At 40.8% G+C, this 256,330-nt stretch overlaps 9 protein-coding genes, 3 long non-coding RNA genes and 2 pseudogenes across 67 annotated transcripts; 6 read left to right on the top strand and 8 right to left on the bottom strand.

The window, feature by feature from the left end:
* Nucleotides 1-3,130: 3,130 nt before the first annotated feature.
* ZSCAN23 (zinc finger and SCAN domain containing 23) lies at nt 3,131-34,261 on the top strand. 11 transcript variants are annotated; one of them, XM_063725154.1, is made up of 8 exons: nt 3,133-3,231; nt 6,128-6,259; nt 10,247-10,731; nt 10,982-11,129; nt 11,511-12,136; nt 20,199-22,252; nt 22,821-22,989; nt 30,290-34,261. In XM_063725154.1, exons 2-5 carry the CDS (start codon nt 6,145-6,147, stop codon nt 12,122-12,124), a joined length of 1,362 nt encoding a protein of 453 aa, XP_063581224.1. In that variant the 5' UTR covers nt 3,133-3,231; nt 6,128-6,144; the 3' UTR covers nt 12,125-12,136; nt 20,199-22,252; nt 22,821-22,989; nt 30,290-34,261. The 11 variants fall into 11 exon arrangements, with proteins under 11 accessions (XP_063581223.1, XP_063581221.1, XP_063581224.1 ...); XM_063725152.1 differs by having other exon boundaries at nt 22,755-22,989; XM_063725150.1 differs by lacking the exon at nt 30,290-34,261 and adding an exon at nt 19,889-20,000 and having other exon boundaries at nt 22,821-25,182.
* Nucleotides 12,202-63,239, bottom strand: LOC129060186 (uncharacterized). Of its 3 annotated transcripts, XR_008526692.2 has the most exons (6): nt 62,949-63,239; nt 61,660-61,732; nt 27,108-27,227; nt 23,604-23,678; nt 22,730-22,897; nt 12,202-17,212 (listed from the first exon to the last, which is right to left on the bottom strand). It is a non-coding gene; the product is annotated as an uncharacterized LOC129060186 (long non-coding RNA). The 3 variants fall into 3 exon arrangements; XR_008526693.2 differs by lacking the exon at nt 27,108-27,227; XR_008526691.2 differs by lacking the exons at nt 12,202-17,212; nt 22,730-22,897; nt 23,604-23,678; nt 27,108-27,227 and adding an exon at nt 41,497-43,588.
* On the top strand, nt 46,952-71,118 carry ZSCAN12 (zinc finger and SCAN domain containing 12). 10 transcript variants are annotated; one of them, XR_655141.4, is made up of 7 exons: nt 46,952-47,063; nt 48,237-48,706; nt 53,653-53,797; nt 54,951-56,097; nt 63,983-64,401; nt 65,721-65,833; nt 65,977-71,118. XR_655141.4 is itself a non-coding variant. In XM_063725146.1 (5 exons), the coding sequence occupies exons 2-5, from the start codon at nt 48,305-48,307 to the stop codon at nt 64,101-64,103; spliced, it is 1,815 nt and encodes a 604-aa protein (XP_063581216.1). In that variant the 5' UTR covers nt 46,952-47,063; nt 48,237-48,304; the 3' UTR covers nt 64,104-71,118. The 10 variants fall into 10 exon arrangements, 2 of the variants coding, with proteins under 2 accessions (XP_063581216.1, XP_054414575.2); XR_010140417.1 differs by having other exon boundaries at nt 63,983-64,491; XR_008526676.2 differs by having other exon boundaries at nt 54,951-56,275.
* Nucleotides 71,119-77,414: 6,296 nt separating this feature from the next.
* On the bottom strand, nt 77,415-96,555 carry ZKSCAN3 (zinc finger with KRAB and SCAN domains 3). 6 transcript variants are annotated; one of them, XM_063725147.1, is made up of 7 exons: nt 96,076-96,523; nt 94,416-94,451; nt 86,557-87,021; nt 85,058-85,205; nt 83,197-83,279; nt 82,766-82,889; nt 77,415-81,167 (listed from the first exon to the last, which is right to left on the bottom strand). In XM_063725147.1, the coding sequence occupies exons 3-7, from the start codon at nt 86,956-86,958 to the stop codon at nt 80,308-80,310; spliced, it is 1,617 nt and encodes a 538-aa protein (XP_063581217.1). In that variant the 5' UTR covers nt 86,959-87,021; nt 94,416-94,451; nt 96,076-96,523; the 3' UTR covers nt 77,415-80,307. The 6 variants fall into 6 exon arrangements, with proteins under 6 accessions (XP_063581217.1, XP_024104570.3, XP_054414581.1 ...); XM_024248802.3 differs by lacking the exon at nt 94,416-94,451 and having other exon boundaries at nt 86,557-87,020; nt 96,076-96,192; nt 96,389-96,523; XM_054558606.2 differs by lacking the exon at nt 94,416-94,451 and having other exon boundaries at nt 86,644-87,020; nt 96,389-96,555.
* Nucleotides 96,556-111,342: 14,787 nt separating this feature from the next.
* ZSCAN31 (zinc finger and SCAN domain containing 31) lies at nt 111,343-123,864 on the top strand. 7 transcript variants are annotated; one of them, XM_054558596.2, is made up of 5 exons: nt 111,343-113,203; nt 118,878-119,289; nt 121,059-121,209; nt 121,738-122,328; nt 123,795-123,864. In XM_054558596.2, the coding sequence occupies exons 2-5, from the start codon at nt 118,909-118,911 to the stop codon at nt 123,803-123,805; spliced, it is 1,134 nt and encodes a 377-aa protein (XP_054414571.1). In that variant the 5' UTR covers nt 111,343-113,203; nt 118,878-118,908; the 3' UTR covers nt 123,806-123,864. The 7 variants fall into 7 exon arrangements, with proteins under 7 accessions (XP_054414571.1, XP_054414572.1, XP_054414569.1 ...); XM_054558597.2 differs by having other exon boundaries at nt 111,343-113,214; XM_054558598.2 differs by having other exon boundaries at nt 112,405-112,487.
* On the bottom strand, nt 118,696-186,249 carry PGBD1 (piggyBac transposable element derived 1). 9 transcript variants are annotated; one of them, XR_008525808.2, is made up of 9 exons: nt 164,299-167,040; nt 162,816-162,972; nt 161,358-161,446; nt 151,613-151,742; nt 150,581-150,677; nt 135,186-147,845; nt 124,720-124,792; nt 119,522-119,610; nt 118,696-119,256 (listed from the first exon to the last, which is right to left on the bottom strand). XR_008525808.2 is itself a non-coding variant. In NM_001133884.1 (9 exon segments), coding segments are annotated over 6 exon segments (1,607 nt in total). In that variant the 5' UTR covers nt 164,695-164,752; nt 178,275-178,392; nt 179,128-179,208; nt 186,188-186,249.
* Nucleotides 173,058-186,365, bottom strand: ZSCAN26 (zinc finger and SCAN domain containing 26). Of its 7 annotated transcripts, none has more exons than XM_024248849.3 (5): nt 186,188-186,365; nt 179,128-179,208; nt 178,723-179,040; nt 178,275-178,392; nt 173,058-174,882 (listed from the first exon to the last, which is right to left on the bottom strand). In XM_024248849.3, exons 2-5 carry the CDS (start codon nt 179,140-179,142, stop codon nt 173,981-173,983), a joined length of 1,353 nt encoding a protein of 450 aa, XP_024104617.1. In that variant the 5' UTR covers nt 179,143-179,208; nt 186,188-186,365; the 3' UTR covers nt 173,058-173,980. The 7 variants fall into 7 exon arrangements, with proteins under 7 accessions (XP_024104617.1, XP_063581479.1, XP_009239826.1 ...); XM_063725409.1 differs by having other exon boundaries at nt 178,726-179,040; nt 186,188-186,359; XM_009241551.4 differs by having other exon boundaries at nt 178,723-179,208; nt 186,188-186,359.
* Nucleotides 186,366-189,738: 3,373 nt separating this feature from the next.
* Nucleotides 189,739-193,510, bottom strand: NKAPL (NFKB activating protein like). Its single transcript, XM_002816565.4, has one exon. It carries the CDS (start codon nt 193,339-193,341, stop codon nt 192,172-192,174), a length of 1,170 nt encoding a protein of 389 aa, XP_002816611.1. The 5' UTR covers nt 193,342-193,510; the 3' UTR covers nt 189,739-192,171.
* Nucleotides 193,511-193,530: 20 nt separating this feature from the next.
* LOC129060183 (uncharacterized) lies at nt 193,531-208,995 on the top strand. Its single transcript, XR_008526672.2, has 3 exons — nt 193,531-193,569; nt 199,476-199,572; nt 202,170-208,995. It is a non-coding gene; the product is annotated as an uncharacterized LOC129060183 (long non-coding RNA).
* Nucleotides 199,029-201,661, bottom strand: LOC129060184 (uncharacterized). The gene is made up of 2 exons (XR_008526673.2): nt 201,495-201,661; nt 199,029-200,547 (listed from the first exon to the last, which is right to left on the bottom strand). It is a non-coding gene; the product is annotated as an uncharacterized LOC129060184 (long non-coding RNA).
* Nucleotides 208,996-215,159: 6,164 nt separating the features above from the next.
* ZKSCAN4 (zinc finger with KRAB and SCAN domains 4) lies at nt 215,160-222,864 on the top strand. 4 transcript variants are annotated; one of them, XM_009241550.4, is made up of 5 exons: nt 215,160-215,880; nt 217,697-217,844; nt 219,379-219,461; nt 220,435-220,558; nt 221,539-222,864. In XM_009241550.4, the coding sequence occupies exons 1-5, from the start codon at nt 215,545-215,547 to the stop codon at nt 222,399-222,401; spliced, it is 1,554 nt and encodes a 517-aa protein (XP_009239825.1). In that variant the 5' UTR covers nt 215,160-215,544; the 3' UTR covers nt 222,402-222,864. The 4 variants fall into 4 exon arrangements, with proteins under 4 accessions (XP_009239825.1, XP_009239824.1, XP_054414565.1 ...); XM_009241549.4 differs by having other exon boundaries at nt 215,162-215,967; XM_054558590.2 differs by having other exon boundaries at nt 215,176-215,658.
* Nucleotides 222,865-234,033: 11,169 nt separating this feature from the next.
* Nucleotides 234,034-242,620, bottom strand: ZSCAN9 (zinc finger and SCAN domain containing 9). Of its 7 annotated transcripts, none has more exons than XM_063725408.1 (4): nt 242,260-242,620; nt 240,018-240,510; nt 239,683-239,830; nt 234,034-234,958 (listed from the first exon to the last, which is right to left on the bottom strand). In XM_063725408.1, the coding sequence occupies exons 1-4, from the start codon at nt 242,409-242,411 to the stop codon at nt 234,342-234,344; spliced, it is 1,410 nt and encodes a 469-aa protein (XP_063581478.1). In that variant the 5' UTR covers nt 242,412-242,620; the 3' UTR covers nt 234,034-234,341. The 7 variants fall into 7 exon arrangements, with proteins under 7 accessions (XP_063581478.1, XP_054414564.1, XP_054414562.2 ...); XM_054558589.2 differs by having other exon boundaries at nt 240,018-240,394; nt 242,162-242,613; XM_054558587.2 differs by having other exon boundaries at nt 240,018-240,506; nt 242,198-242,607.
* A 5,892-nt stretch (nt 242,621-248,512) lies between these two features.
* LOC100432503 (protein Tob2-like) lies at nt 248,513-249,598 on the top strand (annotated as a pseudogene).
* A 3,061-nt stretch (nt 249,599-252,659) lies between these two features.
* Nucleotides 252,660-253,007, bottom strand: LOC112133896 (large ribosomal subunit protein eL30-like; annotated as a pseudogene).
* Between the last annotated feature and the right edge of the window lie 3,323 nt (nt 253,008-256,330).

Raw genomic sequence — 256,330 nt, 5'->3', positions numbered from 1 at the left:
TACTCCCTTAATGGGATATAATTCAAAAATAAAACAAGCAAAGAAATTTTGAACTCTACATAGTAGATATGTTATTGCTAGTGATGTATTGGTATTATAATCTTGAAACTATTTTGTTTATAAGAAACTATTTTGTTTGAGTGAATTTATTTATGCTGTTGGGAGCCAGAGTTTTCACTGTGGGTGAAAAGAAAAAAAGCAAATGGGCAACGGTGAAAAATGAAAAGGAATTCTGTGGAGCTGTTTTTCAACAGAAAGTATCTTATAAAATCCTCCATAAATATATAATATATATTATATATGTTATATAATATATTATATAATATATTATATATGTTATATATATTATATAATATATTATATATTATAATATATATTATATTAATATATAATATATATAATATACATATATATTAATATAATACATATTATATATTATATATGTTATATATAATATACATATTATATATTATATATGTTATATATAATATACATATTATATATTATATATGTTATATATAATATACATATTATATATTATATATGTTATATATAATATACATATTATATAATATATAATATAAAATCCTCCATATACATATATAATATATAATATAATGTGTATAATATATATTATATAATGTGTATAATATATAATATATTATATAATGTGTATATTATATATTATATAATGTGTATAATATATTATATAATGTGTACAATATATTATATATTATATAATGTGTATAATATATTATATATTATATAATGTGTACAATATATTATATATTATATAATGTGTACAATATATTATATATTATATAATGTGTACAATATATTATATATTATATAATGTGTACAATATATTATATATTATATAATGTGTACAATATATTATATATTATATAATGTGTATATATATTATATATTATATAATGTGTATAATATATATTATATAATGTGTATAATATATTATATATTATATTATGTGTATAATATATTATATATTATATTATGTGTATAATATATTATATATTATATTATGTGTATAATATATTATATTATGTGTATAATATATTATATTATGTGTATAATATATTATATATTATATTATGTGTATAATATATTATATATTATATTATGTGTATAATATATTATATATAACATATTCATATATTTTATATACAATGTATATTATATATAACATATTCATATATTTTATAATGTATATAATGTATTATGTATAACATATTCATATATTTTATATATAATATATAATATATTATATATATAAAACATATTCATATATTCTAGCTCTTGTCCACTGAAGGAGACTAGAGGCAATAATATATCCTAGTAGTGAGAGGTGAAGCCGGCTGGGTTTCTGGGTCAGGTGGGGACTTGGAGAACTTTTCTGTCTAGCTAAAGGACTGTAAACACACCTATCAGCACTCTGTGTCTAGCTGAAGATTTGTAAATGCACCAATCAGCACTCTGTAAAAATGCACCAATCAGCACTCTGTGTCTAGCTAAAGGTTTGTAAACACACCAATCAGTACTCTGTAAAGACGGACCAATCGGCACTCTGTAAAATGGACCAATCAGCGGTCTGTAAAATGGACCAATTAGCAGGATGTGGGCGGGGCCAAATAAGGGAATAAAAGCTGGCTTACCCCCTGCCAGCAGTGACAACCCGCTCGTGTTCATTTTTGTGCTGTGGGAGGTTTGTTCTTTTGCCCTTCACAATAAATCTTGCTGTTGTTCAGTTTTTGGGTTCACTACCTTTAAGCGCTGTAACAGTATGATGGTCTGCAGCTTCACTTCTAAAGTCAGCGAGACCACGAACCCACTGGGAGAAACAACTCCAGACGCGCCACCTTTCAGAGCTGTAACACTCACTGCAAAGGTCTGCAGCTTACACTCCTAAAGTCACGGAGGCCATCAACCCACCGGAAGGAAGAAGCAACTCTGGGTGCGCCACCCTTAGGAGCTGTAACACTCACTGTGAAGGTTTATGGCCTCACTCCTGAAGTCAAGTGAGACCACGGACCCACCGGAAGGAAGAAACTCCAGACACATCTGAACAGCGGAAGGAACAAACTCCAGACACACCATCTTCAAAAACTGTAACACCGCGAGGGTCCGCGGCTTCATTCTTGAAGTCAGCAAGACCAAGAACCCACTGGAAGGAACCAATTCCGGACAGAGTAGATTGGCAGGAACTAATTCCGGACACAGTAGTAATGAGGTTATTCATTGCCCAAAATCCAGATCTTGGTTTCTGTATACTATTTTTCACTAATAAGTACTGTAGCTTCGTAAAGCAATGGTGATTCTAGGTTTAGGGTAGGAATAGTATAAAATGGGACTGAAATATCTTGTGTGAGAAAGTGAAGTGCACAAAAACTGTTGGGAACTTATCAAAGGACATAGAAACCTGTTTGCGGCCGGGTGCAGTGGCTTACTAATGTAATCCCAGCCCTTTGGGAGGCCGAGGCAGCGGATCACTTCAGCTCGGGTGTTCAAGACCAGCCTCAGTAAGGCACGGTGGTGTGTGCCTGTAATCCCAGATACTCAGGAGGCCGAGACAGGAGGATCACTTGAACCCGGAATGCGGAGGTTGCAGTGAGCTGAGATCGCGTCCACTGCACTCCAGCCTGGAGACTTTTGCCAAAAAAAAAAGGGGGGGGGGGAGCTGTTTCAAAGGGCTCCAACTGACCAAATTTTAAATAATTTGACCGTCAATATAATAATGACAGTAATTATTTGTAAAGAAATCCATGAGTTCATCGTGATAAAATGAGACAGCAGGGAAAAGAAAAGGTATTCTTTGCAGGAAATGGCAACTAATAAATGTAGAAATGTGCTTCAATTTCCTCACCTGTTAAATGGAGATAATTGTACCTAACTCACAGGGTTGTTATGCGGAGTAAATGAATTAATACGTGTGAAAACACTATGTTGGCCGTTATTATATTGCCCCCCTGGAAGACAGTGTGCCACCTAGCATCTCACTAACACTATAGACGGGATTCAGCGTGACGACCACAGAGGTGTGGAAACCTCCGGCATTCCTAGAAGGAACACAGCCAGAACCGCTGTTCCGCGTAGAGCGGGCCGCGGTGACGCATTTCCGGCCTTTGTAGTTTATCATTCTTTGGGCTGCGGTTGTCAAGGATTCAGAGCCGATGTGATCTGCGCTAGGTGGCATCTCCTCTCACGGATGCCTCGGTGAGCTTCTGAGTCGGGCTACCGCTGAGGGGCTTCGGAAGGGCCGGTCTGTGCGCTGCGACCTGGACTGGGTGTGGGGATTTGGCGGCAGGGTCTTCTTGGCCAGAGATGGGCCGGGCAGGTGAAGGGCAGAGGAGGTTGCTCCGCAGCCTGGAAGGGCCTTGTTAACCAAAAGTCAGCGTCGTTGCCCCTACCCCTTTCCACCACCCTATGTCTATTCCTGAGCTCTTCAACCTCTCTGCCCTGTACTGATGGCACTCTGAACTCTCCGTATCTGCATCTTAGGATCCGAATAGATTCGGATATGAAGAAATGTTTGTATTTTTCGATGCCTTATTCTCTACTGTGGACGTATTTTCAAGAATGAGCAGGGATAGTTTTAAAATATGCCACAGCTTTTGTCTAACTCACATAGTATAAAGGCTCTTGCTGCTATCGAATTTTTTGAAAGAATAAATAGCATCTACTATGTGCCAGCCCAGCACTGTTCTAAGCACTTTCCAAATATTATCAGCTTCTCATAACTCTATGAGATAGGCACTGTTATTATGTAGACTACACACCACCTCCCTGTCCCGCTCCTTTTTAAAATTAACATACAAGAAGAAAATGAAGTTAAGTAACTTGCCCAAGGTCATAGAGCGAGTAAGAGGTGTAGGCAGGATTCAAATACAGGCAATTTGGCTCCAGAGTCCATTTTCTTAAAACCTTTGCTATGCTAACTCCACTCTGTTCCTATATTAGCTTTACAGCTATAACCCGGGAAGTTACTTCGCTCATTTGAATCCCGTCCTTCTTTTGTACCTCAGTAGTCCTGGGCTTCTAGTTAGGATTTGATTGGAGAGAATATATCTGAAGATATATCTTTCAGAGTGTTTCTGCAAACCTGATGAAACAGCCGTTTTATTGGTTTGTGTGCACGTTTTCACCCACCCATCTTGTTCTTTGAGCAATAGAAAAAGATTACAGTCTTGGCCCTAAGGGAAAGTAGCAACTATTAATTAAACCACCATTGTACCAAAATTGTACATTCTTATTAAAAGATTAATTTGCATGTTTATATGCCAGGCTTTGTGCAAAAACACTTTCTATGCATTATCTCACTTAATATTCTCAACAACTTGGCAAGGTACTTGTTGACCTCATTTCATATATGAGCTTGAGGCTTAGAAAAATGAAGTAACTTGCCCAAGATCACTGTGTTAAAATTCACAGATGGCCTGGCACTGTGGCTCATGCCTGTAATCCCAGCACTTTGGGAGGCCGAGGTGGGCGGATCACCTGAGGTCGGGAGTTCAAGACCAGCCTGACCAATATGGTGAAACTCCATCCTAATAAAAATGCAAAAATGAGCCAGGAGTGGTCGTGGGCCCCTGTAATCCCGGCTACTCTGGAGGCTGAGGCAGTAGGATTGCTTGAACCTGGGAGGCAGAGGTTGCAAGTGAGCCGAGATCGCACCACTGCACTCCTGCCTGGGCAACAAGAGCAAGACTCTGTCTCAAAAAAAAAAAAAAAAAGGAATTAACAACCAGATCTGCCTGTGTTCGCTGCTACCTCGTACTACTTTCTGCTTATCTAAAGTAAATAAAATATATGGACCTATATCAACTCTATGTGTGCACATGTGTATACATGTGTATATACGATTGCAAATGCATAGAAAAGGACACATTCCAGTATTTAAGACTGTTTATTTCAGGGTAGTAGAACTTGGTGAAAGAATTCTATATTCCTCTCTACTTTTTGGATTTAAAAACATGGTTCTGAAGAGAATTAATGGTACAAGATAAATTGTGACTGAGGGTGAAAGGTGGGACTCATACAATACATGACATATGATGGGCAGGAGGAAGAGGGTGAGCTGAAATGGATAAAGACTTCAGAGAGGATGTGAGATTTGAATCAAGCTGCAGAGATTGGGTAGGGTTTGAATAAGGGAAGAAGGCAAGACCAAGCTCATGGCACAGAATGAGAAACGCCTGATTAGAATAGTGAGAAGAAAAACCTGACTGGAGCTGAGAGTTTTTGCTTGTGGAAAAGAGGAAACCAAGAGTGGAGCCAGGCAACAGAAGCTAAAGATCTGACTGGTTTTAAACTGTGCTTGAGAGTTTGGGAATTCATCCAATTAGTGAGGAGCCATAGATGGTGTCAGTGGAGGTGAGGGTCGTGGGATGTATGATGATAAAGGCACATTTGTATTATGTGCTGCTTAGTCTTCACCTACGTGCATATCGTTGGTAAAGAGCATCCTTCCATGAGGATGATGGTAGATTTGGGGGTGTTGAGCTTGCTGAGGCTTTAGGAGGAACCAACTTTAAAATGCAGATGTATTTTTTAAGGTAAGACTTACTATGCTAATTATATACCTGGCATATACATTGAGGTTGTGATCCTGAATGGAAGATTAGGAACTCTATGTTTGTGATGAGGAGGGCGGGATTACAAAAAACTGGGGAAGCCTTTTGGAAACACGGGGTTCAAAGAAGAACTCAGGTATGCTGGTGCAAGGATCTGGGTATTAAGGCCACCAGATAAAAGCAAAATCAGGTGAAGGAAAGCAAAAATGAACCCAGAGTATACAGAGAAAATAGGGAAATTTATATTTGGGAAACTGTATAAAGATTTGAAACACCACATCCTAGAAATGAATTTTTCTGGGCAGAGCTCTAAGCTTCAGCTGCATTGTCTTTGAATAGAAAAACTTTGACTTGAAACCAAGCAGCACAGATGGTAAATAAGGAAAAGACATTTTAGGACCCTAGAAGATTGAAAAAACAAGAAAGCATAAGTGGCTGTTTCATCCTTTGAATCCATGGTACGTTTATTGAGTAATGTGAGAGTACCTATTCTGAATTTAGCTATTTGATATTTGTACCAAAAAACTTTCTTACCCTAGAACAAATTCAGCAGACCATGTTTCAAGCCATGATGATCTCTTCCCTGGATGATTATCATAGCATCCCTCTCTGCCTCCAGTTAACCCCAAGGTCGTTGACACAGCAGCTAGAGTTATGCTTTTGTATTAAATGTAAGTAAAATTTTGTTACCCCTTGGCTCAAAAATCCCCAGTGGTTTCCATATCTCATAGAATACAAGCTAGAGCCCTTACCACTGCCTTTCATGATCAGTTCCCAAGCTCCCTGCTTTATCTCCTGTCACTTTCCCTTTTGTTTTCTTTGTTCCAGCCATTGTTCAACTAGCTATTACCTGAAGAATCCAGGCGTGTTCCCACCTGCAAAAATTTGCACTTGCAGTTACCTTTGCATGGAACAGTCTTTCTCCAGATAGCCATGTGACTTGCTCCTCACTTTCTTCAGGTCTGTTCAACCATTACCTTATCAGGGCCTTCCCTGACTCTATAAAATAGCAACCTTTCTTTCCCCTTACTCTCTATCTCCTTACCTTTATTTTCTCTATAGCATTTATCACTACTTCACAAATACTTAATTATTATCTGTTTCCTCTGACCCCTTTTCCTCATCCTGGCCCCTCTTTTCCCCAACAGAAGTTAGTGTTTTAGCAGTGGAGACTAAATTCTGACATCAGATTTGTTGGGTTTGAATTGCAGCTTCACTGCTTACTATCTGTAACTGACTCGAACTTTGGACTAGTAACTTAAACTTTTCATATCTCAGTTTTCTCATCTGTGATATGGGGGTAATAATAGCACCTTATTCATGGTTGTTTTGAGGATTAAATGGGTTAATATATATAAAGCATCTGTAATAATACCTGGCACGTTAAAAGCACTATAAATGTCCACTATTATTAATATTGTTATTAGGATGTAAATTCCATGAGACTAGGGACTTTGTTATAATTGCAGCTGTACATGTAGAACAGTACATGGAATATGGTAGGCTCTGAATATATATTTGCTGGTAGGTTCTGAATAAATATCTTCTAAGTGAATGAGTAGTGTATGAAAAGTTATGACAGAAAAATATAGTATGGTAGTCACAGTGGTGGTGAGTCACACCAAGAAAAGTGGAGGAAGGCTGGGCATGGTGGCTCACACCTGTAATTCCAGCAGTTTGGGAGGCTGAGGCAGGCAGATCACGAGGTCAGGAGTTCGAGACCAGCCTGGCCAACATGGTGAAACCACGTCTATACTAAAAAAAATAGAAAAATTAGCTAGGCATGGTAGCGGGTGACTGTAATCCCAGCTACTCAGGAGGCTGAGGCAGGAGAATCATTTGAACCTGGGAGGCAGTGAGCTGAGATCGTGCTGTTGCACTGCAGCCTGGGCGACAGGCTGAGATTCCATCTCAAAAAAAAAAAAAAAAAAAAAGTGGGGGAAAACATGAATTTGCAGATTCTGTCTTTAGAGGAAAAAAAATCCTCTGTACACTTCCTGGGGTAGTGATTACAGAAGGTAACCAAACCAAAGATGTCAGAACTTTATGGGGAGGATTATGTGTGCAGGTTATCCAGAAGGATGCTGTCCCATGCCAGTAGTTTTTTTCCCGTTTGATAAATATAACCAATAATCACAATATGAATCTAATTTTTCTTCTGGTTGTAATGTGATCAGTGTTCACTTGTAATTTAAATACCTGATATGGTTTGGCTGTGTCCCCACCCAAATCTCATCTTGAATTATAGTTCCCAATTTCTCATAATCCCCATGTGTCGTGGGAGTGACCCAGTGGGAGATAATTTAATTATGGGGACAGGTACCTTCATGCTGTTCTGGTGACAGTGAGTTCTCATGAGATCTGATGGTTTTATAAGGGGCTTTTTCACCTTTTGCTCAGCACTTCTTCTGCTGCTGCATGTGAAGAAGGACATGTTTGCTTCCCCTTCCACCATGATTTTAAGTTTCCTGAGGCCTCCCCAGCCATGCTGAACTATGGGTCAATTAAACCTCTTTCCTTTATAAATTACCCAGTCTTGGGTATGTCTTTAGTAGCAGCTTGAGAACAGACTAACAAAATACCCTATTCTTAGTTATTTAATTTCACAATGCATGTCAACACCTAAGAATAGTGTAGGGTTGCCGGGCGCGGTGGCTAATGCCTGTAATCCCAGCACTTTGGGAGGCCAAGGCGGTTGGATCGTCTGAGGTCAGGAGTTCGAGATCAGCCTGGCCAACATGGTACAACCCTGTCTCTAATAAAAATACAAAAATTAGCCTGGCATGGTAGCGAGTGCCTGTAATACCAGCTACTCAGGAAGCTGAGGCAGGAGAATTGCTTGAACCCAGGAGGTGAAAGTTGCAGTGAGCCGAGATCGTGCCACTGTACTCCAGCCTGGGCAACAGAGAGAGACTCTTTCTCAAAAAAAAACAAAAACAAAAAACAAAAAACAGAATAGTGTAGGGTTATTTTTGCAATGGATTACAATAATTTTACTTAAAAATATTTTATTCTACAGGTTATTATTCATTTGTGGGTCATAAAATCTATGTGGTGTGTCACCACCCACCACATAGATTTTATAACTCACAAAATCTGTTCCGAGGCTTTTTTGTTTTGTCTTTTAATGAAATAGGTTTAAAAATAATTGTATGTCACTATATAGAGCAAGGATACATAGTGTTTTGTGAAATTATTATTTTAGGTATTTGTGTATCTCATAAATGCACAAACATACACTTATATACAAATGTATGTGTGTTCTGGGTTATAATATAAAATATTTCTTTATAAGAGTCCTGGTCAAAAAAGTTTGAAAGTCTCTGCTCGAAGATGGTGCTTGGAAATCACTGGGTCATATAATTGTTTTTCTTCCAGAAAATTGTCTTCATTAATTACTATCCTGGTTAAGATTGCTCATAAGTTTGTTTGTTTTTGTTTTTGTTTTTTTGAGATGGAGTCTCACTCTGTCGCCCAGGCTAGAGTGCAGTGGTGTGATCTCAGCCCACTGCAACCTCTGCCTCCCGGGTTCAAGCGATTCTCCAGCCTCAGCCTCCTGAGTAGCTGGGATTACAGGCAGTGGCCCAGCTACTTTTTGTATTTTTTAGTAGAGACGGGGTTTCGTCATGTTGGCCAGGTTGTTCTCGAACTCCTGACCTCAGGAGTCATAGACATTTGTCTTTTTATTAGCAGTAATTTTATTTTACATAAAATTGCCCACTCTCCACCTTCAAATAGCTTCAAAGAGAAAAAGTTTCCAAGAAATTAAAGGGCAAGAAAAAGGTCAAATTCTACTCCTGTTTTAAAGTACTGGAACCAATATTTCCATCATTTTAGTATCTCTGAGCGTAGACCACTGCAGTCAACTACTTTCTGATTCTTTTGCCTTAGCCTTAAACCACTAGGATATTCATTTAATCATACAATAACATAAGAAAAATAACAGTATTACCACTTTGGAGTTTACTAAGTAGCCAACTTCTTTGTGCTCATTATCCTCATTTTATCTTTGTATCAACCTAGAAAGACAGGCAGTATTGGTTTTAGGATTCCTGTTTTATAGATTGAAGAGACCAAGGCTCAAAACATGAAGCCCAAGACTCTGGAGGGAATACCTGCAGGATGATGTCTCAGTCCAAGACCTTCCACACTTCAAACCTAGATCTCCCTCCTCCATACCTCCTATGGCTGGAGGGACTCTGCCTTCTCTCTCTAAGTGCATTTCTTACGGTTCTTATTCTTTTTATCTTCTTTACTTTCCCTCCATCCTCCATTTGTTTCCCTTTTCTTCTTGATTCTTGGTGTCATCTGTGACCACTTGGCCCAAAGTGCTTTTTTACCTTCATACGGCTAAAATTTGCCCTGAATTTAGTATCTTGCTATTCAAATGGAAACCCAATATACTCAAGCTGATTTGAGCTGTTGCAGTCAGGATGATTGAAACAGTACCTTCCTTCAGAAAACTGTAGGAGTTTTGTTCCATTTCTTTTTTCTTCCTAAATTATCTGGATTCGTATTTCTAAAGTATCTATCATTAATCATGTTTTGGTGTTCCTTCATGAGACAGAGTGACTGATTTTAGTGTTAATACTCTAGTCCCTCCTTGTCCTGAGGTTTTCTGCATTTTTATATTTTTTTCTTCGTAAATTATTGTCTAGATCTCGGGGTTTCCAGAAGAAAAGATCAAGGGAGAATTATCAAGAATAGATTCTTTTTCGGAATAGTTAAACCTTTGATGGCCATAACCTTGATCCTTCAGACTGTAGAGATGCAGGAAGGACTTCTGGCAGTGAAGGTAAAGGAGGAAGAGGAGGAACATTCCTGTGGGCCAGAATCAGGCCTGTCAAGAAATAACCCTCATACCAGAGAGATCTTTCGTAGACGCTTCAGGCAGTTCTGCTATCAGGAGTCCCCTGGGCCCCGGGAGGCTCTTCGAAGACTCCAGGAGCTCTGCCATCAGTGGCTGAGACCAGAGATGCACACCAAGGAGCAGATCCTAGAGCTGCTGGTGCTGGAGCAGTTCCTGACTATCCTGCCCGAGGAGCTCCAGGCCTGGGTCAGACAGCACCATCCTGTGAGTGGAGAGGAGGCAGTGACTGTGCTGGAGGATTTGGAGAGAGAGCTGGATGAACCAGGAGAGCAGGTGAGAAGATGGGAGAACAGGGATTTGTACCTGTAAGAACAAGTATGGGGTTTCAGTGCAACAAGAAAAGGTAGAGGAGGAAGATTTTTTTTTATGCCAGACTTGATCTTCTGTAGGCTTTTAATCTCTCTGCCTCTGTTTTTTCTTTGCCAGCTTCTTGGTCCTTCTTTTCTATCCAGCAGCCCTGAGAAGGCCTCCTTGCCATGTTCTCTCTGATATTTGGTTCCCAACTGTCCTTGATTTCCACTAGGTCCTGAGCCATGCTCATGAACAGGAAGAGTTTGTAAAGGAGAAGGCAACTCCAGGAGCAGCTCAGGAGTCATCAAATGACCAATTCCAAACCTTGGAAGAGCAACTTCGGTATAATTTGCGAGAGGTGTGCCCAGTTCAGGAGATTGGTGAGGATTAGAATTTCCTCAGAGAGCCTACCTCATTCCCTGAATATTTATCAATTCAACCCATTTATTTAGTGTCTGCTGTATGCCAGGCATTGTGCCAGGTACCAGGGATACAGTGATAAACAAGGCAGATGTGTTCCCCACTCTCATGAAGTTTACAGTCTAGTGGGAGAGGCAGACAATTAAGTAAGCAGTTATAATACCGTGCATCTTTTCCCTGAGGTCTGCGTATAATAGCTTTAGAGTGGAAAAATAAACAGAAAAAGTGGCTACTTGTCCCCTTCCACCCATTCTCCTGGCCACTTTTTTTCTTTTGTCTTTGGAAAGATAATCTGTTATTTTTCATACTTCATGTTATCTTTCATGTTATCATTATTTTAGATGGCAAGGCTGGGACTTGGAATGTGGAGTTAGCCCCAAAGAGGGAGATTTCTCAGGAAGTGAAATCTCTTATACAAGTTCTTGGAAAACAGAATGGTAATATTACTCAGATTCCTGAGTATGGAGATACCTGTGACCGTGAGGGCAGATTGGAAAAGCAAAGGGTGAGCTCTTCAGTGGAGAGACCCTATATCTGTAGTGAATGTGGAAAAAGCTTCACCCAGAATTCCATCCTTATCGAGCACCAGAGAACACACACAGGTGAGAAGCCTTATGAATGTGATGAGTGTGGGCGGGCCTTCAGCCAGAGGTCAGGCCTATTCCAGCACCAGAGACTCCACACTGGGGAGAAGCGCTACCAGTGCAGTGTTTGTGGCAAAGCCTTCAGCCAGAACGCCGGGCTTTTCCATCACCTCAGAATTCACACTGGGGAGAAGCCTTACCAGTGCAATCAGTGCAATAAGAGTTTTAGTCGACGTTCAGTCCTCATTAAGCATCAGAGAATTCACACTGGAGAGAGACCTTATGAATGTGAAGAATGTGGCAAGAACTTCATTTACCATTGCAACCTAATCCAGCATCGGAAAGTCCACCCTGTGGCTGAATCAAGCTAGCTCCTTGAAAAGGTAGGGGATAATATTTCTTACTTTGTCCCTGCTGTGCCTTCTAGCATAGAAAAGTTCAAGGGAAAGCCAGTAAAAATTCCCTTATTTTTATGCAGAGAGAAGCATAATATCTTAAATACATCTGCCGAGTTCTCTGATCAGTGACATCCACAGCTTTGCGATACTGAATGTTGCCTCTTGTGTTGATTTCTCATGCATGCTGTAGACCTAGTTTCACACCCATCTGTGCAAGAAGTTTTCTATTTCAGGAAAACTTCTTCATCCTAGTTTTTAAAAACTTTAAAAAAAAGTTTACAATAATTATATGTAGGCTGAGTACAAAATAATCTCAAATGCAGTTCACCGAGTATTTAAAAATTAACTTAAAAATAATTGTAATAAAATTCATAATATAGGTTTCCTGACTTCTTTCCATTCATATAAAATATGATAATTTTCTTTGTAACCTACAAAAAGGGGCAGATGAATCCTCCTATATAAATGTAGATTTATAGTAAGTTAGATCTCTGTAGATTTTTTAGTAAGTTAGCCTTTAGGAACCAAGGAATTGAAGCAGCCATATGTTATTAGCAGCTCAGTGGCTCTTCATAACAAATATTGCTCATGATTTTAAATTTACGCAGAGGCTAAGAAACTTAGCTAAAAATCTGATATCTTGCCTCAGATTTCTTATTGGAAAATATAGGCCTCTTTGTATTTTTCCCGTAACATATAATGAGCATTTTTTTGTTTTTGCCTTTTTCTCCTTTATTCAATATTTTGTATGGAAAATTTGAAACCTATTCAAGATTGAAGAGAAGAGTATGATCACTCTTTCATGCTGATTGTTTTTATAACCTCCACATTTCTCAGCATTTACTATTGATTACCACCAAGATCATAAATAAAAAAATTTATTTCCCTTAACATTGACTTAGTAACTCTATACAAAGCTTTACACAAGGTCCAGGAGACAAAGAAATGGAAAACCTATGGTGAAAACAATCTGGTTTGGAATACACCCAAATACCCAATACATAGCAAATAACTTAAGAATAACAGAATCACTCTAAGGGACCCCTTAGAGATCACTTCTGCTTGCTCTTATTTGACAGGTAAGAGAAAAGGAAGTTCTGGGAAGTAACTAAGATCATAGAGCCAGTTAAAAGCAGAGCTGGAACTAGAACCCTGTCTCCTAGTTCCTAGTGTAACACTCTATTAAGCCACTGGGGGCATTATATCACCAATTAAAAATAACAAGTATATGGAATTTATAGGATTTATAAGTCACTGAAGTTGCTCAACGAACCCGCCTATTTATATGTTTCAATAAATGCACAACTCCTCTATTTAATTTACAGTGGAGTCCAGGAAAGACTCTTCTCATTTATTCCTCATTGAAAGCATTTTATTTATTTTTGTAATTATTATTTTTAGCTTTTAAAATTTAATTTACTTAGTAGGACTTTTTTTAAAAGATAATTCATTTTTCACCTGGTTCAAAAATCAAAATAATACAAAAAGGTCTACTTTCCCTTTATAAGTAGCCATTGTACTAGTTTCTTATTATCTTTCAGTGTCTCTTTATGTAAATATAGGCGAATATGAATGTATAATCTTATTTCTTCCATTACTCAGGAAGATGGCATATTATTTATACCCTTCTAATACCTTGCTGTTTTCATGAAAGAATATAATCTTTAGAGATGTCCACATCATAACATAGAAATTCTTCATTCTTTTTATAAGTGAATAGAATTTTATTTGTTCATACTCCATATATTTAACAAACTCCTATAGATGAAAAAACTCACTATTTTAAAATGTTACATATTCTGTTTCATTCTTCTCCCCAGTTTAGTCCAAGTTAAGTTCCTTCTGTTCAAAAGCTAACAGCTTTCATATGAGCTAGGAAACAAGGCGTGGGCAACCAGAATTACACGTAATTCTTCTACAGAGAAATGGAGAAGTGATGGGTGGTATTTTTCAGTTTAGTGTATTTAGTTCTATCACTTATTCTTACACCTTACATTTCAAACTGTTTATGTCACTACTTAAGGCTTATTGTGGGTATTATAAAAAATCTTATATTTCCTCAAGAGTATTTTTTATTGTGTCTTGAGGTTAAATTATTTCCAAGATAAATAGCTACAGATTTTTGAGTGAATTTAAGAAAAATATAGTAGACTCGAGTTTGAAGTAAAATCAACTTCTTAAGTAAATTTGTATTCCATAAAGTGATGTAATACATATTCTATAGTATTCTGAGTTTATAAATATCTTAAATGCCTCTCCATTTAAGATAATGAGAAAAGTGAAGTCCAAAGTGCTTAAGCACTTGTAGTAATCTTTCTGTCTTTTATTGCCTTAAAAATTTTGTAAAGGAAACCAACTATGAACAGAGATAATTGTGAATTATATATGGTTTCATAGACACTTACACTTGGAGCCCTGAGACCCATTGTAGGCATCTGCAAACAACAGCAACAACAAAGTGGGATGGAAAGAAAAAAGAGCAAAATATGAGAACATAAAAAAGAATCAGACAGAAGGTAAAATTAGATGCTAAAACTCTAGATTGGGCAAAAAATGGTGACCAAAGGAAAAATAAAAAGATAGATGCAGAGACAGAGTGTTGCCAAGAAACATGCTTCATCTTCATGATAATTATTAGAAATCTCTCTTATTTATCAACTGGTCCAAGTTTTTAGATACTATTGTCTTAAGCAGTGAAAATAATCTCACTGCCTTTTACTCCTCACACTTTTTATTACTTTCCATAAAATGGAGGACAGGGAGAAAAGCATAGTCTATAAACCACTGTTATTTTTAGATCTCCTTGAACCTATCCCCAGTTTTCTATGCCAACTGCCAATGGGCAGTGTTGAAAGCACTATTTCTTGATGATACCTGCACTAGAATCACCTGGGTTGTTTGTTTGAACTGCAGTTTTCTGAGCCCCACCCCAGACCTACTGAATCAGTTTCTGAGGCAGAGCCTGAAAATCTGTATCTAATTAGCATATTAGTGGTCCACACACATAAGGTAACTATATAATTTATTGTCCAATCTGGGACACTTGAAAAGGAGTGCTGTTAATAATTACACCAAGACAACAGGTGTAAACCAGGAGGTATGGTCCCCATACTAATAATTTTTGCAATAGGCAGTATTTTTTCAACCAAGCATATAGAAGAGACAGAGAATCAGAAAGATTACAATGTACTGTCATGAAAGCTAAGGCAGAATATATATGAAAAAGGCTGTTGGAGACTTAGGTGTAGCCACCTAGCCTAAGGTAACCCCCAGTAATAGATCTATTGGATTAGGAAAGAAAGGATGGGATAATATGTCTGCACGAACAAAAGAGAGGGCCCCCCTTTCCGCCCCTAATTAAGACAAACCCATTGTTAACATAACTAGTTACCTAAGATTAACCTATTGAGTGAATGGTTTGCCAGACAAGATGGACAACATCCTGGAAGCACAGGAGTGTTTCAGTGGTATAGGAGCCGATGGAGTACAGTGTTCAACCTTATACTGTAGAAGAAAGTGAGAAGATAGAGTACTGGATCAGAGCTTGCAGTGTTAAGGCAAACAGTGAGCCATTTTAAGCAGGTAGTCAGGTGAAGGGGAAGAGAGCAGATATTGGACCAAGTAGTTTCATAATTTATCACATTCACTCCACATCATTTGTTGGCTGTGGAGAGGAGTCCTCTTGCCACTTGATGGTACCAAAGACAGCTGACCCTGCCTTAAGTGTGTCAATAGATCTTCATAGCTATTCAGCAATTGCCTCAAGATCATTGACTGCAGGGGTGGGGGTGGTGGTGGCCTCCCCTCATCACCCCTGACTTCTGCTAATTCATTGTAGAGGGGTATGTAGTCAGGGATCTATAAGCCCCAAACTTGCTAGTGGTTAAGTTACTCGGGGGGACCTGATTTATTTAAGCAGGTTTAAAACAATGGAGAGCAAGCCAACATCTTCCCCGTTTTCCTCAGGTGGGTGTTGATTATTGCATTTGACCCTTGGGGGCAGAGTGAAGGTAACTGGACAATTTGTGTGGTACAGATAATACTAGACCCGGGGTTGGTTGGTTGGTTGGTTTTTTTGTTTGGAAAGCCCTTTATCTTCTGAGAGACATGACCAGGGCTGTGGGAGGAGCTCTGAGTGTGTCTGTGCCTAGACTCCTACACCCCCATCAGCCATCCCAGGAGCTTGGTTGGGCTCTGAGGTGCTCGTTGGGGCCGAATTGAGGAATCTCCCTGAGGATAGAGGGAAAGACCCTGATGCCTGAGCCCCGGAGGACCGGGGACCTAGGGAACGGAGGACGCGGCAGGATCCAGTGCGAGCAGTCAAGTGTCTTCAGCAGGGGAGAGAGAGAAGTCAGCCCAGACTGAGTGGCTGCTGGACACAAGAGGTTACGACCCCTGTCGGCCTCAGCCTTTTTGAGGCGGTTTCTGCGCTTACAAAGGCGAGCCAGGTGGTGTGCACAAATGAACCACTGAGATTGATGGGTCCTCCAAGAATCCTAGAGAGGCGGCAGAGGAGCCAGCCGAAGTGCGTCCTTTCTCCTAGAGAAGTGTTCAGGTTTTAGTGTCCGGGGACTGTGTGTGTAGGCAGTGTCCTGGTCTCTTCTACCCATGCAAGATGCTTTATACTTTCTCAGCGATCCAGAGATCACGGTACTCGGAGGGGGTGCTGTTGCCCCCTTTTCCAGGGCTCGCTCGAGTTCCCCTCTTTTACGTAGATCTCTCAGGATCAGGATTTTGTGTTTTGTGTCGGCTCCATCAGACATTTCAGAGATGCAGAGAACTGAACAAAGCGCTGTACAGAGCTGGGTCTGTATGGATCAGCCCCTTCTGAGATGAGGGCACAGACTTACCAGCAAGGAGGCCTCACCGGAATCCATCAGCTGACAAGTCCTTATGGCCAAAAGCTGGCTTCCGTATACGTTTTCTGAATCCTACGGCCATTTTAACCTGAACAGTTTTTTCAGAGTTTTCATAAAAATCCCCTATACTAATGGCCACGATATTGTATATCCGTAAAGGCTTAGTACGTAAAGAAAAATACTTTACATGATCCCCACAATTCTGCAAAACAGAAGGAAGTGGTACGTGAATTTCTCTGGGTAAGAAAACATTCAGAAGTTAGAACATTCAAGCAAGCATTTATTGAGTGCCACATAATAGGCCAGGCTTTATGTTGCAAAAATGAGAATAAGCCAGATAAAAGGTATTTCTTACTGTATAGTGTAATGGGAAAGACATGTTGCCTTGAGGAAAATAAACTTCGTACATAGGGACTTTGGAGGTGGAACGTTAAAGATAACTTCCCTGAGTAGGCAATAGCAGAACTGTCTCTGTGGACTCTCACAAGATGGATAGCAAAGAGGAAATGGACCTTAAGGGATAGTTATATGTGAAGGAGGGATCAGAAAACCATTTCAGAAAACCGCAAGTAAATGAAGGTGGGTGCATTCCAGCCTGGGCAACAAGAGTGGCAGAGGTGGGGCAAAGAGAGTACAGAGTAACTGAAATATGCTGAGGAATTTAAAGTTTATAGGGCGGTGTGCTTTTCCATTTTCTTAATGTCACAGCACATAAAGAAAATTTGTATGCACACTTCCTGGCCACCCCGGTAGCTGAAGAGATCAGTATGCTGGTACTCCTGTAAGCCATTTGAAGCACCCAGTAAACTGTGGCAATTCACAGTAGTTGGGCAGTTATATGCTCTGTCTGGATTTAAGCAGAGGAGTAATGTAATCTTACTAGCTTTCTGGAAATATTCTAGAAGTGGTGTGGTGAATGAATTGGAAGGGGGCAAAACTGAAAGCAAGAGAGACAAGAGACTTGTAGTTGTTGAAGAAAGAACCAAAACCATAAGTTCGTGAAAGTAAGTCACTGGCTATAGAAATAAAGAGGGCACCAAGTGGAACTGTGTTAAAGATTACAGATTTAACTAGAACTGATAACTAATTAGATTGATGAAAGTGAGAAAGAAAAGGTACTGAGAGCACTGCCTGTCACACACTAAGTGTACTCTTTAAATAAAATAAATGTAGCCAGGGATAAATAGGCAGGTTTTTGGATTAAATTATTAGGAAAGTGTGGCAGAATTTTATAAGAGATGGCTAATATTGGAGAATAAATTGGTCACAAGGGGAAAATGATGAATTTTTGGTGGTGAGTTGAAGATGCTTGTAAGACATACAAGTGAAAGGGTCTAATGCACCACTGGACTGTAAGGGCCTGGAGCTCCAAAGAAAGATTGGTATGAGAGAATCAGGCTTAGGAGTTTTCAGGTGAAAGCTGATGTCATCGAATGGTTGAGATTGCCCAGAATTAATATGGGATGAGAATAAGGCTGGATTTCAATTTAGGATACTAAACATTTTTTTTTTTTTTGACGGAGTTTTGATCTTGTTGCCCATGCTGGAGTGCAATGGCTCGACCTCAGCTCACCACAACCTCCGCCTCCCGGGTTCAAGCAATTCTCCTGCCTCAGCCTCCCAAATAGCTAGGATTACAGGCATGTGCCACCACGCCCAGCTAATTTTGTATTTTTAGTAGAGATGGGGTTTCTCCATGTTGGTCAAGCTGGTGTCAAACTCCTGACCTCAGGTGATCCGCCCACCTTAGCCTCCCAAAGTGTTGGGATTACAGGCGTGAGCCACCGTGCCCAGCTTGATACTAGACATTTTTGACAGACAGAATAAGAGCCACGAAGTAGACTAAATAATAGTCATTAGAAACATATTTAACAGGTACTTATATAATACAGTCATGTGCCACATAGCGATGTTTCAGTCAACAGCAGACCACGTGTACAATAATAGTTCCATAAGATTATAATAACATATTTTTACTGTACCTTTTCTGTGTTTAGATATGTTTAGATATAAAAATACTTGGCTTTGTATTATAGCTGCCTACAATATTCAATACAGAAACGTGCTGTACAGGTTTGTAGTCTAGGAGCATTAGGTTATACACTATAGCCTAGGTGTGTAGTAGGCTCTACCATCTAGGTTTGTGGAAGTACAGTCTGTGATATTCTCACAGTGATGAAATCGCCTAAAGACACATTTCTCAGAACATAACCATGTGATTAAGCAATGCATAACTGTTCTTCCTGAGTGCCAAGCATTAGGCTAAACGCCACAAAAACCAACTTATGGAAAAACAACCAGAAGAGTATAGTATTTCTTAGAAGATTGGGAGTAGTTAGCAGTGTTAGGTGCTGCAGGGGCATCTGGTAGGAAAAGGACTGAAAAATACCCACTGGATTTGTGTACCAAGGAGGCCCTGTTTGTTTAACTTGGGACTGATAAGTCAGATGTGAGGTCCCCTGACTGACATGCACACTATTCTAAAATTAAAAATACTTTTGGGCCAGGCGCGGTGGCTCATGCCTGTAATCCCAGCACTTTGGGAGGCCAAGGCGGGTGGATCACCTGAGATCAGGAGTTTGAGACCAGCCTGACCAACAAGGTGAAACCCCGTCTCTACTAAAAATACAAAATTAGCTGAGTGTGGTGGCACATGCCTGTAATCTCAGCTACTTGGGAGGCCTGAACCTGGGAGGCAGAGGCTGCAGTGAGCCGAGATCGTGCCATTGCATTCCAGCCTGGACAATGAGAGAAAAACTCTGTCTCCAAACAAACAAACAAACTTTTGAAATCATCTAGCACAATTCTTGGCACAGAGAAGTTGACTTATACAGGCATATGTCATTTTACTTGCACTTTGCTTTATTGCACTTCACAGATACTGTGTTTTCTGCAAATTGAAAGTTTGTGGCAACCCTGCATCAAGCAAGTCTGTCAACACCATTTTTCCAACATCATGTGCACACTTCATGTTTCTGTGTCACATTTTGGTAAATAAGTATTTCAAAATTTGAAATTATTATTATATCTATTATGTTCATCTGTGATCAGTGATCTTTGATGTAATTTGCAATTGTTTTGGGGCACCGCTAACCACACCCATATAAGATGCCTAACTTAACTGATAAATGTAGTGTGTGTTCTGACTCTTCCACCAACCAACCATTCCCCCATTTCTCTCTCCTCAGGCCTCCCTATTCCCTGAGACACAACAGTGTTGAAATGAAACCAGTTAATACTATAGTGGCCTCTCAGTGTTCACGTGAAAGGAAGAGTCTCACATCTCTCTCTTTAAATCAAAAGCTAGAAATGATTAAGCTTAGTGAGGAAGACATGTTGAAAGCTGAGACAGGTTGAAAGCTAGGCCTCTTGTACCAAACAGCCAGTTGTGAATGCAAAGGAAAAGTTCTTGAAGGAAGTTAAAGCCACTCCACTGAACACATGAGTGATAAGAAAGCAAAACAGCTTTATTGCTGATACGGAGAAAGTTTGAGTGATCTGGAAAGAAGATCAAACCAGCCACAACATGCCTTTAAGCCACAGCCTAATCCACAGCAGGGTCCTAACTTTCTTCAATTCTGTGACAGCTGAGAGAGATGAGGAAGCTGCAGAAGAAAAGTTAGAAGCTAGCAGAGGTTGGTGCATGAGGTTTAAGGAAAGAAGCTGTCTCCACAACACAACAGTGCAAAGTGAAGCAGCAAATGTTGATGTAGACACTGCAGCAAGTTATTCAGAAAACCTAGCTAAGATAGTAGATGAAGGTGGCTATACTAAACAACATATTTTTAATGTAGATGAAACACTTTATATTGGAAGAAGATACCATCTTGGACTTCCATAACTAGAGAGAAGTCAGTGCCTGGCTTCAAAGGACAGTCTGACTTTCTTGATAGGAGCTAATGGAGCTGGTGATTTGAAGTTGAAGCCAATGCTCATTTACTAAGCTGAAAATCCTAGAGTCCTTAAGGATCATGCTGGCTGGGCATGCTGTAATCCTAGCACATTGAGAGGCCAAGTCAGGAGGATTGCTGAGCCCAGGAGTTTGAGACCAGCCTAGGCAACATGGAAAAACCCTGTCTCTACAAAAAAATACAAAAATTAGCTGGGTGTAGTGGCACACACCCGTGGTCCCAGCTACTAGGGAGGCTAAGGTGGGTAGATTGCTTGAGCCTGGTAAGTAGAGGTTGCAGTGAGCCAATATTGTGCCACTGCACTCCAGCCTGGGTAACAGAGAAAGACCCTGTCTCAAACACACAAACAAAAAGAATCATGCTAAATCTACTCTGCCTGTGCTCTAGAAATGGAACAACAAAGCCTGGATGATAGCACATTTATTTACAGCATGGTTTACTGAATATTTTAAGCCCACTGTTGAGACCTACTGCTCAGAAGAAAAAAAGATTCCTTTCGAAATATTACTGCTCATTGACAATGCACCGAGTCACTGAAGAGCTCTGAGGGAGATATGCAAAAAGGTTAATATTGTTTTCATGCCTGCTAACACAGCTAACCATTCCACAGCCCACAGATCAAGGAGTAATTTCAACTTTCAAGTCTTATTATTTAAGAAATACATTTTGTAAGGGTATAGCTGCCATAGATAGTGATTCCTCTGATGGATCTGAGCAAAGTAAATTGAAAACCTTCTGGAGAGGATTCACATTCTAGATGCAATTAAGAACATTTGTGATTCATGGGAGGAGATCAAAATATCAACATGAACAGGAGTTTGGAAGAAGTTGATTCCCATCCTCATGGATGACTTTAACAGGTTCAAGACTTCAGTGGAGGAAATAACTGTAGATATAGTGGAAATAGCAAGAGAACTAGAATTAGAAGTGTAGCCTGAAGACGAGACAGAATTGCTGCATTCTTATGATAAAATTTGAATGGATGAGAAGTTGCTTCTTATGGATGAGTAAAGACAGTGGTTTCTTGGGATGAAATCTACTCCTGGGGAAGATGCTGTGAAATTGTTGAAATAACAGCAAAGAATTTAGAATGTCACATAAACTTAACTGATAAGGCAGTGGCAGAGTTTGAGAGGATTGACTCCAATTTTGAGAGTTCTGTGGGTAAAATGCTATTAAACAGCATCACATGCCACAGAGAAATAGTTCATGAAAGGAAGAATCAACTGATGCAGCAAACTTCAGTGTTGTCATGCTTTAAGAAATTGCCACAGCCACCTGAGCCTTCAGCAGTTATCACCCTAATCAGCCATGAGTCAGCAGACATCAAGGTAAGAATCTGCAGCCTCAAAGATTATGACTCACTGAAGAGTCCTGCATTTTTTTAGCAATAAAGTATCTTTTAATTAAGGTATATGCATTTTTTAGACATGCTACTGCACACTTAATAGACTGTCATGTAGTGTAAACATAACTTTTATATGCACTGGAAAGGCAGAAAAATTGTGTAACTCACTTTATTGCAATATTTGCTTTTTTGCAGTGGTCTAGAACCAAATCTGCAATATTTCCAATGTATGCCTGTAAATGGTAATTGACCCATCTGACATGCAATATAAGCATGCCAAGTTGTGTGCATTACTTTTTGTACCTATTGTTTTTGATAATCGTCTGAATATTTCACTGAATTTTCTAGATCTAAAAGCTAATAGTGTCTTATTCTTCACTCTTGAAGTAACTGAAATGTCTTTTAGTTAATTTTATGTCATTTTTTGCTTATTTATCTTTCACAGAAATTTTTTTTTTACCTTCATATTTTTTGCCTTGATACAGCCATTCACTCTGAGTAAACATGTTCCAGTTTGGAGTTGATCTTAACAATGATGTGTTATGCCTTAGCATCAGCCTGAAGCATACGCACTGCTGCAGTGAGCCAGTCTTCTGGGCTGTTTCACCCAGGAATGCATTCAGACCAACTGCAGAAGAACAAAAGAAGTGTCAAATAGTTAAAGAATCTAGCCTGCACAGAAAGGGAGCTTCTGGTCAGGAGTTCTTCAGAGAGGATACGGTGGGTATTTACTTGGGCCTCAAGGGTCCAGCTTCAGGTTCTTTGCCATCAGTGGTGGAGACCAGCGATACACAGCAAGGAACACATCTTGGAACTACTGATCCTGACCATTCTACCCAAGAACTCCAGGCCTGGGTATAGGAGCATCCCAGAGTATAGGGAAGAGGCTGTCTGTACTGAAGAACTTGGAGAGGAAGCTGAATGATCTGGGAGGAAAGGTAAAATGAAGAAATGTCTTATCAGATAGCAGGTATTATCTCCAGAGAGAGATAAGAGAGTTGACATAACTTCTCTAGGGTAGTTAGAGAAAATGGCTAACATGTTATTGGCCAGAGTTATTTATTTTTGTTCTAGTTTGGTGAGTTTTTTTAACTTGTAGGCCCTGTATATTTTCCCCTCTTTGTCCGTTTATCCCTGCCCTTGCAGATAACGGAAAACTGCTTTCTGCCCTCCCATGGTGTGTTCCACAGTAATAATGGGATTTTAAGCTCTAACTTTCAGCAAATGTCACCCTCATTAAAATCCATCTAATTGTCCCCAGTTCCCCACCCTCCTACAGGGGACAAGAAGTGTCCCAACGCAAATAGTGTATCTGGCAGCCTCATAGGACTCACCTGGAGTCCGGCTCTAGCCAGTAAAGGGTCAGCTCAGCTCTGAATGTTGGGAGTTTCACACTGTTAAGGAGAACGCTGAGGAGGAGATAGCAAAGAAGAAGTTAGGAAATGTTGGTGTCTTTTTGCATTTTTCCAAATGAACCTCGTCACTAAAATCTCTGCATACCTTTCATCTATTGCCTATTCCACTTTTAACGTGTTCCTCTAAGCATACCACTTTAACCTGGATTATGATTCTTTTCTTTCTTCACTTCTTTGCCTTAAAATTGTTTTTTTAAAAAAATCCTGCTACTCACGTTACCTTGCATGGTTCAGTTTCTCCCTTCTAATACTGCCAACTTCCTTAACCCAGACCTCTTATCGCAAAGACAGGAGAATGTTTTTCTATAATGAAGCCAATAGAAAACTACTAAAAGGCTACATGCAATAAGTAAATTTTTAAATGTACATTTTTTAAATGAGTGTAGGAAACATAAAACTTTAGTAGGTGCATGCTTACTGGGAAAGCATGCATACATGCTAAAATGTCATTATCCTGTACATATTGTTTACCACTTGTTTTTTAGTTTAATATTACATTACGGATATCTTTTCAAGTTACATATAATACCTATATGTAGCTGACATACATTTCACTGCAAGGGTATTGAATTATTTTGTAACTGGCCTTAGAGGGTTTTTACATTGCTGCTTTTTTCTTTTTTTAAATGCTACCAACTAAAAGCCATAAACTCTTTTCTTTTTCTTTTTTTCTTCACTCTGTACTATGAAAAAAGTTTAAGCATATATAAAAGTACAATTGTACTACTTTTAATAAATCCCCAAGAACCTCTCACCCAGCTTCAACATTATCAGATTATGGCCAATCTTGTTTCACTTACAACTCTACTCATATCCCATGTTTTTTATAATTTTAAAGCATATCTGAGCTAGCATAGTATTTCAAATGTAAATATTTCAATATTTGCTGTAAAAGATACGAATTTTAAAAATGTAAACATAATACTATTTTCATACCTAAACAATTAACAGTAATTCCTTAATATCAATTTTCCAGTTTTCTCAAAGATGTCATAAACTTTTTGTTCATTTTGTTTTTTAACTTATTTGAATCAAGATCCAAGGAAGAAAACACATTGTGATGGGTTGATATGTCTCCTAAGTTTCTTTTAATATATGGGTACCCTCTCCTGTTTTCTCTTCCAACTCACTTGTTAAAGAAAATGAAGTTGTTTGTCCTGCAGAGTTGCACACAGCATGGGTTTTGCTGTCTGCATTATGTGCTATAGTCTAAGATGTTCTGTTGTCCTCTGTATTTTCTGTAAATTGTAGTAACATACAGGCTTGATTAAAATCAAGTTTTAAGTTTTTTTGACCAGATAAATTTAATGATTTTGGCAAGATGGTGTGTTCTATTTGAAGCCTATTATTTTCTGTTTGTCTCTTTTTCTGTGGTGTTAGCAGCTAATTGATCCTCAATACCTGTAGCCAATAATCCATTAGGGGTCCCAAAATGGTGACATTCTAATTGTAGCCTTCTTTCTTCATTTAATAAAGCTGGAATAGTTATATAAAGAGACATTTCCCCTGATTTTCTGTTTGGTTATTCAATGGTTTGTTTAGGAAAGGCAAGATAATTGCTTAAGTCACTCCCCACTACTTTGCTTTTTAAATCAGTTTTCAAAACAATGAATTAGTTTGTAGTCATCCTTTAAAACAGTGACCAGTTGTTAGTAATAGTATCATTAGGAACTTTTGGATTGAAGCATTATTTGTTGTTTTTCAGTCCATAATACTATCCCTACTAAAGCTCATTTGTCTCCTCTTTGAGCAGTAGAAACCTTTTCAGTTTGTCTTTTTTTTGTTGTTGTTGTTGTTGTTGTTGTTTCCTTTTTCTGGAGAACGGGGTCTCGCTATATTGCCCAGGCAGGTCTTGCACTCCTGGGCTCAAGCTATCCTCCTGCCTCTTGCCTCCCTGAGAGCTGGGATTACAGGCGTGAGCCACCGTGCCCGGCCAGACCTTTTCAGTTTGGCATGTGAATCCTTATGACATGAACCTAGTCATCTTTGATAGTTTTCTTGCTGACCTGTATGATAAGATGTACCAGGCCCATCTTATAGTTTTCCTTACATAGTCCTAGAATTAATACTTTTTCCAAGGACCCCCGATTCTGCCTAATGGGAAATGGTATTTCAAAACCAAAAATAGGGCATTAGGAGTGCTTATGGCTTAGTTATTGGTCCTAGGCCTTTCCAGTACTCAGAGTTAGGAAAAAATTTAAAAGAAAGTGTGTATCATGAGTTCACATTGATAGTTCTAATTCACATTTACTACTTCAGGGTCTTAATCTCTTATCTTCATCTGTATCTCCTTTTAGAGGATTCTCAAAGACACCAGGAATGATAGAACATCAAATAATTACTCATTTGCTGTCCCACAATATATACACAATAGCCTCATAATAAAAAACATCAGCATTACCCACAAATATGATTACTGTAAATAGCTTAATGGTGGTGTGTGTGTGTACACACATGTTTTCTATTCTTTTTGTTCTTAAGATATATCTCACTTGGGCTATACAAAAAAAAAATTTACTGCTTTAAGGACATATGAAATAATTACTCTTTTATATGGTTATGCCACTAGTGGATATACACATAAGTTCCTTCTGTTATCTCGTTCTTCTGGCATGTAGTTCTAAAAAGTGCTTATTTCGTGAGCAAGTGATTAAGTAAAGTATATGTGAATGAGTGAATTATGCTGACATTTTCAGTCTCTTCTTTCAGATGATTTGATCAAAATGAAGAATGAGAATGTTCTTCCCAAACAAAAGAAATGAAATAACATGCCAACAGGAAAACACTGTCAGATTTGATGGCAGTATTCCTGAGAACTTTGTGTAGATGTCCAAATGTATGAGGAAAGACTAGGAAAATATCCAGAAAATACCACAGTGATGAATGTGGAATAATTTTTGCTCAGAACTCTGTCCTACTTCAGCATCAGAAATTCACACTGGTGAGGATTCCTATGAATGTAACAAGTATGGGAAAGCCTTTACTCAGGAGTGTAGGCTTCATGCAAATAAGAGAATTCACACTGGAGTTAGATATATAAATGAGAAGAATATGGGAAAGCTTTCAGTGCAAACACTGGACTCATTCATCATAAGAGAATCCATACTGGAGAGAGACCCTATAATAAATGTGACAAGTGCAACAAAGCCTTTGGCCAGTGGTCAGTCCTCAACCAGCACCAGAGGCTTCACACCAGAGAGATATGTTACTACCAGTGTAACAAGTGTGGTAAAGTTCACGTCAGAATTCAGCTTTTTCATCATATCAGAATCCATATTGGAGAGAAACCCTTTCATTGTAATCAGTATAGTAAAATTTCTCTTTAACGTTCATTCCTTATTCAACACCAGAGAATCCACTCAAAAGAGAACTTAGGAAGTTGATAAATATGGATGGAAAAGGCTTTGCATAATAGCTTCTCACCTGACATTGAAATTTTGTGAGTGTCCAGCATCTGAAATTGGAAAGGCAGAATTTCTTCCCACCAGACCTTGAACTTGGTTTGGATGAGAACTGGCCCTTCAAATGGTCCCCACCAAAATCCTGTCATTTAACAGAACAAGCCATTTACTTTTCCCCTAACCGCTAATCAAATAAAACACTTCTGTGATTCAAAGAGTGGCCTGTGGACCACCAGTTCAGTTTCCAGATGTTTTACTAGTTGTTCCAAAATACAGTTCTCACAAAAGCTTAGACTGTTATTTAATAATACTTTTTAGTGAAAACTTAAGTTGTACATAAAATACAAATAAGAATATTAGATGATTAATGTATTTTAAATGTAGCTGCCGTGGTGATAATTTGTCAAGTCAAACATGTTCAGCATCCTTTTAGGGACAGCACAGTGAATTCTTGGGCCTTCCATTCCTACCTAAGTTCTGATGTATAATATGTACCTCCCAGCCAAGACTCCAAACAAGAAAGATGCTTTTTTTTTCCTCTCTCTCTCTGTCTTAGAGACAGGATCTTGTTATGTCACCCAGGCTACAGTGCAGTGGTACAATCATATAGCTCACTGTAACCTCGAACTCCTGAGCTCAAGCAGTTCTCCTACCTCAGCCTCTTGAATAGGTAGGACTACAAGTGTATGCTAACATGCCCAGCTAATTTTTAAAAATTTTTTGTAGATGGAAACTCACTGTGTTGCCCAGGCTGGTCTTGAACTCCTGGCCTCAAGCAATCCTCTCACCTCAGCCTCCCAAAGCGCTGGTATTATAGGCATGAGTCACTGCACCTAGCTGCATCTTTTTTTTTTTTTTAATAGAGGTGTGTTAATTTTAATTTGCATTAGGAAAACATTGGAGATAACCCAAGCTGGTCTTCAAAGGAAGGGAATAAGCAGACTCAGATTTTGTTTATGGGCCAGGCAGGTAAATGAGTAAAGTAGTCCTAGAGTCAAAAAAAAGTGAAAACAAAACAAGTTGTATTGATTTATTATTATTATTAATACATTTTATTAGGGGTTCAGGAAAATTGCCAAAATCCTCTTTATTGATTTTGAGTTCTACTGCAGGAGAAAGATGATCAAGTTAATTGTTCATTTTGACCACCATAAATATAATGATCTTTTTATACTTTTGAGTATAGTGTAGAAAATCATACTAAGTTTTACTGCTGAATCATTTAAATAATCAACTAATAGTCTTTGAACCATCATTAATTTTAATACCAGTCTGTAAGTTATGTCGTATGTATCCAGATGTGGTGGCTCATGCCTGTAATCCCAGCTACTTAGAAGGCTGATGTGGGAGGGTCGCTTAAGGTCAGGAGTTAGAGGCTGCGGTGAGCTACATTTGTGCTGCTGCACTCCAGCCTGGGTGACAGAGTGAGATCCTGTATCTAAAAATAAATAAATAAATTGGCCGGGCGTGGTGGCTTATGCCTGTAATCCCAGCACTTTGGGAGGCCAAGGCAGGCAGATCACAAAGTCAGGAGATCGAGACGATCCTGGCTAACACGGTGAAACCCCGTCTCTACTAAAAATACAAAAAATTAGCGGGGTGTGGTGGCGGGCACCTGTAGTCCCAGCTACTCGGCAGGCTGAGGCAGGAGAATGGCGTGAACCTGGGAGGCAGAGCTTGCAGTGAGCCGAGATGGCTCCACTGCACTCTAGCCTGGGAGACAGAGTGAAACTGCATCTCAAATAAATAAATAAATAAATAAATAAATTATGGATACCCCATTCTCCATTATGTGCTTATTTCACATTGCATGCCTGTATCAAAACATCTCATGTACCTTATAAATATATATACCTACAGTGTACCCACAAAAATTAAAAAATTAAAAATAAATAACTTACGTAATCATACAGTGTTTCACAACTTGAAGTCAACTTCACAGGGGTCTTACTGTGTTGCCTAGGCTGATCTCAAACTCCTGCCTCAAACTATCCACCCATTTTGGCTTCCCAAAGTGCTGGGATTACAGGCATGAGCCACTGCACCTGGCCTTAATATTCTTTATCATGAATATAATCTGTATTCTTATGTGAATGCAAAATAATAAATGGGAAGCTCTGGAGAAATAATTTGTCTTTTATCTTTGATACTCAAAATCACTTAGTAAGAAATTTTCCTGAATGGTCATCAGTATAAATTCCTCCAGAGGCATTTGTTTATTCCTCAGTCTAGTTTTGAAATGAAACCAGAAGGTAAATAATACACAGCTATAAAGAAGTGAAGCTGGTCTGACTCCAGAGTCTGCATTCTTTACCATTATACCACCTCACACTTCTAACAGCCTTGAAGAAATATTTTTACATATATTACCTTTTGATTCGCGTAGTCACCCTATGAAGTTGTCAGGACCAGTTATTCCCGTTTTGCTGACAGGAAGTTGAGACAGTTAAAAACAAAATATGTACATACATACCCAATGCTAGGAAGCAAATTAATAAATACTAGGGCTCTGTATCCCAGTCCACTGTTCTTTCCACTAGATGTCCATGGACTTCAATATCAGAAGCCCCCAGATTAAGATGATCTGGCTCCTATGTAAACTTTATCTTAGCCGGGAGCGGTGGCTCAAGCCTGTAATCCCAGCACTTTGGGAGGCCGAGTCGGGCGGATCACGAGGTCAGGAGATCGAGACCATCCTGGCTAACACGGTAAAACCCCGTCTCTACTAAAAATACAAAAAAAATTAGCCGGGCGCGGTGGCAGGTGCCTGTAGTCCCAGCTATTCGGGAGGCTGAGGCAGGAGAATGGCGTGAACCCGGGAGGCGGAGCTTGCAGTGAGCCGAGATCGCGCCACTGCACTCTAGCCTGGGCGACAGAGTGAGACTCCGTCTCAAAAAAAAAAAAAAAAAAAAAACTTTATCTTAAAGCAATTGTTTTCCCTTTCAGGAGTTGCACAGGGAAGAAAATTATCTCTTACAAGCCCTCAGAAGTGCTTCCTTCTTAAGCTTTTAGCCTCCAACTCTGAGAAAAATGGTTACATTTTCAGCAATTGTTCCAAGTGTCATGAATTCACAACTGAACGCAGAGTTTTTAAAAATTACCTAGCTTACCTACTAGTTATCTGCGTAGGAAAACAACTTACTTAGATGCTATCTTTAATCATAAGCATGAACAAGATCATTGTTTACTATCTTTCTTCAATAGGTTTAGACTCTTTTTACTCAAAGTGGTCAGAAGATCGGCAGCCCTGGCATCACCCCAGACCAACTGAATCAGAATCTGCATTTTAACAAGATCCGCAGTTGATTGTTATATACCTTAAACCTTGGAAAACACTGCTCTGCCCTATTTTCCAGATTTCCCCATGAAAAACCTCACAAATATACTGTTTTTAATTGCTAAAAGTATGTGAACTATTGAACAAAATCTCTTAGGTTGGTTAAAGAACAAACAAATTGTTCTATTTCATGAAACTTTTTTGAGGCACAGGGAGAAAAAGTTTATCAAGTTAGTTCCCAATTACAAACGTGCCTAGCACTAAAACCTATTGTGAACAATTTGGAATTTACATCTTTATCGTTTTTTCTAAAGCTTATAAAATGTCTTCAGATGTTCTCCATTAATCATTACAACTCTGTGAATTAGTTATTGTCTGTTTTCTACAGATAAAGAGGCTAAGAAAGGTAAAGATTTATTCAATTAGAAAGTAATAAGCCACAGTGAGAACTGGTTTAAGTTCAGTGGATTCCAGGTCAGTGTTCTGCAGTCCAGATCAAACAATTCAGCAGCATCTATAAATTCCTAGAACATAGGCTGTGAGCAACTGAAGACACGTAAAAAAAGTTGAGTGCCTATTGTATGCACAATACTGTGCAAAATGCAGTAATATCTTGCTAAATTTTGAAAGCAATGTGAATTGGGCATTTCAAAGCCATGAAGGAGGGGTACCAAATAACTTGGTTTCTCTTGCCATTTAAAGTGGATTTTTCCTCCCAGAATCATGAGAGTGTATACATTTCACCTACTGAGTGAACACTGATAAGTAGCACAGGAAGTTGAACTTATGTTTTATTTAATCAGTTACTAACTAGAATAAAGTGATTGGTTTATGATTAAATTAACTAATTTCTCTTCATATTTGATTATTTCTGTATCTCACAAGTTGTTTTATTAGTTGTGCATTTCAAAGTTCTTGTTAATTGATGAAAACGTTTTGCCTTCTAGAGTAATTCTCCAAACTACCACTTTTCCTGTTACTTCCACACCTAATTAGGTACTACTCATTTGAGTTAAATGAAAATGATTTGAACACCTATGTGTAGTACAATGTAAGCTGCTACAGGATTGCAAAGATAAACATGGTGTCATGCCTGCATTTCAGGAAATCTAAGTTATACTATATGAGAGTCAATATTAATAATTACATTTGCTTTGAAAGTCCTTTCAATTATATTAACTCATCTGATCTGTCAGGACAGTGCATTGGTAGTTATATCTCCTAGCCTAGGAGTAGGTCTCAGTCTATGCCACGTGGGATGACTGAAAAAGGACTGGAAAATCCACAGTCTTACTGGTTTGAAGAACCAAAGGATCTTCAAAGAGTTTAGGGGATCCCAGCAACTGGAAAGGGAGTGGGGTGGGAATCCTAGGAAGGCAAAAAACAGATAAGTGCAGCCCCAAGTTCTATATATAAAATCCACCCAAATTTCCCCATGGTTCCTGAACCATGCATCACAGAGTAGATTTCAAGTAGTTCAGCTATGGCTAAAATGTCAACTCAGGTTTCAGCTGCCATCCACTACGAGAGTGACAATTTAAAGTTATCTACCTGCGGCCACGCGCAGTGGCTCACGCCTATAATCCCAGCACTTTGGGAGGCCGAGGCGGGCGGATCACCTGGGTCAGGAGTTTGAGACCAGCCTGGCCAACATGGTGAAACCCCGTTTCTACTAAAACTACAAAAATTAGCCAGGCGCCTGTAATCCCAGCTACTCAGGAGGCTAAGGCAGGAGAACAGCTTGAACCCGGGAGGCAGAGGTTGTGGTGAGCTGAGATTACACCACTACACTCCAGCCTGGGAGACAAGAGCAAGACTCCGTCTCAAAAAATAAATAAATAAATAAATAAATAAATAATAAAGTTATCTACTGCTTAAAAATACAAAACTCAATACTCTTTGGAAGAACATAACAGAATCCAGAGAGCCTACAACATATTCCCTTTTCCAGGGCTGCATCCAAAATTAGTTTATTAAAATTAGTAAATTGTGGTTAATTTTCAAGAGAAAGTAGAAACCACCCATAAGATGACCGCTTTAACATGTGAAGTGTAAAAATCCACATGGAAACTTATGTTTCTGAAATCCTTAGGTGACAAATATATTGAGCACATATTGGACGCCATCATCTCATTATTAATCCCTTTTAGATTAGGGAATCCTTTTCCTCAAGGAATACATATTCTAGGGAGAGAGAACTGACAAACACAGAAGTATTGATAATTTTAGGTACTGATAAATGCTATAAAGAAAATAAAACAGGATGTTGTCATGGTGACTGGAGTGTGGTTAAAGGCTACTTTACAGTAATCAGGAAAGGCCTCTATTAAGAGCTTAATAATTGACTGTATACTGTTTTTAAACCACACAAATTTATCTTTTTAATGTTCCCAGACAATGATAACCAAGTTTATTTTTTAACGTACAGACACTTTAAGCATATTAAAGGCCTATAAAAGGCCTTTAAAAATCAGCACAATCATTGGCTTTCAAACTGTTCTCCAGAACCTGAGGTGACTCCTCAGATGTTACTTGGCAGTCAGCCATGGGCAGGATCAGGTCAGTAAAGCAGGGTTCTGGCATCCAGCCCCCTTTGCTTCACCTGAGAAAAGGCTCTGCTTTATTTTTAGGAATTTATTCAAATTCCTAAAAATGGTTTTTGCCAACTGCAGTAGCTCACCTGCGATCCTGGCATTTTGGGAGGCCAAGACAGAAGGATCACTTGAGTCTAGAAGTTCTAGACCAGTGTTGCAACATAGTAAGACACCGTCTCTAAAGAAAATTTAAAAATTAGCTGATCATGGTGGCACATGTCTATAGTCCCAGCTACTCTGCAGGTTTAGGTGGGATCGCTTGAGCCCAGAAGGTGAGGCTGCAGTGAGCTGTGATCGCACCACTGCACTCCAGCCTGGGTGACAGAGCAAGTTCCTATTTAAAAAAAAAGAAAAAAGAAAAAAGAAAAAAAAATCTTTTACTGGTCTATAAAAAGGAAGGGGGAATGGGATTAAAATCTAATGGCCTAATTTATTGTTTCATAGGTTACAAAATAGACTCAGAGTTTATGTGACTTGCTCGAGGTCAATTTTTTAGTTGGAGACAAAATGAGGCCAAAATAATTGAGACCTCAGTCTGGTGCATATTCCTTGGCAACCCTGTCTCTATATTCATCAACCATGGCTAGTGAGTCTTCTCATTTTTGAGCCTGATTGGGTTTCTATTGTCTTTTTTTTTTTTTTTTTTTAAAGACGGAGTCTTACTCTGTCACCCAGTCTGGAGTGCAGTTGAGCAATCTCCACTCACTACAACCTCCATCTCCCAGGTTCAAGTGATCCTCCTGCCTCAGCCTCCCAAGTAGCTGGGATTACAGGCAAGTACCACCATGCCCAGCTAATTTTTGTATTTTTAGTAGAGACACGGTTTCACCCATGTTGGCTAGGCTGGTCTCAAACTCCGAGGCCACCCAAAGTGCTGGGATACAGGCATGAGCCACTGCACCCAGCCAGGTTTCCATTGCCTTTCATATATTATTTCACTTCCTTTTCCTTAAAAATTCCTTATTTTGGTAAAATTACTACTTTTTTAAAAAAAATTGCTTTATCACAATGTATACTGCTGCTATGGTCTGAATGTTTGTGTGTCCCCAAAATTCATATATTGAAACCTAATCAGTCATCACTGTGATGGTATTAGGAGGTGGGGCCCTTTGGAGATACCCTCTTAAATAAGATTAGTGCCCTTATAAAAAAACGGCCACAGAGAGCTGCCATACCCTTCCACTGTGTGAGGATATAGCAAGAAGGCACGATCATTGACCCTCGCCAGATACCAAATCTGCTGGCGCCTTCATCTTGGACTTCTCCACTTCCAGAACTGTGAGAAATAAATGTTTGTTGTTTATACATCACTGAGTTTATGGTGTTTTTGTTATAATAGACTTAACAGATTAAGACACATGTACACTTTTTTCTTTCTTCCTTTTTTTAAGAGACAGAGTCTCACTCTGTTGCCCAGGCTGGAGTGCAGTGGTGCAACCATAGCTCATTGCAGCTTCAGACTCCTGAGTTCAAGGCTCAAGGGATCCTCCCACCTCATCCTCCTGAGTAGCTAAAACTACAGACATGTGTCAACATGCCCAGCTAACTTTTAAATTTTTTGTAGAGACAGGATCTGACTATATTGCCCAGGCTGGTTTTGAACTCCTGGCCTCAAATGATCCTCCCTCCTTGGCCTCCCAAAGTACTCAGATTATAGGCATGAGCCACCACACCCAGCCACATGTATACTTTGCTTTCATTCCTCCTTTCCTTCCTCCTTTCTTTCTTCCTTTTTCTTTTTCAGCTGAACCATCTAAAAGCAAGTTGTATGCAATCCCATTTACAATGGACACAAAAAAAATAAAATACCTAGGAATATATCTAACCAAGCTTCAAAGACCTCTACAAAAAGAACTATAAAACACTGCTGAAAGAAAAAAGAAATCATAGATGACACAAACAAAGGGAAAAGCATTTCCTGCTCATGGATTGGAAGAATCAATATCACTAAAATGACCATACTGGCCAAAGCAATCTATAGATTCAACACTATTCCTATCAAATTACCAATGTCATTTTCACACAATTAGAAAAAACTATTCTAAAATTCATGTGGAACCAAAAATAACCCAAATAGCCAAAGCAACCCTAAGCAAAAAGAGCAAACCTGAAGGCATCACATTAGTTGACTTCAAACTATGCTGTAAGACTACAGTAACCAAAATGACATGGTACTGATACAAAAACAGATGCAGAGACCAATGGATCAAAATAGCCCAGAAATAAGGCTGCATATCTATAGTCATCTGATCTTTGACAAAGAACAAAAATAAGCAACAGGGAAAGGGGCTCCCTATTCAATAAATGGTGCTGAGATAGCTGGCTAGCCATATGCAGAAGAATGAAACTGGATTCCTACCTTTCACCATAGAGAAAAATTAACTCAAGATGGATTAAAGATTTAAAAGTAAGACCACAAACTATAAGAATCCTAGAAAAGCATGAACCTGGGAGGTAGAGCTTGCAGTGAGCCAAGATTGCACCACTGCACTCCAGCCTGGGTGACACAACGAGACTCCATCTCAAAAAAAAAAAAAAAAAAAAATTCCTAGAAGAAAACCTAGGAAATGGCATTCTGGACATCAGCCTTGGGAAAGAATTTATGATAAAGTCCTTAAAAGCAATCTCAACAAAAATGAAAATTGACAAGTGGGATCTAATTAACTAAAGAGCTTCTTCACAGTAAAAGAAATTATTAACAGGTAAATAGACTACGAAAAAAAAAAATACTTGCGATCTGCATCCAGCAAAGATCTGATATCCAGAATTTATAAGGAAAACAAACAATTCAACAAGCAAAAAACAACCCCATTAAAAAATGAGGAAATCACATGAACAGACACATCTCAAAAGAAGACATACAACATCCAACAAACATATGAAAAAATGTGCAACATCACTAATCATCAGAGAAATGCAAATAAAAACCACAATGAGAACCATCTTACACCAGTCAGAATGGTTGTTATTAAAAAGTCAAACAATAAGAGATGCTGGTGAGGCTGAGGAGAAAAAGGAATGCTTATACACAGTTCAGCCACTGTGGAAAGCAGTTTGGTGACTTCTCAAAGAACTACCATTCAACCCAGCAATCCCACTACTGGGTATGTACCCAGAGGAAAATAAAGCATTCTACCAAAAATATATATGCACTTACATGTTCATCACAGCACTATACACAATAGCAAAAATGGAAGTAAAGGCTCCCCCATGTACCCCATGCTCCATGGAATCAACCTAGATGGCCATCAATGGTGGAATAAAGAAAATGTGGCAAATACACACTGTGGAATACAGGTAGGCACCACCATGCCTGGCTAATTTTTTTGTATTTTTTGTAGAGACGAGGTCTCGCTATGTTGCCCAGGTTGGTCTCGAACTCCTGGGTTCCAGCGATCTGCCCACCATGGCCTCCCAAAGGGCTGGGATTACAGGAATGAGCCACTGCCCCTGGCCAAATTACATATTCTTTATGTTTTTTATACATTTAAATAAATGTGTAAATGTTTTTATACATTTAAATAAATGTGTAAATGTTTTTATACATTTAAATAAATGTGTAAATGTTTTTATACATTTAAATAAATGCCAAAACCACAGTATAGTTTTATTAGACATATTTAACTTCCTTTCTTATACTAAGTAGCAGAGAAGGATCTATTTAAGAAGTCTTAGATAAAAAGAGACTCCAGGGCACCATCAGTTGTTGACTTAGGATAATAAGTATCCCAAATGGAGCAAGACTTCCACTAAACCTTGACTTGCTTATTTCTAGAGTGTCTCTGTCACATACTCTCATATTTACTGTGATCCCCTTTTTATGGTTGTCCATTATTAGTGAGTATAAATCAACCTCAGAATCATCATCTTTAACGGTCCTTTCCTGCTCCTTACCACTGGCTACTTTTCCAAAGATTTTATACTTAGTCCATATTTCTACACTTACCCATATGCATCACTTTACCACTGCAAAAGTTTCAGACAATGTCTCCTTGCTCTCAAATATTGTCCCTTCTACACATCTTGATTGGCTTCCTATTGTGCTTTGCATTTTTTCAGTGACCTTCATCAGTCTTCTTGCTAACTACTTCCCTCTCCTACATGCAGCAGCCCTGTTACCCACATCCTAAAATACTTGCCTCATAAATCTGAATTGTACTCATTGAATTTATGTTCTTCCTTGGATAGTTCGTCTACTTATAGCTTCAGATGGTGATTCTAGAAGCAAATACAGAAATATGTGTCCAAAGCAAGAAACATGAAGAAAGGGAACCACATAGGGGACTATCTGGCAGACCCAAAGGAAAATTTTGCAGAGTCTGAAGGAGCAGTTAGGTACATTCCACGATTAAGAAACAAGTCAAACTCAATGACTCCAAAACGAACGTTATCCAGAATTTAGTACATAATCAGCATCAGAAGCTCCTCTGAACACAGAAAGTCTTGCAGCATGGGGTACACGGAGGAGCCTTTACTCCAAATACAGACTTCGCTGAGCAGCAAAGAAAGCAAACTCTGAGCCCACCCACTGTATGTGAAGAGTGTGGGAAGACCCTTAGATCAAAAAATGGCCTTATTCGTCAAATGGGAATCCAGGTGGAAAGAAAAACCCTGTAATGTGATGGGTGTGGAAAAACTGTTAAAGATCAGTTTTTAGTCGACATTGGAGACTTAATACAGGTGAAAAACACTTGTTGAAAAGGCTTTACTCAGAATGCAAGAGTTTTTGATGATCTTGAAAAACATTCAGAAGAGAAATGCTTTGGTTGGAATGAGTGTAGTAAAACCCTGATTCATCGGTCTGCCTTGATTCAGCATCAGGTAGTTTATATAGCAGAGAAAGCTTGTAAGTGCCATGACGGCAGGAAAGCTTCTGTACACAACTTATCCCTCTTCAGGAGATCCACTAGATGAAAACATTCTTTAAATGTATTCAGTGTTAGCCTTCAGTTAGAGAGCAGGCCACACTGAGCAGCAGAGATCCACTACGAAGATCCATTATGAGGTCCTATTTGCAGGATTTCTCCTGCGAATAGGACCGGCATGGGCAACCCAGCATCTGTACTAAGAATGCTCACTTGGAGGAGAAAGAAGATACCCAGTAGGAAAGTGAGAGTCACAATGGAGGCCTTCCTAGAAATGATTTTCTGAAAAACAAGCTCTGTGAGCATAATGAGATTGAGACTAGTGACTCAGTAAAAGTCTTGTGAAACATCAGAACATACACTCTTCAAGGGAGAAATACCTCGAAGATACTGACTGTGGGAAGTACTTAAGCCCAGGGCTTACTGAACTTTAGAAAACTTATGCAGGAGACCAATCCTACAATCTTCATTTTACATGAAGAATGTAAAAAGACTTTAAGTGCAAATGGTAGCTGTATTAGACATTTTTAAAAAAAACACACTGGATAGAGGCCCTACAAATGTAATGAATGTCAGAAAGCATCCTGCCGGTTGTTAGCCCTTAACCAGCACCAGTTTTTCCATGCTGGAGAGGAGCACTGTTATTGCAATGAGTGTGGCCAACATTTCAGAACACAGGCCTGTTTTACCATCTCTGAGTACAAACTGGAGGAAAACCCTTTTCAGTGTAAACTATGTAGTAAGTTTAGTAAACTATTTTTAAATTTGAGACCACCATAAAACAGCATAGTAAACAATATTGATTAAACATCAGGACAGATTTTATGATTGCTTTTAAAGTGGGAAATCTGCCTTTACTGTAAATACCTTATTTATCTCCCAGATTATTGACAAAGAAATTGAATAAACTGGTGTCAGACATCAAAGCAAGTTGTCTATATTATTGTAAATTCCATTTATTGTGAATGTATTATAACTAGGTACTAGTAGAAGATACTTCACACATGGAAATTTTTTAGAGGTGAGGCAACTGAAGCTCAATGGAGTGGTCGTGTGCTCAAGGTCACTGTGACATATTTCACAAATGCTATCTTGACCCAGTTTGTAAGTTATGGCTAACAAATCTTCAATTCCCCTTTGCAGATAGTTTGCTAACCCCTATCCCAGTCTCTTTACTTATTGGTCCTCCACTCTCTGAAGCCACTGTGCACACACCACAACTGCCTCCCTTATTAGGGCCTCATTCTCTGAGGACAGGTACTAGACAACTAGGGACAGCCCCTATGACCCAGAGGCTATGAAATTAACCAGTCCACATGGAGCCCCTGAAACCGAGCTAACTCCACCTCCTTGCCATATATATACACTGCCTTCTGCAGCTCCAGCTTGCCATTACTCTGTCCGTGGATCCAACTGTGTGCAGCCCTGCATGGCAGCGTCTCTCTTTTGGAGTTGTAAGTAACAAAATTCTGCTTTTCATCATCAGTATGTTGTGTCCCTTCATCAAAGAATCTTTAAATTTTATAAAACAGTCACTCGGTTATTACGTGCCAGAAGTGAGGTTCAGACCTATATCAAAATCTCTTAGATTCAGACTCTTTCTCTTAAATTGGTGCTCTGCTCTGCGTCACACTGACTCTCTCCTCGTGCTATCAAAATTACCTACTGTTGCAGCTCCCAACAGTGTTTCTTTTAGTGTTTGTGGAAGATATAGATTGCAGCCTTCCCCTTTTCCTTTATTCATACTCATATTCTTAATGCTTTGATTCAATCCTAGATGGAACTCAACAGTCTTCAATGTGGGAGTAATTTCCTATAGGGCCTCTAAGAGGTCATGCAAAAATACGAGTCTTATCAAAAGATCAAAGTCTATGTTACACATACACACACACACAGCAGATATTGTAGATGGGCCATTATATCTTAGTGATCTGTGAATTTCAAAACCTAAGGACCTGCAACTCAGAGGACAATCCAGCCCTCCCAAAGAAACCATTTGTGTTAAACAACAGAACTGCCTAGTTGATGCTTCTAGGATAGGTACATTTTACTATTTTGTTAATATGTTCATATTGTTCATCTTGGGTATTGTTCACCTTGGGCAGTAGCATCCGCATTTTGACAAATACTCAAAATGTTAATTTTCCTTTTTCGGGGACGGAGTCTCATTCTGTCACCCAGGCTGCAGTGCAGTGGTGCAATGATGGCTCACTGCAAGCCTCAACTTCCTGGCCTCAAGTGATCCTATCACCTTGGCCTCCCAAAGTGCTGGGATTACAGGCATGCACCACTGCCCTTTAATTTTTCTTTTGCTGTTGTCTTTTTCTTCTCTCTTTTTTTTTTAAACATGAACATTGCCAACATGCTGTTGTCTTTTTCTTTAATCAAAGTAAGATAGGCTTATAATTTTTATTGACCACTTTGCACTGAAAGGTTTATAATATTTTAAAAATCAAACAGCAAACCAGGTTTTACGTTGAAAAGCAACAGACCTACTTTATCATTTGACACACTCCCTGGTACCCCTGAGGGGTACCTTTTCTATCTCTGGTTCTCCTAATGGTCACCTCCATATCACTAAGCAATTTAGTTCTATTACTTGTTGTTGTTGTTTTGTTTATTTACTCTTAACACTGCCTATTGAATATTTGCTATGTTCAGTTGGAACTTAAGTCACAACCTTCAATATATGATTATGTTACTATTCTCAGTTTCTACTTTTGTCTCCTTGGGATGAAGGGCAGCTTAAATTTTTACTCACTTTTTACTTTTTTACTCGCTCACTTTTTAAAACAAGGTTTTATTCAGTTTATGCCCAGTTATATGGCTCAGTATCTGCTTACCAGCATGGACCTATTGAAATAGTTTTCAGACTTTTTCTCAATCTGTCGCACATTTCTTAAAGGTAGATGAGAGATGACCAGCAAAAAACAAATGGTATCAATGGTTCATCAGTTAGATACAATTTGATTTTTTTTTTAAACAGCTAGTTATGGACTCTCCCATTAGAGCTGTAGATAGGAAACAAAACATTCTACTATATCCATGTGAACCCTGAAGGTTCTTCCTTTATTGACATATTTACCTGTGTTCTCAACTATATGCTTTCTCTGAAGTACCTGTGTTCTCAACTATATACTTTCTGAAGCTCACAGAATTCACATCACAAAACTTTGTTTTGCTTTTGGCTTCTGATTTCAAATCTGTAAATGAAATACTTCCTTTATTATCACTAATGATGATTTAGAGTTAAGAAATTAGTTTTTTGTTTTGTTTTGTTTTGTTTTTGAGATGGAGTCTCACTCTGTCGCCCAGGCTGGAGTGCAGTGGAGTGATCTTGGCTCACTGCAACCTCCGCCTCCCAGGTTCAAGCAGTTCTCCTGCCTCAGCCTCCCAAGTAGCTGGAATTACAGGTGCCCACCACCATGCCTAGCTAATTTTTGTATTTTTAGTAGAGACAGGGTTTTATCATATTGGCCAGGCTGGTCTTGAACTCCTGACCTCAGGTGATCCTCCCCCGTCGGCCTCCCAAAGTGCTGGGATTACACGCGTGAGCCACCACGCCTGGCCAGAAATTAGTATTTTTTAATAAATATGAGAATTTAAAATTTGGTAATATGTTAAATGTTTATATATTGAGTTTAAATACTAACATTTTTCTAGGTGAGAAATATGGATTTAAAATACAAAAATGTGATTTGACAACAACTGTTTAATATAGTTACTACAGGATCCCACACTTTGATTTTTTAAAAAGGTTTCAGGTCTAACCCTGATTTGGTTTAGTGTTTAATGTGATTAAGAAATTGGTTAGTAACAAGAAATGGGGAAAGGATTCCCTATTTAATAAATGGTGCTGGGAAAACTGGCTAGCCATATGTAGAAAGCTGAAGATGGATCCCATCCTTACACCTTATACAAAAATTAATTCAAGATGGATTAAACACTTAAATGTTAGACCTAAAACCATAAAAACCCTAGAAGAAAACCTAGGCAATACCATTCAGGACATAGGTATGGGCAAGGACTTCATGACTAAAACACCAAAAGCAATGGCAACAAAATCCAAAACAGACAAAGGGGATTTAATTAAACTAAAGAGCTTCTGCACAGCAAAAGAAACTACCCTCAGAGTGAACAGGCAACCTACAGAATGGGAGAAAATTTTTGCAATCTACCCATCAGACAAAGGGCTAATATCCAGAATCTACAAAGAACTTAAACAAATTTACAAGAAAAAATCAAACGACCCCATCAAAAAGTGGGCAAAGGATAGGAACAGACATTTTTCAAAAGAAGACATTTATGCAGACAACAGACACATGAAAAAATGCTCATCATCACTGGTCATCAGAGAAATGCAAGTCAAAACCACAATGAGATGCCATCTCACACCAATTAGAATGGCAATCATTAAAATGTCAGGAAACAACAGGTGCTGGAGAGGATGTGGAGAAATAGGAACACTTTTACACTGTTGTTGGGACTGTAAACTAGTTCAACCATTGTAGAAGACAGTGTGGCGATTCCTCAAAGATCTAGAACTACAAATACCATTTGACCCAGTGATCCCATTACTGGGTATATACCCAAAGGATTATAAATCATGCTACTATAAAGACACATGCACACGTATGTTTATTGCAGCACTATTCACAATAGCAAAGACTTGGAACCAACCCAAATGTCCATCAATGATAGACTGGATAAAGAAAATGTGGCACATATACACCATGGAATACTATGCAGCCATAAAAAAGGATGAGTTCATGTCCTTTGTAGCGACATGGATGAAGCGGGAAACCATCATTCTGAGCAAACTATCACAAGGACAGAAAATCAAACACCGCATGTTCTCACTCGTAGGTGGGAATTGAACAACGAGAACATTTGGACACAGGACAGGGAACATCACACACCGGGGCCTGTCGTGGGGTGGGGGGATAGGGGAGGGATAGCATTAGGAGAAATACCTAGTGTAAGTGATGAATTAGTGGATGCAGCAAACCAACATGGCACATGTATACATATGTAACAAACCTGCACGTTGTGCACATGTACCCTAGAACTTAAAGTACAATAAAAAATAAATAGTAAAAAAGATAAAAAAGAAATTGCTAACTATAGCCCATAAAAAATTACCTTATACTGTATATAATAATTTCCATAAAAATTGGAGCTATACCTGGCCTAAAATTTAGTGCAAGTCCTCAACATCAAGCTTTTTCCTAACTGGAAATTTAAATATCAACTACAAATTGAAAATTGCATATTGACTATGTCATTGAAACGGAGGAAAGTTAATATTCTTAGGAAACAGTCTAATCAAACCATTACAATCTAGTAAACATCTGATCTTGTTATCTATTGCTGCATAAAAAGTTACTCCAAAACAGTGGAAAAAACCACACCATCATGTTTTGGGCCAGGAATTTGGGGAGGACTCAGCTGAGAAATTCTTCTGTTTCATGTGGTGTCAACTAAGATCACTTGCTGGTATTCATCTGGCAGTATAATTTGTCTGGAAAATCCAAGACAGCTTCACTGCCATGCCAAGTGCCTTGGCAGGGACAGCCAGAAAAGTGGGCTTAGCCGGGCTAATCTTCTCCATGTGGTCTCAGAGCTTCTTTATGTGGTCTCGGAGCCACATAAAGCTCACTTTGGGGTCATTTTTTCGGCATCTTGAAGGATTCTTGCAGCTCAGTCACTGGAAAGCAGGGTTGGCAGACTTCTTCCATGGTGGCTCAGGACTTCAAGAGCAATTGTTCTCAAAGACAAAAAGTGAAAGCTGCTGCTCTCCAAAGGCTCAGGCCAGAAACCACGGCATCACTTTTGCAGTATTTTATTGGTCAAATTAATGATTAACCCCACTCAGATTCAAGGGAAAGTGACATAGACCCCACATCCTGATGAGAAATGTCAAATAATTTGTAGCCATCTTTAATTTTCCACAATACCTTTATCCACCTCAGATTTAAAGTCTGAAGGAAAAATAAGCCTTTTTCAAAATCTTTTCCCAAATAACTTTTTTCTCAATTGTCTCCATCCCCTTTCAACCTCACTAAATAAACCTGGCACAATTATGAGCTAATCAAGTTAATACATGCTTTCACTTTCACAAAGTAACAAAGTGAGCTTCCAATATTACAGTTTTACCTTTTCTGTTAGTCTTTGAGTCCTAGATCTCAACATCTGGGTTTTTTCCCTTTTAAGTGCAGTTAGAAGGCTTATCAATATATCACAGGAAACTTTCTCCTTCTTAAAAGTTAGAGTTATTTGGTTAGTAAAATGGCCGAAAAGTGTTAGTAATAACGTTAGACAAAACTTGTTTAAAATAAAGGTATTCTGGAGATCCATTTTGTCTGCTCTTTGTCTCTATATCCTTGTGTTTCTCTAGTGTCAAAAACGGAGATCGGTTTTACTCAGAGTTCTGTCTTAAGCTCTCTTTGTGCTTAGATGCTCTTTTCTTGTGACTACATTGCATCTGTGACAAAAAGTTGACTGTTTCACCTAGGTCCCTGGGAACTATGCCAAGTCAATCATCCTTGGTGCAAGCTGACTTTTTAAGTGAGACTTTCATATCAGCTTCTTACAGTAAGTCATGCCAAGTGGAACTTGGAAAACAACTGCGTTGCAAAAATCCTTCAAGATGCCTAGAAAGGGACCCCAAAGTGAGCTTGAGTTTCACTTCCAGGTTGAATTCAAGTTGTTGCCCAATAATTTCTCTGTCTGTTGTTTTCTGAGATGTTCTACGGCTTCAGGTGAGATTTGAGCCCCGGCATGGTGTGAGGAGGGATCTCTCTCTCTCTTCTCTGCAGATGCCCTGAAAGAAGAATCTATAGGGCTGGCAGTAGGGGGCAAAGGGCACTCCAGAAATCTGTCCTAGGCTGTTTGTTAGCACCACACATTTCATGAAATATCTTAATCGTTTTAACCATTACTGAAAGGTGGAAGGCTCCAAAATATGGATCTCAAGCTAACTCTCTTCTCATGACTCCTAGACCCACAAATTCCTAAACCAATCCATTAACAAATAGCAACATCTACAGTGTAATGCTTCCTAGGATTTCGAACTTAACATGGCCAAGCTGTGCTCATAAATTTCTTCTCAAAATGCTACGTGTCATTTAGTGTCCCCTGTCTTGGTGGAGGGACCACCATCCTCTGATGATACCAGGCTTTTTTTTTTTTTTTTTTTTTTTGGTTCTCTTATCCCCCACATAATCAATGATGAAGCCCTGATCCATTTTTCCTCCTGAGTATTTCTCAATTTCATCCCCTCATACTTGGCATTTTAAAAATCAGGTCTCCCCCAATCCCATTTAATCTTGTGTGTGTGTCACTTCATATTTTTGTCAAAGTATCTTTGAGATGGATTTCTAGAAGTGGTATTGCAGGAACAAAGGGTAAACTTACATATATAATTTTGCTGTATAGTATTATCTTTCCTACCTATGGGTTGTACCATTTTGCATTCCCACTAGAATGTTAAGAGTTTCTCCTTCCTCATGAGTAGAGCATGCTGTCAAACTTTTGTACCATTGCCAATCTGATGACTAACGGTACCTCAGTCAGCATAGTTTTTAATTTGTATGTTCATATTTTGAGTGAAGTTGAACATCTTTACAGATGTTTGAGGGCTGCTAGCATTTCTTATTCTGTCAACTATTTATTTCTTTTGGCCATTTTCTCTATTGGGTTATTGGTTATTCTCAATTTTTAGGAGCTCTTCAGATATTTGGAAAACTAGCCCTTGCCTGTGATATGTTGCAGGCCTTTTTCTTTCCTTATTTTTTTTTGACAAGCAATACATTTTATTTTCATGTAGCCAGATTTATTATTTTTATGGGTTTTAGATTTTGAGTCATATGGTTAGATAATGTTTCCCCATTCCCACGTGTTAGAATTATTATTCATGTTTTCTTCTAATACATGTGTAGGTGGATTTTTTACATTTAGATCTCAGATCCATTTAGAATTTATCTCTATTGTGATGTGTGGTGGGAAATACAAATCCAGTTTTACCTTTGCCAAATGGTTATCATCCCAGCACAACTTCTAAGTTCTTCATTTCCCTGTTGATATGTGGTGTCACGTTCATCATTTACTCAATATCCTTACATACCTGGATCTATTTCTGGTCTATTCTTTCTCTCTGTTAATACACTAAAATCATATGGGTATGTTCCAGTATCTGATAAGGCTGACCCTCACCATTTTTCTTTTTCATGGGTTTCCTGGCTATTCTTATTTCCCCACTTGAACTTTATAATCAGTTTATCTAATTCCAGAACAATATTTATTGATATTTTTGTTGGAATACTACAGTTGCATACGTATTTAGGGAGGACTGACCTCTTTGAGTCTTTCCAAGAACCTCATATCGTTTTCTGTTTGTTTAAATGTATACTTGGCCTTTTAGGAACGTTTTAAATCTTTCCCCATAGAAGTTCTGTTCATTTCTTGTTAAGTTTATTCCTAGTTTCACTTTTTTGCTGCTACTGTAAATATGGTCTTCTCTTCCATTTTATCTCGTAACTCGTTATCATTGATTATTCACATATATAAAGGCCGTTGATTTTAGTGTGTTAACTTTATATCTTGCTATTTTACTAAATTATCCTTTTTTTACAGTTTTTCCATTGAACCGGATTTTCTGACATATAATCATACATCAGCACATAAAAGAGAACATCAAGAGAATCGTGGATGGCGAAAGAGCCGGCAGAAACCAGCCGGCTGGCCCTTGAGAAGTGTGTGTGGAAGAAGCCCCTTTGCCACCGCTAAGCGCGGATTTGGGAAGGTCCCCCGGAGAACATCCCTTTGAGGCATCTCTAACGTCAGAGACACAGAATCCCAAAGTGAATGGAGACGCAAGGGATTTCCCTGTCTTAAAATCAGTTCTACAAGCCTCGACCACCCATCGGGTCGGGGGAAGTGTGGACAATGGCTGGGTAAAGAAGAGGAGAAAGATAAACCCGTTCCATTTACCCGCGGGCCTGAATGCCTTCAGCTTTCCTCCCACGTAGACGCGCGGAAACACTACCGAGTTGAAAGCCCCTTTCGCCCCCTTCCTAGAGCGGCCGCGGAAGTGCGCCCCGCGCGGGCTGGTTCTTAGCACCCCCGTGGCCGCTTCCGGGCTTTGTGGGTCACTTTTGATGGGTTCCGGGTCCCAAAAGGGTTCGAGGCCTCTTGCCTTCGCTCCGTAGGAGGGAGTTCTCTTCTGGCCCTGGGGGCCGCAGGTGAGCGATGTTGTCCTGTGTACGCTACGAGCAGGTGGGCGGGAGATTGCTGTATTCCAGGCTCTGGCCGGTGCAGAGTGGACCCGGTCCTCCCAAACCCAGGCGGATCCGCAGGAAGCTCTCCCTCCCCAAAGTGCGTTGGGACATTAGGATGAGGGGTTGGCTCCCAGTCTCTGCAGCAATTCCAGGCTGTAAGACCCATACCTTCCGCGTTTGCTTCGGGCTGTGTATCCTTGGGTTCAGCGCTTACCGACATTTCTGGACAGTGGTGGGTCACAGACTCTCGCCAGCGTCCTAGGGACCCTTTCCTGGGCCTTCCTCACTTCAGATTATAATCACAGACCACGAGGTTTGAGGGAAGCCTTAAAGAGTAACCTCTTCAGCCTTCTCACTTTATAAATGAAGAATGAGGAGCAGAAAGATTAAGTCCCTGAGGAAATACATTTACATGACTTTGTTGCTTTTGTGATTTCATGGTTTCCACCAGACATCTGGACATTCAAAAGATAAAAATAACTAATCAAGGATGTCCTAACCTTTTGTTATTATTATTTACTTGATCTAAATGTTAGTTTTATTCCATTTGTCTTTCATTTAGGACCAAATGAGAATAAGTTTACTAACAAGTCTTACTCTTAAGTCCTGAAACAACTTGGCACCTTTCCTCAGTCTTTCTCTTTAAATTGGTCTAATCTTTTTTTTTTTTTTTTTTTTTTGAGACGGAGTCTCGCTCTGTCGCCAGGCTGGAGTGCAGTGGCGCGATCTTGGCTCACTGCAAGCTCCGCCTCCCAGGTTCACGCCATTCCCCTGCCTCAGCCTCCCGAGTAGCTGGGACTACAGGCGCCCGCCATCACGCCTGGCTAATTTTTTTTTTTTTTTTTTTTTGTATTTTTAGTAGAGACAGGGTTTCACCATGTTAGCCAGGATGGTCTCGATCTCCTGACACCGTGATCCGCCCGACTCGGCCTCCCAAAGCGCTGAAATTACAGGCGTGAGCCACTGCGCCAGGCCTAAATTGGTCTAATCTTAAGTATTTTCTATCAGAGTATTTTTCTGAGTAAGTATCCTATATTCATCTGGAGGCCAGATTTCAAAGGTCATAGTTAAGTTCTCAGAATTTGCAGTTTGACTTTATGGTAGAGTTTGTATTAATAATGATGGCTTATTCTTCAGGACTGTCCAGGAATACATTTTCCAGGTGAGATCTTACTTGAAACACCGGTAGTTCTAGCACAGCTAAAATGGCATCTACTTGGGCTATCCAGGCCCACATGGACCAGGATGAACCTTTGGAAGTAAAGATTGAGGAGGAGAAATATACCACAAGACAGGATTGGGACCTGCGTAAAAACAACACCCATAGCAGAGAGGTCTTCCGTCAGTACTTCAGACAGTTCTGCTACCAGGAGACATCTGGTCCCCGTGAGGCTTTGAGCCGACTCCGAGAACTTTGCCATCAGTGGCTGAGGCCAGAGACCCACACCAAAGAACAGATTCTGGAGCTGCTGGTGCTGGAGCAGTTCCTGACCATCCTACCTGAGGAGCTCCAGGCCTGGGTGCAGGAGCAGCATCCAGAGAGTGGGGAGGAGGTGGTGACTGTGCTGGAGGATTTAGAGAGAGAACTGGATGAACCAGCAGAGCAGGTGAGAAAAAAGATGTGACTTCTGTTTGAGAAAACATAAATTGTGGATTTCTAGGCCAGAGTGAAGAACAGCCATTTTTTCACGAAGCATGTTTTTGACAGTTTGGTGCATCAGAAAGGGGCATGAGTTTCACGGAAAGTTGGCTAATGTGGTCCCAATTTATTTAAACTTTTCTGTGGAAGGATTTTATATTTCTCTATTAAGCTACAAAATTCTGTTTGATAAACATGCTGCTCATCTTAGAAAACTTCTAAGACAAGAGAAGGTATCAGAGAGATGAAAGTAGCAGGACGGGAAGCAGTCTCTTGGAGGGGCATCACTCTGTTGCACAATACAAATAATTAAGAATTAAGGTTTTGCAGATATATCCATTGCTCTGACTCCATTACAGGGTTTTAAAATGGAGAAATTAACTATTTCAGGGGAATGAGATGTGGGAGTACAATGGAAAGTTAGTGAGGAGAGCAGGGTGGGGATCTGTGTTTCTTTGATTAGCAGAAAGCCCAGTTAGGTTGGAAGGGTGAATTCTGAATAGCAGAGTTGAGATAGTGTCCAGGACCTTGAATGTCAACCTCTGGAATTCAGATTTTATTCTGTAGGACAGATGCCCCCAACCTTTTCTCCTTGAGTCTAAATGAGCTTTACTAATTGTAAGATGTAAAAGAGAACCAAATTATGTAGAACGTTTTTGTTTGGTTTTTAATACTAAAATGAGACAGTGGTTCTCAACCAGTGCGAATTTTGTGCCCCAGAGGGCATTTGGCAATGTCTTGGGACATTTTTGGGTGTTATAACTCTGGGAGGTGCTGCTAGTATCTAGTGGATCACTCAGAGAGGTGCTGCTAGCATCTAGTGGGTAGAGAGGGCAAGGCTAATGCTAAACCTCTTACAAAACACAGGACAGCCCCAGACAACAAAGAATTATGTGAACCAACATGTCAGTAGAGCCAATGCTAGCAAACCCTGGTATAAAGAGTTTGAAATTTAGGGAAATAATGAAATGGAAGTATAATCTAGCAATGTGATACAAAATACAATAGAGAGGGTAGGAACATGTGGCAAAAATATCTAAGTTTGAAATAGGATCATGAGGCCAGGCGCGGTGACTCATGCCTGTAATCCTAGCACTTGGGAGGCCGAGGGAGGTGGATCACCTGAGGTCAGGAGTTCAATGCCAGCCTGGGCAACATGGTGAAACCCCGTCTCTACTAAAAATACAAAAGTCAGCCGGGTGTGGTGGCACGTGCCTGTAATCCCAGGTACTTGGGAGGCTGAGGCAGGAGAATCACTTGAACCTAGGAGGCAGAGGTTGCAGTGAGCCGAGATTGTGCCACTGTACGCCAGCCTGGGCAACAGAGTGAGACTCCATTTAAAAAACAAACAAACAAACAAACAAAAAGAAATAGGATCATGAAAGTGTGATTACCAAAGATGAGGCATGTCTTAGGTAAGAACTGGAAATGATGACAGGTTAGCTCTATTAAATAAAGAAGGAAGAACCAATGGAGAACTCTTTACAGAGCAATGTATTCTAAGCTAAACACTTGGGATTTTAAGGTTGAAAGACTAGTATAATGGAGACACTCCTAACAAAGTTAAAGACTGTAGGAAACAATTAAGCACATATTTACCGAATGTCTGTTTGGACTAGGTACTGTTTTAGGCACTGTGAATGCAACAGCGAACAAAACACAGGGGGTTGCTGCTCTCATGTAGATTCTGGTCCACTGAGACAGATAGTAAATTAAAAATCAACAAACCAGCCTGGGCAACATAGTGAGACACCCATCTCTATAAAAAATACAAAAATTAGCCAGGCAGGTGCGTGTAGGCCTAGCTACTTGGGAGGCTAAAGTGGGAGGATTGCTTGAGCCCAGGAGATCGAGGCTGCAGTGAACCATGATCATACCACTGCACTCCAGCCTGGGCGACACAGCGAGACCCTATCTCCAAAAAAAAAAAAAATCAACAAACATACAAGATGTAGGTGGTAATAAATTCTGTTCAAACAACAACAACAATAAAAGCAGAGAAAAGGAATAGTGAAATAAGTGGGGATTGTGCTGTTTTCTGTAGACTTGTCAGAGAAGGTTTTTCAGATAGGTGACATTTACAGGAGAAATCTGAATGAAAAGAGCAAGCCATAAGCTATCAGGGATAACAGCATTCAGGCAGAGGGTCTTGAAGTGAGAATGTACTTATCATGGTGGAGATGTGTTTGTCAAGGAGGAGATGAAATAAGATGCTTATAAGATTATATTATGTCAGAACTTGTAGGCCATTATAAGAATTTCGAATTGTGTTCTGAGATGGAAAGTCATTGGAGAATTTTGAACAGAAGAGAGATATAATCTGACTTGAATTTTTAAATAGTCACTCTGGCTACTGTGAGAAAGTTCCACAATGGGGCTGGGGTAGGCATAGGAGTAAAAGGTAGAGGCAACAAAACCATTTTAGGAGCAATAATAATAAGCAATAATCCAGGCAAGAGATATTGGTGACTTGGAGTAGAATAGTAGCAGTGGGAGTGGTAAAATGTGATTGGATTCTGGATATATTTTGGAGATAGAGCTTGACAGGGTTTGTTTTTATATAGAATGTGGAATATGAGAGAAAGTAAGTTACGGATTATGCCGAAGTATTTGGTCTGAACATCAGATAGAGTGGATTTGTCATTCATAGAGATGGTAAAGACTGGGAGAGAAGTGGGTTTGGGGTGGAAAGACAGGAATCAAAACTTAGGGTTTGGGCCAGGCAGGGTGGCTCATGCCTGCAATCCTAGCACTTTGGGAGGCCAACGTGGGCAGATCACCTGAGGTCAGGAGTTCAAGACCAGCCTGGCCAACATGGTGAAAGCCTGTCTCTACTAAAAATACAAAAATTAGCTAGGTGTGGTGGCAGGCACCTATAATCCCAGCTACTCAGGAGGCTGAGGCAGGAGAATCGCTTGAACCCAGGAGGCGGAAGTTGCAGTGAACCAAGATCTTGCCACTGCACTCCAGCCTGGACGACAGAGTGAGACTCTGCCTCAAAAAAACAAAAAACAAAAAAAAACAGGGTTTAGACATGTTAATTTTGAGATTCCTATTAGAATCCAAGCAGAAAAGTTGAGCAAACAACTAGATATAATAAACTGGAATTCAGTGGAAGGGTCTGTGCTAGAACTACAGAATGGGGGCTTTTCAGAATATGCATAGTATTTAAAGCCACGAGATAGGATGAGATCATGAAGGGAGTAATGAGCAGTAGAAACAGTAGCTAGGGAGGTACAAAGAATGGGATTCTTAGATGCAGGCAAAAGTAATTTGGTTTTAAATGTGCTGAATTTGTATTGCCAACCAGTTCTTTCTCTGAAAGCACTGCACGGGGCATCTAATGGAGTTTACAGCTTGATTTCTGAGGCCTGACCAGAGATCCCAGAATAGAAGGTACAGCTCACAGTACTGGCCCTTTCCCTCTGCTTTCTTTTTTCAAAATGTGAGATATCAAAACACCGTTTTCTATACATCTGAGATAGCATTTTGCTGACTCTGGCTTTTATTCTGAAGACTGAGGCTACAAAATGAAACTGTATCAGGGAAATAGAGGCAGTATATGGTGATTTCTTAGTTATAAAATTTAACCTTTGAAGAGAATGGGGGAGTAATTTGAGAGCCTGTTGTATGCCAATCCCTGTACAAGGTGCTTTATACAAATGTTATTTATAATCTCAGAGAGAGTAAGTAACTAGCCCAAGGTCACAGAGCTACTAGACTAAGAGAGAGAGTAAGTAATCCGTGTGATTCCAAATCCCTGCTTTTTACAATACCTTGTTGAAGAAACCTGTTATTTTTAAATGCAAGAGGAAATAGGTCCATGGAAGAATGGGAGCCACCCAGTGGCTGAAATTGCTGAATAAATGAGTTAGTTAACTGAGGGAGCAAGGGTCAGAGGGAAGCCAAAAGTGATGGGATTGAAGGCAAAAGTAGAGATGTAAGCCTTGAAAAAGAGAAGACATCATCCTAAGATAGAAGAAATGGAGAGGAGTATGAGGGTGGAGATAGATAAAATGAAGAGTAGATGATTTTTGAGATGATTGTGATCTTGGATAAGTATAAAATAAGATAATCTTCCGAGAGAGAAGTGGGACAGGCACCTCAGAAGAGCAGAGACTATTGGGAACAGCTTAGGGAATTAATATGGAAGAGATTTCTCTCCTTCTCTTCTTTTCCCTTTCTTTCTCCTCATTTGTTCCCTTCGACTTTCTTTTTTTTTTTTTTGGGAGCTACGGTGTCTCTGTCACCCAGGCTGGAGTTCAGTAGTATAATCATAGTTCACTATAACCTTGAACTGGGCTCAAGCAAACCTCCTGCCTTAGTCTTCTGAGTAGTTAGGACTACAGATGTGCGCCACCATGCCCAGATCATTTTTAATTTTTTTGGAGAGATGGGGTCTTGCTATATTGCCTAGGCTGGTCTCAAACTCCTGGCCTCAAGCAATCCTCCCACCATGGCATCCCAAGGGTGCCTTTTTTTCTTTTTATCATTTCTCTACATTATTTAGCTTTACATATCCCCTTTCCTTTTCCTCTTTCTCTCTTAATGTTTTATTTTACCCTAAGTTCTATCTTATTTCCTCCTTTCTGCCTCTTTTCACCTTTTTCTTCTCTCCTTTGTTTTGTCTTTCTCCCTTTCCTTTCTCCACTTCTTTGAGCATAAGATAAAGAAGTAAAAGTGGCACAACCAACATAATTTAGCGGTAACAACAGGAGAAATTACATCTGGGTGGAGAAGGGAAGATTCCCCAGAGGAGGCAACGTTTATATTGGCCTTGAAGAATGGGTAGGGTTATGGCAGGCTTATATCTGGGAAAAAGGTCATTTCAGGGTTCAGCCACTGCCACAAATAGTATACTTTTTGTTTTCTGTTATCAGAGTGAGTCTGTCAGCCTCATCTCATTTTCCTCAGGTCTCAGCCCACACTGGGGAACAGGAAATGTTCTTGCAGGAGATGGTACCTCTAGGAAAAGAAGGAGAACCCAGTATGTCCCTCCAGTCCATGAAAGCCCAGCCAAAGTATGAATCTCCAGAACTTGAATCCCAACAGGAGCAAGGTAAAGAAGAAAGACCCATCTTGGGAGGAAGGGGAAGATGGGTAACATAGGACATTGGGGCTTTTTTGTACTTGCTACTGTTTCTGATCATTAAAGTCAAAAAGGCCCTCTCAGAATCTGATGGCTCATATATAGACTCTCAGACAGCCTGGTTTGTCACTCTTCAACCCTTACTTTTTTGTATATTCATATTCTTCTAAATTCTGGCTTTACCACTTAATGTAGTCCTTCTGATATTTCTCTCTCTTTATACTGACCTCCTTGCTATTTTTAGCCTTTATCCTATCAGACAATACCTCTATCTTCCACTTGCACTATATTCTTTCTGCTTCATTAAATAAGACTTTGCTCCATTATGTCTGCAACTAACTTTCAGATGGTTCAAGAAAAAAAAAACTTGTATACTTACAAAGAAAAGGAGTAATAGGCTGGGTGCAGTGGCTCACGCCTATAATCCCAACACTTTGGGAGGCCAAGGTGGGCGGATCACGAGGTCAGGAGTTCGAGACCAGCCTGACCAACATGGTGAAACCCTGTGTCTACTAAAAATACAAAAATTAGCTGGGCGTGGTGGCGCATGCCTGTAATCCCAGCTACTCAGGAGGCTGAGGCAGGAGAATCACTTGAACCCAGGAGGCGGAGGTTGCAGTGAGCTGACATCGCGCCACTGCACTCCAGCCTGAGCAACAGAGCAAGACTCTGTCTCAAAAAAAAAAAAGAGAAAATAATAAAACAAATGTTGCAAAATATTAAAAGTTGGTGAATGTGTGAAAGATCCACTACCTTATTTCTACTTTCTCTGTATCCTTTTCATTTTCATTTAATTTTTTAAGTAGGTAAAAATGTACATGGCTCAAAAACAAAAATTTTTTAAGTTATTTAATGAAAAGTTTCTATTCTACTCGATTTTCCCAGCCACCTAGTCTCTTCCTCCTACTCTGAAATAGGTTGTAACTGTTACTAATTTTTTGTGTGTCTTTCCAGATATTTTTTGATGCATATATGTTTTCCATATTGAAACAAATATATTTTGCTCTCTTTATGACTAAGATGGTAGAGTCTTGCATTTTTTATTTCTTAACAGCTGCTTAATATTAAAATGTATGGATACATTTGAAAGGTAGAAGAGGTAACATTTATGATCCCTTCTTAGTTTTAGATGTTGAGACTGGAAATGAGTATGGGAATTTAAAGCAAGAAGTTTCTGAAGAAATGGAACCACATGGGAATACATCCAGTAAATTTGAAAATGATATGTCCAAGTCTGCTAGGTGTGGAGAAACTCATAAACCTGAAGAAATAACAGAAGAGCCCTCTGCATGCTCCAGAGAAGATAAACAACCTACCTGTGATGAAAATGGAATAAGCCTGACTGAGAACTCTGACCATACTGAACATCAGAGAATCTGTCCAGGAGAAAAATCTTATGGATGTGATGACTGTGGAAAAGCTTTTAGTCAGCACTCACACCTTATAGAACATCAGAGGATCCATACTGGAGACAGACCCTACAAATGCGAAGAATGTGGAAAAGCTTTCCGTGGGAGAACTGTGCTTATTCGACACAAAATAATACATACTGGAGAGAAACCCTATAAGTGTAATGAGTGTGGCAAAGCCTTTGGCCGGTGGTCAGCTCTTAACCAACATCAGAGACTTCACACAGGAGAAAAACACTATCACTGTAATGACTGTGGCAAAGCCTTTAGTCAGAAAGCAGGCCTCTTTCACCATATCAAGATCCACACAAGAGACAAACCTTATCAGTGTACTCAGTGTAATAAAAGTTTTAGTCGGCGTTCCATACTTACTCAGCATCAAGGAGTTCATACCGGCGCCAAGCCCTATGAGTGCAACGAGTGTGGAAAAGCCTTTGTTTATAACTCATCCCTTGTTTCCCATCAGGAAATCCACCACAAAGAAAAATGCTATCAGTGTAAGGAATGTGGGAAGTCCTTCAGTCAGAGTGGCCTTATTCAGCATCAGAGAATTCACACTGGGGAAAAACCCTACAAATGTGAGGTATGTGAAAAAGCTTTTATTCAAAGGACAAGTCTTACAGAACATCAGCGAATTCACACTGGAGAAAGACCCTATAAATGTGATAAGTGTGGGAAGGCGTTTACTCAAAGATCAGTCCTCATGGAACATCAGAGAATCCACACTGGAGAGAGGCCCTACAAATGTGATGAGTGTGGGAATGCCTTCCGAGGAATCACCAGCCTCATTCAGCATCAGAGAATCCACACTGGGGAGAAGCCCTACCAATGTGATGAGTGTGGAAAAGCCTTCAGACAGAGGTCAGATCTTAGTAAACACCAGAGAATCCATAATAGAGGTGGTCCCTATGTACGTAAAGAGTGTGGGAAGTCATTCAGGCAGAACTCAGCTCTTACTCAACACCAGACTATCCACAAAGGAGAAAAATCTGTTTCTGTGTGATGACTACAGGGAAGTTATCTCACAGAGTTCAGGCCGGTGAGAAATACTATTTAGCTTTACAATTATTGGGGCAAAACTTCAGTCACCATTGTTATAAGGAAACCTCAGATATTTAATAAGAATTCACTATGTGCTGCCCATTGTATTAGGTGCTGTGGAGAACAAGAAGATAACCCCAAACTCTTTTCTCAGAGAGTTTGTAGCCTAGTTTGGGATAGATAAGATCCACATATTTAGTCAAATAAGACTACAGGAGAGTAGAATAGATGCACAAGATGGTGTCGAATGAAAGTGGTACTTTGTAGACTGTAAGTGCTGTAAATTCTAAAGGACAGGTTACTTTTGCCTGGAGTGGTGAAGAAAGATTTTATTTAAAATAAGGATTTGATGGGCAGACTTAGCAGTCAAAAGGGAGAAAATGGGTAAAACAAATGTAAGCCAACGTAAGAGTGCATGTGGTTTGGAAGCATCAGGGAAAAGACTAGCCAACCTGAAGTAAAAGGTTCATGCAAATTGGGCAATCAATAGCATTAAGCTAGAAACAGCTTGGGGACAGACTATAAGAGGGCCAGAATGTGAATAATTTCATCTAATACTTTATAGCACTTGAACATTTACAGAGCACTTTTCTCAATTCCTAAAATACGTTGGTAAATCAAAAGCATCCTCCATTTTAAAAATGAGAATACGCTTGCCTATGGAGATGGCGACATAGCTATAATCCACACAAAGAAAAAGACCAGTAACCTAAGTGCAGGTCTCTTGACTTCTAGTTCTGGCCATTACACTAGTGATCCTCCAACTTTGATGAACATCAAAATCACGTTAGGAGCTTGTTTAACATCCCTGAATCCCACTCACATTCTGCTTCATTAGGCCTAGGATGGGAGTTGAGAATCTTCATTTTTATAGCTCCACAGTTACTTAATATACTTTAAAATTTGAGAAACGTTGAGTTGAATGACAGCTGACTTCATGGCTGTCTGCGAAGTGGGGAAGCCTGAACACAGTCCTATAAACTAAAGGCCACTGCAGACTTTTAGCACAAGGAGATCCTTACAGGGAACATGTGCCATCAGCTCTTTGGGGTGAACAGGGAATTAGACCCCCCCATCATGCCAAAAAACTAGGGTTTTAAGGTGGTCTTTCCATCCCTTCAGATTTAAGTATTCAAAGAAAAAGAGACAGACCTACATTCCAAGGGTCTTCTGAGTGCAAGGCCTTGTGTTGTTTGTTTATTTAGGGGAGGGCCTGGTGCTCTTCTCTGTTTTATGCTTTACCTTCTTTTATTTCCCAGATCTCATGTTAGCACTATGTTCTGAATTCCCTAATAATTGCTCTTGAGAACTGATTTACATTTTGTTGGTTTGTTTACTTCTTGAGCACATAAAAGGACCCCAAATTAGAGATACTATCCCTTGGGCTTCTGAAAAATGAATCAACCAAAACTGGTTGACTCTAACCTGGCCTTGCTGAGTAAAAATTCTGCTTTGGATGAGAACCTGTCTTGATTATTTTAGTGGACAACAGACAAGCCACATGGAAGTACACATGGCTCCTGATCTGTCTTTTTATTTACAGAAATCATTTTTAATCTCTACTGAGATGGCCTGTTATTTCCTTCCTTTTCTACCCTGCCACAGCAAACTCCACAATTTCTGGGACTGACTTCCTACCACACTCCAACACAACTCCAGTCCTCTCTTCTCTTCACACTTCTAGCTGGTTAGTGGGTTTGAAGTGGTGAGACAGTGACAAAAGGGGAAGGGGAAAAATAAAAGAAGGGTAATCTGCATTCTTCCTTAGTAAGTCCCACTCCTAATTACCTTTCTACACAGCCCTGTGTCTTTGTCCCATCTTCTCTTCACTCCTACAATATACTCCCCACCCCTATTTTCTTAATGCCCCTGTGTCTTGCCTCTCTAGCCATAAACCCTGTATAGAATTTCATCCCTGGGTTGGAACTAGAAGCGTCTCTGGTCCTATAGGAATATTATGTTTCTAGCTAAGTTGTAAATATGAACACATATTCCCATAGAAGTCATAATGGTATAAGTATTATAATTCAGGTATATTAGGTGTCAAATTGGCTTCTGGGATTGGAACTTACATGACTTTCTGTGTGGAAAAACCTTCTTGAGTTCACAAGAGAGAAAGGCAAATGAACAGTTGAAAAACAACTTACTCATAAGTTGAGGACTGCTTAGTTAGGCTTTTTTCATAACCCCAGCATTGGAGTTGCACACGTGAGGCACTGAGGTAACTGGGATTGGAAACCTAGTCTTTTTCCTCCAGGAAACAAGGAACCCAGAGTGAGCCTGGGAGCTCTGTAGCTATAAGTATGTGAGGCTCATGCTCTACCTAAGTTTACCCTGCCTCCCATTTCTCACATAATGAGAATGCAAACTTGTAACCAAACCAAGGTTCAGCTGCTTGCAGCTCCAAAGCCAAAACTTGGGAGAGAAGAAAGTTGGTGCGAGGAAAAGCAGATTTATTCAGAGAGCCAGCAAACTGAGACGATGGTAGACTACTGTCCTAAAGTACCATTTTAAGACAGTACAAATTTTGGGCTCGGCTCTTTTATGTTAAGGGCAAAGGGAAGAGGACAGAGTTGGGATGAAGAGGTAACCTATGACCACAGACATCTGGGCGCCGGCAAGAGTCCAAGGAGGTTGGGAACTTCTTTGTCATTGGTTGGGTCACAATGCTTCTATAAATCTTTAACAAAACGTAATTGTTATACATACTTCTTTAATCCCAGAGTTAGTTTTTAAAACTACATGATTGCTGTTTTTGCATATTATCTCTGCTCTAAAATTAACCTACATGGAGGAATGGGTAAAGACTCCTTAAAATGGAGTTAGTTATGTTAGTTCTTTTGCTGTTTCACTGTTAGAAACTCTTCTCAGTGGAGGGGACTTTATTTAGTGATGAGAACCTGTGTGAGAATGTTCTCCTTACCAAACATGCTATGCATACTCCTTATCTAATCTGATTTTATAGACTTGTTATCCAAACTGAAATTACTGTTCATAGTAACTTCAGAGCCTCTCTTTTAATCTGACTGCTCACTGGAATGCAATCATTGTTTTAAACTTGCCTTCTACTCCTCTGAGTGCCTTTACGTGGGGTCTTTCCAGTTCATTTTCTGCTTAATATGTTCTGTCATTGCGCACATTCCTCCATTTGCCTTTCTGCACACTACTTAATCTTTCTTATATGCCTAATATTGTAAAGGGACCATAAACAAAGACTCAGAACAATGGAATATGCCTATTATAGGAGGGTACAGTTCATACTTGTTTAAAAATAAATGTGGAGGCTGGGTGCGGTGGCTCACGCTTATAATCCCAGCACTTTGGGAGGCCGAGGTGGGCGGATCACGAGGTCAGGAGGTCAAGACCATCTTGACAACGTGGTGAAACCCCGTCTCCACTAAAAATACAAAAATTAATCGGGCATGGTGGCACATGCCTGTAATCCCAGCTACTCGGGAGGCTGAGGCAGGAGAATCGCTTGAACCCGGGAGGTGGAGGTTGCAGTTAGCTGAGATCGCGCCACTGCTCTCCCGCCTGGTGACAGAGCGAGACTTCATCTCAAAATAAAATAAAATTAAAATTAAAATACATGTGGGGGTTTTGTTCTGGTTATTTCTCATGCTTAAATACAGTTGTAGTACCAAAAAAAGGTGGAGTGACATGGAATTTCCAGGTAGGCATCAAAGGGGATTAAACTAGCTTTCCAGGATGAAGAGGAAATATAGTAGAATAAGGCTACTAATTGGAGCTAAATTGGCAATATAGGCAAATTGAAGGCCCTGAGGGGCAAATGGAGGATGTGACATGTTAGATACGGAATAGGAGTGCTACATTGGGGAGTGCAGTGAAGAGAGAATGCTTTGTGATGAAGTCAAGAGTACATTTTGTGGATCAAATATAGATGTGGTGTGACAGTGACAAGATCCTAGGAAACCAGAAACCTCTGAAGCATTTTATGTATGTGGATTTTGAAATAACAATAATTTCCATCCCGGATGGAATGGAAGAATATAAAAGCGAAGCAGGTCCAAGGTAGAAATAATGGTCATTAATTGTAGTAACAATGGCCAGATAGAAGTATCTGATGTAAAACTTGAATGAATCATGAAGCTTGCAAATAATATTAAGGATAAGAATAAGATTGACTGGCTTGTCTTTTCTAATTGGTTCAAAGTAAACAAGACATTAAGTGTTTAAGGCAAAAAGCATGGAGAGGTTGGGGAAGAGCCGAGTTTCTAAAGTAATGAAAAGTGAGGTGAGTTTCAACACGGGCTGTGAATGAAAACGTAGCCTGACAATCAAACTGATTCCAGAGAGTGCAGTGGGAAGTGACTGCAGAGGAAAAAAGAATGGGGCCCTCCTTCCAAAAATAAATTGTATTAAGAGGTTGCCAGAGTTTGAGGTATGAGATGAAGCTAATGAGGAAAGACAGTGGGATTGAGCAGGGCTCCGAATTGAGACATCTCAACTGTGTAATTAGGTTGGTTGTAGAGAGCACTAAGATACAAGAACTCAGGCAAGTCTGCATTCCTGTACTCAGTACAGAAGTAGCCTCTTTTGTTAATATGCAGATTATTTGTAGAGTTGTTATAGTCAAAACAAAGCTGTTCTTATTGGCCATCTTTTGGAATTGAGAAAAGGATTTATTAATGACAATACTGCACACTTATTAGCTGCTTACTAAGGGCCAGACATTACTAAATGCTTTACTTACAACATTTCACTTTCAGCTGGGGAAACTGAAATAGATAAGCTAAAGCTGCTCAAGGTCCCAAAGTTAGTATGTGGTCAGGCCAAGATTTGAACCCAAGCAGCCCAGTTCCAGAGTTCACACTTTTAACCTCTGTGATACACTTCCTCTCTTTATTTCAGTTGAACAAACCATGTGTTGCAGTGGTAATTCAGTGTCTTGAGTAATTATCTGTAAAAACTTTTTATCTCCAGTCATTATTCTGAAAAATGATTCAGAAAGTCCTAGAGTCCAAACACCTCAGGTAATAATATTATCACCCCCTCTGCATACCAAATCTTGGATGAGGTTTGGCCAGCATAAACAGCTCTACTTCTTGTTGCCTGCACAGTGAGGGTGTCACAGGAGACATTCCACTTTAAAAATGGGCTCTTTATATGAAAAGATTACCCTTCTTAGCTTAGAATGATAAATCGCTCTGCATTATTCTCACAGAATAAGGAATATTTGGCTGTCTAATTTAATACAGAAAGATTTAAAGATTTGTCCGCAAGTATTGATAACCCATTATGGATCTATCTTTAATGCGAGTTTTTAAAAGTGATTTTATATTAGAAGATACTTCTTGGATTTAAAAATGCACACACACACATATATGTGATATATGATATTTTTCTTTGCTTAAGACTTACCAATTTTGCAGTTCAAATGGTGACCCTCCTAACTCCACAAGGCCAGAATTTGAGCGAATGTTTGTTGTTCAACCTAGACATAATCATTCGATAGCCTTTAATTGAATCTCTTCCCAACTTTTATCCTTTAAACCGAAAAGTTACATACCACAGTCACTACAGCAGCTCTTTTTATTGGAATTTCTTTGGATCCTCTCCCTCTCAAAACGTTCTGTGTGTGTTTGGTAAGGAGTCCTCACACATTATTTTTTACTTGTATTTCTACATATATATATATTAACGTGTAAAAAGTATGAATATTTTTGTGTTGTAATTTGTATTTTATATATATCTATGACCTCATGTATATAATGTTGGCAAAGCCAACTATGATAAGTGTTTTAAACTTTTCAGTTGGTTAGCCCCCTAGCTTACATTGTAAGACCATCATTTAGAGCCAGCAGTTTTCCCTTGATTTCATCTCTTGAAGAGACAGTTGATTCTCTTCATACACGTTAAAAACACCATTTAGGTGTCTGAAACCCATCAGTCAAGGGTTTCAGACACCTATCATAGTTCAAGTTGATCTCTAGGGTATATGTCTGTTTGCTCCTGACAGTCATTTTCCTAAGCCCAGTTGGCCTGCTCCTGGAAGTCCCAAGAAGGGCTCCATAGTGGAAGCCATTTGTTACTTCTGATTTATGATTACATCATCATTACTCCTCTTCAAGCTTGCTGGGCATATCTTAGTGTTTTGATCTAGTGCCTTAGTTCTGCCTACTTCAGTAATGAATTTAGGAGTAGATGTCTCCTCACTTCATCCCTGATAAATAAAGATTGAGGCAGTTTAGGGACTCTACAGCTTCCTCTGGCCAAATTCCCTACTTATTCCTGAGATAGGGTTTAAGAACCTGGATTCTAGAGACGGATTGCCATGGTTCGAATCTCAGCTTACTAGCTAAGTAACTTTGGGCAAGGGATTTAACCTCTCGTCCCTCAGTTTCCTCCTATGTAAAATGACAAGGATAAAAGTACCAACCCAATGTAGATTAAATGAGTTTACGAAGTGTTAGAATAGTACTTGGCACATTAGTGCTTTACAACTGCTATTTTGATTGTTGCTGTGGGCTCTCTCAAATGCATTGTCTCTAGATGCCAGTGCCCCAGGTCGAAATTTACCTTTAACCAAGCTGCATGTTTCCCAGACTGCTGCACAGTCCTCCTAGCCCTGAGATAAAAGCTCCCACCCAGGTATACTTTTACTTTCCTGCTGGAGAACTGACGAGCAGTGGCCAGCAGGGGACACTTACCGCCCAAGCTGGAAAGGAGAGATTTCTTCCCTTTTGTCTCCGCACCTGTTAGTTATCAGAGGTGCCTAGCAGCCCGTGCTATCCGAAGTTTGCCTTCGGAGCCGCTCTTCCGACATTCTGCAGCTGGAAGGCCGGCCTCGCACGGGTCTGACGCGCCCCAGCCTGGGAGCATGGGCCCCTGGGGTTACCTGACTGCTCAGCTGGAACTCGCGCTGCTCAGCTGGGGCGGGGTTCGGCCGGGCAACCACAGAGAAAGCCTCCAGAATCCTAGAGAAGCTGAATGCTGAGACAGCCGTTGACGGCAGCGGCACGTGAAAATACCGACCTTTCTGGCCTTTGTGACGGACCTTTGGAGGCGGGTGGTGTCAGGTTCGTGCACTCCGGCCGTTCAGTGTCTCTGGTGAGGTTGGGCCTGATAGGTTGAGAGCTGCCAGGGGAAGTTAAGGAGGACTTCCAAGTTTTGAGGTATCAGGAAAACTGGCTGTTGAGAAAAAGGAGTCTGGGTTCCCCGTTTGGTGAAAGGAAAGTTGGGTTCATTTGGGGAAATGATGTGATTCATGATTTTCCCAAGATCGACGCTGAGTACAAGAAAAGACAGAATCCACCTAGCTGTTGTGTGACTTTGAGCAAATTACTTAATCTCTCTGTGCCTCAGTTTTATTCTTCTGTCAGTGAGATTATAAGTGTCTACTTAAATGGCTGCATGCATGGTGCATTTTAAATAAATATTAGCTGTTGTTATTTTTCATTTCTGATGTTCTTATCTCTGCCGTTTATATGGGATATTTTGAAGTAGGGGGGAGCCAAGGGAAGAGGGTCATGATCTTTAAAGTTTTATTAATAAAAACTTTTAGAGAGTAAAAGGCTAGCAGATGGGGCTAGCTAATAATTTGCAGTCACTCTTGCTTTCCTAATTTATTTATCTTCCTGACAGAGTTCCATTTTCTTTCAGTGCCTTGTTCAGATAAGTGAGTTCTTGGCTAAAGAAGTAAACAAAATTTAGCTTCTGTTAACATTGTTATTTTATGCCTCAGGAGGAAGACCAGCTACAAGGAAATACTTCTGAAAAATCACTCTGAACCCCAAGCTGGAGTGAATCTTCTCCTGAGCTCTCTCATTCCAGAATGGCAATCTTGTTGCAGGAAAGATCTCTAATAGTGACTGATGGTAAGGGAAGAAGGCTGTGCCTAGAACAAAGAATCAGGCTGGCAAAGAAATCACAGGTCTTTCCTCAAACTTTAAATTGTTACTCTCTGGAGATAGCTACCTGGACTTTACAGAGCTGTCAGAAGACTCGGGAAGGTTTGCCAGCATTGGAAAAAGCCACTTGGACTTCACAGAGCTGTCAGAAGACTTAGGAAGCTTTGCCAGTAGTTCCTGAGACCAGAAATACATATTATGAAGCAGGTGCTGGAACAGGCCCTGGCCCCTACTTGTGAAGCTGCAGATATAGGTAAGATAATATCATCCAGAATGTGGAGACGAGGCAATCGATGATGCTGGAAAAGTCGAAGAAACAGTTTGAATGAAGGACAAACCACAGGTGGGAAAGGTTGGGAGGATCACTTATAGCTTGACTAGCAAAAGGCTTTGGGAATAGGATAGAAAGCAGCAAACCTGAACTTTAGGATCCACCAGATGTCTCTGGAGCCATAACCCAACATTTCCCATCAATAGTAGGTTTTAATTCTCCTGCTATTTAGGTGCATCTCTGGGACCTCCTCTTTCTATATTAGGTTTTTTGTTTGTTGGGTGTTTTAACTTAGGATTTAGCTTCAAATTCCATTTCCTAAGACCAATTTTATCACATTGCCTTTAGGTCTCAGGCTAAAGGATAGACAAGATATGCGTTTGGCAAAGATAGTACCTTGGAATCAAAGGTTTGAGATCAAACCTAAGATCCTACCTTAGTTTACCTCTCAGTGTTACTGCCTTTTGATATGGAAAGCTGATGAGAGAGCGTCTCTGGAGAGAAAGAAGAGGAGAGCCTCACGGGGGAAGCTTTTAGAACTTTTAGTAGCATCCTCTCCCCAGAAACCTTGTCTCTACTCATCTCCTTCTCATTATCTACCTGATTCTTTAAGTAGGAAATCTCAGCCATATTTGTAGGGGCTTGGGGTTTTGTTTTTTTGACCCACTTAACTCCTTTAGCTTCAAAGTGTTGCTTTCTTACATTTTAGACATGAATATTACCTAGAAAAGTTATTTCCCCACTGTTAATTTTCCAGTTTATTGATTTCCCCACATCAGATTAGTATGTATTTTGAAACTGGTTTAGCTATTGTTTCAAGTTAACTTTGATCATATCCCGTTGTTTACTGATCCACTCAACAAATATTTATTGAACATTCTGTAGGTCTATAGTAGTAGCCAAGATACTTATCAGTGAGTAGAAATAGTCCTTTTAACTGTCCTTTACAAATTAAACTTTCTCTTGGTTTCATGATATTCCTTGTTTCTCAGCTTTGGATTCAAACTGATCTTCTCTTTTTTGATTATACTTTCCTGATTTCTTTTATTGTCACATTTTGTGGAAAGTCTTCCATGCACTTCCAGTCTCTTTCTGCCTAGCTGTCTCTTCTCACCCAAATTGGACCCCCCTACTCCTACCCTGCCACGTGCCTTCACAAAAATGAGATGCTTGTTTAGAGACTTAGAAAAGGCATGCACTTTAGGTAAAAGTGGGTTTTATTTTTAATCACTGTACCCTATTATAAATCTCATTTCAGAAGAGACAACTGACATTGGAATTGTCTGTGCATTTTGTTTTAGATGGTGTTACTGAGAAGGAAGCTAAGGACTTGACTCCAAAACAAAACAAAACAAAATCTGGAGATGCTGTATTTTGTTGGGGGGAATGTCTGTAGAACTGCAACATCAATGCAGTAAGTGTAGTAAAAGTTTTAGTTTCTGGTGAGTCATTACTCAGCATCATGGAGTCCACGATGAAGAGAATCTCTTTGCAATCTGTGCAATCAACAAGTTTTGAAAGGCTTTTGTTTATAGTGGAACCTTCTTTTCCCCCTAGAATAACCACCGCAAGGAAAAATGCTGTCAGCATAAGGAATGTGGGAAAGTTTTCAGCCACATGGCCTTATTTGACTTCAAAGAATCCACATGAGAGAGAGACTGCATAAATGTGATAACTGAGGAGGCCTTTGTTCAGCAAGGAAACCTTATACAAACTTGTATGTAGAATGTAGGAAGACCTTCATCCAGAAGCCAGGACTGACTGTGCACCAGAGAATCTGCACAATAAACATGATGAAGGTGGAGATGCTTTCTTCAGCATTGGAGAATTCACAGTAAAGGGAAACCCTGCCAGTGTGATGAGTATGGAAGAGTCTTCAGAGGTTGGAACTTGGGAAAAATCAGTGAGTGAATTCATATTAGAGAGGCTCTTATAAATGAGAGGATTGTGGGAACTTGTATAGACAGAGATCAGACCTCAACAAGGGAGCCTCCACAGTATTGAAAAGTTAATATAATTAATGTAAGTGGGCAAGTTGTATGGGGAATGGGTAGTCTAAATTGCTCATTTTAGCCAATAAAAACATTAAATTAGTTTCTTAGATCAAGAAAAGGAAATGTTAGAAGTTATTTTTCCCTTCCAGAGGGGTCTATATGTGTAAGCAACCAGGACTTTTCAAATAAGTTGCATCTCTGGATTTGTGATCTGTCTCCTGGATGATTATCTCTGTTTTGGGGGACAGGTATTTTTTCTTCATGCCTGCTCTAGTCTCATCTCATATCTTTAATTCATTCAGCGAGTATACACAATAGTATTATCGTCTACTGTTTGTTGTAAATATATATATATTATTTTCTTTTTGGTCTGAGTAGGCTTGTATTGGTACCCTAGGACACAAAAATCACATATATCATGTTTCAGTAAATGCAGTGAAAGGAACTACATTATTAAATTGCTGGGCATTTCTATAAATTTGGGACTACCTTTATATTCTCCAACACAAGATCATGTAGGTGTCCCTTCAGAGAGTATATTTTTCTAGCTTTGGCTTCCTTATTTTCTTTCTTTATTTTTTTGAGATGGAGTCTTGCTCTTGTTGCCCAGGCTGGAGTGCAATGGCACGATCTCGGCTCACTGCAACCTCTGCCTCCCAGGTTCAAGCGATTCTTCTGCCTCAGTCTCCCGAGTAGCCGGGATTACAGGCACTTGCCACCACTCCCAGCTAATTTTTGTATTTTTAGTAGAGATGGGGTTTCGCCATGTTGGCCAGGCTGGTCTCAAACTCCTGACCTCATGATCCTCCCACCTCGGCCTCCCAAAGTGCAGGGATTACAGGCATGAGCCACCATGCCTGGCTGTTTTTTTTAAGATAGAAAAATATACTTCACGTATAGCCTATTGACAGATAATGACTGATATTTTTTCTTATAGATAACACATAATAAACATTGTGAAGACTAATATGTTAAGTAACTTGCTTATTCTTTTCAGTTCTAAAACGTATAGGAAAGAATCTTTAGAAGCTGTCAACAAGTTGATAATGTAGCCCAATCTCTACCCATGATAGGAGAGTAAGGCTTATATATTTTATAGTAGGGCACTAAATACAGGAACCATGTATTTAAAAACTTTTTAGTGATTATCTCAGAATTCTAGGTGTCTCTCTGCTGTACATCCCTAAATTTTTTGCATAGGTATTATTAATACATTATTTTTAAAGATGGACTGCGTTCTGTAAAAAGCTTTTCCAGTATCTGCAAATCACACAGTTTTTTTAACTCTATTATTATTATATAAAATGATTTCTTAATATTGAACCAAACTTGCATTCCTAGAATAAACCTCACTTAGCCATGATGTGTTATTTTCTTAATGTATTAATGGGTTTACTTGTTAATATTTTACTTAGTACATTTCCTTCAATATTCATGTGAAATTGGCCCATAATTTTTATACTATATTTTTCAGGTTTAGATTTCACTCTTTTACTTGCATCATAAAAATAATTTAAGTCTGTGTTCATTTTTAATGCTCTAGAACAATTTATGAAGCATCAGAACTAGCTAATCTTTGAAGGATAGATTCTGATATGAAACCTTCTGGGTAATATGCTTTTTTGTGGGATAATTTCTTGGTAACTTCCTCTATTCTATGAAAATTATCTATTCAGGCTTTCTATTTATAATGGGTTCCATTTTGGTAATCTTTATTTGCCTTGGAAATTATCCATTTCATCAAGGCTTTCAAATTTATTTGCCTAGAATATGCAATGTAACCTAATGATTTTTAAAACAAATTTTATTTATTTTATTTTTTTAGAGGCAGGGTCTTGTTCTTTTACCCAGGCTGGAGTGCAATGGTGCAATCATAGCACACTGCAGCCTTGAACTCCTGGGCTCAAGGAATCCTTCACCTCAGTCTCCCAAGTAGTTGGGACTACAGGCACACACCACCACACCCAGCTAATTTTTTTGTTTGTTTTTGTAGAAACAGAGTCTCTCTTTGTTGTTCACGCTGGTCCTAAACTCCTGGCCTCAAGCTATTCTCCTGCCTCAGCCTTCCAAAGTGCTGCAATTACAGGCATGAGCTACCATATCTGGCTTCCTTATGACTTTTTAAACAGTTTTATGCAAGGAAATTGATATGTAGTGAACTGTATAAGTGTACAGCTTGATAAGTTCTAACATGTTTACACCTGTGAAACAGTCACTACCATCAATATGTCACCCAAAAAAGCTTCCTCATGTCCCATGATAATTCCTCCCACCCTTACCTGCACTCTTCCCCCCTCTCCAGGCAACCTTTGTTCTGCCTTCTATTGCTAATTTAGTTTGCATTTTCTGGAATTTTATATAAATGGACTCATACAGAATGTTCTGTTTTGGGGGGTCTTGCTTCTTTTATTCAGCATAAGGATTTCAACATTCATCCATATTGTTGGATGTATAAATAATTTTTTTTTTTTTTTTTTTGAGACAGAGTCTCGCTCTGTTGCCAGGCTGGAGTGCAGTGGCATAACCTTGGCTCACTGCAACCTCTGCCTCCCAGGTTTGAGTGATTCTCCTGCCTCAGCCTCCCAAGTAACTGGGACTGCAGGCGTGCGCCACCACGCCCAGTTAATTTTTGTATTTTTAGTAGAAACGAGGTTTCACTATGTTGGCCAGGATGGTCTTGATCTCTTGACCTTGTGATCTGCCCGCCTCGGCCTCCGAAAGTGCTGGGACTACAGGCGTGAGCCACCACACCCAGCCTGCTTTTGCAATAATTTTATCAGCTAAGCACCAGGTCTCCTGCCAGGTATTTGCACTACAGAAGTGTGAAATATTTACAGTTTATTGGCTTGTATTTCCTGCATTGGTCCTTTTATTTTCTTTTATCATGGGCTCTGAATTTATCTATTCTTAGAAGGTTTTGCATTCACCCTTAATCTAAGTATATATCTTATTCAATCGAGTTATTTGGTCAACTTATTTTGTAATTGGAATCGTTATTGAACTCCTACTTTAATAAAGGTAACACTGAAGATTCATAGTAGCTACTTAGTCTAATTTTATTTAGATATTCTAATCTGTTTCCAGTTCGATAGTATACTAGTAAGATAATCTACATAATATCTCTGTCCTCAAATATACTGATTTTAATTTTTCCTCATGAGAATTCTGTACAAGTTAGTCATTTAAGATATAAACAGTTTTCAGAAATGGTAGAAGAGTTCCCAACCATTTTACCACAGGACTGATGCGGTCTTCCACCACCCTGTTTTTGAAATATTGTGCCTGTTAAAATATAATTACTTAAGGCTGGGCGCAGTGGCTCATGCCTGTAATCCCAGCACTTTGGGAGGCCAAGGCAGGCAGATCACCTGAGGTCAGGAGTTCAAGACCAGCCTGGCCAACATGGTGAAACCCCGTCTCTACTAAAAATACAAAAATTAGTCTGGCATGGTGGTGGGTGCTTGTAATCCCAGCTACTTTGGAGGCTGAGGCAGGAGAATCACTTGAACCCAGGAGGCGTAGGTTGCAGTGAGCCAAGATCAAGCCACTGCACTCCAGCCTGGGTGACAAGAGTGAGACTCTGTCTCAAAAAATAATAATAAAATAAAAATATATATAATTATTTAATATCTTTAACTTACTTTCCTGTTTCTTATTAACTCTAGAAAAGCATAACTGGCCAAGTTCACTCTCATTGTCTGATTTATGTCTATATTAACAATCCATCAGCCACATAACAAGAATTCCTATCATTTCAGCAGCCACCCAATCTGAATTACCTGATTTACTCATTCAACAAATACTTATGTGCCAGGAAATGTAGGTATTGTTGTTAAAATGGTAAACAAAACATGCAAAATTTCTAGTTTTCACAAAGAATCTACATTCTAAGAGATGTAGGCCAGTTGACCAATGAACAAGTGAAAAATAATGTATGGGCATCCAGTTCCTGACGAGATGGAGCAGATACACTTCTCCCTATTTCTCCCACTAAGTACAGCTAAGACCCCTAGGCATTATATGTAAAGCAAACAAGAAGACACTGCAAGTTGAAGGGGAAAAGGCATTTAGGACCTTCAGGATACAGAGAAAGACACAGAGGTGAATTCCCTTGGTATTTTTATTTTTATATTTTTGTTTCTGCTTCATATATCTTCCAGTGACAGCGGAGACCGCATGAATTGGGTGCTAGAGAAGCCTGCAACTCAAAAGTGCTGCGGTTGATTCTACCCAGGGAGTTATTTCAGTAATTGGATTTTTCAGTTATAAAATTTCTATTTGCTCTTCTTTGAAAATATCTTCTAGTTTTTTCTGAGACTATTTCTTTGCTGAGACTTTTTTTTTCAAACATTTAACTAAATGCTTCCTGAAGCATTTTTATGGTGACTGCTTTAAAATCCTTGTCAAATAATTCCATCCAACAACAGCAGAATACATTTTTTTCTTTAAATATCCACAGAACATTCACAAAGAATGACTACAGACTGGGCCATAAAACAAACCTAACCAAATTTGCAAGATTGAAATCATACAGAGTATATTTCTGGCCACAATGGAACCAAATTAAAATAACAGACAACAGGAGAATCTCCAAACATTTGGGACTAAACAAAACAGTTCTAAATAATGCCTAAGTCAAGGAATAAGTCTCAAAGGGAAAAAAAAAAATTAAACATAGGCCTGAATAAAAATACAACTTATAATATGTGAGACATAGCTAATGAATGCTGAGAGGGAAAGTTAGAGCTCTGACTGCTTATGTTAGAAAAGAGGAATAGTCTCAAATCAATAATTAAGTTCCTACCTCAAGAAACTAAAAGATCAAGAGCAAAGCAAACCTAAGGCAGCAGAAAGAAGGAAATAACAAAGATAACAGAAATCAATGAAATTAACATGATAACAATAGAGAAAATAGTTGAAGCAAGAAAACCTGTTAAAGTTTATATCATAGAAGCAGAGAGCAGAACAGCAGGTTGCCAGAAACTGGAGAGGGGAGGATGGAGAGAGGTTGGTCAACAGGTACAAAGTTACGGTTAGATAGGAGGAATAAACTCTGGGGTTCTATTGCGCAGTAGGGTGACTGTGGTTAACAGTAAAATACTGTATATTACAAAATAGCAAGAAGAGAGGCTTTTGAGTATTCTTACCACAGAGAAGTGATAAATGCACGAAATGATGGATACACTACACTGAATCATAATACACATAGATATTTATCAAGATGTCTAGTTGTACTCCATAAATATGTAAAATTACATTGTGTCAAATACATAAAAAAATTTTAAATTGATAAAACAGGTAAACCTCTAGCAAGACTGGCAAAGATAAAAAGAAAGGCCAAATCACTAATAACAGGAATGAGAAAAGGGATATTATTACAGATCCTGCATCCGTTTGAAGGATCATAAAGGTAGATTCGAAAATTTGCACTCATAACTTTGACAACTTAGAAGAAATGAACCAATTCTTCAAAAAGTCCAAGTGGCCAAGATGAAACAGATAGTTTGAGTAGTTTTATAAACATTAAAGAATTGAATTCATAATCTAAAAGTTTCCAAATCATCAGGCCCAGATGCCTTCATTGGAGAATTCTACCAAACATGTGAAGAAGAATTAGCACCAATTTTACAAAACCTGTTCCAGAAAATAGAAAAGGAAAGTATACATTCCGACTCATTTTATAAGGTTAGAATTACTCTGATACCATAAGGAGACAACGGCAGCACAAAAAAGAAAACTACAATCTAGTATCCTTCATGAACTTAGATGCAAAAGTTCTCAACAAAATATTAGCAAATTGAATCTAGGTATTTATAAAAAGAAGTATACACCATGACTAAGGGGGATTTTTTTTTCCAGTACAAAAGTTTGTTTCAATATTTAAAAATTAATCAATGTATTTCATCACATCAACGTATATATATAGCAGAAATATTGTATAACCATACAATTAGCACAGAAAAAGCATTTGACAAATCCAACACCCATTCATGACAGAAACTTAACAGCCCACTAGAAAGAGAAACTTCCCACTTCATAAAGAACATCTACAAAACGTTTACAGCTAACTTCATACTTAACAGCAAAAGACTATGCTTTAACCACAACATTGGGATCAAGGCAAGAATGTCCACTCTCACCACTCTTATTCAACATAGCACTGAAAATACAAGCCAATGCAACAGGCAAAAAATCATTAAAAGCATACAGATTGCTTGTAGATTTCATGTACACGCACAAAAGAAAACAAAATACAAATTGGAAACAAAAAAACCTGCTCCTATTTGCAGATTATATAATTGTGTACATAGAATATTCCAAATAATCTATTACAATTTTTGAATCTAATACAAAATGTAGCTAGAACTAGTAAATGAATTCAGTAAGGTTGCAAGATACAAATCAACATGCAAATAACAATCCTATTTTTATGTACTAATAATGAACATTTGGACATTGACATTTAAAATGCAAAGCCATTTGTAATCACTCCAAAGATAATGTAGAAGTCTAACGAACATGTACAGGATCTGTATGCTGATAAAATGCTGAAGAAATAAATCTGAATAAATGGAGAGACACATCATGTTTGTGGATTAGAAGATACAACATGGTAAAAATATTAATTCTTCCTATGTTTAGGTTTGACACAAATCCTATCAAAATCTCAGCAAAAATTTTTGTAGATATAAATTCTAAAATTTGCATGGAAAGGCAAAGGACTAATAACTAAATTTTGAAAAAGAATAAAGTGAGAGGAATCACTGGACCCGATGTCAAGGTATACTATAAACCTACAGTGATCAAGAGAGTTGGATATTATAGAAGGACAGACATATAGTTGAATGGAACAGACTGGAGGACCTAGAAATAGATCCAAACAAAAACGCCTGATTCTTGACAAAGGTGCAGAAGCCACTGAGTGGAGGAAGGATAGCTTTTTCAGACAATGGCAATAGAGCACCGAGCATGCGTAAACCAAACAACAACAACAACAAACTCAAAATGGGTCATGGGCTAAAATAATACCTAAAACTTGAGACCTCTTAGAAGCATCAGAGCCTAGGGCTAGGCAAAGATTCTTAAAATTGACATCAAAAGCATAATTCATTAAATGAAATGTTTATGACTTTGTATTTATCAAAATGTATAATTTATGCTCTGAAAGACCCTGTTAAAAAGATGAAAAGACAGCCGGGCGCAGTGGCTCATGCCTGTAATCCCAACACTTTGGAAGGCTGAGGCCGGTGGATCACGAGGTCAGGAGATCAAGACCAGCCTGGCCAACATGGTGAAACCCCGTCTCTACTAAAAATACAAAAATTAGCTGGGCGTGGTGGCATGGGCCTGTAGTCCCAGCTACTTGGGAGGCTGAGGCAGGAGAATCACTTGAACCCGGGAGGCAGAGGTTGCAGTGAGCCGAGATCGTGCCGCTGCACTCCAGCCTGGTGACAAAGTGAGACTCTGTCTCAAAAAAAAAAAAAAAAAAAAGATGAAAAGACAAGCTACAGATAGGGAAAAATATTTGCAAGCCAAGTCTTTGACAGAGGACTTGTAACTAGAATATAAAAAGAATTCATCAAATCTCAACAGTTAAACAGCAAACAATTTAACTAGGTATGGGCAAAAATCACGAACACACATTTTGCTGAAGAGTGTCCAACAATGGGCAGCTACTTGTGTCATTCACTGGACCATTTATGCCCCAGTGAATAGTGTCTTCCAGGCACCCTCACTCACAAGGTTGCTTAACTTTTTTCTCTTCATTGCAAGTTTTCCCCAAACTCTTATCAGCTGAATGTAGATGCTTAAAAGAAAAAAAAAAAGCAGATAAAGAAGTTTTGTGCAGACATTTAAAAGGTTACAATAGCAACTGTCAGGAGAGCACGTAGTCTGTTGGCCAGGAGCTTGCGGAGTGCCAAGTAATGTTGAGGAGTCCATCATGCAGTTAGCTGGAGCACCAGAGAATCTTCTTTCCTTAAAAAACTGAGGTTGCGATATAGGCCAGAGAGAAATCAAGGGAGCACAGAAAGACCTGTTCCACACTGGTAAGCACAGACTTGCACTTTCATTTTTAAGTGCAAATCATCGACTCAGTCATAACAAACTTTTTTTTTTTTTGCGACAGGGTCTCGCTCTATCGCCTAGGCTGGAGTGCAGTGTCACCATCACAACTCGGCTCACTGCAGCCTAGACGTCCTGGGCTCAAGGGATCCTCCCACCTCAGCCTCCTGAGTAGCTGAGACCATAGGCATGTGCCACTATGGCCAACTAATTTTTTTAATTTTTGAAATTTTCTGTAGAGACAAGGTCTTGTTATGTTGCCCAGGCTGGTCTCAAACTCCTTGGCTCAAGCCATACTGCTGTCTGGGCCTTCCAAAGTGTTGGGATTACAGGCATGAGCTACCATGCCTGGCCTGCAACAAACTTTTAATAACAACTAAGGCATTGGGCAACTGGGTTCAATCCTACCTAAAGTAACTTAACCTCTAAACATTCCTCAGGAGGTGGCATATGATATTGGGTCCTGGAGAGTCTATTCACATCCTGTAATCTAGCCAATGCAGTATAGCTATTAATACCATGGGAAGACTCTTACTCCTTCCTTCTTGCCCACCACTTAGGCAAGAACATGTGCTACTAGATCCTGGGAAGTCTCATCATGTGTCCTATCCAGTCCTGTGGGAGCACATCTGTCTTTCTTCTGAAAGGGCATTGTAATGTCACCAGCCCCATGTTTGGCACCAATTTATCAAGGAAAGGCTAGCATATAGTCATGTGTTGCTTAATGAAAGAGGTTATGTTTTGAGAAATGCATTATTAGACAATTTTGTCATTGTGTGAACATCATAGAGTGTACTTACACAAACTTAGGCTGTTACTCCTAGGTTACAAACCCGTAGAGCATGTTGCCATACTGAATTGTAACCCAATGATATTTGTGTATCTAAACATAGAAAACGTACAGTAAAAATATTATTATAATCTTTTTTGTGTGACAGTGTTTTGCTTTGCCACCCAGGCTGGAGTGCACTGGCACAATCATAGCTCACTGTAACCTCGAATTCCTGGGCTCAAGTAATTCTCCCACCTCAGCCTCCTAAGTAGGTAGGACTACAGGTGCATGCCACCACACCCAGCTAACTTTTATTTTTGTTAGAGATGGAGTCTCGCTGTTTCCCAGGCTGGTCTCAAACTCATGGCCTCCAGAAATCCTTCCACCTTGGCCTCCCAAAGTGCTGGGATTACAAACGTGAGCCACCACACCTAGCCTGTCATTATAAACTTATGGGGCCACTTTTGTAGATGTGGTCTGTTATTGACCAAATTATCATTGAGCGAAGTGTCATTATGCAGTGCATAACTGTATTTGATCAGAAAAGAAATAAGCCCTTTCTGGATTAAAACAGTTCAGCTCTCTATGTCTTTTTCCCACAAGATGGCATCACAAGAAGCCATGTGACTGTAACACTTATGGTGAAACATTTTGTTGTTGAGGAGCTGATGTTGTTCTGCAAATAAGCAGTTTATAGCTTGCAGTTTTACCTTAAATGGGGAGAGGTAGAAAGCCTCATTCCTCATCAGAGGAAACTGTCTCAGGACAGCCTCCATGGTAGGTAGGGAGGTGTGTGAGAAATGGCATTGTATCAGCTCCTCACACAACCTACCATGCACTCATGTTCTGGGTGAGTTATAGGGCTTACATCAGCTGGTGTTAAATCCTGGTCTATGTGGCTCATATGAAGAGATGCAAGTTGCCAGGCAGCCATGGTGCAGTCATTCCTCTGAAGGAAGAACTATTAAGTCGGCACCAAAGTGAGAACAGAAATGGATAAAATACCTTATAAGACAGAAGATGGTTTAGGTCTTAGGTTCTTCGGGGGCAGAGATAATGTCTTGCTCATCTTTGATTCCTTAGCACCTGACCTAACACAATCAGGTTTGCTGAATGAATGGTTATAAACACATAATTTCTTTAGAAATAAGGGAAGACTTTTATGTCTGGAAATATGAATATGAATACTTTGGTCTCTGGAACTCAGTGTCAGGAGATTTTATGTTATGTTAATAATACAAAAGAACAAATAGAACCAGTCAATTTTCAGAATCATTCATTTATCAGGAACTCTACTAGATGCTGAGGATACAATGGTAATCTAGTTGTTTATCTCTTGTCCCTCAGCCTGCCTCATACCAGCCGTTCCCTATCCTGATCTGTAAGCAGGGTAAGGAGGCTACAAACATTATTTCCCAGGCTCCTACTGCCAATTGGAAGAACTGACAAAAGGGGGAAGCACGGGTTAAAGGTTTTAATGCTTTACTGAAACTGTAACACTATACTGTAGTTTTAATGTTGAAACTATAGTATTGTGATGGCCAGTTTTATATGTCAACTTGACCAGGCCACAAGGTGCCCAGATATTTAGTCAAACATTATTCTGAGTGTTTGATTTTGGATGTGATGAATCATTGCATCAGTAGACTAGGTAAGGCAGATTGCCCTCCCTAATGTGGGTGGGCCCCATCTGATTAGTTGAAGGCAGGAAGAAAACAAAAAAGATAACGCTCCCTCAAGGGGTACTCCTCCTGCCCATCTTGAGGTGGGACATCAGTCTTTTCTGGCCTTCAGACTCCAACTAGAACACTGGCTCTTCCTGGGTCTTGAACCTGCTGGCCTTTGGACTGGAGCTTATACCACTGGCTCTGCTAGGTCTCTAGTTTGCAGATAGGAGAACCTAGGACTTCTCAGCTTCCATAATCATATGAACCAATTCTTTCCAATAAATAAAAATATATATACAAACACATATATGTTATGTATAATATACATAAACCAGTATTATAAATACAAATATATATGTATACACATACAGACATATACATACATATATAGACACAGATCCTATTGGTTCTATTTCTCTGGAGAATCCTAATATATGTTCAGAAAGTTTGCAGATCATGCAATGCATTTTTCTCAATTTAAGAATCCACTCAAACAAAGTAACCATATGGTTTATTACTATAATACAAATAATATACATTAGGATTTGTTAGATTTGTGTCCCCTAGATCCCTGAAAACCTTGAAGGACCAAGCCTTGGAAACTAGCATAAAAACAGGGACTTGGATAGTTCTATAAAGGATTTTGGATAATGATTCAATTTCTACTAAACAAAATACATACAGCAGGAGATAATATATCACAATGCCCAAGTCATTAACTATCAAAGGTGACCAGAAAAGTCTTGTTATATTTGAATTCCAGAGTTTTTGACTGATATTATAAATATGGAAGAGATTGCTGGTGCCAGAAACCGAGTGAGAAATGTGAGTAGATGCAATAATGAAAGCATATTTCTACAATAAGGAGAAGTGATACTAACAAAAAAGGAACTGTCTTTCCACAGTTGTCACACTCATAAGACTTCTCCCATTGAGGGTTCTCTGGTGTTTGATAAGACCTGAGCTGCGACCGAAGCCCTTGCTGCATTGTTCATTTTGTTAGTGCACTTCTCCTTATTGCAGGAATAAGGTGAAGCACTTACACAAAAGTTTGCAACAGAATAGTCATTCCGAAATACTTTTGTAGAAACAACTCCACTGAATGTATACATAATAAATACTACTTGTACAATGCTGACTAAAAATGTTCTCACTTGAATACACAAGACTAAAATTTTGACTATCATGATGGGAAAAAAAAAAGATGGTCTATACAGTATGTTTAACAAAAAAGTAGGTAGCCTGAGGAATTAAATTAATGGTTCAAACAGTCATCATGAAAAATTGAGATGCTGTTACCATACAGGTGATTTGGGAATCAATGTATAAGAAGACCAAGACAGTCAGACACTAATAGTGGGGTTCTGAAACCATAAATGATACTTGGGCCGGGCGCGGTGGCTCACGCCTGTAATCCCAGCACTTTGGGAGGCCGAGACAGGCGGATCATGAGGTCAGGAGATCGAGACCATCCTGGCTAACACAGTGAAACCTCGTCTCATCATTCTCAGCAAACTATCGCAAGAACAAAAAACCAAACACAGCATGTTCTCACTCATAGGTGGGAACTGAACAATGAGAACACATGGACACAGGAAGGGGAACATCACACTCTGGGGACTGTTGTGGGGTCAGGGGAGGGGGGAGGGATAGCACTAGGAGATACACCCAATGTAAATGACGGGTTAATGGGTGCAGCACACCAACATGGCACATGTATACATATGTAACAAATCTGCACGTTGTGCACATGTACCATAGAACTTAAATTAAAAAAAAAAAATAGCTGGGTGTGGAGGCGGGCGCCTATAGTCCCAGCTACTCGGGAGGCTGAGGCAGGAGAATGGCATGAACCTGGGAGGCGGAGCTTGCAGTGAGCCGAGATCGCGCCACTGCACTCCAGCCTGGGCGACAGAGGAGACTCCGTCTAAAAAAAAAAAAAAATTGGTGTGAATCCATTGAGCTGGAGAAAGTATGAACTTACCAGGAATAAGTTTTGATGCAGTTTACTATACAGTGTGTGTTGGGTGGTGGGGTGGGGCAAGATAGAGTCTATTGTTTTAGGAGGCATTGGTTAGGCCCGAGAGAACTAAATGGAGAGAACTAAGATACTGAGCATTAGAATATTTATCATTTTATTCTGACTTGATGACTGATTTTCACACTGTCTGAATAGGAAAGCTTTTTCCTTAAAGAGTAACAACAGGAAAACATTAAAGAGTGAAATTTGGGCTGAGTGTGGTGGCTCACGCCTGTAATTCCAGTACTTGAGAGGGTGAGGCAGGAGGATTGCCCAGGATTTCGAGACCAGCCTGGGCAACATAGTGAGACCTCATATTTACAAAAAAAAAAAAAAAGCAATTCCATGGATGGCACACATTCATAATGATTTAGTGATAAGCTGTTTAAGGCATTTGCACTAGAATAGAATTCCTAGTCTGGTAAAGAAATATGGATTCTTGGCCGGGCACGGTGGATCACGCCTGTAATCCCAGCACTTTGGTAGGCTGAGGCAGGAGGATCACGAGGTCAGATCGAGACCATCCTGGCTAACACGGTGAAACCCCGTCTCTACTAAAAACATAAAAAATTAGCCGGGCATGGTGGCACACACCTGTAGTCCCAGCTACTCAGGAGGCTGAGGCAGGAGAATCGCTTGAACCCAGGAGGCAGAGGTTGCAGTGAGCCAAGATTGTGCCATTGCACTTCAGCCTGGGCGACAGAGCAAGACTCTGTCTCAAAAAAAAAAAAAATGGATTCTTTCAATCACAGTAACCCTTCTCTGCCTATGTATTTGGTAAGAAATACACTAGATTGAGTCACAATCTAGGTCACAGAATTGGACACAAGCACAAATGGCCTTGGCGAGAAGTTCTTCAGAAACCTGGATAACATCAGATTTTCAGATCTATGAAGGTAATCTCACTGGTACATTCAATAAACATTTATTAGCACCTGCGGAAAAGGCACAGAGTGGGATATAAGACTTTATGAATCTGACCAACTGTGGAGGATTCATTACAGTCAAAAAGAACGGTCAGAGAAGCAGCCCCCAAATCACAACCATCCACCCAGTAGACATTACCAAGTGCTGGTTTAGGGCAAGTAGCCAGTCTAAACATCCATTTAATTCCAGTGGGAGAGAACAAACAGTTTCAGGTCTTACCTCTTCTAGACAACTCTCCTGTAGCCTCCTATCAAATATGTTTTGATTACAAACCCCTTCTAGAACTTAGAAGATAATTTGTCTAACCCAGTCTATATTTTCTAACACCTGATAATATGTAGTGGTAAATAAAGCCCAGCCCACAATTTCTATAGTCGAGACTCCAGGGGGAGTGGCTTCAGATCAGTGACAAATGAGCACCAACTCTGGCATGTATGGCATGGGTCACTGTGATAGGATGTTTTTCCCTACATGGCTTCTCTGATGTTGAACAAGGTATGAAATTCGGGTGAAGCCTTTTCCACATGCATTACACTGATAGGGTTTCTCACCAGTGTGGATTTTTTGATGTTCAATGAGGCCTGTATTCTGAGTGAAACTTCTTTCACACTCATTACATTTATAAGACATGGGAGTTTCAACATTTTCCAACTGGCTTTCCATCCTACTTTTCCAGGCCTCTCCCTGCTCAGTTTCCTGAACATTTTTATCCCCAGTATGGATCCTCTGATGTCTCAGGAGATGTGAACTTCGCCTAAAGGCTTTGCCACACATACTGCACTGATACGGCTTCTCCCCAGTGTGGATTCTGTGATGTTCAAGGAGGCTGCAGCTCTGGCTGAAGGTCTTCCCACAGTCATCACACTCATAGGGCTTCTCCCCAGTGTGGGTTCTCTGGTGCTTGATAAGGTCTGAGCTGTGACTGAAGGCCTTACCACATTCTTCACACTCGTATGGCTTCTCACCAGTGTGGACTCTCTGATGAATGACGAGGGCAGAGCTCCCAATGAAGGCTTTGCCACACTCTTCACATTCGTAGGGTTTCTCACCAGTATGGATTCTCCTGTGTTTACTCAAGCCTGAGCTTTGAGCAAAACTCTTTCCACATTCATGGCAGATGTGCCGCCTCCCTCCTGTGCCATTTTTCTGCTTTCTTTGTAGCCTGCCCTCCTGTTCACCAGCTTCTGCACATGTAGGAATCTGGGCAATGTCTTCCGTCAGGTGGCATGATATCTTCCCATGCTCCTTTTCTGGAAGCTTCTCAGCTGGAGGCAAGTCCCTGCTCTTAATCTGTTTTTCATCACCTGAAACAACAAATAACCGGCAACTGTGGGTTATGCCATGGAAGGAAAGCTCTGTGATGAGTACCAGGGAGGCAAGAATTACAGAGGTCTATAAATGCCTGGGATGAGGATTTAAGTGCTAGAATAAGGATGGGAATAAAAGGGGAGAACAGGAGTGCCGGGGAGGAGAGAGACCTAAGAATGGGAATGGGGCCATTGGAAAGGTACACACTGGGAGTGGAGGGAGTGGGTGGAAGACGGTGAGGATCCAGGACTATGCTGGGGATGTATGTGGTCGATCTAAGTTCTAAGAACAGTAAGGCAGGGCCATGCACCTAGGATTAGATACTAAAAGGGTTGAACAGAAAGTGACAGTAAATGGAGCAAGTGGAAGGATTTCTGAAATACCTTTGAGAAACAGCGACTGGGAGGCTCAGGCTGGCGGATCACTTGAGGTCAGGAGTTCAAAACCAGCCTGGCCAACATGGTGAAACCCCGTCTCTATTAAAAATACAAAAATTAGCCGGGCATGGTGGTGGGTGCCTATAATCCCAGCTACTCAGGAGGCTGAGGCAGGAGAATCGCTTGAACATGAGAGGTAGAGGATGCAGTGAGCCAAGACTGCACCACTGCACTCCAGCCTGGGCGACAGAGTGAGACTCCATCTCAAAAAAAAAAAAAAAAGAAAAGAAAAGAAAGAAAGAAAGAAACAAAACAGCGAAAGTGGAGACTCAGAAATTGGGCACTGATCAATGATACGATAAAGACAGTTGTCTCGGTTCATATCCCAGGCAGAGGCAGGGTCCCCAAACAGAACTGGATTCAGTGCTATGAATTTTATGCCACCAGTGAGCTACATGGCCTCAGACAAGTCAGGCAATCTTCTCAGCCTCTGCACCTTCATCTCTGAGGTCAGGGTCTATAGTCAATGTCTAAGGACACTGCTCTCACACTCTATGGTCCCAAGGCCCATTTCCTGAAGAGGCCTCCCAGCTTTCCTCTTCAGTCAGGGGTAGGAACAGGAGGACATCAACATTTAGTGGGCATCTCCTGTGAGCCAGACCTGTACTCGGGGTTGTATCGACTTTGACCCATTTAACTTAACTAGAATACTGGCAGGGAGAGGAGAAAGCAAGGTCAGAAGGCACAAGCAGGCCAGGTGCAGTAGCTCATGCTCACACCTGTAATTCCAGCATTTTGAGGGGCCAAGGCAGGAAGATTGCTTGAGCCCTGGAGTTCGAGACCAGCCCAGGCAACATAGCAAAACTCCATCTCGACAAAAAATTAAAATTAAAAAATTAGCCAAGTGTGGTGGTACATGCCTTTAGTCCCAGCAGTTTGGGAGGCTGTGGTGAGAGGATCACTTTAGCCCAAAATGTCGAGGCTGCAGTGAGCCATGATTGTGCCACTGCACTCTATCCTGAGTGACTGAGCAAGACCCTATCTCTCAAAAACAATAAAAAAAGAAAGGGTAAGGAGCTAGTCAGTTACAGGCTTTCAGAAATGGTGATTGTGAATCCAAACATAATAGGGCTCAACAGCTTCCAATAGCTCAACAGGTTCTAATATACAAAGAATGCCAAGAAACCTTAACAGAAATTAGTGTCCTTTAGTCTTACCCAGGGAGACCAGGCTGCCATGGTTCTCTTGCTTTTCATTTCTACAGAGATTCCCCTGAGATGAATCCTGCTGTGTCCATTCAGGGGTGAGGGTCAGGGCCACATCTTCCACTTTCAACAACCCCTAAAACAATAGGTAATCCCATTGAAGAAGGGGCTGACCAAAATGGTGGAGTAGGGAAGATCTGGGAAGCACCCCCAGCCCCCATCCCTGCCAACAGCTAGTAATAAACAGGAAAAGCGTCTTTAAGTGGGCACCTAAATAAAGTTAATGATAAACAACCTCAAGATAGATGAGAAAATGCAGATCCCATTTGAGATCTGCATGGAGGATCTAGGATGGGGGTAGAGGGGAATGGGGAGTGAGGAGTCTTCACAGGAAGCTCAATAGTAGTGAGGGGCATTGGGGGAGGGATAGGACTCCAGCTCACCTGGGACTCTGGAGTAAGCCTAGAAGCTACCACTGCATCTTCTCTGCAGCACCCTCCATGGGCAAGCACGGGGACCTGGAGAACTAAGAAGGAAAGAAGCTCTGGATGAGATGTACCCTGGCATTCAGCCTCCCTGCCTTGTGGAATCTAAGTTAAATAACTGGATTAATAGATTCCTGTCTCACTTGATTGAGCCCAGGAGTCTGAAGCTGCAATGAGCTGTGATTGAGCCACTGCACTCCAGCCTGGGCAACAAAGTAAGACCCTGTCTCTCTAAATAAATAAATTCCTGCCAAACAAGTTTATACAGAGTGTGCTCCTTTCCAAAATTCCTGGTCCCTACCAGCTCCAATCCTAAAGATAACTGTTGTGCTCTACAGATACACGAAAACAATGCAAAAAGGCAGGCTCCTTGTGAGCAGTTGTGAAATAAAAAGAACATAAAAAACAAAAAAGCTTTCCATTTGAAGATCCTTTGAATTTTGCTAGAGATAGGAGGAAAAATCGGATTTTGGGTGAGTTTGTCCTTAGTAGCCGTTAGGGTGCTTTTCACTTTGGATTTGAAAAGCTAAGAGTCAGACAAAGCTGGGCTATGAAAGGCAAAGTAGGGGTCTGGCTTTATACAACGTACGGAAATTCAAGAGAGAGAAAAGTAAAGAACTTCAGGTTTCCTTATTATTCCTTATATAACTTCAGGAAGCATATATATATTCCTCATATATTCCTTATATATTCTTTATATAACTTCAGGAAGCATATATATTCCTCATGTATTCCTTATATAACTTCAGGAAGCAAATTTTTGAAGGGGCACAAAACAGATGGTTTAGGCTAGAACCTCTGTTTAAAAATAAAGATCACATATTGGCTAGAACATCCCAGCGATGTGTATCTTGGGAACTTGTACATGTGTTTAAGACACATGAAAGGACATCTCAGAACACATACAGCCATTTCCTATGCAGTGAATTTCATATTACTTTAATAACAGACCCAGGATTTAGAAGATTTATACCCTTTAATTTGCAATAGTCCTATAATTTATGAGATTGGCTGGCTGGCTTTACAGATTGTTTACTTTCTGCATAGGACTTCCCACTGTCACACGAATTGTATTATTAATGTGTTTATTTACCATCTTCCTCACTTAAATGTAAGCTCCACTGGGGCAAGAACAGTCTCACTCACAGTTCCATTCCCAGAGCTAACCGGCCACCACACTGGAGGCCTCCATAATTACAAGTTAAACAAAGAAGAACAAAGACAAGTAGCTGGTATACACAAGTGTGGTAGCTTACACCTTTAATCCCAGCACCTTGGGAGGCCCAGGCAGGAGGATCACTTGAGCCCAAGAGTTTGAGACCAGCCTGGGCAACATGGTGAGACCTCATATCCACAAAAAAGTTTTTAAAAAACTAGCCAGGCATGGTGGTGCACACCTGTAGTCCCAGCTACTCAGGAGGCTGAGGTGAGAGGATCGCTTGAGCCCAGGAAGTGGAGGCTGCAGTGAGCTGAGATTGTGCCACTGCACTCCAGCCTGGGTGAAACAACAAGACCCTGTCTCAAGAAAACAAAAACCAATACAACAAAACAAAACCCAAACAAGAACCAATTCTTTCCAAACCTAAGTTTTACTAATATCTTATTTACTATGTCCAGTCTTGGTTGAAAAAGCTTTCCATCATTATGTTGGAAATACTCCTTTTAGTCTCAGTCTTAAATGAGAGTTTTAAGACTCTCATTTTTAAGACATAATCTGTGATGGGCATATAAACCCCCTATCAATGAATTTTGTTGGCTATCCTTAAATGAAATTGGATGAAGTCTGCATAATTCATACTGTCTAGAAAATAATCCTTACCTCTGTCTTGTAAGGGCTGGGATCCCAAAGATTCATGCTTGAGCAGAGCCTTCATTAGCTGAAATTGGCTACTTTGTGACCCTGGGGCTGGTGTCAATAGTGCCATCTTGCAACAGAGCAGTTCTTGCCCTTGGTCAACACCTGAAACCTAGAAATCATTTGTTCTTATTTTCATGTTTTCAGCAAACACTTCCATAGAACTACCTAGGTGGCTGGCACTATTTCCAAAAGCATTATAAATGTTAACTCATTTAACGCAGAAAACAACAATCTTATAAGGGAGGTATTATTATTATACCCATTTTACTGATAGGGAAATTAAGGCACAGCCAGTTTAAGTAGCTAATCAGTGGCAATGCTAGGATGGGAGCTCAGGTAGAATGATGCCAGAGCACATGTTCTTATCATTACTCTATGCTCCTTCATATATACATTTGTGCTTTTATGAAAACCCATTGGAAACTGGTGCAAAATTCTCAGAGAATATTAATACCTTTTATTATCTGAAAAGGGGATTACAATCTCTAGTTTATGGAGTTTGGGGGACCCAAACAACATCACAGTATGTTAAATCACCTAACATGGCTTGGCATATGATTTGTCCTCATTAAATGCAGGTTTCCTTCCAGACATTTATAGTTATTATAAAATTACAGTTTTCAAGTTACTTTCTCATGTGCAGCTCAGAATTTCCCACATCCTTTATAAAGAATGAAGCTAAGAGACTCGCACTGACTTTCCACTGTTACAGGCCTTGGGTGCCATAGACACAAGTCAAGAACCTTGGTATCCAGCTCACCATTTAGAAGGCTCTGGCCACACAGGTCCTCTGAGGGTGTGTGCACAGGGACACAGGATGATGCAAAGAGGACACAGTCTCATAAAACAGGGAAGAACATGGAGGTAAAAGTCGGCCCATTTTCTACCAGAGGTTCATAACCAGTGGTCCATGAACTCCTTCCCACGTAGTCCATGAACTTGAACAGGACAAAAGCTAATCTTATTTTTAACTAGTCTTTAAGAGAAAGTTAGCATTTCCTTCAATTATGAATGGAAGCAACAAATCAATGTAGCATAAGCAGTACCCAGGACTTTGTCACCAATAGAACCTGCAGATGTTTTTACATCACATTACAACCAAGCAAAGAGATACTTATCACTGCTTTGTAATTGCCAGTTATAAGCCCTGTCCATAGGTTTTATTATTTAGTGTACTAATAAAAAAAACACATATATGACTTTAATACAAATTTAATTATTTGCTAACTGTATGTTGATATGACTGCGTTCTTTTGTAATCCTTTATGGTTTCTTTATGTATTTAAAAAAAAAATTATTCTGAGAAGGAGTCCAGGGACTTCACCTTACTGCCAAGGAGGTTCACGGTACAAAAAAGAGATGGAGAACTCCTGGATGTTAAAGGAATGCCCCTCACTCCGATATGGGATTTCAGGAGGAAACAGACCACAGCGCTCAGATACTAAACCTGTTCTTTCTACCTGCGGCGCCGGCTCATCCAGCTGCCTCTCCAAATACTCCAATAGCACCACCACCTCCTCCCCGCTCTCTGGATGCTGCTTCCGCACCCAGCTCTGCAGATTCCCCGGCAGGATGGTCAGGAACTGCTCCAGCACCAGCAGCTCCAGGATCTGCTCCTTGCTGTGCATCTCAGGCTGCAGCCACTGTCGGCAGAGCTCTCGGAGCCGGCTCAGCGCCTCGCGGGGGCCTGCAGCCTCCGGGTAGCGGAAGCCTCGGAAGCGCTCGCGGGAGCCCTCAGAGCCCAGATCTGGGCTACTGGGAAAACCGGCTTCTTCTTCCTCCACCTTTATGACCAGAAGCTCCATCTGGTCTTCTGTAGACTGGGCATCCAGGGCTGTGCTTTCACTTAATTCTCTAGCCATCCTAGGCCAAGGCAGTACTCAGGCCTCACTCTAGCTTCCAGCGCTATTTCTGCAGAAGATCCCTGAAAGGTGGGAAATCATTATTAACCAGTAAACTTGCAAGTAGTCCCTTCTCTCCTGCCCAGGAGCCCAGAGACATCTCTGGGGAACTGCTGCAGAAATTTCTCCATGTTCAGTGGTTCTGCGGCTTAATCCTCTACACCACCCCAAGCCTGAATCCCATAGTAAGGTTCCCAAAGGATGTCCTGGAGTGATCCTGGACACCCCCAGGCCCCTGACTAATCCGGAAAAAAACTGAAATTGGTGAGGATCCAGGGCACTTCCTGGACTCTCTAGGAAGCTCCTCTCAGTGACTTGCTCGGAGTTATCCCATTAACAACCAGGTCTGTGGTTGTCTAAATTCTAAGATGACCCTAACGATTTCCTGCCCTAATCCTCAGGACTTTCAATATGAGATAGCAAGTCCAGACTGGCTGGACTGGTCCCAAGGAGCTGAATTCTACCGATAACCTCAATGACCTCATAAGTAGATTCCTCTCAGAGCTTCCAGATAATAGCCCAGCCCTACCAACACCTTGGCTTTGGCCTGGGAAGACCATAATATTGAACTCAGCTGAGCCTGCCTGGCCTTCTGACCTATATAACTGGAACAAATAAGCTGATTTTTTTTTTCTTATTTGTTTGTTTTGAGACAGAGTCTCGCCCTGTCACCCAGGCTGGAGTGCAGTGGCATGATCTCAGCTTGCTGCAACCTCCACCTCCCATGTTCAAAAGATTCTTCTGCCTCAACCTCCCAAGTAGCTGGGATTATAGGTGTGCACCACCATGCCCAGCTAATTTTTGTATTTTTAGTAGAGCCGGGGTTTCACCATATTGGACAGGCTGATCTCGAACTCCTGACCTCAAAAGATCTGCCTCAGCCTCCCAAAGTGCTGGGATTAAACATATGAGCCACTGCGCACAGCCCAGATTTTGTTTTAAGCTGATAAATTTGAGGTAAATGTTATACAGCAATAGAAAACTAATACAGTTGATTCTGTATCTGCGGGTTCTGCATTGAGAGATTCAACCAACCACAGCTGGAAAATATCTGGGAAAAAAAAATAACAAAAACAACAATTAAAAAATACAAATAAAAATACAATATAAAAAGTGTTTACAAAACATTTACATTGTATTTTGTTTGTAAGTAATCTAGAGATGATTTAAAGTGTACAAGAGAAGTTGAGCCTGGTGCCACACTACTGCAGTCCCAGCTACTCAGGAGGAAGAGGCAGGAGGATCACCTGAGCCCAGGAGTTCAAGGATGCAGTAAGCTATGATTGTGCCTCTGTACTCCAGCCTGGGCAACAGTGCAGAGACTCCATCTCTTAAAAAAAACATACAGGAGGATGTGTGTAAGTTATAGGAAAATACTATATGCCATTTTATGTAAGACTTGAGCATCCACAAATTTTGGTATCACTGAGGATCCCAGAATGAATCCCCCACAGATAGTGAAGGATGGCTTTACCAGGTCTTATCTGTGGTCAAGGTACTGCAGTAAGGGGAAGAAGAAAGAAAAGATAGAAGGCCCTGGACCAAAAGAAATAGAACTGAATTAAACCTTGGCTGCCTGCTAGTGAGACCCTCAATTATATCTGAAGTGAGGCTTGCCCAAAAAACTGGCATAACATTCACATTAAAATTCAGCTGAAAGTAGGTTTCTGCAGGCCCTTCTGATCTTTGGGCTGAAGGCCCTTCAGTTTCTCTTAGAAACATCAAGGCAGCCGAAAACATCACCAAACCCTTGCCCTGGAGAGAGCATAGGCTGCCCCTGGTCTTTGCCACCTCCTCGATCTGCCACTCTCTTTCTTCCCCTTCAAGACTGAACTTCTTGAAAGAAAGCCCTCAGTCCCTGATTCTAGTCGTCACCTCCCACTAAGCCTTCCACACACTGTAGGCCGCAATTGCCAACACCACTAAGATTTTGCATGCAGAAGTAACCAAAGGTGCTTCCCTCAATTCCCATTTTCCATGGCCTCTTCTCAGGCAACCAGGCTGAGGATGCTGTCCACTTCCAAAAACTCACTTGTCCTTATTTCAAGGACCTTGCTTTCTCCTGCTTTCCTCCTTCCTGGTTCTTCTCAGCTCCCATCATAATCTGGTTAAGTGTTCTGAAGCCAGGTTTCCTGAGGTCATCATAATCCTGGCTTTACTACCTACTAGCTCTGTGCCTCCCTTTCCTTATCTGTAATAGAGATAGTGATAGCAGATAGGGCCATTGTAAGCATTAAGTAAGTGAGTGTATAAAGCTCTTAGAACAGTGCCTGGTGTGTGGTTGTAAGGAACATGGCTGTGCTGCAGCAAGGCAGGCATAGGCTGAGGTAAACATCCTGCATGACTCAGCAGGATTGGAGCGCACGCACACAATTCCATGCATTATATAACCACAGTTATGTAGCCATAATCTGGGAAGGCTCATCACCTGGCTCTAAGATGCTACTGTTTGTGAGGTGTATAAATGTGGCACTGACACTGTGAAAGAGCTGCTGAGTAAAGCCATGTCCCATCTACCTGCTGTCTCTCGAGTGTTCTTCCAGCTCCCTGCCCCCCATTCACCCACTCCCCTTGGACCTCAGCTGGAGCTCTAACCTGACATTTGGCATAGTGAGCAAGATGAGGTGAATGGGTCTTCGGCCCCCAGGCTCCCGGACCGGCTATGCAGCCGCAGCATGAGCTGTGGCACCCAGTGGCAGCCGTGCTGCAAGGATGGGCTCTGATGGAAACATGGGCGGCAGTGGACAGGCCCTCCACGAGTGTGGAGAAGGTGCTGAAGCACCTGGAAATGCACAGGACCGAGAAGGAGTGTGCCTTTGCCAACAGTCAGATGGGCATTTGCGACTGTGCTGCTGGAAGGGCATGCCCAGTTCCTGCTGGACGCAGTGCAGGGAGGAGGAAGAACCTCCGTTACAGGCTCACCCAGTGGTCTGCCAGAAAATAGAGCATGAACAGCCACTGGGCCCCAAGGGTGGGCCTAGAGACCCCCTACCATAGTGAAGCACACTTCTTATAGTGCTTGTACCCCCCACTGAGTTGTGGGAGTTAGGCAAGCAGTGCCAGCAGCATTTGGGGGAGACCCTCCCTGCCTGAATTCTCTCTCTCTGGGACAAAGGAGCTGATCCATTTCCTGCTCCGCCTCTGAGATGGAAAAGCTGGCTTCTTTAATTAGTGTGGTCTGATGCTGGTGAAATACCAGAAACTGTCAGTAGATGGCAGTTGTATATAGACTTAGTGCAAGTTATTCGGGAAAAGGACATTGCTGGGCAACTAGGTCCCTCCGGAGCGTTCCAGCTCAAAGATTACCTGCTGCAGTCAGGCAGAAATGTAAAGTCTTTCCTGTTTGATTGGGAACTGACCAAGGTGCCAGGCTTGCGGGGGACACCGGACAACCAAAGGCAATATGTGGACTCAGCAATCCACTGGTCCCTAAACCTGAATAAGTTTCCGGGCACAGCTGCATTTATTGACGGTTATGAAAGCTGGTCAGTGAAAGTGAAACCTGTATCTTTGGACCTCGGCATCGGCCACTTAGCTCCCCACTTATGCACTGTGGATGTCTCTCCCATGCCTGAGGACAGCCTGTGGGTGGATGTTTTGCACAGCTTGGCAGCTGTGCCGTCTATCATGGATTTCATAGGCCACTTGACAACAGAACTGGGATGGTGCCACTGTGTGGTGGACTTGGCCAATGCATTCCTCTTAATCGACATTGCTCCAGAGAGCCAGGAACACTTTGCCTTCATGGGAGGGACTTTCATAGTGTTGCTGCAGGGATATATGCATAGCCCCAACATATGTCATGATCTTATTAATGATGTTATATTAACCTCTGATTCTCTTGCAGATTTAGAAGCAGCAACGCAGCCTCTTGCCTGGAATTGGGATGATGTGGCTGAAACCACCTTCCTGGCAGCCAAACAGGCAGGCTATTAAGCGGGCACAAGCCCTATGGGTAGCTGATCAGGGGCACTCATTTAAACTTGATGTGCATGTGACCAGATAGTTTTGACTGGGGCTTATGGCATCGCAGAGCTCTTTAGAATGCCAGTAGACTTTTGGTCCCAACTTTGGAAGGGAGCTGAGCTCCAGTATTCCTCGACAGAGAAGCAGTTAGTAACTGCATATGCTGCCCTTTAGACTCATGCCCAATAGACTATTGCGCATGACTTACCCAATAGCAGGGTGGGTATGCTCATGGGTAACAACCTGCACACTGGGATGGCACAGACATCCGCTTTTGCAAAGTGGGGTGCTTAAGCCTACTTGGAACAGCAAAGTATGCTAAGTCAAGTCCCTTAAAAGCACAATTACAAGAAGTCTTAGGACCTACAGTCCTAATGCAAGATAAGGCTATGGGACCTGAGGCACCCCTAGACCCTGAGCCTTCACCTTTTAAGGAAGGGCATCCCCACATTCCCAATGGGGCATGGTACAGATAGGTCTAGCCAGGGTGCTACTGCTGCCTGGACTGCTGTTGCAGCCCAGCCTAGTACTGACACCCTATGGTTTGATACCAGGTGTGGACAAAGTAGCTAATAAACTGAACTCAGGGCAATGTAAATGGTGATCACCAAGAAGGTGACACCTATGGTAATCTGCACCGATAGCTGGGAAGTTTATCAAGGCTCAACCTTGTGGCTAACTACCTAGAAGTTACAGAAGTGGCTAGTCACCGATCCATGTAGGGCCAGGCCATGTGGCCAGATCTATGGGAGAAAGGATGACTTCCTCCAACCAGGTATGGGGACAAACAGTAACCTGTTGTTGCCTGCCCCAACGCCCTAAAGGTAGGGAAGCAAAAACCCTGGCTTAATATATAAAGCAACATTGGGGTAACATCACCATGTGGTGATTGCTCACTAACCTGAAATTATTGCTCCCTGTATCACTACTGTGGCCCAAGTGCCCAGGGCTTATGTGTCAAGCCTCTATGTATACATTGGGCCTGTGTGCCCAGAGCCTATGTGTCAGACTTATGTGTCAAGCCTGTGTGTATGTATCAGCCCTGGGTGCCCAAAGTTTATATGTCAGGCCTGTGTGCCAAACCTATATATTGGGCCTGTGTACCCAAAAACCTATGTCTCCCTTGGCCAAAGGGGTGGAGTGTAAGGTAAATGGATGTGCTTTGGTCAAGAATAGGCCGAGGCAGATATGCAGGCCAGCGTGACTCAGCGAGTTTGGAACGCAGGCGCACCACTCCACTTGTTATATAACCTGTTTGTGTAAGCTCATACTTGGCTCACAGCCACTATTGTCTGTAAATGGTATAACTGCCCTGCTGACGCTGTACATAGGACTCGTGCCCAGAGAGAAAGAGAAAAACTGCTGACCCTGTAAGAGAGAACAGGCCGTCTTGCAGACAGACAGAGGTGAGCCAGGAATTAACAAGCATGCCAAGGAGTACAGCTGTAAGTGTGGGAGCGGCAGGAGCCACAGAGCCGGTTGCTGAGAAGGGCTGCAGTTGGAGGAGGCAGATAGTGTGAGAGCTGCAGCAGCTGCTGCTGAATAAAATCATATTTTACCTGCCTACAGCCCCGAGTGTTCTTTCAACTACCTGCCACCCATCCAACAACTCCCCTCGGACCTCAGTATGGGCTGGAACCTGACACTTGGCATGACAGTGGTAAGTACCATATACATGTTGGCTAATAGTATAATTCACTGGTCTTTCTTTTTTTAAATAAGAGTAGGCCTGGTGGTTCTGTTCTTGACCTTTTCTTTTCTCTATCCACAGTCTTCCCCAGAACTATCTTTAATCACTTGCAAGGTTTTAACTTCTATTTCTAGGCTGTAGATTCTTGATCCCTATCCTGAGCTGCCTCCCAGACAGTCCTATATGGAAATCTTGCAAACAAATACAATTCAGTATGCCCCAAATCAAAGTGATTTTCTTGCTTCCTAATCTACTCCTTCCTCAGTATGGTATTCTTTAGAAACAACAGCACCAGCCATCAGGTTTCCTCAGAGTCATCACTTTGTAATGGATGATTTCTGTATTTTAGAAGGGAAAAGTAAGATATTCTGAAAGACAGCCTATCCCAGAAGCCATGAGACCTGGGCCTGATCTAAGAGGGAAGGGAAACCTGAGATTCCTGTGAACCAGCTGGGACTAGATTTTAAACTAGAAGTGAGTGACTGCAAAATTATTTGACTGGACTCAGATGTCAGTAAGTCCCTCTTTACTCAGTGGAATGGAGAGGCTAGAAAATGTAAGGCTGGGCCGGGCGTGATGGCTCACACCTGTAATCTCAACACTTTGGGAGGCCAAGGTGGGCGCATCATGAGGTCAAGAGATCGAGACCATCCTGGCCAACATGGTGAAACCCCGTCTCTACTAAAAATACAAAAATTAGCTGGGCGTGGTGGCATGCGCCTGTAGTCCCAGCTACTTGGGAGGCTGAGGCAGGAGAATCGCTTGAACCCGGAAGGCAGAGGTCACAACGAGCCAAGATCACGCCACTGCACTCCAGCCTGGCAACAGAGCAAGACTCTGCCTCAAAAAAAAAAAAAAGAAAGAAAGAAAGAAAAGAAATGTAAGGCTGGTAGAGGTTACAAAGGGAAAACAATTCCAAGTCTGTATCTTCCTGAACCTCTATTCCTCAGTCCAACTCTCTACAGTTCAAAGGATGGTAGGGAATAGAAGGAAATTAGGAAACTGAGAGAAGCCATTGATTGTCACAAATGAAAAGTACCAGAAAATACTTCCTCCTAATAAGCTGCCACAAGAGATCTGGGGTACTGCTACATAAGCTAATAATACCAAAATAAGTGAGCCTAAATCTAATCTAGTCTTTAGATCCAAATACCAGTGTACAGGTGAAATATAGGAGCAAATTACATTAAAGGCTTTCAAACTTTGTTACATATTAGAATCACTGGGGAGCTTTTAAAACATCCTAATGCCTTGGGTACAATCAAGATCAATCAGGCTGGGTGCAGTGGCTCACACCTGTAATCCCAGCACTTTGGGAGGCCGAGGCAGATTGCCTGGGGTCAGGAGTTCAAGAACAGCCTGGCCCATATGATGAAACCCTGTCTGTACTGAAAATACAAAAATTAGCTGGGCGTGGTGGTACACACCTGTAATCCCAGCTACTTGGGAGGCTGTGGCATGAGAATCACTTGAGCCTGGGAGGTGGCGATTGCAATGAAAAAAAAAATCAATTAAATCACTCTCTGGGGGTGGGACTCAGCATCAATAACTTTTAAAACTTTCTAGGTCATTCTCATGTGCAGCTGAGTTTGAAATCTAGTAAGTTAAAGACACTAAAAAGAAGCAATCGACCAAATCCAGAATGTGAGGCATTTTATAAAACAGAAGGTTCAAGTTCCTCAACAAATAAATGGCATTTTTACCAAAAGGAGTGGGGAGGGAATGGGAACTGTCATAGATTAGAAGACTGAACAGACTTATCAAATAAATGCAAATGGTGAACCATATTCGGACCCCACTGAAAACAACAACAGTAAAAAGACTGTAAAAAAAAAAAAACTGTAAAAATACTTAAGACAATTATTTGAAAATCAAGATAATGATATCAAGGAATTACTGTCAATTTTGTTGCGTGTGATAATGATACTATGATTATATTAAGATAAAAGTCCCTGTATATAAGAAATTGACACTGAAGTACTTGTACTTGTGAGTGAACTAAAATGTTTCCATCTGCAATTTGCTATAAAATGAAAGAGAGGGATGAAATGAGGAAAAAAAAGAAATAAAGAAAGAGGGGGAGAGGGAGGGAAAGGAAGACAAAGAAAGGAGGGAAAGGGAAAGAAAGGAGAGAGGGAAAGAGGGAGGAAGTAAAAGGGAAGGAGGGAGACAGAAGGGAAGGAGGAGGAGAAGGGAAGGAAAGAGAGTGGAAAGGAGGGAAAAGAAGGATGAAAGAAAATGACCAAAAGATGATGGCTGAAGCTGAGTCATGGTTATATTGGTGTTCATTGTAATAGTCTCTCTACAATTAAATGTGTTTAAATTTCTCTCCAAAATTTTAGAAAATTAAACAACATCCTAACTTCTTTCCTTCCTGAATAATACAGTCAAAAAGCATTAAGGTAGGGTCAACGAAGGTGAGAGAGAGCCACAGCCCAATCCAGAGTGAATCTGGAGTCCAAGTGGAATGAGGAGGGTGTCCACGGTGGGGAAAGGAGGAAGTCTATGGCAGGAAAACAACACTGATACATTTATATCATTTATTCCACAAACTCCATTTAGGTTTCAATACCTGGCCCCTACTTGGATCTGAGCCAAACTGATCACAATGGGAAGGCACAAGATTGGGAAATTGGTTGCAAACACAAAGTATTTATCAAATCAGTAAATATACTGAAGATAAGGAAAGGAAAGTTTCTCATTAACAGAAAAGAGTTACAAGTCTATGAAAGAGTCAACCCTGTAAAAGTTGGGTTGAAATGAAGGGTGTTAGTATGAAGCCAGTTTCAGGCTAGGGCACTCCTGGAAGCTCGAAAACTGGTGGATCTCCAGCACTAAGCAGGACATCAGATTTTTGCTAAAACCAGGGGTCCTAGTCCTTTTTCACTATTAAAAACTTCTATTGTTCCTCCTAATCTCCAGCCAAGGAAAAGGTACCCCCGAGTCTTAAAGCCTTTGAGAGTGTGAGTATCACAAAGTACAACACAAACCAGTTTTGGTCTTTGCTTTGGGATAGGCTCTTTTTCAGAGTATCTTATTTTTCCCTCCTAAAATATAGAAATCATCCATTACAAAGTGAATTGATGAATGACAGTAAAACTGAAAGCAACTGTACAAAAGCCAGTCACTAATGTGTCATCATAGTTATAAATAATAATAGTACCACTAATAAAAGCAAATCTTTAAATCATGCTTACTCTGCACCTTACACATACGAATGCATTCAATCCTCACAACAACCCAGTGAGTTAGGGAATATTATCTCTATTTTACAAAATAGTAAAATGAGGCAGAGAGAGCTTAGGAACTAGTGAAAAGTCAGCCAGTAAGTGGCAGAGGCAGGATTCGAACCAGGAAATCTGACTCCAACGTTCTGGCTCTTGGCCAGTACCACAGAATAATTTAAAGATCTTGAAACTGACCTTGTTACCAGGCAGTGCAAAAATTTAACGGCTCCCATTCTCGAGGCTTGTCTATGTGACCCATGCATCCCGTCTCCAAATACCCTCAAGAACCGACCCAGACACTCGGTAACGGCCCTAAACAAGGGACACCCATATTGGGCTACGCGGGAACGCCGAGGACCACTTCGTTCCGCCGCAGAGCGCCCTTCCGTCCCCCACGGCTTCTTGCAGGGGTCTCCCTCCTTGGGAGCCGAGGCTGCAGGAACTGGGGAGGGAAGGGCCTCTCTCCACAAACTCACATACACACACACACACACTCCTGCAAACGCACCTCTACCCGGGGACAAAAGAACTGCAGGACCGACAGGAGGAGAGCCGCGGGATGAGATTTAACCCCACAGTGGAAGGCAGACGCCGATTCATCCCATACTCACAAAGTGCTTGAAACTAGCAAACCACCCGCAGGGCGGGGCACAGAAGCCACTTCCGGGCCTCTCTAGCCACCTCCCTGACAGACTCTGTCGTTTGCTAGCTCGGCACCTTGTGTCCCCTCCCCTTTTGCTATTAAAGAGGCTTCTAAATTTTTATTTTTCCAGCTATAACTAAGGGAGAAAGGCAAGGTGCAGAACTCTTTTCATAATTTGCTATATTTGCGAATAGAAGAGAGTAAAAAGAATCTAAATTATGTTTGCGTGTGTGGCACAAAGAAGCCCTGGAAAAATAAATCGGAAAATTAATATTGGTGGTTACCTACGAAAGGTGAACGGTCAGAAACTGAGTGAAAAGGGGGACAAGAGTGAGAAGGAAAGTGTTAGGGTGCATGTTTTAAATGTACTTTTAATTTTAGAGTTGATTGCATTGCCTGATTAAAATATGAATTCTAAATACATAAATTTTAAGGAGCAGGTTGCGTGGTTTACATAAAAAATCCAAGATAATCTAACACTCAAATTATGATGATTAATAAGAGAGTTTAGCAAGGTGGCTGGACTTTTTAAAATTCATGTTCACAATCGCATTCTCCATCAAAATTATAAAAATATAATTTTTAAAAGACAGCTATCACAGAAGCAAATAATTACAAAAGATACCTGAATGGAAACATTGGAAACTTTATTCATTAGGGATAAGTAGTTGAAATATATACCTCTATATATGAGACATATATATACACCTCTATATATGAGACATATATATACACCTCTATATATGAGACATATATCTATATATGAGACATATATATACACCTCTATATATGAGACATATATATACCTCTATATATGAGACATATATATACACCTATATATATGAGACATATATATACACCTATATATATGAGACATATATATACACCTATATATATGAGACATATATATACACCTATATATATGAGACATATATATACACCTATATATATGAGACATATATATACACCTATATATATGAGACATATATATACACCTATATATATGAGACATATATATACACCTATATATATGAGACATATATATACACCTATATATATGAGACATATATATACACCTATATATATGAGACATATATATACACCTATATATATGAGACATATATATACACCTATATATATGAGACTATATATATACCTATATATGAGACATATGTATATACCTATATATATGAGACATATGTATATACCTGTATATGAGACATATGTATATACCTGTATATGAGACATATGTATATACCTATATATATGAGACATATGTATATACCTATATATATGAGACATATGTATATACCTATATATATGAGACATATATATACCTATATATATGAGACATATATGTACCTATATATATGTCTATATATATGAGAACTCCATATCATAAAGATATCATTCCTTCCTAAATTGATACACAAATTCAGTACAAAGCAAATCAAGATTCCAATTGTGCTCAGTGGAACTTGACTAGTTGATTTTAAATGTATATGGAGTAATGAATGAGTGACGAATCCAAGACATTTTTAAAACAAATGAAGGAGCTGCAGAAACTTGCCCTATATAATTTATTATAAAATTATAGCAGCTAAGACAATATAGTATTGGCACAACTACAGACAAATAGACCAACGAAACAGAACTGAGGACTGAGCAACAGACATGTATGTGTGGATGCTTGATATATGGCGGAAATTGCATTACAAATCAGTGAGGAATAAAGGAACTACTTGACAAATAGTACTGTAATATTTGGATATCTAAATGGAAAAATAAAATAAAATTGGGTTTCTACTTTATATGTTGCACAAAAAATCAATTCCAGTCAGCAAACTTTCTGACTTTTAAAAGAAAATTTAGAATAATTGCTCTTTTTTCTATTCACAAGTTTGCTTCTATAGAATCATTTTTTATGAGCTCAAGTAAAGCAAGATTTCTTTTAAACTGAACAAACATACAAACTATAAGGAAAACAATAAATAATAAATTTGACCTCATTAAAAATTAAAACTATATCAAAAGATACTAGAAACTAATGGAAAAGACAATTAAATTAAAAGGTTGGGAGAAGATATTTGCAACACATATAGTCAACAAAGGATCAGTCCACTGAATATATAATGAACATCTACAAATGAATAAGAGAGAAAAAAGCCAACAATCATACAGAAAAAAAATGGCAAAAAATATGCACAGGCAATTCCCAGAGAGGAATCTCGAATGACCAATAAACATAAGCACACATAGTTAATCATTAACAATTAAATAAAGGCAAATTTTAAATCATTTTATACCAACACCTGAGCAACAACATTTGCTGATAAGAATGTGAAAATTTTGAGACTGTCATACACAGTTGCTGGGACTATAAATCGGTACACTCATCTAAAAAAGCAATTTTGAAATATATAGTAAAGTTGAAATATATGGTAAACCTGAAAATGATACACACATTGGCCCAGCAGCTTCAAAGTACTTACCCTGTAGGAGCTCTTGTACATAAACAAAAATGTTAATTGACTAGTCTAGGCCAGACATAGCTTTAGATCCTCAGGATATAACAAGGGCAATAAAAGGTAAAGACCCCTGTTCTCATAGAGCTAATGTTCCAGGGGAGACTGAGCCAAAAATAAAAATAAAAATAAACAAAAACAAACAAAAGAATTAAGCAGAATAAATAAATACATAAACTGGAATAGAAGTTGATAATCACCGTGATTTTTAAAAAGGGGAAGGAGAGGAAGAAAAAGAAGAAAATCAGGGTAGAGAGATCAGAAGTCCTGGCATGAGAGGGGGCTAACTGCAATATAAATAAGATGGTGTAAGTCTAGTGACATTTTGGCCAAGATCTGAAGGAGATGAAGGAGTTAGCCCTATGCATATCTAAGGAAGAGTGTTCCTGGTAGAGGAAACAGCAAGCGAGCCAGATTGGCTGAGGTGTAGTGAACAAGAGAGGGTATCAGAGATAAGGTTACTCCGGGATTTTTAAGCAAGAATTTTACTGACCTGTGCTATCAGGAATAACACTCATGAGAAGTTAAAGAAATAGGGCTAGGCAGAGTAGTTGAACTGTGGTGCAGTTACAAGAGAGGCTCCAGCTGATCCTCTCAGGAGCTCAAGGGATGGGATAGTCCTTAAGAATTGCCTTGCCTTGATGTAAGGGGTATAAGGTGGAAGGAATGTAACCTTCTGTGAGGCAACTTTTTGACCAAGTTAAATTTCCAGAGACAGGATCAATTAAGAGACATCAGCTACCTACTCTCCTGTTTGTTTGGTATAGTAAGAAATGGAAATAACTATTCCAGAATTATTCTTTCTTTCTGAGGAAATTTATAAGAATATATTAGTAGAAAGATTTACAGTTTCTAGTGTTGTAGCATATCTTAAAGTCATAAAGGATATTTACTGTCTCTCTCCTCTACTATCCATTCTGGATTCCCCTCGTCCTTTACTATCATCTTTGATCATTTAGGTAGTTTACCTGATAGGTGACCAAAACACTCTGGTAACTACGTTCCTCTCAATTGTGGCTGCTGCACTTGTCCATTTAATAATAAAGACTGTACCGGGGAGGCTGAGTGCCGTGGCTCACACCTGTAATCCCAGCACTTTGGGAGGCTGAGATGGGTGGATCACTTGAGGTCAGGAGTTCAAGACTAGCCTGGACAACATTGTGAAACCCCTTCTCTACTAAAACTACAAAAATTAGCGGGTGTAGTAGTGGGTGCCTGTAATCCCAGCTACTCAGGAGGCTGAGACATGAGAATTGCTTGAACCTGGGAGGCAGAGGTTGTAGTGAGCTGAGATCATGCCATTGCACACTGCACTCCAGTCTAGGAGACAAAGAGTGAGACTCAGTCTAAAAAAAAAGATTGTACTGAGGAGAAGCAAGAAGCAAGAGACAACCTAATGGATAACTTGAGTGACAAACTTCATTTTTCCCTGTCCCCACTGTGTAACAGCAGCCTTACCTTCTCTTGATATTGGAACCATCAACTTCTGCCAGGGTGATGACTCCTTTTCTTGTGTGCTGATGTCAGAAAAAGGAGGCAAAAAAATCTGTGTGGCAGCCCTACCTTTCCATTTACAGGGACTCCCTGTTTGTCATGGTGAAAGTGTTCTTCTAGGAACAAAGACTTTTGAACTCACGGAGCCTAGAATCAAGAGGGTACATAGAAAGCACATCTTTCCCTATGTGGGTCTCTAGGAGTAAGGGAATTCAGAGCACTTCTACCTCTACTTCTTTGTTCCCAGGCATGCATACTTGCATACTAGGAAACAAACACTACATAATAATTATTGTCTTAGGGTGTTTATACTTTGCTCTGGAGGATGTCACCCCATTGTTTCAGGGTATCATATGTAAGTTGGCACTTTATCTATGCTTTCAAAGGTTGTTCCATTGCTCTATCTGGCCAGCATGTTCCTGGTGGCTAAGTGTGTGATAGAACCAGTGGATCCCATGGTCATGTGCTCACTCCTACACCTCCTTTGAACCCATGTGAAGTTGTGCCAGATCCTATGTCAGTGGATCAATGATTCTGTATGTTCTTGGATAATAGTACTAGCTGAGTCCTGTGACCAGAAAAGGCAAACCCACAGCTAGAATATGTGTTAATTCTAGTCAAGATGAATCACTTGCCATGGATGGGATTGGTCCCCTCATGATGTTGTACCATATTAATACTCAATATTAATTTTTGTTGCAAGTAAGTTGGACATTCAGTTGTAGCCAGGCACCACTGAGCAGGGAGGGACCATGCTGTTAGGCATAGATAGCCTCCATCTCTGCTGCTATGTTTGCCTTGTCCGTGAGTCCATCCTGCCAGCACTGGGGTAGCTAATGATGGAGGCTGGTTAATATAAACCAGCAAGGTCATTCTGTCTGCTTATTTGTTCATTGCCTTTTCCATGGTGAATATTCTATAATGAGTTTTAATGTGTACCACAGAGATCTTTGGACTTTGTTCCCACTCTTACAGGTCCATCCACATGACTCTTTCCCAGACCTCTTTGTTTTCAATCTTCCAATCATTTTTCTTTTCTTTTCTTTTTTTTTTTTTGAGACACAGTTTCACTGTGTTGCCCGGGTTGGAGTGCAATGGTGCAATCTCAGCTCACTGCAACCTCCGCCTCCTAGGTTCAAGCAATTCTTTTACCTCAGTCCCCTGTGTAGCTGGGACTACAGGCACATGCCACCATGCCTGGCTAATTTTTTCTTTCTTTTCTTTTTTTTTTTTTTGTAGTTTAACAGAGAATGGGTTTCGCCATGTTGACCAGGCTGATCTGGAGTTCCCGACCTCAAGTGATCCACCTGCCTTGGCCTCCCAAAGTGCTGGGATTACAGGTGTAAGCCACCATATCTGGCCCAATTTTTTTCTTCTAGTTCCCTAAAAACCAGACAAGACATTCATCACTACCCTAAATGTACTATATATATTTTTACCTATAGCCATATAGATAACTAAGTGCACCTAACTAGGTGTACCATTCAAAACTCTGCCCACTGGGTGGAATTCCCTTGACTACTAATGCCAGGATCACATCTGAGAGGAGTTCTAAGATAGCCACCATCCATTTTCAGCCTTTACTAACATACCATGATACTTAATCCAAATAATCCAAACTCAGTATTTTTCCTCCTCTGTCAATTAATCATAAGGAACCTCCACCAACCACAACTATCACACACTCATATAGTCACAGGGATGAGCTCAAAGATAGGTGCTAGTGCGGTTGAGATGGATGACAGGAACATGTGGGCCACCTACTCAGAAAGCTTATTTGTCCTCTAGTCCTGCACATGTCCAGCGCTGAACATACCACACACATCTTATGATGCACTGTTGCTGGACCCATTCAATCTGATATCTTGGTGGATCTGATAGAACTATAATAATTCTTCATTGAATATATCATTGAAGATATATTGGAACCATCAACTCCTGCCAGGGTAGTGACTCCTTTTCTTGTCTGCTGATGTCTTAGAAAAAGGAGGCCAAAAAACCCATGTGGCAGCCCTACCTTTACATTTACATCTTCATTGAATATATTTCCCTGCTTCTGTAGAAAATGTATCTTATCAAGGCCTCCAACATATCACATTTTGCTCATGTGGTCTGAATAATTATCAGTAGAGTGAACCAATATAACACCCTTAGACTTGTATCTTTAGTCCAGATCCCTTCTGACTATAATATGGTAAGGGGCAGGAGAGATAACATAGCCCCTGGGAAACAACCAGAAATGGAAACCTTTGTCCATCTTTTCATGCTTTTGTTCCTCCTTTCTAAGAGGGATGGAAAAGAATGCATTTACCAAATCAATGACTACACATTATGTACCTGAGGTCATATTAATCTGTTATAGAAAATATCCTGCATATAGGCCAGGCACGGTGGCTCACGCCTGTAATCCCAGCACTTTGGGAGGCCGAGGCGGGCGGATCATGAGGTCAGGAGATCAAGACTATCCTGGCTAACACGGTGAAACCCCGTTTCTACTAAACAAAATACAAAATATTAGCCGGGCGTGGTGGTTGGCATCTGTAGTCCCAGTAGGAGAATGATGTGAACCCGGGAGGCTGAGCTTGCAGTGAGCCGAGATCCCGCGACTGCACTCCAGCCTGGGCGACAGAGCGAGACTCCGTCTGAAAAAAAAAAAGAAAAAAAAAAGAAAAGAAAACATGCAGCATATAGCATTGTAGCTGCAACTGGGGCCACTAGTTGGTTGAGTTTGCAGTAGTTAACTGTCATTCTTTAGAGTCTGCCTGGCTTTGTAGGGGGCTGGTGAGAAAAGGTGAGGGATGATCATATTTACCACCCTTGCATTCTTTTCATCTTTAAGATTGATATTAACCTTTCCATTCCCACTGGGATGCAAAAAATTTTTTTCTGAGTACTCTTTTGGTTGGGGAATGGGTAGCAGTTTCAGAAACTACCACTTGGCTTTTTCCGGTACAATAATTCTATAATAAACAGTAGCCCAAATGATCAATATGGGGTTACTCCAACTCAAATATGTTCATTCCAGTTTTATATTCAGAAATGAGAGAAATGATAAATGCAGGCAGAGAGTGTCTGTGGACCCAATATGAGCCTTATCTGGGCCAGAACTTCATTTCTTATCTGGCCCCTATGTGACCACATCCTAACAGGGGGCCACAATGACACTTTGAGTACCTAGGTATCAATGTCAACTCACACTGTGTAAAAGGTTCATCCTAAAAAGCTTTGGATATTCCCCTTTCTCTAATATATATCTAACTAAATAAATATCCTGGACTGCAGTCTCTCTGTAGAAGACTTGGAGAAATGTTCCATATGCTATTTGGTTTAGTGCTACGTGGTCTTTCCTCTTGGGGACACAGCCAGTTCTGAGAACTAGCTCTAGTGCAAAAACTGCAGAAGGACTTGAGACTTTTTATTATGATAGTTGCCCTCAGCCTTATCACTTATCCCTGATTTTTAAAAAAGTACTATGGATCAAACAATAGCCATCTGTATATAAGCAACATCTCCCAGGGCCCTTGCCAGAATATTAAATCATAGTAGAGTGCCTCTATCTTGATACACTCTTTCTTATCCAACTTTATATATCAGATTCCTGTTGATCCAGCTCTCTTAGGATCCAATTCTATATGTGTGTTCCTAGGTTCTGACACTACATGTTGGCTAGGTCCTACTGCAACTTTGGTAGATAGTGTTTTTACTCCCTTTGCAGACCCAGTACTTATCTAGCCAGATTTTGCTGTGATGTAACCCTAGGAAGTAACGTAGTGTCCAGGTATGGTGATGGGGTGTGTCCTGAGCGGGCACATCATCTTCAAGCAGGTAGAGAACACTAGGGAGGAATGGGATACTTTTGAAGGTCCATAGGGTTCAGGAGAATCTGAGGAGTCAAGACTGTTTGGTGCTTTGGCCTAGATATCCCTATCCTAAATCACAGAGTTCCATTCCTTTCCAATTAGCTCTCTGGCATTAGCTTAGCAGGCTTGCTGGATGTGACATCTTTTCTCGAGCTCTGCCACACATTCAGTTGAGCCCCAGGCCTGATCCTCAGCCTTTGCTGCCCCTCTGGCTGAAGGAGACTCTTTATATGGTGCCAGGGATGTCTCTGAATTTTTCACTTTGCCTTACATTCATAATCACCCAATTCCATTGCCTTCTTCCAATGCATCTGTGGTCCTCAAAAACAGCTGTACTATTTCAAAGTCATTATAAATACATTTTCTACCTAAATTCTAAAAAAAATATTAGAAGAACATTCCTTCTAGGGCCTTTTGTGTTCCCACACATCTTACAGTGTATGCCAACAATGCAAAGCCCTGACCATTCTTTTGCCCACGCCATTTCTGAGGGTTGTTTATGCAGGTTGTAAGCTACCCCAACTTTTCTTTGTTTTTAGTGGCCCCCAGGCATCCAAACCATGACAGTTCCATCAGCTCTCCAAATGAGGTAAGATAGAAGCCAGTCCCTTGGGCCACCCTCCAAAGAGCCAGAACAGAGGATGCATGCTCCAATTTTTTCTTTCTCCCAAGGAAGAAGTCATAAGCCAGGACATTCTCTCCTAGCTCTGAGCTGTGCCCACTTGGGGGAAGGGCTGACATGAGTCCTATGGTCTGAAGTTTGTGTTCCCCCAAAATTCTTATGTTTAAACCTAGCCCCCAAGGTGATGGCATTAAAAGGTGAGGACTTTGGAGTGATTAGGTAATGAGAATTCTGCCCTCATGAATGGGGTTAGTGCCCTATAAGAAAAGGCTAGAGGGAGCCTGTTTGCCCCATCCACCAGAAGAGGACACATAGAAGGCACCATATCTATAAAGTAGAGAGAAGCTTTCACTCTATGCCAAATCTGCTATTGCCTTGACCTTGGACTTCTCAGCCTTCAGAACTGTGAGCAACAAATTTCTATTGTTTATAAATTACTCAATTTAAGGTATTTTGTTACAGCAGCCTGAATAGACTAAGACATTGTGTAAAGTGAAATTTCAATGTAGCTGTTTTGGCTTTGAGCTCACCTGGGGTACTGCAACTTTTTAACTTGATTCTGGAATTCTCATAAGGATATACTGATCCATATATAATTGTTAATCAGCGTTTCTGTAGGGGAACAGGGCTAGTACTTCCTATTCTGCCATCTTTCTCTTGTCATTCCTAACCCAGAATTTTAAATCCAGTGGAAATGTCCTTCAAAAATAAGAGTGAAATAAAGACACTTTCTATTAAATGAAAGCTGAAAAATACTTCTCCAGCAGACTTGCAACTGCACTGCAAGCCAACCAACCAAACCAAAACCAAAACCAAACCCTAAAGAAAAAAAAAACTTCAGGCTGAAGGGAAGTGATAGCTGGAAACTCAGATCTACAAGAAGGAATTAAGAGCATCAGAATGATGAATATGTATGTGAATATAAAAGCCTTGCTTTTTAGTTAATTTCCTTAAAAAACAAGTGATCATTTAAAGCAAAAATAGTATCATTTTAAGCTGGCAGTTGTAATGTACAGAGAAGTGAAATATATAAGAATAATACTACAAAAGATGGGTGTATTAGTCTGTTATCATGCTGCTATGAAGAAATACCCAAGACTGGGTAATTTATAAAGAGAGGAGGTTTAATTGACTCACAGTTCTGCATGGCTGGGGAGACCTCAGGAAACTTACAATCATGGCAGAAGGAGAAGCAACGTGTTCTTCTTCACATGGCAGCAGGAGAGAGAAGAAGAGAACAGAGTGAAGGGGGAAACCCCTTATAAAACCTCAGCTCTCATAAGACCTTAGTATCATGAGAATAGCAAGGAGAAAACTGCCCCCATGATTCAATTACTTCCCACTGGGTCCCTCCCACCACATGTGGGGATTATGGGAACAATTCAAGATGACATTTGGGTGGGGACACAGCGAAACCATATCAGTGGTCAAGAGCAAAGGAATAATAGTGTCATAAGTTTCTGTCCATATGTGAAATGTAAATTGTTAAATATGCAACTAAGACTAAAATGTGAAGTGATACAATATTATTTCCAATTAGGCTGTGATAAATTAAAGATGGGTGTTGTAATTACTGTAACAGCCATCAGATTCCTGTCTATTTCCACTGCAGCACTTATTCAGAAGTGGGTTTATGGTTAAGTCTATAAAGCGTAAGTGATTCTACATTTGCATGTTTCTTCAAATGCCCTGGCCTGGAATGATACCTAGCAATGTGTTTACATGGTTCATATGCTTGTAAAATTTGAGGGGAAAAAATGGATTCTACACTTGCAGTTTCTTCAAATGCCCTGGCCTGGAATGATACCTAGCAATGTGTTTACATGGTTCATATGCCTGCAAAATTTGAGGGGAAAAAATGGATATTTTAGGAACAGGTGTTTAAACTACTGTTTGTTTGTTTCCATTTCCGACTCCCCATCTCTTATTTTTCTCTTGTTGAGTGGCACTGAAATAACAATAGAGAATTTTAGCATCTGGTAAGGGGACACTATCTTAGAAATAAGTCATTTTAACTACAATTTGAAAAGATATTTTGGCATGATTTAAGCAATAAATGCTAAATTACAAAATGAAATAATTTATTAAAGAACTGAGAGCAAATTTAAATTTAAAAATTAATGGAGGCTAGGCGTGGTAGCTCATGCCTGTAATCCCAGCACATTGGAAGGCCGAGGTGGGCAGATCACCTGAGGTTAGGAGTTTGAGACCAGCCTGGCCAACACGGCAAAACCCCGTCTCTACTAAAAATACAAAATTAGCCAGGCGTGGTGGCGCATGCCTGTAATCCCAGATACTCAAGGTATGAGAATCACTTGAACCCGGGAGGCAGAGGTTGCAGTGAGCTGAGATCGAGCCACTGCACTCCATCCTGGGAAATAGAGCAAGACTCCTTCCCCACTCCCCTGCCAAAAAAAATTAATGGAATGTGAGAAACAAAAGAAATAAAGATAATAAAATCAATGGAAATTATTCTGACATCAGGAAGCAAATTATAACAAAAGAAACAATGTCAAATTATAGGAAATCAGCAACTCATTAAGAAAAAAAGCTAAACTTTGGATACAGTAAAAAATATCCTCTTGGATTAATTCTCTAGTGAAGAAAAGTGAATCACTGAACACATTGAAAAGAGATTTAAATTTCTTGCACATTTTACATAAAATACTGATATTGACAAAGACAACATAATATGGCATTGACAATGAGGACATCTAAGACCAACTAGTTAATGTGTCATCAACACAGAGATTCTCAGATTAGTCCTCACATAAAAAAATTTGAATGTCCTGAAATCTTGTAGCTCATAATTGAAAGAAACTTGATAGAAGTTTACTCAAATGTCAACAATTTTAAAAAGCTTTTGATCAGCTCTCCCTCTCCCCTCTCCTCTCTCCCCTCTCCCCTCTCTCCCCCCTTCTTTCTTCGGTCTCCCTCTGTTGCCGAGGCTGGATATATCCTGCCTCGGCCTGACAAGTGCCTGGGATTGCAGGCGCGCGCCGCCACGCCTGACTGGTTTTTGTATTTTTGGTGGAGACGGGGTTTCGCCGTGTTGACCGGGCTGGTCTCCAGCTCCTGACCTCGAGTGATCTGCCCGCCTCGGCCTCCGGAGGTGCTGGGATTGCAGACGGAGTCTCGCTCACTCAATGCTCAATGTTGCCCAGGTTGGAGCACAGTGGCGTGATCTCCGCTCGCTACAACCTCCACCTCCCAGCCGCCTGCCTTGGCCTCCCAAAGTCCTAAGATTACAGCCTCTGTCCTGCCACCACCTCGTCTAGGAAGTGAGGATCGTCTCTGCCTGGCCGCCCATCGTCTGGGATGTGAGGAGCCCCTCTGCCCGGCCGCCCTGTCTGGGAAGTGAGGAGCGCCTCTGCCCCGCCGCCATCTCCTATAGGAAGTGAGGAGCGTCTCCGCCTGGCCGCCCATCGTCTGGGATGTGAGGAGCGCCTCTGCCCCGTCTGGGATGTGAGGAGCGGCTAGGCCCAGCCACCCCGTCTGGGAGGTGAGGAGCGCGTCTGACCGGCCGCCACCCCGTCTGGGAGGAAGTGAGGAGCGCCTCTGCCCGGCTGCCCCGTCTGGGAAGTGAGGAGTGCCTCTACCTGGCCGCCCCGTCTGAGAAGTGAGGAGCGCCTCTGCCCGGCCGCCCCGTCTGAGAAGTGAGGAGCGCCTCTGCCCGGCCGCCCCGTCTGGGAAGTGAGGAGCGCCTGTACCTGGCCACCCCGTCTGGGAAGTGAGGAGCGCCTCTGCCCAGCTGCCCCGTCTGGGAAGTGAGGAGGGCCTCTGCCCGGCCGCCCCGTCTGGGAAGTGAGGAGCGCCTGTACCTGGCCACCCCGTCTGGGAAGTGAGGAGCGCCTCTGCCCGGCCGCCACCCTATCTGGGAGGAAGTGAGGAGGGCCTCTGCCCGGCCGCCCCGTCTGGGAAGTGAGGAGCGCCTCTACCTGGCTGCCCTGTCTGGGAAGTGAGGAGCGCCTCTGCCCAGCTGCCCCGACTGGGAAGTGAGGAGAGCCTCTGCCCGGCCGCCCCTTCTGGGAGGTGAGGAGCGCCTCTGCCCGGCTGCCACCCCGTCTGGGAGGAAGTGAGGAGCGCCTCTGCCTGGCCGCCCCGTCTGGAAAGTGAGGAGCGCCTCTACCTGGCCACCCCGTCTGGGAAGTGAGGAGCGCCTCTGCCCGGCCGCCCATCGTCTGGGATGTGAGGAGCGCCTCTGCCCGGCCGCCCCGTCTGGGAGGTGTACCCAACAGCTCGGAAGAGACAGTGACCATCGAGAACGGGCCATGATGACGATGGCGGTTTTGTTGAAAAGAAAAGGGGGAAATTTGGGGAAAAGAAACAGAGATCAGATTGTTACTGTGTCTGTGTAGAAAGAAGTAGGCATAGGAGACTCCATTTTGTTCTGTACTAGGAGAAATTCTTCTGCCTTGGGATGCTGTTGATCCATGGCCTTGCCCCCAGTCCCCTGCTCTCTGAAATATGTGCTGTGTCAACTCAGGGTTAAATGGATTAAGGGCGGTGCAAGATGTTCTTTTGTTAAACAGATGCTTAAAGGCAGCATGCTCGTTAAGAGTCATCACCACTCCCTAATCTCAAGTACCCAGGGACACAAACATTGCCTAGGAAAACCAGAGACCTTTGTTCATGTGTTCATCTGCTGACCTTCTCTTCTCTATTATCCTATGACCCTGCCACATCCCCCTCTCCGAGAAACACCCAAGAATGATCAATAAATACTTAAAAAAAAAAAAAAAAAAGCTTTTGATCAACCATGCTAGAGGAATGGCTACATTAACTTTTTATTCTTTCTAGAAAAATTTAAATTATGAAATTAACATACAAAGAAGCAGTCCAAGAACATAAAGCCAACAAATTAGGGGAGAGTTACTATAGAGGTGTCAGGCAGTTAAATAATAAAAATATTTTGTTATTTTTCTGATTTTTGTTTGTGATATTTGGAAGACTTTAAAATTTGTAGTATGGCTGGGTGTGGTGGCAGCAGCTCACACCTTTAATCCCAGCACTTTGGGAGGAAGAAGCAAGAGGATTGCTTGAGCACAGGAGTTTAAGGCTGCAGTGATCACACCACTCCACCCCAGCTTGGTTGACAGAACGAGACCCCATCTCAAAAAAAAATTGTAATGTGATGTAAAGAATGTATTTTCCATTCTATATTTATTTATTTATTTTTTGAGATGGGGTCTCCCTCTGTCACCCACGCTGGAATGCAGCGGCGCAATCTCAGCTCACTGAAAACTCCGCCTTCCAGGCTCAAGCAATCCTCCCACCTCAGACCCACAGGCATGTGCCACAATGCCTGGCTAATTTTTGTATTTTTGGTGGAGATGGGGTTTTGCCACGTTGCCCGGGCTGATCTTGAACTCCTGAGATTATGCAATCTGCCTGCCTCAGCCTCCCAATGTGCTAGGATTATAGGCGTGAACCACCATGCCTGGCCTATTTTCCATTCTAAATCTCCATTTTTTTTTTCTTTTTCCTTCATTTTATTTATTTGTTTATTTATTTATTTATTTAATTTTGGAGACAGGGTCTCAGTCTGTCACTCAAGCTAGAGTGCAGTGGCACGATCATGGCTACTGCAGCTGCTGATTCTCCCTGCTCAGCCTCCCCAGTAGCTGAGACTAATAGCATGAGTCACTGTGCCTGGATAATATTTTTTATTTTTTGCAGAGACAGAGTCTCACTATGTCACCCAGGCTTGTCTTGAACTCCTGGACTCAAGAGATCCTCCCATCTTGGCCTCTCAAAGTGTTGGGATTACAGGCGTGAGCTATTACACCTGACTTGAGTCTCCATTTTCATACCTATGTTTGTACTTGTAATTTTGAATTCCTTTTCTCAAATAGGGTCTCTTGAATTGTATAAGCTGGATCTCTCTCTGTCCGTATTCCTTGTTACATTATAAACCCCATAAGGATGAGGACCTTGTGTCCTTCATTATTATTATATCCAGCAAGCCCTTGGCACAAAGATTGCATTCAATGGGAATCTATATAATGACTGAATGAGTTGTAAAAAATCAATTCAACCTCTTAACATGTATTATCTGTCTTCTCTATTTCTATTGCTACTGCCTTGATTCAGGCCCTCACTCTCTCTACCCTGGATTCTTGTAGTAGTCTCCTAGCTGGTCTCCCTGCCTGTAGTTTCATTTCCTTACAGTCCATCCCCACGTGGCTGCCAAGATAACATTTCTAGATGTAAATTTGATCAGATTGCTCAAATTCCTTGGTTAGGGATCTGAAAAAAAGTAAGAGCTGGTGCCCCTGCCACATATACCACTCTCCAGTCATGCTGATCAGCTCAGTTCTTTGGATGTACCAAAGGATCTCATCCCAGTTCTGCTTTTGTACATTTGATTCCCTCTCCCAGAAATTTATTTCCTTTGCTCCTTTTCCAGTGTACGCTGGCAGATTCCCGCTGCTTCTTGTTTTGCCCCATACACAAACTAATACATACATTTATTTCCTACATACGTACTTAGCATGTTCCAGAGGCTATTCTCATCGATTTACAAGCACTTATTTTATTTTACTTCATTTCACATGCACGTCTGTTTTACGTAGTTACTTGTTTACACGCTCTTCTTCTAGACTTTGGGATTCCAAAGACAGAGGTTTGAGTGTAAAACACAAAATAACAAAACCACAACAAAAACAACTCTGTATTCTCGGTCCCACCATTACCATCTCTCCTTTGTGATGTCAAAGAGACCAGAGGAAGTGGACAGACTCGGGGAAGAATAGATAAGTATTACAGACAGAAAAAGTAGGAAGTCCCTTCTGTGAGGACTAACAATAATGATGTCATTTTACAACCTTGATGACTGTGTTCTCAAGAAACAAAGCAAATATCAACCGCGTCCATAGCTTCAACAGAGCATAACAGCTCTAACCTCAACAGAGCCTAACGGCCCTAACCACATCTTTCCCCAGTTGGAAAGTCTCCAAACAGTTCCAACTAGCCAGCACTTCCCCAACCCCTCCCCAGTAGAAACTTTATTATAAAAGCCTCAGCTTGTAAGCGATCAGGATCTCAGCCAGATTCCTAACTGGAACTCTTCGCAGGCTTTTCCTGTAAATAAACCTGTTTGGCCGTGGAATTGCCTCCTGTTACTCGCTCTCTACGTTTGTGTCTTCCTAACACCTTCCGGCTCTAATGTTTTGCGTCTCGATGACCATCTAACTGCTAAATGCTGGGGACCGCTCCCCATAGAAATCCCTCGCCGGATTTCTCCGCCTCGCACCCAGTGCGACTGGGATTTTTGGCCCCGGGGTTTGCAATAAGGGAGTCACCAAGATGCAGCCACCTCTGGAATTCCTAGAAAGGAAAGAGTTGCCTGGCTTCAGCCAGTGGGCTCAGAACGGCTGACGCATTTCCGGCCTTTGCGGTTGATCGGTCATTGGGGTGCTGCAGCCCCGCCACCTGTTCCGTAGCTTCCCGGTGCCCCGAAGGTGAGTCTTGGCCCCTGGTCGCGACCCGCCAGGTTCCCAGAAGATTTCAGGTCTGTGCCTTGGAGTAGGCGGGGAGGGAACGTCTGCGCAGGCGTGACCCCCGCCCCTACACATTCTCTGGCCTGAAGCCCCCGTGGAGTAGGGTGGAGGTCTTGCCCCTTATCCTGACGATTAAACAGTCTTTCTTTGTCTGAGATAACGCCGGGAGTTCTTTGTCCTGCCTCCAAGACGATTAAGGAAAGCATACAGAAAGGTGAGGTTAGAGCGAAAGTTTAATAAGCGAAAGGAAAAAGCTCTCAGCCAGCAGAGAGGGGGTCCCGACCGGGAGTACCTACTATGGGGCCCGTTCTGGGGTTTTTATGGACTGGAAAGGAGAGGGAATGCGCTTAGTCTGCGGGCTGTCCTGGCTAACGCTTGACTCAGTTTGGTCCGGGACCAATCAGGAGCTGAAATGATGATTCATAGCTGCTGCTTAGCTTGGCCCAGGACCTATCAGAAGCTGAAGTGAAAGTTTGGCCCCGGACCAATCAGGGGCTGAGGTGATGATTCACAGAAGCTGGGCTTATAGTCCTAATAAAGGACAGTAGAGCGCCTGCCGGAACTTACCAGAGCCCACCGTGCCCATACCCACAAAAGGAGAAGAAACTTTTCCTGGGAACCTGCTGACTATACAAAGGACAAAGGCATTATGTGCCAAGCCTTGTTCCCTTATCTGAGTGAGCTGGAGGTTCTGTGCAAGTTTTTATCCAAATGGGCCCGAGGTTTTTCTATCTATGCAGCCGTGGGCATATCTCTAGGCACAACACCCTGTGCTAGTTCCCTTATCGGTGCCTGCAACCTGATTTTTTCCCCAGGCTTAGTTTTATGTTATGTGGGGATAAGACACTAAACCATGGGCGGGGGCGGGCTCTCCAGGGACCCTTCCCTTGCTATCTACCTAAGGCAAGCTAGGTAGCTCCTTTCACAGGGTGGTGGGAGAGACCCCTAGAGAGGTCGGAGTTTTGCGGCGAAACCGAGGTCCAGAGGTAGAGAAGGGTCTCTCCCTGTCAAAAGCCTTATTTCCTATATACACGTAACTTTTATTTAATAAGTCAACATTATGCAATGTTTGTCGCATATAATGTTTTCCTTAAATATTGTAAAAACCACCAACCTCATAACTTGTCACCTCTAGTTTCTAATGCATCTCTAAAAATTAGGGACATTTCCCTACATAACCACAAGATTATTAGCACACCCAACTAAGTGTAGGCGCTTCACCTGACACCTAGTTCATGTTTAAATCCCTCCACCCCCTGTTGTCCCACAGATGTCTTTTACACCTGTTTGTACCCACTAGGATCCAATCATAGACCACTCACTGCATGTAGTTAAGTCTTAACCTAGGGCAATTTTACTCTTTGCCTCCCTTCCTCCCATCCCATTGCCTTGTTGAAAAGGAGGCTCTTCCAGTCTTCCTGTAGTGCATCCCCATTTCTGGATTTGACTGTTTCCTCCTGGTATTTAAAGTCTTCTTCTGTTTTCTTGTCATCGTAATTGGTCATCCTTTGGGACTTATTTTACAACACAGATGATTTGTGATTTACATGAACTCTTTGTTGCTGTTGCTAATTATGCTGATGTGAATGAAAACATTCTCATGAATGAAAACATTCTCTTTTATGCTCTTTCTGCCATGTTTTTATTTCAATGAAGGACAGTGGGGACACATCAAACTCTGCATTGTTTCACTCTTTGCTGTCTGACACCTCATAAACACTTAGTAAATATATGTGAAATGAATTCCTTTGTGGATTACAGGCAATGCATAGAAACTTAATCTTGTATTTAGGATGAGCTCTTCCACTTCCTCCAGGAGTATACCTTGTATACATTTTTTAAATTATGGCTTTTATTTTATTGTATTGTAACTATATCCTCATGAGCTATAAACACCTGTGTATTCCAAGCTCTTAGCTCAGCTCCATAAATTGATTGTCCAGTGACTGAACTGCTTTTACAAAGGTTAAGCTGTTTCTCCTTTCACTTGTACAGTAACATCTAAACTAAGTGGAAGTCTTTCTAGATTCAGTGCAATAGTCTTCACCCCCTCCACTTTACCCTTTTTTCAACTCTTGCCTCTTCTGCTTCTACCCTCGCTTTCTGCTTCCACTTTTGCCTCTACCCTCATTCCCTCAGCTCATTCTCCATCCAGTAGCAGAGCTTCTCAGTACATAATTCAGCCTTGTCACTTCCTTTCTTAAAGCCTTCAGTGGTTTCTCATTGCATTTATAAAATCCTAACTCCTATGCCCTACATGATCTGACTCCTGCTTGGCTTGCCAGCCTAATATTTTGCCACTCTTCTCCCACATGACTGTAGACACTCCAGCCTCCTTTCCTGTCTTTGATGGCAGCATGCACTTCCTCAGGGCCTTTGGATAGTCCAGAGTGCTCTTCCCCTCCCTCATCCCTATTCTGTATGGCTCACTTCTTTTGCACTTAAGGGCTCAGCTTAAATGTTACCTCCCCTCCCACTACCCCATCTAAATAGGCTGTCCATTTATTTGGTAACTCAGTGCCTAGTTTATTATCTTCATAGTAATCATCATAACTCATAATTATTTTATTTGCCTCCTTACTTATTTTTGTTGTTGCTTTTATTTTCGGTTTGTCTTCCCTGTTAAAATGTATGCTCCAGCAAAACAGGGCCTGGTCCCGTCTTTTTCACCATTGTAGCCCTAGTGTCCAGCCAAGTACCTGGTATGTTATGGGTGCTCAATGAACATTTATTGAGTAAATGAGCAAATAAATGGGTTAGTTACTAGTAGTGAGTCTCTCCTTGTCCCTTGCCTCCTGGGCCTTAGTTGCTGATAAAGTCATAAGTTGAGTCAGCAGTCAACTGCCTTTTATTTTTCTGTCTCCCTTTCATGAGTGTGGAAGTCCACTGCAGGTCCTGGCATGAAACAGTGAGCCTGGTTCCCTACAACCTGAGACACACCACATTTAATCCCCCAGGAGTTGAATTCTAGGATGTCTTTGTTTCTGCAGTCAAGTCATCAACTCCACTAACTACTCAGTGTTTCTGTTTCTGGTCCACTGAGATTTTTGTCTTGTATCTGTAGCTGGCCATGTCTTTCTCTTTATCCCCTTTTATATATCATTTCCCAGTGCCAAATGTTTGGAGTCAATTGGTAATTAATCATAAATTGGCCTGTTTCATATCACCCTGGAAATCTGAATCCAATCTTTAACGTTGCTTTTCAGCTGTTGTTGGGATGTTCAGGGGGATACCCCTGGTGGTATCTAGAGATGGCTTCAGTACACAAATGGGAGGTCACCACTGGTCACAGTCTGTCCTGGATTTTCTTGAATATTTCTTCTAGTATTTTCAACTGTCTACTGAGTATTAACATATGAAGTCAATATTTTATTTTGTTGGGTCTATTTCCTCTATGAAATGAAGATATTCAATTTACTAATACTACTTTACTAATAATACCTGCTCATTGATATTTATGTAATAATTGCTGTGGGCCAGGTACTGCACTGAGCTTTTTGTATGCATTACCTTGTATAATCATAACACCTATAAGAGAAGTACTACAGTCATTAACGCTTAGAGAGGCCACAGGATTTGAACATTATTCACTGTACTGCAGTGCTTCAGTAAAGATCATTTTAAATAGCTTATTCCATTTAATTCGTCAGATGTCTATCAAGTATTTGTTCCCTGCTAGGATATCAGATGACACCAAATTTGCAGTTAATCAAATAAATCAGGTAAACAAAACATTGAAGATGCGTTCATAATTTTGTGGTAAGTCCAGACTTCTAAGTCTTCTAGCATTTTAAAAATAAGAAGTGTCTGTAATCTGTAGCAGTTTGGGAGAGGAGATAGGAAGAGATGGGAGGACTGGCTGGGAACATAGGGTAATGCATATACATCCTGGGAACGGGTGGTTTGGGGGTCAAAAAGAAAGAGTGTATTTTCCCTTCTGTGTTCCTTTCCCTGTCCTTACCATGGCTTGATGAAGTGAAAGGGGACATAGGAGGGGAGAATATATTTATTTGCCCAGAAAACATTTATGGAGCACTGACAGTGGGCCAGGCACTGTGCTATGCATTAAGGATAAAGACAGTTCATGGTGGCATAAGACCAGGAGGTAAATCCTAAGCACCAATTATGGGGAGAGGAATACAATTGATAGAGAAATACTCCACCTGTGGCTTTGGGTATGTGAGAGATTGCCTGTAGTGATCCAGAAAACAAAAAACAAAAAAAGCCAACTGTTTCTCCATGGTTTCTCAATAGCATTAAAGTGCAGAACGCATATTTGCAGAACAATTTTTGCCTATAAACCTAAGGCCATGAGAAGCTACATGTTTAATGATAATGCAATCTAATACAAATTCATAATTAGAAATTTTCAGACTTTCAGTCTTCTGCACTGAAGACTCAACAAACCAAATTACCAGATGCTACAGTAAGGAGTAAAAAGATATACATTTGGCACTGGACATTGACAAAGAATAAATGCCATGATCTTTGTAACTCTTCAAATTCTCAATTCTGTAACATCATTTTATGTGAATATTTTATTAAGGTTTGTCTTTCCCATGGTAAATACCATAAAGGTAGGGACTTTTCCTTTCACTATTTTGAACTAAGCACCTCACACTATTCCAGACACCTAATAGACACATAATATTGGAATGAATGGAATAAATGCATTTTCACCCAATAAAGTGTAACTGAAAAACTTCCAAGTGCTCTCAGACCTTAATAATTCAATTAGCATTGGGCAAAAATCATATAAAATTAAATTACACCACTAAAGTCAACATCGTATCAGTTTAACTACCATTAAACTTCCCAACTTAAATGGCCACAACCTTGCAACATATTCTTACCATTTCCATCCTGAATCTTACTCAATATTTTCTAAAAATACAGATCTAACACCATGACAATGAAATAAAAGCCTTGATGCCTCTCAGTTTTCCATAAAGTCTAACGTCTAAGCCTAGAGTTGAAGGCCATTTTCTATCCCATATAATGCATCTTTCTAACCTCATCTCCTCTCACATTTTTATCCACAACCCATATTCTATAGTTCAGCTTTGCCTGTCTTTATTGCCATTGTGTGTGCTCTTAAATACCTTTCCTCCTGTTGTTTGCTTGATTTATGATGCCAGATACCTTCCTTTCTCTGCCTGATAAATTCCTTTTCATGATTTTAGCCTAATTCAAGTGTACTTTCCCCTAAGTCATATTCTTTCAATATTCCATACCCTGTCAGAAATTCTTTTTTCTATTCTTTACTCCCTGAATATTCTGGTGAGGCCTCTATTATAGCATTCATCATCTGATATTATAGCTTATTTTATATATCCTGTTCTCCTCCTAGAGCTACCATATACATATATTGCCCAGGCTTTTAAATCGCTTCTACAGACTGAATTTCCCTTATCCAAAATGCTTGAGACCAGAGTGTTTTGGATTTCAGATTTTTCTGGATTTTGGAATATTTGCATTATATTTAACAGTTGAACATCTCTAATCTGAAAATCTGAAATATGAAATGCTCCAATGAGCATTTCCTTTTAGCATCATGTCTATGCTCAAAAAGTAAATATCTCTTGCTTTTTTTATTCCGCAGTTACCTAATTCTGCTTCCCAGAGGTTCACCCTTCTATATCAGTTATCTGTTGCCATAATAATGTGGTATAATAAATAGCCACAAAACGTTGGTGGCATATAGTGATAAACTTATGTTTAGCACATAAGTATATGGGGCACAGCTTACTTGGGGTGGGCAGGCCCTATTTATACATCTGCATTCAGCAGCTCTGCAGACCTCAGGCTAGGCCTGCTCACATGTCTGGCAGTTAGCTGGCTGTCAGCTAATCTAGGATGGTCTCATCTGCTCCACTGGGGTGATCTGGCTCTGTCCTGCATGTCTCTTATCATCTGAAAGATATCCTTCTTCTGGCCATTTCAGAGGGCAAAAGTAAGCAAACCCAGTCACATAAGTACGTTCAAACCTCTGCATTCATCACGTTTGCTAATATCATTGGCAAAATCAAGTCATATTGTTGAATACAGTGTCACAATGGAAGGGCACTGCAAAATATTAATACATGGCTATAGGGAAGGAGGAAGAATTGAGGCCATTAACATACTCTGCCATAGCCTTTTCCCAGTTGCTAAACATATGTAAGTCAGTAAGTATATATACATTTTATTAACATAAATTATAGAATACCATTCATGTTTCCATACTTTGCTTTTTTCCCCACTACTTTATGATTTATTTCCATTAATATATAATGCTCTATCATCAGGTGTCTTCTCGTAAGGAAGATTAAATCAGAAAATTTTAAATCACAGTTTTCCCTTCACTTAAAGCCAGAGTAAGCCTTCTAAATTAACCCCAGGAATGGCTTCAACAGAGGAACAGTATGATCTTAAGATTGTGAAAGTGGAGGAAGACCTTATCTGGGACCAAGAAACCCACCTTCGAGGGAACAACTTTTCTGGCCAAGAAGCCTCCCGACAACTTTTTAGGCAGTTTTGTTACCAAGAGACTCCTGGTCCCCGAGAAGCTCTGAGCCGGCTCCGAGAACTCTGTCGTCAGTGGCTAAGGCCAGAAATCCATACCAAAGAGCAAATCTTGGAGCTGCTGGTGCTGGAGCAGTTCCTGACTATCCTGCCTGAGGAGCTCCAGGCCTGGGTGCGGGAGCACCATCCGGAGAGTGGGGAGGAGGCTGTGGCTGTAGTTGAAGATCTGGAACAAGAGCTTAGTGAGCCAGGGAACCAGGTGAGAGGAGAAAGATGGACTTCTAGACATTAAATACTAAATGAAAGGTGGGGTTTGGTGACACAGGTTGGCTGGCTATATCTATATGTATTAGTTCTCTGTTGTGTAACAAATTACCCCTAAACCTTAATGACCAATACTACAGTCATCTGATGACAAGACTCAGGTGGGCAGATCCACTTCCAAGATGGTTTACTGGTACAATTGTTGGTAGGGGGCCTCAGCTACTCACTGGCTGTTGGCAGGAGGTCTTAGTTCTTTACCACGTTGGTACTCTTCACAGGGCTGCTTGAGTGCCCTCACAACATGTCAGGTGGCTTCCTCCAGAGAGGAGAAGGAGAGAAAGAGAGAGAAAGGAAAAAGCCACAGTGCTTTTTTGTTGTGGGAAATCAGGGACCCCAAACGGAGGGACCAGCTGAAGCCATGGCAGAAGAACACAGATTGTGAAGATTTCATGGACATTTATTAGTTCCCCAAATTAATACTTTTGTATTTTCTTATGCCTGTCTTTACTGCAATCTCTAAACATAAATTGTACAGATTTCATGGACACTTATCACTTCCCCAATCAATACCCTTGTGATTTCCTATGCCTGTCTTTACTTCAATCTCTTAATCCTGTCAGCTGAGGAGGATGTATATTGCCTCAGGACCCTGTAATAATTGCATTAACTGCACAAATTGTACAGCATGTGTGTCTGAGCAATATGAAATGTGGGCACCTTGAAAAAAGAACAGGATAACAGCAATTGTTCAGGGAATAAGAGAGATAACCTTAAACTCTGACCCACGGTGAGCTGGGCGGAACAGAGCCATATTTCTCTTCTTTCAAAAGCAAATGGGAGAAATATCACTGAATTCTTTTTCTCAGCAAGGAACATCCCTGAGAAAGAGAATGTGCGCCTGGGGGTAGGTCTCTGAACTGGCCCCCCTGGGCATAGCCATCTCTTATGGTCGAGACTGCCGGGGTGAAATAGACCCCAGTCTCCCATAGCGCTCCCAGGCTTATTAGGAAGAGGAAATTCCCGCCTAATAAATTTTGGTCAGACCGGTTGATCTCAAAAACCCTGTCTCCTGATAAAATGTTATCAATGACAATGGTGCCTGAAACTTCATTAGCAATTTTAATTTTGCCTCGGTCCTGTGGTCCTGTGATCTCACCCTGCCTCCACTTGCCTTGTGATATTCTATTACCTTGTAAAGTACTTGATTTCTGCGACCCACACCTATTCGCACACTCCCTCCCCTTTTGAAAATCCCTAATAAAATCTTGCTGGTTTTTGTGGCTTGTGGGGCATCACGGAACCTACTGACATGTGATGTCTCCCCCGGATGCCCAGCTTTAAAATTTCTCTCTTTTGTACTCTGTCCCTTTATTTCTCAAGCTGGCTGACACTTAAGGAAAATAGAAAAGAACCTACATGAATATCGGGGCAGATTCCCCGATACTTTTTATGACTCAGAAGTTATATACCATCTCTTCTGCCTCACTTTCTATTCAGTAGAGTTGAGCTATCAAGTACAGTCCACATTCAGGGGGTTGGGGGCAGGCAGTTAGATTCTACCTGGTAGATTTATTTTAAACCACCACACTTGATTGGGCCACTCTTCCCTGTTTTGCTTTTGGGTAATGAATTAAACTCTGGTCCTTCCACTGTGACATCTCTCTAGAAAATGTTTCATATAGTTCCATGTGATATCTTTCATTTAGTATTAGCTTGGACTCCTATAATCTCCCTCTTTAACCAAATATGCCTACCTGCCTTCAGGCTCCAGACCATGAACATGGACATTCTGAAGTGCTCTTGGAGGATGCGGAACATCTGAAGGTCAAGCAGGAACCAACAGACATCCAGCTTCAGCCTATGGTGACACAGCTCAAATATGAATCTTTTCACCTCCACCAATTTCAAGAACAAGGTAAGGATTTTGACAGGTCCCTTCAGGAGATCTCTGGTGGGTCTATACAGGGCAATAGTTAAGACTGTGGACTCTGGGGCTAAATTGCCTGGGTTGGAATTTAAATGCTGCGTTTAATAGCTCTGTGACAATAGACAAGTCAGGTAACCTCCCTGTGCCTTCAGTTTATGCATATTTGAAGTGGGGATAATCGTAGCAGGTCAGTCACAGAGTCATTTGAGATTTAATAAGTTAACATATGTAAAACACTTCGAACAGTGCCTGCCTTGTAATGAATATAATATAGTGCCTTTTTATGTACATCCTCACTGGGAGTCTCTGGGTGCTCCCTCCAGCCATTTTAGCAGTGCTGATGACCCCTTACTCTACTAGCCTAAACATCCCTGTTTAACCCAACCCCCTCCTTAACTGATAGTTCTTCATTCCTAGAACATGTCTGTTTGATATCGATCTTTCTATTTCCATCCTATGATTGTATTCTTTCATAAAGGAAAGAGATTATATTGTTTGGTCCATTTATTATTCCAGATGGTGAAAGTATACCTGAGAACCAGGAGTTGGCATCAAAGCAAGAAATGTTAAAAGAAATGGAACATTTGGGGGATAGCAGACTCCAAAGAGATGTATCTTTGGATTCTAAGTACAGAGAAACTTGTAAACAAGACAGCAAGGCAGAAAAGCAGCAGGCACATTCCACTGGAGAGAGACGCCACAGGTGCAATGAATGTGGGAAAAGCTTCACTAAGAGTTCAGTACTCATTGAGCACCAGAGAATCCACACTGGGGAGAAGCCATATGAATGTGAAGAATGTGGGAAGGCCTTCAGCCGAAGGTCAAGCCTGAATGAACATCGGCGGAGCCACACTGGAGAGAAACCCTATCAATGTAAGGAGTGTGGGAAAGCCTTCAGTGCCAGCAATGGCCTCACTCGACACAGAAGAATCCACACAGGGGAAAAACCATATGAATGCAAAGTGTGTGGGAAGGCTTTCCTCCTCAGTTCATGCCTTGTTCAGCATCAGAGGATACACACTGGAGAGAAGCGCTATCAGTGTCGTGAGTGTGGCAAAGCCTTCATTCAGAATGCAGGGCTTTTCCAGCATCTCCGAGTCCACACTGGTGAGAAACCCTATCAGTGCAGTCAGTGCAGTAAACTCTTTAGTAAGCGGACGCTTCTTAAGAAACATCAGAAAATCCACACTGGAGAGAGACCATGAGTGTGATGAGTTTGGGAAAGCCTTCAGTCATCATTGCAACCTTATTAGGCATTTTAGAATCTATACTGTTCCAGCAGAACTGGACTAATTCTATGGACCCTCAGACTCCTAAATGGGGCCATCTTGGAAAGTAAGATTTTCAAGTGGCTTATTCTGTTCTTATAAAATTTATTTTGTATTGCATTGAACCAGTTGTCTACAAACCACGTGTTGGTGTCTCCTGTGTGGATGACTGTGATTGTAGGGGGTTGCTGGGTGGCCTTCTTATTCCCTATCCTTTGGTCCATTTCTTATGATTTCCTTTAAAGGGACCAAATCTTATCTGGAAATAAATTGTTATGGAGAGGCTGTTTTTGAGCAATACTGCATATTGAACAATTCTAAAAGACCAGTATCTATGTATACTTTTTAAAAAAAGATTGGCTAAGATCAAAGGATATTCAGAGGTGCATCTTTTTCTGTAAGAGTGATGTTTTAAACAAACGTAAGGTTTTGGGGAATAAGAATCGTCCACATTCCCACAGGAAATCATTGCTATGGTCTCCCCTAGGAATGTGATAGATAGCTTCTATAATTATGCAGCATTATCCGTGGTATGAAACCTCTAGTTTTAATGGTTTAGAAATCTGTGTCTCATTTCATATCTAACTGATGTTTTTGATATGAATCATCAATATATATGTTGATATCATATGAGTTCATATAAGTTTGATATGAATCATCAACATAGTATATACATATCAACATAACTATGTTGATGATTCATATCAAATTCTCAATGCAGGTCATTACTGTATTTAAGTTTTCCATTTTTGTTACAAATAATAAGTAAGATGATACTTTAAAATCTCTATTCTTCACAAGGTACCTCTTTAATTCATAGCCTTTTATGTCAGCATTATTCTTCTTTTGGGGGTTGGTCAGCAACTTTGAGTGCCATTGCAAGCAGCATCATTTAAGTAGTTTTATAAAGAAAAGAAGTCTGCTATCTTGGGCAGCTTGCTGCTTACTGGGGAGGCCAGCATGCTTAGACATTTATTGTCAGGGTTAAATATATGCTCTGGCACCAAGTTCAAATCTTTCCTCCCCATTTGTGAGCTGTGGGACTTTAGGCAACTTATCTAAATGCTGCTATGCTATAGTCTCCCCACCTGTAAAACAGAGGATGATACCAGTACCTTCCTCATAGGGTACATAAGATTAAATAAATACAAACTTGTACTTAAAATGTAGCTCTCAATAAATGTGCATTATGATTTACATAAGAAATAATAGCATTTAACAAGTGCAGGTAGAATTTTAAGTATCATGTTAAAATTAGGATACGAAATGCCTCTGCTGACATTCTTGTTACTCTTTTCTCCACAGTCAAAACCTGAATCAGAATATTTCAAAAGAGAGGAAATAAAAGTTCAGCTTAAAACTGTTTTGCCCTAAACCTTTGTCTTTGAAGTTTATTTTTAAAGCGTTAAAGAATACATACGTGTGTGTGTATTTTTTTTTCCTCATGGCTTAGGAACCATAAACAATTCTTTAAAAGTCACTTACTATTTTATTTGTCAATAGAACAATTAGCAATTAGCTGAATTCAGATTTTCTGGAATAGTGTTTATGAAATTTTATAATACCTACAAATCACTTGAGATCTTGTTAAAATGCGGATTCCTAATTCAAAAGGTCAGAAGGGGGCCCAGGAATCTCCATTTTAAATGAGCAATGCGCTCCCAAGTGCCTCAGATGCTGCTGGTTCGTGGAGTGCACTTTGAGTGTCAAGGTCCCGGACTACCCTGAGGATTAGTATGGTCCTTTTAATATGCTACAGGCACCAAGCACATAATAGCTTCCTTTCCATCCTTCCACTTGCAACCTCTACATTGTAGGTAGTCCCTAAACCTGTGCTCCCCTCACTGACCCACTGCCTGTCCCACCCTAAGAGGACTGAGATGCCTGTGAAGTGCAATGGGCAGGTGGGTGGAGGTGAGTTTGTAGAGCAAGGCAGTGTCCTTTGCTCTGGAATAGGCAAATAGAGCTAAATGTTTACCCAGGCAGTCTAAACGGGACCCATAAATGTTTACTTTAGGAAAAAGCTACTTCTACAGAGCTTCTGCTCCTCTTGCATGAGCTCACAGGGTGAAGGGAAAGGGGCTGTTTGTTGCATGTTTACCAGCACCTTGCAGACCTGCCAGTCCACACCCCCAGTCCTCTCTTGGGCTCTCTGAACTGCTTGGGCCACAGGAACAAGGGTCCCAGCTGATGTTTCCTTATCTATGGTGCTATGGCATGCCACACTTACCTTCAACACTGAAGCCTTGCATGATCCTTCTGTGACTCCAGCCCAGTGCTCAGACAGTCCCTTTCTCTCTCACCTATTCAGAAAAGCAAAGTAAAGCTGACAGAGGAAAAAGCCACAAAATAGAAGACAAAAGGGTGAAGGAGGAACATTAAGGGGATAAGGGACATCCCAAATGAGTAAGAGAGGAGGAGGGGAGAGATAGGGACTTAAAAACGGGCCCGAATAGGCATGCCTATAGTAAAGAGAAAATTGAAGGGAGAATTTGGGAATGTTTCTGGGTTTTTTTTTGTTGTTTTTTTTTTTCCTGATTCTGTTTCATTGATCTGGTCCAAATTGTTGTAGTAGTTGATGTCACTGCTTCCTGCATTTGGCCTCATTGACAGTAACAAGGATTTTCAGTGCCCCTGTTATTAGAGGAACACCAAGAGACCTAGAGAAGAAGGGAGGCTCAGACTGTGGATGGGGGCACTCTGTCGATCAGCAAACATCCACAGGGCACTTGTTAGGCCAGTGGGTACCATTGTAGGAACTTGGGATGCATCAGTAGAGCAGACAAAGTTTCCTGCCCTCACAAAGTTTACATTCTAGCAGGAGGGAAAAATAATAGACATTAATTATAATAACTATGTAGTATATTAGAAGGTGATGAAGTGCTTTTGAAACAGAAGAAAGTGGAGCAGCATAACGAGGAGTAAGATTTCCTTATATAGGGCAGGGGGTGGGGGTCAGGGATGCTTCATTGAGGAGGAGACATTTGAGCTAAGATGCAGAGGCAAAGAGGGAGACAGCTTGATGCTATCTAGAAGAAGGATGTTCCAGGAAGAGGGGTCAGCCAGTGCAAAGGCTAATTTATGGAATAAAAATAGTTTTCCCGCTGAGGTTGTCAAGTGATCCTCACAATCATCCTAGAAGAGGAAGGCACGGGTGTTTGCCATATGTGTTTATTGTGTAAACTGAGCACAGTGAAATAAAAGTGATTGCTCAATGTCACATGCCTGTGAGGTGGCAAAGGTCTGCATTCAAGACTGACTGATTCCCATCTAGTGTTCTTTCCTATTAGGTATTGAGTAAGTATTTTGAATGAGTAGCTGCACCCTGAAAGCACTGGAGGGAGGGGATGCAGGAGATAACCTGTTGGTATACAAGAGGAAGAAACGAATAGAATTCTGGTAGGTCAGCTGCATTAATGCAGGTGAGGTACAAGAGGCTGGGGAGTGATTGGGAAAGTGCAGCATCATGGGAAGGAAGGGCTGGGAAAGTGAAGACACATTTAAGTTTGCTGCTTGGTAGCATAGCATAGCTGTAGTTTGTTACTACCTAGCTGTGTGACTTGTGCACAAGTTACTTCACCTCTCTGTGCTCTTGTGGAAAGACATGAAGGTTAGGTTGGTGAGGAGAGAGCTCTCAGGAGGTAAAGCAATACAGGTAAAGCCTGTAAATCCATCTGTGGGGCAAGTGGTGTACAGGGGTGGGGTGGGATCCAGAGTGGTTAGGAACTGGAAAAGAAGAACTAAACAGAAGGTCCCAGGATGTTTGAGGAGTAAGGAAAAGAGTCTCCTACTTGCCTCTTTGCCCTAGATGGGCCCAAAGTGAGGAAGTTAATGACATGAAATATTCTCCAAGCCACCTAAGGAGGCAGCGGAAGGTGGGTCAGTGGTGCAGGGCTTGCCCAGGTGTCAAGGTCCCCAAAGGCTTTGGAAGAGTCTCTGTTAAAGATCAGCTCAGCTCAGGGTGAGTCCCAGGGTGAGTGGGGTGATGAGAGTGGGGATGCGCACTGGGCTCCAGGCCAAAGCCCAGGCGTGACTGGGGGTGCATGGTGCAAGGGGTGCCAAGAACCGTGGTTGGATAAATGCCAGCATTTTAGGAATAAATATAATAATGATAATAGACACTTCTGAAACACCGTATGCCTGGCACTGTTCTAGTTGCTTGACATGTATTAATTCATTTAGTCCCCATACATGATCTAAATGTGTAGTCAACTCCATTTTAAAGAGGGGAAAACTGAGGCACAAGGAGGTTAAGTCACTCACCCAAGGTCACACACCTTGTAGGCAGCAGAGGCACCCTGCTGTATATGTAATGTTTCTGTAATAAACTTTTAATGCATTACAAAAAACTTTTCCTTATCATCTATGTGGTTACCAAGTGGTACAGTTCCTATGGAAAAGGCAGGATAAATACTTGTTTCCCTTTATTTACCTGTTTTCAAAATACATGGCTCCCTAGCATTCTCCAATGGTGACCATTTTCTTTTTTTTAAGAATAATTACAAACTCATGGATATAAACATACTTGAAGTGTTTCAAATCATTGCTGTCATTATCTTTACTGGTGCTCAAATTTCCCCATCTTCAAGTGGGAAGGTCTTCAACTTGGCACCTGAGTACTTCTGACTCAAGACCCTTGCTTTATGGTATGACAAGATGTTTCAGGCTCATGCCATACATTTCGTGCCTCTGATCTGGATTCAGCCATTTCTCCCAGGAATCCTGATTTCTCTTTGGGGATATGGAATTTCAAGATGACAAATTGGATGCTAGCAAAAGCTCATTGCTTGGCTGGTTATTGTTTCCAAGCCTTTTCAATAGAAAGACCTAGGAGACATACATCTGTGTATGCCTGTTTGTTTTTCTTTCTAATTCAGAACTACAGGGTTTTTACTTCTCTTTACATTTGTATCTCCCCTTGTATTATTATCATCTATTGCTGTATAATGAATTAACTAAAAACTTAGTAGTACAAAACAACGCACATTATCCTTTCCATGGGTCAGGAATCCAGGTATGGCTCAGCAGGGTCCTATGCTTCAGAGTCTCTCAAGACTGAAATCAAGGTGTTGGTCAGAGTTGGCATCTGATCTGAAGGCTTAACTGGGGAGGGATCAGCTCTAAGTCCACATGACTGTTGTCAGAAATCAACAAACCCTTTGAGGGTTTTTGGACTGAGGGCCTCAGTTACATGCTGACTGTTGGCAATAGGCAATCCTCAGTTCCTTGTCATATAGGCTTCTTTAACATGACAACTTGCTTCGTCAAAACCCCCAAGGGAGAGCATCTGCTAGCAAGACAGAAGTCACCGTTTTCTTTGTAACCTAATCACAGAAGTAACATCTTCTCAACATTGCTGTATTCTATTAATTAGAAGCAAGTTATTTAAAAGGAGTGTGTTGGGGGTGATAAAGGGGAGGCTGGTGGCTGTGGCTGCCGTGGTTTTCTCCCGGTGCCCAGCAGAAATGGTGGCCATGCAAGGTGTGATGGGGCCGACCCAGTATCCCCCAGGACCCTCCTTTCTGTGCAATAAGGGCCCTGCGCTTGCCAAGGCCGAGGGGCAGGGGTGAACGTGGCCCCTGTGGCTCTGCAGCCCGATAGGAATTAAAACCATCTCTCAGATGTCTATGGTAGAACTAAAAAAGACAGACTGCCAAAGGTCATCTGAAATTGTGATTGGGTCACTAATAATAACAGGACAAAGTTAGAGATCACTACTCAAGCATAAGTCCTGGGTTCATTCTCTTCTCCTCTCTTCTCTTTTTTTTTTTCTTTTCTTTTTCTTTTCTTTCTCTCTCTTCTTTCTTCTTTCTCTTTTTTTCTTTCTTTCTCTCTCCCCTCCCCTCTCCTCCCCTTCCCTTCCCTTCTTCACTCCCTCCCTTCCTTCTTTTCTTCTTATTTATTTTTTTTTTTTGAGGGAGTCTTGCTCTGTTGCCCAGGCCAGAGTGCGGTGCCACAATCTCTGCTCACTATAACCTCCACCTCCCAGGTTCAAGTGATTCTCCTGTCTCAGACTCCCTAGTAGCTGGGATTACAGGCATGCACCACCATGCTCAGCTAATTTTTGTATTTTTAGTAGAGATGGTGTTTTGCCATGTTGGCCAGGCTGGTCTTGAACTCCTGACCTCAGGTGGCCTGCCCGCCTTGGCCTCCCAAAGTACTGGGATTACAGGCGTGAGCCACTGCGCCCAGCCCCCAGTTTTCATAAGACTGCTATGAAGATGTTTGATATAAAGGCTTGTGGAATGGGCTGCAAAGGACCCATATGACTTCCTTACAACTGTTATTTTGGCCCTTACTCCACTGTTCCTAGCAAGTGTTGTACTATGTTGGAAATTGGCCAAGATGATTGAGGCCAGGGGTAAGGAGCAAAAGAAGAAACAAAAACGCCTAGAAAACATTGCAAAAGCTAAATGACTACAAAAGGATTGAAGGACTGAACAGGCTCTGCAACCAGAGGAAATAATCTGGAAAATTATGCAGCTTTGGAAGGACCTACTAAGGTTTCTTCTTTGGATTTCTTGACAGTATTATTTAGTAAATGAAATTTGACCAAATGGAAGAATCATGTTAGTTCCGACCTCAATACTGTAGTAACTTTTAGGCTTGGGTGTAGGCGTTTATAGGTTTCTATTGACAGTTATTGTAAATTAGCATTTATTATGGTACAAGTTCTTTATAACTGACTTAGTCATTTGCTGTTTAGCAGTTTACATACTGAAATGAAAGCATCCCGTGGGGAAAAATGACTTTATATTATGAACCTTATTCAAATGAACTCTATTTAAAATGGCGTCCCGTTTTGGACAAAGGAAATCAAGAATGTAAATGTCAGAACTGTCCTGTCTGAGGTGAAAAATGTGCTTTGGCTTAAAAGAGATATAATGTATTAATTACATCTTTTATTATTGTTACTTCTTAGAATCATTTCTGGCTTTCTCAAAATAATGTTAATCAATGAGTACTTCTATTTGCTGCATTTTTCTTACTTTTGCCTTTGAGACAACTAGTAATTATCAAGACATTTTACATTATTATTATTTTTTTTTGAGACAGTCTCGCTCTATTGCCAGGCTGGAGTGCAGTGGTGGGATCTTGGCTCACTGCAACCTTCGCCTCCCAGGTTCAAGTGATTCTCCTGCCTCAGCCTCCTGAGTAGCTGTGACTACAGGTGCCCACCACCACATCCAGCTAATTTTTGTATTTTTAGTAGAGACAGGGTTTCACCATGTTGGCCAGGATGTTCTTCATCTCTTGACCTTGTGATCCGCCCGCCTCAGCCTCCCAAAGTGCTGGGATTATAGGTGTGAGCCACCGTGCCCAGCTGCATTTTTTTAAATGTAATTTTATAAAAAGATTCCTCTTACCTTGACTATGTAAAATACCACCTATTGGATAGAACACTTTTTGTGCTTTCAAACACCGCCATTTTCTTAGAGATGGCTTGTTGAGAGGAGTAACACTATAGTTTAGAGCTTCCAGTAAAAATGCCAAACACCGTAGTACCTTGGAACCAGTTTATTCTTGTGCTAAGCAGAACTGTAAAATAGTTAAAATGTCCTATCAAGTAATTCACTGTTTACATAGACACCACTTTTGTTTTTTATTCCATTTTCTGTTTTAACTCATGTGGTAGTGATATTTAATACTTTCTGATCAAACAGGTTCAAAGTGAATCTTTAAATTTCAAATTTCTTTTAAAGCTTTTTTTTTTTTTTTGAGATGGAGTCTCACTTTATTGCTAGGCTGGAGTGCAGTGGTGTGATCTCGGCTCACTGCAACCTCCGCCTCCCGGATTCAAGCAATTCTCCTGCCTCAGCCTCCCGAGTAGCTGGGACTACGGGTGTGTGCCACCACGCCTGGCTAATTTTTGTATTTTCAGTAGAGACGGGGTTTCACCATGTTGGCCAGGATGGTCTCGATCTCTTGACCTTGTGATCCACCCACCTTGGCCTCCCAAAGTGCTGGGATTACAGGGGTGAGCCACAGCATCCAGCCAAAGAACTCTTAATGAGTAACAGTGAAGTCATACTTCATAAGTGGTAAAGAAAAGTACAAAATTTAGAAACATTTTGTTAGGCATAGTAGTAATTGGGTGAAAAAGGATAAATGATCTCAAAATGAGAATGTGCTGTAATTGGAAGGAGCTAAAGGATGTTTCTTTCAGTTAAGAAGTATAACTGGGATGTTTTACTATTAAACATGGCTTTTATAAATGCATGGTCCAGTAATTTTATTCACTGTTAGTATTTAATTCACTGTCAGCTTATTAGTGTTTTCTGTACCCCGATAATGAATTTTAAATTACAAAAATTGTCCAGCAGCTACAGTTTAAAAATGAAACTAGATATTGTAATAAATTTGATGATTTTTTATAAAGAGGTCCTGGGTTTTATTTTTTTTGGAGAGACTAACATTTTAAGTTACATTATGTTATGCAGGTTAGAATTTCAATGACAGCTAAGCATACTTGTAAACTTTTAGGATTATGTTCCTCAAATTTGAGAACCTAAGAACCACTGAGAATGTGTATGGACCAGTTTGAATAACACTTAATGCTATTCTTTTAGATTATCAGTCTCCACTTGATGCCAGTGTGAGCAACACATTGTAACTGAAGGCACTGAAATAGTTCAGTATTTAGTCAAGATATATCTAAAATATGTTTGGTTTTCTGCAGTCAAGCTGTTCATGGAAAGAATTTATGTACATATGTTTTACTTATGGTCATATTTTAGAGCAAAAGTATTGAAGCAAAAGATATAGTCATAATTCTCAGTTATCTACGAAAGTTATGGTTTCATCAGTTCTGCTGTAACAACGTAAAGGTATTTAACTAAAAGTGTTTTTCTATAATTTCTGTTAAAGTCTTAACACATGCCTATTTTGTATTTCTTTGACATATGCTGTTATTTTTTCACCTTTTCCTGTCATTTATAGAGCCTTTCTATATATGTGAGATCAAGATTTTACGTGTGTGTGTGTGTGTGTGTGTGTGTAAGGGGCTGGGAAATATAGAGAATATTGTGAGGTTTGGGATTCTTCAGAAAAATCATCTCTCACTGCAACAGAGAACTATTGTTGAAAGAATCCCATTTACTGTTATCTAGAATACTTCTTTTAAGAACTTGTTTACCTATTATGTTGTTTCTGAAGTTCTGAGACCTAAGTACAATCAATTACCTTTCTATAGCTGGTTTGAGGGGAAAAAGAAAGCTATTCCCAGGTTGCCTGTAACAAACATTTAATAAAAAACAAGCAAATAAATAAAAGTTTGTGTGTCAGAACTTGAAAAAAAAAGGAGGGGATTATGCAAGGCCTTGAATACTGGGAAGTGGGAGTACTGGGGGACATTTTAGAGGCTGTCACCCATACTTAGCTTCCATGTCAAGTATCCTAGTTCTCAAAGACAGTGGAGAATGACAGAATTAAAACATGATATCATATGTGCATTTAAAATTTTAATACCACTGAAGTGCCACCAAATTGGCTGTGCCAATATATATTCCCACTAGCACAGTATGGTTGTTATTCTGTATCCTTGCCCATTATCAAACTTTTAAACATTTACCAAGCTGTTAAATGTGTAACGGTATCTTGCTTCTATTTTTAATCCTTGAATACTAACGACACTATGCATCTTTTTATACCATTTATTGGCCATTTGCATTTCCTCCTTTGTGAATTCCTTATTCATATCCTTTGGTTTTCTGGTGAACATTTTAACTTTTTCTTATCAGAGGGTAGAAATTCTTTATATTTTAGATATTAATCCCTTGTTGTATGTGTGTATGTGTATTCATATATAGGATATATGTAGATCTACATATATATTTATTATATAATTTCATTTTTTATAAAAATTAGGACTAACTCTGAAAATAAAATGCTGAATGGGAATATTCCTGAATCCCAAAATTCTAGGCAGAGTGAACCTGCTACAAATTTTCAAGGCTCGACCTATCTGGAGAACAAAAGAAGTCCTAGTTGTGGCCATGCCAGTTCCCTGAGGTACAGAAAACAGCTGTGCAAGTCAAGGTGGAAAAAAACGGTCGTGTATGCTTCTTTAACATGACAGCTTGCCCGGCCTATTTTCTGTCCTTTCTTATCATAAACTTCCTACTGCCTGCTCCTGGTTTGCACTAGTCATTAGACATGGAATCAGGAATACAGACTTCCAGGAAAGAGTCCTTCATATCATGAAATCTGCAGATGACACTTCAGGCACCTCTGCTATCAGGATTCCCCTGGGCCTTGAGTGACTCTGAGACATCTCTGGGAGACTTGCCAACAGAGACTGCAGCCAGAGCACCCACCCCAGGGAGCAGATTCTGAAGCTTCTGTTGCTGGAGCAGTTCCTGACCATCCTGCCTAAGAAGCCCCAGGCCTCAGTGAGAGAGCATCATCCAGAAAGTAGAAAAGAGGCTGTGACCTGCTTGGCCATGTAGAAGAGAAAGACTGATGGATCAAGACAGCAGGTAAAAAGGTAGAAGGCTTGGAGGTATAGAGCCAGAATGAGGGGCACTGACAGGTTGGCAGTGAGGAGATTATTTCTGAGAAACTTCAGTCTTTACTGAGCCAAGCTAAAGTTATTAGTTATTTGCATTTTTCTTTTCAACTTTCAAACATCACCCTTGCAGCCCTTGAATGGTCTAATGAAACACTAATTTTTCTATGTCCTGCAATCTCTTCTCTAAGGATTTAGCCCTAATTCTCATAATAAACCTACTGATTCAGGGTTCAGCCTATCTCCATAAAAAGGACATAATCTTGAGGGAAAAATTATCTTTGAAGGCATAGGAAGCATAGTTAGTCAATCATCTGCAGCCCATAAAGACCCAGGTAAATGAGAACCTCCAAAACCATGTACCTTTCCAAAGACTGGTGAGAAGCGGAGTTTCTTCTGAGATGGAAGTATTGCCAGCTAAAGACATAGAAGTAATGTTCGGCCCATTTTTTATTCATTTCCCCTTTCATTAAAACTCTACTCTATCCATCTTCTTATGCCCAGTTGATGCATACAAAAAATTTATTAGCTAAATGAATGAAGATATGTGGGCAGAACCAACATCTACCCATTCCTTCTGGAGACCAAGTGTGTTCGGCCTCTTGTTTGTCCTATCATTTGAGTGGCCTGTGTTTAGTCTGTGTCTCAGCATAGACAAGAGAGAATTGACTATAGCCTTTACCATAAGAGTGTTGATGTGACCTTTTGAGAATGTGTGATCAGTGCTTAAGACACCTTCACGTTAGCATGTAAATGTGTACCCACGATTACATAGCCATACAATTCTAGACTCAACCATGGCTCTAGGACCATGTGAAGAACCCTGTGTACTGCCCCTCACAGTTGGATGGCTGCCAGGTTAACTCTGGCCTTTCTTGGCTTAGTCTCTCTCTCTGTGCTACAGGTACCTCCCTAAAGGAAAATAGCAAGATATAGAAAATATAAGCATCAAAGAAAGAAAAGAACATTAAAAGACTTCCTGGTGGCTGTTTCTTCCTATGCATTGGGGAGAAAATAACTAGGACCCACTCTGTAGAATCTCCTTCGTTAATTACAACTTCGCCTCTCACATCTGCCTAATTTTGTTATACTCCTTTTCCTGGCTATAATATTTCACTTACTCCCAGTCCTCTGGCCCTAGAATAAAAATGTGAGCTGCCTGGTATCTCCACCTTTAGCTCTCATGCCTGAGTTGACAAATCCCAGGTTTCACCTGGATATCCTTACCTCCCCACCAAGCTTGTTTTAGTTTCAGACTTGCCGATCTGCACCTCAAACCCCAAATTCTCATAAATGATAGCTTTTCTGCCTGCTTTTCTTTTGATGCTTTTCCCTGACCTCACGTGAGACTATATAAACTGTATTATTTCCCTTTCAACTAACCAGCTCCCCTCCCCAACTCTTGGGCTTCCTTAAGCCCAGGATGTGAAGAAAAAGAATTATCAGCAAACTATATCCATATTTTTAAAAATTCCTTTTTGTCCATGCCATAGGTTCAACATATATTTGCTTGAGGCAATATATGGTTTTCTGGTTTCAGTTCATTGATGATTTGTCCTAGCACCTGTGCTGAAGGGAATTACTTAATGTGCCTCAGTTAGTCACGGATATCTAGATAACATTCAGCAGTCAACATGACAGTTGGGAATAGTGATTCCTAAATCTTAGAATTTAGATTTTATATATACATGTCATCGTTCAGGGATTAAAAAGTCAATTTTGTTAACTCTAACAAAACCTTAAGCAAAGAATGAAAGCAAGGGGTCCAGAGAGTCAGGATCCAGAGTGGCTCCTCATGATTCAGTGCAGCTTCAACAGAATATTTTCTGTCCTTTCTTTTTTCTTTTCTTTTTTTTTTTTTTTTTTGAGACAGGTTCTTGCTCTGTCTCCTTCCTTCAGTTTATGGCAGTGATCCCTTGCACGCCTTTACCAACCCTCAAGCTTACTACACTTTTATTTCACTTGATTCATCCCAAGATGGGGACCGGTTGACAAATTTCTTTTATATTTTCAGATCAGAATCTAAGGTTGAAGATATGGAGACTAAGAACAACAACAACAAAAAATGAACTAGCCTTAAAGCAAGAAACACCTGAATAAGTGAAACCCCCTAAAGCAATCCTATGCAGACCTCGAATCAAAGTTTTTCAGTCCTAAATGAGACAGAAGCAGTGGATGGGCAAACCCACAAGGGAAAAAAGGTGACCTCCAGATCCACCCGAGGATGCATTTCCTCGCAAGGGAAAGACTGTAAGAGTGCGCCAAGGGGAAGTCGGCGTGGGAGTAGCACTCCAACCAGACCCAGCACCTGCGTGGGCCTAGGCACTTCGGTCACTCCCCCAGCAAGCACTTATCACCACCACTGTGCGCATGCCTCCGGCAGTTAACCGTCTTCTTCTCAGCGTCTATCTCGTACTGCACGCAGGCCCTACGCAAGCAAACGCTGCCGCAAGCGCTTCCTAAGGAGCTCAACCCGCTTCCAGCACCCGCAGGTACACACACGGGTGAGAGGCCTGATGACTGCAGCGGCTGCCGCGAAACTTTCAGCCAGAGTTCCTGCCACATCCCGCACCAGTGGGTCCACATGGGCAAGAGGCCCTATCAGTGTGTATGTGGCAATGCGTTTGGGCAGATCTCAACACTTCTTGGGCATAAGAACCCTCTATTTAAAAACAAACAACAAAAAACAAAAAACAAAAAGCCAAGAAAAGATGCTAATTGGTAGTGTGATGGAAAGAAAACCTTTGAGTAGAACTTGAATAAGTTTGGATTAATCAATATATGAACATTAAGAGAAGAAATGAAGAGCTTAATTCTTATACCAGAAGTGCATCTATTACAGCATAAACCAATTATATCTTTGACCAGAACCTATACTTTACTAATAGCGGCAGTCACCTCTTTCTGAGTGTGTCAAGCTGAAGCAGGAGCATGGAAAATAAAACAGAGCTGGAGCTTGAATTGACACTGACATCATCCCTACCTTAGAAGACAAATATATGTATGTGTATGTGTGTGTGTGTATATACACACACACACACACACACACACAGAGCAGAACCACAGATATAGTCAATCTGAATACTTTGGTAAATTTGTCCTGGAGAGAAAACTTATCAGACAGTTGAATTTGGCGCTATCTTCCTTCTTCATTCTGACTTCCAACATCAGAAACTCCATGTGCGCAAGAAGTCCCACTTTCATTTTGCTCTGAATGACAGGGGAGTGAAACCTCAGTAAAGAATGAATTTTATGGGACAAGACAGGAAAATGGTGAATAGGAGGCAGGACTAAATTGCAGCTCCCACTCAGATGGACAGAGCAGTGTGTGGAGATGAACATCGTGAACTTTTGCTCCAAGAGCTACCACAAGAACATACCAGGAAAGCCAAGAGAACCCACAGACCCTTTGAAGGAAGTGGATTGCTTCTGCAGGCCCCAGGAGACAGCTGAAAAACTGTGGGTGCCCAAAGTATGAAAGGGGGATCATCTGCCCCTGAACACCCACTGTCACTAGGGAACCTGAAGGTCCAGATCACAAGAGAAGGATTTGACTTTACTTGGAGCTGAAACAAAATTAGAGAGCTAAGTGAAACACAGGGGTAGAAGCAGCAGCAGGAAGAGCCCTATGGGTGCTTGGTCCCCAGGGGAGCCATTTCTGACTTTGTCTCAAAGAGGTCTTTGGGGAAGGTTGCTAGAGGAACTGAGAAAAGACCACAGAGAGAAGGAAACATCCAGCTGAACTTCGTAAGAATTTTGACCAAATTCAAAATTTCTTGTACAGAACTCCCGGGAGGGGGTGAATTGGGAGTGCAGACACAGCACAGAAACCACATCAGGTGGGGAGGCACAAAACGTGAAAGCACTGCTTGCCATCTCAGTTAGGAGGCTGGTAGTCTGTGGCAAGTTCTCAGCCCTGCTCACCTGCTGCCTGGAAATAAACTCAGTGCAGCTGGGGGAGTACAGTGGGCGTGAGACCTGTCTTTTGGGCTGTGTGGGAGCTGGGTGAGGCCTGGCCTATAACTGCCAGCTTTTCCCAACTTCCCTGGCCACCCGTGTGACTCAGCAGAGGCAGCCATAATCCCCCTGGGAACATATAACTCCATTGGCCTAGGAACCATAATCCCATCCCTCAGCGGCCACAGCAAGCCCTGCCCAAGGGGAGTCTGAGCTCAGACATGCCTGACTCAGCCCCAACCTGATGGTCTTTACCCACCACGCTAGCTGAAGACAAACGACATAATCTCTTGGGAGATCTAGGGCCCCACCCACTGTCTGATCCTCCGTATACTACCACAGCTGATGCTGTCTTGAAACCACCACCTCCTGGCAGGAGGCCAACCAACACAAAACTAGTGCAACAAACAAAACTACAACTAAGGATCCTCACAAGAGCCCATTTCACTCCCCTGCCACCTCCACAACAGCAGGTGCTTGTATCCATGGCTGAGAGACCTGAAGACTTTCACATCACAGGACTCTATGCAGACTCCCCCAGTACCAGCCTGAGCTGTGTGGCTAGATCCAGAAGAGAAGACAATCACTGCAGTTCAGCTCTCAGGAAGCCACATCCATAGGGGAAGAGGGAGAGCACAACATCGAGTAGTCCCTGTGGGACAAAAGAATCTGAACAGCATCCCTAAGCCCCAGATCTTCCCTATGACATAGTCTACCCAAATGATAAAGAACCAGGAAAACAATTCTGATAATATAAAAGGTTCTTTAATGTCCCCCAAAAGATGATACCAGCTCACCAGCAATGTATCCAAACCAAGAAGAAATCCCTGAATTGCCAGACAAAGAATTCAGGTTGATTACTAAGCTAATCAAGGAGGCACCAGAAAAAGGCAAAGTCCAACTTAATGAAATAAAAAAAAAAATGAAACAAGATACGAAAGGAAAAATCTTCAGTGAAATAGCCTAAATAAAAATCACAACTTCTAGAAATGAAGGACACTCTTAGAGAAATGCACAACACACTGAAAAATCTCAGCAGTAGAACTGAACAAGCAGAAGAAAGAACTTCAGAGCTTGAAGACAAGGTTTTTGAATTAACCCAATCCAAAAAAGACAAAGAAAAAAGAATTTTAAAAAATGAAGAAAGCCTCCAAGAAGTTTGGGATTATGTTAACCAAATGCAAGAATAATTGGTGTTCCTGAGGAAGAAGAGAAATCTAAAAATTTGAAAAATATATTTGAGGGAATAATTGTGGAAAAATTCCCTGGCTGTGCTAGAAATCTAGACATCCAAATACAAGAAGCTCAAAGAACACCTGGGAAATTTATCACAAAAAGATCATCATCTAGGCACATAGTCATCAGGTTATCTAAAGTCAAGACAAAGGAAAGAATCTTAAAAGCTGTGAGGCAAAAGTGCCAGGTAATCTATAAAGGAAAACCTATCAGATTAACAGCAGATTTCGCAGCAGAAACCCTACAAGCTAGAAGGATTGGGGCCCTATGTTCAGCCAACTTAAACAAAAGAATTATCAGCCAAGAATTTTACATCCAGTGAAAATAAGCTTCATAAATGAAGGAAAGATAGTCTTTTTCAGACAAACAAATGCTGAGAGAATTAGCCACTACCAAGCCAGCACTACAAGAACTGCTAAAAGGAACTCTAAATCTTGAAACAAATCCTTGAAATACACCAAAATAGAACCTCCTTAAAGCACAAATCTCACAGGACCTACAAAACAAAAACACAATAAATAAAAAACAAAACAAGGTCTTCAGGCAACAAATAGCATGATGAATAGACTAGTACCTCACATCTAAATACTAATGTTGAATGTAAATGGCCTAAAAGCTCCACTTAAAAGATACAGAATGGCAGAATGGATAAGAATTCACCAAACAGCTATCTGCTGTCTTCAAGTGACTTACCTGACACATAAGGAGTCACATAAACTTAAGGTAAAGGGGTGGAAAAAGATATTCCATGCAAATGGACACCAAAAGTGAGCAAGAGTAGCTATCCCTGTATCAGACAAAACAAACTTTAAAGCAACAGCAGTTAAAAAAGAAAAAGAAGGACATTATATAATGATAAAAGGACTTGTCTAGCAGGAAAATATCACAATCCTAAATACATATGCACCTAACACTGGAGCTCTCAAATTTATAAAACGATTACTGTTAGACCTAAGAAATGAGATAGACAGCAACACAATAATAGTGGAGGACTTCAATACTCCATTGACAGCATTAGACAGGTCATCAAGACAGAAAGTCAACAAAGAAATGATGGATTTAAACTATACCCTAGAACAAACAGACTTAACAGATACTTACAGAACATTCTTCCCAACAACTGCAGAATATACATTCTATTCTTCAGCACATGGAACATTCTCCAAGATAGACCATATGATAGGCCACAAAACAAGTCTCAATAAATTTAAGAAAATTGAAATTATATCAAGTACTCTCAGACCACAGTGGAATAAAATTGGAAATCAACCCCAAAAGACACTCTCAAAACCATGCAAAGACATGGAAATTAAATAACCTGCTCCTGAATGATCACTGGGTCAACAATGAAATCAAGATGGAAATTTAAAAATTCTTTGAACTGAATGATAATAGTGACACAACCTATCAAAACCTTGGGGATACAGGAAAGGTGGTCCTAAGAGGAAAGTTCACAGCCTTAAATATCTATGTCAAAAAGTCTGAAAGAGCACAAATAGACAATCTAAGGTCAAGGAACTAGAGAAATAAGAACAAACCAAACCCAAACCCAGCAGAAGAAAAGAAATAACAAAGATCAGAGCAGAACCAAATGAAATTGAAACAACAAAAAATAATACAAAAGATAAGTGAAACAAAAAGCTGCTTCTTTGAAAAGATAAATAAAATTGATAGACCATTAGCAAGATTAACCAAGAAGAGAAGACAGAAGATCCAAATAAGCTCAATTAGAAACCAAACAGGAGATATTACAACTGATATCACAGAAGTACAAAAGATCACTCAAGGCTACTATGAACACCTTTACATGCATAAACTAGAAAATCTAGAGGAGATGGATAAATTCTCGGAAATATACAACCCTCCTAGATTAAACCAGGAAGAAATAGAAACTCTGAACAGACCGATAACAAGCAGCAAGATTGAAACGGTAATTTAAAAAATGGGCAACAACAAAAAGTCCAGGACTAGATGGATTCACAGCTGAATTCTATCAGACATTCAAAAAATTGGTACCAATCCTATTAACACTATTCCACAAGATAGAGAAAGAGGGAATTCTTCCTAAATTAATCTATGAAACCAATATCACCCTGATACCAAAACTAGAAAAGGACATAACAAAAAAGGAAACTATAGACCCTGATGAATATAGATGCAAAAATCCCTAACAAAATACTAGCTAAGTAAATCCAACAGCATATCAAAAAGATAATCCACCATGATCAAGTGGGTTTCATACCAGGGATGCAGGAATGGTTTAACATATGCAAGTCAATAAATGTGACACACCACATAAATGGAATTAAAGCAAAAATCACATGATCATCTCAATAGACATAGAAAAAGCATTTGACAAAATCCAGCATCCCTTTATGATTATAACTCTCAGCAAAATAAGCATAGAAGGGACATACCTTAAGGTAAGAAAAGCCATCTGTGACAAACCCACAGCCAACATAATACTGAATGGGGAAAAGTTGAAAGCATTCCCCCTGAGAACTGGAACAAGACAATGATGTCCACTCTCACCACTTCTATTCAATATAGTACTGAAAGTCCTAGCCAGAGCAATTGGACAAGATAAAGAAATAAAGGGCATCCAAATTGATAAAGAGGAAGTCAAACTGTTGCTGTTTGCTGATAATATGATCATATACCTAGAAAACCCTAAAGCCTCCTCCAAAAAGCTCCTAGAACTGATAAATGAATTCACCAAAGTTTCAGGATATAAAATTAATGTACACAAATCAGTAGCTCTGCTATACACCAACAGCCACCAAGCTGAGAATCAAATCAAGAACTCAACCCCCTTTACAATAGCTGCAAAATAAAATAAAATACTTAGGAATATATCTAGCCAAGGTGAAAGACCCGTACAAGGAAAACTACAAAACACTGAATAAAGAAATCATAGACAACACCAACAAATGGAAAGACATCCCATGCTCGTGGATGGGTAGAATCAATATTGTGAAAATGATCATACTGCCAAAAGCAATATACAAGTTCAATGCAATTCTTATGCAACTACCACCATCATTCTTCAGAGAACTAGAAAAAATTCCTAAAATTCACATGAAACCAAAACAGAGCTCATATAGCCAATGCAAGACTAAGCAAAAAGAACAAATCTGGAGGCATCACATTACCTGACTTCAAACTATAAGGCCATAGTCACAGAAACAGCATGGTACTGGTATAAAAATAGGCACATAGAGCAATGGAACAAAATAGAGAACCCAGAAATAAAGCCAAATACTTACAGCCAATTGATCTACAATGGAGCAAACAAAAACATAAAGTGGGGAAAGGACATCTTATTCAAAAAATGGTGCTGGGATAATTGACAAGGCACATGTAGAAGAACAAAACTGGATCCTCATCTCTATACAAAAATCATCTCAAGACGGATCAAGGACTTAAACCTAAGACCTGAAACCATAAAAACTCCAGAAGATAATATTTAAAAAGCCCTTCTAGACATTGGCTTAGGCAAAGAGTTCATGACCAAGAACCCCAAAGCAAATGCAACAGAAACAAAGATAAATAGATGGGACCTAAACCAAAAAGCTTCTGCAAAGCAAAAGAAACAATCAGCAGAGTAAACAAACAACCCAAAGCATGGGAGAAAATCTTCACAATCTATACATCTGACAAAGGACTAATATCCAGAATCTATAAGGAACTCAAACAAATCAGCAAGAAAAAAAAATCCCATCAAAAAGTGGGCTAAGGACATCAATAGGCAATTCTCAAAAGAAGATATACAAATGGCCAACAAACACATAAAAAAATGCTCAACATCACTCATTATCAGGGAAATGCAAATCTAACCCACAATGCAATAACTTACTCCTGCAAGAATGGCCATAATGACAAAATAATAGATGTTGGCATGGATGTGGTAAAAAAGGAACACTTTTACACTGCTGGTGGGTGAATGTAAACTAGTACAACCACTATGGAAAACAGTGTGGAGATTCCTTAAAGAACTAAAAGTAGAATTACCATTTGATCCAGCAATCCCAATACTGGGTATGTACCCGGAAGAAAATAAATCATTATATGAAAAAGATACTTACACACTTATGTTTACAGCAGCATAATACACAATTGTAAAAATATGAAACCAGCCCAAATGCCCATCAATCAACAGTGGATAAAGAAATTGTGGTATATATACAACATAGAATACTACTCAGCCATATAAAAGGAAGAAAATAATGGCATTTGCAGCAACCTGGATGGAACTGGAGACCACTATTCTAAGTGAAGTAACTCAGGAATGGAAAACCAAACAACGTGTGTTCTCACTAAGTGGGAGCTAAGCTATGAGGATGCAAGGGCATAGGAATGATATAATGGACTTTGGGGACTTGGGGGGAAAAGGTGGGAGCAGGGGTGAGGGATAAAAGACTATACATTGGGTACAGTGTTCACTGCTTGGGTCATGGGTGCACCAAAATCTCAGAAATGACGTGGTAGACAGTCATTCTCTTGGGAACTAAAAACTTATTCATGTAACCAAACACTACCTTTTCCCCAAAAACCTATTGAAATACATAAAACAAAATTTTAAAAGAATGAACTTCACAGTATAAAATAAGGAAAAAGTTCAGTCTGAGCCTGGGGGTTAAGTCAGAATGTTTAGGCACAAATGCAAGTCACACTGATGTTAATTTGGTATCCAGTTATTAAAAAGCAGACAATCCCTAATTAGATACCTCAATGTAAGGACTACAGGAGAACTTAATCATGATGTTTGTCCTGCCTTGAAGAATTGTCTTGCCTTAAAAAGTCACTGTCCTGTGACTTAGTTGGAAACTGTTCCTTGAAGCGAGCCAGATTAGTAAAGGATGCTGGGGCCTCTCCTAAGGTATAAATTTACCTAATAATGTTTTAAAGTCACCATTTGTCTTCATTATCTCTCACTCCAAATTATTCTGTATTGTTTCCAAGGTTACTCTCATATTCCATTGTTCTATAGTACACTTTAAAGATAAAGCTATGTATTTGGATAGCTAAATTTTCCCATCAAATTGCAGGGTATTCTAAGTATGCTGAGTAATATAACAAATTTCAGGTCTTGTTTTGGTTGCAAGGAGGGTTGCAAAAGAGATTCCCTGTAAATTTGTTGTCTAATAAAGGATATGCCCTGAACAAAAACAACTACCATGTAAGGCAGCAGTATTTAAGGAGCACCATGAACACAGTGTGTGCAGAAGTACCATAGATGTTCAGTACAATGATGTGGTAGACAGTCATTCTCTTGGTACAGATCTCCAGGAACCTTTGTAATGTCTTTTCCTAACCCGTTCACAATGACAAAGGTGTTGACCTCTCCTGCAGTGTGATCTTTTTTGGGTTTTTTAAAGAGAAGACCAAAAGGAATAAAAACTAGAAGCAAAAACCATAAAACAAATTGGCACTCAATATTGGCTGCAAGGATTACACCACTTACTAGTTATATGACTTTTAAAATGCTACTTATGTTTGTTTTCTCATCCATAGAATGGGGATATTAATAATATTTGTAAAACTCTTAGAACAGTCTTATGTAGCAAATGCTAAAAGTTTTTGTTCAATTTTTTTGCGGGTGTGAATTAGGAGTCATCCAAAGTTGTTCTCCTGTATCCAACTTCATCTAACCTAGGAGACCTGATATGGATCAGTGACTGTCACTTAGAATTATGTTCAGCTGGGAATAACAAATATCCCCACCACACCCCCAGTAACAATGAGTTCACCAAGATAGAAGTTTTTTGCCCTCACATGTAAATCTCAGCCGTAGGCAATTTTCAAGACTCTATTCCAGTCTTCAGGGAACCAGGTTCCTTCCAGCTTACTTCACTTCCTGGGCAGGTGCTGGTGTGTACAGCATGGGCCAGTTCTGCTCCAGTCTTAGGGTGTCACTCCCCATTTTCCTTGGGCTCTACATTTACTTCTCAAGTGTAGAGTGGTATATTGAGTGCCATGGAGAGTGTGGGTTAGGCTCAGAGAGTTAATCTGTCCAGGGTTACATGGCTGAAATTCAAAGACTTTCTGGTGCCAAGACCCACATACAGTCCACTATTCATGCTTTTTCATAACATACTGTTTCTATCTTCTGCATAGCTGATGCTCAGATTTGCTCTTCAGAACTTTCACAGTCATTGTTTGGAGACAGGTTTGGGGAGGGGGAGGGTCAAGGAAGGGTCTGGTGAGCAGTCAAGCAACATCACAGAACTGTGGTCTGAATGATGGCAAAGAGGTGGAATGGTGTGAATGGATTCAAGAGATATTAGAGGTGAGTGGTAGAAGAGGGTCACAGGTAACATTTAGGTGTCTTGTTTGACGACCTGGGTGTTCAGTGATATTATTTACATAATTATGGAACCCTGGAGAATAGAAAAGCAGATTTAGAATGTGGGAGATATAAAGTGCAGCCTTTGATAACTGCCAAGTGGGGATGGCTAGAGGGCTCTAAACATCAGGGCAGACATGAAACTGAAATACGAAGTTATTCTATAACTATTTCCTGCCTATATTAGCAATTACCATCTGCACCACTCATCATTTAACTAAAACCTGCATTCTATTAATACCCTTTTGTGGGTAGATACTTAGACACCAGACACTTCATCATTTAAAAGTAGAAACCAACCCACCCTGGTGATGTATTTCACAAAGAATATCAGATCAATTACAGGAAATAATGAACTTATATTTTCTTTGAACGTCTTGCATGGAATAGGTGAATCTGTGACTACATTACGCGCAGCTTACACTTTCACCAGTCATCCACATAAGAAACATACCTGTTGAAAGAATTCAAACCTGACCACCTGCCTTCCAGCCAGGAAAGGGACTGTAAATATTAGGATATGAAAGAAAGGCAAGGAGCTGTTGTGGCTACAACCCACAGAAATGAGGTGGAGCCTGTCTTCTCTACCCTCCAGACTAATCCACCAATACTAGACTTCAACACTAAGGAGTCACAGTCTGTATCATTCACTTTTCCAAGTGTTTCTCCTTCAGTTACCTATCACTGATGACCTTAAGCCTAGACATCTCTTTGGGTGATTTCAACATGGCCTTTATGTTGACTTTATGCCTATCTTTTCCTTCACTCTCCTGGTTACTTGTTATCCTGATTTGCTTCATGTTTCCTCGGTTTTCTTTATTCTTCTGACTTCTGCTGCCAACTCACACAGTCACCATAGGATACACCTATCACTTCAATATTCAAAGGCACTGCTTCACCTCTGGTTTTTCCTTTATAGCACTCTCCTTCAATATCCATGCCTGACCCTTCTCACTTACACACAATCCGATCTAGTTTTACACCAATGCTAAGGTTTTTAGTCTCTTACCACCTATGTTTTGTTTAGATCATTCTTACTTCATAGGCTGTGTCACTAGTTTGAACTATGGAGTCAGCACCATTCTATGGTTACTAGAACATTGCTTGCATCTTAAAAATGGCATTCTCCAGAGAATTTTTTTAAAGAGGTAGGATTTCCTTCTTTAAATGCACAAAATAGCCAGGTATAGTGGCTCACGCCTGTAATCCCAGCACTTTGGGAGGCCAAGGCAGGCAGATCAGGAGGTCAGATCGAGACCATCCTGGCCAACATGGTGAAACCCTGTCTCTACTAAAAATACAAAAATTAGCTGGGCATGGCAGTGCCTACCTGTAATCCCAGCTACTTGGGAGGCTGAGGCAGGAGAATCGCTTGAACTAGGGTGTCAGAGGTTGCAGTGGGCCAAGATCATGCCACTGCACTCCAGCTTGGCCACAGAGTGAGACTGTGTCTCAAAAAATAAATAAATAAGTGCACAAAATAGTCAATTGAACAAATACATGATTTCTCATGTCTGACACAAAATTTGACATAGAGAAAGGTACTATAGTTTAACATTTTCACAGATAATTTTTAACATTATTTGTTACAATAGTCTTTGAAACTCTATATAAATGTCTGATTTTTAAAAGTATTATTTAATAACTTCATTACATATATCAGATTTACTTTGGGAGGGTACAACAGCATGTACAATTATTATTTTTCTATGTCTTATTAATGTCTGCACTATGTCCATTTTATGTGACCTAATCTGACAGATCAGCATTGTGTTCCAAGTAGAAATGTGCAACAAATCTCCGAAAATCCAAGGGGTCTAGAGAAGCACCTGGGTTACAGGCTCTGTGTAGTTGCCATGCGTTGTTCATGGCTACATCAATCATGTAGCTCACCAAAATTGAGTACCACTTCTTGCTTCTTATCCTCACCCTGTATTTAGAAATAATTTGATCCATTTTAGCTACACCTTCCTTGCATTCATCATACACTTTTACTATGGAAGGTTGACTTATCTGAGGGATTTCTTCTTTATCAGCATCACAACAGCTTACCTCATTGACTGGTTCTATGCCCACAGCATTGGAGCACAGACTGATAATGCCATCCCCATACCAACGACACAAAATTATCTCATTGTTTTCTTCTACTCGGAAATCAAAATACCCTCTCTTCATTTTTTTCATATGTTCTACATTCATAAGGGGACATTTTTCGGTCCTGTTCTCACGAATTGTTCCTGTTGCCCTCACCCCCTTCTTCTTCAAGGCTGACAACAATTTGACACTTGTAAAGAAGCTATCAAAACACAGGTGATAGGGATACTGACCTCTCTCTAAAAGAACATCAGCGAAGTTCATCACTAGATTTCCACCTAACCCAAGATCAGGATCCTCATCTACCTTCATAGTTGATTCTTCCTGATAGGGTTCAAACCAAACCAGATAACCCTGTGTGGTTGTACCACACCAAATTTTATAGCCAATTCTAATAGGCTTTCCATTCAGGAATTGGTCACTATCAAAGCATTCACACATTGACTTATCAAAGCAATAGTATTCTTCCAGGGGAGCATACAAGAGGAAATTTTTATTCATTTGTTTTATGAGAGGTCTCAACTTTGTAAACTTATCTTTTTGATCTAGGTGGCCATTATCTGCAAAGTGCAGGTTTGAGAAAATCAATTCAAATCTGTCCCTTCTGATTGCATCTCTAACCAGGTTCTGATCGGTGTCAGAGATTTCCCAATACATTTCCCTTCTAGGATGCCTCATAAATCCACTCAAAAGTAAGACACCAAACACACACCTCATTTCCTGAACTGTGACTTCCAAGCTGACATTTTTCTGAGAAGCATAATTATTGGTTTCACTGACAATTAAGTTGAATGTTTCATCATCAAAAAATAATTCAAAAAGCTCTACTGGGTTCAACTTTTCACTCTTGAGATTCAAAAGTCCAGAATCCAGTGCTGACCAGCTTGGAAAATTGGGTTTAATGTCTCTTTTGCTCCAACTCTTTTCTGGGAAACATGATACCTTTAACTTCTTTTGAGCAGGCTGGATCTCAGGCTCATTATCTTTTTCCACATCTGAGTCACCAGAGAATGAGAGGCCTTGGAGCAGTTCACTCACTCGAGCTTTGTCTTTTTTTCTCCCTTTTCGGGTAATGTCTCCTGCAGCATATTCCAAGGGTGAGATGTGCATCCGGGTCCACAAATCACCTGGGTGACGGTCCTTCAGAGTGTTCAAATGTGCAACTGTCCTTTCAGTAGGGATAGGAGTACTACAAGGAATCTGGAGTGCACACTCTCTGGGAAAGAAAAAAAGAACGTGTTATAAAAATCCTCAATCATATTCTCTCACACATGATAAATCTGCTGAAGCTTAAATCTTTTGGGGCTTGGGGTGGGTGTGGGGGGATACTTACTTATTTCTTTTAAGTTTCCATGGGGAGGACTTTGGCTAGATTGAACATTTCTAGCCTCTCTCCACCTCTCACTCACTCCTCAGGATGGAACTAACTGTTGAGCCTGGGAGAAAGAACTGAGTATCCTTGGTACACTCCTTCCTCTGTCCTCTTTAGGAGCAGGATGCAGACATCCCATGCTCCTTGGTGCCCCAAGTTGCATTGAGAAGACCTATGCAGAGGGACATCTGCTACACTCACCGTCTGCCAGTACAAGCCTATTTAGCTCTGCCTTTAAGCCATTTTTAGCCAGTCTAACTTCTGTCAGTAAGAAACTGAGGTTTCCAGAACCATCTATTTTATTCCTGCATCCCTGTCAACTGGTTCTGAATCTGAACAAGAAAAAAAGGTGATTATTTACCAGGTCTTCTGACATCTCTCACAGAATTTCTGAACATGGAAGGACTTAGCCCCTGCTAGTTCTACATTCATCTGATGGACATACTACTCTGGGGAAAAACAAATGAAACTCAACTCATTGCACTTGGACTGATTTTTATGGGGTTTACAAGGAAGTAAGCTAAAGTTACAAAGATGAAAAGTATTTTTTTTTTTTTTTTTTTGAGACAGAGTCTAGCTTTGTCACCCAGGCTGGAGTGCAGTGGCATGATTTCAGCTCACTGCCACCTCCACCTCCCAGGTTCAAGCGATTCTCCTGCCTCAGCCTCCTGAGTAGCTGGGACTACAGGCACCTGCCACCATGCCCAACTAATTTTTGTATTTTTAGTAGAGACAGGGTTTCACTGTGTTGGCCAGGCTGGTCTCAAACTCCTGACCTTGTGATCCACTCACCTCGGCCTCCCAAAGTGCTGGGATTACAAGCGTGAGCCACTGCACCCAGGTGAAAAGTATTATTTTACACAAAGTTTTTAATTTTTAGATATGTGCATTTAATTTATTAGTGTTCTGTTGGTAAACTAGTCAAGTTTTCAAAGACATTTAAGAAGCATGAAGAGTATATTTTAATATAATTTACACTACATACATTTCTTTATGTAAAGTGTTTATCATCCGGGGTGTCTTCAATGTCTGCATGTATTCAACACATCCATCTTAAAATTCCCTGACATCCATAACTTCAGTGACATTCCTTGATCACACTGAGTCTTTCTACTGTTGACATCTAAACTCCAAGAACCACAGTGCATTAAGCCCAATATTGTGAGGGAAGGAAATGGGAGTGAGAAATGGGAAAAAAGAGTGAGCTAAGAAAGTGGGGTGGAGGTGAGGGAGGGGGACTAGAAGGAGGTCAGGGAGCTAGACCTTTGATACCATGGTTAGGCTATTGCACCAAACCTGAAATAGCCTACCTTCAGACTTTTTGTTATATGAATAACATACCTTTATTCTTATAGGCACTATGAATTACCTGTTAGTTGCCTGATACTAAATGTACCTCACAGGCACAATAGCAGATTCCTATTCTCCAGTTGCATAACTCTGCTCTAAGTTACTGAACATCATTTCTCTTCCTTTAGTGGAGCCTGGCTCATTCTTCACCAATCTTAATGCAAAATTTCACTTCTCTTCTTAAGCTTTAAGACATTTCTACTTTAGCTGAGATTTAGCTCTCAGTTTCTCTAAGTTGAACAAATGTCAATAAGGAAAATTCACACCCCCTTCTCAGCTCTTTAGCCAAGTAGCCCACCTTGCTTACTCTCTCTTTTCTCATGTCTCTGAGGACTGAATGGCCTCACCAGAAGCCAACCCTCTGCTTGTGATTTGTTCCCTCTCTTTCTGCAATCCTGAGAAGCCTCAGAATGTTGGGCATTCACGAGGCTTCTCCACCTTGTTCCATTTCTTCAGAAGTTTCTTGCTTTGCATAGGAGTATCTGTTACAAGTTCATTCATTCCCACAACCAGCACTTATGAAGCACCCACCACTGTCATTCATTTCTACTTCATCAGCTAACTTTCCTTTTGACCTATACCTTGTTCAGGTCTCCTAATGGCGGTTGAAAATACAGGTTAATTTTCCCTTATCTGAAATGCTTGAGGTCAGAAGATTTTTGAATTTTGGATTTTTTCAGATTTTGGAATATCTGCATTATACCCGTTGGGCATCCCTAACCAAAGATCCGAAATCCAAAATGATCCAATGAGCATTTCCTTTGAGCATCATGCTGGTGCTCAAACAGCTCAGATTTTGGAACATTTCAGATTTGGAATGCTCAACCTGTACCCTGCTTGTCCTCTTCCGCTCTGACATTTCTTCCTTAACTGTCATGACAGCTTCATCTGTAGCCCTCACTCTTGTTAAATTATCTGCCTCTGGCTTCTCCACAGCTCCATAAAAATGTAAGGGAGCCCAGGGAAGGGTAATCAAGCAGGACAGACTGGATCAGGATAGGCTTCTTGGAGGAAACTGAGTATCAACTGAAGGTTTTGTATATTTATTGCATATTGAAAATTTTGAATAGGTCACTTTCTTGGCATGGACCTCCTATGATCACAGAAGTGAGTGGCAGTCGTCATATCTTATTCCAGAGAAGCAGGCTTTTGACCAATTGGTTTCTCTGATTCCATTCCAATTTCTTATATCTGCAGGATTTGATTCACTGAGGACCATGGACACTCACCTGTTGGGCTTTCCTGAGGCTTCTCCACTTTGTTCCATTTCTTCAGAAGTTTCTTGCTTTGCATTAAACAATCTATCTTTAGTTACAATTTCTTCAGCTAAAATATAACATTAATGATTTAAATGTCATCTGTTACGTGAATTTTGAAAAAAAAAAAAACTTCCAGGGTAGGGAATAGATGTTCCAAATCAAACAAAAAAAAAATCATATTGGTGTTTCAAGGGTGCACAGTTTCAGCAATCCTACAAAATGTGGCATGGTATGGGAAAATCATAAGAAAGGTTAATTAAGGCACCAAAGCCCAGCTGGAGAGAGGGCCCAACAGGGCAGAGCACATTTCAAGAAAATTAGGCTGGCTGCTTTGAGGGGCCGAGGTAGGAGGACTGCTTCAGGCCAGGAGTTCAAGACCAGCCTGGGCAACATAGCGAGACTCTATGTCTACGAAAAATTACCTGGGTGTAGCCCCAGCTTTTTAGAAGGCTGAGGTGGGAGGATCAGTTGAGCCCAGGAGTTTGAGGCTGCAGCGAACTATCATCGTGCCACTATGCTCCAGCATGGGCAACAAAGTGAGACCCCATCTTTAAAAAAACTAAAAAAATTAAATAAACATGAACTGTAGTGTTCTTAGAGAATGAAGATGACCTCCTCTGAGGTAAAGACAAGATCAGACAGAGGTGTTCATGGGGCTTCCAAGTATGAAGGGATATCTGAAAGACAAGTTATATGGAATCCTTGATAGGGAAGAAAAAAGGGGAAAAGGATACAAAGGAGTCACTGAAGGAATCAGGGAACCAAAAGGGATGATCAGAGAAGATAACCACAAGAATCAGGAAGCTGTTTAGCAACAGAAGAAAATGTGATTGGGAAGGATGCAAAGTGATAAGGGCTAGGAGAAGTCTGGAGGCAGAGGCCAGAAGAACGGAAAGGAAGGGTGTGGGTCTGTAGGAAACGTGGCCTCCCAAGGGCCAAGCCAGGGTGAGTGACGGGAAAATGAGAGTCCAGACAGGGGTCCAGTCAGAGGCCTGGCCTTACTCATCAGACTGAGGCTCGTAACTGTCTCCTGAGCTGAGTTCCCACAGAGGTTCGTCCGAGCCAGACTCAGATGTGACCACTTCTCTGCAGCAAGGGCCTGGGCTGTTTCTTCCTCAGTCTTCACCAATGTCTAAAAAGACAAAAAAATAGCCTCTTTGTTTTCACATGGTAAGGAACCCAGTTGTGAAGGGTGTTGAATACCACACTGTAGACCAGTAGTTCCAGCCCCTCAGGGCATTTTGTAAATTTGTGGGAACCTTTCTGGTTATAACAATGAAGTCCACCACCACCTCAAGCCAATGCCATTCAGAGGGTGAGGCCAGAGATGCTAGGCATCATGCAATATGTGGGACAGTCCCACACTACAAAGAATTCTTCCACATCCTGCAGGACTTTTGAGTGTCCTCCTGAACCAAACCTACAATCAATATAAATCAGCTACACTGAAACATAGGAATCCTGAAGAGTTTTTATAGGATGATACTGAAAAAAAGTCAGTAATTCAAGAAAGTTAGAGAAGGAAGCTTACATCGATTAAAGACGTTGTCACAAAAGTTGACTCACTTGGATTGTTCTACACACTATTTTACAGCATTTTCTATGTATTTGGTTGAACAGCACTTCAATATAATATTGCAGTTATAACAAATGCAATTAAACTGACTACAAATACATAATGGAGTTTTGAGACTCCTTTTAACAGACTTAGAATCTAATGTAAATGCAGAAATCTCACTGAATTTCATGAACAAAGATTGTTTAAAAACGTTTCAAAGCTAGTAATGATATGTAGGCTGGAAAAATCATACGCTGAATTTATTTATTTGGGGAACTGTCTGAGATTTTCTATCTCTCCGACACTGTCCCAAAAGGCTACCACATGGTTTCATTAGCCTCTTGATTTTCTCTCATTTTCCAATCTACTTTCTCTTTCTTGTAGCCTGAAAAAGGACATAGTGCCAGTCTTTTACAGAATGAATATCTGTTTTGACAAGGAGGGGGTTTCAAGACAGAAGATGTTTTCTCTTTAACTCATCATCACCCTATTCCAAACTACAGATAATTATTTTGATAATAAAAGGCAAAGCCCACCTCATTTAAACATAGGCCTACCTTAGAGATATTGCAGGTTCAGTTCCAGATCACCACAATAAGGCAAATATCACAATAAAGCAAGTCACAGAAATTTCTTGGCTTTCGAGTGCATGTGAAAGTTATGTTTACACTATACTATGTAGTCTATTAATTGTACATAAGCATTATGTCTAAAAAAGTATATACCTTAATTTAAAAATACTTTATTGCTAATACATGCTAATAATCATCTGAGCCTTCAGAGAGTTGTAATCTTTTTGCTGGTAGAGGGGATTCCTGCGATGTTGAAGGATGCTGACTAATCAGTGTGGTGGTTGCTGAAGGTTTTGGTGGCTGTGGCAATTGCTTAAAATAAGACAACAGTAACATTGGCCACCTTGACTGACTCTTCCTTTCACAAAAGATTTCTGTGTAGCATGCAATGTTGTTTGATAGCATTTTACCCAGAGTAGAACTTCTTTCAAAATTGTAGTCAATCATCTCAAACCTGTTGCTGCTTTATCAACTAAGTTTATGTAATATTCTAAATCCTTTGTTGTCATGTCAACAATGCTTCACCAGGAGTAGATTCAATCTCAAACCACTTTCTTTGTTCACCCATAAGAAGTAACTTATCTGTTCAAGTTTTGTCATGAGATTGTAGCAATTCAGTCACATCTTCAGGTTCCACTTCTAATACTAGTCCTTTCCACCACATCTGCAGCTACACTATCCACTGAAGTCCTAAACCTCTCAAAGACAATGATGAGGGTTGGAACCAATTTCTTCCAAACTCCTGTTAATGTTGGTATTTTCACCTCCTCCCTTGAATCACAAATGTTCTTAATGGCATCTAGAATGATGAATCCTTTCCAGAAGGTTTTTAATTTACTTTGCCCAGATCCATCACTATCTATGGAATCACTATCTATGGCAGCTATAGCCTTACAAAATGTATTTCTCAAATAATAAGACTTGAAAGTCAAAATTACTCCTTGATCCATGGGCTACAGAATGTGTACTGTATTGGCAGGCTTGAAAACATTAATTTCCTTGTACCTCTCCTTCAGAGCTCTCTTGTGACTAGGTGCTCTGTGAATAAGCAGTAATATTTTCAAAGAAATCTTTTTTTTTTTTTTTTTGAGTAGTATGTCTCAACAGTAGGCTTAAAATATTCAGTAAACCATGCTGTAAACAGATGCGCTATCATCCAGGCTTTGTTGTTCTATTTTTAGAGCACAGGCAGAGTAGGTTTAGCATAATTCTTATGGACCCTAGGATTTTCAGAATGATAAATGAGCACTGGCTTCAACTTTAAAGTCACCAACTGCATAAGCCCCTAACAAGTCAGGCTGTCCTTTGAAGCTTTGAGGCCAGGCATTGACTTCTCCTCTCTAGCAATCAAAGTCCTAGATGGCATCTTATTTCAACATAAGGTTGTTTCATCTTCATTGAAAATCTGTTGTTTAGTGTAGCCACCTTCATTAGTGATTTTAGCTAGATCTGGATAACCTGCTGCAGCATCTACATCAGCACTTGTTGCTGATGCATTTTATGGAGATGGCTTCTTCCTTACACCTCACGAACCAACCTCTGCTAGCTTCCAATTATTCTTCTGTAGCTTCCTCACCTCTCTCAGCCTTCACAGAATTGAAGAGAGTAAGACATGTGCTCTGGATTAGCCTTTGGCTTAAGGCAATGCTGTGGCTGGTGTGATCTTCTATCCAAACCACTCAAACTTTCTCTATATCAGCGAAATGCTTTTTGCTTTCTTATCATTCGTATGTTCACCAGAGTAGCATTTTTCATTTCCTTCAAGAAAATTTCCTTTGCATTCACAACCTGCCTGTTTGGCACAGGAGGCCTCCTAGCTTTTGGCCTATCTTGGCTTTCAACATGCCTTCCTTACCATACTTAATCACTTCTAGCTTTTTATTGAACTTGACAGGCATGTGACTCTTCCTTTCACTTGAACACATAGAGGTCACTGTAGTAGTAGTATTATAAATGGCTTCATTTCAATATTATTGTGTCTCAGGACATAGCAAGGACCAAGGAAAGGAAAAGAGATGAGGGAACAGCTGGTCAATGGAGGAGTCAGGACACATACAATGTTTATTGATTAGGTCTGCCATTTTAAATGGGCATGGTTTGTGGCACACCAAAACAAATTCAATAGTAACATCAAAAATAACTGATCACAGATCACCATGACAAATATAACAATAAAGTTTGAAACATTTTAAGAATTACCAAAACATGACACAGAGACACAAAGTGAGCATACGCTGTGGAAAAATGGTGCTGACAGACTTGTTCCACACAGGGTCGTCACAAACTTTCAATACTGCAAAGCACAATAAAGCGAAACACAATGAAGGAAGTGTATCTGTAATATCATACCTCCTTATTTTCTCCCTTTATCAGTCCGTAATTTGTTTTGTAACTTACATTGCTTTCCTATGGCTCTCGTAACAAAGTACCACACCCTCAATAGTGGAAAACAACAGAATTGTATTATCTCATGGCTCTGGAGGCTAGAAATCCAAAATCAAGATATCAGTAGGGCCATGTTATCTTTGAAGCTCTATGGGAGGCCTGGCATGGTGGCTCATGCCTGTAATCCCAGCACTTTGGGAGGCCAAGGTGGGCACATCACTAGGTCAGGAGATCGAGACCATCCTGGCCAACATGGTGAAACCCCGTCTCTACTAAAAATACAAAAATTAGCTGGGCGTGATGGCGCATGCCTGTAATCTCAGCTACTCGGGAGGCTGAGGCAGGAGAATCACTTGAACCAGGGAGCCAGAGGTTGCAGTGAGCCGAGATCGCGCCACTGCACTCCAGCCTGGCAACAGAGCAAGACTCTGTCTCAAAAAGAAAGAAAAAAAAAAAAAGAAAAGAAAAAAAGCTCTACGGGATAATTTTCCTTGCCTCTCTCCAAGTTTTTAGTGTTTGTCAGCAATTCTTGGTGTTCCTCGGCTTCCAGATGTGTTATACAAATCTTTGCCTCAGTCATCACATAGCATTCTCCCTGTGTGTGTTTTCACTTGGGCATTTTTCTTTCTTTTTTTTCAACCCCTTGGTCAATTTGTAAATATGGACTTCTTATAAGAATATGAGTCATTAGATTTAGGGCTCACCACATGAATTTTTTTTTCTGATTTTTGTGAAGAATGTCATTGGTATTTTGATAGTGATTATACTGAATCTGTAAATTGTTTTGGGAAGTATTGTCATTTTAATAATATAAATTCTTCCCATCCATTAGCATGGAATATCTTTCCAGTGTTTTTGTGTCCTCTTCAATTTGTTCCATGAGAGTTTTAGTTTTCCTTATACAGGTCTTTCACTTCTTTAGTATTGAAATTAAATGCTAAATTATAAATTATAAATAAAATACTAAAAAATATAAAATACCTAGGGAATTTAAACACTAAATTTAACTTAATTTGGTGTTTAAATTTTTAGTAATTTAAATATTTTATATTTAAGTATTTTATATTTTTTGTAGCTATTGTAAATGCGATTATTTTCTTGATTTATATTTCAGATTGTTCACTATTGAAGTATATAAATGCTACTAATTTTTGAGTGTTGATTTTTTATCCTGCAACTTTACTTAGTTTATCAGCACTAACAGTTTTTTTGGTGTAGTCTTCAGGTTTTTCTAGGTATAAGATTATAACATCTGTGAACAGACTAACCTGACTTTTTGCTATCCAGTTTGGATGCCATTTATTTCTTTCTCTTGCGTAATTGGTCTGGCCAGGACTTCGGGTATTATGTTGAACAACAGTGGTGAGATGGGCATTCTTATCTTGTTCCAGTCCTTAGAGAAAAGGCCTTCAGTTTGATGTTAGCTGTAGGTTTGTCATATATGGCCCTTATTTTGAGGTATGTTCCTTTTATACCAATTTTGACAAGGGTTTTTATCAAAAAGCAATGAATTTTATCAAATGCTTTTCAGCATCTATTGAAATAATCATATGGTTTTTGCTCCTGATTATATTAAAGTGATATATCACATTTATTGATTTGCATATGTTGAACCATCCTTGCATCCCTGGAGTTAATCCCACTTGATCATGGTGAATGATCTTTTTAATGTGTTGTTGAATTCAGTTTGCTAGTGTTTCATTGAGAATTTTTGCACTTATGCTCATCAGTGATATTGGTCTGTAGTTTTCTTTTTATGTTGTATCCTAGTCTAGTTTTGGTATTAGGGCAATGCTGGCCTCCTAGAACGAATTTGGAAGTAGTCCCTCCCCTTCAATTTTTTTTTTTTTTTTTTTTTTTTTTTTTTTTTTTGAAGAGTTTGAATAGGATTGGTATCAGTTCTTTTTAAATGTTTGGTAGAATTCAGCAGGGAAGCCAACAGGTCCTGGGCTTTTCTTTGATGGAAGACTTTCTATTACAGATTCCATCTCATTACTTGTTATTGGTTTGCTGAGGTTTTCTATTTTTTCATGGTCCAATCTTGGTAGTTGGCATGCATCTAGGAATTTATCCATTTCTTCTAGGTTTTCAAATTTATTGTCTCTAATGGTTTCTTTGTATTTCTGAGGTCTCAGCTGTTATGTCTTTTTCATTTCTGATTTTATTCATTTGGGTCTTCTCCTTTTTTGTTTGTCCAGCTAAAGGCTTGATTTTGTTTACCTTTGAAAAAAAATCCAACTTCTTGTTTCATTGTTCTTCTGGGTTTTTTTTTTTTTTTTTTGGTCTCAATTTCAGTTATTTCTGCTCGAATCTTTATTATTTGTTTCCTTCTACTAATTTCGGTTTGGTTTGTTCTTGCTTTTCTAGTTCCTTGAGGTGTATCATTAGGTTGTTCATTTGATGTCTTTTTACTTTTTTGATATAGGTGTTTATTGCTATAAATTTCCTTCTTAGTACTGCTTTTGCAGTATCCCACAAATTTTGATATGTCACATTTTCTATTTTCATTAGTTTCAAGACATTTTTAAATTTCCTTCTTAATTTCTTCCCTGACAAATTAGTTGTTCAGAAGCATGCTATTTAATTTCCATGCATTTGTGTAGTTTCCAAGGTTTTTCTTGTTATTGCTTTCTAGTTTTATTCCACTGTGATTAGAAAAGATACTTGATATGATTTATATTTTTTAAAAATTTGTTCAGATTTGTTTGTGGCCTAAGATATAATCTATTCTTATGTTCCACGTGCTGATGAAAAGAATGTGCATTCTGTAGCAGTTGGGTTACGTGTTCAGTAAACATCAGTTAGGCTTATTAGATCTAGCATGTAGTTTAATTCCATCGTTTCTTTGTTGACTTTCTGTCTGGATGATGTGTCAATTACTGACAGTGGGGTATTAAAATCTCCTACTATTACTGTATTGCAGTCTAACTCTCCTTTTAGATCTATTAATGTTTTCCTTATATACCTGGGAGCTCTGGTGTTGCATGCATAGGTATTTATAATTGTTATATACAGCCGAGCATGGTGTCTCATGCCTGTAATCCCAGAACTTTGGGAGGTCAAGGTGCACAGACTGCTTGAGGCCAGAAGTTCAAGGCCAGCCTGGGCAACATGGCAAAAACCCAGGTCTACAAAAAATACAAAAAATTACCCAGGCATGGTGGCACACACCTGTGGTCCCAGCTACTTGGGAGGCTGAGGTGGAAGGATCACTTGAACTCATGAGGCAGAGGTTGCAGTGAGCTGAGATGATACCACTGCACTCCAGCCAGAGTAAAGAGTGAGACCCTATCTCAAACAACAACAACAACAACAACAAAACCTCTGTGGCTAAGTGATTTTCTCTTATAGTATGCCTTCATTTGTTGCTATTTTTAGTGAATTTATTATAGGTTTTTGCATTGTGGTTATCATGAGGCTTACAAAAAAGACCTTCAGATATAATAAGTTATTTTAAAGAGATGACAACTTATCTTAGATCCCAAATACAAGAGTAGAAACAAAGGCAGAAACACACAGAAAAAAATTATATGCTTTAATTCCATTCCTCTAGATTTTGACTTTTTGTTGCCTCAATTTATATCTTTATATTACCTATCTCTTAACAGGTTGCTAGCTATTATTGTTTGTCTTGTTTTGTTTTAAAGATATGGTCTCACTCTGTCTCATGTCTCCAGGTATAGGCTGGTCTCAAACTCCTTGTCTCAAGTGATCCTCCCACTTCAGCCTCCCAAAGAACTGGGTTTACAGGCATGAGCCACTGTGTCCAGTCTTATTATTGTTTTTGATAGGTATGTCTTGGGGCTTCACAGTTGTGAGTATACTGTATGTCACTATTACAGTAATAAAGTATTCTGGGTTTGTCCATGTACTTAATTTTATCAGTGACTTTTATGCCTTCAAAAGTTTTCTTTATGCACATTAGTCTTCTTTCCTTTTAGATTGAAGAATTCTTTAGCATTTCTTGTAAGATGTGTCTGGTGGTGGTGTACTCTCTCAGCTTTTGTTTGGGAAAGACTTTCTCCTTCACATATGAAAGATAATTCTGCTGGATACAATATTCTTGAATGTCAGTTTTTTTCTTGGAGTACTTTGAAAATGTCATTCCACTTTCTCCTGGCTTGTATGATTGCCATTGAGAAGTCTATTGCCAGACGAGTTGGAGCTCCTTATTTGTTTCTTTTCTCTTGCTGCTTTTAAGATCCTCTCTTTTTCCTTGACAGTTGAGAGTTTGATTATTATATGCCTTGGAGTAGTCTTATTTGGGATGATTCTGTTCAGTGTTCTCAGATCTTCCTGTACCTGGACATTTATATCTTTCACAAGTTTCGTGAAGATTTTTGTTATTATTTCTCTATTTTTTAAATTTATTTTTAATTTATTTTATTTTAATTTTTTTGAGATGGAGTCTTGCTCTTGTTGCCCAGGCTGGAGTGTAATGGCACGATCTCGGCTCACTGCAACCTCCATCTCCCAGGTTCAAGCGATTCTCCTGCCTCAGCCTCCCGAGTAGCTGGGATTGCAGGTGCCTGCCACCACACCTGGCTACTTTTTTTTTGTATTTTTAGTAAAGATGGGGTTTTGCCATGTAGGCCAGGCTGGTCTCGAACTCCTGACCTCGTGATCTGCCCGCCTCAGCCTCCCAAAGTGTTGGGATTACAGGCGTGAGCCACCAAGCCTGGCCTATTCTCTTTTTTTTAATAGATACAGGGTCTTGCTGTGTTGCTCAGGCTGGTCTCAAACTCCTGGCCTCAAGCAATCCTCCTGCCATGGCCTCCCAAAGTTCTGGGATTACAGGTGAGAGCCATTGCACCCGGCCTATTGTAATTTCTTTGAATAAGCTTTCTATTCTTGCTCTTGCTCAGCTCTAAGAGCAGGCTGTTTAAAGGATGGCTGCCTCTAATGTGTGGTCTCCTTGCACACACTTGATTCTCCACCATTCCACTTTCTGCCATGAGCTAAAGCAGCATGAGATCCTCACCAGATAGGCTGATGATCTTGGACTTCCCAGGTTGCAGAACTTTGAGCTAAATAAACCTCTTTTTAAAATAAATTACCCAGTCTCAGGAATTCTGTTATTAGCAACACAAAATGGACTAAGACAGAGCCTGTTTCCAAATCAGGTCACATTCACAGGTACTTGGGGTTAGGATTTTCATATATCTTTTGGAGGGACATAATTCAATTTACAACATCTAAGCCTTACTTCAATTAAGGGCCCCACTTTCTCTGTCTAGTCTTGTATTATCTGACTCAATACTAGTTTCATTCCACTGTCCACCTATACCATTGCCCTTTGATTTTCTTGGGCTTCTGATCTTCTTATTCCTCCTTAATTTGAACTCACTAATTATATTTCAGTGCAAACACCTGACTACGTTGTTATTTCCTTAGTTATAATCACGTCAAGCACTTGCATTTTGAAACACTACTTTTAAAATAAATAACTTTTTTGTTTCTACATTATACCATTATATTATATTTAAGGGAATTATGTTGATTTTCAGAATGTGCATGAATAGGTTTTATTTTCTAGACACTTCTTTTCAGGAAGTATTTGTTAATAACAGGAGGCACTGGGTCTGATAGAATTAAAAATCAATTAGAAGCCATAGAAGAGGACTGAGCAAGTGTCTTGAGGAAACTGATGTGGCAGCAGTATGCAAGAGGACTTAAATGAGAGACTTATTTTTTTTTTTTTGTAAATAAATGACTAGGATAATGAATCAACCACTAATAAGAAAAAAAAAAAAACCAGAATCCATTTTGTGAAGAAGATGTTAAGTATTACCTTGGATATATAGAATTTCCATTATTATCACCAAGCATTAATTGCATATGTGCTGAATATAAAGTAATGTGAGAAAGCGCCCTTGTTCTAAAGCTGGGGAGATAAACCAGAGACTTCAAAGGAGAAAATATCAGTTACTCAACATCAAATGAGTGGAGCACTTTCTGAAACCAGGAGCCTCACTCCACCCCTCACTCCCGTGCCTTGAGATTTAGACGTGCCTCCTAAACAATGAAATGAGGCAATGGCATGTAATCAATACAAGCTCCTTGAATGATGCAACGCACTTTGTGATATTCTGTGACAAGGTGAAGGCAGAGGGACTATGCCACCTGAATGGCTCTCAGGATGATGAGTGTGAGCCAAGAGAAGGGCAAGGAACACGGAATGAGGGAGAAAGACCACTACTGACATTCCTACAAGCTTGGGCATCCTACTTACCTGGGACCTGACTGGGTTAAACACAGGCACTGCAGCCTTGTCTCTGGGGTTTTTTTCCTGGAGATGAGCTGATCCATGGGGAACAGGCCCTGTAGAGAGAGAGAGCAAGAGTCCTAAATGAGACATGATGGCCTTTAGGGTACCCTTTTTGGAGACCCAGCCTTTTCCCCCAAATGTTATGTTTGTTAAACATTCAAGAACTAAGACGTAGATTTTACAGTGTGAGAAAGAGCATCACAACTGCTTTCATTCTGTCAGAAATTCTAAAATTCTACAACTTTAGGGTCTCTCACCCAAAAAATGGAGTGGGATTTATGAACTCACAAGGTGCTTTACAGTCATGCACTTTCACATAAAGAAAAAATAAAAATCATAGATAAAAATAAAGGGGAGGAAGAAGCTGGTGATAAAGGAAGGATCAAGGAGAGAACACAGAGGCAAAAGAAAGGATGTAGAGAGTAGAGAGATGAGACTGAGGGGAAACAGGAAAGCAGAAGAAAGGAAGATGGAGAGAGAGACAGGAAAATAAAGATATTAAAAAAAAATTGAGAAGAGATGTTAGCCATGAACTAGAAAAACTGTTAGGAGGTACTGATCCCAAAGAACCAACAATAATCAAAATGGCGATGATGACTGCACAATGCCAGCCACTGTGCTGTTACTTTAAAAGATTACTTCCAATCCTCAAAATAATCAAGAAGGTCCAAATTATTGCCTCCAAAGTCCTAGGCACATTCAGAAGAATCACAGCTGAGGGCAGAGTACACACAGAGATCAAACAGATAATTGTTGACTAACTGAATAACCTATTAAATGACTTGCCTAGGTCACAGAGTTGGCAGTTGGCAGATGGTAGAGTACAAAATCATCAAATGAAGAGCACATGTGGTAATTCTAACCCAAAAATATAAAACAGAACATCACTTTTCTTTGCTCTGCTTTTCTTTGCTTCCATAATGGATCACTATGGAATCTTTTTATTGCTGTTGTTGCATTTTTAGAAGGAATAAAGTTTGCTGGAAAAAAACAGCCTTGCCCTGATTCACTTTTACTATTATATGTACTTGTCCACAACACATACATACTAAATAAACCAGCTTAAAAAGCACAGTGTAAAATAAAGCAGGTCTTTAAAAGTTTGTTCAGATACAGGGTTAGACAAAAAAATAAAACTTGATGTTGGTCAAAGGGTACAAACTTGCAGTTATAAGATGAATAAGCTCTGAAGACCTACATACAGAATGCTGACTATGTTAGTAATAATGTATTGCATACTTGAAATTTCATGAGAGTAGATCTTAGGAATTCTTACCACAGACACATAAAAGGTAACTGTGAGATATGTAAGTTAGCTTGTGGTAATCATTTCACAACGTATACAAACTTGAGGTCAAGAAGGCTGTGCAAGTGTCAGTGGCCAGCTTCCAGTGTCCTCACTAAACTCACTCTAGCACTCACCACTCACTTCTTGGGGGTTCCCTTGAGGAAGCTGTGGAGGTTCACACTTCAGGGTGGTTAGCCCAGGCAGGAGCTGGAGGCTCTGACACTCCAAAGAGACTCCTTGATATTCTGTCACCATTGGGTGCATGTCCTGTCCCTGAATATAGACAGAGGCCTGGAAACAAAAGATTTATTTTGAAAGGGCATGCATATATGGACTGCATGCTAAGAGCCAGGCACTGTTCTACATGCCGGGGACACAGCAGCAAACAAGGCAGAAAAGACAGGCAAAGGAACCCAGTCCAGAAAAACAAAAACAACAAACAAGTGGATGTTTAAACTAGCTGGTGAAAATTTAATGAGGAACAGGATATGTACACCACCTCAAAATGTCTCCCACAGATTACTTAGTAATTACAAAGGGGAAAATGGTAACTTTCTAGTGGAGAAATTTGACAGGTACCACCATAACCTCATCAGTAATGGGACAAATCATCACTACGCACTTACTGAAGTAATGCACTGAGAACACAACATTACCTCTGTGGTATTCTAGCCAAAATGTGCAGCCTGAATCATGAGAAAATATAGGACAAACTCAAATTGAGGGATATTCTCCAAAAAAACTAGCTGTACTCTTCAAAAATAACAATGTCATGACAAAGACAGCAGCTACTCCAGATTCACAGACTAGAGATATGGCAACTAAGTGCAATATGTGATGCTGGCTTGTATCCTGAATCAGAGGAAAATTATCATAAAGAACATTATTAGGATAACATGGCAAAATATGAATAAGGACTAAGCTTATATGATAGTATCATAAGTTTAATTTCCCTAAACTTGATTTTTGTATTCTGGTTATACAATATCCTCACTCTTCAGAAATACACACCAAATGGCCAGGTGCAGTGGCTCATGCCTGTAATCCCAACACTTTGGGAGGCCAAGGCAGCATGATCACTTAAGGCCAGGAGTTCAAGATCAGCTTGGGCAATATAGTGAGACCCCATCCCCTCTACAAAAAATTAAAAATAAATTAGCCAGGCATGGTGGTATGCACCTGTAGTCCCATCTACTCAGGAGCCTGAGGTGGGAGGATTGCTTGAGCCTTCCACCATTACAGTTCAAGGCTGCAATGATGCTATGATCGTACCACTGCACTCCAGCCCGGGCAACAGTGAGGTAAAGGGATATAGTGTTTGCAACTAACTCTCAAATAGTCTGAGGAAAAAAAAATACTGCATATGTGTATGTATGTGTGTGTATACATACGCATATTGGGGGGGAATGCACTTCATTGTACGAGTGTGTACACAATAATGGGACGTCATGAAACAAATGTTAACAACTGGCAAATCTGGATGAAGAGTTTGCAGGAGTTCTCTATTCTTCTAATACTTCTATAAATTAGAAGTTATTTCAAAATAAAACGTTAAAAATAAACTGATACATGTCCCCCTTTTCTTCTCCCACACCACCACACACGTTCTCTTCCCACCTGCTGTCCTGTGTCTCCACTTCCTGTCTCTAGATTCTCTAGCACCGTCACTGCCTCGTCTCCACTCTCCAGAGGATATGTCTTCACACAGGGCTGGAGCTCCTTGGGCAGGATCGTCAGGAACTGCTCCAGCACCAGCAGTTCCATTATCTGTTCCTTGGTGTGCATCTCCGGTCTCAGCCATTGATGACAAAGCTCTCGGAGTTGGGCCAGAGCTTCCCGGGGTCCGTGAGCCTCCTGGTAGCAGAAGTGCCGAAAGCGCAGGCGGCAAATCTCCTGAGTGTGGGAGCTGCCCTCCTGTGAGTTGCACACCTGCTCCCAGGTGGGATCTTCCTCCTTCACTTTCACAAGGCCATCTTCATTTTCAGGAGCAGGGCCTGGCAAAGCTTCATACATGTTGAGCTTAGAGGCTAAAGCTTCACTTAGCGTGGGGTCTATATTCAGAAATAGAGATCTGAGGCATAAGAATTTATCAGCAACATGCAAATTATAAGAGCTTCAAAACTGTATGTAACCTACTTACATTTTTGTCTCCACTGTAGTTAATGCTCAAAAGCTGAGCCTGCTTGCTTCTATTATTAGTGAAATGAATCAGAAGTATATTTTGAATTAGTACTAAAGGGCCTGAGTCCAGAGGTAAGGGATGTAGAACATGAGGGACGAAGGGTTAGCAATAAGAAAGCTAGAGTAGCTTGCACTTCAGCTGGGGAGAAGGGATAATTTACCCATTGAGGAGGCAGATGGCTGCCTTCATGGACAAATAATACAGTCTCAAAGGTCATCTATATCTGTGTAACTCTCATTGAATATTCCACTTTAAATGTAGGTGTAACAGAATGTTTCCAAAGTCTCCCATCCTCAAATACCTTTTGTGATGAGATTTTGCCACTATTCTCATCAAGGGGTGGAGTCTATTTTTCCTTCCCTTGAATCTGTTCCGGACTATGACTTGCTTTGACCAATGGAATACAGCAGAAATGACATTGTAAGAGAGAGTGCTGCTGTAGCTCTTGGCTCACTGCCATAAGACTGCCATGCTGTAAGGAAGCCCAAGTTAGCTATACAGAGGTCATGTGGATGAGAACCAAGATGCCCAAGCTAAAGCCCAGCCAGGCCTAGTGCTCAAATAATTCACCAGCTGAATGCAGCTCTATTAGTAATTCCAGGTGAGACCAGTAGAACTGCCTAGTCAACCCACATAATCCTGAGGAACAATAAGCTGAGCTTGTTTTCAGCCACTAAGTTTAGAGTTTTATTTTTGATGCAACAATACACAACTGAAAAACAGTAAACATGCATCAAGTTCTTTTATTCCCTCTTTTCATTTTTTTCCTTTGTGATCTCCTTAGTCACACTTTCAATATATCTCTGTCCCAAGAAGACTCAAATCTTTGGCTCCAGCTTGCTTTTTGCACTCCAAACCCACATCTTGAAATGCCAGCAGCTGTGGGCCTCTACTGCACTATAATTTCAACAGATCTCAAACTGAAATCAGAGTCCCTCAAAGCTGCATTCACTCTGTATTTCTCCATTTCTACTGGCATCACCATCATCTTCCACGCATTCAGTCTTTTAAACAGCCTCTATATACAATCAGTGAGTCAAGTCAATTCTTAAAAACGCCTCTTGCAGCCATTCTTTCCTTCTTATTATTTTACTATCATTTTCATTCACTCTTACAATAATGTTCTGTTATGGTATTCATGCCCAACTCCCCGCTTCTATGGTCACTGGATTAATATTCCCTAAAGCACAATTGTGACCATATTCAACATACCTCACACACACATACACACACACAAAGTTTTCATTAAACTCGTTGAAGTAAATTCAAACTCCCCAGGATCTAATCTTTACTGGGTTTGGCTGATTTGTTTGTCACTCAATAAACATTTGTGGAGCATCTCATTATTTTCCAGGCATAAAGCTAACTCTGGAATAAAAGACTTGGTTCCTGCTTTCAAGAAAGCCATGGTCTTCCCAAATTCCTTACGTCACTGCCATGCTAAGTACTCAATTTTTTTCCACCCACTCTATACAGTCAGGACCGCCCTTCTAACGGTAAATTCCCAAGGCCCAGCGCAAATGTTCTACTGTAAAACCTTCCCTGGCCACCCCTAACCCTAACATATAGACAGGAAAAGTAAGCCACACAGGTTGAGATGGGGTGTTCCAATGGAAAACTGCATCCAACCCTCATCTCCATCTTGTATTACAGATCACCAACCCCATCCCCACCCGGGCTCTTGAGGACAGGAGTTTATCTCTGCATAGACTCTACATGCCCGGCACGTACCTGGTATTCAACAAATACTGATGGGCTTCTTCACGAATGCACGTAAAGCACCTGAGATGCCAGCAGCCAGCACCCTCAGGCGCGCCCCTGAATGTATTTTTCTGAGACCCAGCATCTAGCACCGCGCCAGGCACTGAATACCGGCGTGTCTAATTGTTGGTTAATGGACCAAAAGTTCAGGAACGCGCACAACAAAGACGTAGCTGACCTCGTGAAATGCTCCCAAGGGAGTGCAGAGGCCCGGTGCTCCCCTGTCGGGAGCGCCGGTTTCCCCAGAGCCCGAGCCGCTGGGCTGGCGGGGCTGGCGGGGCTGGCGGGGCTGGCGGGGCTGGCGGGTGTTGCCGGCGCCTCCAGCAGCTGGGCCGGCACAAAAGCTTCTCCCCACGCCGCGCCCGCAGCCGAGTGGCGGAGTCTGGCGGGTTCCCTGCCTCTCTAGGAGCACGGCCGCTCGTCTCTCTGGTGAGCCGGGAGGACCCCCGCTGCCACCTCCCGCCCCGCCCAGGTCGCTCTCCGCCGCCCGACCCCAGGCCCATTCGGACGGTGCAAGCACGCCCCAAATTTATGTACATCATTTCGACTGAAAACCAACAGAGTGGTAAATGTCTGTCTTCGGGGTCATCACTGGCTGGTAGTAGAGACAGATCAATAAAAAGACCATTATAGTAAGCTGTACAAATTATTTTCTTTAAGTATACATAATATATATACAATAAAAAAGTCAAGTTGCAAAAGGACCATAAAACGAAAAGTGTCCCCTCTTTTCGTTAACCATTGTATTTTGTTCATATTTATCTAGGACACTACGGGCCACACAGTAGCACTTAATGAACATTTTGTTTAGTGAATAAGTATTTATACATTTTAAAACACTTATGGTATCATAATGTAATTTTGCACGTTAGCTCTTTTCGGTTAAGACAGCTTGGAGATCTTCACAGATCAGCTTATTCTTTAACAGCTAAGTAATATTGTATGGGTGTTCCATAATTTACTTAACTATCCTATTGATGCATACTTAGGTTATATTTTTTATTTAAAAGCAATGCTAGAGGGAACACCATTCAATACCTTTACATTCTTTTAAGAATATATTTCTAGGATAAATGCCACATATTAGAAATGATCAGCCAAAGGACACGTGCATTTAAAATGTTGATATGCAAGTTCCCCATTTGATTTTTAAGGGCACTTCTGTTTAAGAGTAAAAGGAGACTTTAGTAGAAAAATTAGTAAAGGATATGAACATTACTACATACAAAACAAGGTAAGTGACAAATTAACATGTGAAAAGATGTTCAATAGTAAAAATATAAAACACTCTTTAAAAAACAGACCCATTATTTATTCATTTACCTACTGAGTTTTGGCAATTATGAATAAAGCTGCTATAAACATCTGTGTGCAAACTTCTGTGTAGACACTGGTTTTCAGCTCCTTTGGGTAAACACTAAGGAGGGCGATTGCTGGATCATATGGTAAGAGTATGTTTAATTTTGTACGAAACTACCAAACTGTCATCCAAAGTGGTTGTATCATTTTGCATTCCCACCAGCAATGAATGAGAGCTCCTGTTGCTCCACATCAATACCAGAATTTGATGTGTCAGTGTTCTGGATTTTGGTCATTCTAATAGATGTGTAGTGGCATCTCACAGTTGTTTTAATTTGCAATTTCCCTGATGGGATATGGTGTGGAGCATCTTTTCATATGCTTATTTTCCATCTGTATATCTTCTTTAATGAGGTGTCTGTCAAGGTCTTTGGCTCATGTTTGAATTGGGTTGTTTCCTTATTTCTGAGTTTTAAGAGTTCTTTCTGTATTTTGGATAACAGTCGTTTAACAGATATTTATTTTGCTGTGGTATAGGCAGACAATGGAATATTATTCAGTGCTAAAAAGAAATAAGCTGGCCAGGCACGGTGGCTCAAGCCTGTAATCCCAGCACTTTGGGAGGCTGAGGTGGGTGGATCGCTTTGAGCTCAGGAGCTGGAGACTAGCCTGGGCAACACAGCGAAACCCCATCTCTACTAAAAATACAAAAAATTAGCCGGGCGTGGTGGTATGCGCCTGTGGTCCCAGCTAATCAGAAGGCTGAGGCTGGAGAATTGCTTAAACCCAGGAAGCAAAGGTTGTAGTGAGCCAAGATCGTACTACAGCTCTCCAGCCTGGGCAACAGAGTGAGACCTTATGTCAAAAAAAAAAAACAAAAAAAAGAAATGAGCTACCAAGGCATGAAAAGACATGGAGAAAATTTAAATGCATATTACAAAGTGAAAGAATCCAATCTGAAAAGCTACATACTGTATGATTTCAACTACAAGTTGAGTATCCCTTATCTGAAATGCTTGGGGCCAGAAGTGTTTCCAATTTCAGATTTTGGAATATATACATACATTATGAAATATCTTAGGGATAAGACCCAAGTCTAAACACGAAATTCATTTGTTTCATATATACCTTACTCACATAGAGCTAATTTTATACAGTTTAAATAATTTTGTGCATGAAACAAAGTCTTTTTTTTTGAGATTGAGTCTTGCTCTGTTGCCCAGACTGGAGTGCAGTGGCACAATGTTGGCTCACCACAACCTCCGCCTCCTGGGTTCAAGCGATTCTCGTACCTCAGCCTCCCAAGTAGCTGGGACTACAGGTGCATGCTACCACACCCGGCTAATTTTTATATTTTTAGCAAAGACGGGGTTTCGCCATGTTGGCCAGGCTGGTCTCAAACGCCTGACCTCAGGTGATCCACCCGCCTTGGCCTCCCAAAGTGCTGGGATTACAGCCTTGAGCCACTGCGCCCAGCCGAAACAAAGTCTTGACTGCATTTTGTCTATGACCTGTCACATGAGGTCAGGTGTGAAATTTTTCACTTGTAGCATCATGTTGGTGCTGAAGTTTCACATTTTAATGTATTTTGGATTTTGGGTTTTCAGATTAGGTGTACTCAACCTGTATACATGACATCCTGGAAAAGGCAAAACTATAAAGACTGTAGAAAGGTCAGTGGTTGCTAGGGGCTGGAAAAAGGGAGGGATGAATAATAGGTAAGGCAGAGGATTTTTAGGGCAGTGAAACTATAATGGTGGATACGATATTATGTATTTGTCCAGACCCATGAAATGAACTATACCAAGAGTGAACCCTAATGTAAACTATGGTCTTTGGGTGATAATATGTCAATGTAGGTTCATCAGTTGTAACAAATGTCACCCTGGGAGGGGATGTTGATAATAGGGGAGGCTATACATGAATGGGAGCAGTGGGTATATGAGAAATCTTTGTATCTTCCTCTCAATTTTGCTGAGAATTTAAAACTGCTCTAAAAAATGGTTTATTAAAAAAAAGCAATCCCTTTTGTACACATCAGATTGTCAAATATTCAAAAGAATAATTCCCAGTTTATGTGGGTATAGAAAATTGGGCATTATCATAGGCTGCTAACAGGGTATACAAATTAGTGTAACTTTTCTGGAGGGCATTCTGGAAAATGCATCAAAAGCCTTAGAAAATATGCCTACCTTCTGCCTCATTGATTCTCATTGTGGGAACTGAACAAAGAAAAAAATTCTTTAAGTAGGCAAAGTTGTATATACAAGGATGTTCACTGAAAAATTGTTTATGGTGATCAAACTGTAAATGACGTAAATGATTAACACTGGGGACATATACCACAGAATACTGCACAGCTTATATGGAAAATTATCTTCCACAAAGACTTTTAATAAATCTGCAGGGATTTGTTTGAAACCTTTATTAGAAGGAAACAGTATTCTATGGACTCCCAAGACCAGGATATATATGGATTGCAGAGGCTGAGGGCTGAAGTTGCCACACCTGATTATCTCGGAGCCCTCATGGGATTCCCACTTCAGGAGTCCGCTTCATTTTTTGTTTCTCAGTTTGTCTCTATTTGGTTTTCATGTGGCCACAAAAATTGTCCCAGTGTGCGCTTGTGTCCTCTCTCTCTTTTTCTATGTATATTTTAGACAGGGTCCTGTTCTGTTGCCCAGGCTAGACCGCAGTGGTGCAATCATGGTTCACCACAGCCTTGATCTCCTGGACTTGAATAAGCCTCCTATCTCTGCCTCCCAAGTAGCTGGGACTACAGGTGTGCGCCACCAACCTAGCTAATTTTTTTTATTTTTTGTAGAGATGGGGTTTCGTCATGTTGCCCAGGCTGGTCTCGAACTCCTGGGTTCAAGTGATCCTCCCATCTTGGCCTCCCAATGTGTTGGGATTACAGGAATGAGCTACTGCACCTGGCCTCCAACTCTGTATTACTTTTGGGTTCAAATGCCTAATAAACACCAATCAAAATCTGTGATCCAATGTCAAATTCCTATGGGCATCTAAAGACTGGCTTGAGGGTCCCTTCCTAATCCAATCATCAGTGGTGGGGGACAGGTCACATGGCAGGCTGCACACTCAGAATTATGGCAGGAGTGGATTAGAACAGGGTGTGAGGATAGGTAAACTGACTATCCTGTCTGTTACAAATAAAAATGGTTCATGACATAAAGTCCAGTGAGAAAAGTCAATTGTTTATGTGTGAAAAAGGCCAGTTATCTACAAATCTACATTAAGAGGTTATATCTGTACCATGAACAAGATGATTTGTTTTCTTTACATTTTTCAAGTTTTTTAAAGAATGGATATGAACTTCTATCAGGCATAAATTAATAAGAATTTATGAAGATATTAATACAGACTATTAGGGTTATTTTTCCACTTTCCTATTTTCCCATACTACTTTTAATGGCAAACTACTTAGTAACTTTATCAGTTTTTTAAACAAGTGAGTGAGTGGGAAATGGAGAAACAGCGACTTCCCACTTCACTATATATTTGGATATTACAGGATACTACTCAAACAGAAATGCCTGATCAGTAGAAAATATTGCTGCAACACATCCCTCCTGGGTTCCTGTCCTCTGAATAGGGATTTTTAATTTACATTTCAGGGTGTCTTGCACTGCAAGCAAAACCTTGAGATTTGTTATGACATTTGCCCTTTGTTAAATGTTTCTATAACTTTTAAGAATTAAGTAGTAAGAAGACATTATTAATTAAATATATCTCTAGTTGACATTTATGCCCAGGTGGATATGGGTCTGACCCAAGGGAAATAACAAGAACACCATTTCCTTTGGATCCATAAGGAAGAAGTAAGTTGTTTAAGGTGTCAATACATTTAGAATGTTTACACCTGTTCTATAAAATCATCATGGAGAAAGCCAATATATGCCTTCCAGATAATTGTCAGGGAAAGTACTTCACACTTTGAGTCTTTTCATTTTCATAATAATAATATATTCTATGTACTTTCTTAAACTCAACAGAATCAAATAGATTTAAACTATGAGATGGTGCTAAATGTTTAGATACTGATCTTAACATAGTCCTCAAAATACTTGGGGGAAAATTCCGGACATCAACTTAATTTTACTCAAAAAGGCAGAATAAAATATACATAGCTTTCTGGCTTCCTAAGCAACACACTACAACTGATTTTACATGAAATCTTTTAGTGTCTCAAAAAGTTATAGCTGAAGGCCGGGCGCTGTGGCTCATGTGTGTAATCCCAGCACTTTGGGAGGCTGAGGTGGGTGGATCGCCTGAGGTCAGGGGTTCAAGAACAGCCTGACTAACATGGTGAAACCCCGTCTCTACTAAAAATACAAAATTAGCTGGGCGTGGTGGCACATGCCTGTAATCCCAACTACTTGGGAGACTGAGGCAGGAGAATTGCTTGAACCCAGGAAGGGAAGGTTGCAGTGAGCCGAGATCGCATTATTGCACTCTAGCCTGGACAACAAGAGCGATACTCCACATGGAAAAAAAAAAAGCTGCAGCTGCTTCTATGACAGATTTGTTTCCCCTCCAAGAAATTGTATTGATTGTTGCTTTTGATCAGCTTAATTCTCCCCTTTATCCTTAGTAATGGAAGCCTAATTTTCAGCTGGGCACTCTGCAATCCAGAATAAGACACACTTTCCAGCCTTCTTTGCCTAGGTTTTGCCTATGACATACTTACTAAGTGATTTTTGGAGAGGCTGCTCAAAAGGAGGTGACTGAACTGGGATAAGCCTCTTTTTGTTCCTCTGCCTTTTGTCCACATTTTGCATGTGATAACTGGAGCTTCAGCAGCCATCAAGGATGGACTAATTATCTCCAGCCCTTTTCTATTAGAGAGAAAAATAAACTTGTATGAAGTCACTCATGCTTTTTTGTTTTTAAATTATATGCAGCTGAATCTAGTCCCAATCACTGCATGAGGGTTCACTGATCTTTTCACATTGGAAGACCAAGAAGTCTTCTCCTGACAGGAATACCCTCTGCAGTTACTAACGATTAGTAAGTGGTATTTGTCACTCTGGTGATATGTTTTGGAGTGGACGCCCCTAATTTTAATATTCTTCATCTATGACATTCTGGTATTCACAATATAAAGATCATGATCTCCTCTCCAAGCTGACTTTATTGTTTAACTTCCGAAGTATTCCACGACAAGCAACATTTCAAAATTGCATCATCAATATTAAAGGGAAAAAGTCCAATTTCTTTCAGCAGACATTTACTGAATAGTGTCTATGCAGCAACCACTATACTGGCACTGGAGTTATCAAGTCAGACAGTTGCTCTTCAGATTAATTCAGCAAGGTTCATTCAAATTACTCATGAAATCTCTTTCAAAGTCTAAGTAAAACATTGATTTATAACTTGAATCTTGACATAATGTGGTGGAGAATGGGGATGGGAAATGGTAAAATTACATGAAGCTAAACCTGAAGGCAAGTTCTAAAGTTCACCATCAAAAATTATCTTTGCTTTTGAAAATGCTTCCACTGGGGAAGGAAGGGGTAAGGCCAGTGGGAGGAATGAGGTGAAGCCACTGGGGGAAAATGTTCACCATTAACCTGTACTTTAAGACACCTTTGAGAGTAATATACTTCCAAACATCATCAATTTTATTTCATAGGAGTAAGTTGCTATAGCATATACAAAAATATCAATCTTCCCTTGTTCTGCTTAAGCCTGCAAATCTGTGGGCACTTGATTCACTGCTAACTTCAAAACCCTTACTCAGTCATGAAGCTCTCTATTGCTTAGAGTATATAATCACGCAGTTATGTTAAATGCTCTGAGATGTCCTGCAGTGAAGAATGCTGTTTAACTTTGATCCTAGCATATCATCTAGAGTGAAATTATTGTGGTCCAAAGCTGTCTTCAAGGAAAGCAAAGGAGAGGGAATAGACGCAGGGAGCCTCCAACTCAGCCCCCAAGAATTTTCTGATGCCACAGTGGGCTACGGTGACTTTTCCTAAAGTGCTGTTTGCTAGTCAATGTGCCTTCTCTGATGTTCTACAAGGAGAGAACACCTTATCAAGCCAGTTTGTCTTTGTGGTGATATCTCTGATGTTGAAAAAGACCTGACCTTTGCCTGAAGGCTTCTCCACATTCACTACACTGATAGGGTTTTTCTTCATTGTGGATTCTTACATGCTGAGCAAGGTGTGAGTTTAGTCGGAAGGCTTTCTGGCATATGTTACACTTGAAAGGTTTTTCTCCAGTATGAATTCTGTGGTGTCGAATAAGGTCTGAGGTCAAACTGAAAGCTTTTCCACACTCATTACATTGATGGCTTTTGGAGTGACTATGGATTCTCTGATGGTGGGTGAGGAGTAAGGCCTGACTAAAGGTTTTTCCACACTCCTTGCACTCACAGGGCTCCTCCTGACTGTGAATTCTCTGGTGTCGATTAAGGTGAGAGCTGCGCCTAAAATTTTTTCCACAATGGATACATAGATAAGGTTTCTCTCCAGTATGAATTCTGAGATGTTCCAAAAGGCCTGCATTCTGGCTAAAGACTTTGCCACACTCATTGCACTGATAAGGCTTCTCACCAAGATGGATTTTCTGATGTCTGACGAGGTGTGAACTCCTCTGAAAGGCTTTCCCACACTCATGACACTGATGACCTTTCTCTCTAGAGAGGACTTTCTTATGTCCTGTAAGACTAGAACTCTGACACACATCAGACTCGCAGAGTTTCTTTCCCGTGTGTGTACTCGCATGTTCAATCAGGTCCGAGTGCTGGATGAATCCCCGCCCACGTTCTAAGCATTTATACTCAGTCTTCTCTTTGGGCTTGGCCTGCTGCCTTTCCAAGTTAGAGCCCTCATTATGAGCCTCCATGGGTTCAGATATTTTCCCAGATGACTCTTCTCTTCCACAAGAGTCTGTTACTACAACAAGCTTCCCATTCTCAATCCTTGTCTCCTCACCTGCAATATTAAATATATACCACCAATTACTTGTCTTTTGATGCTTGGGGAAAGGAATCTGCAACTAAAAGGAAAAAAAAAATTTAATGAAGCCATGTGTGCAAAGTAAAAACATTGTAGATGCTTGTGACTGTATAAAATAGTTACAGAATGGTACACAAGACATTGTTAACTGTGACTGCCTTTGGGGAAAGATGGGGAATTCTGGTGGGAGGTGACTTATTTTAAATAGTTTAAATTTTATCATGGGATACCACACACAGAGAAGCTAGCAAGCAATCAAATAAACTGTCTTAAAGGGCATGGCTGTACAGTCTTGAAGATAACTTGTCACATGGAAAATAAAAAAAGCTAGGTTAATTGAGGCCCCCAGGGCCCATAAGAAAGGGATGACATTTTAACTGAAAATGAAGAAATGTAGATGTGGTGCCAATTTTATCACTAACTGTGTAATCTTAAAAAAGTAAGGTAAATTATCTGGGCTCTGTGTCCTCATCAATAAAGAAAGAATAATGTACTATAATAAGACCTTGACAATAACATGAAGTTCACAAAAATGCCTTCGCCTTTCCTAATCTCCTTGGACTGCAGTAACTGCTCTCCTGTGTGGTTGAACAGAGCTTTTATCTCAACACTATGATAATTTATTCATGTCTATCTCTCTCCCTGCACCCCTGATGCACAATGCCGCAGGAGACTGTAAGCACATGCGGAGCAGACTTTGTTTTCTCTAGCACAGAGCCTGGTACATAACAGACATTAAACAAATATTTACTAAATAAATGGCCTGTGTCCTAAGGGTGAAATTAAATGAAAATAGAGAAAACTTAAGCTCAGATACACAAGCAGATGGGTGAGAAGAATGTGAAGTTTTTTGTTTTGTTTCGTTTTATATTTTTATTTACCAGTTTTTCTTGTAGCTAAGGATAACTCTTTAAAGGCTAGGAGCATGACTGGGGATGCAAAGTCAGAATGAGAAAGTAAAAGGAAAGCTGGATGGAGAAAATAGAAGAAAGAGACTCTAAGCAGCACTAATAACAAACAAAAGAGGGTTAATCAGTGTAAGCAAGTTAATTCAGCAGATTATTAAAAAGGAGAAAGTGGATGACAGCTGAAAGGAAAAATGAAAGTGAAGGGATTAGTAAAGAGACATCAGAGAAAGGAAGGTCACAGGTGGGGAGTGAAGAAATTAAAAATTTGTACATAGTAATAATGTACTGTGTACAAAGACCCTCTACAACAGAATGAAGTATTCAATCCTACACAGGGGCAGGGGGCAGGAGTGAGAGATTAAGGGAAAGGAATAAGACTCTTCCAGTAATGACATAATCACATATACAACTTTAAAAAAGCAAGAGAGGATGAAACCAAAAAACAACCTGAACTTTGAATATAAAATAACATTTTTAACAGATCCAGAGGGTAAGGGACATTTTCAAGAGTCTACTGACATTACATTCACTTTTTTTGAGACATGGTCTTCCTCTGTTGCCAAGGCTGGAGTACAGTGGTGCAATCGCATAGCTCACTGCAGTCTTGAACTCCTGGGCTCAAGCAATCCTTTTGCCTCAGCCTCCCAAGTGGCTAGAACTACAGCTGCATGCCACCACGCCTAGCTATTTATTTATTTTTTGTAGAGGACAGGGTTTCACTGTGTTGCCCAAGCTGGTCTCAAACATCTGGCTTCAAGCAATCCTCCCACTTTGGCTTCCCAAAGTAGTGGGATTACGGCAGCCACATTTACTTTTTGTATTTAAACTATACACCCATCACTGATTACATGGTAATCATTTCTGCAAGGCTATTGAGAAAAGGTAGGCCCCTTTCTTTCAGCTACTTTATTCAGGATGCTCCCAGAAGAAAGGTAACTTTGAAGCTGACTTGGAAATTGAACAGAGGAATAGGCAGCATGTAAAGCATGATTTTAGATATAAAACCAGCCATTCATCAAACAGACATTTATTGAGGGTCTATGCTAGGCCAGGGACTGTAGCTGACTCAGAAAACAAAACAAAACCCCTTCCCTTTTAGTCTGGCAAGAGAAAAAAAGAAGCAAACTAGAAACTACAATATAATGTAATTAGTTCTATGACGAAAAAAAAAAGAAATGAAAAAATGTAAGGAGCAAAAATTAGGAAGAAGAATTTCAGTGACAAAGAAAATAAAGGAGGCTAGGTGAGGTGGCTTGCACCTATAATGCCAGCACTGTGAGAGGCCCAAATGGGAGAAATGCTTAAGACCAGGAATTCAAGACCAGCCAGGGCAACATAGGGAGACCCTGTCTCTACAAATAATAATAATAAAAAGCCAGGTGTGGTGGCACACACACCTGTAGTCCCAGCTACTTGGGAGGCTGAGGTGGGAGGATCACTTGAGCCTGGAAGGTCAAGGCTGTAGTGAGCTATGACTGCACCACTGTACTCCAGCCTGAAGACAGAGCAAGACCCTGTCTCAATAGAAAAAACAACAAAAAAGAAAATATAGAACCAAAAAAAAAAAAAATCCAGGTGACATTTAGAAATGAAAGATAGTGGCCATTTAAAATAATTTGAAGGAAATTTAAAAAAACGAGTAATGAAGCATGTGGCTTTCTTTGACTTGATTAAGAAACTAGCACTACTTGTTTTTTTTTTTTTTTTTTTGAGACGGAGTCTCGTTGTGTCGCCCAGGCTGAAATGTAGTGGTGTGATCTCGGCTCACTGCAATCTCCGCCTCCTGGGTTCAAGCAATTCTCTGCCTCAGCCTCCCGAGTAGCTGGGATTACAGGCACCCGCTACCACACCTGGCTAATTTTTGTATTTTTAGTAGAGACAGTGTTTCATCATCTTGGCCAGGCTGGTCTTGAACTCCTGACCTCGTATATCTACCCGCCTTGGCCTCCCAAAGTGCTGGGTTTACAGTCATGAGCCACCATGCCTGGCCACTACTTGCTTTTTTAAGAGATGTTGCCCAGACTGAAGTGCAGTGGCACAAGCATTGCTCACTGCAGCCTTGAACTGGGCTCAAGTGATCCTTCTCCCTTAGCTTCCCAAGTAGCTGGCCTAGCACTGCTTTTTTTATTCACCCCTACAGTAAGAGGAAGAAGAGCAAGGTGAAGGTTCAGGTTCCCTTTGTACCCTTTCCTTGCTATTTTGTTCAGCTAAAATGTTTGGGGTGATAGACATCTCTTATCTCTTGATCGTGGTCCTGATTAGACCATAATTATTTCGCATTTGTGAAAACTCATTGACCTGTACTAAAAAGAGTGAATTTTACTACATGTAAATTATGCTTCAGTAAACCTGACTCAAAACAAAAGCAAAAAACAAAATACAAGGGTGCTAAGCACAACCTCAGAGGGAAAGGCACAGTTCACCACATCTCACACACAGAAGATGCAATCCAATTCTTACCCTTCTCTTTCTCAGGCTTTGTAACTTCACACTCAGGCCGAACCTGCTGTTCCTGTACTCCTCTCAGAAGGGCCATCTCCTCCACAAGCATTTTTTGTTTCTTTGCCTGGTCTGGGTCCTAGGGACAATTAGGTATATGGAGGCATAATTAGATATATGTGGGTTTAGGAAACTGCTGTTCAGTAAAACACCTAGGTGTTAAAAAAGAGAACAAAGAGAAACCCCAGAGGGGCAAAGAAAAGAAGATGGGGAATCTGGTGCACAATCAGTTTTCTCCCAGCAAGGGCCAGGTAAGGTTGAGGTAAGACTTATAGAAATTAACAGCTAGACTGGAAAAAAACTGAATCAAAGCTTAGTAATTCTCCTTCCGCTGATGAACCCATGTCCACCTGTCTGGCCAGAGATCTCAATTCCTGCATTCCTGAAAAAGAGCACATCTGACCCTTACCACCTGTTGTCCTGTTTCTCCAAGATCCAGCTGCAAATCCTCCAGAACAACAACCACGTCCTCCCCACTCTCTGGGTGATGCTCCTGCACCCGGGCCTGGAGCTCCTTAGGCAGGATGATCAGAAACTGCTCCAGCACCAGCAGCTCCAGGATCTGCTCCTTGGTATGGGTCTCGGGCTGTAGCCACTGTTGACAGAGCTCCCGGAGCCGACTTAGTGCTTCTCGAGGTCCTGTGGTCTCTTCATAACGCAACTGCCTGAATTGTTTGCACAATGGCTCCTGTCCAAGGCCTTTACTGTTTCCTTGCAGCTTGAATCCCTGTTCCCAAGTAGAGTAGTGATCCTCCCTCACTATCCGAAGCCCCTCCTTCTTCAGATTCAGGGGAGCCAAGGAATGGGCACTCACCAATGCTGTCGCCATCCCCAGCTTCAGACTGCTCTCCTTGTTTTGGAGAACTTTCTTTGGACTGTATCTTCAGAGACACTCCTAAAAATATAGTAACAAGAATGACAGAAACAGTAATAGTACTGCTAACAAGAACAATAACATTTTCTTGGGTTTATACATTTCCTGTTATCCATTTTTTCTCTATGAAACAACCATTTCTAAACATACATACAGAAGGAAAAAACTATCTTACAGAATACTATCTAATGTAGAAGGAATAATAGATTTGAAAAATCACCATTTCGTAGCCCTCAAAATAACTGAGGCTAGGCACTGTGGCTCACACTTGTCATCTCAGCACTTTGGGAGGCTGAGGTGGGAAGACTGCTTAAGCCCAGGAGTTTGAGTCCAGCCTGGGCAACATAGTGACACTGGGCATGGTGGCACACGCCTGTAATCCCAGCTACTCGGGAGGCTGAGGAGGGAGAACTGCTTGAGCCCAGGAGTCTGAGTTCAGCCTGGGCAACCACAGCAAGACCTATATCAAGAAAGGAAGAAAAGAGAGAAAAAGAATGAAAGAAAGAAAAAAAAAGAAAAGAAAAAAGACAAGTGAAAGACAAGGAAATAGAGAAAGTTTTTTTAGACAAAGAAAAAGACAGCATAAAGCTGTTGGATGTTCAATGTAGTAGTTAGTTATGGCTAGGAAAACGTTATATGGAGCCGGAATCCTGGGAAACATCTACATATAAGAAACAGAAGTGAGATGGAACTGGAAAGGTAGGAGGAGAAAAAAGACAATAGTATCCAGAAGGTCAAGGAGGTCTATTTCTGTAAATGTGGAATGGTGGAAAGACCCTGGGCCTTAGACAGGCCTGGGTTCCAATCCAGCCCTGTCACTTACATGTTGTGACCTGGGGCAAGTTACTTATCCTTTTGGACTTAGTTTACTCATTTGTAAAATGAAGATAATACCTAATTCACAGAAGTTTTGAGGTAAATGAGATAATTCTAAAGAACAGAAGGAATTCACTGATTTATAAGGGAAATGATATGAGCACAGTGTTCAAGAGTGTAAATGCTATAAGATGGTGAATTAATCTAAGACCTGGTATAGACACTTGATTCAAAAACAAAGATGTCATTAGTGACCTCTGTGAAGGTAATTTTGTTAGTAAGAATAGCTAGCCTGCCATAGGAAATGAGAAAATGGAGAGTGAGCATAAATGACAAATTTCAAAAAAGTAATACATTGAATAGAACAAGAAAGATAGGGCAGAAACTAGAAAGGGCTAATGTAGAGTATAAGTATGTTTGTGACTTCAATTACTGTCCTTATGCTGATGATTTCCTTATTCTTCAGGTCAGATATCTCAAGTGTCAGACTTGAATTTACTTCTGCCTATTTGGGACCAGCATACCCTACAGAAGCCTCTCAAATCCAACATGTTAAAAATGAACTCAGACAATTCCCTATCATCCTTTGGGGCAGGCCCGTGGTATGTGGGGATTTAGCATTCTTGATTTTGACTATGCTTGAGTATCCCTATAGATCAGTGAAATACCATCTGTCAGCTGCTGACACATGCCTTTGAATCAATGGGCATGCGGTAAGTGGGAGAATGGGAGAAGGCTCACTTAATCAGTGGCTTAACCTCCAAACAGTTCCCTGTTGCATATTCCTGAATGTGTATATAGTTAACACTTCCCAGCTGATAATTATTTTTCTTAGTCAAAATGAACTTAAACTTTAAAAAGCCAATTCCTAGTATTCTTAATATAAGTAAAAAAGTCCAAGAAAGTGATGATTATCAGTGAAACCCCGTGTCTGCTGAAAATACAAAAAATTAGCTGAGTGTGGTGGCACATGCCTGTAGTCCTACTCGGGAGGCTAAGGCAGGAGAATCACTTGAATCCGGGAGGTGGAGGTTGCAGTGAGCTGAGATCACGCCACTGCACTCCAGCCTGGACGACAGTGAGACTCTGTCTCAAACAAAGTGATGATTATTAGCCAGAAAATAAAAGATTGGTATTGTAATGGTTAATTTTATGTGTCAACTTAACTGGGCCACAGGGTGCTCAGATATTTGGTCAAACATTATTCTGGAATGTTCTCCAATTCTCTTGGAATGAGATTAACATTTAAATTGGTAGACTGGCCCTCGCCCTCCCCCTCCCCCTCCCTCTCCCTCCTTCGGTCTCCCTCTCCCTCCCCCTCTCCCTCCTTTGGTCTCCCTCTCCTTCTTTCTTCGATCTCCCTCTGTTACCGAAGCTGGACTGTACTGCCGTGATCTCAGCGCGTTGCAACCTCCCTGCCTCGGGCTCCTGTGATTCTCCTGCCTCGGCCTGCCGAGTGCCTGGGATTGCAGGCGCGCACTGCCACACCTGACTGGTTTTTGTATTTTTGGTGGAGACGGGGTTTCCCCGTGTTGACCGGGCTGGTCTCCAGCTCCTGGCCTCCAGTGATCTGCCCGCCTCGGCCTCCCGAGGTGCTCGGATTGCAGACGGAGTCTCGCTCACTCAATGCTCAATGTTGCCCAGGCTGGAGTGCAATGGCGTGATCTCGGCTCGCTACAACCTCCACCTCCCAGCCGCCTGCCTTGGCCTCCCAAAGTACTAAGATTACAGCCTCTGCCCTGCCGCCACCCTGTCTAGGAAGTGAGGAGCGTCTCTGCCTGGCCGCCCATCGTCTGGGATGTGAGGAGCCCCTCTGCCTGGCCGCCCTGTCTGGGAAGTGAGGAGCGCCTCTGCCCGGCCGCCATCCCATATAGGAAGTGAGGAGCGTCTCTGCCCGGCCGCCATCCCGTATAGGAAGTGAGGAGCACCTCTGCCCAGCCGCCCTGTCTGGGAAGTGAGGAGCGCCTCTGCCCGGCCGCCCCATCTGGGAAGTGACAAGGGCCTCTGCCTGGCCGCCCCATCTGGGAGGTGAGGAGTGCCTCTGCCCAGCCGCCACCCCGTCTGGGAGGAAGTGAGGAGCGCCTCTGCCCGGTCGCCCCGTCTGGGAGGTGAGGAGCACCTCTGCCCGGCCGCCCCGTCTGGGAAGTGAGGAGCGCCTCTGCCCGGCCACCACCCCGTCTGGGAGGAAGTGAGGAGCGCCTCTGCCCGGCCACCCCTTCTGGGAAGTGAGGAGCGCCTCTACCCGGCCGCCCCATCTGGGAAGCGAGGAGCGCCTCTGCCCGGCCGCCCCATCTGGGAAGTGACGAGGGCCTCTGCCCGGCCGCCCCGTCTGGGAGGTGAGGAGTGCCTCTGCCTGGCCACCCCGTCTGGGAGGAAGTGAGGAGCGCCTCTGCCCGGTCGCCCCGTCTGGGAGGTGAGGAGCACCTCTGCCCAGTCGCCCCGTCTGGGAGGTGAGGAGCGCCTCTGCCCGGCCACCACCCCGTCTGGGAAGTGAGGAGCGCCTCTGCCCGGCCACCACCCCGTCTGGGAGGAAGTCAGGAGCGCCTCTGCCCGGCCACCCCTTCTGGGAAGTGAGGAGCGCCTCTACCCGGCCGCCCCATCTGGGAAGCGAGGAGCGCCTCTGCCCGGCCGCCCCATCTGGGAAGTGACGAGGGCCTCTGCCTGGCCGCCCCGTCTGGGAGGTGAGGAGTGCCTCTGCCCAGCCGCCACCCCGTCTGGCAGGAAGTGAGGAGCGCCTCTGCCCGGTCGCCCCGTCTGGGAGGTGAGGAGCACCTCTGCCCGGCCGCCCCGTCTGGGAAGTGAGGAGCGCCTCTGCCCGGCCACCACCCCGTCTGGGAGGAAGTGAGGAGCGCCTCTGCCCGGCCACCCCTTCTGGGAAGTGAGGAGCGCCTCTACCCGGCCGCCCCATCTGGGAAGCGAGGAGCGCCTCTGCCTGGCCGCCCCGTCTGGGAAGTGGGGAGCACCTCTGCCCGGCCGCCCCATCTGGGAAGTGAGAAGCGCCTCTGCCCGGCCGCCACCCCGTCTGGCAGGAAATGAGGAGCGCCTCTGCCCGGCCGCCCCGTCTGGGAGGAAGTGAGGAGCGCCTCTACCTGGCCGCCCCGTCTAGGAAGTGAGGAGCCCCTCTGCCCGGCTGCCCCGTCTGGGAGGAGAAATTCTTCTGCCTTGGGAGGCTGTTGATCTATGGCCTTGCCCCCAGCCCGGTGCTCTCTGAAACATGTGCTGTGTCAACTCAGGGTTAAATGGATTAAGGGCGGTGCAAGATGTGCTTTGTTAAACAGATGCTTGAAGGCAGCATGCTCATTAAGAGTCATCACCACTCCCTAATCTCAAGTACCCAGGGACACAAACACTGCGGAAGGCCACAGGGACCTCTGCCTAGGAAAACCAGAGACCTTTGTTCATGTGTTTATCTGCTGACCTTCTCTCCACTATTATCCTATGACCCTGCCATATCCCCCTCTCCGAGAAACACCCAAGAATGATCAATAAATACTTAAAAAAAAAAAAAAGAAAATAATACATTAAAAAAATAAAATAAAAAAATAAAAAATTAGCTGAAAAAAATAAAAATAAAAATAAATTGGTAGACTGTAGACTAAAACAGACTGCCCTCCATAATGTTGGTGGACCTCATCCAAGCAGTTAAAAGTCTGACTAGAACAAAAAGGCTGACTCACCCCTGAGTAAGAGAATTCTTCCTGTCTAAAATGCTTCAAACTGAATCATTTTTCTTGCTTTTTTCTTGCCATCAGAGTTGGAACTAAAACAGCTCTTACTGAATCTCAAGCCTATGGCCTTCAGACAGGAACTACACCATCAGCTCTCCTGGTTCTCAGGCCTTTGGGCTTGAGCTGGAACTAAACCATTTGCTCTCCTGGGTCTCCAGCCTGAAAACTCACTCTGAAGATACGGAGACTTGCCAGCCTCCATAATGACCTATGCTAATTCCCTATAGGAAATCTCTTTCTAGATCTCTACCTATCTTTACCAATATAGATACCCTAGTTACACAAATAATGACACAAATACAGGCATATGTATATATATATACATAATTCGTATTATTGTTTATGTATATATACCTGTATTCATATTTTATATATAGACCTGTATTCATATTATTATATCTATAGAGATATCTATATCGATATCAGTATATAAATATATCTATGCCACATACATATATATACTGGTATTTATATCAGTATTGGTATATAAACAAACATGTGGTATGATGTTGATATGTATATATAGGGTATGATGTGTTTTTTCTTTTTTTTTCTTTGAAATGGAGTCTGCCTCTGTTGCCCAGGCTGGAGTACAGCAGCGCAATCTTGGCTCACTGCAACCTCAGCCTCCCGGGTTCAAGTGATTCTCCTCCCTCAGCCTCCTGAGTAGCTGGGATTACAAATGCCTGCCATGACACCCAGCTAATTTTTGTATTTTGAGCAGAGACAGTGTTTCACCATGTTGGCCAAGCTGGTCTCGAATTCCTGACCTCAAGTGATCCACCGTCCTCAGCCTCCCAAAGTGCTGGGATTACAGGCATGAGCCACAGTGCCTGGCTGGGTATGATGCTGAATTAGTGGTGAGTTCATTTCTATAATGTGATTAAATGTATCAAACACAATATATAATAAATAATTTGATAAACTGTTTTGGGAGGAGCTCCATCTACCCAGCTATTTGAGCCAGAAAACTGACCATTCCTTCCTCCTTTCATATCTCATGTATCTGATCAATCAAGTTCTATTGATTCTATTGCTTAAATATCTCTCAAATGAATCCACTTCTCATCCCCTTTGCCATCGTCTTCTCCTACCCAGACCACTGTGACGAACAGACTGGTCTGAGACACCAATCTATTTTCCACGTGCAAACAGTGATCATTCTAAGGAGGATATGAAATATTATTATGTCCCTGCTATGCCTGTTACATGTAATGGCCGATTATTACCCTTAGGATCAAGTTCAAAACATTTAATATGGTTTAAATTGTTTTTTGATCTAAGGAAGTACTTTATTTCCTCAAATTTGCAATACTCCTTCTTGCTCCTTGGCCCTTCCACAGCTTATTCCTTCTGCTTGGACCACCCCCCAACCCTCCAATTTTCTTCTTGTTAATGCCCACTCACACTTCATGTCTCAGCATAATAAAACAATGAGCCAGGACAACTATACTACATGTTTCACACATATTAATTATTTAACCCTCACACAACCCTATAAAGAAGACACTATTCCTAATTTCATCGTGCAGAGAAGGAAATTGAGACAGGGAGAGTTGAACAACTTACATGAGGTACCAAAGCTAAACCTCAGATATTTCCTCCAGTATCTCATGCATCCACAGGCCCAAAACCTTGGATTTATATTTGCCTTCTTACTGTCACACCCTACATCTGACCCAGTAGCAAATATTATTGTCTCTATTTTCAAAGCAGATCATAATCTGATCACTGGCTCAAGATATCCTTATCTCCCACCTGAATTACTTGGAATTTTAAAAAATTACTCTTAACTTTTAAGTTTTCTTGATTCCATTCTTGCCCACTTACAATCTATTATCATCATGAGTCTCCAAGTAAAGATGCTTTAAAACATAAGTCAGATCGTGTTTTCTTCTACTCAAAATCCTCCAAAAACACACACCAAAAAAAGACAAAATTCCTTACACAATACAGTTCTCATTTACTCTACACTCTTCCTCTCCATACCCCAATCTCTCTGACATCATTCCCTACAAAAGTCGCCTTTGTTCACTGCTCCAACCACTCTGGTCTCCCCGTTATTCCTCAAATATGCCAAGCAAGCTCCTGCTTTAAGACCTTTGCACTTGCTATTCCCTCTACCTAGAAAGTTCCTGCCCGCAAAAGCCACTTAGGTCTTTCCACCCACCTCCTTCAGATTTCTGCTCAAATATTACCTTCTCGGTGACGCCTACCTTTAATATCTACTTAAAATTGCGCTGAATGGATGAAAAATATGCAGCAGAAGGTTGTACTCTGTTTACTACATCCACAGCTTCATCACTCTCATAGGCCCCAGGACCGATACCTCCGCTACGGACCCCACCCCCTCGGTCGAGGGACGGTTCTCTGCACCCGCCGGGAAGCAGCTGCTCCCTAGGCCCCTAGGCTACAGTTCCGCCCCAGCCCGGGGCCCAGCTCCAGGGTCCCCTCACCTGGCCAAGGGGCCTCAGAGGAGCCAAACGCTCTGAAACACCGTCTTAGCTCATCGCTGAGTGTCAGCTCTAGCTCTTCGGAGCGCTTTCTTTTCCGCTCTAGGAACGCTGGAGGACCGTGGCTCGATGGTGCTGCCGCTTAGGCATCGCAGAAGGAGACTAACATGGGTACCGCCTGCTGAGGATGGCTGGGAGGGTCATTTCGTTGTGAGCTGAGATTGTTGGTTTTTTGTTTTTGTTTTTGTTTTTTTCTCATTTTAAAGCGGATGTTTATTTTATTCATGTAAAAACAGGCCAGCTCCGTTGAGTGTTATCACAAACAGCCAACATTTTCACTTTGCTCACATAAATAAAACACACATACTTCGCCATTTTTCCCAATTTAAAAATTCATCAAACATAATGGCAAAAATAATTGTCAAAGTATTTCGAAAATTAAACTAAACAATGGACATATGTTTGGATTGAAAGATTTAAGGTAATAAGAAATTAGGGCTATTACTGTGAGAGAAAATAAATCAACAACACTTTGCAATCAATGTAAGTTTCAGGGGGAATAAAAGCAACAGATATCACTTCATCAAAATAAATTCTACAACAGAGAAAAGAAATAGTCTCTCTCTTTCCCACAGTATCACAAACTGGGTTTTTATAGTTTTTGAATAAGATAAACTCTTTGAATGCTTATACATTGCTGGTGGCAACGTAAATTAGTTCTGCCACTGTGGAAAGCAATTTGGAAATTTCTTAAAGAACTTAAAACAGAGCTCTCATTCGACCCAGCAATTCCATTATTGGGTATATACCCAGAGGAATATACTGTTCTACCATAAAGACCATGCATGTGTATGTTCATCACAGCACTTTTCACAATAGCAGAGACATGGAATCAACCTAGATGCCCATCAATGGTGGACTGGAAAAAGAAAATGTGGTACATACACCATGGAATATCATGCAGCCAAAAGAATGAGATCATGTCCTTTGCAGCAACATGGATGCAGTTGGAGGCCATTTATCCTAAGCCAATTAACACAGGGACAGAAAACCAAATACTGCATGTTCTTACTTATAAGTGGGTGCTAAACATTGAGTAGACATGAACACAAACAGGGGAACAACAGACACAAGGACTTCTTGAGGGTGGAGGGTGAGAGGAAGGTGAAGATTGAAAAGTTACCTGTAAGGTACTATGCTACCACCTTGGTGACAAAATCATTTGTACACCAAACCCCAGCAGTATGCACTTTATTCATGTAACATACCTGCACATGTACCCACTGAACCTAAAACAAAAGTTGGAAGAAAGAAAAAAAACCCTTTAAAAAATCTGAACAAACTTTTGTGTTTAACTGATCAGTTGACAGAAGCTTTGAAATATCATTAAATATACAAAACATTGTACTGACATGTAATTTATTCAGTGTTTCAAGCATTGAAGTTATCATAACAGAAAAGAAAAAACAACCAGTTTCATTATCACAAGCAGTTATCTTTTCTTCTTAGGTGTCTGAATGTATCTTTGAAAGCATATTTTTAAAGTAAAAATTAAATATGTTTACTTTAAAACTTTTCATTAGGCCAACAAATCTAGTCAATATAAATGTGTTACTAATTAGAAGTCAATATTCTTTCTTGAACGGAAAACTCATATATCTTATTTTTAATATCTAGAAAAGGACTTTTTCAAAAATTATATAAGGTATAAACATAAAGAAAATTTAATTTAAATAGAAAGTAAATACTATATCCTATTTACTCCCCCTCTAAAATTCCCTACTATGACTAGTTTCTTAAATCTGTCACTTTTATTATCAAGGCTGAGATTATTGCCATTGCATTGGATATCCCAAGAAAATCAAAACCTTTAAAGTAGCTAAACAAAGAAGAGTTTTTTTTTAATTTTCAAAGTGTGCATTTTTCATTTAAACAGTCTGTATCTTTTGGGAGGGGTAGGGGTAGATAAGGTGAGAATAACTCAAAACACTGTTATTACCACGAGAGACAAAATACTACAATACAAATCAATTTTCAAACTTGAGGTTTTCATTTGCCAGGATTATCCTTATTTTTGTAAACTATAGTGATCATGTTCCTGCCAGGTCCATTCATAGGATATTCAAGATAAGAACTTTCTTTTCCATATTATCAGTAGAGATGCTATTGCATTACGAGTCATGCCACCATGCTGCAGCATAAGATTTACAGTTCTTATCTTCTGGTAATGATGCTTCCTGCTCTTCTCTCTGCTTCTACGTATACAGCAAGGTCTCATTCATTACTCTGAGTTTTTAAATAAATTATTTGTCCAGTGATTGTTCTAAACAATCAAAGCCTACAAATGAATCTAACAAATTTATAGCTTAATATTAGGAAACCTATAACTTTAAGTCACCCATATTAGGCTGATAAAGAAAAATCATATAATCTCCACAAATGCTACAATGTCATTTCATAAAACTCAACATATATTTCTGACTAAAAGCAGAAACTCCTAATAAAAAATAAATAGATGGATGATTCCTTTATAAGGCAAAAATAAATACATCTCAAATTTACCAAAAACCTCCCTTATATTTGATGGTGAAATCTTAGACATATCCCCCATAAATTCAGATTAAACTCTAGCTGAATTCGTTAGGCTAAGAATAAAAAGAGCAATTTTGCTAAATCTATAATTTCTTACTCCCTAAATTGCTGGTGGCTAAGGTTAAGAAACACCTTCCCTTGTGCTACAGAACTTTAAAACAAACAAACATTAGACCCCTTATGCCAGTGGGAGATTTTTATATTTTGTGAAACACTACTTTTGATAATTCCACAAAGTCATATAATAATGGTCTGTGAGAACATTAATGCTATTTCATAAAATGTATCAATTGTAAATCAGCACAGCCTCACTAGTTTGCTTTCTTAGGCTGTTTCTCAGCACTGAATAAAACTCAGTGTAACTCTAGTGGCTAAGACAAGTTATTTGATCTGTTCAACTTCCTGCTTGAGCAGAGTGAAATAATAAAGTGATTCTGATGGTTTCTTGAAATGTAAACGTAATACAAAATTTTCATTATACTGTTTTTCTTCTATTTCACAATCCATAGCTACATACTCTGGGCAAAACTACTTCAAAGGAAAAGTTGTAACCCTTTTTATTAGCTCCCCTGAGACAACAGTGATCTGCAGCCAAATTCCAACTCTTGAAATCTCTTTTAAGGCAGATTTATTGGCCAAGTCCCTCTCTAACAGCAACATTAAATGGCAAGTTAAGCATAACTACAGCAAAAAAGCTATCATGAGTATTCCACTGTAGGCATTAGACATACTGTTTGTTGCATGGTGTGTATTTTATCTTTCTGGGAAAGAAGCTCACCGATCTTACCTTGGCTTATTTAGAAGTCAGTTTCTCAGCTGCATCTTCTTCCAAGCGAGAAAGATAAAGATATTTGTTTAGCCACTGTTAGAAAACCTTTTTAGGCTTTAAAGGGCATTATAGTCAAGTGTCTCTCAGAAAAACAAGTCAAAGGTAAATAACACAGAGTTATATTTGCAAGATATTTGATAAAGATCTAATTTATTAAAGAGTTTTTATGACCAGTTAAGAAAAAAGACCAACAACGCTATAGAAGAATGGACAAAGGTTATCAGAGGACAAAGGTTATCAAAGACTCGTAAATACATCTATGAAAAGATGCTCTGTCTTACTCTTAATAATAAATACAAATAAAATGCCATTTTCACCTTAGATTGGGAAAGATCAAAAGGTTTGAAAATACAATATTGGTGATGATGTTGGTGAGTGTGTAAACATAGAAGGTGGTGTTGCAATATCTATTAAAATTTAGAAGCACACAGAGCTTAAATCTGGCATTCTTAGACTTTCCTTGACCACTATATCAAAAAAGTTCCCCCCAATTCTGTCTCTAGCCCGTTACTTTCTTCACATCATACTGTAATTTGTAATTTTTGTCTGTTGGCTTTTGTAAGTCTGTCTCCCCCAGTAAAATGTAAAATTCTATGATGGCAAGGAGCAAGTCTAACTTGTTTCTTGGTTTATCCCCAGTACCAGCCATAGTGCTTAATACATAGGAAGCACCTGATATTTTCCCTGTGTTTCAATAATTCTGTTTTGAGGTTAGCATTTCTAGATGACCAAAAGGATTCTTTTTGACCTAATATTCATCTATTTTTAGATGAATATGCTACAGATATACTGTCACATATCCACAGAGGCTTTCAATATAGTGCTCTGTGATAGTAAAATACAGAAAAACATCTTAACCATCCAACAAAATATGGTGCTTTCATATAATGGAATACTACAAGGTTATCTAAAAGAAAGGAAGATTCATATGTATTGATATAAAACATCTCCAGGATGTATTAATTGAAAAGAGCAAGGTGTCAATCCATGTGTATAATGTGGTATAGTTTGTTCTAAAAATGGAAATATGCACATGTAACAGCATGTCTATCACCAATATGCCACAACCCCCTTTGGCGAAAATCTCAAGCTGGTGTGGTCCAGTATCAGCCATGTCACATCCTGTGGAAGGGTAAATGTGCCCTTCCACATCACACTGCCCTGCCAGATTCTAGAACCCCGTGTGTGTGTGTGTGGTGTGGGTGTGTGTGTGTGTGTGTGTGTGTGTGTGTGTGTGTGTGTGTGTGTGTGTGTGTGTGTGTGTGTGTGTGTGTGTGTGTGTGTGTGTGTGTGTGTGTGTGTGTGTGTGTGTGTGTTTCTAGGTCTCGCTATGCTATTCAGGCTGCTCTTGAACTCCTAGCCGTAAGCAGTTCTCCCACCTCAGTCTCCGAAAGTGCTGGGATTACAGGCAAGCCATCATGCCTGGGCCTTCTTCTTTATACCTTATCATTTTTTTCTTTCTCTTGCTAGTCTAGGTGGCCCTAATCTACTCAAGCACTCTGATCTTCATCTTTTATATCTCTTTTTATGAATAAATGAATAAACCCTATATCGTCTTAAATTAGAATTTGACTTCTAATAGTCAAAGCCAAGCTTTTCGTCAAGAAAATGTTCACTTTTAGCACATGTACTTTCATTATATGTTTTTTAAAAAATCATTCGAAACTGTAGTAGGCATTTATTGGTTGTCTATCCCCCTTGCCCAAAATTACCCTGATTTTCATTCAAGAATCCATTCCTCTATAACTGGTCTATGACTCCACAGATAAGCCATTCTATTTCCTAAGCAACAACACTTGTTTTGAGTGGGCATGTGACCCAAGCTTATCCCATTATGGTGACTCTCTGGATTCTTGTTTGGATTAGCAACTAAGAAATGTTCTCTCTTCAGAGGTGGACCAGAAAAAAGATAACCAAACTCAAAAGCTTTGGCAGCCCTTTTGTTATATAAGGGAAACCAGCCCAAGGAAGATGACCCTTGGAGAAAAAAAAGTGGAGAAGAAAACCAATGTCCAATTAAAGCCATGCAGAAAATCCTTCTTCTAGACTTTTCATTTGTAAGAGCCACTAAATCTTTTCTATTTTCTAAGCCAGTCTGTTAACTGAAAGTAGAAGTATACACTTGATTGAATCCTTTGTTCTTTCTGGGCTTCTTTTGGTCCCCCTGGGGCAAATGAATGGCAAAACAGAGTAACAAGTGAAAAAAAACTTTAATAGCTTTTAATCTTTACGCTGCAACATATACCCTTGTATATGCACAGAATGTATATTCTGTATATAAGACACCAAAAATATATATTTTGGGGGGAAAGGTGTCAGGGGCTAAAGTGAAAGATTCACTTTTTACTAACTCTCCTCCTATAATGGTTGAATATTTTTAAAACCATGTGCACATATTACTTTTTAAAGTTAAAATAACAAAAAATAAGCTGCTAAGGATATCTCAAAAGAAGCTTTTTCCTGAGGGACTTACTAATATGGTAAGTACAGTAGCACTGTAAAGTCTTTTAACACTTTTGGTCACGTAAAATTCTTGTTGTTAAAAGTCCTGCTGTGCAACAAATCATTACTTGTCATCTTTCCCTTTTGTCTTTTTGTACACCATCTCTCGGAAACTGGCTAAAATCTTATTTTCTCTCTTTCGTCTCTCTTCCTGGTTAAAGGATGCAAGAGCTCTCTTCTCATCAGCACTGTAGATCTGGTTCTCCTTACGCAGTCGTACAGCCTCCATTCTGCGATGCCTGCTACCACTCATGACATAACCTGAGCATTCAAAAGAAGCGATCTCTTCACTTGTCAACCCAATCTCACCTCTTCGTGGGATTCGCTTTCCAGCTTTTACATACTCAGCCATAGCTGCACCTTCACCGGGGAGCAAAGCATGGCCATAGTTCAAAGGTTTTTCATCTTGAGAGGTATGTATTATAGGTGCTTCTGGCCCTATTAAATCCATAGTATCTGCCACATTTGGCTGCTCCACCCAGGTGGCTTCTGACAACTCCTCTTCTGAGTCTTTACAGCTTGAGTCACTGGATTCTTTTTTGGTCTTCTTATTCTTCTTTTTCTTTGTTTTGTGTTTCTTTTTCTTCTTTTTCTTCTTGGCTTTAACTCTCTTTTTATCATCATCAGAGTTAGAATTTGTGTCAGACTCTGAGTTACTGTCACTATCAGAATATTTCCTATGCTTTCTTTTAGACGACTTATTCTTTCTTTTTTTCTTGTTTGTTGAACGACTGGTCTTCTTTTTCCTATGTTCTTCCGAGTTGGAATCTGAACTGCTGCTTTTCTGATGCGTTACCTCTTCTTCATCCTCAACTGGGGTATGTTCGTCAGAATCTGGCTCAGGGAACTTTGGAGACGGCCCCCACACTTCAGGCGCTCCCAACTCCCCAATCCTCTCTCTCTCCTTCAGCCGCCTCTGCCGATAGCTCTCCTCCTTCTCGTAGTCTTCCGCTGACTGCCGTTCTTCTGCATAGCAGTGATGATGGTAGCGATATCCACTATACGAGGTCGACCAGGAGGACGCGAAGGCGTAGTTGCGGAATCTTGGGGGCCGCCCTCGCGACCCAGAGCGACTAAGGGGGTAAAGAGCGCCCACGTCCGACTCACTCCAAGGAGGCCTGCGGCCCTCACGGCCGCGGGAGTGAGAGCGGGAACGGCCATCCCAAGAGGAACATCTGCTCTGCGGGGATGGTGGGCTCCCCGAGGAGCTCCGTCGCCTTCTCCGAGAGCCCATGATGTCCTCAGAATAGCTGGACCGGGATACTGGGAGCAAGAGCCGCGCCTCAACGCTGGGCGGTTACTACAGACCCAGAGGCTGGCTGGTGATTCGCGGCCACGCAGGCGCACTAGAATCGGCCTCCCACGCACGGCTTCCGCTTCCTGTCAGTTACCAAACGGAAAACGAATCCGCGCGTGTGCTACGTGGGACGGGCCTTGGCTGCGTGAAGGCTTCTTGTGGGAAGTAGGTAGGATTAGGGCGCGCCTGTTTTTAGGACTTATATTCCCCAACTTGAGCCGTGTGGGAACATAAAAGGACGAATTTGCGTCAATAATCCCCTCTACTGTTGGAACACCCACTTCTCTTTTTCGATTTCGCTTTTACCATTTTGCTTCTCACCCTTTGTTCTTCCCTTTCATTTCCACCTCCTTAACTTTACCCCTCTGTGGAAGATCCCTACTACCAACGATCCTCCTTTTTTCCTTCCTAAAAAAGGAACTTGTCCACCCTCTTCGTGGAGGAAATATGTTTAATTAATCACTTCCCAACCCCCCTTGTTACCACTGGAAGCAAGAACCAAAACTTCTTTTGGAATCAGTTTGAGCTCACCCTCTAAGCTAGGTGAAGACCAGAGTCGTACTTAATTTTTTTTTTTTTGGAGACAGGATCTCACTCTGTCGCCCAGGTTGGGGTGCAGTGGCACGATCATGGCTCAGGGCCGACTTGACTTCCTAGGTTCAAGAGATCCTCCCGAGGAGCTGGGACTGCAGGTGCCCACCACCACGCCAGGTTGATTTTTTTAATAATTATTTGTAGAGACGGTTGTCACTTTGTTTCTGAGTCTGGTCTCAAACTCCTGGGTTCAAGCGATCCTCCCACCTCAGCCTTCCAAAGTGCTGGAATTACAGGTGTGAGCCACCATGCCCGGCCCAGAGTCATGATTTTAATTATTAAATTCACAGACTTTTCCACCCTAGAAACATACAGAAGCATCCCACTCGATCTTGTAGACAGATGTCTTTCTATCTAGGGAGACTTCTTCAGAAACTTTGTAGTTTGGAAACTACTTTCTCGATACACATTAGATCTCACTCAGAAATGATAAACATTTTATGCAAGATCATTTATCTCTCATCTTAAAATGTAAATAGGCATTAACATCATCTTGGTTCTCTCTAATTAAGTTGATCTGCTCAGTTGTTTGACAGCCGGGTCAAAACTTAAGAATGATGCCTTCCTGATGCTAGAACTCTAAACAACAAAATGGGGGAAATTAAATTGAATAAGACCAAATTATATCATTTGCTCTAAGTAGAATTTTAGTACTTTGATTGAAGGGGATAAGAATTGGTTCCATACATAAATTATATGAATTTAGGAACTGGTAAACAGCAGGGAGTATTATATGTGAATGGTCACATGTATAGTGAAAATATCATATGGATAGGGTGAGTACTATAGAGTTTGTGTAAGTAAAGAAAATTTTGGAGTTATAAACTACTTGATAGGCCAATGAAATGGATATGTCTTACTTGGATAATTGTAAATTTAAGCCATTTAGTATCTGATGTAGACTTGAATTACGAAGCTGGTTGATGAAATACTTCTTTCAGGTAGCGACACAGGAAAATGAAATTTAGAATATATTTTTGATCTTTAGAAAAGTTATGACCTAGACTAGGGGCTGGCAGTCCTTTTCTGCAAAAGGCCAATAGTAAATATTTTAGGCTTTGTGGGCCAAGAGGCAAAATTGAGGATATTATTACATACTTTTTTTTACGACAAAATGTACATTTATTTTAAATGATAAAGCATAATCAACAATTTGTTCAATTATTCCAAGGAATAGATAACTGTTTTTTTAAATTTTTATTTTAAGTTCTGGGATACATGTGTAGAACATGCAGGTTTGTTACATAGGTATACACACGCCATGGTGGTTTGCTGCACCTATCAACCCATCATCTAGGTTTTAAGCCCCACATGCATTAGCTATTTGTCCTGCTGCTCTCCCTCCCCTCCTCCACTCCCCACAGGCCCTTGTGTGTGTTGTTCCCCTCCCTGTGTCCATGTGTTCTCATTGTTAAACTCCCACTTATGAGAACATGCAGTGTTTGGTTTTCTCTTCCTGTGTTAGTTTGCTGAGGATAATGGCTTCTAGCTTCATCCATGTCCCTGCAAAGAACATGATCTCATTCCTTTCTTATGGCTGTATAGTATTCCATGGTGTATATTACATACTTATAACAAAAGAAAAAGCACATTTTCATTGATGCAATATAATTATATTATTATTCAAACTATAATAATTGAGTATAATTTTGCAATGCATATTTTCTAATGGGAAGAATGAAATTGTTTTTTGGATGAATAACATTTTGCTTAATTAGGGTTCTGCCCTTGTAGGTCAAAAGTAGCCATAGACAATATGTAAGTGAATGAATATGGCTGTGTTCCAACAAAACTTTATTTATAGACACTGAAGTGAATTTCATATGATTTTCACGTTACTAAATTTTATTATTCTTTTGATTTTTCCCCAAGCCGTTAAAAAATATAAAAATAATTCCTCACTCAGACAATTAAAAAACAGGCCATGGGGCAATTTTGGTCTGTAGGCAGCAGTTTGCTAACCCCTGACTTAGCAGAAAAAGCAGTGGTGCAAAAAGTATGCTTATAGTGATAAAAATAAATGCCTACCATACCTTTTTAGTGGGAGGATGGGCTTTTATTTTCTAAATTTTATTTATAGATGAGCAAATGTTCATTTGCATAGAGCATAGAAATATATTTGAAGAACTTTAAGAAAATAGGGACAGTTTTTGAAATAACAATACATTTTAATCATCAAGGAAAGTACCAGATGTTGAATGCTCAGCTAAAATGGAATTGTTCTCACAGGTAACCTTTCACTACCTTTCTTAAAATTTCTCAAAATTGTTTTTCATAAATCTCTCCTCTAGTTTTTATTTTATTTTATTATTTTTTGAGACAGGGTCTTACTCTGTTGCCCATGCTAGAGTGGAGTGGTACTATCATGGCTCACTGTGTACCCTTGACCTCCTGGGCTTAAGTGCTCCTTCCATTTCAGCCTCCCGAGTAGCTGGGACCACAGCTGTGTGCCACCATGCCCAACTGATTTTTGATTTTTTGTAGAGCTAGACCCTGTCTCTAGACAGATGTTGCCCAAGCTGGTCTTGAACTCTTGGCCCTCTGCCCTCAGCCTCAGAAAGTGCTAGCATTACAGGCATAAGCCACCATGCCCAGCTCCCAGTTTTTATTTTAAAAACTTTCAAACCTGCAGAAAAGTTCAAACACCCATATATCATTTACCTAGATTCACTAGTTGTTACGATTTGGTTTCTTACTCAATTGAAAGAAAATTGCAGACATTATAATGCTTCACCTCTAACTATTTCTGTCATGAATGCATAAAAAGGACATTTTCCTTCATAATCACAATATCATCCTTACCCTCAAAACATACAGGATATGTTCAGAATTCTTCAATTGTTCCAAAAATGTCCTTGAGGTGGGATTGGGTATTTTGTGTGTATTTTTAAATCTAGAATCCAAGGATCATGCATAGCATTTATCATAACATTTTAGTCTCTTTAATCTAGAACAGTTTCTCTGCCTGGGCTGAATGTTTGTGTCCCTTCATAATTCATATATTGAAATCTAATCACCAATGTGATGGTATTAGGATATGGAGCTTTTGGGAGGTGATTAGGTCATAAGAGTGGGTCCCTCATGAATGGGATTAGTACCCTTATGAAAGAGGCCACAGAGAGCTACCTTGCCCCTTCCACCATGTAAGGACACAGCTAGAATATGCCATCTATGAACCAGAGGGCAGGCCCTCACTGGACACCAAATCTGCCTGCACCTTGATCTTGGACTTCTCAGCCTTCAGACCTGCGAGAAATACATTTCTGTTGTTTATAAGCCACGCAGTTTATGGTATTTTGACATAGTAGTCCAAAGGGACTAAGACAGTCCCCTCAACTTTTTTTTAATTTCTTGACATAGTTTTGAAGAGTCCAGGGTGATTTTTTTTTTTTTAGTATTTCACAATTTGAATTTATCTGATTCTTTCTTCAAGATGGAATTCAAGGTAATCCTGTTTGGCTGATCACATAGGTGATATTATATATTTCTTATTGCATTACACCAGGAGGCACTTAACATTAGTTTGTCCCAATCTATACTTATACTTATTATTAAGAAATTCCTGGCCGGGCGTGGTGGCTCACGCCTGTAACTCTAGCACTTTGGGAGGTCAAGGCAGGCGGATCACTTGAGGTCAATAGTTCGAGACCAGCCTTGCCAATATGGTGAAACCTCGTCTCTACTAAAGGTACAACAATTAGCTGGGTGTGGTGGTGCACGCCTATAGCCCCAGCTACTTGGGAGGCTGAGGCAGGAGAATTGATTGAACCTGGGAGATGGAGGTTGCGGAGAGCCAAGATCGTGCCAGTGCACTCCAGCCTGGGTGACAGAGCGAGACTCCATCTCAAAAAAAAAAAAAAAAAAGAAATTTCTAATAAGCAAATTTATAGAGTTCTGGAGACAAACTGGAATTCAATTCCTTTCCAAATTACTTCAGACTGCCTTTACACATATATTTAGTGACCTTTACACACAAAAACAACAATAAAAGCAATATTTTGCTTTATGTCAATATGAGACGTTCACTAATGAGAACCATTTTGAAGCACCTAAAACAAAAACAAAAATTAAAAACAAAAACTGACATGGGATAGTGTTTATAGCATAAGGTTAGGTAAAAAAAAAATACTATATCAGCCATAAAAATGAATGAAATTATGTCTTTTGCAGCAGCATGGATGGAGCTGGAGGCCATTATCCTAAGTGAAATAACTAAGAAACAGAAAGTCAAATACCACATGTTCTCACTTATAAGTGGGAGCTAAACCATGGGTACATATGGATGTACAGAGGCGAATAATAGATATTAGAGACTCCAAAAGATGGGAGGATGGAAGGGGGGTGAAGGTTGAAAAATTACCTACTGGGGCCAGGCACAGTGGCTCACACCTATAATCCCAGCACTTTGGGAGGCTGAGGCAGATTGCTTGAGCCCAGGATTTCAAGACCAGCCTGGGCAACATGGAAAGACCCTATCACTGCAAAAATAAAAATAAAAAATTAGCCAGGTGTGGTGGCATGCAACTGTAGTCTCGGCTACTTGAGAGGCTGAAGTGGGAGGATTGCTTGAGCCCAGGAGGTCAAGGCTGCAATGAGCTGTGATCGTGACACTGCATTTCAGCCTGGGCAATAGAGTGGGACTCTGCCTCAAGAAAAAAAAATTACCTATTGGGTACAATGTTCACTATTAAGGTGATGGGTACACTAAAAGCCCAGACTTCTCTATGCAATATATCCATGTAACAAAAGTGCACTTGTACCCACTAAATCTATAAACAATTTTTAAAACTGCATCAATATTCTGTCTGTTCAGTGATTAAAACTGGGCAAAAATTGTGTATTTTGACAAAGACTAAGAAAGAACTTGGAGTAATATATGCCTCCTTTAGAAGACTTTTAAGTCATTGGCATTTCCACATTTATTTTTATACTTTTTCTAAAAAGTCCTTGCTAATGACCTGATCATTACTGAAATGGTGTCCCAATGAACAAGAATCATTCAGATAAACTTATTGAGAAAGTTTCAATACAAGGAGTAGCCAACCAGTTTAAAATTTGTGTCTTTTTTTTTTTTTTGAGATGGAGTCTTGCTCTGTCACTCAGGCTGGAGTGCAGTGGCACAATCTCGGCTCACTGCAACCTCCGCCTCCCAGGTTCAAGCGATTTTCCTGCCTCAGCCACCTGAGTAGCTGGGATTACAGGCGCCCACCACCACACCCAGCTAATTTTTTGCATTTTTAGTTGAGATGGGGTTTCACCATGTTGGCCAGGCTGGTCTCGAAATCCTGACCTCAGTTTATCCACCCACCTCGGACTCCCAAAGTGCTGGGATTACAGGCGTGAGCCACCATGCCTGGCTAAAATTTGTGTCTTCTTAGGGGCAGTTCAAAGTGGTTATAGCAGCTCCATGACATAATGAATATTCCATGTTTCTTCTCTTTCTGCTTCAATATTTTTCAATAACTTTCTGCCTCCAGCAAATGGCTTTCATCTTCATGGTTGCCTCCTCATGAAAAGATGGCTATTCTACCAAGGGACTCCTCTCTAAATTCTAGGAAGAAAGAAGGGCCAAAGGTATGGGCTGGTTGAGTCATTATTTTTTTCATTTTTCTTTTTTTGGTCATAAAATATACGATTTTCCTAAAAACTCCATTCAGTGGTTTTGCTTTCATCTCGTTGTCTAGAACTGGGTCAAAAGGCTTCCTCTATCTTCAAGTGTTTGGAGAGGTAAATATTTTTAAGTGGGCATATTGTTATCCAGAAAAAAAAAAAAAAGAAAGAATCTCTTAACATGACAGAATAGGGGACCAGACATTTGATAGTCAACCACAGTGTCCTGTGGGATACTGAAATTGACAGCTTTGAAGCACTGTGTGTGTAGTCACTTTCCAGAGGTTACCTCAGTTCATCTTCACAACTCTGAGATGCTGGATGGAGCTTTATCATAATTCTGCAATCCACAAGAATACACTTTTCATCATCTTTCACCTGTCCTACCTCCAAATCTCAACATTCTTGCTTTAGATAAAATATCTTGATTTAGATAAAATCAGCCTGTTTTGGAGTGGAGAAACCAGGATGGATTCTCCAGGATGTCCCTCGTTCCTGGATAGACAAACAACAGAAAATTGATTCTTTAAGTTCCTTTCCTGCCGGGGCAGTCAAAAAAGCCAGACTTCTGAAACCTGCTCTGTCTAGCTGTGCCTGTAGCTCGAAGTTTCCCAAGCACCAGGAGACATCAGACTGCAGAATAGGATCCCAACTACAGGAAAGGAAATGGGCCGCTGGTGGGCAGGAGGTGGGGATTCCTGAGGCCAACTGTCCACTGAACCCCGAGGCAGAGGTCCCCCTTCCAGGGTCCCTCCTGGCATCCTGGCTCCCTAGAGCCCCGGGCCTCAGCTTCTGCTGAGAGGTAAGTCCTCACAGCCTCGTTGACCCTTCGCAAACCACAAAAGATCTACAATCATGGCTCATCCATCTTCCACAGTGATGAGCCACCTAAGCCATTTTCCACGTTTCTCTAGGAATGTTGAATAACTCTGCACAACACTGTCCAACAGAAATACAACGTCAATTACAATTGCGACTGCACACGTAATTTTACATCTTTTCAGTCACCACATTTAAAAAGGTAAAAATAGATAAAATTAACTTATTACAATATATTTTATTCAATAGACCCCACATGTCATCATTTCAACATATAATCAGTATAAAACGTTATTAACATATTATGTATTTAACAAAAACAACAAAAAACCACTAAGCCTACAAAATCCAGTGTGTATTTTGCACTTACAGCTCATTCAGTTTAGATGAGCCACATTTTAACTGCTCTATAGTCATGTGTGCCTAATGGCTATTGTATTGGGCAGCAAAGCTCTAGAACAGGGGTATCCAATCTTTTGGCTTTCCTGGGCCACATTGGAAGAAGAGGAATTGTCTTGGGCCACACATAAAATACACTAACACTAAAGATAGCTGATGAGGGAAAAAAAAAAAAAAAAAGTAAGGTTAGGGTTAGGGTTAGAGGATTAGGGTTAGGGTTAGGTGAAAAAAAATTTTAAACGTAAAAAGAAAATAAAAAGAAAAACACACACACAAAATCTCAGTGTTTCAAGAAAGTTTACAAATTTATATTGGACTGCATTCAACGCCATCCTGGGCTGCCTGCATTGGACAAGCTTGCTCTAGAAGTTGCCTTTATCACCTCCCCACCATACTACCAGCTGCCTGCTGTTCTCCATCTGTTCACCTGTGTGCATCCATGCAAATGTGTGTTCTTTGTGGAGACACACTTCTAGACACTGGAGATATAGTGGTGAACAAAATAAAAATCTCTGCCATTATAACCAAAACAATTGAAATAAAATGTAAGATAGTAGTAAATATTGGAAAAGTTTTTGAAAAGGGAAAAGAAATATGAAGTGCATATGTGTGGGGGGCATACAGGTAATGGTAAAAACTTTAGGTGGCATGGACAGGGAAGATCTTACCAAGAAAGTGTCCTTTGAATCAAAATCTACAGGAAATGAGGGAGCTAGCCTTGCTGATATACAGGAAGGGCATTCCTGTGGAGGGAACACAAATGCAAAGGCTTTGATCCAGCAGGATGTTCAGCAGTAAGACCTGTTTCAAACAAAATATCAAAATATTAAATGAAGACAGGATTAGTAACAGTGCTTTGCCTAGCTATATTGAGACCTGAAGCAAAAGGAAAAATCCAGTAATAATGATCCCAACTTTATAATTTTGATATTTTGCTTATCATGGATTCATTGCATTAATTTTGATTTATTAAAATATTATTTATCTTAACTAATAAGTTGTTTGGCACTTCGTTAAATTTTCCACCCAAGGCAAGCCTCACTTGCCTTACCTTAGTTCTGGGCCTGCATATTGCCTAGAGAGTGGAATCACCTAGGGAAGAGAACAGTAAGTAGATGAAGCCAACATAATTGTTCCACGTAAAAGAAACACCATGATAAATAAATGGTCCCTTGTATGCCATCCCCTTGCAGTTCACTCCACCCTCAGTCTCCTAATTGCACTGGATGTAGCAGACTCAGGGGCAAAATACATGTCTACATATGTTGAGAAAAAAGTCATTTAAGACAGTCCAAATCCTCACCCAGCTCACATGTTTATTTTGGGCCTTTTTGTCAACCCAGAATTTCATAGAGGTGTGTAAAGCTATTAGAGATGCCTGAGTATGGAGGAGCACTGGAAAGAGAGGGAAGAACAGTCTCGATGTTGAACTCCTGAACCAAGAGAAGCAGCAGGGTGAACAACAAGTGAGAATAGCCGTAAGAAAGGTGTGGGAGAGGAAGCTTGTGCTCACAGATGAGAACCCATATCAATCAAATATTCCTTGTCCAGTGGGGATGAAGTTGAGGCATGACATTAGAATTAGCAAAATTGAGGAAAAGTGCATAAAGAAAGTAAAGCTGATGAGCCTTGACACTAATTTTAATTGCATGAATAGGTCACTTTTTTTCAACAGTAGATATTAATAGGATAAGTTTCAAGGCTCCCACCAGAATCTTAGCGTTACCAGTAGTACAGTACTTTTGAAAAACACCAAACCAGCCGGGTGTGGTGGCTCACGCCTGTAATCCCAACACTTTGGGAAGCCAAGGTGGGCGGATCACCTGAGGTCAGGAGTTTGAGACCAGCCTGGCCAACATGGTGAAACTCCGTCTCTACCAAAAATACAAAACTCAGCTGGGTGTGTTGGCAGGCACCTGTAATCCCAGCTATTTAGGAGGCTGAGGCAGGAAAATCACTTGAACCCGGGAGGTGGAGGTTGCAGTGAGCCGAGGTCACACCACTGCACTCCAGCCTGGGTGACACAGTGAGACTGTTTCAAAATAAAAAGAAAAGAAAAACACCAAACCTATTCATGAAGGACATGAACTCTACCACATAAAATTCTTTCCATTTTAAATAACCTAATTCATGATTTGGATAATAAGTAAAAACAACTAACATTTATTCAGCATTCTGATTTACATTTTAAAGTGTTTTTACAATGGTTATCTCATTGGATATGCCCAAGGTCACCTAAATCTATATTGGATGGAGGAGACAAACACTTACATTATCACTCTAAACTCCATGTTCTTTTACCACCACCCACATTCAAAAGTCATATTCAAGTTCTCTGTACTTTCTAGTGTTATTTTCTGTCTTTTAAAATCTTGCCTTTTTCTCTGACAAATTTCTAGGCATCACAAGGTCAAGGACTACATTTTTCATTTATTTTGTAGATTCTACAACTCTACTTTGTATCTGGTATGAAATAAACATACACAGATGAGCAGATTATGTAATAATTAATCAGGAACTCTTTCATTATAGAAACAATATTATTTAAACACAAAGTTTTCAAGAGAGAAAGTGGTAATGTAAGTTAAGAATCAGGTGTCAAGGGATATGTATAAACTCTTAGCAAGGCCACTTAGCAGCTGTTGTAAGGATCAAAGAGATAAATATAAAAGGTCTTAATGAACTCTAATGTTAACTAAACACAGGGCTGGGGCTAGAGTGAGGCAAAAAAGGCACTGAGGGCACAAAGAGTAAGGATGAACCCACTCTCTGAGATTTTGTGACCTAAATGCCTCTCTTGCCTTATCCTACTTCCAGCACTGTTTAAAGATAAGTGACAGACAAAAGATCATCCCATTTTTTCCTCATTTAACATATAAAGGAAATTCCATGAGTCATCTATAGTCCCACAAAGAACATACAGAACTAGAAAAAAAAATGCTGTGGATTGTTGGAACAATATACAGCTTGTATTGTAACAGTTTGGTAAGATCTCTATGATTTGTACTAAGGGAGTCAAAAATACCTGAAGAATTAGACATCTTTAAAGTTTCTGTGGAATTGGGAGAATTGTTTCCCTCTATGTTGTTCTGAAGACTTATACATACTGATCCCTAGAAGGATCAGACACCCTCTAACATTTATAGCCAACATCTCAACTGTTACTTGGACAATTAACTTGATCATAATATTAGGATGTGTCAGAATTAAGTTTTTATACCTTTAAGCACAAAAGAAATGTACCTCTTATGGGACTTTTAGAGACTTCAGTGTTTAATCAAAGATCTTGTGTAATATTCAATATAATGATGAATTTCATGAACACAAGTGGCAGAAAATATGAATGAAAAAAGGATGAGAAGCTGTGGGAAAAGGCAGATGCTCTTAACACCCATAATCAATTATGTAGGGTTTAAACACCAACAACAAATAGTTTGCTTCTTAGCAAATTTAATTATGGGAATTCTAGAAATGTTTCTAGAGAGTTTAATTATGGGCTTTCTAGGAAGTTTAAAATTGGCTTTCTAGAAACTTTGATTCAAGGCTGAGTGCAGTGGCTCACGCCTGTAATCAGCATTTTGGGAGGCCAAGGTGGGAGGATCGTTTGAGCCCAGGAGTTAGAGACCATCCTGGACAACATAGTGAAATCCCCTCTCTACAAAAAATTTAAAAATTAGGTGGGCGTGGTGGGATGTGCCGGTGGGATGTGCCTGTAGTCTCAGTTACTTGGGAGGCTGAGGTGGGAGGATTGCTTGAGCTCAGGAGATCAAGCCTGCAGTGAGCCATGATCACACCACTACACTGTAGCCTGAGAAGCAGAGTGAGACCCTATCTCAAAAAAAAAAAAAAAAATGTAAAAAGAAACTTTTATTCCCAGGAAACTGCCTCAGAGGTATGGCATTTAACTCTCCTCTTCAGTAGTAGGTTGTATTGCATGCATTTTGGAGCCTCTGGTATTAGCTCATCTTCTGTTCATTTTTAGTGCTTTGACACCTGAGTTTTTATAGAAGACATGTAGATGTCTAGAAGACATCTAGACATCTTTTGTCTAAAAGACAGAGTTCCCTGTTGAGAACACTCTGATGTTGAACGACGCTTGACCTCTTCATGAAGGCCTTTCCCCATTCTTTACATGGATAAGATTTATCTCCACTGTGGAGTCTCTGATACAGAACAAAACTGAAAACCCCACTGAAAGCATTCCCACACTAATCTTATTTTTAAGGTCTAACTCCAGAGTATATTTTCTGGTGATAACAGAATACCAATCATGAAGAGAAAGCTTCTATGTCCACTTGACATTTAAGAAGTTTCTCTCCCAGGTGAATTCTGTAGTGGTAAATTAGGCTTGTATTTTGGACAAAGCTTTTCCCAAATTCATTATATTTGTGTCATTTTTTTTTTAATGTGAAAGTCCCTGCTGATGTTCTAATCTGATCCATTTTTTTTTTCCACACTCAGAATCCTGGTACATGCTCCCATTGAGTGTTCCACGTACCTTCCCATATAATTCTGTTTTCTGTAATTTCCTTAATTGGAGCTGCTGTCCTTTTCTCAGTCTTCACCTTACCATTGGAAACAATAATCCAATGGAAAGAAGGGGCTTATTATAGGAGAGAAAAATCTTCCTAATAAAATATGAGAGTATGAGGTTTGTGTTTATCTGAAAAGTATATGAAGGAGGCATAATATGAGGAGAACATGAGAAAAGTGAAATCTGTGGTGCCAAAAGAGGAAACACTGGCAAAAAGGCAGTAAGCATATATGTAGGATAAGGAAAAGAGGGAAAAGAATAGAGTGAGAGTCAGTTCAAAAAAGAACTGGCTGGGATGTTATGAGAATGTGGAATGTGGAATGTGAATGAAGTGGATTTGTGTTGAGGTGATCATTCATTGATCAACTCAAATTTCTGATTAATTCATTCAACAAATGTTTACCTTGTGTGTACCATGTGCAGTATTGGAGCCATCGGTATTAGAACAATAAACAAAACAGAAAAAAATCCTGCATTCACACTCACATACCTTCTATGGGATGTAGGCCAATTAACAACTAAAAAATAAAGTACATAGGTGGTAATAAGTGCTATGGAAAAGAGGACAGGGACTTCCATCAGGCAACAGGGGTGAAAATTTTAGAGTCATGAGGAAGGCCTCACTGATAACCTGAAGGAGGTGAGAGAGCTAGTCATGTGGTTATCGGGGGCATAGAATCCCAGGCAGAGGAAACAGCAACTGCTAAAGCTCTGAGGTGAGAATATGTCTAGCATTCAAGGAACAGCTCACTGGCTGTAGCTGGAGCAAAGTGAATGAGGGAGAGCAGTGAAAAATCTGATCAGAGAGGAGGCAAGTAGCCAGATTATATAGGAGTTCAAAAACTGTAAGAACTTTGGTTTTTATTCTGAGTAAATGGGAAACCATTCGATATTTTTGGATAGAGGAAAGTTAAGATCTGACTTGGGGTTTAAAATGATCACTGTAGTTGTTGTGTTGAGAATAAAACATATGACAGACAAAGGTGCAAGCAAGAAAACTCAGTAAGGGGGCTACTGCAGTAATCCCGGGAACATATAATGGTAATGAAAAACAGTGGTAGTAGTGGAGATGGTGAGAAGTGATTTAGTTTGCAGATATATTGGGATAGTTCTAATGGGATTTCCTGATTAATTGGATGAGACATGAGAGACGAGTAAAAGATAAGAGTGAAAAAAGCAGATGAGCAGTTTATAAACAAGGCAACTACTACTCAAGGGGCAAAAGCTGTGCAGAAGTTAAAATATGTCTATAGTGAGTACTGGCCTACTATCCCTGTATACGTTTATGCCTTAAGGGAATTATAATTATCAAAAAAATAGTTAGGCGTGCAAGCTCTATCATCATAAGACTGAAAGGGAATGAATGAGTCTAAGGAAAATTCATAAATAGTGCTCCCAATTGTGGAATATATGTGTATGCATAATCAGAGTAATGGATACAAGAACAAGCAAGACCAGAGGGGCTTCAACAAGAACTGGTAGGTGCAATCTTAGATTTTGGGGGTCTGAGGTTTGATTTTACTCTACTAACAAGGCAATAGCTTAGCCTGTCATTAGAATCTGGCATATAACACAAATTGCCTAAGTCAGAAACAAAATAATTTTATATGATTACAAGGAGGCCCTATGACTTTTACACTTTGCCTTCAGAATTTCATTGCCTTTTTCTACTGCATTAATAACCCACCCCAAACAGTCCTACTATTTCAAAGTTACAATTGTTATTTTTTTCCCAATTAGGATAGGCTAGGCCCAGTGACTCATGCCTGTATTCCAGCACGTTGGGAGACTGAAGCAGGAGTATCACTTGAGGCCAGGAGTTTGAGACCAGCTTTGGGAACATAGCTAGACTCCATCTCTATAAAAAACAAAACCAAAAAAACCTTATTAGGAGAGACAGTCCCCCTTGGGCCTTTTGTGTTTCTGCACATCTTGCTGTATGTGCCAAGGATATAAGGCCCTGATCATTTTTTTACCAGTCCATTTCCCATAGATAGCAAGCCTGCCATTTGTTACTCATAGATATCAAGCAGCTATCATATTTGCATCAGTTGCCACTGCCACCAAGTCTCAAGAAGGTGACATGATGGGCCCAGATGGATGCTCTGCACACAGTGGGTTTGTGTTGCATCCAGAGAAGCCTGAGCTTAGAGAATCTGCAGCTTTTACAGCAAGGGGTTAAGTGAGCCTGATAATTGCACAGGGGAAAACATTATCTTTCAAGGTCACCAGCTGCATAAACAATCTAAGAAATAGACTGGTTTAAAAAAAATGACTAGGGTCTCGTATCCTGATTTTCTTTTTTTTTGAAACCGTCATTCTCATAACTTTCAGTTAAAGTTTATGTATGCATTCTGCTTATGGTTTATTCTATTGTCAATCTCCACTGGAATATTAACACAATGAGAGCAGAGACCTTTGTCCTTTTTGCCACTGTTGTATCCTGAACACCTAAAATAGTGTCCAACCCAGAACAGTAACTCAACATCCTTGTTCTGTACAAGGTTAAATAATTTAAAGCTTATTGAGTCCTAATGTGTAATGTGTGTATTATTTTCAACTTTACCATATATTTTGAAATTGCTTTTTAAGATAAATGTGTGAATGTATACACCCATCAGCTGTGTAAGAGTTTTTTCACACATTTACTAGCAAATATTATTGAAACACTTTTAGATTTTGCTAAGGTATAGGTATGAACTGGCTTAAAATTTGCCTTTTCTAATTACAAGGCTAAGGATCTTTGCTTATGTTTATTGGTCATTTAAGATTCCTCCTCTGTGAATTGCCTGTGCATACTCCTTGTTAATTTTTCTGTTTGATTGTTGGCTTTTCTCTTGTTCATACATAGAAGTTCATTATATATTCTGGCTATTGATCTTTGTTGATTATATGGGTTGCAAATATCTTCTTTCAGTCTTTTGTGTTTTCCACATGTTTCTGGTGTCTTTTGATATAGCTTTAAATTTTAATGAGGTCAAATTTACTAATTTTTTTCCTTCATAGTGTGTGCTATGTATTTTAAAAGAATTCCTGCTTTACTTAAGATCATAAAGAAATACTCCTAATTTTCTTCTGAAAGTGTCAAAGTTTTTCTATTTAAATTTTTTTTTTTTTGAGAAAGGGTCTCACTCTGTCATCCAGGCTGGAGTGTACTGGTGCGATCATACTTTTCCCAATTGTCTCAAATATGTCTTTTTGCAATTGTTTTGTTCTTATCAGGGTCCAAATAAGGTTTACCATTACCATTACATTTGGTTGGTAAGTCTATTCAGTCTCTTTTAATCTATAGTTCCCCTTTCTCCTCCAAATGTTTATTAATGCCATTTATTTGTTGAAGAATCTAGGTCTTCCTGAGGTAGGAGGCTGGACTCAACTTCAGAAGTGGGACTGACACCAGGCCAGATTGAGAACTAACCAAAACAGGGAAGAGGGAAAAGCACCTCTCTGTGAGACATGCTCAGCAATGTGCCATGTCAGTTTACCATTGCCATGCTACCCCTTTCCATGGCAACAACCTGACGACCAGGAAGTTACTACCCTTTCTCTATAAATTTCTGCATAATCTGCCTCTTAATTTGAATATAATTAAAAGTGGGTATAAATATGGCTGCAGAACTGCTTCTGAGCGACTACTCTGGACACGCTGCCTATGGGTTAGCCCCGCTCTGCAATGGAGCAGTACCTCTGGTGCTGCTGTACATTACTGCTTCAATAAAAGTTGCTAACACCACTAGCTCACCCTTGAATTCTTTCCTGAATGAAGCTGAGAACTCTTGATTCATACATTTTATGAAACAAGCAAAAAGAAAAAAAAAGAAATAAAAAAAGGACCCTCCTGGTCTATGCCCCAATTTGGGGGCTCACCTGTCCTGCATCATCTGTCAACCCAGATGGGATGAAGACAGCAGAGACAGTGGAGAAGGAGGCAATCAGCGTTAAGGCAAGACAGTAGTAAGGCGGCGAGACAGAAGAGATGATCAGTGATCAGCAGAGAAGTGGTGATTGGCGAGAGATGATGAGAGATGGTAGTCATCAAGACAGCAAGAGACCAGTGAGAGATGGCGATTGGTGAGAAGGTGAATGGAGAGATGGCAAAGCAGTCTGTGATTAAGGCTGCAATAGCTCTAACAATAAAGAGCTGCCAACACTACAGAGCTATAACAGTAACCAGAGGCTTTGTTCAGAGCCATCATTTTCCCTGACAGGTGGAGCCAAGTAGATGTGTAAGCAGTCATAATGCTGCTGCCTCATATAGGACCCAGTGCTCCAGCCAGCAGGTCAGTGGGTTACCAGTCCCATCCTGGTCCACCATGTGACAGCTGAGCCCACCTAAGCTGAGGAAATCTGGAGAGACTTTCACCTGGGTCCCATGTGAAAGATCGGTCAGAGCCTTTTGACTCTTGAGGATAAGTGAATGTTCCCTGTGTTCCCCCCTCCGACCCCCTAATATCGGGTAAGATAGGAAGTAAAAGCCTTTGGATAGGTGGTCAGTTAAAAGTCCCCTGTTTGAGTGCCTTGAAGCACATCCATGCCACATCTTCGCCCAGTTATTTCTCCTCTGACTCCATTTTATTGCTCCACCAGTCATTTTTAGTCCTAAAATATGTTTTGTTTTCAGTCTTTTTTTTTTCTTTTGAGACCGAGCCTTGCTGTCACCCAGGCTGGAGTGCAGTGGCGTGATCTTGGCTCACTGCAGCCTACGCCTCCCAGGTTCAAGTGATTCTTCTGCCTCAGCCTCCTGAGTAGCTGGGACTACAGGCGTGCACCACCAGGCCCAGCAAATTTTTGTATTTTTAGTAGAGATGGGGTTTCACTATGTTGGCCATGCTGGTCTCAAACTCCTGACCTCAGGTGATCCACCCATCTTGGCCTCCCATAGTGCTGGGATTACAGGTGTGAGCCACCATGTCCAGCCTCCATGGGATTTTCAGTATTTGGTGAGGAGACCCTCGCTGGCTGAAACTCAGGCACTCCGGGTTTTGGTATTTTTGGCTGCCCCAGCAGATGCTCTGGGGTTTTCAGCATTGACATGCCCTCTAGGATTGTGGATTACAGTCCCTACCTCTAGGGAAATATTGGTCTCACCTTTGTCTGCTCTAAAGTTAGAAGTTACTTCCCTAATAGCCAGTTGCAGTCCCCTTCCTTCATGCTGACTTATAACTGCCTTGCTCCAGCCCTCTTGGCTGAAGAAGCTGGGAGTACCCAATCCCCTGGCATGACAGCCAGCCACCTACAGCAGTAAACAAGTGGCCACCCAAACATTTTTTTTCAGTGTCTCTGCTAGTAGGTAGGTTCTCCAGCAAGTCAGGGCCTCCAAGGTTTCCCCTTGGGCAACCCCTTTTCCTTTCTCCCTTCCACTGTCACCATTTGTTTAGCCTCACTCTGCATAACCCTTGCTGTCTGCAAAATTTAGGCTCAACATTCTACTGTCCATTCATAGCTCAGCTCATAATGCACTTTCGTAACACTTTGCTCCCTCCATTCATGCCTTCTTTGTAGAACAAAATGAGAAATTAAAAGGGAAAAGTAACTAGGCATTTGCTAAACTTAGGCTAACTAGGCCAGGTACAGTGGCTCATGCCTGTAATCCCAGCACTTTGGTAGGCTGACATGGGTGGATTGCTTGAGCCCAGGAGTTTGAGACCAGGCTGGGCAACATGGCGAAACCCTATTTCTACTAAAAACACAAAAATTAGCCAGGCATGGTGGTGGGCCCCTGTAATCCCAGCTACTTGGGAGGCTGAGGCATGAGAATCACTTGAACCTGGGAGGTGGAGGTTGCAGTGAGCCGAGATTGCGCCATTGCACTCCAGCCTGAGTGACAGAGTGAGACTTGTTCTTAAAAAGTAAAATAAAAGAAACTTAGGGTAACCAAAACCCCTGTAGATATCTTCATTAAACATGGGGACAATGGCGAGCATCCCAAGAGACTCGCCACTAGGGTGCCTTTTAGACAACTGGAGTAAATTTAAACTAGAGAAATTATTTTAAAAAGAAACTCATTTACTATTGCAATAATGTTTGCATTCAATACAGATTGGCCAACCAACAGATCTGGCCTAGGCATGATTCTTTACATCGTAGTGATATTTAACAATTAGTTTTGCTCTGTAAAAAGAAAGGAAAATAGAGATCTCTTATGCACAGGCTTCTATGGCTCTGTAGTGGCTCACGTTACTTCCAGACACCAGAAAGCCACACCTAAGGGATCCTCTCCAAGCAGCTTCCCCTAGAAGGCCTATGCCCTCTCTGAAGTCTCCTTAATCCTATTCTGAGAGTAGTCCCATTAGTTTTCTAATGAAGGATTCTAACTCAAGGTCATCAGGCACCCCTTTCCCTTATCCAACTAGCCCCAGCCTTTACCCCTCAGGGCCCAAAAAAGTAAGCCCAACCAGGACCACCAGGAGTAGGGCCCCATATAAGCCCCTAAAGTCAAACCTATGTCCATTGCAGGAGGTAGCTGATGGAAATGGAGGAACACTTAGAGTACATGGGGCATTGTCTATCTCTAATTTGGGTTTATACAAGGAAAAATTTCACCAGTTTTCAGAGAATCAAAAAAAAAAAAAAAGGTTTAGACATTTTACCATATTCTTTAATTTAACTTGTCATGACTTGCAAGTATTTCATTTCCTTGCTGTGCCATGAAAAGAAAAAAGGTAAGGAAAAATTGTGTGGTTAAGCCAGTCATTTATGACAAGGTTATAGAAATAACTCAGGGAAAATGAGAAAATCCCACTCTATTTCAGGGTCATTTTGGTGAAACACTCAGGAAGTATACTAATGCAGACTCAGACTCCCAAAAAGGACAAGCTCTCCTAGGTATGCATTTTCTTACTCAATCTGCCCCTTATACTAGGAGGAAGCTACAAAAAGCAGCGATAGGACCTCAAACCCCTATGAGCCATTTAAATATGGCCTTTAAAGTTTACAACAATAGGGACAGGACAAAAGAGATTTAACAATAGCCAAAAAGTGCAATTATTAGCAAATGCTTTAAGTCCCCTGACCCCTGAGGGTTACCCATCCTGAAATAGTGTCACAAGATGGGTGTCTGGAATGCCCGGAGAAGAGCCCCTGACTTGCCAGCCCCAATGTGTAGGTTATTTACTGGCCAAACAAGATGGAGTCTGTGCAATTATTAATAAAACCTGCTGCACATGTAGTAACAACTCTGAACAGGTTGAATTTAACATTCACAAGATCTATAAGCAAGCTACCGTGTTACATATCTATAATAAGGGCACTGACCCCAACTATATCTAGTCAATTATCAGAAGTGCCATCCAAAGTCTCACCTAGTTTTTATCTCTCCTAGGACCTTTAATAGCCATCTTGTTATTACTAATCTTTGGCCCTTGCTTGTTTAACGTCTTTATAAAATCTGTGTCTTCTAAATTACAACAGATCCAGATAAAGAAAATGCTGTCACAGGGCTTCCAACCCATCCCATCTACTGACCCAGAAAATAAAAGCATCCTGCCTTTAGATATGGTATCCAGAGTTTTACTCTTCCAGTGCTAGGCAGGGCCTATGCCCATAAACTAAGCAGGAAGCAGTTACAGAAGATGGACCACTGCCCTTCTGCAGCCCGCTTAAAATTAAGAAGGCATATCTAATCTCTGAGGGAGGAATGAGGTAGGAGGCAGAATTCAACTCCAGAAGTGGGGCTCCAACACCTGACCAAATTGAGGACTAGCTAAAAGAGGGAAGAGGCAATATCACCTGTCCACCAGACATACCCACCAGTGTGCAATGTCAGTTTACCATTGCCATGGCAACACAGGGAAGTTGCCACCCCTTTCCATGGCCATGACCAGGTGACTCAGAAGTTAACACCCCTTTTCTAGAAATTTCTGCATAATCTGGTGCTTAATTTGCATATAATTAAATGTAGGTATAAATGTGACTGCAGAACTGCTTCTGAGCTGCTAGTCTGAGCACACTGCCTAGGGGGTAGCCCTGCTCTGTAAGGAGCAGTACCTCTGCTGCTGCTGTACACTGACACTTCAATAAAAGTTGCTGCCTAATACCACTGGCTTGCCCTTGAACTCTTCCCTGGGCGAAGCAAAGCATCCTTTTGAGCTAAGCCCTAATTTTGGGGCTCACTTGTCCTGCATCATTCTGTTCTATAGAATGTCCCACATGCTGGATTTGACTGATTTTTTAAAGTGTCATTTAATTCCTTAACTCTCAAACTCACCTGCATGTTGGAATCACCTAGGAAAGTGGTGGCTCACACCTGTAATCCCAGCACTTTGGGAGGCTGAGGTGGGTGGATCACTTGAGGCCAGGAGTTCGAGACCAGCATGGTGACGCATGTCTGTAATCCCAGCTACTCGGGTGACTGAGGCACTAGAATCACTTGAACCCAGCAAGTGGAGGTTGCAGTGAGCCAAGATTGTGCCACTGCACTCCAGCTCTGGGTGACACAGCAAGACTCTGTCGCAAAACAAACAAAAACAACCAAAAAATGTTATTCATGCCTGAGTCCCATCCTGTGACATTCTGATTTAATTGATCTTGGTTGCAGCCTAGGTGTCAGGATGTTTTAAAAGCTCCCCAGTAATTCTGTGTGACACAGAGTGTGAAAACTGCTAACTTATTTCTGTAAATATTAGGATCTAGAAAAGTACTTAGATTCAAGTTCACTTATAAGGATACTTCATGGGCAGTGCCCTCTACCTTCTGTGGTAGCTCATCAAGAGAAAGATATTTTGTAGTATTTTTCATTTGCAACAGTCTTTGGGACTTCTCATTTTCTTATGTTATTTCCTAATCCTTGGAATGTAGAGGCACAGGCAGAGAAAGAAGAACTCAGGAAAGTACTGACATGATATTTTTTCCCCTAATAAACTACTGAACTTGCATTTTGTAGTTTCTCCATTCCACTGGGCAGAAAGGGGCTTACTGAAGTGTCCAGTCAAATAACTTACAGTCAATTATGGCTTAAAATCGAGTCCCATCTAGCTCAAAGAATTCTCAGGGCTTTCTTCTATTATAGGATAGGCCTAGTTTATCACATGCCAGGCACTGTTCTAAGCACTTTACACAAGAGTGCTCGCAACATTATCTAATCCCTAGTAATGCCAACAACATCCCTATCTACTATTACTTTCCCTGTTTACAGATTGGAAAAGTCGGGCACAGGGAGGGTAAGCCAGGATTACACAGGTAACCTGGCTACCTGCATATCTAGCCACTGTGCTTGACTGTGATTGGGGGCTGGGAAGAAACAGGAAGGAAGAAAGTAGAAGAGAACGGGGTCCCTGAAGCCAGAGACTAGAGAGTTTCTGGAGGTGGAGAGCAGCATAAGCCTGATTGCCAGAGAAGCAGCCATGGAATGTGCAAAGTGGTGACTGGGGGAGTGGGACAGTGTGTTGAGGATTAGTGGGAGGTGAGGGCTACAGTCAGGGTGGGGAGGAGTAGTTTGGCCTTAAGGAGGAGGAAAAAAAGTGACAGATTAAGGGGGTGAGTGGGGAAGGACCAAGGGCAGCCACTGCTCACTCCAGGCAAGTGCCTGGTGATGTGTTCTGCTGCCTTGATGTTTCTGAGAGAGACTAAAGGTCCCCCTGCCAGGGTTCTTAGGGCTATGGGGAACCCCTGCTTTCCAGCTCAATTTTAGTGTCAATTTTATGCCAACTGCTTAAGCAAGCTTTACATAGGAAAGAAATCTGAGCCACAGCGGCATCCTTACAGGATTTAAAGGCTCAGTCCTATTTCTTATGATCCAAGGTCTGTCATCCTTTCCTTCTCTTTCCCTCAACTGCCTTCCCTTGCGTGGAGGTAAGGACAGGGTAGCTAATGGGTTAATTCGGAGACAACCACCGAGAGAAGCTTCCTAGAGAGCCCAGGAAGTGGCCTTAGTTCCTATCGAGGTTTCCTGTGCCCCAGCCTCAACTTCCCTCCTATGTCTGGAGAGTGATCACGTTCACTCCCAAAGACATCCTTTGGTGATACTTACTGTGGGATTCAGAGTGGGGTGCAGAGGACGACCCTGCAAAGGCACGGACTATAAGAGAGATCTGTGCAGCTGCGCCTCAAGGGGTGTCCTGGGCCCCTGGGCATGAGAGGAGGGGGACCACTTGCAGTTTTACTGGAAAATTTACCACCTTTCCAGAATCCTCCGAAGATATACAGGTCGCAACTAGAGTGAGACCCGAGTTCTGCCTTGGGTCAGAATGGCTAGAGAACCGAGAAAAAACGCAGCCCTGGACGCCCAGTCTGCAGAAGACCAGACGGGGCTCCTGACCGTGAAGGTGGAGAAGGAGGAAGCCTCCGCCTTGGCGGCGGAGGTGAGCGCACCCTGCAGCCCTGCTCGCGGCCCCGAACGCTCCCGCCAGCGCTTCCGAGGCTTCCGCTACCCGGAGGCTGCGGGTCCCCGCGAGGCGCTGAGCCGGCTCCGAGAGCTCTGCGGACAATGGCTGCAGCCTGAGATGCACAGCAAGGAGCAGATCCTGGAGCTGCTGGTGCTGGAGCAGTTCCTGACCATCCTGCCGGGGAATCTGCAGAGCTGGGTGCGGGAGCAGCATCCAGAGAGCGGGGAGGAGGTGGTGGTGCTATTGGAGTATTTGGAGAGGCAGCTGGATGAGCCGGCGCCGCAGGTAGAAAGAACAGGTTTAGTATCTGAGCGCTGTGGTCTGTTTCCTCCTGAAATCCCAGATCGGAGTGAGGGGCATTCCTTTAAGATCCAGGAGTTCTTCATCTCTTTTTGTACTGTGAGCCTCCTTGGCAGTAAGGTGAAGTCCCTGGACTCCTTCTCAGAATTATATTTTTAAATATATAAAGAAATTATCAAGGATTACAAAAGAACACAACTATATTGACATACAGTTAGCAAATAATTAAATTTGTATTAAAGTCATATATATGGATTTTTATTACTGCACTAAATAATAAGACCTAGGGACAGGGCTTATAATTGGCAATTTCAAAATGGTGATAAGCATCTATTTGCCTGGTTGTAATGTGGTGTGAAAACATGTGCAGGTTTTGTTGGTGACAAAGTCCTGGGTACTGCTTATGCTACCTTGACTTGTTGCTTCCATTCATAATTGAAGGAAATGTTAACTCTCTCTTAAAGATCAGTAAAAATAAGATTAGTTTTTGTCCTGTCTGAGTTCATGCACCACTTGAGAGAAAGTCCATGGACCACTGGTTATGAACCTCTGGTAGAAAGTGGGCCGATTTTTACCTCCATGTTCTTCCCTATTTTATGAGGGACTGTTTCCTCTTTGCATCGTCCTGTGTCCCTGTGCACACACCTTCAGAGGACCTGTGTGGCCAAATCTTCTAACTGGTGAGCTGGATACCAAGGTTCTTGACTTAGGTCTATTGCACGCAAGCCCTGTAGCAGTGGGAAGTCATTGCAAATCTCTTAGCTTCATTCTTCATAAAATATGTGGGAAATTCTGAGCTGCACGTGAGACAGTAACTTGAAAACTGTAATTTAACTATAAATGTCTGGAAGGAAACCTGCTTTTAATGAGGACATAACTATGTGCCAGGCCCTGTGTTAGGTGATTTCACATACTGTGATCTTATTTACTGGTCTCCAAAACCTCATAAAGTAGAAATTATTATCCTCATTTTTCAGATTAGAAAATATATTAGTATTCTTTGAGAATTTAGCACCAGTGTCCAAAGGGTTTTCGTAAACACACAGATGTATATAATGAGGGAGCCTAGAGTAATGGTAAGAACACGGGATCTGGAGTCATTCTGTCTGAGCTCCCATCCTAGCATTGCCACTTATTAGCTGGGTAACATGGGCAAGCTGCTTAAACGCTGTCCACCCTTGGCTGGGTGTGGTCGCTCATGCCTGTAATCCCAGCACTTTGGGAGGCTGAGGCAGGCAGATCACCTGAGGTTGGGAGTTCGAGACCAGCCTGACCAACATGGAGAAACCCGGTCTCTACTAAAAATACAAAAAATTAGCCAGGTGTGGTGGCACATGCCTGTAATCCCAGCTACTAGGGAGGCTGAGGCAGAAGAATTGCTTGAACCCCAGAGGTGGAAGTTGTGGTGAGGTGAGATCATGCCATTGCATTCCAGCCTGGGCAACAACAGTGAAATTCCGTCTCAAAAAAAAAAACAAAAAAACAAAAACAACAACAACAAAAATGCTGTCCACTCAGGAGAGAGGTTCAGGGCCACATCTCCATTTTCAGCAACTTATCATAAAAATCCAAAATAATAGCTCATAGGGTTGTTATCTATATTAATTGTGTTAATATCATAAGGCCTGTAGAAACAGTGCCTAGAAAATAGAAATCACTTGCACATGGAAAACATAGAAATGTTGGGTAGATAACTAAAAATCGTGACTTCTAGGTTCCCGTTGGTGACCAGGGGCAAGAACTGCTCTGTTGCAAGATGGCACTATTGACACAAACTCAAGGGTCTCAAAGTAGCCAGTGCCAGCCAGTGAAGGCTCTGTTCAAGCATGAATCTCTGGGATCCCAGCCCTTACAAGACAGAGGTGAGTATTCTCTTCTGGGTTGTATTCTATAGACTTCATCCAATTTCATTTAAGGATCACCTAAAAGATCCATTTACAGTTACTTTATATACTCATCACAGAGAGACTATTTTAAGACTGAGACTAAAAGAGAAATTTCACACAATGGTGAAAAACTTTCCTAACTAAACTAGGACATAGTAAATCTGATTTTATTAAAATTGATGTCTAGAAAGAATCAGTTTTTTAAACAACATGGTGATCTCCATTCATTAAAGATATATTTAGGGAGCCCTCATCTATGGTAGCCAGTGTTGTAGGCACTGGGGAGAGAGCCACCAATAAGACAGAATTCTTGCTTGGATGGAGCTTACATTCTAGCAGGGAGGATAGCAAATAAATTAATAATATAATTTTAGATATTGGTAAGTGCTATGAAGAAAATAAGGCAGAATTTGTAAAGCCAGCCAGAACATTCCAGAGATAGTAGGACTACTGCAAATAGAAGAGTGTAAATCTAAACCCTGTAAAGTCTGTAACTAGAAGAGTGAAAATCACTTAATAGGAAGCAGCTGTGTGTTCCATGCTGTTCCTCATCTGCTGTGAACAACTGGCCCGATTCCTAAGACATACAACACTTGGACATGCCATCCAACATGCAATCTTTATTTCTCAGCAGAGTTTCTGGCCTAAACCAACTTATTTTCTGCCCCTTGCAAATTGACTTATTGTAGGGAAACCTAAGGTTTCTTCTACTTCTGAGTCTGAGCAAGTTCTATTTAAGCAGTCTTCCAGTCTTCCATTGCCTCCTTTCTGGACCCAGCCTTATTTGACTCCTCCTAGTTTTTCTTTTTCTTTTTTTTTCTTTTTTTTTTTTTGAGATGGGGGTCTCACTCTGTTACCCAGGCTGGAGTGCAGTGGTGAGACCTTGGCTCACTGCAACCTGTCTCCCAGGCTCAAGCAATCCTCCCACCTCAGCCTCCTGAGTAGCTGGGACCACAGGCCCATGCCACTACACCTGCTAATTTTTTGTAATTTTGGTTCAGACGGGTTTCTCCAGGTTGCCCAGGATGGCCTCGAATTCCGGAACTCAGGCAACCCACCTGTCTTAGCCTCCCAAAGTGCTGCGATTACAGGGATGAGCCACTGTGCCTGGCCTCCTCCTAGTTTTTCATACCTGAAGTGGAAAGCATCCTAATATCTACTAAAGACATTTTAACCAAAATGAAACAAAAACAAAAAACCCTCTTTACTCCCCATCTCCTAGCAAAATTCAAAACCCAAAGGTCTTCAAATGGAAAGCTTTGTTATGTTGCTTTCATTTCACCACTCCTACCAAGGATTCTGCACGTGGTTTTTGTATATCTGCAGAGCGCACCAGACTTCTTTCGGCCCTAGGGCTGGAGCTGGTGGGAATCAGGCATTTTTGAAAGGAACACATTCTGTATAAACTTATTGGCAAGAACTTACTGCCCCAGTTTTTGAACTTGGATTTTGCAAGGTGGGGAGGCTGAATACTAGGGTAGTTCTCATCCAGAGCTTCTTTCTTTCTTAGTTCTCCAGGTTCCTGGGCTTGCCCAGGGAGGGTGCTGCAGAGAAGATGCAATGGTAGCTTCCAGGCTCACTCCAGGGTCCCAGGTGAGCTGGAGCTCCTCTCCCTCCCCAGCACCCCATACCTTTCACTACTGTTAGGCTCCGCATTAAGTTCCTCCCTCCCCGGTCCTACCCCACCCCTATCCTACATCTACATGAATTTGAGTTTTCTCATCTATCCCAAAGTTGCATATAATTGTCCACCTTCATTTTGGTGCCCACCTAAGAGGACTTTCCAGTTTCACAACAACCTTGGAGTTTTCTTTGTACTTCTCAGATCTTTCCTCCTACATTTCTTCGGTCAGCCTCTTCCTCAATGTGATTTTTTTCCTTCAACAAGGGCAGTTCCACAAAAGCAAACTGAAGGTTTTGTTGGGATGGTCATTCTGTTTTGCTTTTTAAGATATAATAAGCTGTGCTGTTGGTGAGGGATATAAAGGCCTGGCCCTTGCCCTCAAAGAACTTATACTTGAAAGGTCAGATAAGGCATAGTATCTTGAAGTTATTTATATTACAATATGAACAATCTTTTCTCAACCTAGATTTCAGTTTACTACTCAGCCTTTCCTGTCCTGCTTGAAGATCTCAGTGTTTGAGGCTGTGTAGTATCCTTTTTTTCCCCTAATTTTTCTCACTTCAGTCCTAGATTTCATTGTATTTTTGAAGCTATTAATGTAAATGAACCCCCACTGTCACTTTGCCAAAGCATACTGCAAATCTTTTGAAAATTTTGGACATAGTTCCATTCCTTTTGCTGCATTGACCCTTGTCTTCCAAACCATTTTACTTTCTGGACTGTTTAGATATTTATATGAAAGTACTTATCCTAAAATGCATGTAATATTTCTTTCATTTAGCAGGTTTTTTTGATTAAGATGTTATTAGAGATAAAGCTAAATTGGTGTAGGTGTGCCACACTTGATCTTTTTTAAAGAGCCTCTTTAAAGGGGATGTTCATTCTTTGCTTTGGGGGTAATTTTGGGCAAGAGAAGCTAGTTAGGACTATCTATTGTTTTAGGGGTTGCTGAAAATGGAAGATGTGGCCCTGACACTCACTCCTGGGTGGACACAGCTGGATTCATCTCAGGTGAACCTCTACAGAGATGAAAAGCAGGAGAACCATAGCAGCCTGGTCTCCCTTGGTAAGACTGAGACACTAATTTGTCTTAAGATTTCTTGGCATTCTTTGCGTATTAGAACCTATTGGGCTGTTAGAAGCTGTTGAGCCCCCATTATGTTTGGATTCAGAATCACCATTCCTGAAAGCCTGTTACTGACTACTACCTCCTTACTCCTTTTGACCTTGCTTTCTCCTCTGCCATGCCAGTGTTCTAGTTAGGATAAGTGGGGTGAAATTGACACAACTCCTTGTACAGGTCTGGCTCATAGGAGATGCTCAGTAAATGTTGATGTCTTCTTGTTGCTATCCCTGACTGAAGAGGAAAGCTGGGGGGCCTCTTCAGGAAATGGGCCACGGATTCAGAATGTGAGAGCCAGAAGCAACCTTAGACATCAACTACAGACCCTGACCTTAGGGGTGAGGGTGCAGAGGCGTAGATTACCTCACTTGTTTGAAATCTCATAGCTTATTTGTGGCACAGTAGGGGCTCTCAGAACTCCTAGCGCCAATGCCAGTTCTGTTTGAGAACTTTGCCTCTGCCTGGGGCACAGTTAGAGATGACGGCCCATGTCATTGATTCATCACCAATTTCTAGTCTTTGCTTTTGCCATTTCTTGCAGATGCTTCAGAAATCCTTCCACTTGCCCTGTTACTATCACCCTCTGCTCAGCTCTTTCAAAATCTAATCCTAGGTGCATGGCCATGCCTTACTATTCTTAGAGCTTAGAACCACCACATATGTCCCCTGCATAGTCCTGGGTCCTCACCATTTTCCCTCCACTCCCAGTTTGTACCCTTCCAATGGCCCCATTCTCATTCTCAGGTCTCCTTCCTCCCCAGCACCCCTGTTCTCCCCTTTTATTCCCGTTCTTATTCTAGCACTTAAATCCTCATCCTGGGCATATATAGACTTCTGTAATTCTTGCCTCCCTGGTACTCATCACAGAGCTTTCCTCCCACGGGAGGGCATAACCCACAGTTGCCGGCCATTTATTGTTTCAGGTGGTGAAATACAGACTAAGAGCAGGGACTTGCCTCCAGTCAAGAAGCTTCCAGAAAAGGAGCATGGGAAGATATCATGCCACCTGAGGGAAGACATTGCCCAGATTCCTACATGTGCAGAAGCTGGTGAACAGGAGGGCAGGTTACAAAGAAAGCAGAAAAATGCCGTAGGGAGTAGGCGACATTATTGCCATGAATGTGGAAAGAGTTTTGCTCAAAGTTCAGGCCTGACTAAACACAGGAGAATCCACACTGGTGAGAAACCCTACGAATGTGAAGACTGTGGGAAGACCTTCATTGGAAGCTCTGCCCTCGTCATTCATCAGAGAGTCCACACTGGTGAGAAGCCATATGAGTGTGAAGAATGTGGTAAGGTCTTCAGTCACAGCTCAAACCTTATCAAACACCAGAGAACCCACACTGGGGAGAAGCCCTATGAGTGTGATGACTGTGGGAAGACCTTCAGCCAGAGCTGCAGCCTCCTTGAACATCACAAAATTCATACTGGGGAGAAGCCATACCAGTGCAATATGTGTGGCAAAGCTTTTAGGCGGAATTCACATCTCCTGAGACATCAGAGGATTCATGGTGATAAAAATGTTCAGAATCCTGAGCATGGGGAGTCCTGGGAAAGTCAGGGTAGGACGGAAAGCCAGTGGGAAAATACTGAGGCTCCTGTGTCTTATAAATGTAACGAGTGTGAGAGAAGTTTCACACGGAATAGAAGTCTTATTGAACATCAAAAAATCCACACTGGTGAGAAACCCTATCAGTGTGACACATGTGGAAAAGGTTTCACTCGAACTTCATACCTTGTTCAACATCAGAGAAGCCATGTAGGGAAAAAAATTCTTTCACAGTGACTCATGGTATTCATGCCAACATTGGTGCTCATTTGTCACTGAACTGAAGCCACCCTGGAGCCCTTAATGGTTACAGAAATTGTGGACAAGGGCTTTATTTACCACTATACATCATCGGGTATTGGACAATGTAGTCTGGCTGGGATGATGAGTTATCTTCTACATTCCAGAAAGTGAATGGGAGAAGAAGTCATTTGATAGGAGGCCATGGGAGAGTGGTCTGGAAGTTGTAGGACCTAAAATAGTTTGTTCTCACCCAGTGGATTTAAATGGCCTTCTGGACTTAATTGCCCTCAGCCAGCACTTTAGGACATCTGGTTGGATGGCTCTGGTCTGGGGGGCTGCTGCTCTGACCATTCATTTTGCCTCTAATGAATCTTTCACAAATTGGTCAGATCCATGAGGTCTTTTGCTCTTCTTTGTGCCTTGTATGATAGGTGCTAATAAACATTTACTAAATGTACCAGTAAGATGGCCTTTGTAGCTCCAAAAATTTGATGTTGTCTATATTTATGAGAAATTTCTAACTCATGCCATTTGGGTTTATGTATTATTCTCTGAGGTTCTAGATTCTGGGTCAATCTAGTGTATTTGTTGCCACGTACATACTGTTTTCAGAATTTGGGTGGGGGAATCCATATTTCTCTACCATGATAGTATAGATGAGAAGAATGCCTTAAACAGCTTCTTTATCATTAAGACATTGTGAGACTGCTCCATCCATAGAACTTCACTGTTTGGTCAATGTTAATTATGTTAGTTTACATTAATTTTGCTACTCTTTAGGGGGAATCTTTCACATTCAGGTAAATAAAAACCAACTTATTGAGTTAGATCAAAATGATTATTATGAATTTTGAACACATTCTGTAACACTTACCATCTTGTTTCTTACCTTTTAGTTATCTTGGGCCTAACCAAGTACTAAGACGTCATCTGTGTCCCTCTTCCCAGTTTATAGCTGACTGTGAATCAAGGCTTATGCCAGCTAAGCTTAAACTTTCTCCAGGTTCGAAGATTCATACCAAATATTTATAATTATTATTCATGGTTTCAAAACTGCCCTGTCAGTTGGGGACAGGAAGATCAGGTTAGAGGCAGCCTATGAGGATAGAAACTCACATCTGAGTGGTAGGAGAAAATGTATCTGTTCAGGCTGGGTGCCATGGCTTACACCTGTAATCCCAGCACTTTGGGAGGCTGAGGCGGGCAGATCACATGAAGTCAGAAGTTTGAGACCAGCCTGGCCAACATGGTGAAACCCCATCTCTACAAAAAAATACAAAAATTAGCCAGGCATGGTGACACACGCCTGTAATCCCTGCTACTTGGGAGGCCGAGGTAGGAGAATTGCTTGAACCTGGGAGGTGGAGGTTGCAGTGAGCCGAGATGGTGCCACTGTACTCCAGCCTGGGTTTCAGAGTGAGACTCTGTCTTGAAAAAAAAAAGAAAATGTGTCTGTTCACAAGCACATTGGGAATCCTAGGTATCTGATGAAAAAGACTGTACGATATCCAAAGTGTTGATATGTCAAGTCAAGGCTCAGTGCTGAGTTATTCACAAGAAATAAGATTTTTTTGATATCTTCTGCTTTCACCCAAATCACCCGCAATGCTTAAAGACTGATTTCTTCCGAAGTGCTCAAGTGCCTATTACCATCTTCCAGCATTGCCAGACTGTTATGAATCGATTCTGCTTCTGATGAAATCCCTGACCATGTTTTATTCAGTCACCAGCATGGTGTTCTTGTCTATCCTCAAATACCCTTTCTGGATTTCTGCTCTGAAATACCATAGGCAGACCAGACACTTACAAAACCACAGAGCTCTCCCTTTATTAATTCCCTACAATCTTTTATTGCCTTCATTATCTCCTTTTAAATTAATGCTAATTTAAAACTTCTTTAGCATTCCAAAGTTTTGTAGACTCTCCACTCAATCTTTTCTAGCCTTTTAAAATTTCTTTAAAATCAGCTTTATTTATTTCCACAAAGCTAGCCATTTCCTTTTCTCCTTTTTCACTTCTCCTAAATATTTGCTAAATAGCTCTGATTTTACACACTCAAACTCATTACAGACAACTCTATTCACTTTTCTGTGATATTTGTTTCTGATGTTACATTAAGAGATATATGTGAAAGCCTTTTACAAACCGGAAAGCATTGTACAAATATAACTTCCTGAGATTAACTAAGGACCACTGTGCCTCCTTTCACTCCTGTACCTCCAAGCCTAAAAGTCTTCTCTGTAGAGGAGGGAAATATTGTAGAAAAGTACTTTTCAGTGTCTGCTATGCTAGAAAAGGGAAGAAATAAAGCCTCTATTTGTGTGTGTGTGTGTGTGTGTGTGTGTGTGTGTGTGTGTATACACTTAGGCTTAGGCCTTTAGTACAATCAGGTCGGTAAGACTTGCACACAAATAAGGCAGTGTAATGATAAATGCCTTATGAGTGGTAAACTGAGGCTTGTAGAAATTCAGAGAAGGAAAAGGATACTTCCAGCTGTATATGGACAGGATGACATGTTAGAAAGCTGAATGGACTCACAACAACTTTGTCCAATTGAGTAAATAAAGCAAGTTTTAAGAGATAGGGACATTGTAGGGGCCTTCGGTGCCAGAGCAAAAAGTTTAAATTTTATTCAGTAAGCACTGGGGAGCCATGATATTTTATAATCTGAATATTATCTAGGAAACTTTATCTGGTGTATTATATAATATCAAATATGAAAATTATTTTGCTTACAGTCTTTTAGATACTCCACTTTTGTATAAAACAGAGGTATGTGTTTATAAATAGCTGAATTGTAAAATGAGTTTATCTGTAGCCTATTGAAAAGGATGGCCAAAAAAGTTATTTTCCAATGAAATTAGATCCAGTAAAATAAACTACTTAGTTAAGATATAAGCAGTATATAAAGCACAATAAAATGCCACTTTTCATATTTTCTTAAATTGTTTTTAGGAATTTTAGTGGTGACTAGTCTGCCATTCTATTTCATTTCTGTAACTGAAGCAGTGCAGAAATCTTCTATTTTCTTTTTTCTCCCTTTGCTTGAATAGTAACTGGTTATAGCACTTTTTCTACTTCGATAGAATGAATGGTTATAATGAAAAAAGCTTTTGATGAATGGCACTCTTGGATTTGTTCTTAATTTTGGCAAAGATGTATATAATTCTGCAAAAGACTTTCTCTGCCTCTTCCTTTAGTGAGAAAAAAAAAAAGTACGAGTGACAACTTACCTCATAGGATTCTGAGGATCTGCTTATACAAATAGGAAGTGCTATGTAAAAACTCTGAAAATGTTGCTAATTGGTAGAGAAATGGAGATTAACACTTTGTTAATGGAAACCTCCATATAAAGGAATTATAATTGTTTAATAATAAAGACTATATTTTAAAAGTGTCCTGTAACTATTTGACAGCATTGGTCTTATCTTCTAATAATTTCCCAAATCTATCTGGTACCATTTCCTCAATTATTCATGATAAGAACTTTAACCACTAAGTAAATTCAATTTATCTACTTTTCTCTAAACACCTGTTTTAGTCCATTCTTTGTTTTTCCTCATGATAGTCAAAATTGGGTCTGATAGATTCAAATGAGGAAGCTTTATTTTTCAGTCAGTTTTGTATAAGTAGTGTCTATTTTGTACATTTCAAAGGGAGTTGCTATGACAGAAATTTTTCGGGATGACTACTTTCCAGGACTACTTTCTTGTGAACTTTTTTGTTGTGTATCATGTTCCCTTATTATAGAAATATCCTTTCATTGTTGTATTTATTCAGATTTCTTACTTGGTTTCTGGCATTTGCGGTCCCCTTCTATTTACAATGTCAACCTATGACCCTGGAATTTGAATGCAGCAAGATTTCCTGGGCTCCTTTCCCAATTAATGGTTGAACATTAGGGTATATTCCTGCCTGCTTTGTGTATTTTGTTGAATTGGAATATTACCCAAAATCTTCTGCACACTTTTTCAAATTCCTGTTTTTACTGCCATTTCTAAGGTTGGTACTTCAAGGTTTTCAGGGATCTAGGAAAGTAATCTTAATGTAATGTATTTGCATACAAGTAATAAACCATATGATTATTCCTTTCCTCTGAGTGAATTCTTAAATAGATAATGGATTGCATAATTTCCAAACTGTCAGAAAATAACTATCATTTCAGGTATTGACTAAAGCATTAAAACCTTTAACAATTTTCTCCCTTTTTTCTCTCCCACCAGTTCTGCCCATAAGCATTGGGAGCTTGGGAAATGGAGTTTGTAGCCTTACAGACCCACTTATAGCACAGGGTATACAAGGCCTGCTGAGGGGCTGAGAGATATGAGGGATACAAGAGATATACGAGATATATGACTGGCTTTTCATTGTAACCTTAGCACCTAAAAGAGTTCCTCTTAGATCAGTGAATGTGGAAATTGGCTGACTCAACTTTTTCTTTTGTATTATTTAAGTAAATCAAGATTCCTTGACAGCCAAAGTTTTGCATATCTGCTTCCAGAAATACTAGGCTTTCCCTATTTCTAAACAAGTTATATATTCCTAACCATTCATTCAACAACTCCCAATTGCTTATGTCATGTCTATGCTCAGGCACTAAGGAAATAAAGATGAACAAGATGTTGTCTTTGCCCTGGAAAAGCTTGAGAGCTACTCTCTATTTTTACCTGCTAGGTTTTGATTTGTAGCTTACTTTTAAGGTAGATTCAGAAGCTGATCATTTCTCACCACCTCCACTGCTACCATCCTGATCTGAGCCACTCTTGCTCTCACATGATTATTACTATGGAAGCCTACAAATGAGTCCCCTTACAGTTTCTTCTCAATCTATCAGTCAGAGTAACCCTTTTTAAATTCCTGCATAATCTAAGTTGGATCACACACATCATTCTTCCACTGAAAACCCTACAATGGTTTCCATTTTCACCAAAATTAACAGCCCAAGCCCTTACAGAAGTAGGCAAGGCTCTTCACAGTCTGGCTTCACATTACCTCTCTGACCTCAACGGTTTTTTTGTGTTTTGTTTTTTGTTTCTGTTTTTGAGGCAGGGGTCTCACTCTGTTGCAATTTACCTATATAACAAACTTGTGCATGTACCCCTGAACCTAAAATAAAAGTCTAAAAAGAAATACTTAAAGTGTTGAAGAATACAACCGTCAATCTTCTGAGCAGACTGAGTTAATGAGGGCTCTCTAAGTTACTGCAGACACATGGAAACTACCATTCAGGGGTGACGGTTAAATGAAAACATGTTAACACAAAGCCTGAGAGAATCTGCAGTTGCTAAACAAACCACTGAAACATGTGCTTCAGTGAGAAGAAAAATGAATCTTCAAGAAAGCCCCAGTGAGTAAAACCAATTTGTTAAAATGTATACATGGAAATCTAGTTAATCATTGATGATAAAAATCCAGTAATAACAACAATGATAATAACAATGATCACTTTGGGGGAAAGAAAGCTTAAAAACAAGTAGAAATAAAATATTAATCAATAATGTTATGTAATATTGGAGGGGGTTGATAGGAGGCATTCCAAGTTTTGTGTAATATGGAGAAGGGTGAGGAAAGAGATTAGTTTCATAATCTCACAAGCCAGGTGGGCATATGGACATTTTATGCCCATGCGTAAATGTATAGTTTTCAAACATGTAAATAGGGGGAAAAGAAGAAAATATAACCAACACAAGACAGGAACTAACAAAAAATCAAAGAAAGATCATGAAAAATAGAATGACAAAATCAGGTGGTGGAAATAAATCAGTAATCATAACAAATATCTATGGATGAAATGGATTCATTGTTATAAGATTTGGACATAAAAATATTGTAAAAGGATATTAAAATCAATTTAAAAACATACTGCTTAGGAATGCATATATATGCAATAAAATTATATATAAAAAAGGAAAGCAAGAAATGATAAAATTGGGATTCAGGATGATGTTCCCTCAACTGGAAGAAGTCAGGTGGCTGAAATAAGGAGTACCAAATGATTAGATGTATATGTGGTTTTCAAGGTCTTTTGTTTTGAATGGCAGGTTAAAGAGTGCTAATTTAATTATTAAAAATAACTACTTAAATTAAGAAAGCAATAATCAAAAGCATGCCATTCGTGGGCTGACATCGTTTGGATCTGTGTCCCCACGAAATTTCATGTCAAATTGTAATCCTCTATATCGGAAGCAAGGCCTAGTGTGAGGTGATTGGATTACGAGGGTGGGTTTCTCATGAATGGTTTAGCACTATCCCCCTTGGTACTGTCCTTGCAATAGTGAGTTCTTGTGAGATTGGGCTGTTTAAAAGCGTGTGGCATCTTCCCCCTCTCTTGCATCTGCTCTGGCTATGTGACATGCCCACTCCCTTTTCACCTTTCACCACGATTGTAAGCTTCCTGAGGCCTCCCCAGAAGCCAAGCAGAGCCAGCATCATGCTTCCTGTACAGCATACAGAACCATAAGCCAATTAAACCTCTTTTCTTTATAAATTACCTAGTCTCAGGTATTTCTTTAGAGCAATGAGAGAATAGACTAATACATGGACCAATGATATTAGCGTGTTATGAATCACATAAAGGAATATAAATAATACAATTCTGTGCACTTGATATCCAAAGGAAATCATTTTTTAAAATGCAAAGGGATGAGAAAGAGATACTAAGCTAATAATCTCTAAAAGATTTTGGCCTAGTTACATTAATATCAGACCACACAAGCATTGTTAGCGATAAAAAACATCATGATTAAAGGAATAATTCCTCAAGAAGACATGCAATTCCTGACCTTTTATATACCTCAACTCATAACCTTAGAATATGCAAAGCAAAATTGACATAATACAAGGAGAAACTGACAAGTCTTTTCCCCACAGCAAAGTATTAACAAACCTCTCCCAATAATAGATCAGGCCAGGTGGGGTGGCTCACACCTGTAATCCCAGCACTTTGGGAGGCCAAGGCGGGTGGATCACTTGAGGCCAAGAGTTCAAGACCAACCTGGCCAACACGACGAAACCCCAATTCTACTAAAAATACAAAAATTAGCCGGGCATGGTGGCATAAGCCTGTAATCCCAGCTACTCAGGAGGCTGAGGTTGCACTGAACTGAGATCGTGCCACTGCATTCCAGGCTGGGTGACACTGCGAGATTCTGCCTAAAAAAAAAAAAAAAAAAAAAAAATTCAGAGGACAAAGAAAAACTTAGGCTATAGAAAAATTTTAATACAGTTATCAAACTTGAAAAACTGATTTTTTACAACAGAAAATCTGTTAATTCACCACATTAAGATCAAAGGAGGAAACACTATACCATCATTTTAACATAAGCAGAAACATTATTTGATAAAATTCAATACTCATTTGTGACAAAGACTTTTAGTAAATGAGGACTAAATGGGAATGTTCTTAATATTATGGAGGATAATTATCAGAAACTCACAACAAATATGTATGAATCATTAGATGAATCCATTCAAAATCAGGAATAAGATGACTATTAGTATGATTTCTACCTAACATTGTCCAGGAGAGATTGGCCACTGCATCAAGACAAGAAAGGGAAATAAAAAAGAGAATAAATAAAACCCTCCTTATTCACAACAATATTATTTTTAAAATTCAATGTTAGTTCTCAAACAGAGCTAAAGAAACAATCGAGGGAGATGTTTTGAGAGCAGAACAGAGGTAGTGAGTGGGGTGGGAAGAACAGGGAAGGAAAGAAGTTAGGATCAAAGAATATTTAGATGGATTAGTTGAGACTACTGCAGAACAAATGGAATTTACGTATGATTAAATGATTAGTTAGGGTATAGACATATATGAAAAATGGAGAATTTCATTCAATACAGAAACCTTTACTTTTTAATATGAATTTACTTTTAAAACCCATGTGAGTACAGTCTGCATTACACTTAAAAAAAAAAAATGAGGCAAAAGAAAAAGTCTCACAAAAACTCCAACTTAAAACTCTCTCACCAGTATGTCAGATAGTCCTTTTGCCTTAGCATATGATATGCAAATTTGGTAATATCTCTTTCTATTTGTTTGATGCAGCATTTTATAGATTGCATTGTCCTTTCACATAGTCATGTGCCACATAATGTTTCAGTCACCTAGTGACATTGTAGCTATCTTAACAGCTTAGTGCAATGCATTATTCATGTGTTTGTAGTGATGGTGTCAACAAATATTTTAAAAATATATTTGGTGTAGTCAAAGTGTACAATGTTTATAAAGTCTACAGTAGTGTAAGGTCTTCACATTCACTCTTCACTCACTCACTGACACCCTGAGCAACTTCCAGTCCTGCAAACTGCATTCATGGTGTCCTATACAGGTATACCGTTTTTTTATCTTTCACACTGCATTTTTACTAGATTTTTCTATGTTTAGATACACAAATACAGCATTGTGCTACAAATGTCTGCTGTATTCAACACAGTAGCATGCTGTACAGGTTTGCAGCCTAGGGGCAACAGACTATACCATCTACCCTAGGTGCGTAGTAGGGTATACCATCTATGTTGTGTAAGTATATTCTATGATGCTTGCACAGTGACAAAATCACACAACAGCACATTTCTCAGGATGTATCCCTGTCATTTATAGGACTGTAATTGCTATCTGCTGTTTTTCAAAAAAAATCCTGCAAATAGGAGGATAGGTGAAGAAACTGGGGCCTGAGAGGTTAAGTGTGGTGGTGGATGCCAGTGGTATCCTGCCCAGCCAGGTCCCCTTTTCCAAGTCAGTACACCCATTCTCCAGTTGCCAGGAAGGTCAGTGCACCCATTCCCTGATTATCATGAGCACTGGCTGCTAATGGCTCAGTCATCACCTTCTCTGAAGAACTGTCCTTGGACGAAGGGAGATAATCTATTCTCTCTGGGAAGTCCTCAATCCACAAGGCACTGATTGAGGTACAAAAGGCTGGCCCCTTGCCTCAAGAGTAAGTTTTGTTCCAAAGATCCTTCTTCCAAAGTAGACTAAACTAGACTGAAGCTCAGACCACATCTTGCTCAGTCCATTTCCTCTTCCATACCTTGCTTCCCTCTCTGCCTTGCAGCTTTTTTCCTGCAGCTTATTTTGCCTCAATAAATTCCCTAGACTTGAATCCATGCCTAGGCTCCGCTTCTAGGAAACCCAACCCAAGTGACTTATCCAAGGTCCAAACTCTAGAATTGATTAGGCATGGACTCCATCTCAGGGGTCCTGACTCCTGGTCCACTCCTGTTTTTTAACTATACCATGTGGTATTGAGATATAACAAAAAAAAAGAGAAGAGGCTACTTTAATATTTAAATTTTTGAATTTTAACTCACTCAAGATTAATGTCATCAGTAATAGGTAATTCCCACACCATTTGTTTGGTATAGGAAGGTATTATATTTAACATTTCTGTCAGATGATCCTGGAGTTTATCCTTTAAACCTACTGTGACACGAAAATTCTTCTTAGGCTTCCCTACAATGTGTAGAACTTTTTCCTGATGCAAAAGGAGAAATGGGTGTCTTAGTTTAAGCTGATACTTTGTGGAGTTTTTAGGTGGCGCTACATATTAGGTAATTTATTTTCCCTCTGATAGGAAAGTGTTGCTAAGGGTTTTGACTTAAAATCCAACTTCCTTGGCCACTCATTCAGTGGAGAAACAAGAAAAAAGAAACATTTTACAATCTGCTCTCTCTCTGAAGTCTGCTACCTGAGAGATTCCTCTGCACCATAAAACTTGATCTCCACAATCCTTTACCTTAGCCTAAACATTCCTTTCCATTAATCCCAGGTCTTCAGATAAACTCAACCAATTGTCAAGCAGAAAATGTTTAAGTTTACCTATAGCTTGGAAGCCCACGCTTTGATTTGTCCTGCCTTTCTGAACCAAACCAATCTATTTCTTAAATGTATTTGATTGATGTTTCATGCCTCCCTAAAATATATAAAACCAAGCTGTACCCTGACCACCTTGGGCACATGTTCTCAGGACCCCCTTGAGGTCTGTGTCACAGGCCATGGCCACTTGTATTTGGCTCAGAATAAGTCTCTTCAAATATTTTATGGAGTTTGACTCTTTTCATCAACAAGTTCATGGGGTTCACTATGCTATTCCACTTCTGTTTGAATCTTATATAAAAGAGTTAAATTACACAATCCCCAATTCAAGAGTTGGCTGCTCTGCAACACATTTAGGAGTTACTGAAAACAGTGCAAAACTCAACTGTGTATGGACTCATCGTGAGCAAATTGCAGCACTTCTCCTTTTCCATCTCAGGAAACCTCTGAACATTTAAATCAAATACATGAAAGGGAAGAGATGGGGTTGCAGCCTTAGTAATCATAAAAGGGAGTAAGGGAGGGCAGGCAAAGAGCCTTGGGAAACCTCAAGCCTCAAGTCCTTAGTCCTAAGAAGGGGAGAGTCCTCCTCTCCATGAGTAAACTTCACTGAGAAAGAGCTTCCTCTGGGGCAGAACACTTAAGGCTACGTAAGTCTTCTCCAGTTTTTTAAAAAATTTTCCTCCTTTTTAAATTTTTTGATGGAGGCAGCATAATAAATTTTTTTTTTTTTGAGACAAAGTTTCTGGGTTTGTTTTGTTTTGTTTTGTTTTGAGACGGGGTCTCTCTCTGTGGCCAGGCTGGAGTGCAGTGGCATGATCACTGCATCTCAAACTCCTGGGTTTAAGTGATCCTCTCACCTCAACCTCCTATCTGGGGACTACAAGCACACACCACCACATGCAGCTAATTTTTAAATTTTTTTTTTGTAGAAACAGGGTCTCACTATGTTGCACAGACTGGTCTCAAACTCCTGGCCTCAAGCAATACTGCGGCCTTGGCCTCCAAAAGCTCTGGGATTACAGGCTTGTACCACCACACCTGGTGTACAATTGATTTTCTTAAAGATCTACACAGGGAAGAAATTTTTTTTCTCTAGACCTAAGCCAAGCAAACAGAAGAGAAAGACTGAGGACATTTCGGACAGTAGCTAGCATCTTACCTGGATTAATCCAGTTCTGTGATGTGGCCTCGTACTCAGGATACAGATGACTTTCTAACACTGAAGATGTGATAGAAAAACTCTAAGGGAGTTCCAGGTGACTAAAATGTAGAAATCTGGTATCAGTATAAAGCTTGACATCATAAAGAAATTGAGATTTGGAGTTAAAAGCCAAGGTTTAACTAAAAAGGTGTGATGTCATAAGTTAACATCAGGGGAATCTAGGTGAAGGGAATATGAGAACTCCATCTCTGCAACATTTCTCTAAGTCTAAAATTACTCCAAAATTAAAGCATTACTAAAAATAAAAGTTCAGGGTTTCAGCCTTGGCTCTGATGCTTGGATTTTCTGAACCTTAGAGTCCTCATCTGTAAAATGGTATAATGATAACGCTCATTTCCCTGTGTGGCTGTTGTGAGGACCAACTATGGTTAAGTAAGTGGACACACACTGCAGACACTGAAACACACAGCCAATGCTGGTCACTTTCCAAGGGAGAGTCACGTAGGTGTCAGAGAGAAGCAGTAAGGTAGAAAAGGTGTTTATAGTGTAGACCCTGGTCACAGGGAACACCAAAGACCCAATTGTTATAAACCATCAGTAGAACTCTGTTATACTTTGTAGTTAAACACAGGTACCAAGTCTTTCAGGCATGTTGGCTGTGGCAGTACCATTTATTATATTATTAGAAGGGTTTAGCAGCCGTCTCAAAAAAATAAATAAATAATAAATAAGAGGGACACAGCTAGTAAGAATAAGAAAGAGGTAAAACGAACAAAAGAGAAAACAGTAGCTTCAAACACCCAACTTTCCTTTAAGGAAGTCCCTGGGCCATAAGTCAGTATTTGTTTCAAACACACTTCATGGAGAAAGGAAGAGAGAGGCATTTTCTAGTCTCAACCTACCCCACACGACTTGGCTGGTGATCTGGAAAACTTGCTCATAGCAAGCCCTAGACCAGCTCAGCCACTGTGTGGATCTTCTGATGGCGAATGAGGTTGCAGTGTCGATTAAAGCTTTTCCCACATTCAATGCACTGGTGAGGTCGCTCCCCTGTGTGGCTTCTCTGATGTTCAATGAGAAATGAACGTCGACTGTAGCTCTTACTGCACTGGCTGCACTGATACGGCTTTTCTCCTTTGTGGATTCTCTGATGCTGGATAAGACCCGCACTCTGACTGAAGGCCTTCCCACACTCCTTACAGTGGTACCGTTTCTGTATATTGTGGATTCCTCGGTGATTAAAAAGACCAGAACTTCGACTGAAGGCTTTCCCACATTCATTACATTCATAAGGTCTTTCTCCAGTATGAATTCTTTGATGTCGAATGAGACCTGAGCTCTGAGTAAAGCTCTTCCCACATTCATCACATTTGTGTTGCCCCTCTCCTAAGAGGTTTCCCCACTGCCTCTCTATCCTATCCTTATGTTCACCAACTTCTCCATGTGGGGGATCCTGCTGTGATACCTCCCAGGTCTGCTCATTAAACATTTTCCCATGTGGTTCCACTATTGTAGGACAGTCTTTCCTTAGCACCAACTCTCTGTCCTCAGTCTTGGTTACTTCATCTGAAACAAAGAAAAAGGCTAGGTAAATGTCACTTGTTCCCTGAGCCTATGGGAAGATGACTATGTCTATAAAAATATACCATAGAAAAAGAAGTGGGCTAGAAACAGAAGGGCTAGTGTGGTAACATCTTCCCCTAGGTAAGGATGAAAGTTTGCCCTCTTTGGCAAAATGCAGGTCAGTCCATCCCCATGTAGACTTGGCCTGGGGAGTTGTTTTTTGTTTTGTTTTTTGAGCCAGAGTGTCACTCTGTAGCCCAGGCTGGAGTGCAATGGTGTGATCTCAGCTCACTGCAGCCTCCATTTCCCGGGTTCAAGCGATTCTCCTGCCTCAGTCTCCCAAGTAGTTGAAACTACAGGCACGCACCCCCATGCCCAACTAATTTTGTATTTTTAGTACAGACGGGGTTTCGCCATGTTGGCCATCCTGGTCTTGAACTCCTGACCTCAGGTGATCCACCCACCTAGGCCTCCCAAAATGCTGCGATTACAGGCGTGAGCCACTGCACCCAGCTGGCAGTATTTTTTTTATACTTCTTTATGGGGAGGGATGGGTAAAGATTAGGGTGGCTTCTCTGGAGTATTTCCTTACACCTCTCTCTCCTTTCTGAGATAACCTCAAAGTGACCCTTTCCAAGGAAAGTTACTTCATGTATTCATTCATTCATTTTCAGAACAAGTATTAAACTTCTACTATTTAGGTGCTTCAGGCAGTACAGTAGTCCCCACTTATCTGTGGTTTTGCCTTTACAAAGTTTCAGCTACCCATAGTCAATCACAGTTCAAATATACTAAATGGAAGATTCCAGAAGCAAACAATTTTTTTTTTTTTTTTTTTTTTTTCTGAGATGGAGTCTCGCTCTGTCAGCCCTTGGCTCACCGCAACCTCCGCTTCCTGGGTTTAAGTGATTCTCCTGCCTCAGCCTCCCGAGTAGCTGGGACTACAGGCACACATCACCATGCCTGGCTAATTTTTTTTTTTTTTTTTTTGTATTTTTAGTAGAGATGAGATTTCGTCATGCTGGCCAGGCTGGTCTCGAACTCCTGGCCTCATGATCCATCCGCCTTGGCCTCCCAAAGTGCTGGGATTACAGGCATGAGCCACCGTGCCCGGCACAAACAATTCTTAAGTTTTAAATTTGGCACCATTCTGAGTAGTATGATGAAATCTCATGCCATCTGGCTCTGTCTCACCCAGGACATGAGTCTTCCTTTTGTCCAGCATATCCACACTGTACATGCTGCCTGCCTGTTGCACACCTAGTAGCCATCTTGGTTATCAGATTGACTGTTGCAGTGTCTCAGTGCTTGTGTTTACATACCCCTTATTTTACTTAGTAATGGCCCCAAAGTGCAAAAGTAGTGAGGATGGCATATTATTATAATTGTTCCATTTTATTATTAGTTATTGTTGTTAATCTCTTACTATGCCTAATTTATAAATTAAACTTTATCTTAGGTATGTATAGGAAAAAAATAGTATATACAGGGTTCAGTATTATCCTTGGTTTCAGGCATCTACTGGGGGTCTTGGAATGTATCCCCCTTGAATAGTGAGGACTACTATACTTTATGACTTTCAAATCCACAATTATCCAAGGTGCATTCCCATCATAAGACCTTTGCTCCAGTGCTTCTCTCTTCCTGGAAACTTCTCACCTCAAATGAAAGCAAGGCCCAGTCTCTCGCTTCCTTCAAGTCTTTGTTCAACTCACCTTCTCAATGAGGTCTATCTTAATTCTTCTATTTAATATCACAATCTGTTTGCCTTATCCGTAGCACTCTTAATCTCCCTTATCCTGTTCTATTTTTGCCTTATTCCATAGCCTCATCACCTTTTAACACACTGTATCATTTCTTTACTTTTATATTTATTATTATCTCCCTCTTGCTACAATCTAATCTCTATGAGAGGAAGATCCTTCTGTTTTATTCCTGAGAATCATGCCTGGCACATAGTCTGATTTCACTTTGCAACCCAGAAAAAGGCCGAGGACAACAGACCCAGGCCTCCTCTTTTGACCAAAATATTTGCCTCTTTCTCCCATATCTAACTGTCCTGTCTCTCACACACAAGAATAGGTACCTCTTAGGACTCCTCTGTTGTTAGGCCGTGTTTCTCCTCCTCCTTTTAGCTGGGGGAATCACAGCAGGTTTGGAAAATAAAAATGTGTCTGTAGAGAACAGATGGGCCCCAAGTGGGATCAGTACTGCCCTTCTGCTCAAACTTCGTATTAAATCTGAAATCCATAAGGGAGCTGGGTAGAATATAAAAATTCAGACATTTCCCACCTTTTAATGATTACCATTTATACAACTTTCATGACTTATGAAGCACTTTCAGATATATTATCAAACTGACTCACCACAAAACTCGATGTTATTATCCCATCTCTTTAAAGAACTACAGAAAAATATGGGCCAGGCGCGGTGGCTCACACCTGTAATCCCAGCACTTTGGGAGGGCGAGGCGGGCGAATCACGAGGTTAGGAGATCGAGACCATCCTGGCTAACACGGTGAAACCCTGTCTCTACTAAAAATACAAAAAATTAGCCGGGCGTGGTGGCGGGTGCCTGTAGTCCCAGCTACTTGGGAGGCTGAGACAGGAGAATGGCATGAACCCAGGAGGCAGAGCTTGCAGTGAGCCGAGATTGTGCCACTGCACTCCAGCCTGGGCGACAGAGCGAGACTCCATCTCAAAAAAAAAAAAAAGAAAAATATGGGAAGATACATATATATGGGTAGACAGACTATATAGAGAAACGTCTAGAAAATATGCAGCAAAGTGACAAGAGTGTTACCTCTAGGGAGTAGGATTTGGAAAACTTCCATTTTTTACTATATAAACTTTTGTATTATTTGGATTTTTAAATAATCAGCATAACTTAAAAAGAAACTCAGGCTTACCTATTGAATATTGCTTGGCTAAGAATTTGAAAAACTGGAACTTGAATTTGGTCCTTGTAATTTCAAACACTATGTTGTTTTATAATATTGGCTTTACCTAAATTTGTAACGCATACCTGCGCTGATATCCTACAAGGAGAACTCTCCAGTCTCCAGATGCCCTCTGGATATTCTCCTACAGCCATAGTAGATGCTTAATAAACACTTGTTGAATGATAGATGGATAGATGAGCGGATAGGTGGAAAATACAGATGTGCTTCTTGGAAAAGGGGATTCTCAGCAGGGTTCTAGATGCAGTTTGGAAGGCAGAAGAAAGGAAGTGGCTAGAAAATAAAAGGTCCAAGTTCATAGAGAGAGGAAGAAGAAAGAAACAAAGAAATTGGAAAGATGCTCATAAAGAGGGAAAATGTTATCAGAAGCAATTTTAATCTGATAAAGTCACAAGAGCTATAAGAAGGTCTGCACAGAATTTACTCAACACATACACTTTAATTTAAATCAAGAGATGTGTTCCATGTAATATAAATCCATAATTGCTAGGGTAAATGAAATAAACAGAAGCTAGAGACAAAGAGGCAAGGGAAGTTGCAGCTTTGATGCATATAGGAGTAATATGAAACTGAAAACAGTAGAACCTTGCTAAAGATTGATTGTCAGAAGATTAACAAAAAGTCAGTAAGAGGGTATGATTTTATGTGTGGGAAATCAGACAAGCTAGAGCCAATTCCTGCAGGGAGGGCTAGAATGGGAAAGCAGCTGACTCGGTCCCAAGTGCTCAGTACTATATCCACAAGGGTGGCCACTGCCACCACTCAGAAGACTACAGAGAAGGAAATGGCAAAGTCTGATTTCACTGGATTCTCCCATACAGTTCTGCCACTTACTAAGCATATCTCATATCTTTCTACTGCAAGTATGAACCCAAATCAGCAAGGGTGGCACTGGTGACTTGTGACAATAGTGACATAATGCATGCCAAGTGCTTTTCATAAATTGTATTTGATACTCACAATGACTTTCTGAGGTACATACTGGTTATGGACTAAATTGTATTCCCTCACATATGCTGAGGTTCTAACCCCTCAATATGATTATATTTGGAGATAGGGCCTTGAGGAAGGTATTAAAAGTTAAATGAGGTTATAAGGCAGGGCCCTATCGGGTAGGAATGGTATCTGTCCTTATAAGAAGATGAGAGAGCTTGCTCTCTCTCTGTATGCACACAGAAGAAAGGCCATGTGAGGATACAGCAAGAAGATGGCCATCTATAAGCCAGGAAGAGGCCTCACCAGAAACCAAACCTGATGGCGTCTTGATCTTGGACTACTAGTCTTTGAAAATGTGAGAAAATAAATTTCTGTTAAAGACAACCAGTCTGTGGTATTCTCTTAAGGCAGCGCGAGTAGACTAAACCAAAGCTATTATCAACCCCATTTTGTAGATGAGGGATCTGAGGTCAAGTGGTTAAGTAATCTGCCCAATACAAGCAGCTTCCATGAGGCGATGCCAGGATCTGAACCTGTCTGTCAAACCTTGAAGTCCATTCTCTGAAGCTGTGCTCCACAGCGATCCCCGAAAGCCTTCCTCATGTACCATGCATCAGAAGTCCAGAGAGCTTCCAGGATGGTACTCAGGGAGAAGTCTGCACGCAGGGAGAAGGGTCAAAGATGAGCACACTAGGCTCTCAGAAGCACTGACCATTACTGCTATCTGGTAAGGAGTCTTTGGATCTCCTGTTTTCCCAGCTCTGGGTTTATTGTTTGTTTTTGCTTGACCAGGTGAGATTTGTTCAACATCAAATAAATGCTGTCCCTCACCTGTCTCTCCAATAGAATGGCACTTCTGAGCAGAGTCACATGTGAGCTGTGGCTCCTTAGGCTGGGACTGAAGGCTCAGTGGTGTCTGCTCTGCTACAGGCACCATCTCTTTACAGAGGACTTCTTGTCTGTGTCTGTGGGCCACCATCTGGGGACAAAAAAGACAAGATTTGACTTTTGAAGAAATTAACCGTCTGAAATAAACACTTCCAAGAAAGAAGGAAACAGGAAGGAGAGTATTTTATCACCAATGTCAAGGAGACACAAAACAGAGGATACAAGGATTCTTGGCATGCCAAAATACACATTTTTCTCTAGGAAATCTCCCTTCCCACCTCATGTTGTGGTTCATCGAGCTCTCTCTCCAGATCCTCCAGCAAAATCACAGCCTCTTCTCCACTCTCTGGACAGTGTTCCCTCACCCAGCCCTGGAGCTCCTTGGGCAGAATGGATAGAAACTGCTCCAGCACCAGCAGATCCAAAATCTGCTCCTTTGTGCTCACATGTGGCCTCAACCACTGGTAGCAAAGTTCCTGGAGTCGGGTAAGAGCCTCCCTCGGCCCAGGGGTCTCTTGGTAGCACAGCTGTCGAAAGTGCCTTCGGAAGATTTCCCTTGCCAGTGGATTATTGCGTTTCAGTCTGGATTCCTGCCATTGAAGGTGACTTTTTGCTTCCACCTTCATTGTCAGAAGTTCTTCCCATGCCTCGGGAACTGGAACACCCAGGGATAAAACCTTCTTTGAGTGTGTATTCATCTTGACCTTGAACAGCTTAAAAGGTACCCTCCAGCTGGAGCTATGCTTCAAGACAAACCTTGGAGGTGCCTGCCTAAGCAGTAAAAATAAATTATTTATATAGAAAAATGATAATAGCTGATGACAGAAACTGATAATACAAGCAATTATCATAGGCCCTAAAGCTCTTCTCTGAAAAGTGATTTGGTGACCAAAGGATGGAAATAATGGAAATATATATATTCATAATGTGCAAAGAGCATAAGCTTTTAACTTACCCAGATATGGGTTTTCTTTCTTTCTTCTTTTTTTTAAAATGGGGAATTTCACTGTTTCCCAGGCTGGAGTGCAGTGGCATAATCACAGCTCACTGCAACCTCAAACTCCTGGGTTTAAGTGATCCTCCTACCTTGGCTTCCCAAAGTGCTGGGATTACAGGTGTCAGCCACTACACCTGACCCAGACCTAGGTTTTATTCTGATCCTAATATTTACTGGTTGTGTGACCTTGTGCTAAGTTTTTATATCTTCTTTCAATCTTGATTTCTTTATGTGAAAAAGAAATAGCAATAATACTTTACAGAGTTCATGGAGGAAAACAGCCCATGAATTAGGGACTGCACCAATCACTCAGAAAGTCTGAATAAAAAGTTTGAACTCACTGTATAAACATCAACTTAGAGGAAGAATAAATGGAAATATTGTTCCTGTCGACTAAATGAATGAACCAACATTTACTTTACTATTTACTTCAGTTTTCTTAAATTAATCTTCAAAACAACCATTTAAGGTTGGTATTATTTTCACTAAATTTACAGAAAGAAAGGCTTAGGTGGATTCCAAGTCCTGGAGATTTCCACACCGCCCTGCTGCTACTGAAGAGTAACAGTCAACACTGCACAAGTCTACAATATGCTTTCAGATACAAGACTATATTTTATCCTCATAATTACCCACTGAGGTTTTATTATAATAATTATTTCACTAGATAAGAAATGGAAGCCAGGGAAAGTTAAGTAGATTGCCCAAGGTCAACTTCTTTTTGAGGACAATCCTAAGAAGCCAAAGCCCAAGGGAGAAGTTTTCTCCACAGACCCAGGAAGCTCCTGAAACCCAGGGGGGTGTTCCCAAAATGTGTGTCTCCAAAATGTCGGGAAGCACAGCGCAGCAGCTGAATTCCACCTTGAAAGGCCCTATGGCAGACATCTGGGGAATCTGAATTGGGAGGTGGAGAGAAGTACAGGGAGCCCCAGAATATGCCCTTTAAGGGGCTCCTCAGTGATTTGTATGTATTATAAGGTTTGAGAATCAATGAACTAAGGAAAAGGGAATCGGGAACTGCTACATTCTGCGCTTGAAAACCAGCCCATTCAACGCCCCTTAATTTGCTTTTAGAATCTAGAGGTGAGAGGGTATACAGGTTCTCCATCGTGAAGGCTGCCAAAGTCTTAATAGTCCTTAACTTCCTCTCCCGGGTGTTTCTTTCCCTGAATCCTAAGCCTGTTGTCGTTATTCACCGAGGTGACCCTTCAGCCTCGCAGTCCTCCTACAACCCTTTCTTGTACAATGTCCCCCCAGCTGGGGATGACCACTCTGGTCTAGGGGACGCCCGAAGCCGCCCGGCACTGACCGTCGCCCCCTCCTCCGGCTCCCACTTCCCGGCGGCTGAGGTTCACTTTCCACACCCCTTTCCCAGCCCCACCCTCCCTGACCCGCCTCCATTCCCGGTGCCCACAGCCAACTCACGAGACCCGGAACGCGCAAGGAGGGAGAGGGGGTTACCGGCCCGGCGTTGCTAGAAGCGCGGCACGAACAATGGCCGGGCGGGGAAGAAAGATGCCGACCTCTCCTCTAAGGCGGACGGAGCGGAGGCACTTCCGGGCCGGTCTAGGAGTCCATGTCTCGATGTCCGGCGTTCACCTTGCTTCGGACTCAACCCCCAATTTCCTGGCGTCCAGTTCTTTTTCAGCAGTGAATCACATAACCAGAATGTCATACGTGTGTGGGCCGCACACAGGTTTTAAACGGAAAACGTTGATGAAGCATAGAACGTTTTAACTATTGAAAATGCTGATTTTTAAAAGCATTTTTAAAATTAATACATTATTTATGGTTAAAAAAACCCTCAGACAATACCAAAATTAATAAAGTAAAATGTCAAACCCCACCTACCCCTCCTTAGTCCCACTCCCCGAGGCAGCCACTGTCACCGTTAGCCTGGAATTTGTATATCATTGTGATCCTCTCTCACACACACAATGGCATTATTTTATATTTAGCCTTTTCTCCCCCGCTTATTTTAACTTTTTCACTTCATGTATCCTAAACAGCTTTACTCATCATGTAAGTCTAACTTATTCTATGGGTGCATAACAGTCCATAAAGCAATTTATTTGTCCAGGCCCCTACGTATTCTTTATTTAGGCATCTGCCTGCCTGCTTGCCTTCTTTCCTCCCTCCCTTCCTCTTTCCTACCTTCCTCCCTTCCTTCCTGCCTTTCTCCCATCCTCCTTTCCTTTTCTTTCTTTCTTGTTTTTGTTTGTTTTTTGTTTTTTTGCTGTAAAAGTTTTCTGGAGTTTTAGTAATAGTAATACAAAATCAAACCAATTAAATAAATTTGTCACCCAGGCTGGAGTGCAGTGGCACCATCATAGCTCACTGCAGACTGCAACTCCTGGCTCAAGCAATCCTGCCTCAGCCTCCTGAGTAGCTGGGACTACAGTCACACACCACCATGCCCAGCATTTTTTTTTTTTTGGGTAGAGAACAGGGTCTCGCTTTGTTGGCCAGGCTGGTCTCTAACTCCTGCCCTCAAGCGATCCTCCCACCTCAGCCTGGCAAAGTGCTGGTACAGGCATGAGCCACCATGCCCAGCCTTAAATAAATTTTATTGGTACAAAAGAGCATAATTGTAGGTACTGTTAGTCATTCATCGGTTTTACTATGCCAACCAGAATGATGGTGTCGTGTAGATTAAACTATATTCTGTTTGTTTTGACAGAATCTTATCATTTATTTTATTAAAGCAGTAAGAAAGTATCTTGTGTGTTAATGGAGCCTCCATGATCTGTTTTAACTCCAAAACAGTAGTAGTTCGGAAAATTTCTTTATTATTTTCCTCAACCTAGCCTTCTGAGGGCATTAAATAAACCCGAGCTTTATGCTTTACTTCTATTTATTTCAAATATCCAATAAGTATATAATCAATAAGAGCACTAACATGCAGAAAATTTGCTCAAAAATCCTCATCACTTTTTCCACCATACCATGTTCACTTGCGAATTCCTCATTACAAACTTTCCTAACAAACTATGAAATGAGAGTAAATGCTCAACTTCTTTTGGACTTGAATAGACTGTTTAAATATGTTATTCTTTTCCATTTTGGATGACCGTCTTTGACAAGCAAATGCAATTTAATATTTGTATGAAACTTCTTAAATGTCTCACTGGCAGTTGGTTAGGGTCTCTCACTGGTTTATATGTGCTTGCTAAGTGGGTCAACTATAGGGCTCAGCCCAAAGTCAAGTGGGCAGCACATTGGACTTCACAATGGTTAGCCCTGAGAGAGACTGGCTTTGATTCACCTGTTTCCGGGAAGATTCCACTATAGCAGTACTTTGATGAGTGTCCTGGGACAAAAGGGATTATTTTTAACATATAACTGGGAATCCGTACTGAATATTGAAAATGCCACACCAACTCAAAGACAAGGAATACTGACTGCAAAATCAACCAAAAAGGTTAAGGATTACCTGAATCTAGAAGCAGGCATATTGGGATACTAACTTGGCTTTAGGTTATGCCATAAGCTAAAAAAATTAAGATGAAATAAAGCAAAAAGAAAGAGAGAAAGAAAGAAGAAAGAAAGAAAGAAAGAGAAAGAAAGAAAGAAAGAAAGAGAAAGGAAGGAAGAAAGAGAGAAAGAGAAAGAAAGGGAGAAAGGAAAAGAGGGAGATAGGGAAAAAGGAAGGAAGGAAGGACTTGGAGGATTGGTGACAAAGAGATGATTGATGAAACTAGCTCGTATGTGGATAGATCTCTTAGAATGGATACCAAATGTACAAATATTTGTGTCCTGTATGAATCTTCATTAACCCACTGTGTCAGAGGGTTTCAGTAAGCAAGTGAACAAGATGATGGTGAAACAGAACATGGACTCCTCCTCTTCACAGCCTACTGGGATCCCTCCTTAAGCATGAAAATAAAGGAAAAATTGTGAGTCCCTTCAAGGGAAATTCCAGGCACCCTGCAACCAGCAACTAGGGAAATAAATTAATAACCTGCTAAGCAAGAAGATAATAATAGCATAAACAATAGTCACCCAAGTGAGTCAGAGTTATGAGATGTTTGTTTCCTTATAGAAACTAAAGATAACATTTGACATATGTCCTTGAGTTGAGTTGTTTTTCAGAAACCAGGACCCCCACCAGATGGAAAATATTGATCACTGTCATATAGACCTTGACATACAAGAACCAGAAGATGGATAAGGAAGTCCTAGAAATTTTCCAGCCTTTAACTCACATTGGAGAACCCCCTCAACCATGCCTTAAAAACTCTTGCTTGTAAGCCATCTTACAAAGAGTTCAGATCTTAAGTGTTAGTGGCCCAATAAGCTTGCTTGGTGCTCTACAATAGATGCCTTACTTTCTCTCACTGCAAATCCTAGTGTCAATGTTTGGCTTTGCTGCACTGGAGAAGCAGACCCAAGTTTTGTTGCTTAACAATCTGCTTTATGAGTATCAGCAACTCTTTTTTCAGCTATCTCAGCATTTGCTCAAGAAACTTTTGAACATAGTGACCATGGCTGCCATGATGAAGGCTGTACATAGGCTCAAAAAACAAGACAAAAGCTTTTCTGTTGAAATCCAATTTGCAAGAGCCAAAACCAATCCTAATCCCTAGAAGTGATGTAATATCACAGTGGAAACAGCCAGCCACCTGATGGTAAATTGATTACATTCAACTCTTTCCATGATGGAGAGGACAAAACTTTTCTTCAAAGCAATAGACACTTTGGGATTTGGATTGGCTTTTCATCCCTACCATGCTCTGTCAGTACTGACTGGTTGAAAGCCCCACTTACACCAGCCTCAACTTAGGTGGGCATTAAAATAAAATGATTTGGTCTTTTTCTTTTTTCTTTTTTTTTTTTTTTGAGACAGGTCAACTTGTTCTTATAAATCCTTTCCTGTCCCTTAATGATGCCTTGAGCAGCTCCCATAGCTTTCTGGCAATTTTAAGTATTAAAGGTCTTATTCAGCTTATTTTTAATTTTAAATTTTATTGTTTATTGAATAAGTTACATAGCCAAGGATTCAAAATATAAGAGGTGCGAAAGGGCATACATTGAAAAATCTCTGTGATATTTTAAATTTTGTTATGTGTGATAATGATATTGTAGTTCTGTAGGAGAATGTTCTTACTTTTCAGAGATGGGTACTGAAATATTCAAAGATGGTATGCCATGATGTCTATAATTTAATTTAAAATACTTCAGCAGAGAGAAAGGCGGGGAGTTAAGTATGACAAAATGTGAACAATTATAAAATCTAAATGATAAGTATATAGATGTTCATTACATGTTATGTAACATAAACTAGAAATAAAATCCAATCCCCACCCCAAACCTGGCTAACTAAACAGACCCCTTGTGGCAAAAGTGATACCAGAAAAAACTTAAAATCTGAGTTCCCAGCCCTGACAGAATGAGACGTCAGACACGACTCATTATACCCTCCTCCCTTGTGTGGTTTAGACACAACTGACCAGCATTAAAGTTAAAGTAGAAATCATAAGACTGATAGAATAGACTCTTTGTGGCAATCAGATACCAAATTATAAGCAGGACCTAAGTCCATGCCAGGGAAGGGTTAAGTCACGCTTCCTTTCACTTAAGGAAGAAACTGTGTTCTAACCGCCACAAAGTTTTCCTTTTTCTCTAGCAGCTAAACAAGCACTGCCCGTGAGATAAGAAATATTCAAACAATTTGCAGCTCCACTAGATGCTGACAAACTGTACCCCTGTTACACCAACTGTAACTATAGCTTTGACTGAACATGAGACTGATTTTAGTAACTTTCTCCTGATAAGACCAACCATGGACTCATTCTAACTCTTTTACAGAGACTGTGCACTTCTGTGCTCTCATGTCCTAAAGTGACCATTTGACCTATAGAGCCTAGTTGTAATACATGCAAATGTTAAGTCTCTACTTCAAAGTGAACATGTAACATGCATGTTTGTTCAATGTGCATGTGTCAGGACCCCTTCCTGAATATTCATAGCTCCTTCAGTAACCTGTTGAATATGTATGTTTGGTCAACTCATTCAGCATAAAGCTTCTACCTCAACCCCTCCTCCTTCAAAGTGCCTGTCTCTGGATGTGGCCGGAGGAAGGCTTCCCAGCCTGTAGTTTGGCCACCTTGCAGGCTGTAACCCTTAAGAAGAAATAAAGTCTTTTCTCTCTTTTTCTAAATTTGTATCTTGTGATATTTTCTTTAAGTTAAAAATACATAAACCTTTGGGAGCAGATGTATTTCCAAATTCAGGTTTTTTTTTTTTTTTTTTTTTTTAGAAAGATAATGTGCATACACTGTACATTATGTAACTTCCAGCAGAGTTTCAGAGCATATCAAACACCTCAATATTTCTGCTTTGAGATTTATGATTAGTCACTTTAAATGAGTTAAATAAAGGCTATGAAGAAGTTCAGGTTTTCCCCTCAGATAGATTGTAGTGCCAAATTTATGGAGGAAAGATTTGGAGTTTTTAGAATTTTATGGATTTTGGAACTGTGATTAAGGGATCCTGGATATGTACTAGTCTATTTTCTGTGTTTTTTTGCATATTTAAACATCTTCAAAATAAAAATTTGTTAAATAAAAATATACAACTTATTCCTACCACTAGTCACCTAATTTCATCCACTAGAAACAGCCAAAGGTATTGATTTCTTTTTTTTTTTTCTAGACAGGATCTCTCTCTGTCACCAAGGCTGGAGTGCTGTCACCAAGGCTGGAGTGCAGTGGCACGATCTCAGCTCACTGCAATCTCCGCCTCTCAGACTCAAGAGATTCTCCCACCTCAGCCCCCCAAGTAGCTGGGGACCACAGACATGTGCCACCATGCCTGAAGAATTTTTGTACTTTTAGTAGAGACGGGGTTTTGCCATGTTGCCCAGGCTGGTCTCGAACTCCTGAACTCAAGTGATCTGCCTGCCGCCTCATCCCAAAGTGCTAGGATTCCAGGTGTCAGCCACCATGCCCGGCCTTCATTTCTTATATAGCCTTTCAGAGATATTTTAGGTATGTAGAAGCAGATAGTTATATATAATTTTGCCCTGGGATTTTACAGAAATAGTAGAAATTTTTCCTATAGCCATACATATAGAGCTGCATCTCTATTTTGACAGCTGCATACTATTTCATTATGCACCAGTCATTTATTGATAAGCAATTAAGCTATTAATATTTCCTATCACTTTCTATTTATAAACACTGCTGAGCTTCAGATACGTATTATCTTACATATGTGTGAGTCTGTCTCTAGGATGAATTCCTAGAAGTAGAATTCCCGCGTCAAAGAATATGCACATTTAAAAAATGTATAGACTTCGGGCCGGGGCGCGGGTAGGTGCGGGTCGTCGGCGGAGAGAAGCCAGCAGCTAGAGCAACGCAGGGCCAGGAGGGCAGGACCGCCCCGCGGCCACAGCCCGGACCTTCTTCCGCACCCAACCCTCCCCCCCCGCCCCACGGGCCACCCTCCGGTCCGTTCTCCCCGCCCGGTCGCCGCCCGCCAGCCCTTCGTCCCCCGGCCGCCCAACCTCCTAAGAGCTGAAAGAATTATTTTTGGGAGTCATGACCATAGCTTCCTGCTTCCCCCAACCCTCGACGACGAAAAGGACTTCGGCCCCCCGCCGGGCGGCTCCGGGGAAGGAAGAGAGAGCTACCTCCGCCCCGCGCTCAGGGCCACTCTAGAGGGAGAAGCTGCCCCGAGGACGGCAGAGCGCCCAGCCGCGGCGGAGACCGGAAGCCTTCTGGAGCCCAAGGCTGTGCACGTCCCCTGTGCTGATTCTCTGCCTAGGAAAGGACCATGCAGCTGGAGATCAAAGTAGCCCTGAACTTCATCATCTTCTACTTGTACAACAAGCTGCTCTGGCGCCTCTGAAAAAGAAATAAGAAGCCCACTGGTACCCTGACAAACCACTGAAGGGCTCTGGCTTCCATTATGTCCACATTGAGGAGATGGTGGACCCCGTTGGGGAGGTGGCCGCCAAGCGAAGTGGCCTGACAGTGGAAGATGTGCGGGTCAATGTGCCTGAGGAGCTGAGCATATGGATTGACCCCTTCGGAGTGTCCTACCAGATTGGCGAGAAGGGAGCAGTGAAAGTGCTGTACCTGGATGACAGTGAGGGCTGCGGGGCCCCGGAGCTGGACATGAAGATCAAGAGCAGTTTCAGCCCTGACGACCAGATGCTCTTTCTCCTCGGAAGCCAGGACAGCTCCTTGTCCAACTCCCCGTCGCTATGCTTTGCCCATCACCCAGCCCCACCTTCATCCTCTGCCTCGCCCAGCCCATCACCTTCATCATGGACTCCTTCGCTGCCACCAAATTAGGCTCCACTAAGATGAAGAAGACGAGTGGGGCAGCAAGTGGTAGGGGTGCAGCCAGCGGTGAAGCAGGTGGCCAGCAGCCTGCATGGCCCGCTTCAACACCAACAGCTTGTTGAAACACAAGAGTCTTTCTCTGTCTGTGCATTCATTGAACTTCATCCCGGCCAACCGGCCCCTCAATCCCAGCTCTCGCCCCAAGGCCACGTACAGTCTCAAGTACAACAGCGGTGGCTTGCCCAGTTTCTTCTTTGATGGGGTCAATGGCCAGGGCAGTGGCACCCCAGCCCTCTTTGGAGGCAGTGGGGCTGTCACCTGCAACGCCAGCAGCTTCTACATGGTCTAGGTATTTGGAGGTGGCGCCACCCGCCTCTTCCTGTAGAAGCCACCCTTCATGGAAGGCCTCAGCTACAACCTGAACACTATGCAATATCCTAGTCAACCGTTGCAGTCTGTGGTGCTGGCCAGCTGACCGTCTACCTGCCCTGGGACCAGGAGCACCCAAGACCACAGAAAAGAGAAAGAAAAGGAAAGGCCAAAAACAAAACAAAACAAAACAAAAAAACAAGAGGAAAAGAAAAATGTACAAAAAGATTTTCGATTTTCTCACTCTCACTTCTAGAAAAAAAGATCTAGTGCAGGCACAGAATGGGAGGGGCTTCCAAAGCACCTAAATGTGTTTAACTAACCCCCCTACCACTTACAATTCGCCCATTGGCCTGTAATTTGGTTGGTTTGGGTTTTGTATTTCTTTTTTCTTTCTTTCTTTCTTTTTTTTTAACATGTAGTTCTTTATATAACATCTTTAATTGGTGGCTTCCTTTGCTAAGAATGGGCCAGAAATGAATTCTGCTCCCTGTTCCTCCCATCCTCCTCACACTCCTGGTTTAGGATTGGTGTGTCCAAGCTCACAGGGAAGAAAGAGCTGCAGCTGGACCCTGACCCTCCCTGGAACAGGGAGAGGCTGACCTGTGTCACTGCCTCTGTCACCCAGCTATTCTCACACTCAAAGCCATCCAAACTTGGCAGGCCTTCTCAGGCCCTGTGACCAAAATAGGCCTGACTCTAGCCTCCATTCCCTTTCAGGCTGGGCCACAGGGAGCTGCCAGCTGGCCACTTGACACACCCCCCCGCCCCCAAACACACACACACCCTAGAGCTGATGTCTGTGACTACAGGAAGGTTAGCACTTTATCTAGTTGAATTCCTGTCATCTCTGTCCTGAGGCCCCACCTCACCATTCCCTCGAGGCCCAGACCATCATCAAGGCCCTGGCCACCCAGCCACTGATGCATATGGCCTTTTTTTTCTCTCATGCAGCCTCTTCTCCCCTGGGGCAGAGGTTGTGGGGAGGGAGGTGGTGTGTGTGTGTGTGTGTGTGTGTGTGTGTGTGTGTGTTTGTGTGTGTGTGTGGTTTGCTGTCCAGTTTTAAAGGATTCCAAGACATGTGAAACTTCCTCACTAGATGTGATTCTGGGTTGTGGCAAGTGCTTATTAATGAGTGAGGCTGGGGAATGGGCTGGGGGTATTAGCAGTCATTTTGCAATGTGTGTGGTGGGGTCACGCCACTATGGCTAAGCCTAAGACACTCCCAGAGAGAAGCACTGCAGAAGGAACTGGTTTCCAGACTGCAGAGGGATCTGCATTTTTGTTTTTGACCACCTCCACCAAAAAAATAGGTTAGCTCTGAAGGGCAAAGTGAATACCCAAGCCTCTGATGCCTATGAGAAGTCCCTGGACCTCAACCCTCCTGTTGTGTGATGTTAGCCCCATGGGGAGCTGCTCACCTGAGCACCTTTGGGGGTGAGAAGGGAGGCAGGGAGGCAGGGTGGGATATTGGAGTCAGCATCTGTAGTGGGTAGCCCTGAGCCTGGAATAGATACTTTTTGGTGTTTTGGTTGTAGGTGTTATTTGAGTACCTTTGTGCCCCTGCCTGATTGAGAGCTTCTCAGTACTTTTTGCCATCCCCCTCACTGCCCTGACCCAACCCCACTGGACCTTAATACAGTGAGGGGTAGTATCCTGGACAGGGACTCTGCACTCCCAGCTGACGTGTTTGGATCACAGAAGAGTGTTTGGCCCTCTGCCTTTGCCAGAAGAGGGTTTGTTTCTCCAACCCTAGAAGGCCAGGCTGATGTGGACAGGAGCCAGGCGAGCAGGGTAATGAACTTTTTTTTCTTTGGCAAGTGGGGCACTTGGCATCAGGGTCCCATCACCAGAAAGCACCAAACCCCTGCCACCACACCCACTCCATCCTCCCCAGGGACCTCAAGTGGGCAACTGCCGTGGCTGTGGGTCCAGCCTAGGCAGGCACTGCCAGCCTCCTCTCCCTGCAGTAGGCACTAGTTCTACTTCCCCCAGCAGGCAATGCCCTGGTTTCTCAGCCCAGCACTACCTGTTCCCCCAGACTTCTCAGGGGCCAGCCCAGTTTGGGCCACCTTCTCCCTCATCCACAGCTCCCACATAGGTGATAGGCCCAGCAGATAGCTTCTCTCTGGGAAAGGTTGGATGCTGCCTTACATCCCCTTCTAGCCCTCCTATCATCCACACACACGGGCATCCACCCACATCTAGGTCGGCTTGTTTCTCACCACTTGTAGGGAGAGACAGGTGACCAATCTCTTCGTGTCTTTTGAAATGTGAGGAAAAATGTGCGTTCAGGAGCATGACTTCAGTGCTGGGCTCTAGGGCCCAGTTCAGCCTGTCTTGTCTCAAATGTAGGCATTTTTGCTTCAATTTTATTTTTTTAAGAAAACAAAAACAGAAACCTGCACTAATTTACCTGGTTTCATAGGAAAACTTTTGAAAAATGTTTTACATTTTTTGATGTCCATTTGTATTGAATAATTTGCTATACTTCTAAAATGTAAGAGGTGTATATAATAGATGTATATTTCTAACATAATAAACATAATTTTTTCCTTTTCAAGATTTTTCCTTAAAAAGATGAAACTTTTTTTTTTTTCAGGAAAAACAAACTTTAAAAAAGAGAATAAAATCTTTACTCCCCTTTCCCCATCCTGTCTCTATCTGTCCCTCTTTTCCAGGAACAAATCAGAAAGTGGGTTATCTTGTGAAGAAAGTAAACTGTTAGTCTGGAATGATGTCTTTTCCTCAATGCAGTGAGCTATAAATCCTCCAGTTTTCTCTCTAGGGATGGGAAGGGGGCATTGAGGCAAGCCTGGAGAGGAGCCAGGGGAGCAGGGTCATGAGCTTTTTTCTTTAGTGAAGGACGAATACAATCAAGGGGTTTGTATACAGAATGTTGTGCAATATTTTGGAATGGGACATTGGTATGGTTAGAGATTTTTAGTTTAAAAACAAAACAAAAAGATTTATGAAATCTGTAGAGTTTCTACTGTTCCAGATTTTTTTAAGTTTGTATGGAAAGCATGATATATTATATAATTTTTAAAAAATGTATATATACTGCTAGATTGCCCCCAAAGTAGTTATAAAAATTTACAGCTCTCTAACAATACCTGACAGTTATTTCCCCTCCCACCTTCACCAAAGTTTTTGATCTTTGACAGTCTGATGGGTAAAAAATGGTATATTATTGTGGTATTAATGAACATTTTTTAAAAAACTAGCTCTGGCGAGTTTATTAAAGGAAATTTTTGCATGGTTTACTTTTCACTAGTCTGTGCTGGCATGCTTCTAATGATATCAGAATCACCTGGATCAATGATAGCCGGTGTTCATACTCTATAGTATTTTCCGCATCCTGTGGCCAGTTCAATATTATTGCTGCTGTAGTGATGGACACCAGTTTTGGCCAAAATTGTGTAGTACTCTATTTCTGACTTCTTCAAAGGTGGGCAATTGTTAGCGAGAATGACCAATTTCGCTTTGCCTTGTCTGATCATTTTCAGAGTCCGCTTGTACCCCAGCACATCCTTTCCACTTTTCATAATAAGTTGGAGCCTAGAGTTGCTGGATTCCAGCGATTTTTTAATTTTCTTTGCAGCCACCATCTTCCTGCCTTAGGTGCCAGATGGCCTCCATCCAAGAGCAGCCACCAAGATGCTGCAAGGGAGTGAGAAAGGAACTTAAATATGAATGACCTTGAATGAATTAGTATTCATGTATATTTCCTTTCTGTAAATTTCTGTTTATGTCTTTTCCATTTTTTCTCTTTGTGACAGTGTTTCCTTTTGTTTTTGAGACAGTCTCTCTCTGTTGCCCAAAGGTGGAGTGCAGTGGCGTGATCTGGGCTCACTACAACCTCCACCTTCTAGGTTCAAGCGATTCTCATGCCTCAGCCTCCTGAGTAGCTGGGACTACAGGCGTGCCCAAAACACCTGGCTAATTTTTGTATTTTTTGGTAGAGACAGAGTTTCACCATGTTTGCCAGGCTGGTCTTGAACTCCTGAACTCAAGTGATCTGCCCACCTCAGCCTCCCAAAGTGCTGGGATTAAGGTGTGAGCCACTGTGGCTGGCCTGTGATAGTATTTCTTTTGTTGACTTGTATGATTATCATGTATTAGGGAAATCAGTCCTTTGTGATAAACACAGACTTTTTCTATTTAACTTTGTTCGTGGTTTTTGTTATACAAAAATTTTAAATTTTTAAGTAGTTTAATTTAATTATCTTTTATGTTTTCTAGGTTTTGTGTGATACTTAGAAAGACCTCCCTCATGCCAAAACCATAAAAGAAAATTCTCTCTTTTATTTTTTTTAGTGCTTCTATGGGATTTTTTTTTCTATTTAAATGTTGAACTCCCTGGTTGTGAGATGTGAGGTGTGGATTATGCTCTATTTTTTTCAGATGTCTATCTAGATATTCCAGTACCCTTTATAGCATAATTCATCTTTTCCCTACTGCCTTGAAATGTCAACTTTATCAAATGCTTAAATATTTGTGCCTGCTTCTGGATTCTTTATGCTATTTGTACTACAATGTTTTATTCACCATACCTTAAAATATGCCTAAATACCCAAAAGGTGTACGTCTGCCTCATTATTCTTTTCTGAATTTTCTTGGCTACTAATGTTGTTTATTTTCCACATAAACTTTAGAAGCAATATATACAGTTTGAAAACAAAACTCTATTTTAATTTGTATTGGCATTATATTAAATATGTAGACTAACTTGTAGAGAAGATTAACGAAGTGTTCTTTATATGCGTCTTGTAATTTCCTTCTAAATTTATTTCTCAATGTTTTATCTCTTTTGTTGCTATTGTAAATGGGATCTTTTCTTCCACTGTGTGTGTGGGTAGGAAGGCAAGTGATTTCTCTTATTTGTATAAATATATTTAATTTCATAAATAAATCCTAGTGTACCTTCATATATCTAATGTAGTGATACTTTTATCTCCTTCTTTTGAATTTATTTATTTAAATAATTCTAACCCAAAGCACTACAAAATACTTGTGGTAAAAGTGGACATCTTTCTAACTTGTTGCTAACTTCAAAGGCAACGCATATAATGTATTCTCTGAAAAGCAGGATGATGACCGTTGATGTAAGTTAGATATGTTTTCTAATGTGAAGTAAGGAGCTATCCTCTTTTATTAAAAGTTTCAAAAATTATTACTAAAAAAATGGATCTTAGTACAACTAAATGCCATTTCCACATTTACCTAAATCCTTTTATGCTTTCTCTCCTCACATATGCTAATACGGCGAATTATGTTTAAAGATTTTTCTATTTTAAATAATACTTATGCTCATCTCCATTTTGTCATTGTGAATTATTTATTCCTTTAGTGTGCTGCTGGATTCTGTTTGCTCCCATTTTATTTAGGATTCTGCATAAGAAAGAATAAAAAATGGGATTTTCCTATTGGTAGTTATCTTGAGTTTTGAGAATACTCTTAGAATTGTTTCTGAAAAAAATCGAATATTCCCTTTGCTTTTTACGTTCTGGAATCGTTTTAAATACATTGAAATTATCTGTTCTATAATGGTTTATTATAATTTATCTGTGAAACTGTAATGTCTGATGTTTTTTCTGGGGGAAGTCTGTTGACAACTTTTATTTGTTCTGTTGTAATTGGTATGTTTGATTTTCCATTTCTTCTAAAGGTTGTCTGGTATATTTTCTAGAAATACATTGCAACCAGGTTTTTCAATCATATTGCAGAGCACCGAAAAAAAATAATATCTTTTACTTTCATCTGCATTTGTGGTTACAAGCATTGCTACTACCATTGACTCTCTGGAGTGAGAGCAGTTACAGGAACTAACCACTGAGAGAATGGCAGAGCTCAGAATAGAAACTGAAGCGGAGGGGAACTCACCTTCCACTTAACACACGGTTTTGGCAGTGCGCGCTTTGTCAGCTAGGGTATTTAAAGTTCGCGGGAACTGGAGGTGCAAAAGGAAGAAAAAACCAACAGGTTGGGCGCGGTGCCTCGCTGTAAACCCAGGGTTTTGGGAGGGCGAGCCAGAGGATCACTTGAGCACAACAGCTGGAGACTAGCCTGGCCAACTTGGCAAGACTCCGTCTCTACAAAACGAACAAACAAAAATCAAGAAATTGGATCTGGATCAAAAAGGAAATTCCTCGAAAGAAAAAGGTCCGGGCCGCGAGCTTCTGCCAAGAGTGGGGAAGCACAGGACTCACTACGTGGCCAGCCCGGATCGCACCTCCTGCGCTCATTGCGCTCTCCAACGAGTAAGAGGTGCTTGAGGAATATTTATTAAGTAGATCTTCCTCACTCTGTTGTTTTCCTGCTTTGGACTCCGATTCTTAAATTTTGGTCTTTCTGAATCAGACATTTTAAACCTAGAAGGACGTGGGAACGCATCCAGTAAAGATTGCAGGTCGGCGCACCCACTACTCTTTGCTCTGAGATTCCATCCCCCAATCCCACCTTAGTGTCCTACCTTGAGGTTCCTGGATGGTGGCCAGAGAATCTCCGAACCCATGAATTTCAAGAGTCTTTCCTCAGATCCTTAAAGGGCTACCCAAATTGTCCCGCTGGACCAAGATCAGACCTCCCAATTCCTTTGCCCAGACACTACTAACACCGCACCCCCACCCCCGCCCCGTGCTTTTTAGCACTCCCACCTCCCATCTCTGCCAGGCAAAGGACGACAAATTCTTTGCAGGTAGAAATTCTACCTTTCACTTCTTTCACAGTCTTCACACTACCGTCACCACTGAGCTCAACGCAGTAGTTGGTCAGCGCCTAATGTAACATTGACTCTGGAGTCCTATGTAAGTGACTATTAATTGTATTATACAGATTATTTATTTATTTATTTAATGCTGGGTCTCTCACAGTCTCCCAGGCTGGAGTGCAGTGGTGTAATCCTAGTTCAGGGCAGCCTCCAACTCCTGCG

This window comes from Pongo abelii, chromosome 5 (assembly GCF_028885655.2).
Source record: "Pongo abelii isolate AG06213 chromosome 5, NHGRI_mPonAbe1-v2.0_pri, whole genome shotgun sequence".
Classification (NCBI taxonomy): domain Eukaryota; kingdom Metazoa; phylum Chordata; class Mammalia; order Primates; family Hominidae; genus Pongo; species Pongo abelii.
The sequence above is the reverse complement of the archived record's forward strand: the minus strand, read 5'-3'. Positions and strand labels throughout refer to the sequence as shown.

Coding starts and splice junctions, on each gene's coding strand:
- ZSCAN12 (XM_054558600.2), top strand. CDS start 48,305: ATGGCATCTACTTGGGCTATCCAGGCCCACATGGACCAGGATGAACCT. Junction 48,707..53,652: donor TGGATGAACCAGCAGAGCAG/GTGAGAAAAAAG, acceptor CATTTTCCTCAG/GTCTCAGCCCACACTGGGGA. Junction 53,798..54,950: donor TGAATCCCAACAGGAGCAAG/GTAAAGAAGAAA, acceptor ATCCCTTCTTAG/TTTTAGATGTTGAGACTGGA.
- ZSCAN9 (XM_063725408.1), bottom strand. CDS start 242,411: ATGACATTCTGGTTATGTGATTCACTGCTGAAAAAGAACTGGACGCCA. Junction 240,511..242,259: donor CCGTCCGCCTTAGAGGAGAG/GTCGGCATCTTT, acceptor TTTACTGCTTAG/GCAGGCACCTCCAAGGTTTG. Junction 234,959..239,682: donor CCATTCTATTGGAGAGACAG/GTGAGGGACAGC, acceptor TCTTTGTTTCAG/ATGAAGTAACCAAGACTGAG.
- NKAPL (XM_002816565.4), bottom strand. CDS start 193,341: ATGGGCTCTCGGAGAAGGCGACGGAGCTCCTCGGGGAGCCCACCATCC.
- ZKSCAN3 (XM_002816588.4), bottom strand. CDS start 86,958: ATGGCTAGAGAATTAAGTGAAAGCACAGCCCTGGATGCCCAGTCTACA. Junction 85,206..86,556: donor TGGATGAGCCGGCGCCGCAG/GTAGAAAGAACA, acceptor AATGATTTCTAG/GTTTCAGGTGTTGACCAAGG. Junction 83,280..85,057: donor CCAGCCCTTACAAGACAGAG/GTAAGGATTATT, acceptor TTTCCTTCTTAG/TTCTCCAGGTCCCCGTGCTT.
- ZSCAN31 (XM_054558594.2), top strand. CDS start 118,909: ATGGCTTCAACAGAGGAACAGTATGATCTTAAGATTGTGAAAGTGGAG. Junction 119,290..121,058: donor TTAGTGAGCCAGGGAACCAG/GTGAGAGGAGAA, acceptor ACCTGCCTTCAG/GCTCCAGACCATGAACATGG. Junction 121,210..121,737: donor CCACCAATTTCAAGAACAAG/GTAAGGATTTTG, acceptor TTATTATTCCAG/ATGGTGAAAGTATACCTGAG.
- ZKSCAN4 (XM_009241549.4), top strand. CDS start 215,545: ATGGCTAGAGAACCGAGAAAAAACGCAGCCCTGGACGCCCAGTCTGCA. Junction 215,968..217,696: donor TGGATGAGCCGGCGCCGCAG/GTAGAAAGAACA, acceptor CGTGACTTCTAG/GTTCCCGTTGGTGACCAGGG. Junction 217,845..219,378: donor CCAGCCCTTACAAGACAGAG/GTGAGTATTCTC, acceptor TTTCTTTCTTAG/TTCTCCAGGTTCCTGGGCTT.
- ZSCAN23 (XM_063725154.1), top strand. CDS start 6,145: ATGTTTCAAGCCATGATGATCTCTTCCCTGGATGATTATCATAGCATC. Junction 10,732..10,981: donor TGGATGAACCAGGAGAGCAG/GTGAGAAGATGG, acceptor GATTTCCACTAG/GTCCTGAGCCATGCTCATGA. Junction 11,130..11,510: donor GTGCCCAGTTCAGGAGATTG/GTGAGGATTAGA, acceptor TCATTATTTTAG/ATGGCAAGGCTGGGACTTGG.
- ZSCAN26 (XM_009241551.4), bottom strand. CDS start 179,142: ATGGCGACAGCATTGGTGAGTGCCCATTCCTTGGCTCCCCTGAATCTG. Junction 178,393..178,722: donor GAGAAACAGGACAACAGGTG/GTAAGGGTCAGA, acceptor AATTGTCCCTAG/GACCCAGACCAGGCAAAGAA. Junction 174,883..178,274: donor AAAGCCTGAGAAAGAGAAGG/GTAAGAATTGGA, acceptor TTAATATTGCAG/GTGAGGAGACAAGGATTGAG.
- PGBD1 (XM_009241526.4), bottom strand. CDS start 164,694: ATGTATGAAGCTTTGCCAGGCCCTGCTCCTGAAAATGAAGATGGCCTT. Junction 162,973..164,298: donor GTGGAGACACAGGACAGCAG/GTGGGAAGAGAA, acceptor TTTTGTTTCCAG/GCCTCTGTCTATATTCAGGG. Junction 150,678..151,612: donor TACGAGCCTCAGTCTGATGA/GTAAGGCCAGGC, acceptor GTTATATTTTAG/CTGAAGAAATTGTAACTAAA.